This window comes from Embiotoca jacksoni, unplaced genomic scaffold (genome assembly GCF_022577435.1).
Source record: "Embiotoca jacksoni isolate LCO1_2020_lvr unplaced genomic scaffold, fEmbJac1.0.p SCAF_6, whole genome shotgun sequence".
Classification (NCBI taxonomy): domain Eukaryota; kingdom Metazoa; phylum Chordata; class Actinopteri; family Embiotocidae; genus Embiotoca; species Embiotoca jacksoni.
In genome coordinates this window covers 6,286,214-6,512,500 of record NW_027185414.1, presented here as the reverse complement: position 1 = coordinate 6,512,500, position 226,287 = coordinate 6,286,214, and the positions used below count along the sequence as shown (strand labels likewise).

The 226,287-nt window shown below is 43.4% G+C and overlaps 2 protein-coding genes across 2 annotated transcripts; one reads left to right on the top strand and one right to left on the bottom strand.

Moving 5' to 3' along the window:
• The first annotated feature begins 8,057 nt into the window (after nt 1-8,057).
• irx3a (iroquois homeobox 3a) lies at nt 8,058-10,857 on the top strand. Its single transcript, XM_069174393.1, has 2 exons — nt 8,058-8,573; nt 9,156-10,857. The coding sequence occupies exons 1-2, from the start codon at nt 8,355-8,357 to the stop codon at nt 10,206-10,208; spliced, it is 1,272 nt and encodes a 423-aa protein (XP_069030494.1). The 5' UTR covers nt 8,058-8,354; the 3' UTR covers nt 10,209-10,857.
• A 41,791-nt stretch (nt 10,858-52,648) lies between these two features.
• fto (FTO alpha-ketoglutarate dependent dioxygenase) lies at nt 52,649-172,773 on the bottom strand. Its single transcript, XM_069173866.1, has 10 exons — nt 172,609-172,773; nt 151,470-151,547; nt 150,271-151,282; nt 147,593-147,718; nt 143,081-143,160; nt 142,528-142,671; nt 135,887-136,006; nt 118,122-118,246; nt 55,284-55,424; nt 52,649-54,838 (listed from the first exon to the last, which is right to left on the bottom strand). Exons 1-10 carry the CDS (start codon nt 172,684-172,686, stop codon nt 54,832-54,834), a joined length of 1,911 nt encoding a protein of 636 aa, XP_069029967.1. The 5' UTR covers nt 172,687-172,773; the 3' UTR covers nt 52,649-54,831.
• Nucleotides 172,774-226,287: the final 53,514 nt, after the last annotated feature.

The following is a 226,287-nucleotide window of genomic DNA, read 5'->3' as shown; positions in this document are numbered from 1 at the left end:
TTTGCCAGCTTACCTTTGTTTACAGTGGTAACAGTATTAATTGTGTATGGTTAAAGTGGAAGTCCACCACCTTCATCCTCACTGTCATTAACATCTATGTCAACTCTAGGCCTGTTAGCTGGTGTTTAAGCAATGAGGATAACAGCAATTTAATAAGCTTTAAGTGCCAAGACAACACAGGTATGTGGGTGTACACACACACAGAAACACACATAAAAGTGCCCACAGGTATTCTTGGTATCACTCACTGTTGGGCACTGTCTTCATTAATAAATGCAGTGTTTGGGTGGGTAAGTCCTTATCAAAACCGCCCTTCTGAGGTTTAAGTGTTTGCTTGTAGTTTCCTCTGACCTCAGTCAGTCGGCATGCCGAACACTCAGTACCACTGATTATAAAAGCAAGGTCCACACCTACCGACCTCCACAACATACCATCACATGATCTACTCTCCTGACACCACATCATGGAAAATGGAGTGATAGACAGAGGAATGCAGGGTGACAAGGATGCCAGTGAGACGGCAAGAGCTATTTTCTCATGATGCCATTTGTAATGCCGCTCATTCGTCACAAAACAGCGTCTCCAGGAAGTATTTTACATTTTTCTATCTGCCCCAACTGCTCTCGCTTTGCAATAATTGCTTAACTCCACCGCAGAGACTCATGTTTTGCTGGATGGGAAGCAAAATCTGTCATAACCTTGTAGTTCTCTCATGGTGACTGAATCCTATTTGAATCCTAAAAACAACAAAGAAAAATCTGCATCACTTGGTAAATAATGAATAAGAAAATGCTATTTATAAAACAAAGACAAATGAGTTGAAAGTTTTCACTGGGGTAATATCATGGTACTGATGGATATACAGACAGTTACCATAAATATGACAATTTCTTTCCTACATAGACAGTCTTTTTGCTGTTTTCTGTTGGATGCCTGTTAATTTTTGTCCATGAGGTTTTTTTGTGATGCGTTGGCTACTTGTCAAACCCCATCATAAACTTTTACAGTGATTTTACCAAAATAGAATGAACAATATGGCAATTATATAATGACAAGTCATTGGCCAACACTGATTCCTGTAAACTTTAAGACTGACAAATTAATATGCATGCATGGAAAACACCCATAGATAATTCATATGCTACAAATGAAGGGCTACAACACTTCCTGCAACTCCAGTAATGTTATACTCTCTGCACACTTTAATCTTTTATCATGGCTTGCTTATGTGAATGGTGGCATCAGTCCAATGTCAGCATGGTTGTTACAGGCAACTTTTTCAGATTTATAATGCAACAAAAGAGTCACTTCAGTGTCCTTTAGAACTATCCATATTTGATTCGGCATGGTCACTGCAGCATCACGGAAAGATTCAGTTACACAGCGGCTAATGTGCAGATTTTAAATTCCCTCCTGAGCCTCATCACCCTGCCCTCTTCCATCTACCCCGTACCCCCTGTAAAGTCCACACCACCACACAGATGAGGAGGCTCCACTCACCCGTGTTGGTGCAGCTGCCTCTTCTCCAGCCCCCAAAACCAGCAGCAGTAACAGCTGGAAAGACTGAGGCTTTGTCTGGCTCAGTAGGCCAAAAGTGCTGAGAAACTGATATTGGTCTGGCCGCAGTGTCGAGCTGTGGGGCCGCGAAAGGGCACCGCTGGCTACCCTGGATCAAGACACTCCATAAAAGACAAACTATGTTATGCTTTTATGAAAGAGACAGCACGTGGGTTGCAGTTGTGCTTTTGTTGGATAGTCGCGGTCAATACTTGGTGTTTCGTTGGGCATGTGCCACGTTGTGAATGAATAGATGATGGTTTGGCTCGGCTGACCGTAAATAGAAATCTGGGAAAGTAGAAGAAGAGAACATCGCGAGTGCTCTCGGAAACAGTAAAATGGGCAGCTTACGAATAAAGCATGCTTTGCCTACAAGAAATATAAAAAACTGGATTATGAAGAAAAAGGGCTGGAGAGATGTGTTAAAAGGTTTTTCAGATCCTTTCTAGGGTTTCAAAAAGACCGAGTTTACTGCTGATCAATAGACACTGTCTGACAAATGCATTAATGAAAGACATTTTTATAAAGGTATATCCTCATTTTAATTCTATCTGCTAGAGGCAACCGATCATTAATCCATGTCATCAGCTTTCTATGATCCCAGGGGCAATATTAAGCCATATTTCCGCAGGATGTCACGTGGTGAGTTAACAGGCCAACGAAGTGGTTGAATTTACATCAGGTTTGAAATGTAAAATAAAACTGGTATATATTGATGAACAATATAACAGTGATTTAACGTTATTTCATTCATGGAAAAAAAAATAATTCTTGATTTCAAACTAAGCCCATAGAGCAAAAAGCACATTATACAGTTATAGATATAAAGTATAACAAAGCAAATTATTTTGTTCGAATTGATAAAGAATTAATATTAATAATATCAGATATGAAGAGTGTAATTTTAATAAAAGACTGTGAACACCATGGTTTTCACTCTCATTGTGATCAATGTTAACATCCTCAAAACATCATCATCACTGAAGTCTCTTTTACAGTCTTTCTCTCCCCCTCTCTCTGTCCCTCCTCCCTCCTCCTTTCTCTCTCCTCTCTCCTCTCTCCTCCTGTCACCTCTCACAGAGCCTGGCAGCATCAAGCCAGCTTGCATTTTAATTTGGCCCTGAAGTTACTTATTTCATTATCGATCATCCGTAATGCTGAATCAATGTTCATCTTGTTACGTGGGCCATACCCGTGTAATACAGTGATAGTGGGGCCCAGAGTTACTCATTCCCTTTACAAAGTGACTTTACCGTAAAATCAATGCCTTGTGTTACTGATACACGGGAAACTGCAGCAGATGGAGTGAGAGTGAGTGGGCAGGGAGGAAACAAACAAACAAAAAAAAACAAAAAAAAGCCAACAACTCACCTTCAGCGCAGCATTGTCAAAGGCACTCAAAGCATAACAGATTTCTATAGTGTGAACATTGTGCTATTATACAGTAGTTTAAGCCAGGATTCCTCACTACGGTGCAATGCGGGAGTAATATATATATAAATTGAGAGCGTATCCATATTCAACTGATATTGTTTGGATTTGATATTGTGGTTTATCTATGTTGCTTATATTGCCAATAGGAAAATGTAGCCTATACAGTAATGACATTTCATATGTTTTGCACAGGCATGGATTACTGTATATGTATCATGCTCCCTTGACTTAAGTAATGCAGTGCCATCCATATTTATGGAATAAATACTGGCAGTTAAAAGAGACAGGCATGTGTCCACATGAAAGCACAGCGAGTAAAGTCATCCTCAGAAAAGAGGTTAGTGCTACAATATGAGGACCTCTCCAGTCAATTTCAACACAAAGATGTAGTGCCAGACTCTCAGTTTTGTCCCTCAGAGTTTACCACTTCTCCATTTGTCTCTCTGCACAAACTAAACTAGCATACCAGTGCAATATTTTGTTGGGATATGTGTCTACCATAGGTAAAGTGTAGACTATATTTAAACATACATTATGCATTAAAAGAATATTATGTTAGGAAATTGAGTATTAAAAGTTGTTAATATATTACATTTTATTAGGGTGATGAGGTAGATATTCATTAGAAAATATTATATAGACAAGTAAGGGCATGGAAGCATGATTAGTATTTTGCAACATAAAGCCTATAATCTGAGTTGTTGTAGTCAGCACATATATAGGCTTACTGATATAGTATTTAAGTTCATGCCTATACGCACAATGTACAAAAGCTGTCAGCTGTTTGGCTGAAGCTCGAGGGCTAAATCTAAAATGAATCTCAATCTGTGAGCTTCTTACAGCCATCAATGACATTTAAATGTAGTAGTAGCCTACAACCTAAAGTGCACAAGTTAATGTAAAACATTTGCAAGGTAATGCATTCATTCACGCTTTGATCCGCTGTCATAACCCACTTTAATAAGTTGCAGTCCATTGACTATTAATTTGTTTCCAAATGGTGTGAGCAGGAGGAACGGTTCCAAAATGCTTTACTTTGCCACTAATGCAAATCAAAGTTAGGCTATCTATTTAATATGCATGATTGGCTGGTGTAATGTAATTAAAATAATACTATTTAAATTATCCGAACAGTAAAAAAATTAAACTTTAAATGTATTTTCAAAGTACACTTGCTTCTGCTGCTAAGAACAATTAATTTTAGAAACTAATTCATTTATTGGATTAAGCTTCACTGTTCTTTAAACACTGTAAGATTTATTGGACCTTTATTTCACCCTAATGGGACATGAGTTTGAAAGAGCATTTGGAGATTGGATGTGTTCCACAGTTAGTTTTTTTTAGGTTACCAACACATTTAAGTTTAACCCCTTTGAGGAACATTTCCGATTAACAACAACAGCTATATTCCTAACAGCTAAAAATAATTACTTTGTAATAAGATAGGATAATACCAGTAGTCACTTTTATGAATTACACTGAGACTTTTTTCCTATAAATTGTATCACTTATTTTCTGACATATGTCACACATACTCACGTTGCTTATATATTTGGCTTCAGCTGACCAGTAGCTTTTGTTGATCATATTGAAAAAGCTATAAATATCTCCACTCCACGCTATCATATATTATATTTACACCAGCATTTTTCTGCTGTGACACTGAAGATGCGAAATTGTGGTGAGTCGAAACAAACTCTGCAAGCGCTGCATTTTGACATTTCAAGAAATGCTTAACAACATGAGAAGTGGTTTGTCAAGCAAGTGCAGAAATCTCAACTCCTCCAAACACACACACGCAAACTACCAGAAGCATGCAAGGGTCATTTAATTATGTTTTCTTTTCATATCCTCATTCTTCTCCGTAATTAACCGATGCTGAACAGCAAAGGCTCCCTTAAAATTGATTCCATGTGTAATAAGAGATGTGTGTTTTTTTTCTGTCACCGAGGCGTTATGGAAAAGATCCAAATGTGTAATTTGAAGTGCCTCTGTTTGAAGCCTTTGATCTCGCCTGTTTTGCAGATCCTCGGTTCATCATTTGCGACGTGTCGCTGGTGCCCTGTGTATTGCATAAGGAACTACTGTTGAGCGATAGGCCGTGTATGTTTGCTTATGAGAATGTGAAATTGTGTCATCTGCATAATTACCGTCAAAGAGCTCTCTACAAAACAGCCCTGAAGTCACTCGTGTATGATTGCCCTCTTTTTACAGCACCTACAAATTAAATTGGCTCCAGCGCGCTCCCAGCACCCTTTCACAAGTATTAAGAAAACTAATTTAAACTAGGTATAAATAATTATAAATGAAAATAATAATAATTATTGTTATTATTATTATTACTATTATTATTATTATTATTATTATTATACATAATGGAAGTTATAAATACATTTACTTAATCTATATTTGTGTTTTAGTGGTGAATTTTGACCTCTTCCTGTGTGTGTGTGTGTGTGCGTGTGTGTGTGTGTGTGTGTGTGTGTGTGTGTGTGTGTGTGTGTGTGTGTGTGTGAGTCTGTACACGGAAGTCAAGCAGAGGTTAGTTTACTGTTTACCGAGACTCTCTTTAGGGGAGTGGGGAGCAGCTTCTTTAATGCCTTTATGGCTGCGCCAGTTTCCCGGGTCGGTGTGAAAGTGTTAAGTTAGTGCGTGGTGTGTTTGATTGGAGGCAATAAATCAGACGCAGTCCTCGGCGTGGGTGGAGCTGGAGAAGTGGGAAGGGGAGAGAGGGAAAGGGGGGTGTTGGAGCAGCGCGGTCCCGGGGATGAGACACGTGTCCATCCGGACTCGGGGCGCTGCTTAGCGGACACCAGCAGACACACACCTCGCTGGTGGACTCTCAGATTTACACTCTCACTTCTTATGGGCCAGCCACGTTCTCTCTCTCTCTCTCTCTCTCTCTCTCTCTCTCTCTCTCTCTCTCTCTCCCTCTCTCTCTCTCTCTCTCTCTCTCTCCCTTTCTCTCTCTCTCTCTCCCTCTCTCTCTCTCTCTCTCTCTCTCCCTCTCTCTCTCTCTCCATCTGTGTGTGTGTGTGTGTGTGTGTGTGTGTGTGTGTGTGTGTTCTCTTTCTGCAATATGATGTCTGATTTTGTCCCTCTTAAACGTCCTGTTATTCGCCCTGTTCTATCTAAATGTCACATATACCATCCACTTATCTTTAAGCACCCTTCACTTGACTGTCTGGACCCCCTCAGTTTGCACGTTGATGTTATATGTGTGCGCGCGCACGACTGTGCGTGTTTGCGAACGTGTGTGTGTGTGTGGGGGGGGGGGGGGGGGGGGGTAAGTGTGAGCGTGCTATTGACTGCTATGTAGTGATTACCATTCCGGTCGGATGGCACCAGCAAGCCGCTGTAATTAATAACCCCATAATCCGGGTTGGGGTGGATGTCGGCGAGGAACACACAGATTCAGGACAGAGTTTTACAGAAACAAGGCGTATCCTTATGGGTAGCTCTATATAAGAAATTATAGCTGCTATTATCCCTCCCAGACAATGATAACTATCTGCTTCAAAAGAAGATTAAAGGTTTATACAAGTTCAGAGTTCTTGGAAACCCGGATCGCATTATCAAAAACTGAACTGAGATTGATGGGATTTCATCTCGCTGTCAATATTACATTAAGACTTATACCATATTCAAATAAAGTGCGTCAGGTCATAATTCCGCCTCGGTGGTTGTTTTGCAAACGATTAACAAAACAGATGCTGGTACAAAGTCGGGTTGAAATGCGATTATAGGTTGTCCTCTACACACTTTGATATATTGATTCATGGAATTTCAATTCGGACCCTCTTGTTTAGTTTTAATCCGCATTATTTACAAGAAACATCAGGTTGTATCAATTTATCAAAGGGATTTCTTGAAGGTGCAGTCTGTCCGGATGAGCGTTTGGGGTTTTTATTGGATTAAAAGTGTTTATTTCAAATCACAAAATAATTTGTTTAGTGGAGAAATCGCTTTATTTACTTATTATTAATACTATTATTATTATTATTATTATTATTATTATTATTATTATTATTATTATTATTATTATTATTATTGTGGTGGTTGCTTAATTTAATAATATGTAGATAAGCTCTTGCTTATTAAAATCGGAGTGCCGTTTCCCAGAATAAACATATTTCCAGTCCAACCCACTAAAATGTTTATTATATCACTGTTGTTACTTTACACTTAGACTTCATTAACAGCGTATAATGTGCCCATCATCAGCTTTCCCTTTGATGCCAAGTGGCTACATGCTGACCCGTTTGATGTCTCAAATTAAAAGAATGGCTTGAGTCCGCGTCTGCTGCCACCAGGAGCACCACAACACCTCAGAGCCGGTGTAAGAAAACACAGCTTGCCCCCAGCGATGAGGCGATAAATAAAAAAGGTGTGCATTACCTGTGATCCGGAGCCATTTAAAGGCATGACCACCATTGTTTTTAGTTTTTCTGATTGTGATTTACGTGTTTGATATTGGAATATATATATATATATTTTTTATTATTATTATTATTTATTGGCAGGATGTAGGTCAAATGGCTTTAAACTTTCATTAATAAAAAAAGGAGGAATATTGGCTTTAATTAGTTTTAAACTTAACTTTTACTTCCCGATTTTTCTTTTTTAAACCGATATCCTTCTATAGGCAAGTCTCCAAGTTTAGATCGACTCGTGGAAACTTTCTCCTGTATCCTATTTGTGTATCAAATGGACTTAAAAACAACAACAGCAAAAAAAAAAGTCAATCACTAAAATACTCCTTGTATCCCTGTGGCCAAAATTTGTGAATTAACACCAAAAAAATGGTGGTAAAACAGACGCTAGCAAATAACAAATGAAATAGATTGGCGAGCCATAAAATGAGATTTGAAACCCCATTCAAATAAGAGCTCGCGACGTTAGTGCGTTTACCCGAGAGAGAGAGAGAGAGAGAGAGAGAGAGAGAGAGAGAGAGAGAGAGAGAGAGAGAGGGAGGGAGGGAAGAGGAGGGAGGGAAGGAGAGAGAGAGAGAGCGCTGTTTGGTGTGTGGTTTGTAGGAGAGGGGTGAGATTTGAGAAATAGGAGGGGCTTCTAAACGACTAGAAATGTCAATCTGAGCAAGGGAGTCCCAATAATCTAAAGCAATCTGTAAGGACCTGACCTTAGTCCATCCAGATCAATAGGGAAGTGAGGGTGGAAAGAAGAAGAAGAGGAAGAAATAAGGGGCGCAACCGGATCGTTTACACTGGCCGTTCCCGAGGAAATATAGACTTCCCTTGCTTGCACCTTTTGTTGCTCACATGCTCACACTGTAAAAGTGGATATCGAGGCAATTCCCTTGCTTTGTGTGATTGCAGTAGACTTTTTCCCCCTTTCCTACCACCATGTCTTTCCCTCAACTGGGATATCAGTACATCCGACCGATATACCCGCCGGAGCGCCAGGGAATCGCCAGCAATGCCCGAGCCGGGACAGAGCTCAGTCCGTCCGGCGCACTTTCCAACGTCCTCTCCACTATGTATGGATCTCCTTTCGCCGCAGCAGCGCAGGGCTACGGAGCGTTTCTCCCCTACTCAAACGATATATCAATTTTCAATCAATTGGTGAGTTACTCTTCTCTCTCTCTTTTTTAGTTATCTATAACTTTGTTACTAGAAATACCCGCACGTGCCTTTAGGAGAACTTTATTGGCACCTTTTACGCGTAAGCTTCCAGAACGCCATGGTGAACTTTGTAGTTTGTGAAAATGAGTTAAAAGTGGTTTAAAAGTGACGCATTAACAGACTGCGCTTTTTGTTCGCACATAATTTACTAAAACTGAGAGCAAAGAGTTAATAAAATGATGCAGTTGTGCCGTGGGAGTTTTACAGGTAGAGATGGAGAACAGCGTATACAAGTAAAGGTTTGTTCTTGCAAGTGTTCAAATAAATAAATAAAACATAGTGATTTTTTTTTTATTCAGCTATGACACTGGGGAGATGATTTAAAGCTGTGACAAAAATACATGAACCTTTTTTTGTCTGTTTACACTTTAATTATAAGCTCACTGTTGTTGTATTGCTGTAAATTCACATGTCACACTGTGGGCCACTATTTTCATGAACTGTTCGAAACAAAGTATTTTTTGATATTAATGTATTAAGTCTGATAAATCGCTCTGACTCCTTGATTCATTGTCTTTGCAGAATGCTCAGTATGAACTGAAAGACAGTCCCGGTGTCCAGCACCCAGGGTTTGCCCACCATCACCCTGCTTTTTACCCATATGGTCAATATCAGTTCGGTGACCCGTCCAGACCCAAAAATGCTACCAGGGAGAGCACCAGCACCCTGAAGGCCTGGCTCAGCGAGCACCGCAAGAACCCCTACCCAACCAAGGGCGAGAAGATCATGCTGGCCATTATCACCAAAATGACCCTCACCCAGGTGTCCACCTGGTTCGCCAACGCCAGGAGGCGGCTAAAGAAGGAGAACAAGATGACCTGGGCCCCCCGGAACCGTACCGACGAAGAGGGAAATGTTTACCCCAGCGATCAAGAGGGGGAGGAGGGAGACAAGAGGGAGGACGAGGAGGAGATCGACTTGGAGAACATCGACACGGAAAATATTGAGAACAAGGACGACTTGGACGACCAGGACGACCTGCATTCAGATATTAAACTAGATGGGAGGAGTGACTCTGAGATTTCTGACGGCTATGAGGATTTACAAGGGCCCGATCAGAGGTTTCTAAAGGCTGTGGGGAAAGAGGGCAAAGACGTGCAGAGAGGAGGCGAGCACTTCCACAGTCACCACCACCACTCTTCTTTGGACATCAAAGCGTCCCAACCAAACGGGGAACAGCTCAAACTGAATCCGGTGTCCGTTAACTCACCGCCCTCAGAAAACAACCCTGCCCCAGCCCAAAAGCCAAAGATCTGGTCTTTGGCAGAGACAGCCACGGCCCCTGACAATCCGCGTAAATCACCGCAAATGAACGGCAGCAATTCCGCAGGGCCGGCCGCGCAGACCATAATCGCCCCACACAGACTCATCTCTTCTTGTCCCGTTGGGAAAATCCAGAACTGGACGAACCGAGCCTTTTCGGCGCACCAGCTGGCTTTACTGAACTCAAATCATTATCTGGGACTGGCGAACCAGGCCACTGCCACCGGCCTGGCCCTCTACAGCAGCAGGCAAACGGAGGACAAGAGTCATAGTTCAGAGACTCCAGTCACAGGTACATGTCCCCGACACTGAGACGCGCATGTATAAATAACTCCAACAACAAAGACACTATAGTCCATTGCCCGTCATCCATTTCTTTTATTTTAGACCTCCTTTTGCCTTCTTTGCCTGTTTATGGATTTTGTTTTTCTCTCTAGGCCACACAGATGAGCAGTGTTACAATGTAGAATACAGTGTGTGTGATGTGTGCGTGTGTGTGTGCAAATGCTTTGAAAAAATGTCCTGTAGGGTTATGAAAAAAAAACTCATCAGAAAGCATTTAAGAAAGAAAATATCTAAAGTTGAATTGGGTGAAAACTGGTTTAAATTTCATCGTCCTTTTCCTTCCTTTATTTGCTATTGTTCCATTCATAAGATTATTTTATTTAATGCTTTACATCAAGCCCTCAAACCCATTAAACCATCTAACACTAAATTCACTGAAACCCAGGATGGGCTCTGATAATAAGAAGTTCAATTAACGCTTTTTTATTTTCTTTGCCGCCGTTTCAGAGAGATCTAGTGCCTTGGATGCAGAGAAAAAGTTGTTCAAAACAGCTTTCCACCCAGTTCAAAGATAGTGAGGCTGTCAGTTAATGACATTGGGGAATATTTCGTATTTTAATGCCATATCCCATTTTCTTTTCTAAATGCCATATTTACCCAAATCAGCTTTGATTCTAAGATATTTTTTTTTTTTTTTTTTTTTTTTTTTTTTTTTTTTTTATCCCTGTGTGTGCGCTTGTGTTATTTCGTCAAGGCCTATGTTACACTTACTTGTTTGGTCATGCAAATGAGCTCAATGCAAATTCACTTCAGGCTCGTTTTTGAAAGGCAATTGTCACTTTTATATTACTTTGTGTTTTAGCTCTTCATGAGGCTATTATTAGTGTTTTTTTCCCACTACATTTTTATTTTTTAATTTTTCGTTATTACCCCTGTGTATTTCAGGCCTCTGAACCAACTAGAAGCAGCGATGGTTCTTTCGGCTGTCTCCTCTCCATAACCCCTCACCCATCCTCTTTTTTATTTTTTATTTTATTTTAATTTGAATATGGAATGTAAAATAAGAATAATACATCTCTGTATACTTACATTGTAAGCATGTCCTGTGTAAAACTGCTAATGTAATAATGTATGAACCTGTAGTCTGTGAGTTTTATTTTTTCTTTCTTTTTGTAAGTTCTGTGAGGATTTGATGTTAAAATGTTTTGTATATAAAGTTAAGAATATGTACATACTTGTGAACCAAATTGTACAAGAAAGTCTATATTTTGGCTAATAAATGAACTGCTGCAACTTTAAAAAAAAAAAAATATATATATATATGTTGGTTTTTGGCCGATGTGTTTTGACAGCTGCTTTTGATGGTGGCTGTTATGGTGCACATGCAGCTTGAAGTGCATTGCTTTGGCGTTGTGTGTGTGTGTGTGTGTGTGTGTGTGTGTGTGTGTGTGTGTGTGTGTGTGTGCGTGTGCGTGTGCGTGTGCGTGTGTGTGTGTGTGTGTGTGTGTGCGTGTGCGTGTGTGTGTGTGTGTGTGTGTGTGTGTGTGTGTGTGTGTGCGTGTGTGTGTGTGTTAGTGGACAGCCTGGGGCACAGACTTCATCCTCCGTGGCAGTGATAAGTAAATATTCGAGAGGGATTTATCACACTTTTATAGTGGAGGGATTTAAGGCTAATTAGCCAGTATTGCGGCATACATTTGGATATTAATGTTGTGGGATTATCCCTATAGAGGCGTAGCGGTCGCATTAAAACGAATAATTCTTTCATTAATTTTCCTCTGAAATTATGCTCTATGAAGAGACTTTAGGTAATGAATGAGTGTTGGAGGATCGTTGCTACTTGGTCAGAATGGTTCAGTTGATCCTGAAGATGGATTTTGGCTTTGCAGTGCAACTCCCAGATCTCATAATGCCCAATTTGTAAAGCCTTTGCGCTTTACATTTATCATACATTTCCCTCTTCTAACGCTGCTCTGTGGTGTAATTGTAATATATCGTGGCTGTAGAACTAATAATAACATCATTTATTTTGTTTGCCCGTGATGTGATCATTTGCATGAGAGCCCCATTCAGAGGAAGTTTATGTAAACTTAGTGTTGGAGCTCCCTCTACAGTCAAATGCAGTCGGCCGTGTTCTGATGCGCGCACACTCACGCTCACACTGCTTCTGCTCATCTAGTCTCAGTTTTTTTTAATATATATATATAGCCCATTCTTAATTTATTTATCAGTTGTGATATAAAATTCGATAGTAACATTTTGCACTTATAAATCTGTCACAGGGTGATATTTTTTAAGCGTGCTTGTGTTGTTATTTTATGTTGTTCAAACGCAGCACATCTGTCAAAGTGTGGTGTTTGTTTTAGTGCTTCAGAAGGACAAGTTTAAAAATAAAAAAAATAAAATACACGAAAAATATTAGTTTTGACCCAACGTTCATATTCAGAAAATATAAGGCATTTTCAGATGAGGTCACAAGCAAGCATGCCTTTTTGTAAACATCGTCCAAAAAATGACCAATACGCACAATAAAGCAAAACAGGTGACAGGCAGCCTAATAAATAAATATATATAATTTTTTTTTAATTATTTTTTTTTCAAAACACTCGCTTTTCAAAACCTTCACCTCAAAAACAAATCTCTTATGGTTGCCATGCTTAAGTTGAGCCTTCCAGGACTTCTCAGTTACGGTTCAAAGTGATTTAAGTCGTTTTAATATCTTGTTTCAAAAGGATATTAAATAAAGGATACAAAAATTAAAGGTCAAAGGGGAAGAAATAAAAATAAAACACGTGGGGGGAAAAAAAGCCGTCAATATTCTTGTTATTGAAATTTCGGCAGACTATTAAAAAAAAATCTCCAAGACATGAAATAAATGCAGATTCTTTTTAGTTTTTTTTATCTATCTTTAACTGTTTTGTGTTGGGTTTTTTATGTTTTTTTTAAAAAAAAAACAGTTCAAATGTATTAATGCTCAAAACATTAAAGTTTATTTTGAGGAACAAACTTTGATTACCAAACTATACAAAATATGTGGATTTTTGCTGAAATTGTAGTTTTCAACATTATAGCTATTTTTTTAAATTTTGTATTTATTTACTTAAAACGATATGGAATGACAATTACATTTTCAAAGTGCACAGAGAAACAGTCTTTCACACCTATGTGACTATAGACTCAGATGGTCAACGAGGACAATATCTTTTAACGTCGGCCATTCAGGGCAGCAAAGGCAGATGAAAAGCGCTGATTCGCTCGAGCCATATCCTCTCTAGGTTTAGGATGTGCTTTAAACAAACCCCGAGTCAGCCGACGGAAAAAACTCCGGAGCTTTTTTTGGAGCTCCTCTCACCATGTTGCCTTCCTGTCTAATCAATTATCTTCCTTGAGAGCCCCGCCATCTAACTGCGCGATGCATATTCATAAGTGGCATCAGCCAGCTGATTGATGTAATAGTTTTTTTTTTTTTTCCCTTTTTTTTTTTTTTTTTGCAGATGCTTGCCCTCATGCTTTTGTTAAAGGAACCAGAATTGCACTAACACTGATGATTCATAATTATACAACACAAAGACGAGTTGTTCATTTGGAATGCTGCTAGATCTGACAACAAAACAACAATAAAAAAAATTAAAAAAAACTCTTTTAAAAGACTTAAAATAAATATTATAGCAACTTTTATATTTAATAAAAATAAGTCTGATACTGATGAGTGTGACATATGACATTAATTAATGTTATTCATGTCAGTCTAAAATAAACAAAAATATATTTAACTATGTGGATGTGCTGCATGTGTACACGCTGAACGTTATCATAAATAAGGCTCCTCACAGTTCATAGGATGTTTGCTCCTGAGGGGCCCCACAACAAGCCCCCTTTTGATCATGAGGATTCAGTTGAAACGCTACTGAAGGGCCAGTGATCGTGTCTCGAGCTCGGGGCCTCTCCTCTGATCAGTGCATGAAATTAGGGATTAAAATGCTTCAGCAGAAACAACGTAATCAGGCCTGCTTATGTCGCCATACGTGTCCAACCTGCTCCCGGTTACAAAGAGCAAATGGAATGCATTAGCTAACATTTTGTTCAGAGCTACACGGGGACCGTTTCCAGCGGGGCATGGTGTGTCACTCGTTTTCCCTGCACGTTAAGTGGATGTTCTCTTGGCTAATGAGCAATAATCAACACTGACTCCTCTTCTTATTTCTGAGGTCCACGCTGTGTTAAATGCTCTGTGGTGCACACTGTGGCATCGCAGAACTCGGCTGCGTAAAATCAACAGGGTGATTTATTCAGCAAAAAAAACTATGACAAGAGCAAAGAAGTTAAGACAATATTAACAAATAAGAGCCAAATGTGATATCAAGGTTGTTGTTTTTTTCCAGAATTAAAGGTCAAAGTACAAAAGTTCTTGAATGCCCCTTAAGGTAAATTTGTGATATTGAGTTATAAAAATAAAACTGACTTGACTTCAAATTCAGATTTACCACATTACAAAGCAATAGATTCTCAATTAGTCTCTCTGTCTTCTAATTATTTACTAATTAATTGATAGTTTTGCAGTATTAAGAGTGCGGGAAACACTGATGCATTTGACACAGTGAAAATAAATTGTACTTAATTTCCCATCTAATCACATTGCTTATACCGCATGTTGTCCCGAGCACTGTTGACTGTTGCTCGCCTTTTTGCCCTCAATACTCCAAGACAGGACTACATGGAGTGACACGGGCGGAAAAGGTAATGCACTGTTAAACAGCCATTTAGCAGGGTAAAAATCGCAGAAAGATGGAATCATTAAAAGGAAATCTAATCTGTCTTTTGGAGTGCTCATTGATCTGCGGAAAGGTGGACGGCAGGACCGGGCGGCTGAAAGGGTTTCGGCCAATGGAGCCATCAGAGGGCCTGAGTGTGAATGGGGAGAAACCGTGGAGTAAATAAACACTAGAGCGGCCCATTGGAGGGGGCCGTAGGTGCCCTGTGAAAGAGGAGGCCGCTGCAAATAAAGAGGGTCACTCTTGTGTTTTCACCTCATCCGCCCCTTCTGTCATTGCAGCCCCACCACCAGTGCCACCCCCTCCTGCCCCCAGCCTGGACTGCTCTGCCACACCTCCTTCTGCCACCGAGACAGACAAATGTCACCTCCTTTGTGGACCTAGTCAGGCTTAGAAGTGGCCCACTGTCTTTGTGCGGTGGACTAATCCTTTTATGAGCCACTGTCGACCGCGCCCCCCCACCAAGTGCCTGCCCAGGCCAAGAGAGGGGCTGCCCTTTAGCAAGCACCGGGCCAGTGTGTTAGCTGACCGCGGGAGGAGCTGGGATCTGCTCTCGGGAACACATGTCCCACACACACACACACTCACACACACACACACACACACACACACACACACACACACACACACACACACACACACACACACACCTCATACCTTCATACACAGGCCTTATAGGCCACGGCACTCCACGGCAAACTTGTCACGGCGGTCGCACTCTAGAGCTGAAAGAAGAGACGGTTGAGAGCTCAACATTACCCTCTTCCAATGATATGCGACTTCTGCGTCTCCTGCATGTTTTATAGCACATTCATTATTGAGAATGGAAGTGAAAGTGCAGCAGCAACATGTTAAAGAATAGCCAGGGAGCAGGGCGAGAGGGGTTGTTGTGCTTCTCTGGGTTGAGCAAAGGACAAAAGGCCCAGAAGGAGTGACATTCTCCGGGGCCAAAGCGGAGAGAGGGAGGGCACTGATTTCATGCCTTTTGTTGATGGAGGTTAGAGAGAGGAATTCTTTCACTGAATCCGAAAGGCAACAAGTGGGGAAGGGGGCGACAGGCCAGAGGGAGAGGCGTCCGGGCTTTTGCCGTTCACCCAGCTGAAAGATTGTGCTTTTCTCAGCCCCCTTCAGATCCTTCATACAGGCCCGAGTTACAGGGCAATTATGGAAATGCAGCTTTGAAGCCAAGCATAGCCTCCTTTCACTTCTTCCTCGGGACAAAGCAGAGGCAGCAAGGGCTTTTTATGCCCCCACCTAAATAAAACATGCTTCAGCCCCATTATGTGTATGCTCTTAACTTTTCTATCTCACACAATATTGTAGGTCGTGTCGACATTTGTGAACACCTTTTTAAAATCAGTGCAAACGGAAATTTGAGTAACTTTGTTTTTGTTGAACTATTGCAGGAATGATTTCAAAAAGTTTCTGGAGAAAAGCTGCATTACCTCATCTGTTCACCCTGTCAATCTGCGTGTAAAGTATTTACCGAGGAGATGAGCAAACGGGTGAGTTTATAAAAAAGAAAAAAAGGCAGAGCTTCCAACAGCTGCACAGTTTTACCAGCCTGATGTCCCCTCTCCGCACCTTCCCCACTCACACGTCACTAACAGAGGCCCAGCAAACCATCAGCCCTGTGCTTTCTCAGCTTTGTACATTAGTCAGCGGTGTAGCACAGAATTTCGCCACCTCGCGTGAACTAATAAGACACATTTTCTCCAGCTTTTGAGAGGATCGCATGAGAGTGATGTCTCGACATCACCCAACACAGCAGAGGCCTTGTACAACAGTGCCTTTACACTCAGAGTATATCTGACAAATGCCAATACTCCAGCTTTCACTCATCACTGCTAATGAGAGGACATATTTTGGACGTTTCCAATATTTGTACAGACTTCATACATTATGAAGGCCCTTTCATTCACAGTACCCGGCAGAGAGGACATGGGTGGGGTAAGGTGGAGGGGGGTGTATTCATGACTCCTCAGGATAGGCTGACTGCTGAAGGGAACTTAATAAATTCTTCCTCCTTGGAACACTGTCAAACAAGTCCTTTCTTACATCTCCCATGAATACATTACCAGCCAGCTTGATTGATTAGAGACCCTCGCGAGAGGGTGAACCGATGAACCGACTCCCCCGGTGTGATTAATAGACTTTATTAAGAGAGTCCTCTCCTTTTTAATAATGGTAATGTAAAGGAAGGCACGGTGGGGGCGGAGTGTGAGTGTGTGAGTGTACATGTGTGTGCGGGTGTGGGTGTGTGTGTGTGGGGTGGGGGAGCGGAGGGGGGGGGGGGAGTCTAACGATGATCGCTGGTGCTGTCCCTCTCTTTGATCCACATCCTCTTTTAGTTTGAGTTCATTTTCACAACCTCCGACTGCCTATATACATCACCTCCCTATCAGAGCCGCGCGCTGCAGATATGAGGTTCTTTTTATATACTGTTTGGACTTTTGTGCCTCCGTACTGCCAATATGAAATGTCTCTCCTGGGTAATATGAGAAGCTGGATTGATCTGGAGGCCTACAAACAGTTTATAGCAAAATGAAATTGACTCTGCATCCATGGAACATCTTTAATAGACCTTATATTAGAAGTTAAGTGATGACTGTATAACTCTGCTTCGAATGTCGGCATTGTGGTCTACTGTAGCAGTTTGAGTCTGAGTATGAGGACAAGAAGGTGTATCTCTACTTCTATATTAAATAATATTTATTATAATAACTCCCGCCTTGCTATTCCTCTGGTTTATTTTATTTTTCTTGGCCGCATTTCTTCCATAATCACTCTGAAATTTAGGGGTGCTGTGCCTCTTGATCCACTTATTCTTGGTTGCTATTAAAGTTGTTGATTTGACAAAAAAATATATTAATGAAAGTTACTATAAATTTGTAAAACAAACAAAAATATTCAACATATATACAATCATGTCTGCATGTGTGTTTGTGAACATATGTCAAAGCTTCCATGCGGTGGGTATGTGTAACCAAATGCCTTGCTGGCTAATCACTGTTCTCGAGAACTATGTGGGGTAAAGCTTGTACAGGAAATTGTTTAGCCACCTAGAGCTGAGCCTGCTTATCAGCCCGACACAGGAACAACAGAGACTTTACTAGCAGTGGACACGGCAGCTCCAACTTATCACCATGCTACGTTTTGCAATCCACCACCACAAGTGATTTATTCAAACACGGATATCAGAGATAGGGCTATTCACATCCCAGCACATTACTGCATGACCCAGACAGGTTCTGTTTGCTTTGCTGCAACAAACCAGACGCACACATACACAGCCATATATGACATCACCAGACAAGCCATGTAAACCTGAGAGGGAGGTCGATAACAGCAGGTGAGAGGGCTTCGCTGTGTAATGATGATGCCTACCATTGTCTAAGTTGTAAACCCTGTTATTGATTCTCTTCAGTTCAGCCAATAGTCTCCACAATCTACCATGCTTGAAAGTCTGCAGTAATGTGTCTGCATTGAATCCAATATCCGCTGCTATTAATGAATACTGACAAGCAGTTCAACCTTTGTGTTTTTATTTTTGATTTAACCAAGTTAGTCCCGCTGAGAGCACAGATCCTGTTTCCAAGGAAGACCCGGGCCAAGACTGCGGTACTACATTTGGTTACAGTAATTTACAAGAAATGTAGTAAAAATAAACACATTTTATATTAAGAAAAAAAGGAAGTAGAAAGGTGAGGAACCTGACAGAGAATGAGAGAAATACAAGACAGACTGAGAAAGGCATGGTGCTAAAACAGTCTCAATGTATGTTTATACAAAGTGTTTACTAGGGGTATAAATAATGGATTTGCCAGTCTATCGTGTGGGATGAGGCTGGGTGACATGCTTCCTCGTACTCCGTGGGGAGTTTAAAACTATATATGCTAAAGCCAGAGGAAAAGGGGAGAAAGTACTCTATTCTTCTCAACTTTCTTTGTGCTTAGATAAACTTGTTGTCAGGCACATTGTCAGCCACTCCAGCATGACACCTCACAGCCAGATAATGGCATTGCCATGCAAATGAGAAGCGGAGAGAGAGCCATGCCACCAGTGTGTGTCTGTGTGTCTGTGTGCATGTGCATGTGTGTGCATTCATGCATGCAGCTGTTTTGTTAGTGTTTATTAGAGATTGAAAGGGTGGGCGACGGAGTGAATCAGCGGTGGCATGAGGATAGATTGGTGCCTTGTCTATAATAAGGAAACTAAATGCATGCTGAAGGAGGATTGTTGAGCCAAATTCTCTTCTCAGTCAACTCTCTCTCATCTGCTCCTGGGAAATCTCCCTCATCTAGTCAAGACAGGTTGCCTTAAGACATCACTGGGAAAAATTAGAGATGACAGTTTGTCACAACTCGAGACACCTAAATTGCCGAGCAGCATAATAACAATAATGTGACTGTAGGAGTTTAGATTATGGAGTCACACCATTACAAGACAACAGGGCTTAACATGCAGTGTAAAGGGACAGTGTTGTTGACACTAAACAATATGTTTAGCGTGAGTAAAGACACCAATCACAACAAGTCCTCTTCTTACTGAGATATGAAGAGCAACTCACTGAACACGCGACACAATTTTGAGTTAATAATTATTAATCCCATATCTCGTCTATTTTTTCATGATCCAGAAAAGACTTAATCTGAAGTAAAATTGTCACCCCGTCTCCTGTCAGAGACAGGATGGGAAGGAGGAAGTGGGTTCTTGTGAGACACAGGGCAGAAAAGTGTCTGAACAAGCCAAGCATTCAGTATGAATGCTCCCTGCCACCTCCAGCTGTGTAGGCTCTCAAGGTTTTGTCCCTTAGCGGCGACCGGGCACAATGAAGTGGCGCTCTCACAAACAGAGAGGGGTGGGCACTGTGTCACTGTCTCCCCTTGCAGAAGGGCCAGTACAATCCGCCCCCTTCTGTTGTCATGCTAAGACAGCAGCACTCACTGGAACTGTACCCCTATTCAACACATCAGCCTCAAACCCACGCTCATCCAGGGACAAACGTGGTCGTCGCATTCAGCGCCCTCCTACAAGTGTCAACACTTCCTCTCAAAGACAAAACCCGAGGAATTCTCGAAGAAATTACCTTCTCTCAGGTAGGTGAATATGCTCAGATAGCTGATGACTTTAAGGGCAAGGAATATAGACCTTGAGTTCCCATGGGCCTCATCACTGAGAAGCACAGCCTTCATCTGTTAAAGACCATGAGAACAGGCATATCTAATGTCATTTTACAGGTAGATAGAGCGAGAGATTGGGGAGTAATTGGAAGTAATAACAGATAGCTCTCTTTCAATCCCACAGGACTTCTTTCCTCCTGCACACACAACCACCCCTCCAAATTCCCAGAAGACTTCTCGGAATATTTGCTGTCACGCGAAAGAAATATACAGTGGATGAACTGTGACCTTTGTTCCCCTTCCCTGAAGGTCAACGGTCCACTTTACATACACAGATGAGGCCCTCTTTTCCGGAAATAATAAGACAAACAGCGGAGAAGAGGTAAGGTCAGCAAGTTAAACCAACAGCTAGAATGACAGTTAATTGGCCGGAGGGTAGTGTAACTGTCATCCATTTCCCCTGGGCTGACTTGGGAAGACTCCCCCCGGCTGCCTCCACTCGCTCTCCTGAGACCTCCACTCCGCACAAGAACGTTCACTTATCAGCTGTCTCCCACAGGTTCAACCAGTGGACATTGAGGCAGGGGGAAACAAAATGATTATATTGCCTCCGATTTGATTATTACTTCATCATTATTGTTTATATTGTGGTAATACACAATAAAGACTTGGACAAGTGAGGAGATGAAATGTCAAAGTGAATTACAGGCATATGCAGAGGCTGGCCACAAATCAGCTGGCAGTGCTAAAAGGTCTTTCTTGCTAATTGCTCATATCCTACCAGCAGTGAGAGGCGTCCAGCCGCTGTGCAATAGGCCGGCTGACTGAGAGCAGACAGATAAGACAGTGTGTATGGATGATTCGAACCATGCTCTAATGACTTGTTTAGTCCTGTGTGTCAGAAGCAGTGACACATGGCATGGAAGCTCTTGGGCAAAGACAGGGGAAGAGAAGGGAAAATAACTCCCAACGCAGCACTTGGAATATGTATGTGTGTGTGTGTGTGTGTGTGTGTGTGGATTTGAGTGGGTGTGTGTGCAGGAGGAGACCATATGCATGTATAAGGATGAGTGATGGTTTTAGCAGAATCTGTCTGCCTGATTTCGCAGGGTCTTGGTCTGGGGTGTGAAAGGCGAGAGAGAATGTGTGCGTGTGGGAGATAATAGGCCTTTCTCCACGCCGCTCAGTGTTCCACTGGCACACAGCTGGCACACAGCTGGCCATCCAGCTAAACTGTCCCAGCCCCCTTCCCTCCCTCCCCCCTCCGGCACCCTCCTCCTCCAGCACCACTCAGTCTCCCCTCCAGAATGCCAGACACGCAGGGTAAGGGAATACGGGGAAGAGGGTTAAGACAGAAAAAAAATAACATTAGTGTTAATGGGAGGATGAAGGAGGAAGTTATGATGGGGCCCACCACACCCAGGATCCATCTGGGGCTTGGTAGGAAGGGATCCGTCACTGACAGACAGGTGTTCCTCAGCAGCCACACTAATCCAATTCCTGGCCCTCTGGGATCATCTCCACAGCTCCACTGTTCCTCCTGATACAGCAGCTAGTCTCTCTGTCCCTTCTCGGAGTCACTTTAACTGTTCGGTACAATGCACAAAGAAGAAAAAAAAAAAGTGTACCAATAGATTGATACACAATAACACACAATTTACTGCTGTGCACCAACAATGAGCCAGGAGATCAATTTGGAATATGGAGGCATTATTGAGTCTACAACAAATACCATCCATCCATCCATTATCTATACCCGCTTTATCCTGAACAGGGTCACGGGGTGGGGGGGGCGGGGGTGGGGGGGGGGGGGGGGGGTGGGGGATGTTGGGGGGGGGGGGGGGGGGGCTATCCAAGATCACTTAGGGCGAAGTCAGGGTACACCCTGGACAGGTCGCCAATCCATCACAGGGCCAACACTTATAGACTTCACTCTCTAAACAACATAGATGACTGTTTTTAGCATAGAAACCTCATACCTAAACAAGTAGAGGCCATTTGCCAAAACAACACATGACCTTTGCAGAGCGACAACCTAAGCGACAAATGTACAGAATCTTTGTCGTCAAGGTAACAAAAATAAAGATGTGGCTACCATTGAAGCACAATCGCAGTTTGGTTAGTATTAGAAAAAGATTGTTGTTTGGGTTTAAAATATGTACATTTGTTATGTAAGTTATGCTACATATGCAACACAAGTTACGTTAATATATTACGAAAATTAGTTTAAGTATGTAAATGAAAGTAAGTCAGAGATTATTGAAATTTTCACGCGAGACACGGACAGCGATCTCCTGGATGAAAGTGCTGTGTTTGATCTGTCCATCCACCCTGACCTCCTCCCTAGGCCGACTTTGTCACTTAATACTACGTCACCTGACTTCCTCCTTTGCCACGTTATAATGTCTATGACCACTAGGGATCACATTAAATGTAAATACAGGTCGTATTTAGCTGCTTGCACTCGGGACTTATGTAGTCGTGTTTTAGTGAAGTAAGGTCTGATTCTGTAACTAATAGAAAATAAGTACCTACTGTACACCTGGCCTTGAATGTTGATAAATAGATTCTACGGGACCATAGAGAAATAAGAGCAAAGATTTTAAAGGAATAAAAAGCAACTCGGATACCAGGATGGGACAAGATATTGTTTTGATGTTTTGATGCTGGTAGATTTGTGTTAAAAAGTGAAATTCAGAAATTCTCAGATGTCCCTCTCTTATCACTAAACTCATTAATGTCTCAAGCAACAGAACAAGTAAGGCAGGGAAATTATGTGCTGATAATTATTGGGCAAATCTGTCACCAAAAAAAGTAGGTTTAGATAAATACCTAACATTTTTATGAGTGAGTCACTTTTATTACAAAGTGCAAACAGAACAAATAAATCCTAACTGTGAGCCATAATACTATTGTGCATATATTCATACATTCGCCTGTGAGTTTGTGCTTGTTGGCTGTAATGTAGAGCAATATTCTAGACACTTTACACTGAGTGCCAATATTTTGATTACAATGCAAAAGACAACTGAGGAATCAGAGATATCACATAGTTTTGCATGGATGCACTTCCACCTGCGTTATAGTATGCAAAAGGCAGGGAACTTCAAATTACCTCTCTGTATTTGCATACAAATGGCCCACTTGGCTGTTTTTGTCATTGGGCAAAGTAGATGAACCACATGATCATGAGGTTGTGGGTTGGGAGTGATGCAGATAAGGAGTGTGCACTGTTGAAGACAGCAAAGCACATCCAGATGACTGGGAGACATCACTGTTACACAACAAAACCCTGAGAGACGTGAGCAGCACAGTTTACACGGGGCTGTAATCTAAAATAAGATGACTCTGTGCAGAGCTACAAATTAAATAAAGCCAAAATCTGGATTCCATTATTATGTCTCCCAATGCCTACATTTCTGTAACATTTAGATGGTAAAATAAATGTGAACGTTGCCGTATCAAACGAGGCTGTAACCATTATTTGTTTTTGTGGGAATGCTCTGAGAAATGAAACGCTAACATGGTAAACACAGCCTTTTTCTGCTGAAAATTTGTGAGTGGCACCAAATGTTTCTGGGTGCAGTAATTGCTGGCAGATTTGTAGATGTGTGTTTTAATTAGCCTTGACAGGCTGCTGATGGCATTACAGAAGTTGTTCCCGTCAAACGGGCCCCAGAAATGGAAAACCAACAGAGATCAACTGAGCGGACACACTGCAGCAACTCGGAATGAGCCACGAGGTAATGCTAATATCCAGCAGCTACAGAAGAATGACCGCACACCAGAGCGGCTGCCCAAAAATGTTGTCAATGAGCTCATTCTGAAAGGTTATGCTGAAAACTATTCTTTAGAATAAAAGTTGATTTAAAAGCAAAAGTTCGCGAATGTTTTCTTAAGTTACAAGATCAAGATCAAGAAGAAGTGACTTGGAACTCTCTTCCCTGAAATGAGCACACATCATCTGCACGTTGCCTTTGAAATTATAGATCATAATAGACCTCTGTTATCTGAACACAAATCTCAAGAGCTGCTTGCCTTACACTTACACTTACACTCTCACACACACACACACACACACACACACACACACACACACACACACACACACACACACACACACACACACACACACACACACACACACACACACAACATTAGAGTTATCACTCCCTATAATCCACAAGCACTTTTAGGCCTTGTATCCTCCCACTGACTCCCCTTGCACCTCATCTACCCCGTGCTAACACAAACCTCCTCTTATGTGGCTTCCCCTTTCCCCCAGCACAGGATCCACATCACTGAGACTGCAGCCGCCATGGAGGGCCTTTTTTTTTTCCATTTCTACAGCCACGTTTGGCCAAGATTTATTAGTCTCTTCAACCAAAATGTAATTTTCACCATGTTGGTTTTTTAGAGTGAGGGGAGTCGGGAAGGGTTTTTTGGTGCTTTGAGAGGCATGTCTACTCAGCTGGGTTGGTGGGACGGCTCGCTCCAACACCAATACCCCAAACCCACAGAGACAGCTAAGTGATTTATTGGCCTCTTTTTATTGAGAGGGCGCGAGAGAGAATGAGAGAGAAGCATAAGTAAGAATAACAGTGTAATTGAGCCCGTCTGCAATGTTGTGCAGTGCAAAGGTAACACAGGTGGAGGCATTTAAATGGACTTAGGTTTTATGGAGAATTATAGGAAAGAACTTTTGTTGTCTAACAGGGTTTCCTGCAGCTTATCAAAACATGTCCTATAATTTTTTTCATAGAGTTATTTGCTTGGTTGTTATGCCTTCATTAAACCACCTTTAAAACATGCATTTTTCATTCCTCTGGAAGTTTGTGCTACTAACCCACTGGATGTACATCAGTATATGTCCTAGTAAAAGTAAGTATGATACTTTTTTTCATATCATGGAACTATAATTCAAACAATCCTGAGAAGTTTTTTTTGCATTAATCCAAGTTTCAAAATGTTATCCAGAGACAAACTTTGCAGCCTAATCTTGGCACGTTCCCACACCAGATAATGGTTTCCATGAACAAGGCCGCGGTGCAAGAGACAGATACTCTGAAGTCTGTCGAAAAGAACAGTCTTCACCATTGTAGAGTGAGTAAATGTACCTTATAAAACCCAGGAAATTACATGGAATTGAAGTGATGTACCATTCTGTGGTCGCACTCAGGAGACACACAGACTTCAAGGAGACAGCTCACAGAGATCACAGCCAGTGAATCATAACATTTCAAAGAAAAGGCAGGAGAGACAGATGTAGAAAGAAAGAGATGGAAAGAGACAGAGCGCTACAGACAGAGTGAAGGACAAATAGATCAAGGAAAATTAGATAGAGAGACGGAGGGAAATGAGACAGAAGCAAAGGGAAGGTGAGCGCACCGAGATAGAAATCACACAATGAACCCCGTTCCCTTTGCCAAGACAGATGTCTATAGTGAATAAATAATGAAGGGTAACAGTTTCACAACATCATGTTAGATTGCCAGATCTAAACCGGGTCCTCTGACTGCTCCTGTCTGTTCTCTGGCTATGACTCAGGCTGCCCTCTGCCCCAGGGGAACCTTTGAGACCCGTAACTTCACATGTCCGTGAAAATCAAGCCCAAAGGCTCGGCCTGGCAAACACATGGGGAAGTGTGACTCTTGGTGGCTGAGTTACGTGTGTCACACTCCTCTGAGAAGTTGTGTCCCTCCCTCATGACTGACCAGGCTAAATATACACATTACAGCAAGCACTTACGTACAGTTTCCTCTCTTGGTGCGCATCAATATTAAGTTACTGAATATGAAGAAAGCGTGAGGACTCTGAAGGTTAGCTTAGCATAGTTTGGGTCAGCTTAGATTTAGCATGGCCATGTTGGAAGGGTAAGTGATCTAGCTATTAAAAATGCAATATTGTTAAAGAAAGTCTTCATTTAAAGCAGTCAGTATTTGTTATGTGATTTCTGAGATAAATATTAAGTAAATATTAAGCTGTGCCCAATATTGCTACAAGCAACCATAAAGGTAGATGTAAAAAAAAAAAAAAGCGTCATATTTTTGCCAAACATAAAATAGCATCCAAGGCTTGATTCACAGAGGAATGAAGTAGCAAAAGCTTTGGCCGAGCATTCCTCCTCTGCTGTCAACACCACTTCACCAAAATTCAGCAGTGTTGTTGTAAACGGGAGCCTTTAAGTAACTGCAAGTGCACTATGCTTCCCTTTAAAGTTAACAGAATGTCTCAGGAACTCGCTCCTGTTCAGTAGACCTCTAACTCTAAAGGGTAACAGGGACTTGAAAGCTGACTCTCGCATACATCCACACACTCACTCATAAATACAATGACATCGAAACACACAACCCTCATAAACATACATGCACACTCCTGCAGACTGTTGTCTGTTTTCCTATTTGTTCAAACTCAATCAAATGATTTTCTGAATAGCAATAAAGCAGCCTTTATTTTACTTGGCAGTGCATGTGTCCCGCACCCCCGTACACCCCTCCGCCCCACATGCCCCCCCCCACTCCAACCGCACCACAACAGGATCAGTTTTCCCCCCAGAATCCCACTGAAGCGCTGCCATGTCGGCTGGAGACAATCAGCTGAAATACTCCTTAGATATTCCTGCTCCTTTTCAAAAGCCCCAAATTCAATTTATGGACACATTTATTACCATGTCTGTCAGTGACTAAAAGGGAGTTTCATAATCAGGAGCACACATCTGATCTGGTCACAGCAGGCTGCCGCGCTTGGCCAATATGCACTCTATTACACGGTCAGAGCCAGCCGATCCACAGAGGAAAAGGAAAACATGAGCAAACAAAAGACTAGGTAGTTAGACATGGGATAGGGGCCCTTAGATGTAACATAAAAAAAAAGAAAAGCTGATCTGATTTAAGAGTGGGGCCATAGGGAGAAAATCCGTTAACTCAGTTCTGGAGCAGGGGCCTTGACCATGTGATGAGGGATCACATCACACCCTCCCAAAGCTACACAGTATTCCCAGAGCACACTTCCTCTCTCTGATGTTATTGAAAACATAAATGGGATGTTTTTGTTGTCTAATGATGTTTCTGTCAGTCTCTAAGTAGCAGAGGGCTCGAAAAACCTAAAGGGCGTCTTTAAAAGAGCAAACAGGTTTTCATCGTGTTGTGATCTTGTCTCTTACGGCAATAGTTTCCATTGTTTGTCATATTTTTTCAAAGTTGCCAAAAACTACATGAAATCCACTTTTTAACTCCAATAAAGTAGACAGAGAGCGGCTTGTTAGGGGCAGCTATAACAACATTGAGGCCTGAACGATTTACTATCCCTGCTCTGCTTGTGAAACGTACATTCTAATGAGAGCTCTGCAGGCAGCGCGTCACTCAACTCTGGAACATGGGGGCATGGACTGGACCAAGACCCAGTGATTGAGGGCTTTAGTCTGCTGTGGTGTGCGTGTGTGAGACTCACACACCACAGACCGCAGACTCCAATCAGTGGTTCTTGGTCCAGTGGTTGGACAGAGTGTCAGTGATGTCTGAGAGCCACTGTTCACACAAGCTTCTGTCCAGGCAGGCTGATTACCCCTAGAGAGATGCACACCTCATGCCCGGGCCATAAATCAGTACTTACTCACAAAGGTTCGCCTAAACTCTTGCCAGTGCCCGCTGCAGTAAAAACAAGAAAAAAGTGGGCTAAGCTCCCCCTAGAGGCCAAAAGGAGAGGGCGATTCAGTTAAGGAAACGAAGCGTGTCCTTCATTAGCCTAAAGACCACATTTTACAACAGGAGCAACACATTTACTGGTGCGGAGGGCTCTATGAAATCGCAACGAAAGAGATTCTCTGTTTGCCTTCCAGGGCAATTAAGGAGGCTATCACCTGACACTCACACAGGTAATGTCCTGGACTTGAGCCAGAACCGAATTTCATCATGGTCAGCCTCACTGCGACACCCTTGGAAAATATGTGCAGAAACTGAAAACCACATTTCCAAAATTGCCTGCTTGTCCCCCGTGTTGGTTTTGGATGAGGACTCTGGACTGGAGCTTAGGGGTTCCTAGAGCCCGTGCCAGGATCCTTAAAAACTAGTAACTGATATCTCCTTTTTTTCTCCCCCCACATGGCCTGAAATGTTCTGTTATTAAAATCGGAGCAAATCCCACCGGAATGTTTTACACGTTTACTAGGTGTACGTCAAGGTGAGAGACAACACTAGTGAATTATGGGTTGGATTTGGACCTGGGGAATTGGGGCTAGAGTGAGGCTGAAAGAAAGACAGACGGGGGAGGTATTACTGTGGGTGACAGTTCTGACTGCCAGGATATAAATCTACCCCCCTTCCCCCAGCATGTTGCACAGAAACCACAGTGCCCCCTACAGTTAAAAACCACACATGTCAAACTTTATTGGCCTTAATAGTAAATGCCAGAATGATAAATAAAACAGTATCAAGAGTCCTGCTGTGGGGAGTTTAGTATGAAAGATCAATGAGTGGCTGTCTACAGGGAGTAGGCTAAAAGCATCCATGCCATCTGCGGAAGCAGTGGGTTGACATGGCACACTAATCTCTTCTGGTTTGTGTGTTTGGGGTCCAGGACGTCCAACAGGCTCAGTGACAGCTGCGCATAGAAGCAAATCTGAACCATGCTTGCAAACAGAGCAACTGCAAACTGATGACAAACGCTTTGTTTGGGGAACATGTTTTTTTCTTCTCTTGCCTGTTTTAGCGGGATCACAAGTCTGGATGTACTAATGGGAGAAAAAGAGCACCAATTAGAGATGTAGACCACGCTGGCCTCAGTTATTTCCAAACCACTTAAAATGTGTAATAAATGATCAAATGAGACAAGTCCTTTTTAAGCTCACAGTCAGATTTTGTTTTCTTCAAAAGCACATTGGCACTAATAACAGAGCGGCCCTTTGATTTTGCTCGCAGTAACAGGCAAGTGGTCTGCAGGCACACAACTTTATTCTGCTTGTGGTGGTTAATCAGAAAGTTGGAGGCATGCGGGTGGATTCCCCTCTCTGACTCGAGGCTGGTTGGTGTGAGGTGGGTGGAAGCTGGTAGACAGATCACTTTTAAGGTTTTGGGACACTAGAATTTGTTCCATTTGAGGTTGTAAGACAAAGTAGAGATCACTGAACTGATCATATGAAAAAGTCCCTTATCCATCACTGCATTGGGGTTGTGTGTGTGTGGTTATGACAAATTAATGAGGCGTCTCCTGCAGAAAAGTGCATAGAGGAGAAGAGTGAACAAAGTATGTGTCCATTGCAACCTGGTATCACAGCAAAGCGTGAAATAGATACGCCGGTCCACTACAGCAAAACATGAGATAGCCACTCCTTGGAATGTCTAGGCGTGAAAGTTACACGTTTTGTAAGTGTGAAACTTACATCCAGCTAAATATTGGGCTCATGTGACCATTAGGGGTGTCTCGGTGGCATTAGTCACAGACTGCAATGTGGGACAACAAGGTTCAAATCCTGGAGGTGACAATATATTTCTCAATTAGTTTTTTTGTTGCCAAACCCCAACCATTTTTTCCCCTACGTGTTTTTGATAAAAGTTTAATTTTCCTGTAAAATCACATGGCTGTAAGCATGCAGTCGGTTTCATTTTCATCCACTGCAGGAAAACGCCTAACTTTAACGCCTAAACAGCGCAAAGCATGGCTATCTCACAGACCGGCATGTCTATTTCACGTTTTGCCGTGACACCGGGTTGTCCTTTCGTCAAGGTTCAAGTGTAAGAAATCTAAAATAGTGTCTACATCTTTGACTTTGCTTTTGATATTTTGATTCCAGCAAAACACAGAAATTGGACCACTTTGATTACTGTATGTATTGGATTATGTAATGCATTATGATTGGAAAAAAAAAGAATTGCTGTGTCAACACTACGTTCGGCTCTGACAACAACTCATCCAGCAGGACCTTCTACAACCACACCTATTCCCCCAAGAAACCACCATCACTTCTATTCATGACTTTCAAAGACTATGACTGAGCCTAACAAACACGACAGCAACAGAGGGGCACCGGCAGGATGATCTGCATGGTAAAAGTGGAAAGACAGAAGAAAATATCGTCATAAAAGAAAGCCTAAGATCTCCATATTTATTATCCAGTTTATTTTCCCAGAATCTCGCACAATGGTTCTCTGCTACAGTCTAACTCTGCATGGCTCTTGAGTCAGATTTTGCCCACTTACATGCATTCCCACAAGCCTCCATAGTTGTGTAATTACAGCTAATGCATAGACTTGTCGCGTGTCTCTTGAAGCACTGGGGTCCCCCTGGTTGCTCCAAAAGCATGCAGCTCCTTTTTGATCAGTGGCTTCTGCTCACTGTGATGAACAGTTGTAATCATTAAAGTCATGTTATCACATCTGGCAGTCACACAGAACAGTGTTCTTTAGAGTAGGGAGGGAAAATAAATCTTGATTTGTTCTATTTAAACGACACCAAATGATACCCACTGCAGAAAGGAATTCATGGGTCACCCAGATTTACGTTGACTTTGCAATTTGCCTGCAGGTCTGCTGTAGATTTGTCCATAGTGCAATGCAAACTCCCGCACATACAAAAACAAGAGTACTTGTACATCAGTGGTTTCAGACAGTGAACACATGGTCACTGAGGAGGGGCTGTGTGGATTGCTGAAAGACCATGCTGAGCCCTAACAATGTGTCCTGCAGTTAAGCCTGGTACTAATATATAAGGGCAGGGACGTCTATTCCAACATTGGCTAATGATGCCTTGAGGTTTTTGAAACAATAGTATTTCTCAAATGATATGTGCTTTTTCTAATAACTTTACGAGATCCCAATGAAATTCCATGTGTCTCAACCCTCTCAGCTCGACCCTCTACGCACCCCCCACGCCTCCTCACTCAGTTACGATGGGATCCATCCTGAGGACAAGCACATGGTTCTGTTTTCTCCTCCCCAGATCAGCCAATTCATGTGTTTCCAAACAGAAGACGTCACCAGCACAGATCACTTTACAGGGATCACAGGGACATCTGTTAGGAAAATGGAATAACAAAACTGAACCAGGTTTTTACATGTTCGTTGGAATTCAATTAAAATGTGATTAGTGGGAGTATTAGGGGGACAGCTTGGTCCACCACTGCACGTTTGGTTTCCACTATTCCCTGGCCTGGTCAGGTTACTGTGGGGATTACCCCTAACAGGATGACCTCCAACCCCTGGACAGGTGCCTGTGGGAAGGATGGGAGAGCGTTTGTGTCACCATACCAAGTGGGATTCAAAGGGCTAATGGCTGACAGGGGTTCCCCATGCCATTCCAGAGGACATTCCCACTTTGTAATCACACAAATGCATGTGCATACTCTAAATACTAAACCATAATGGATTGCATGCAGTGGGATCACAATAACTTGCTCAGATGTATGAGCTAGTCAAATTTGATATTAATTTGAATCAAATCTTTCACAGTTTGCACACATATTAAAACACACATCTCAAACTTCAAAAAGTTTTTTTTGTTTTTTTTGTTTTTTTAAATAAAAGCTTGTTGCACTAAAGTAAGCTCCACTTTAACTCCAAGTTCTGAACACAAGGACACAGACATTTGTATTTAACATCACACTTTAACAACTGAACTATGTTTATGACTTTTACAAATGTCAACACTAATTTGGACCAGATTATAATTATATATAAAGTTTTCCAACCAGTGTAACTGTAAAGTACATGTGCAAACAAGACATTAATGTCTTAATCCTGTGAAAAACGAAATTATTGATCCATGACATGTTGGTGTTATCATGCTTGAATACTAACTATAATCATTTACATAATGGCATTTCTGCATCCAATAGATACAAGTGATCAAACTGCAATGGAGTCATTAGATGTTTTGGTGAATACGAACCAGTGTACATGCATAACAATTTAGAAAAAAAAATGCTTTGATTGTAAAAATCTCCATCACCAGAATAAGAAGATCCTGGTCTGTGCGTAACAAAAATCCACTGTAAGCAAACTAATGGTCTAGAAACAGGAGTCTTTACATGAAAACAAAACTGAAAAAAAACATGAAAACAAAAATCCCCAGCTGCTTCCATTCTGTGCTGTTTTCCATGGCTTTCCCCACCAGACTAAATAGGCCTGTGTTTGTCTTCACCATGCGCTACATTGCCGCCCCAACCCCAAGACCACTACTTAAGCAGCGTGTGGAATAAACAGCTTTCCTCTGAGGGCCTGAGAGTTGAACCGGCGGTGTGTTGGAGAGCCAACTGGAGAGGTGAGTGGAGGTCTTATTGGATGAGCTGTTATCATAGTCCAACACAGCACAGATGCTGGAACACTTCTTGTTTCTATTTATTCATATTTCTTATGTCTTCTGTTGCAACATCATTGGATAATCATAGTGGTCTACTTTCCATGCCTGCCTGAGCTCACATTACAAAATTATGTAAAGACATAGGGAAAGAAGTAGACACTGTTTTGATCCTAATGCACAAGATTTGGTTCAAGCCTTGAGGTTGGACATACGTGGAAGTATTTCCAAACAGCATCAGCTCCACCAGCTCTTAGCTGAGTTCCATTCGCTGTGGAGCGTGCATCTCTAAAAACACATGGTGAGACATGGAGCTGCAGAAATGTAGAAAAACAAAGTCAATCTGTACTTTCCAGCAGTTTGGAAATGCTTCCGAAGGACGGCAAACACGCTGTGGCAAACACACTGGAGTGAAATTCCCTCATTTAGGGATCATGACCTGTTCTCACAAGTGCATTATCTCTGGAAGAAAGCCTCTGTGCTGCAGAATCAATTAAAAAACGAGACAGAATGGAAGGATTAAAAAACAACTGCAAGTGCACAGCTGATAAGAGTGTTTGAAATCCTCATTTATCAGATAAAATGATTATCCTCCAAAGTGGTTGATGTGGCCATTAAAAACAATGCAGCCAGATTATGGGTGTCTTTTAAAGTTTACAGTTAAATGCCAAACCTCTTCGATCGGTACAGCTGCAGCTCACTTATTCCCTATGCTAAATGAAAACTAACTGAAAAGTGCATTTATGCTGGATGGGGTGCACTTTATGTTGTCAAACAAACTTAACATTTGTGTGTGTGTGTGTGTGTGTGTGTGTGTGTGTGTGTGTGTGTGTGTGTGTGTGTGTGTGTGTGTGTGCCTTTTGTTATTGCTTTTGTTGTGTACATTGGTGCCTCAAAGCTGTGCATCATCAAGGACAATTGTAGAAGATTATTTGAATGAGTGAAAAAAAACAACAACTGCAAAGCAATCATCCATAGCTGCCTTCATTGAAGTGAAATATCCATATAATAAGCGGCAGATTATGTTTTAGGCTTTATCAACACAAACAGACACACTTGGGCTCAGCAGAAAATCTATATTCTCTGTACAGTGCTCAGTTTGATATCCCAGCCATCATGTCCTTTTGAATCCATTAATCACTTACTGACAAGGCAGCAAATGTAACTCCACTCCGAAAGAGGCATCACAGATAAAGTCTCATCAGTCAGACTTTTGCTGCACGACAGCAGATCACAGCTGAAAAGCATCACAGTTACAAAGTCTCGACGCATGAGCGGACTCTGTAATGTGTTGCGGAGATCAACCGGGCACATTATGCTTTCATTTCGGGGGAGAACTGTATCATCGCCGTTCAGGGAGAGAATGAAGTCGCACTGGATCACTCTCCTCAGTCATGCAGCTTCACAGTGACCCTCAGCTTGCACCAGAGGAAAAGAGGCTGACTAATGAGTGTGTTTTCCAGGAAACATAGGAGCTAGCAGGGTACTTAGTCAATGTTATTATAGATCTCGTGACATTAGTTCAGCCTGCTGGAGCTTCGACCAAAGGCAGATATATCACTGTACCTTGTGTCAACCAAAGAGCCAGATTCTTACATCATAATATTATATATTACAAAAGCTACCTACACAGCAGGCAATTTTTGGACAGCTTCAGTTTTCATATCGTAGTATTACTCAAATGTTACTGCAAAAAAAACACAAAAAAATTGAAGTCAAGGTTGATGGGGCTTGTCAGTCTGTTGCATGTCTTTTATCCAGTCGGGTAAACTTACCTTACTCTAGCACAGACATGATCATTTGACTTCATAATGTAAACTACGACCTGACACTTACAGAAAAACTACATGACTTTCACGTGATCACATATACATGCCACTGTGCACATGCGGAACATGTACTTTGCCAATGGGAAATGTGGTTTTGGAACATTTTCATGGTGTAATGTGTGAAGCCCATGTAGAGTCGCATGTGAAAACTTTTCCAGGTTTTTTTTTTTTTTTGACAATGTCCCTATAACTTATACAAATTATACTTTTACAAATGTATAACTGTCCCTTTAACTAAGAGTCAATTGATTGTCTATTGATTGCAACATCGACTGTCTGATGAAAGGATGTTAGTCACAAAACTGTGTTTCTGTGTCAAAGAATCTTTTAAAAACAGGTCTTCATGTAGGTACCAACTCTCCACACAACATCTTCTGCTGACCTGAAAGAACTTCAAACAACAGTAACTATATCAGGAGTGTATTTCACCCTCAGGATAACATGCCAGCTATGTGTCTCTTTGACACCCATTTGCAACGTATGCGATTTAAACACTGTTGGCACATACATGCAACATCGACACCTGTCTCCTAAACTTGGATAACCCCCTGAAAACTTGCACGTGCTTGTGGTGGTTTATACACGCGCATGAAGAAAGAAATAGATTTAGTGATCGCAACATGGAGAGAGGAACTTTCTTTTGTTTTTGTTACATTTGTGCAACTGCTGGTTTAGACTGTCATTTTTACGCAAGATTCTTTACAAGGGCCAGAAATACACACGCATACATAATAGTCAGATTATTGCTTAAGATACTAGTGCAATGCAATAACATTTTTCCAAAACATACAGAACCCTAGAACAAAATCCCTCGCATTTTTTACAATGCTGGGTGTCAGTATTGTGATCATCTTTGAACGTTCATCCTAGTTTATCTACCTTTTTGATTTAGTATTGCATCACCGGCCGTCAGGAACCTGCTGTGGGCCAGAGAGGTGAGGGGCTGCTTTGTTCTGAGGCGAGGCTGACAGCCTCTTTATCTTCTCCTGTCAGACAGAATACTGTTTGATCTGCAGCTTCTCCACATCTTTCTGTCTCTGGTCAAATGACCTCAGCTCACTACAACAGTCTGCTCTAACTGTCCCACCACTTCCAGGTTTGCAGACAGCGTGAGGAAAGTGGGGATGGTGCTCACAGGCCCACGAGGTTGTCTTGGTTTACACTGTGTTTCATATTCCAACACACACACACACACACACACACACACACACACACACACACACACACACACACATGCACACACACACGCACACACACACACACACACACACACACACACACACACACACACACACACACACACACACACACACACACACACACACCTTTGAGTTTACTTGCACACAGGAACACATCAAATCTAGGCATTATAAGGTGTGATGTATATATAAATGTACTGCACATGTGCATGCCACACATATTCCGGCGTACACACACACACACACACACACACACACACACACACACATACACACACACACACACACACACACACACGCACACACACGCACACACACACACACACACAGTCTATACAGCACACACACTTTACGCTTGAAGTTTGGCCTTGGCCCTTGCTTTACAACCAGCTCATGCTGAAGTGAATATGTTTCACTTCCTCTCTGTCTCTGCCTCCATCTCCTGCTCTTTTACAGGACGGGTGTCTTTTAGCAGCTCACATCACAGAACCCTACAAACGGCAATTAAAACGGAGGTGCAACACTGGTTCTGTATGGGGAGAGAGAGCAGCGAGCGAAAGAAAAGAGAAATGAAGGGGAGTGTGGGGGGGTACATGAGTGAGGGAGACAGAAAGAAAGAAAGAGAGGAAGTGTGCGAGGGAAAATGTACAGCACCACCTCTCCTTCAAAACCAGGACTGATACTGTGTCTATTGATCTTTATTACAATAGCAGCAAGCTGTAAAATGTTTGATGGTTTTGTACAGATCTTAGTCCCCCTCATTCATAATTACTGCTACACATGTAGAACCAAGGGCAACTTCAGAAGGGGCGCTGTTTGAAAAACTGCTGCCAGACTGTAGGGATGATGGGAAACCTCAGCGGGGCCTCACGGTAGCTCCCAGCCCTGAGGCTATCATTCCTCTTGACGAACACCTGCAGCAACTTAAGTTTTACAAAGATCAAATTATGGAGCTGATTTTAAATAAGAAATGAGACCAACCTCGTCCCTTTACCCACAAAGTAACTCTGCTTTATTTTGATTTCCGACTTTGACGGCAGGCGTGGGTTTCTGAAGCGCTCCTTTTACGGATATTCAACATCTTAGATTTTGTGCAAAGTGACCTAAACTCTTTCAAGTTGAAGTTACATATTAGCATTTAGTGTTGACAAATGCAGATCTCAGCTTGTTTTCTTGTACGATGTGTTTATAGTATATACTCTCTCTTTTTTCATTTTCTTACTTTGTCAATTGTGTCCCTGCATTCAGAATTACAGTGAGAGGTTTGAGTTGAACGCTACAGCTATAACTACTCTACCACACAATGCTCACAGCCTGGAGAAACAGTGTCACTCTGCCCCCAAAAAATAAGCACTCCACAGTCTTCACAACTTATCGGTCTGTTTTCTGGGACAAAAGTGTGCAGCGGTACACCAGCCCTGGCTCTTTGAGTCCCCTCTCTGCTCAAATTTGAATGTCTTCTGTGAGTGAGAGCATTGAGTTAGGAGACAACAGGACCAGGAAACATATGATTCTATTTCTTATCCTCTCTTCCAGTGACACTCCACATCAACACGAAAGAAAAGAGGCCATAAGAAGTCAAGAGCTTAACGAAAAGGGAAATCTGTGTGGGTGGAGATAGACAGAGAGGTGTGTCAATGAGCGGCAAAGAGCAAAAAGGTGGCTGAGGTCAGCATCAATATGAACAAAAAAAAGTATAATCACAGCGTCTTTTAACATATAGTCTGATCAACATGTATGTCCCTGTATAGGACAGAAAGAGCAATACCACAAGGCGTCTGCATGACAAACACAGAGGAGAAAAAACAACCATGATACAACAGAGACTAAGAGAGGCAGAGAAAGAGAGAGGAGGTGAGAGGACGGAAACACAGAGAAATGGCATCCTAGCAGGATGATTGCTGCTTCTATCAGTCGAGAACAGGAAGAACAGTCTTTAGCCTGGCATGCCCTGAATTATGCATCACCCTCTGTGTAGCTGGGCAGATATATGGGCAAGGGGAGCACTGATTTTTGCCCCCTGGCATTGTTGGAGATATGAATAATGGATAGGTTAAATACTTGTGTTAAGAATGAATTAGTACTATAGGGTCTGCGTTTATGTAATTATTTGGTTTGGATTCTACAAAGGGAACAAAGACAATGTGATATTAAAATTCAGTGAAGCTCTGATCTCACTGTGGTCCATGTACATCCACAGTAGCCCAGCGTTACCCCAGGCGAGATCCAGCCTGAAATGCAGCATCCCGCCAAAAGCTGGAGCCTCTCGTGACACCCTGCTGCCTGACATTGATTAACATTTAACAACCATGGTATACTTTGTCACTGGAAAAGAAGAAGAAAACTTTGAGCTCTTGAAAGCAACAGCAGAAAGGAAGATGGTGTGAAAGAGGGAAGGGGGGGTTAAAGGAGAAAAAGGGGGAGAGAAAAGATGAAAAAACGAGAAGCAAGATATACAGAGTACACAGGAAGCATTTTCACAAAGCACACCATGTATAACTCATGAAGCCCTGACAGAGCAGCGCACACATTCCCCATTCCCATTGGCTGTCTCCTACTGGCAGACTGCACAAGTCAGGACGAACAAGTTGTTCAGGCCTCCTCTCTGTCCGTCCTTCTCCTCTCTGCTTTGGGTCTCTCCAGGCTCTGGCCCTGTTACCCTGGGCCGGAGGCTGCGAGGATGGAAGGAGGCTACGAGAAGGGCAAACCAGGCGGGGGCCGTGGCCGTGGCCGTGGCCGGCGCCGGCTGGAGCCGAGCTGGGTCGCCCCGCTGGTTGCGCTGGTGAAGCCGGCTGTCTGCTCTGTGCCCACTGCTCCGGAGCAGCGCAGTACAGTCGGCCCTGTGTTTAGACAGTCTGACAGATCTCAACCTGCACACCCTGAGAACCGGGGGAATCAGCACTGCACGCATACATCACCCCCAGCTAACATCTACATCCCCTCTCTCTACTTGTCTGTTTTGTGAAGCTATCTTGGTTTGTGTCTCTTCATCCTTCTCCCCGCTTGGAATCTCTTTTCTGACTCTTCCCTCTGTTTTACTCCCTCTCTCTCGCCTCCCTTTTTCTCCCCCGGTCCCCCTTCAACTCTGCTCTCTCTTATTCTCTCATGTTTCTCTCTCTGTCTCTCCTTCCCTCTCCTTTTGAGATTCAATAAGAACCCTGGAGGCAGGAGAGAGAAAACAGGGGGGGTGTAAAAACATCTATGGCTTTATTTACAAAGGGCCCAGGTATTGCCCGGCGTTAAATCCGGGGGAAATGATTTATTTTCTGCCCATGTGTGGCACTGATCCCCGAGGCGTAACTCAACAGTGGACCGGCTTCGTGCTCGCAATTTACGGTGGCTGCAGAGGCTCATAAAGGAAGAATGGATTAATCTGGAACACGACATAAACAATATGACTCTGACAGCCCTATTAAAACCTGTGCTACTCAGCATCAATTCTCTTTCACGCTCCCTCTCTATCTGTCTCTCTCCGTGGCCTGTTTGCAGCTCTGGAATACTGACCAGATCTCACAGCCTTGTTATTGTAATTCCCAGAGTATCAGATTCAGAACAGGGGGGTGTTGCGCATCTACATATAGCAACCGGACCTTTTAACTGTTTAGCCTTTGGACATCATCGGGGATATCGGATGTACTGGGTCCAAAGTGGAGGCTCCCACAGTGCTCGTTAGGGCCGGGCTGAGAAGGCTTCCTGTCCCAGCACTGGTGGCCTCTCATTTTCCACGAGCTGGGCTTCTTTTGGGAATGTGCTGCGCTCACTTCTGCTGGCATGGACCTCCGTCTTTGGGTGCGTGCGCAAATTTGTAGGGAAAACATGTTGTGTATGTGATACATGATATGGATTAGTAGTGGGGACACAGACACACACACACACACACACACACACACACACACACACACACACACACAGTTGTCAGCTGCTCCCTGGCCCCCTTGGGAAGAGGTCACTCAGCATCTTCAATGACCCTCCCTCCCCCCAATAACTGATGCACACACACGCACACACACACACACACACACACACACACACACACACAGCTTAGTATTTTGTTAGCTCCATCTCTGTCAGGGACAGGTGTATGCTAAGCCACACAGAAAACACCCACACAGAGGCAGCGTCCATCTAACCACAGAAGCTTTTAACACATTTAAAAACAGCATTTCCAAGATAGCAACCTGTCTCAGAGAGACAGACCGGGGGGCGAGCGGGCGAGCAGGCGAGATGAGCAAAGTCCCTGAACAAGAGACGGGGTTACTAATTTATGTCCAACAATGGATGAAAGCTTCAGCAACATCAGGCAGGGAGAGAACAGCCCTGAAATTGAAATCAATAAGTTCATTAGACTGCAGAGCCCGTTCGTGCTACACCCTCCACTTCCCCTGCAGACAAACACAACAACACATGAAAAAAAAAAAAGGGGCGAAACAAGGCTTGACCTATGTCCACTAGCCAAGCATTCCATTTATTTAGCCCTTATCGCCAGCCTGATCTGAAGAGGCAGCTACACACTGATAACGCCCCAGGATAATAGCAAGACCAGACAGGGTCTGACCAAAGAATGACAGCCCAAAGAAAAGAGAAAGTGAAATAAAGAAAAATGCATTTGGGATCTTCTCGACACTCATTCTCTTTTTTCTTTGTGTACACGCGCACAATGCTGAAATATGAGGGGCTCTTAGGAAACTTTTACAAGGGTTGTTTTTTGCCGCTGCCTCTCTTGTTTGAGCCTGTAATTTAGTGGATCCCCATCAATAAGTGAGCGAATAGCTTTGTGGATTCTCGGCCTGACAGCTAACAAGACCCAGGCCCTATCTGCAACAAACAGACAGAATAACAAACGCTGTTGTCTGCGTGCGCACATTGAACAAACCTTGAATACAGCTCATCATTCATGCAGCGGTACAGTACTGTCGGGGCTTCTACTGAGCGTACTGTACAGGAGCGACTGTGTGTGTGGTACAGGCAGGAAAACTTTTTATCATCCGAGTGACCTGAATGGTGTTTCTTCATGTAGACTAGTTATCTCCATAGCCCGGCAGGCTGGTAAAGATCAGTGCATCTGATGTCTTCCTCCACCTGACTGAAACGGGGCCCATTATAGCTCCAGTCCGTATCAGCAAAAAGGCCCCTGCAGCCCGTGTCACACCACTTCCTATTGCTGATTTATGGCTACAAGGCTCATGGGTGTTAGCATGCTGCATATTCTCAGTGAGATATGCGCACGCACATGCGCACGCACGCACACGCACACACACACACACACACACACACACACACCGACAGACAAAATCAATGAGGCACAAATTGTTCATGACCTGAGCTCAACTTGCTGCACCAGAGGCCAAACCTGTCTTCAAGGGCGTCTTTATCACGCTCAAAGACCCTTTTTCACCTGCAGATTAACGCGCAAGCCTAAATGGCCTGGCTAGACCAAGACCCTATCTCCCACTCACACAAATGAAATACAAATGGACTTATATATATCTACAAAAGAAAATCTTTATTTCAATCCCTCTTATCCTAATACCTATGCAACTCTGTAAAACATTTCTTTCAGCCTCCCCTCCCCCCCTCCCCCCCAGTCTTTTTTTTTTTCTTCAATCAAAGAGAGAAACTGTTCGCCCTCCATCCGGCAGCTCGGGGAGACGCCATCCCACGGGGTTTCTGGGAACGCAAAAACACTGCAGCAGTTGGCAGGCTGCTGTTCGCTAAAGAGTTCAACAGAAGCCAAAACATTTGTTACGGACTTCATTTCATTTCCTGGTAGAAATGCCCAACACTGCAAGGCAAATGTGAGAACACACGTTTACATAAGGAAGCTCAAAGGAAACTGAGTGTCAAGCTTTTCTTCTTAACAGAAACAAGAGTGGCTTTGGAGCCTTTTTGTAGAAAAAAAACAGGGGGGTGGTAGAAAGATGAGGGGAGGAGGGAAATGGTCAGCTAACACTAAAGGAAAGCAGAAGTAGTTAGTGCCATGTAAGAACATGTTCACAGGCTCCGTTCACTCGAGTCATTGGATCCATCAACAACCTGCTGGCTCAGGACACAAGCATACAATGTGATTTTAAAGCACATCTAAACTAATATTCCTCGTCGGACACCCACCTTTCAACTAACAGCCTTGCTTCCCCCTAAGATGGCAGATTTTACATTTTCCTTCTGCAGGTCTCTCACCGTGTGTACAGCCGAGCTTTATTCAGCATTATACGGACTACACAGGAGTGTGTCCAGAGGCGTTTCACAGCTTATCCATATTTAAGGCCTGGAACTCAACTGGCAGGGCTTAGCCCCGGGCACACGAACAACTCAGCCATATATATACAGGAGACAGGGCAGTCGAAGAGGCCACTGTTGACCATTTATTTATGAAGTCAAAGCTCTGTGGCAACAAGCTATCCGCTCTGAAACAACTTAAAGCTCTTATATCCAAGCTGAATATTTCATCAGCGGATTGCTACTCCTTTTGAGTCTTTTTCAAGGTAAGAAGCAAAGGGAACGACACGGGGCAGGAGAGAGAAAGAGAAAAAAAAGAGAGGACACTGCAGGTGATGCAAGACCCCTATCTTACCCAGTCAAAGTAAACAGGTGGGGCTGGAGAAAGCAAGAGGCGGAGGAGGAGAAGGGAGGGAGAGAGGGTGCTGCTTACAGGCCTCCTCAAGGTCAGAAGAAGGAGAAGCTTAGTATTCTCTCTCTTTGTCTTGTCTGGAGTGTGCACCGCCTCATTCTTCCATCTCTCGCCCTTTCTCTATCCCCCTCCTAAACCACAACCTTTTATGTGGCAAAAGTACAAAAAAAAAAAAATAATAATAATGCTTAAGGCGAAAAATAGGTCCTCAGAAAACAAAACCTTGTTGGGCATAGATTTGACAACATCCAGGGAGTCTTTCCATTTTTTGAAAGGACTCTGTGTTATGAAGCCGGGATCGAGAGCAGAGATCCTCAGCTCTCTGAAAATGTAAATGCACACAGGGCAGGAAAAGAGCACAAACTCCTTCTCCCCGTTTTCCTCTCATTCCACCTCCTCCACCTCCTCCGCCTCCTCCAGCTCCTCCACTTTGCTCACGTTCATTTTGATCTTTCTATCCACGGTCCGTGTGTGAGAGCAGAGGCAGCTGGCAGGTGGCTGTGTGCAAAGGTATTGAGGCCTATGAAATATTTACCAAAGCAATAATGACTCCCTGGACAGAGTGAGTGGTTGAAGAAGGGGAAGAGAGGAGAGGTGGAAAAGAGCGAGAAGAGAGAAATAAGAGAGTGAAGAGTGCCTGTCTACTTTTTTTGTCAAAGGCGAGGCTGAACAGAGATGAAAGAAGCCGACGTGAGACTCTCAAACTTTAGTTGTTTTCTGACTGAAGTATAAAGATTAATAGTGTCACATTATTGCCCTTAAAATATCAAAGTGAAGACACTAAATTCAAAATAAAATGCAAAGCAGTGGTTGATTCCTTACAGATTCACATTTAACAAAACAACTACAAAAATAAACTACAAAACCCAACAGCAATAGGCCATCCAAACAACGCAAATGTCATCTGGTTCTTTCAAAGTGAAGAATTCAAAGTGACCATTGACTAGTTTTTCCTCTGTGAACACAGTAAGCAGTCATTGCTGAGAAGTTTTAGCTCCACTCCAAACAATTTTTTCATATAAATTGTTTTCTATAGGCTTTCTGCAGGTAAAGTTTGGCTTCTTAATCAGCTCACTAATACTGGTTTAAACAAGGACCCAGCTTTGTGTGTGTCAAAGGACTTATCTTGGGAAACACCTACACTAACCAATTGTACTAAGGGGAATTGTTTCTGTAACTTTGTTTGCTCAATAAGTAATTGTAAGGCACTCAGTTTCAACTTGAATCTTTCATATGAGCACTTTATTTCATTCTTCTCGAGCTGATTTGTTTGCCACATACCTGTTGAGGTTGGCTTGTGTTATAGTGACTGGAGGCCTGGTGTGTAGCCAGCTTGCCAGCTCCCATCTACTGAAAGCATGTGAGGCGTTTAGGGAACATCGTAAATTGTAGCGTCTTCTGCACGTGAAGCGTTTATGAACATCTGTACGTTGCTGCAAAAAGAGAAAAAAAAATAATTGTAGTATTTCCTTTTAGTTTAAATGGATTTTATAAAATTGTCCAAAAAAAGTAGCGTACAGTAGCCTAATCAATATAAAATTTAAGATATTGTTACCAGTCGCAGTATTGAAATTCTTTTAATATTACCAAATCCTTATGAAGAGTACCAAACTGGTTAAATATTCATGATAAAATACTCTTCCAAAAAGCTCTCTTGTAAAGGAAATTAAGAGGGCCTGAAAGCCATTTCAACACACACACACAAACTCTCCCTGTAATATTACCCTCTCCAAGACTGTTGAAAAGTAAAACTTCTAGGATGGGTGCCCCTGTGGCGAGTCTTTATGCGAGAGGCCCCCTCTTGTTTGCAGAGAGGACTCGGCACCACACTGTGGGCCAGTTTGATCCGGACAGCCAGCCGAGCTTGCTTCAGATGAGACAGGGGAAGGAAACTCTACTGCGGCGCTGCTGTTTTCCCTTCATGGAGCTACCAGGATGCTGGGGTGGCTCAAAACAACAGTGAGCTCTCCTAGCCAAGACTCTGGGTTATGGATGGAAGGAAGGAGTGCCCCAGTGCTGCAGAGGTAGGGGGCCCGTTTGGATGTGTCTACAATGGGAGTGAGCAGCTGATAGAGAGCAAGGGTTGGGACAAACAAACATGAACCTTTGGACTGGTTGACTCTGTATGATACCGCCACAGGTGGGAGGAAAACTGGAATACTCCAAGTAGAAAAGCTTTTAAGTTAAGTTTAACTACAAATTTTGTAAAATTTAATAAAATTAGACAAAAATAGGTATTATTTTTTATGTTAGGATCATTTGCTCCAAATATTCTAAATTATACTGAACTGCACTGATAGAAAGTGTTGAAATGTTTGATTTTGTACAGGTTTTTGGTCCTGAAAAAAGTATATAACCACCAGTAGAATATACTTAATTTGCTTGGTTTAAATATTTTACTGCAGTGTAACAGTGACGGCATGTATTTTCAATGGTTTTCGTGGCAAAGAATCCATTAATCCTCGCAGTATTAATCATGATTTACCCTCTGAGCTACAAACCCCAATCAGCAGAACTCGTCCAATAATCATGTACAGTCACTCTGAGTGGCGTGCTAAGATCCTTCCATTTCCCACCACTTTCCTGCACACTGACTTAGCAGGGAGCTCCACTGCGTGTAAGCATGGAAGATTTATGTCAGAGTGCAAGTATGAGTCCAAAACATGACACTCCCTGTGTACTCCCTGAAGCGAGAGGCTACACTTCCTGATCAGCAAGCTTGACACACTGGACAGCTGACCTCTGACCCTTCATTTCACCTGAGTCGCAGAGCGACCCCGCAGCCCATTCTCTGACTCCTGCAGGGTCGCTGGGGTCACAGTTGACACAGCAGTACTGTGTTATGCTGAGCTATGAGAGCCTCCACACATCAGCACCACCCCTTCACTCAGGAAATCAGTGTCAAGCCAAACGCACTCTGAGGCTGTACGTGTGAATGTGTATGTATGGATTTATTTTTCTTCTTGTAATAATAATAATACCAACAATATGTTGATATTGTAGTTGTGTGTATTGAGTTAGCGTCACACGAGGAATTTCCTTCATTACAAATATTGATTGTTTTCCTCCTTCACATATCTTTATTAACAGAAACATAATTTCTTTTTCCGATGTAGATGTTACAAAAATAAGAGGAATGGGAGGGAGGAGGCAGACAGAAAAGATTGAGCGCCTTTTAGAGCAAACGCGTCACGAGGGCCGTTCCGAATGAGCCCATCTGTATGATCTGTAATTGATCAGTGTGACAGAGTGTGGTGCGGCAGTGCTCGTGGGCCACATCTGACTAACGACCAGACACGACCTTAAGAGCGGACCTACACACTGCGAGGAAAAGAAAAAAAAAAGAAAAACAAGAATGAACATGCAAGCAAGCCTAGGAGAAAAATCTATGCAGCTGAAGTGAAACCGCATTTCGTCTGATGAGCGATGTTAAACAACAACTGGACCGGCGGGCAATTACCCTGATTGGAGTGCTGTGCCTTGTGAGAGCCATGGAGACAGAGACAGAGAGACAAAGTGAGTGGAGAGGTGGAGTATCCCCACCTTCTCCCTCCTCCGTTGGCCGCAGAGGCCCAGCGCTCATTACAATGCATGCTTTTACAGGCCTGGCCAAACCAGTCGATGCGCTCCACTTTATTTATTAGTAAATAGAGACAGATGGCAATGAGGAGGTAGTATTGACTAGCCATAGCCTTTTAAACAGGAATCAATGGCAGGGGTGGAGCGCTGAGACTAGAGGCATAAACTCGCTAATATAGCCCTGTGAAATGAGCCCGGCGCTGGATGTTTCTCAGCCTGCAAAGTCCACATACAGTACAGAGTACACAGTCTATATTGTTTGTCACGGCAGAGCAAAGAGATGACTTTACCGGTGACTTACAGGTCCTGACAGCTGTCAACATATTTATAAGCGGATGCAATACAGCATTGATCCCATTGATTAGCTGAGTAGGCATGTTGCAAGTTTTATTCCAGTGTCGGGAAAGCATCCAAACGCAGCGTGGCTCGGCTGAGCGGTGGACTGAATCTCGGATCAACGTGGTACATGTGTTGTGGTTGTATGTGACAAGATGGGAGGGTGTTAGCTACAGACTGACTGACACACACACACACACACACACACACACACACACACACACACACACACACACACACACACACACACGCACACACACGCACTCACACGCACACACACACACCGGTGGAATTTATCCTGATATGGAGGAGTCAGGACAGCAGACAAGTGTTGTGGATGTCCACATTTACATTAATAGTATGTAGCATCTAAATTCATCCTCCTAGTGGGGATTGATTGTAGATAGATAGATAGATAGATAGATAGATAGATAGATAGATAGATAGATAGATAGATAGATAGATAGATAGATAGATAGATAGATAGATAGATAGATAGATAGATAGATAGATAGATAGAGATCATGTCTCATCTCCAACATGTATAGAGGCTCACTGTAGAGCTGCTGTCAGAGGTCATCTCCATCATCTATATTAATAAGTCTTTATCATCTCCCAGCACTGTTTGGTAGCACGTACCAGCCACAATCGAACACAGAACAACTCACCCCTCCTTAGTAACCCACAGCCCCCTGCACAGGGACAGGCTGAGCTGTAGTGAGCCGCCGCCTTAAACCACCCACTGCCAAGGCAATTAAGACTTTAACCTGGATGCAGCCCGGGGAATCCAGAGAGAGACTCCAGTCAAATAGAGCAAGGCTCTGCAGAAAGACAGGCAGGCGGGAGGGAGGGAAAAGTCAGGTGAGGAGATATGTGACGCAGAAGAGAAGAGAAGAGAAGAGAAGAGAAGAGAAGAGAAGAGAAGAGAAGAGAAGAGAAGAGAAGAGAAGAGAAGAGAAGAGAAGAGAAGAGAAGAGAAGAGAAGAGAAGAGAAGAGAAGAGAAGAGAAGAGAAGAGAAGAGAAGAGAAGAGAAGAGAAGAGAAGAGAAGAGAAATAGAAAGAGGGAAGGAAACATGTCCGAGTACACAGATAGACTGGAAAATGGCAGAGGCTGGTGGAGGCAGAGGGAGTGAATCTCAGCGTAGTGTACACAACTCTCTCCTCCATGAGAAGAAGGTCACCGGCTCTCTCCGAGGACTCCCTTAAATAAAGTCCCCTATCCTGCACTTTTCTGGGCAAACAACCTCCTCTGCTCTTTATTAACTAAATATGAGGGGACTTTGACCGGGGGACAAAAATTCAATATTTTTCCCCCACCAAATATTTAAACCAAGCAAATAAACAGACAAATAAATAGATCTCCTCTGCCAGGGGAGAGGGGGCCAGCCGGTCCCCTGGATGTAATTTGACGGCCCACTTACTTGGAGGGCCAGAGCCCAGTGCTACTCAGACACTCATTTGAAGAGCTGTCAATCAAGGGGCAGAAGCACTGGCTTTGGGGATATATGTGTGTGCATGTGTGTGTGTGTGTGTGTGTGTGTGTGTGTGTGTGTGTGTGTGTGTGTGTGTGTGTGTGTGTGTGTGTGCTTCTGGGTGTTTGTGCGTGCATTTAGGGAAGCTGTCCAGCAATTCATCTTCAAGGTTGGAGCAGATAAGGTGAGCATCTCTCCTGATTAAAACATCACACCTTCCTGTTCCCCACACTACCTTTTTTAAACCATCCCCACTTATATCTATCCTCTACCTTTTTGACCCTGCATCAAATCATCTTAAGAATGACCTAATGTTCACAATTCAGTTTTGTCGGTCTCCTGGAGATACATTAAACCCGATGGCAGCAGGGTAGAAACAGAAAGATGTCTCTGCAATCCAATGCAACTAATAACCAAGTAACTGCTGAGTGGACGCCAGTGTGTTTCTTAATCTAATTCCTCCACCTGGATCCTTGTGTTTACCGTTCTTTTCTTGTTATGTTCTGTGTTTTCTTGTCTTAAAACACCTTTCTTTGATCTTCAGATTTGTCTCCATTGTTTGAAATCAGGGAAATCGCAGGATTAGTTTCTGTCTCTGTGCTTGTTCTTTTGTTACATCCGATATCTCAGAGGGAATTCGACAAAATCTCAGGGAAAATGATTCTCAGCTTTAGACTCCAGAAGACAATTCATTGTAGAATGCATCACTTGTTTGGTATTGAGCGTCACATTGTTCTCTTTCTTTTCATCTTGTGCTACCATTTAAAAGTGGTGGCACACCCATTTTTTTTTTTTTTTTTTTTTTTTTTTAACCCCATTTATGTTAATTAGTGATTTCATTTGTCATTGTTTATGGTGGGACTCCCGCTCACTCCTCAGATGCAATCTGGAAGAAGAACTGAACGCTTTGTGTCTTCATTGCTGCTGACCTTTACCGTTGTGATACAGGTTAGTAATGGTGAAAACTGACAATGCTCACTCTTGGGAAACCAAACTGTAAGTGCACGCTAATTTGGTAAGGGTTTGTGATGTTATTTTGAGCGTGAAAGTGTAAATATGCAGTTTAGAAATCCTCGACGGTCTCCGGCGGGTTGAGCCTTAGCAGGTAAATTAGCTGCCGCGGGACCAGGGCTGTTGTACCTGAATGTTGTCTTGCAGGGATGTCGCTAAGATGATCGACTTTTGCACAGTAATTATTTGGGCTCTCGCATTGCTGTTAGTTACAGAAAGTGTTCATATGTTTCGGTGCCTTGTGAATAAGTATATTTTGTAGCGTCAGAAGCTTGTTTATATGAAATGTTAACTTGTGAATGTAGGAAACATGAATGTTGTAGATTTAGAGTTTTGTTTACTACACTGAAGATGAGTTTAAAGCATACATGTGTACAAAGTGAGTAATTTTAGTTCAGAACAAGTGCCTTGAGTTAACAGAGATAAAGAGAGAGTTGCACATTGGTTCATGTTTAATGGCAGTGTATAGAGTTTAAAGCTGCACATGTCACCGTTTAAATGTTCTTTATTGAACTTGTTTTGTAATTCTGTGTGTTATATGCAGGTCCATCACAAGTGTTGAGGTCAAATCTATTTCCAGACAGCTAAATGTAGCTTGTTATACATACATTGCTGTAAATTGCACTGTATCTTTATAGTTGCCCTAAATCACTCCCATATAGGTGATTAAGTGTACTTTATGTTGCTTACAGTGGCACACTGAGAGAGGTACACTGAATATGTATTATGCTAGTTGCTGTGAATGCATTGTGTCAAGGATGGTAAGATAAAAATCATTTCTGACATTTAAACATTTAAGAGACAGTAAGAAACTGTACTAGAGACTGATATAACATGCACATTTATGTTTATTTTGAAAATAAACCTGAAGTTAAGAATAAGATGCAGTCTGGAAGAAGAACTGAACGCTCCGTGTCTTCATTGCTGTTGAACTTTACCTGTGTCCTACAGGATATTCATGTACGTTGCTGTGGTAGCATCCCTGGGACCCGTAACATAAGTACCAAAACTTTTCTACCCCGTCACATGATCTCTATCTCGTGACCTCCTTCTCGGACCCAGGCCAATCGTGCAAATACTTTTGACTGCTCGGTGAGGTTAAACGTGGCGCTGACACGGTATCCTGTAGTGGACTGATGGGTGTATTGGACACTTTGGTTTGATATCTAGCTATCATACAACCGATGCTGATGGACCAAAAGAGTAAATGGTGCAATGTCCCTTGTAAATCAAAGTAGAGTAACAGGGAGGATGTTGAGAAATGTAATGTTTAAAAGGTTATTACTGGTATGTTTGAACCATGACAAGGCATCTTTGCTTTCTTAAACTGAACCAAAGGTATGATTTTTTTTTTTTCCCTTCTTCTGCTTTATCAAATTCAGTTGTGTTGTCATTCCACAAGTAACGATGGCTCACAATATCAAATCGACTTCTTCCTCTCTGCTTGTTCTACCGTACTTAAAAGAAGCGATGGTAGCCTGAGCCTTTCCTCTTTCCTGCTGGGTATTGGCTGTATGTGTGTGTGTGTAGGGGGGGTGGGGGCACGGGGTGTGTGTGTGTGGGGGGGGGGGGGGGCAGTTGGGCTGGGCGATATCAAAAAGTCCTTTCATCCATTTTAGATGAGATGCAGATGACTCAATTATGCTTGGCCTGACATCAAGACCACTTGGCGGAGAAGCTGCTAACGCTGGAAAACGATCCATTTAATCCCACTGATATGAATGGCAGGGCGCTAACAGGGCCCGCAATGGTAAGAGAGGGAGACAGGTATGTGTCCGGATGCTTCAGCGCCACTCTGGAGAAACAGAGCTCTGTGTATGTAAAGGGTGGGCAAGTGGGGAAGGGGCTGAGGCCTTGGCAGTGTGGGAGAGTGCAATATTTTGGTTTCTTAATATTTGAACCATGATGTTAGTCATAGGTTTTTATCAACTTTTGAGACTGAAAACCACTAATATTACATTAGCTAAAGGGATGCCAGATTAGAGGAGATAAAGTTGGGCATCAGCTGATAAGCAAAACTGGCTCTTGTTTGGGGCCCTAAAGCAATCCAGTTGATCTGTGTTATCAGATAAAATGGCACAATGGACAGAGAGTTAAGCCTATAAAGACTCCCAATCTTCAGCCTTTGTTTGTTTATAAATTGATGTGGAAATGCTACAAAGATGACCTTTTAAGAGACATCCTGAGGTGTACAGGAAGCCTCAGATGAGGATGAGGAGTGAATGGGAGAAATGGGTCAGCAACTTCAGACTGGAAATAAGAGGGGAAGAGATAAAGAGGTTGAGGTCCTGCAGGACAGATGATTTTGGGGGCTGCTGGTCACTGGAGCCATCGGGGCCGCAACGACGACCCACAAACATGCTCCACATTTGATCAGACTGCTGTTTGATGTGCAAGACTTCGCTCCCTAAAGACTTCCACTGCTCTCTTCAGCTGAACACACACACACACACACACACACACACACACACACACACACACACACACACACACACACACACACACACACACGCACACACACACACACTCATCATGCCATACCCTCTGTTCATCAGAGCTGCTCAGCTGCCAGGCCCCTGACAGCATCAACATCAGCATCAAGACTTCACCATCACTTCACTCTCACTCTAATACTAAGTGAACTGGGGGCCGGGGAACATGTCGGCGGTGATCAGCCTGCTAAGAGAGAGGACGGCCGGTCTGCGGGATGACAACGTTTCAGATTGCAACAGCTTAAATGAGCCTGGGTTTGGTCTGACCACGGCCTGAGAGGAGATTTGATCGACAGAAATTAAATGTAGACAAAGAATACACTGTAGAATTTAAACATGTGTTTGATTGTCGGATACACAAATCCACCTTCATAGATAAAACAGTAGTAGCACAGATCCAGTTACAATTAATGACGAGGGCGGAAGATGTGACTGCACTCCATTATTTAATCTTTATCTTATCAAGCGGCATTTTAGTCACCATCTAACATAAACACTTCAAGAAGAAGCTTTCATTGATAAATCTAAATGAGGCATGAATAAAATCTCATCAAGAAAATAAGACAGAGTGATAAATTTAGTTTGGGTCTGTAACCTCCAGCGTAATTTACAGTGACATAGCAGTCACTTTATGTGCTGCCTTGTGTTTATGCTGACGTGAGACTTCTTCGCTCTGCCTCTTTTATGACCTTTAGTGCAATTAACAGTTGCAAAACATTAGGGCTTGTGTTGCTCCACATGTAGTCAATCAAGTCAATGTTTTGTCGGCACTGAGTGGTGTTTGTCTGTGTTTGGTGACAAATGAGCGTGGCCCGTCCCACCGCTGACAGCCGCCCCAGAGCTGCGATGCTATCTTCAGCTCTTCTGCCTGCTTCTACAATTACTACTGCCTCTGTGGCCCCAGGGCCCCCAACACCAGGCTGCACTCTGGAACCTCGGACACACACACACACACACACACACACACACACACACACACACACACACACACACACACACACACACACACAGAGTGTCAGATAACGTTACACGCAGCTATTCATTTGTACAAAGCATGCTCACAGACATTTTTACACAAGTATTCATTCCTGTACAAAACATTTGATTTTTTTTTTTTTTTTAGGGTGTATTGTACATGCACTGATTACTGCAACTAGTCTGGTCCAAAAATAAGAACAGATTGTTCAGTCTTCACTACATGGCACTCTAAATATATTATGGTTGAGGGCAGGTTTTCTCAGTTCAATATATAGAATAAAATTGTCCTTCACTGCCACTGATATAATCATTATTCTTCCAAATAAAACAATACATCTTGAGAATTTCTTTACATATTGGATATAAAAACGGTTTTAAATTTGAAACCAAATCCATTTCCTGATTTCATTTAACTACACTGCAATCAACCCCGGCCTTATAGCCACACACCGAAACATTTGACTGGGATATGACCCCAAACCGATACCTTTCCCCACCACACACCTGGTTATTTTATCTCTCCCTGTCCCTATTGTTGGCCTAATTGAGGGTGGCTTGGGTGGTTGGCTGGCGGCTGACCTCGGTCACAACAATGCATACCTGTGGCTCTCACCAGCGCTGTGTGATTGTCTCTTCAAGTGTGGACCTTCTTTTTTTCATTTTTTTTTTTCCAGTTGGACCCCGAGGGGAGAGCGATCCACACTCATCCATCACTCAGTCACTCAGGCACTACAGGAAGTAGTTAACATAAGCGACCTGTGGGATGGCGGCTGGTAAAGGGTCTGGAGTTGAGCTTTTGGACACAAGGAATATTAGCCATCACTTCATTAGAGGGAGTGACATCACTCAATCAATCAATCCATCAATCAATCTGTCAAAGAAGCTGTTTGCTCTGCTAATCCAGCCGGTTCCTTTGAAGTTTAGAGAAAACACAGAGTGAGTGGACTGAGTTTAGAGCCGATGTACAGATGCATTACACCAAGACTTCAAAGTCGACAGGGGATTTCGTGTTATAAAAGTGGATGCAGTCGTGTGAGGGCTGTGTAAATTTACCTTTATGAACTTTATGGCACTCACAGCAACTTCATTTGGAAATTATTTTCTATTTTTATATATTTACTTGTAAATACTTGAAGGATTACTGCGCACATTCCTGCCAGTGAGCTACACTATCAAAAAAAAAAAAAAGGATCTTTGTATATTGATGTCCTATTTATCTTAAGAAAGACTGAGATTCAAGTGAGCGGCTACTTGTAAGCACCGTAACTCACCTTCATCACACAGTGAGGGCAAAGAGACACATGCTTATACAATTAATCAACATTTAAACTGACACACACACAAGTATGAAAAAACCTGTCAATTGTTATGCGTCAGGAGATTTTTTTTCAAAAATGAGAAGGATGCAGGTCATTGGATAAAACAGTTTTTTTGTTTTTTTTATTTACTGCCATTCCTATTGCTTCAGACAGACAAGCTGTGGCGCAGGGAGCACAGAGTGATTCAAATAAGCCAACGCTACTGCCGATCTGCAAACAAATCTCTCTGACAACAACAAACAACAAAGGCGCAGCAAAAGAAGAAGCAAGAAGAACAGCGTTTGGCAACCATTAACATCTTGGAAAAAACTTCAGAAGTAAAAAAAGGAGTGCATTCTGCATTTTTAATAGTAAACAGCATCTCTACTTCGTCATGAACTAGATAGAGAGAGAAATCAAACGAGGAGGGCTGCTTACACGGCTTTGACGTCGGCCCCCTTTTCCACCCTTTTTAGCTTTTTTTTGAAAGTGGATTTTGTCAGAAGCGCCGGATCTTTCTCTCGCTCTCTCGGATGGCCTGCAGCATTACAGGGGAATGTGGTGCTCTACACACTTTAAGGGTAATTAAAAGCGATTGAACAGCTGTAATTATGAGAAACGGCGGTTGTGTTCCGGGTCATTCTATCAGTGCTGCCTTTCATCAGCTGCAGAGGCAGAGGGGCCCCGCTGCTAGTCTCTGTTTCTCCATATGCACATCTTCAAGAACAAACAACTGGCAGGCTGCCTACAGGCTCACACACACTATCACATTCATACACGCGCGCCTTCGTGGAGACATGTGGGAGAGCGAGCGTGGTGCACAAACACACACGGGCCAACGACTGATCACACCGCACAGCGTACACATACAAACACACAAACGCACACAGTCGCACATCAATATGACACAAGCGCACCATAAACACTGAACAACACATTCTTCATGTTCTCCGTTGGGTGACATTCATAACTTTCTTATCACAATCTTTTCTTTGGTCTCTTCAGGCTCATTCCCACTTCTGAACACAATAATACAAGGAGTTACACTATGCACAAGGAAAGAATGCAATGCCATGTGAGCAAAGTGAGTTTTTTTTTTTTTTTTACCTTTCTATACTGTGTTATAACACTGTGTGACGAGTACAAAGCATATATGTATGTACTGTGCTGTGGCTAATGTGTCGATCCATTGATAAAAGCATGTCTGGGTTACGTGAGATTAAGTAACAGAGTACACGGAAATAATAAATAGTTACACAATGTATGCTAACACTGAAATGCGGGTTCTACGTATGTTTCGTTAGACCGTTGTGACACTAGTAGCTCGGTGCTAAGCTTTGCGTTGTTAGCATGTTACTGAAGCACGACTCTGGATCTACTGTGGTGGTCTGGTTTCCTTCCCAGCCAAATCCAAGTTGCGGTCGGCTGAGATGCCGGGGTCAGCTGGGGGTAGTGGAGGGTGGAGTACAGGGGAGGGAGAGGAGGGTACGTAGATGCCCCGATCAAAAGGAAATCAATCTCGGTGGGATCACAACAAAGGTGTCATCAGTGGTCTGTCCCCTCAGCTCGTGTGGGGACCGTTCAAAAAAGCTGGTGGATTCTTTTTTTTCCCAATTTTTCTTTCTCGCTCCCTCCATCCATTCTTCACATCCTGTTGAGAAGAAAAAGAAATACACAACAGTCAAAATGTATCTTTGTCTTTTTATTCTCATCAAATGCTATGAATGAAGAAGAGGCCTTTTGTGAAATGAACTTGTGGTTTAGACATTATTATAAACTGACTATGGATGGAAAAGATACTAAGTTTTTGTACTGGTCATTCATTTTTCAAGCTCTTTTTGGGACCCCGCAGAGGCCCTGAGTGGCTATTTTGGTTGCTTTTACCTTGAGACAGCTTTTAAGTATTTGTTGTTTGGTGAGCACAACATGTAACACATTGGTCGATAAATAATTACATCAGTATTTAGTATGTACATATATATATATATATATATATATATATATATATATATACATACATGTGTGTGTGTGTGTGTGGGTTTGTGTGTTCAACGTGTACATAAGCACATTTCAACACTTCAACATCTTGGGCCCACCTCCAAAGCAGTGACTCCACTCTGTTGATGATGTCAGCCAGATCAAAGGGCAGAGGCATGCTGGGGTCATCCACACCCCAGAAGGGCCGGTCCACCGGGGCCTCCTCGGGGGGTAATGTCTGGGCCAGACTCGAGTGGCACCTGAGGCGACAGGACACAGGAAACAAACAAACCCATTAACTCCTCCCTGCCATCAAAACCAACTGGTAGACACTCATCAGCATCATGACACACGTCTCTGCTCACTCACAAAACATTCGACTTATTTTCTTCACATGTCGAATACACTAAACTGAGGTCGTTTTTCAAACAGTTCTGTTTTCTCACCCTGCTACACCTGGAAGGTGTCAAATCACACACAGTCCTGTTTCCATTCACTTCAGGTGACATTACGTTGACTTACATTCATTTCCTGGAGACCCAACCTAAATCTATCCATAACCCCTACTTGCCAAAATCCACGCTGGTACTTTCATGATTCCGGCTGTTTGTCCTAATAACAGTGGGTTTAACTAGAACCTCCAGGATATGAAGAATAGGTTTGTGTCATTGTGCTCTGTGTACAAAAGAGACATTCAAATTCTTGGTTCAAAGTTTTTTCATCACATATTGTTAGGGACATTTAAATAATTTGTCTTAATGCAACTTGTGCTTTCTTTGGCAGTACTAAAATACTTCAAAACATCCAAGCCAGTGAACCTTATTGAACTGAGTGAAAGGGAGAAAGTGATGCATCAGGAAAAGTGTTTCTAAAGCCATAAATGGCTTCATCATTATTACGGTGATGAGAACCCGCGATATCATGTATCATGATTAATGTCCCATTCATCTTCCTCGCATACAGGCACACACAGCGGGATGCTTTCACAGGAACATCACTCTCTGTAGTTGCTATCCTGACAGAGCAGTGAGAAATCCAGCCTCTTCATGTCACTGCATGATTTCTGTGTGATTAATAATCGGAGGGTAAGTTGTAATTTCTACATTGTTTGGAGCCCCCACAGACCTTCGCCACATCTTTTGTCAGACCTGTGTAAATATTTACTGCTGTGACTCTGTGTTGCTCTCTGCTGTCATTGTAAATCTGCCCTCCCTCTGCCTCTTGACAGATAAGAGTGACCCTTGACCTGCAGGTTGCAGGAGGGAGAGCTGGAGGATGACATTTGTGTGTGGAGCGTGTGCGCTTGTGGGTCGTGGCCCCAGAATTTCCTTCTCGAGCCACAAGGCCAGCTATATTCCCAACTCAGTCATTATGCCAGGGTCTGTCATGTCATATCTTTTTACCCTATCCACGCCCTGAAAAAAACCTCAAACAACCCCTCACCGACACACACACACACACACACACACACACACACACACACACACACACACACACACACACACACGACCACCACCACCTTGTGGCCGGCGAAGAGATGGAGAGGGCACGGAGAGCTCAAGAGAAGAATATGGGGGTCGGTTATGGATGAGATGAGGGGATGTTAGAGTTGTCAGGGGACAGCTGGGGGCTGCCACAATTTGTGGTTATATATTTTCACCAGAGCCACTTAATGTTCGACTGGCTCTCGGCCTAAGTGCTGCATTTTGGTGCGGTTAGCCCTTTAAAGAGCTGCTGCATTATGGTGGTGAGGAGCAGCATTAACATCCACTGTCCAATATATCTTCAGTGCTCTGGATCAGGGCCTGATAATAGCATCTGTTAACATGCACTAAGTACCATTATGTAGCACATCACTTCATAAATAATACGATTAGGCGACCTTGGGGCTTTGCGACGAGCCGTGTGTTTAAATGTTCTCATCATTTATTTAGGGTGCGAATTAAAGGAAGCACCACTTCAGAGAAGGAGGAGGAGGAGGAGGAGGAGGAGGAGGACATGGCTGGCATACATATCTACAGAGTGTGCAAACTGACCCAGACAGCACACACACACACACACACACACACACACACACACACACACACACACACACTGTGTGGTTCTGCTGACATCAGCTTGAGGACACCATAGGCCAAGGGAACTCAGGCTTTTGATTTTGTCCGATTAAGTATTCATGCAGTAGAGCTATGAGAGAAAACACTTGCCTCTTTTCTGCTGCCCTGACTCATAATGAAAGGCTACATACCGTAAAGACCCGGCTAGCCGCCTTTAACAGAGCCGCTGCATTTATTTGACAAGGGATCTTTGCAACATTAGCTTGCAAATAGGAGGCTCCTGGTTTACCAGAGATATAGAAGATATCAAGTCTGGAAGACTATCAAAGATAATATGGTGGAGGTAATTCAGCACACACTTTTACACAATCTACCACTGTTCACAGAGTACCGTTCCCTGACTGCTAAAATGGAACCAAACAAAAAGTCAATATCAAGCGAGGTGCCTTAAGCTCTCCAGGGCTCTTGCTAGAAATTCTGTGTAAGCCACAGTGGCGTACAAACAAGGCTCACCAAAAGACTTTCCCATGGCAGAACAGTCCACCTTAAAGTTAAGGTCAAAGACAAAGAGATGTGTGTGTGTGTGTGTGTGTGTGTGTGTGTGTGTGTGTGTGTGTGTGTGTGTGTGTGTGTGCGCGTGTGTTAGTGCTGGTGGCGAGTAAAGAGGGAGAGAATGTGTTTGTGAGTCCAGGCTGTTCCAATGGATTAACCCCAGACAGATATGGGCCTAACTATCCCATCTGGCGCTCGGTCAAGAGAGATTGGCAATACAATCACTCATTTCAATTTGCCCTGAAACCTTATAGCCTGGCAGGCCCCCGCTCAAATGGTATGCTAATGTGAAAGGTATCTAGGATTCTATCGCCTCTATTCCACAGAGGCCTTTCCCTCCGCGCAGCACAGTGCACTTGAACTGCGGCTGGGGCGGCAGCTCCACGGCCCTCGCTGCAATAAGGGCCGGAGCCCCCTTTGCGCTCAAACTAACCACTTTAGCTAAAGTGAGTGTTAATTATGGACAGGCAAAGCAGTCAATAAAAGGTTAATGTAAAAGTCAAAGGATAAATTCCTTTAAGCATTGCATCATTCCACCATCTCCGCGACCAACACACTGCTCGCAGGTCTCCTAATCAATACGTTTTACTGTAATGCGCTCCCCATCGATTTCCTCCCCCCTGCTCCGTGGTCCAGGCTCCATCACTTGGTTAAAGAAAGGAAAGGGAGAGGGAGAGAGAGGTAGGGGTGCGAGGGAGAGAGAAAAATGAGTAAATAAAATGATTAACCTCGGTTTCACTTTGTTGTTTCACTCTTAGACTCTCTCTGAAAGGCTTGTTAGAAGGGTGCAGGGTGGTCCAATATCATCACTGCCATCACCGCCATCCCAATCATCGGCATCATCAACCCACTCAATCTCAGGCCCGTGTGTAATTGTGTAGCAGCACACTCTAGCAGGGCCATACATTAAAAGCCCCTCTGCTCTTAACAGGATAGAAATCTGCCTAATAGACAACATCAGTGCTTCCGACTCATGCAATTACACTGATAAATGCACAATTGTGTCAGGCCAAGTGAAAAGAACCCAGAGAATGTAGATAGGAGACAACACTTCTTGCATTATTGCTACAGGAGGTCATTTGTAATCACATGGGGCGAGACAGCTGGGACGTCAGCCTTCGGACATGTCCGATATCTTTTCTAAACTCGTCAGTTGTTTTCGGTGAAAGTCACGCAAATTACCTAAATGTTGGTGCAGCTACGGGGAAAACGTGGTCTTTGAATGTTTGCCCAGTAAAGAAATCCAGCTTGCAAATCTACCTTATACAATCAAGTTAAACCGATATATATTCTGGTATCGTCAGTACAGACATTTCATCTAACAATTATACTCATAATTGTTATACTCGTATAACATCCGTCGGTCCAGACCCACGTTTGTATGTCTGGTGGACGTCCAAGACGGGTTCATTATCATTGTGGCCCACCAGTGGATGCCATTTAAACTTCTGCAAACACGTCAAACTGTGCTCAGTGGGAACTAATTGGTAATTAGGACAATACAGAAGAAAATGTGATTCATTTTCAACATCTCATAATCACATAATTCACACAGCTGGTCGTCCTTTTGGTTATTTTTTAAATCTTATAACTTCAAGGGCCTGAGAAAGGATTCCTGTTATTAAGTGTGCAACTGAGGATGTTTAAAAAAACACATTTATTTTTTAATATTAAATAAATAAAACGTATGCATTACATAATGGCTTTACTCGAGTAAAACTCAAAGACTTCTTATATTTGTAACCACAACTAGACGAATGCTTTGTATTGTTCTTCTCAAAAGACACAAGATAAAAGAACAGTATTAGCATGGATAGAGTCATCTCCAAAGTATGCGCTGTGCCCTACACATCATCTAAACTGCACTGAAAAAATAAAACTTGAGTAAAGCTACACGAACATCAATCAATCATGCCTGTCAATTTTGATCTGCGTTATATGCCCACGCTGATCAAGGAAAGCAAAATACCTCAGATCACCTGCTTCCTCGTGCTCTGCCTGCACTTCAACTGACTCTCTGGCACTCCTGTGCAGGTGTGAATTTTTATAGTTTTGGCAGCCTGAGTGCCCGATAGCTGAGAATGCAATCAAACAAGTCATGAAAAAACAGGCATATGTCTCATAAATCAGCCTGCCCCTGAAGGTAAAGCATGCAATCACATCCCAAGGAGAGAGAAGAAAGAAAGAAGTTATCCATGTACGTTCTGAATATGTGCAATATTGTGTAAGAAATGAATGATTGAGCACATCTGTCTTTGAATATCACGCAGTTATATAATTGGTGTAAAAGAGACAGAGAGATAGCATTTATCTACATAGTTGTCTTTCCACTGTGTTGTGTAAGATATTACTGATGTTGTACGGAGGGCAATCTAACAGGGAGGCATTCAGAACAAGGCCCAACCTGTGAGGTGTCACGCTTTGGATCTCAGCCGACACCACCCAGGACTCCAGGAGTCCTCTCAGCTCTCAGAGCTGTCCTCATTGGAGCCTGAACTGTGCTTCAGATCCCCGGCCACCATCCCCAACTCCTCTTATCCCAATCACTGCCACATTCAGTGTTAAATGTAAAGTGGTGCAGAAAGCCAGCCAGCCAGCCAGAAAGAAAGCAAGAGAGCGTGGGCAGGGCCACGTCTTAACCGTTTCCTCAGGATCAATCACATGCTATTGTGTCTGCAGACAGCTGCTGACTGTACACTTTGTGAGTGTGTGAGGTGGGCAATTGTGGAGAGAGAATCAGAGTGGGAGGGGGCATCATCAAATGCATGACATATGTTCCTTTCATTTTGATTCCCTCTAAGGAGCCTGGGCTAATAAAACTAACATCTGATGCACTCTTTTCCCTTTAATTAATGGTTGTGGAAACCACGCAAAAATGCATTAGCAAGAGAGGGGATGGTGGGGTGGGGGATGAGGTGGATGCCGCATGGTGCTTTCAAACACCCCACACCCACCCACCCACGTGCCACCGTGGCTCTGCCGCTGCTGGGAACAATGATTCTGCCAGGGAGCGTGGGTACCTTTGGGTGGGGCAGCCCCTTCCTCAGACTCTGTGAGGTCTCCCTCTTGCCAGCTGCAGTCTGGACTGCTCATTAAACCACATGAAACAAATAGGGCTCATCTGGCATCTCCGGCCAGTTGGAAACACAGGAGCGTGAGTTTGCACCGGGCGTGTACGCTATGTAGAGTTGGTTGTAGTCTGTGGCAGAAAAGAGAGGAGTTCCGTTGTACCTGCACAGTCTGTGCCTGCTTCACACCCAAAGTGTTTGATGTGGCCTGGCTGCCTGCCCCGTCTGGAGCAGGCTGAACCAGATGTAACAGAAAAACACACACAAAGCTAAGGTAGCCTCTAAACAGCCTTCATAATTGGAAGCAATAAAACACTATTGCAGTCTGGAAGTGCAAAGGAGGCAAGCCCCTGAACTGCAGCTACCGCTCTCAAAAAAACCAGGTGGACGTCCATTAGGCGCTTAACAGCGTAACAAATTACCGAACACCCCGGCCTGCTCCTTCTCCTCCTCGGGCTATGGGATGGAATGTGGCCTAATGTCAACACAGGCGCAAAATTTACGAGCAGACAACTATTGTTCAAATGCAATCAGGTTCTAATAAAAAAAAAAAAAGAAAAGAAAAAAAGAAAGAGAAGCAGGAAGAGGACAAACAGATAGGGTCCTCCTGGCCCTTTACTGTTCCGACAAGGGGTGGGGAGGCAGATCACCCCCTGAGGCTCTGGGTCTGTGTGTGTTCCTGTGTCTGTGTTTGAGACGGAGAGAGTCAGAGAGACAAGTTTGTCGGTGTGTGTGTCCTTTCAGAGGGACAGAGAGTTTATGTGTGTGCTCCAGGCCGACTGCCTGAGGAATGAGAAGGGCTGTGGCTACTAACCACCTGTGCCAGGCTACAGGACTGTTCAGCAGCAGCTGAAAACCCAAACACACAAACAAACAAAAAAGTTTCCTGAGTCTTGTCAGTAAGACCCTGAAGATAACACAAAGCTGCACAGCTCGACTTAGCGTCCCAAACGAGCCACACGTGGCTAAATACCAGAGTGAAGTATTTTTATGTATACAGGCAAAACTAATTACAGTTGGTTGTGAAGAGACACTGAAGTTTTTCCTGATGACGCTGTTTATTTGTAAAGCCCAGGAGAGAAAATGAAGCAATAGGAGGACTTGATGGCGAGGGTAAAGAGGTTACAAGCCTGCGAATGATTGCACTTTTTCACAGCTCGGCGTTGCGAGGCTGTAAATCTGCTGTTCGGGAATCGGGAAGATGGTTAATGTGGAGTAGGGAGCACTAACTCTTAGTTTTCCAAGGCAATAGCATACCGTTGCTGTGAAAACTTGTTGTGTTGAGAGCGATCTTGTAAAACGATAATTTTTAACCCTTGTCCCTCCCCTGCATCGCATGCTCCCTCCCTCCAGGCCCAGCGTCAGTGCCTCGTGGGCATCATCTGAACGGTGCAATAAAGCCGGTGATGGATGATGCTTGCCTCGACGGCAGTACAGTCGAGCCATTGGATGACACCTGACCCCAGTCACACGATGAGGTCGGTCCAACGTAGGCACAATTCCCACCTGTCTTCAGGTGACAATGGCGAGGTTAGGCTTGGCCAAGCTAATTATAGTCTATTGTAACTTAAATTGCCTGGTTACATGTCATCCCTGTAGCTCTAGGGGATGTGGTGTTAAGTTCTGAAGCCTTTGTGTAAAGCAAAACTGTGAGATAGAAGCTTTAAACTGTTGCACAACAGATATTAGGTTTCAGAAATGTGTGTATTAAACTGAGACAGGGAATTTGCTGTTCCCTTTTTAACAAAGCATGGGAAGAAACAAGAGCGGGAAACATCTAAAACATATGACATTTTGTTCAAAACTGCACACAAAGTCACCTCATTGTTGACACTGCTTTGTCATGATGAGATCACACAATAAGCTCAGCAGACCAGTGATAGTAAACACACCCCACTGAAACAGTCATAAATCTTATAACCAATAAAAGTGCCAGATCCAAGTGAAGGCTGTAATATGACAATCAACAAGACATTCTCGTAAAAACCAACAGCAAAAACTCAACACTTGATTTTCATATTAATTCAGATTGGTTTTTTTTATGTCAGATAATTATATCAGATTGTGAAATCAAACAGGTAGACTGCCATCATTCTTGTAGCCTTTCAGTTTATTTTCGTTTTTTTTTTTTTCGTTAATCTTTGAATGGACAAACAAAGGAGTGGCACACAGTGGGAGATGATGTTCACACTCCCACATGGACATCTGCTATAAATCAACAACAAAAACTATGATTACTCACTGTGTTTACAGTACGGGATGAACTAACTCTGAAAATGTCAGGCTGAGTATACGCTAACGAATGAGTTGCACTTTTCTGGACATCTTTTTTTTCCCTCCGGCAAACCCACAAAATAAAAAGCTTCTTACCCACAGACGAAAGAGGCCTATAGTATTTGTAACCCAGTGTGTGTGCATCCATGCGTACACATGTGTATGCCGTGTGCCAGAGGAGTGCTTTCCACCAGGTGTTTGAACTTCTGCATCACCTGGTGCTCCCGCTGCGTGAACACGAGTTTTGTTTCACCCTATTAAGTAAATAGTGTAATTAAAGGGCCTCAGCATTTAAAACATTGTGAACAGCCAGCAATTTGTTTGGAAGAGCAGCCAGGCTAGGCCCTGAGGCGCTGCGCCGAACAGGATGCAAAGGGTTCACACAGCAAGCCGGAGAACGCAGCATAATGGTGTGTGTGTGAGTAAGTACCTGCCTATGCAGATGAGTTGGTGCGTGTGTTTTAGGTGTGGGTGTAAATCACTCATTGAAAAATGTTGTGGGTGTTGAAATAGAAGCTCTTTGTGATATAACAGGTACTTAATAGTATTCTGTTTGTAGTGACAATATTAGGACTTGATGCAATAACTGTAACACCCGCATCAGAGAACTGTGTTTCACAGAACCCAACCCTTTGTCACACTGACACTGATGTCAGGAAAGTAGAGAGGGGGTGTTCATTGTTGAGTCAAGTCAAGAAATAACGTCAAAGTTGAAGGTGACGCAGGCTTAGCTTGTTTGCCACAAAGACAACTTTAAGACAAAAGCCACAAGCAGAGCTGAGCATATTAAAGTCAGAGGGATTACAACTGAAGTACAGTTGTTGAACAGAGATCAACTCTCTTCATTAGTTTCCTCCCTTAATGATTCTTCCACTCCGCAGTCATCCCCGCTCTGCGCTACCTATCCAAGCGAGGATGCTTCGTACTAAATTCTCTGCCGTTACAGCTGATCCGGGGTCAGCTGTGGGGAGTAAGAGAGGATAACCTCTTTCTGAGCCTCACAGAAACCCAGATGGCTGCGCGGAAGCTCTGATCCAAAAGCTAGCTTACAACTCAATCACTGTGGCCGCATCTCCAAGTCCACAGTTTAACCCCCTCTGATGTCAGCCAAGGTCACAGATGCACACTTTGAGAGGCAAAAAAGAGCCAGCAGTGAAGTGCTGCCAGAGTCGAAGGAATTAGATCCGGGCTGAGTGGCCCTCATCTGGCTAAGCCTGGTAAGTAGCAAGACTAACAGGCTGAGGCATGGTGGTTTGGGTTCGCAGACACACACGTACGCACACACACACACCCACACCCACACCCATGCTTCTAAGCTTGCATGCAAATGGACACACACAAATAAGGCGGTAAACACACACTGACAAAGTCACACACACAAACACGTGTGCGCGCGGAAGGACTAAGAGGGCTACAGATGGTGTGCCTTGGGCCTGGTGACTGGGGCTCTGATTGAGCTAGTTTTAGATCCAGAGTGGAAGCTGTCGTGATGCGCAGGGCTCAGGGGTTGGGGAGGAAGACAAAGAACAACGGAAGGAGTACACGAGAGGAAGAGGAGCGAGGGTGGGGTCGAACTCCTCTCCCAGCATGGGGGCTCATAACATTTTTAGTACAACATCAACATGTCATTGCCCATTCGTCCCTTTGCCCTATTGCCCATGTGCCACCCCTGTGTCTCCACCTAACGGCGACCAGAGCAGGCAGGCAGGCAGGCAGGCACACACACACACACACACACACACACACACACACACACACACACACACACACACACACACACACACACACACACACACACACTAACATGTACACACACACTGGGAGCCAGCGGCCACTTCAGGCGTAATTCCGCCTGACTTCCGCTGTCTGACTGGCAGGAGACAGGGAGGGTGAGGACAACAAGCTGTGAATACGGGAAGAGACAGAAAATCATTGAGAACCTTGCCTTTATGAATGTTTGATGAGAGGGAGTGGGGGTTGGCGGGGGCTTTGCCTCTGGTTAAATCAGAGCATAGTGTGTGTGGTGTGTGTACGACTGCCAACAGAGGTTGAGATAAACAGGGCCTGGACCAGGCCCAGACAACTGCAAACCCCGCAGTCGGGAACAGTTGTCCCTGCAATTAGTCCCTGTCCTCCCCGTTCATGTTGCAGGTAAGTGGTATTGGTAGCTAGCAAAACAGCTGTGGCTATGAGTTGCCTGGGAGCACGGCATGGGGTGGAAGGTTGAAATGTAACAGGAGCTCTTTGTGTGCAAGTCGAAAGCATCCTCCATATTTAATTATGCAGCTGGCAGCACACAAATTAATCAATCTCGGTATAGGAGGTATACACAATAACAAACACTTTATGAAAATAAGATCACAAATGTTATTTACCAGTATCCCTAAACTGTACATATTCATCACACTGGTTATTTTAACTAGTTTTCATTTCTGGTGTTAATTTCGTTGAATTCAGTTTGTCTGTATTGTCCTGTTTGCTGCTTTGCTTTTAATAACTGCTCCCTTGACATACTAATTTCTGCATTTTGCTGTTTTGAAAATAAGTTTAAAAGATGTATCTGAACCATGTTGGCTTGTCTTGAGAAAATACCACGAACCGAAATTCAACTTGCACTTCTTTAAAGTTTAGGTGATCCTATTAAATGTCTAAATTATGCAGCCAATTTGCTGTAGACATAGCTCAGTCAAAATCAATGGAAATCAGATGTTGGTAAAAAAAAGTTTTAAAATTCTACTGGTCCCCTTAATGTGTGGTTTAAGTTTGCCTCTCAGAACTGTTGACTGCTGTGATCACATTTGAACTCTTTGGTTTCTTCTCAGCAAACAATGGCAGCCTGATGTGAAACACTAGAGATGGCCATTTGTTAAACCTGGTAAATATCATTAACTCTGCATTTTCTGAATAATGCTGCACTCCGCTGAGGAAGTTGTGGGAATGTAACTTGAAAACTAAAACATGACCATTCTTCAAAGACACCTTAAAATTGGAAAGCATTTTGCCTCTTGTGGTTGACAATGCTGGTAATAGCCTCCATTTCTCATCAGAGAGAGAACCAGTTTAACACTCACTAACAGGTCTGGCTCTCGGCCACAATAAATGACATGATACTAAGAGCGAGAAGAAAAACAAACAATATGACAAGCTGGTATTGTGCTGGCCTACACTGTGTTTTTCTGATTAACAATGATAAAGCATGTTGTAATGTATTGTAAGGACACACTGGCTTGCAATTGAAGCGTGGGAAGTCATACCACACCCACGCCCTCATACCGTTCGTTTTCCTCCACTGTTCATTGTTTTACCTTCACACCTGTTCTGACTTCGGACACATGAAAGGCTGATGATGACTCAGGAGGTTGTTTTAATTAAAAATACAAGACGTGTTACAACAACCCTGCCTCACATCTCTGAAACTGCTTTTTAATTGATGTCAAGCAGGTGCCAATTTTCTTCACAACATGAGTTAGGTTATGTTACGAAACAAGCAGAGCAGCATAGTAGCTTTATCTCATCTGCCACCTGTGACAGCTCAGAATTCAGAGTCCTCCAAGAAGCTCGGCTCATGTTAATGTGTCACCGATGAAGCCTTTTGAAGACTCGATTCATCCATCTGTCAGCGAGCACTGAGGTTCTGCCGACTGACTTCCGATCACATAAGAGCTTGGCAATGAGGTGAACTGTCTTAAGCTGATCAAGAGTTGCCTCGGTTTCCATCTACATCTGTCACGTTCAAACTTTACACTTCGCTGCACACGTTGATCACATATAGCAAAGCACAGGCACAATTTCAAGCTGCTGTTTGGACTGATCTACTTTAGGCTTGAATTAACACAGAGTTTCTACTTTCTGGGATCCTGAGATGAAGGTGGAGGATTGATTGACAACTAAAGTGCCTTTTCTCACAGCTTGTAGACCTGCCACAGCTGTGAACTCATGGCTTCCTCGTGCCTAGGGAGAAGACAATGGAGAAGTGTGCCAGGTTTGGGTTGGGTCGTTTACGGGGCGAGAGCGAGTCTCAAGAGTGCCCCCTGATGGTTCATACATGCTTTATGCCAGGGAGGGAAGGAAAGAAGCGTTGTGGCGAGACAAAAGTAATGCTAAGGAAAAGTCACCTGACATCAAATGGAACCGGTCTCTGGTCTTTGTTTGCAGGCAAAGGGAGGTGAAAAGAGCAGTACTTAGCAGAGCAGCTAACCTGTGGTCTTATCTGCTGGACAAATCAATAGCAGTGTCTGAGAGCAGAGCCGAGTGTGCTGGGAGGGAGCTAGAGGGGCTACCCCTGGCCTGCTGCCCCCCGGGCCCCTCCTGGGGGGTACCTGCCTGTCTCTTCACCCACCATCTCTTCTGCTTCAGTGCTCCCGTCCTGCAACTACTTTCTCAAACACACAGAGACATGCATGCAACAAGCCCACGTATGCACTAAAACAAGGCATCCTGTGACATCTTGTTGCACCGAAGAATCCACATCGTTGGAAATGTTACAATGCAAGTGCAGACTTGTGTACGGTATATAAGAGCATATATGAGCAAATTCAAACGTGTGCATGTATTCACTGTGACATATGAGGTACATGTGCACATATTGGTGGTCCCCCTGACACCCCAGAGTACACGGACCCCAATAGGGACAACCAATACATGGCTTCCCACTGCTGTGGTCTTTCACACTAAAGAGGGGAGGAAGCTGTACCTAACGCACAACAGAACAGCTCCCCCCACCTGAACAAAAAGCCCTGGAGAGCAGCCCAGCTCGGAGCAAAAGTAAAAGCAGTACCCCTCCGAACTGCAAGAATGCAACTCTCTAAAAAGCAGAGACCTTTCTCCTCATCCCTCCTCCACTTGCTGCTGCCTACTTACTTTCAATCACAGTTAACATCACAGAGCAAGAAGTGGAGGGATGGGAGGAGGCGAAACACAAGCCTGCTGCACAATGCACTTGTCTGGCAGCTGCTTGGTCTGACATTTGAGGCCATAGGGACCTTGTTGAAAGAGCAGATGCTCACTGATGTACAGGCACAGGAACATGGCAACTACACAAGTGTCTGAGGCCGAAAAAAAAAAAAAAATCTGCACAAACATATGACAGAAAAGAACAAGGGGGAAAAAGCAGAAGATGGCAGGCTCACGCAGAGATGTGTCTGGGTGTAGGAACATGACCGCGAGTACACAGTGGAGTGGACATGGCACACTGACATATACACATAGATGGAAGAAGACACCCTGCAAACTGTGAAATGGATGTAAGATAGTAACTTCCCCCACAAAAAAAAGGATATATATATATATATTTTCAGATATATTATATATAGAAAATCAACAAATGTAAATTTGAATATAGACACACAAATACACACAATTTCACTGTCCTAATGAACAGGTGGAGTTCAAGCTGTCCAAGCATTCACACATATTAAAATAAAAAAAAATAAAACACAACAACCTATAGCTACTTATAAAATGACTTGTCATAATCATATACCATTTATGGGCAACTATTGGTGATTTGAATTAAATGGAAGATTGAAGATTGAAGAAAGACAAAAAAAAGATGAGTTTAGCGGGAGATTGAGAGACAACATTGAGACAACAAATTAAGAGTGATGGAAAGATGAGATAGGTGGAAAACAGTTGAAAACAAAAGTGAGAAACACAAATACAGAGTGCAAAGTGAGAGAGGAAGAGAGCAGGCAGCATCATGGTGCATCTCCGGCACACAGAAATTAGTTTCCGCCGAGGGCCACAGGCTGCGTTATGGAAATGGGTGGCTGGCAGCTTCTTTGGTTCACTGTAAACAGGATCTTGGTAAGGCATATAGCCTCTGGCGAGGCTCACGGAGCCTGGCATCATCACCGTTACTGCGTTGGGCTGCGATACTCCCACGGTCCCTCCCTTCTATCTATTTGGTTCCTTTGCCCCAACCTGCCCGAACTCCGCTCGTGAGTAATTTATGAAGTGGGATGGGGGCGGTTGCGGAAGCGATACGCACACATCCTGACACCAAATACATGACATGTTCCACATGTCTTCCCACAAAACTACAAAGAGCCCTTTTGTCTCTACAAAGAAAAATAAAGATTAAGAAGTAGTTTGGGGTGCTTGCATCACTTTGTGAACTGCAGTGAACCAGGTAGTTTACGGCAACCTAAGTTATGAGGCTAAACCAAAATTAAAGTAGCTCTATGGTTATGCTATTGGTTAAGGCCCAATTAAGCTGTTCATTCAAGGAATATGACATTATCTGGCAGCATTGTCTTGGTTACCTGGCAGCACGGACTTCTGGTTATGCCAGGCTACAAATGTGATACACTGCCAAGTGATGAGCAGAAACACAGGCCAAAGGAGTAACCAGGAGTGAAGGGACATTGGCAATAAAAAAGGTGCCACATATTTCTGCAAACAGGACATCCCCCAAAAAAAAAAATCAACTTTGCAGATGTTGCCACCACAATTTCACTTCCTCACATTTTGTTTGCATGTGTGTCAGACCTACAGCCGCGAGTGTGTCTATGACTGACGCAGGCCTCTCTCTTTCCTCTTTCTCACAGCTGAGGCTAGCACAATTAGGCCTGCATTGTCTATGCTATGCTGCAAAACAAAGTGCAGTGGCGTAATGCGAGGTCTTACACAAAAGTAAACAACTTCATCTTGTGTCTGAAATATGTGTCACTGTGATTGTGCAAAGCTGCCCATCGCCACAGCCGTGTCGGGTTGAAGGAGCGTCTCCTAATTAATGAGGGAGAGAGGCGGAGAGAGTCAAAGCGAGAGAAACTCTCTCTTCCACAGTTCTCCTTCAAACAAATACTTCCTGCGGGACCCCATTGTTTGGACTGAGGCATCATGGGTAGCTTTATTTACAGATTTTAATTGCTCTGGTGATCTGTGGGTAAAACACCCTGTTGTAATCACCCCACAATAGAATTGTTACTCTTTCTGACAATTGTAATAAAATGCTCTACAGCGTCCAGGGGAAAACGAGGAGGAGGGAAACAGAGAAGGGCAGAGAAAAAGAAACACAGATGGCAGACGATGTAAAGAAAAGAAAACAGAAAGTATAGTAAAAAAATAAAAAAAATAAATTAGGAGAAAATGTTTTGGATGCAAATTTTCTCAGCAAGAGGAACTAATCCGAGCAGGCGGGAAGCAGGGATGAGGATGGGACTGTTGTCCAAGGAAATGATTGCTCTCCCACCTCAAAGTGACAACCATGAGAAGCTCACCGTTCCTGGACCTCCGAAGCGGAACCGCAGAGGAGACATCCGCTGCAAGCGTCACACAACACACACACACACACCTACACACAGACAGATTGGGAATGAGGAGGTAGGTCACCTACAGGAAGAGATTAGTGTCACCAGGCAGAGGTATGAACATGGGACTGTCAACTGCAGCTGTCCCTGATCTGGGAGGAGCTGGCACAAGTAGCTCTCAGGTATTCACACACTACTTGCAAAAAGCTGGTAAAACACAGTCTGTGCTGGAGATGAGACCAGAGAATTCCCCAAATTAGAAATGAAAGGAAATGTGCAGCTCATTTCATTACATACACCACCACCACTCACTAGAGAACACATATGCTGTATATTCTAATGCACTGGAAGGCAGCCAGCAGCCCTACAAAAAACAGTACATTTAAATAAGCTTGAGTGCTCACAACTACAACTACTACTACAGTACTACAGTATGAGGCTATTACTTACTGCATAATAACTACTGTAGGTTACTATTACAAAATAATAGTGACCTCCTTTATTCACAAACTTAAATGGCACACACCAGTTATAATGTGAAAAAATGCAGTCCAATGACATCAGAAATGGCATCCTCAAAATTGACTATCAGCTTAACACATTGATTTTTAATTGTAATGTGTTACCTGAATAGAAGAATGTTTCAAAACAATGCACAGTACTGAAAAGACACTGACACCCTATTGTGTTCCTTTTTGCTGAGAAGTAGAGTAGTAGCTCCTCTTCGCTGAGAAAAAGCCTGTTTTACTTAAGTGAGTCAAACTCTATCCTATTATTATGCCTGCTGATAAAGGTAATACAAACACCCTGTGCATCAAAGGTCCATGAAAAATTAAACAGCCAATCAGCTGGCAATTATTCTCTTTAATCTCCTGGAGGCAGCCAATAGCGATGTGCCTCCGGTGGTGGCGGCCTGGGAGGGATTCACGCCTTCAGTTCTGCACATTTCTCAATCCTAACACTTACTTTGCATTATGCTCAGCTCAGGATAAAAGAAAGTACAGGCAAACTTTCTAAACTGCTTTACTCCCCCCCCCCCCCCCTATTTGTGAAAATACACCATCTTGAGTATTGATACTATCAAAGCCAGATAAATCAATTTCCCATTGTTTGTCTGAGACTATAGATCACTTAAAGACATTTCCACTGGACATGAGGACACCGTGTTTATGTTCCAAAGGAGCTGATCAATTGCTCATTTAAAGCAACAAGATGTGGCAGCGTGGTGTTTAGAGAAGGCAGTGCTTACTGTGTTATCATCAGAGCATTAGACTGCAGAGTACGTGCCGTTGATCTTCACTTGTCAATGCTCACTGTAAAAATGTATCGCCAAGTATTGATAGGTTATAATAGATGCTGATCAGCAGTTACAAAAGTCACTTATTACATGCAGCTGAAAGATGAAAACAGGAAATTGCTGATCTTAACGGGCTTGTGCTTCCAGAAGTGATGCTGTAACTAGAAATTAATTTGTTGTATTTGCAAAACTAAATGCTACTCTCTCAAGCTTTGTGCCAAACTGCACCTGAGGTGACCTAAAAAACACAATGACCCACACTAGAGGCTCTTACTTGGTCTGGTGTCTCTGGCTGTACCCACATCAGTTTGATCCTGTCACTTGTGTACACACTATCCTCGCAAACACCGACTCCCTCCCCACTCCAATCGATGGGCGTGTGCAGCCGCTCAATGCCAATGATTCTCCCCTGATCTTAATTAGAGAAACACATCAGATACAAACGACATCTCAAATCAATCGACAAGTACAGGGCGAGGGCACCGGGGTCAAAGACAGAGACAACTTTCTGCGTCTTCTTCCATGACACAAATTTTGAAAATGTGTATCTTAAATTTGAACTAAACAGCTTTGAGGCCTCATATGTGCTGTAAGCTGCGCCTTGTCAAGGTTCTCTCCGCACTGCAAATTAGTCAGAAACTTGCACAACATAATTGCCAAACAGAGTGCCTAAATGTGCTGATGAAATATAGATGGGAAGAGAGTCTATCCAGTCCCTCTCTGACTGCTCCACCCTATGTTCTTCCCTTTACTCTTCATCTCCATTTCCCACTCCATCTCTTCCCTGCTTCGTGATAGGAGATGGATGGGTGGTGGCGTGAAGGCAGAAGCGGGCTGACAGGCTCCTTAGCCGCATGGCTGAGTGTATAACTAGCAACATTAGCGAACACCTATACCCAAGGAGCCCATCAAAGAAAAGGGTATTTAGCGTGGCGTCTGGAGAAACACACGCGCACATACATACACACGCACACAAAAATACCCACCTGTGTGCCAAATGCTAGAACACGCATGTTCCTTTTATTGGCACATATGTGCACACTGACAGTGATGTGCTTCAATATGTAAGCACGTATTGTGTGTTCATACGCACTGATATGTTGCAAAGGCACACACATATAGTGTATACACGCACACAAATACCACTGAGGGAGTCAATAGTGCTGATTTTCCTTGTCAGCTCCTCGGCAGGCACTGGTTTAAAGAGACATCAATCTGTGATGTCAGCACTTACCTAATGAACCCTTCCAGATCGATGGAAGCACTGGTCTGCTACACAGTCTGCCTTCACTGCCCGACCTGTTTTTATGTATACTCAGACTCTTTTGGGATCCGCGTTGCACTCGGCCACAACACGTCCAGGTGTGTGTGTGTGTGTGTGTGTGTGTGTGTGTGTGTGTACTCGTGTGCATGCAGTTGTATACACCAAGAAAAAAAAGCGTGCGCTGATAGAGCCATTTGTTCTGTACCTGCGTTTACAAAAAGTAAACGTGTTGGCTCTGATGCACCTGATCAACGGTGCTTGTTTTTGCGAGAATGTAACTGCAGACCTTTGATTATTTGTGCACTTATGTGTGTATGTGTGCTTATGTATGTATATTTTTCGACACTTGAGAAGGTGAATACGCTTAAAAGCGTTTCTCAGCATACCTATGGTGAGCACAGTTAGTTGTTGTGTCTACACACTACGTGCTGAGGTTAAATGAAGATCTAAATGTGCCTACAAACACCTAAGCAAGAGTTTGTGTCATAAAATTCATAAACAGATTTGGTTTGACTGTGCGTACATTTGTTATTATTGTCTGTATCTGTTCTAATGCATACAGATTAACAAAGCAGCACCTGGCCATCTCTGTACATATAAACCTGCACTGATGTCCCTTCTTTTCTCCCAAAATGCATCACTTTATAGGCTGACTGGTGACGGTGGTGGCTACAGAGGTGGCTGCAGCGTGATATGCTGTACAATTAGATTAGTTCCATTTCCTTTGATCGCTCTCACCCCGTCCCATCCTGCTTGTGACACTTCAAGTGCCGGAGCCTCCCTGCGCCACTTAATTGACCAGAATAAACATATTATATTGTGATAAGTGTCGCGATTGTAACAAATTGTACGGCGTGACTGACACAAATCACAGCATTAGGCTTGCCTCTCTTATCACCGGCCTCCTCGTGCCTTTTCAATAAACAATCTCGTAGATGGGGGGGAAAAAAAAGAGAGAGAAAGGCATAGCAGGCGAGAGAGGAAAGGAGAGACGGAGGGATTGATGGTGGGCGAGGTGAATGGGAGCGCTGCGGCCATGATCTAACATTTACCCACTTAACCATTCAAAAAGTCATCTTCTTCCATCAGCGCCTCACTCGGCGCTGCATGAGAAACATTATCTTTCCACAGGAGCCATCATTCACAGATGGCTTCCCCCTTTTCAGCAGCCTGCCACCATGCATTTCCAACACTGGATATTTTGTGTGTGTGTGTGTGTGTGTGTGTGTGTGTGTGTGTGTGTGTGTGTGTGTGTGTGTGTGTGTGTGTGTGTGTTACTTTTAGGGTATATATGTCTTTTAGCATGGGCATGTGAATGGTGTAGTAAAGTCAGAGGAGAAGAAAGAGAAGAAAACAAGAGGCAGAGGAAGATGATATGTGTGTAAAGGATTTTTTTTGTGTGTGTGTGAAGCTATGAGTGTAGAGGTTTGAAGGTAGAGAGGGAAGAGATGAAGAGAACTGCTGGAGGCACGAGGCGGGTGTGTGTGTGGGGGGGGGGGGGGGGGGGGGGAGGGGCTGACATGTTAATCAGTGAATCAGCGTCCATCCACTAATGTCTGCCAGTGTAAATAAGGCCCTCATCTCCTGCCGTCACATACGCTGCCTTTCCAGACCATTAGGCCCGAGCTGGCTGGCTGAGGCGGCCCACCGCTCGCAGGAGACTCATTTACGTGTCTATAGGCATCTGTGGCTGGTGATAGGGAGCCCACGTGAAATTAATGGGAGTATGGGTGCTGCCAGCCAGCTCTCCAGCACCCACACACACACACACACACAAACTCTTTACACACACCAATCACCAGCATGTACGCTTGAATGCATGAGCTCGCACACTTACACGTGCACACACACACACACACACACACACACACATGCAGACACGCAGGCACAGAGCCGCACACATGCAGTGGTTTTTATGCATGCTGGGTAAACTAACCTTTGCAGTAAAGATTTAGCAGCTTTATTAGTTTAGGAAATGGCTGTAATTAAGTATAATTCATAATGGCTGCTTCTCCCCTCTCTGCGGTATTAAAAGGGGGCCGGCCTAATTTAGCCTGCCTGAGTTTGTGCACCAAGGCAGTAAAATGGGTGGAGTGAGGGAATACATAGTCACAGAAAATGAAAAGGAGGCCTCTGCAAGGCTTCAATATACTGCATGGTCAACAGGCCAGATGCGGGTTACTGCCTAATGGTCTTTACACATCCGTTGTAAAAGTTAACATTTTACACAGCGTAGTTTCCAAAAATTCACAACATTCATAGGAAAAATACTATAAATCTGAACACTTGACAAGGACATGTCTAAGATGCAAACCTTTCAGGATTAATACTGAGTGACAGTTATCTGTAGGGTTATGCACTGAACCAACAGAGCACTGTGTGATGTATTACAAAAAGGAAAAGCATTACATCACTCTATATTTTTAAGTTAAGGACAGCAACAAAGGGCAGATCTTTTGGAATCGGAGACAACATGACAGTCAGTCTCTAAACCATGGCAAGATCAAAGTAATGAGACACTAATGTCTCAGTGCCAAGGAGGGGAAAAATGGGGCTGGTCATGTCCCCAAAGCTCCATAGAAGAGGTTGCATTTGGGCTGCGACCTCCTCCTTCTCCTACCCCACAGGAGGTGAGGCACAAAACCAGAGGATTGGATCAATAAGTCCACAGATCCTGCCAGCTCCTCTCCATCATTACCACTGATGAATAATAGAGGACAGCCCCAATCTCCTGAAGATTCTTGTTGTCTCTGAACGTGTTCACAGAAAGAGACTTACATAAAAACACACATGGAAAGAGACTTATACAGAAATAAGAAATGAGTCAGCTCCAGTTCAATCTCCAGTGTCAGATGCATTTTTATAAATTAATTCCTACAGGTCAAGGAACAAATACTACACACACCAGCAGCTGCATCTAACAGGAGGGATGGAAGACACTGGAGCATTTTGTTCAACATGCCCGACTCACAAAGCCCACGAAGAAGGAAATTAGTCTCAAAGCTCTCTCAAAATAAGACAAAAAAAAAAAAAAAAAAAAAAATCCAAGAAATCGAAAAAAAAACAACTGGCCTAGTTCTGTAAGGCAGAAATATCACACTCTGACTTCTCACTTTGGGCTGAACATCATATTCTACAGCACACCTTTCACCTTTTGCTTTTTTAGTGCTCGAGGTATGAGCAGCATCGAGGCACTGACCATCAGCCTTTAACTTAAAAAAAAAAGAGGAGTAGCCACTTAAAGCTACACCCAATCAATTATGGAGTAGCAACCTGTCCAAAATGTGATTTCCACACTGTCCGCCGCATCTTTCACACATTATCGATTACCTTCGCTTGTAACATTTTCTGTTAATTCTGTTCACCCACACAAAATCTATACGTGTGCATTTCAAAGCAGGCATCTGAGCTGAGCAGAGGCTGCATCAGCTCTGCAGGCCAGACAATCACTGTCAATCTACCTAATGACCAAGTGTCTGCTGATGCATGCTAGTGAAGTGGGGAGAGTCCCCGGGTGCAACATGAAGCAGAATGGAGAGCATCCCCTGCTTCTCAAAGTGTTGAAAGAGCATGTAAACCCCCCTGCTGGAGCTTTCCCAATGCTTCTCACTTTCCTCTGTAACTTTAGTTAGATCAAAGAGAATGGGGCCCTTAAATAGAAGTAGTACAGATCAACTAGGGTTGGGGTAAGTCACATAAGGATGCAATGGGAAAGCTGAATGCTAGGTTATTCTGTCAGAGTGCGATTCCTTGGCTAACGCAAGTGTGTTTCAACAATGACTGGCACAAGAAAATCCTCCCCGAAGGTTGAGGTTAGTGAGGGAAGAGCAAAGGAGAAGCAGAGAGCAGAAAGTTGCAAGACACAAGGCCCCGATGTTCACGCTGTAAAACCCTGCCCCCTCTTCTTTCCTGTCCGGTACATCAGCCTGAGGATGTAGGAGATTGAATCAGACCTGCTGGTTCACTGGCCATTTCAGCTGCAAAATAAATGACAAGGCAAGTGCTGGTGAAGAGAGTGCGAGGGCAGCCCAAAGGTGTGACCCCACTGATGAGATGAGAGGCAGACCAGACCTGCCAGACGCACTATTATAATCTGAGACAGAGATGGGAGATGGAGAGAGAGGCAGAGACAGCGGGAGCCCGGTGTCACTTTATCAAATTCTTCCCTGGCACATGGTAACAGAGGTCAGGGGAAGAAAAGCATGGGGGCAGAGTGTAAAGCTGAGTGAAAACACAGTGCTGCACTAATACCTTTCATAAAGAGAAAAGCCTCCCCATCCACCAGCTATGATTAAATATAACCCGAGTGCTGAAAAACTAACCCCCACTACCCTGCCCAGGCCGAAGTTTGTGTGTGCTTGTGTGTGTTCATGTGTACACTCATGGGGTGAGGAGGGTAAAAGCAATTTGTGGAGAACTTGTTGGGCGAGTGAAGTGTATGTTCTGGTGACACCGGGGGGGTGGAGGGAGGAGTGGATGCTTGATGTGCACATCCTGGCCTGCAGCTCTCTGACACCAGCCGGGCAACGTGCAATGTGTTAGACTTGTGGTCGCCTGAAATTAATGCTGTCATCAGCAGCTGGAGTTAAAGTGAGGTAATGTAACTTTAGCTGAACAGTGGCCACAACATTGTCTTGTGTCTGTTGCTATAAAGAGATCGTGGGTTGGGGGCCGTTTCACCTCTTTTGCAACAGGCAAGATGTAATTTGCAATATGAAATTATTTCCTCATAATCCCCAGTGGATTTTGAACATTTTCTTTATTAAAACAAACTCTACCTACGTGTCACGCTTGGCACAAATTTATCTGCAATTTGTGAGCAACGATCGCTCGTGAAATGTGACATTATTTACATGTAAACAGTGCTGACAATTCCATTTTGTGAAATAGCCTCTGTGTGATAAAATGACTGAACTGTTCTACTGTCACTAGCTAAGACATGGTGTAACTGTAGCAAAGGTAGAGAAGAATCCTAAAGTCAGCAAGATGACACACCTAGCTCATGATGGATATTGTTAGCTATAGCATAAACCACCCCCGAGCGACTGGTCATTCCAGATCCATGTAAGGCTGTAGTCAACACTCCTCCGTGTTTCATTTCTGCATGGACACATTTATTTGTTTATAAAGCCAACTTTTCATTGGAAAGAAGAAGATTGTGGTATTTCTACTTTGAAAAGTTACATAGTCTGATTTGGTGGACTAAGAGCCAATGTGGAGCCAATTAGTTTAGTAGCCTGTCCACAAAAGTCAAAAATCACACTTTTATCATAAACAAAGTCGATGTGTACATTATTTTAAACCTTACCTCCCCTTAAATACACTCTGACACCTGATCCCACCACTGAAATACGTGTTTGTATGAGAAAGGTGAATAATTGGAATTTTCTTCCATGTGCCAAAAGAAGGTCTCGGAAATTCAAAAACAGGAAGACAACACAGAGGATGTGATGAACCAATATATCCTATAACCTTATTTTATATATGCCTATGTGGTCCTCAGAGATAGAGAAAAATTGGGCCATCAGTGTCACTCAGAGCCCCACTGTGGAGCCTTGTTTTCTTGATCTAATAGAAGGTAATGATCCAGAGAGCAGGGCTAGGCTTCCACTACCACGGAGCAGGCCTCCGGGGGCTACTCCACCCCTGACAGTGGCAGTGGTCGTGGCAGTGCAATAAGAATAAACACATGCAGGCAGGGAGTCTATTTGGCTGAGAGTGATGGCTAGCTTGTTGCTTATCCCAGCCCAATAAATCTCCATACAGGGCCGCGAGATGAGCGCCGCTTATCTCATCAGCCTCGCGACTGATGCCTCCGACCGAGTGCCGCCGCTCACACCCCTGATTTATCATGAACACAGGAGGGGAGAAGTTCTTCACTGCAGTAAAGCTAAAATAGAAGGAAGGAGGGTGGGAGGGAGATATGGCGGCAGGGTGGGAGAAAATGAAATAAAAAAGGGGGAGAAAAAAAAAGACATATTGAAAAGCAGAGGGCACAGGCAAATAATGCAGAAATATCGAGAGCAAACAGAAAGGTTTTCAAGGGAAAACATGGAGGCTTTGGCGTGAGGCAACGCAATAAACTAAAAATAAAAACTCCCAAACCTGAGGAGGAGGAGAGGGGAGTGTGGGGGTAAATGTCACCATCTCCATGTCAAGGAGTGGTGGTGAGGGGAATTGCACTTGACGGCTGGATTCTCTGGGATTCAGCATTTTTTTTTCAAGGCAGTTTTCTGTTTCTTTTTTTTAAGCACAGAGAGGGACACTAGGCTGTTGCATTTGAAGTGGACCAAACGCACTTCTCACTGTCTTACAGTGAAACATGCCCTTTTCTTGACTGACACTGGTAGGACACTTACTGTGATGTGCTTTTATGGGCTCTCTTGAGAACTTGATGACTTGTTTGGCCCAGGAAGACCAGCAGATTAACCCAAGAAGTTTTTTAGGAGGTTGTTTTGGTGGTCGGGGTTGGCAGTGGGGGCGGGGGTGTTGGTTTAGGGTGCGAGGGACAATAAAGAGGAGCAAAAGGAAGGGGAGATTTATGCCAGCGTGACTGTCAATCATGAATGGCGGAGAGTCAAAGACAGCAGGCCAGAGGGGCGACCCGCCAGTGTGCTCTATCTTTCATTTTACCTCGCTCGCTCCCTCTCTCTCCATCTTGTGGCCGTATGAATTAGTGTGGCGAGAGGAGAGAATGAAGAAGGTGGGAGGGGAGGATGGGGAGTGACGGGAAACAGACGGGTATAATATTCTCATCACTCTTCACTCTGCAGTCGTTGTTGAGGAGCGTGGCCCAGGGCACTCAGTGGCCCATCCAGCCGCCTCGCAGACCCTGCAAATATTCCTAAACCTCAATTTTTCATATTTCCCTGTATGCATAAGGAGATGAAAAATCATCCGATCATTTGTATTGTCTGACTGAGGTTATACACAAATATTAGTTTATCTACCGCACCTAAGATTGCCTCTCTAAGCAAGACGGATTGGTCTTTTGGAGAGGGCAATATTCCCGGGGAACATATTCAGTCCATCTTTTATGTGCTGCAATTCACAGAGCAGCAGGTATGAGTTCCATCTCCAGACAGGCTCAATAAAGCTAAACACCCAATAGAGACACTGCTTATTACAAACAATACGCTTTAATTGCCAGATGATTTTTTTTTCAGCTGGGTAAAATTTATAGTTTTCAAAACGGATCTCATGCAAAGAGGCCTGACAACCTAATATTCATACTCTCGGCACATTCACTAGACATTTAGCTAAAATGAATATTAAAGCAAAACAAGCAAAGGAATCAATTTGACTTGAGAGGAGGGGGAAAAAAGAGGGAGACAGAGAAAAAAACTCTTCAAATCACGTCTCAATTGATTTCCGTTACCTCTTCTGTGAACTACCAAGCGTCTGGTCCTCTGCTCCACGAGTGAGAAAGGGAGAAAGTGAGAAAAATGAGGGGAGGAGGAGGTGTGAAGAGGAGTTCTGGGTCAGAAATCACTGGGTGATTATTCACCACTCAGCCATGTGTAAAACTCATTAGACAATGCGTAATGCCTTTAATCAAATCAATGGCACAAGCAACTCCAAACTGATAGCTCCTATCAAAACTTACATAAACCATGGCAAATTTCTCATTTACTGATAAAAATAAGTGAAGACGGAGGCATTATCCCCAAAATGGACCTAATTGTTCTCTGTCTTCGAATCGATACTGTGGTGGGAAATAAATAAATAAAAAGATAAATTAGAAAAGTAAAGTGTGAGGAAAAAAGCAAACAAACGTATGTGTCCCTTTCTATGTTTTCCGGTCAGTAAACATATAACATTACAGTTTAAAGTGAGGCGACTGATATGTAAAAACAATAGTACAAGAATGTTCACTTAGCAAAGTGTGGTCTTGCCAAACATTGTTACCAACCGCCTCTGAAGCAGGACAAATGAAACTGCGAAAAAACAAAATACTGTACAGTGCAATTGTACTGTGAAGACCAGCTCTTTTCTCCTTCTCCTCTCCCTTCTCTCCAGCGGGCTCTGAGTTGGTGACAGACTAGGAAGCGTTTGGGGCAGGGGTGCTGTGGGTAATTAGGCGGGTGGAGGTACAGATGTTGAGCTGTGGAGGACCCTTACCGGGACACTGAGAAGCACTGGAGCACAAATAACCCTGCATCTGCCTCCCTCTGCCAGCTCTAAGTACCTTTCTTTGTTAGGGTATGGTTCTTCATTTTTTACTGTTGACAGGCAATGTTATTTCAGTTATTTGGTGGCATCTGGTTAGGCTGGGTGTGAGAGAAAGGGAGTGAAAAAAAAAAAAAAAACTGCTAACACACATGCACACACACACACACACACACACACACACACACACACACACACACACACACACACACACACACAGGACGCACTTTAATTAATTGCGGGGAGATTACATGGTCTTCCAACCGTGTAGTTTGTCATCAGAGCCCATTACACACTTCTATTAGATGTTTCTTCACAGTGTCAAGTGTAATTTGAAGGAGAGTCTTGGTGGAGGATCTCTAAGTACAGTGAGAGGCCTAATCGGGGCGACTTAGGTTCATTTCAACTGAGGCCAAAATAAACTCTGCCACACCTCAATTAGCAGAAAGCAATGTGTAAACAAATAAGTCTTATTGGAGCACTGCCTATTTCATGGCGTGTCACTCACTCATGCTGCTGACACGGGGCTGTGGTTGTCTCCAGGACTGGCTGCGGTCTGCTTCTGTTGCCCCGCTGCCATTGCTCTTCATTTCGGCGGGAGAAGCTTTATTTTCATTGCCAAGCAATGAAGTGTCTTTGTATGACTGCGGAGCACACCACAATCAATCTTACACCAGCGGAGTTAACAGGACAGAAACCAATGCAGCCGTTACTCGGCACAGAACATTACCAGTGTATGGACTCATTATTCATCAGAGGCTCCATTAGACACCGCTCACTACGCTGCCACACTGGATACGAGACAGACGGACGGCAAGTTAATGCTGCGTCACACACAACGTTGCCCACAGTGGGACAACACAGCAGAGAAATCATGCACAAGATACTATTGCAGCTACACTAACAAACCCTCACAATTCATGCATTTGTTTCAAGTGTTAAATTGAAGGTCTGTGCAAAGACAAACCATACTACTACTCATGTATAATTTCAAAATGCAGGAAGCCTATTTAACAGTAAAACTGATGTACTTGCTATTTTTTTTAATTAGATGGCAGCCATATAATGTGGTTCCTGGTTTTTCTAAAATTCCCCAGAAGACTGTCACCAGTTTGCAGGCACATTCCTGAGTCCTGTGCCATGTGCCCACATAGAAATGTGCATGACAGACTGTGTGCCTTCCTGGGCCCGCCACCACAGTTGGTAAAGTAACTAATGACACAGCAGTTAATGGTCAACATTAAGGAAGAAGGAATAATAGACTATAATCCATACATCAGCCTCATAACCCCAGCTCTAATTGGCCACACATACTGTGTAAACTGGGAGGAACGCACATGACTTCAGTCCCAGGGTCGCATTCAAGATTTTACAACATCAGACGGCAGTTAAAAGTGGTGAGGAGACAGACAGGGAGCGCTGGTTGCTGAGCAGTACTAAGGTGGCAGCACACAACACATGAGGAGTCCCTTATAGGCCTGTCTGCTTCTTCCTCCTCCTCGCTGTCACCGCCGTAGCCGTAACCATCCCCTGCCATCACTGCCAGTGGGGCCTGGGACAGCTGCTCACCAGAACAACCCCAAAACACACACACACACACACACACACACACACACACACACACACACACACACACACACACACACACACACACACACACACACACACACCAGCTACAACTGCAACCAGGCACCAGGGCCCCCCGGTAATTGGGCTTTCTCACTCCAGCAGCCAACAACAAGCAATGGCACATTCCTGTCTTGCCACAATGGCAGTTAAAAAATGGCATAATAAAAGACAGCACAAACAAACATCCCAGAGGACCTCGGCTGCAACACTTAGATGGTTGCAAACCAGGCGATAAACACTAGCCCGGGAACACACGACCAGAACATGGTCAGGAAAACAGGAAGCGCTGCCGCAAACAGGAAGTGACACGGGGCCCCTCTCATGTAGATCCTCCAGCTCAATAACGTGCGGGGAAAGTTAAAAGAAGAGCTAATGAGAACAGCAAAGACATAGGTATGGATGTTTACAAGTGTCTGCCTTCCATTTGAGAGGGAACTGAAATGGAAATTGAGGACAAACAATCAATGCCTCATTATAATCTCACAACATGTACGCAGGCTTGTTTTTATACCCCTGTCAGTTTATTGTGAGAGACTAATTTTGGCTTGTGTTTGTTATGCTACCGCTATTACAGGCTGATGTGTCCTCATTCTTAATTTCTGTCCCAGTTACTTTTTTTTCCCTTTCTTGTTTATCTTCTGCTCAAATGTTTCCCATCGTACTTTGAATCTACTTTGCATCTTCGGGAGGATCCACACGAGTATCCTAACAGTGAAATAGTTAAGTGGATGACATAGCGCTCTCATGCTTTATGTGCAACATTATCTTTTTATTCCCATTTTCTTCCTAAGGCAGGGGGAGTGTTGATGTCTGCTAACTCAACTCCTACTCTCAGTCTAACCTGCAATTACTGCCATGTCTATCTCTACCTTAAACATTGCTTAACAAGAAAAATATGCCAATATACCGCAAACGCTTTCATTTGGGCTGCAAAATTAAACAAGCTGCTCGCAGCCATGTGGTAAATTACCCTGAGGAATGTGCAACCGGGCACAGACATAAAGAGCACATCACTTAGACTCCCTCAATCACTGAACACTTATAATTTGTAACATTTTAGAGATATTTATTATATTTCAACTTGTTCTTTTGTCCTGTTGGCCCCCTCCGGCCTCAGGGCTGAGCTCTTATCTGATTAACGTGTCATGTTGGAGATTTGTCACAAAGCCATAATGTAAAGTTTGTCTTTCCACAGGAGAAGACCCAATTCCCTGGCATGTGAAGACACGGCCACACATAGTCAGTAATATGCAGTGGAATTCAACTGTTTAGTGTCTGTCTGTCTCTTGGTGACACCAACAGTGACATCATTAAAAGTGGACTGCATACTGTATGTCAGTGTGTTGACGTATGTGTTTGTTTTTCTTTTAGGTTTTGGATTTATTTGCCAAGTTTTACTAACTGTAATGAAGACATTTTTATAACACAAATATAAGATAGATATGTAATAGGTAATCATTTTAATTATAGGTTGTGAAAAATAATTACCTCAAAAATACTCTCTTATTAATTTGTATTTAAATTTGAAGCTTGTTGTAAGTTTTCTTGTGCTACAGAGTGAATAACTGCATACTATACGACTATTTGACGAAATGGATGTTTGACTTTGAAAATAAAATACTGCCTGAGTTTGCTCAGACAACATGGTGAGCAAATTTCCAATATGTGCTCAGCCATGAATTCATTCTTCAAAGGCCCTTTGCCTACAGCACTTTGGTTCAATGCCCTTCCAACAAATATATTTCCGACAATTCTGACGCACAAATGAACAGCAGGTGTGCTCGGATAGTGCTCGAGCACGTGATCTGGAACACTGCCGGACATTGCAACTACATCCGGGTTGGTCGGCGAATTGACAACATTACCTGCCACAATTTTAAGCCACATTTGGTGAGTTGGCAGATGTTCATTTTGAGTCCTGTGCACTCATGACCACTAGCACCTGAGGGCAGGACCGGGTCCTAAACAGGGGCCTTAATATCTGGCTCAGTGTCCTGCCCGAGGCTGCTGTCAGTGCATGACGGATCAGACACACCTGATGGCTCTATCTCTAACAAGGATCTCTGAATCCTCATCAGAGCACTTACTGAATCGTGATTAATTCCCTCCATCGCTGCTGACAGACAAGGTGCTTCATCTGTCGCTGTTCACTTGCCTGGCTGGGCCTCAAGCAATAACAGACAGGCGGAGACGGAGCGATACAGACAGAGAGAAAAAGAAGGTGTAACGCGGTTTAGCTGCTGGTAAAACAAACAATATTGAGAGCAGTGTACTGTAAAGGAGGAAGAACAAAGAGTGTGAGTGATCTATTGGCAAACCTTTCATTTAACAAAGGGAGTACTGTGAGACCAGCAGAGGAGAGTGAAAGATGTAGCACAAGAAAGAGGGAATGATGGAGCGGTAAAGAAGAATGACAAGAACAGAGTAGGGAGGCCAAATAAAGAAAATGGCAGGAAAACAACAAAGGGATTACTGGAGAGACATGATAAGACAGTGAGATGTTCGTTACGCGGTAAGCGGGGGAGACAAAGACGATCATCTTCTGACACCTTTACACTTTAATTGACAAAATAAGAAATTAGTGCTGGCTCTTTGTGTTCTCTCCTGAGGAAGACGGCACAGACAAAGAACAGTCACAGGCAAAAACACGCACATCATGAGGGAGACACGTTTTGGGATGTCAAAGTAGAAACCTTTCCCTCAAATGTTATGTGCCATACGCACAGTTTATGTATAGTATTGTAAGAGAGTAACCTCCCCCTTGTCAAACCCTTGACAACTGTCAAAATCCATCATCCCTCCATAAGTTATCATGCGTTATGAAAAAAAGAAGAAGAAAAAACTCAAAAATTAAACAAAAGATGCCCTTCTTTATCAGCCCTCTTAAATAGCACTTCACACTGCATTAAATATCACAGTCAACCCTTACAGTTAGTTTGCGTATTCCTGGTCATAAGGGGTTAGTGCTCACGAATCGTTTCCAGGTAGTGATGTGGCTGTATGTGCTCGATTAGACAAGGGGAGGTTGGGAGTATCCGGTGCTTTCGTGGTTGGTCTCCAAGGCTGAAATGGAGTAAAGCCAAATCAATGCTGCTCTACCCCTGTCATCGCTGATATCATAAGAAAGTGCTAATTAACTTACTGCAACCTCTGGAACAGCTCTGACCAGAGGGCTAATGTAGCCTAATCGCGTGTGGGGCCCTGCGCTTACTTCCCCAGGACTTTCTGCCTTCTCAGTCAGAGCTAATCGATTGTAAACTGCAGCTGAGGTCACGGCAGCCCACAACTTCCCCTGCTGACCCTTCCACACCCCCGGGCAGGACCTTAATGGAGCCATGCTCCCCAGAAATCAATACTCAAACTGGGCATAGACCACAATATGAGCCCCCCCCTCCTGATGGGATCCAACAACATGGCTGACCTTTGAATGTCTAAATACAAGAAGCAGTTACTAGTTACAGGCTGCTGTCTTAAAAATATTTTAGAGAAGGATAAATGGGGCAGCAGCAAACACGAGCTGCAAGAAAATGTTATGCCATATTTACTTTATTTTTGAATCTACAGCAGGAGCTTCCTCCAACCCGCGTCTCCATGCGCCGCATGCAGACTAACACATGTCTGCTACAGGGCGATCTGGTCTATCGAGACTTCTAAGCCCGTGCGCTGAGTGGGGAACGACCTAAAAGACAACAGCAGCAATAACCAATAAGGCAGCCACATTAATTCCTCCTCACCTTGGGAGGACCTGTTTGAGTAGCTGTGTCCCGTTAAGATTAATTTCCGCCTAATACTAATTGGTCCTTCGGCTGGGAGGGCCCTGGGGGAAGGGTTCCCTTCGGTCCACTCTCGCTGGGGCTCGCCATCATTGGAGGGGTGCTGATGAGCTGGCGTTTTTATCAGCCGCTGCATTCCGCCAGAGCTCCCCCAGGGCTCTGCACAAGCTATAATTAAGTCTCACACAATCCATAATTGCTGTGTTTACAATTACTGTAGAAGAAGAACACAGAGACATAGGAGGAAGAAGACGGGAAGAGAGAGCACAAGAAATGAAATAAAAGAGGGGAAAAAAAGGCTGAAACATAGCTTGGCCCTACATTAAAAGGTGAAAAATTCATATTAAAATCTCGTTTTCTACTGCCCCATCTCCCTTCACTTTGCTTTAATAAGCTCTCAGGGCTGTTTGGCAGGGATAAAGCCCATCACTTATTTATTTTTCCCAGATAGACCTATTAATTTTCCCCAGGCCTGGAGTGCTCCGGCAGACAGTGATGTGGACTGGATCTGCCGTCCCTTGGGTGCTCCTCGAGGAAGAGCCGTAAATGACCCAAATAAAGGGTACTTTTGAAGGCTGCGGAAAGGCGCCGGCACCATTAAAACTAAATGAAGTGTTTATTAGCCGTGCCGACAGCACTCTAAACACTGCCAGATCAAGGGCAGTTACAGTTAATGTGTCTCTCCGAAGTATTCGCTGTTTGTTTAGCCTCGCCAATGGGCCTGAAAGAACCAAAGGACAGACTTTTTCATGCTATTTTTCATGCATTTCTCGCGCTCAATCTCCTCTATTCTCACACCTGGTCTTCCTTCGTCTGCTTTTTTCTACCTCTTATTTTCGTCCCATCACCCCACCGTGCAAACGCCTCACCACTGAGCTCCCTTTCCTGTCTCTGCTGAAGGAGAAAGCCTATATATTGCGGTTTCCTCTTGGATCTGGAAGCCACACGGTGAAGTTAATGTAAGGGAGGTGTGACAGCAGCAAAGCGTGCTCACAGAAGGTGGAATAAAAACAGCGAGACGTTGTGTGTTTCTGTGGAAAGGGGGCCCATTACACTGCAGTGTACTGACACTGTCTGGCTGGGCAGGAGACTCTCTGATGGGGGACCAAAAGCTGCCTTTAAGGCTCTGATTGCTCAGCATTCTGAAATTCCCCTCAAAAGTTTTCCTCCCCTCTAATTACATTCTTCGTTTCATTTCGGCTTTTAGACAAACTGCCAGAGAAGCCTTTGGACAAGGCAAAAAAAAAAAAAAAAAAGAGAGAGAAGCTGGGCTCGATTTCACTTTGTTATTTTTTTTTTTATAAGGTTTGAGTTTGTAATGAAAAAAATGTGCTGAAATTGGATAAAATGGGGAATAAACTGTCCATTTATCTTCTTTATATTTCCCCTCTAATAGGCAGAGTTATTACGCAGATGACATAAAACAGACATTAAGGTTTACAGACACACATTTCATAGTAAATACTGCACCTGAACTGGCTCTGTGGCAGTTTTGATGGTGCCTCAAAACCCGTTGGTGAGTGCTATTTTCTCATTAACTCATATTTAACATTTTAATATGATATTTTTTTTCCCCTCAAGTTCCCGTGTATTTTTCTCCACAATAATACAAAGTATGAGTGAGAATAATGACACTCATTTAGAGCTGAATTAAAAGTTCAAACAATGAAAGCTGTGAAAACTTTCATATACCTCAAAACACTTCTTTTTTTTCCCTTTCTTGCACACAGATCCTTAATTATTTTTCATAACCTCAAGCAGTGTACAGTAATATCATGGCTCCCTGTTCTAACTTGCCCGTCTATGGCTGACAACATTTAAAGCAACCCTCCACCCTCTCTGCCCCCACTCCTCCTGAACACTTCACTTCTTGGGAACGAGTTGGAGCCTCAACAACAGTCGCAAATGAAGTTCTTCGCTAAATTGCAGGGTTTCGTATGAAGATTGATGTTGGACACACTACACTTCTGAAGTCAGAGGCTGCAATTACAATCCAGAGTGATTATCCTTGCCCATTAATAGCAGCAGATAGCATGTCACAATCAGGGATGTGCATAATTAATCAGTGGTTACTCTTTGCACCCCCAACCCCACACCCCCCTCTCCTCTTACCCCTTTTCCTCTGGGCTGTTTTCAATGTAAAACAGGGTTACGGACAATTCCCAGCAGTGCAACTAAATGCACCGCCCAAAGCTTACAAGACGATGTGAGTCCTGCTATTGACAAAACATCACTGACTAGTAATGAACACAGTGAGGGCTCTAACTAATTCTTGATTCCTTCATTTATCATCCCTGCACATTATCACAGACACACACCTTCGCTAAGGTCAGTTAACATTAAAAAAAAAACACTCACTTCCACTCCAGCAGAGTTTCCAAGAGGACATTATTTGTGTTCTCTCCTTTTGTTGATGTTAGTGTACTCTTTTTAATGAGAACAGCCTGATTTTGTAATCCAGCATTATTTTTCTCTCTTCTCTTTCTTTTTGATGTGAAAATAAAGCCCTTCAGGCAAGGCAAAAGACGGGGAAAAAATTCACACAAATTCCACTCCCTTTTATATTTTTTCTATCTTCACCTGTCCTAGTTGAACACACTGTTTGTAGATCACTATCAAAGCTTTCCTCTCTCTTTATTTGACCTTCCTCCCCTGAAGAAAAACCTCAGGTTGATTCCCTTCACAGCAAACAACACTGTCAAACCGAAAGCCCGCTGACTTTCAAACTTTCCCTCGCCTTGCACAAGACTTTCTGCTCACTAGTCCTCTGGAGAACCAGGCCTTCCATCAATGCCAAGCCCAAACCAAGGAGCTCCAGCTCAGTCACTGTGATTTATATAAGTTATTATAGCCCATTACAGAACAAAAACAAGACAAAAACCCACTTCACAACAGAAGCCGGGCCAAACAATGGGACCGCAGTGGTGAGTGCTGGCGTACGGGCGGGTGAAGTCCAGCACATGCCTGAGCCGCCACTCACCACACATTGTCTTTAATCTAATTCTACACATGGTTTCGTTTCAATCCGAATCAAAAGCTCTCATGTTAACAAACCATAACAGATCTCCCTTAATCCGCCAGGCAACAAAAGATGGATGCAAGAGACACTCCGCCTCTCCGTCCCTGAAATCACACCTAATTTGCATACAAAACACTTGCTGGAGGTAAGGGCATATATTAAAGCCATTATTTTGCGTTGTTCTCATTGGGAAAAAAAAAAAGTTTGCATAATTGTGTTTAGCATTATGTGGGATGGAGACTCAGCTATCCAAGAGCGACTTAGCAAATCCTTCCTGTTGCTGCTGGCCATCCACACTCCTGCATTCTCTTGATAATGCAGTAGTAGACAAATAGGGACATGTCTCTCTCTCGCAATAACCAATTTGGAGACACTGCTGCTTCAAAGGCTTGCATGCTGCAATGTTACTATTCATGACCTTCTTAAGAGTGTCCTCCATGAAATCATTTTAGCTGCAGAGCCTCATGAAAAACTACTTTGTGTGACACACATTCTCTTGAAATGGAGTATACAGAAAAACAACATGACTTACTGCTGTATGAACATCAACTGAAACAGAAATGACTCCATAAATACACAACTATCAAATATGGGTCAACACAGCAAATATGGCCACTGAAACATGTCTATTTATCTTTCCACTTCCTACTGTGCATGAATGACACCATTCATTCCCCAAATTTCAAACAACAATAACAGAGACATGAGGCTCACTTCTTCCTCATGCCAAACATGGATGCCAGTACTCACAGATTGTTGAGCGCATGTGTCCGACTGATGCCTCTTAAGAAAACCATGTGGGGAGGAAGGGGAGGATTAAAAGACGCAACTCCTACAATCACAATGTGACAGCAGGCCGCAGGAACGTGTGCTGTTTCCAAACCCACAGCCAAGGGAATTAGTCAATGCTAATGTGGCTACTTTGCTAGATCAAACGATCCAGCGAGAGGTTAGTCACTGGCAATGGGACTGTGTAATAAGCATCCACCGGCATGTCAGTGCAGGAGGTCTGATTTGCACAATCTTCACACTCAAACGCTAACAGTAATGATGAGAACCTGACTTGTACATCTGTTCGTGACAGCCACCTCAGGCAAAATATGCAAGGGCTGAATCAAAACATAATTCATTATGTTGATATAATGCTTTTTTTTTTTTATTCTTACAAGCCCTCATCCTCCACCACACACACACACACACACACAAATTGGCTCTTTTTTCAGATGATATGACGTCTGTGTTGATCTCCACTATATCTGGGATATGCAGTAACTCACCCAGCCTGACTTGCCGGGCCCTGTTCTGTCCCAGGTGCCTCCAGGGGCTTTACCGCACACCTGTGTGTTGAGCAGGACTTGAGCCGTCCTGAGCGGCAGTTTTCAATGTTGTCCCTGCCTCCTGGTGGCTCAGAGCAGCAGTACCAAACATGAAAAAACATAAGACACAGCTCTCTTCAAACGCATACTTAAAGGCCTCGGTGGAGGCTTTTATCATGTTGCACATTAGCCCTGCCCCGTTCATATATGTGAGTGCATTCGCTCAAAGGTGTGCTCATATCATATGTGTGCAGCCCTGTCATCTGCATAGAACCGTGTGCGCACGCACACACACACACACACACACACACACACACACACACACACACACACACACACTCAAAAACACATACACATTAGCATGTTGTCATGGGTGCGTGAGCGGCAGCTGGGTGTAAATTGCACACGGGTCTAGCGTAATGAGGACTGATGGCTTATGCCTGCTGTATATTCCAGAAGGGTGTCTTCTGACAGCTTTGGGAGCCGATAAAGTAATAACTAATAATGTGCAGATAGCGCCGCCACAGTGTGACAACTGTGCTGAGAGAGTGTGAGGTTGTGTGTGAGTGAGTGGGAGAGAAAGAAAGAGAAAGAGAGAGAGGGTGGTGGTGGGGGGAGGGGGGGGAGAGATGGAGGGGATGGGGGTTGGGGGTGCAATGGGGGGCTTCCTTTCAAGTTTCAAACACAACCTCCGGTGATGGTTTCAAACCTAATTCACTACCTCCAATAAACACACAGACAGAAAGAGAATACATAAACTGTTTAACAATCACTCACTTTGAAAAAAAAAGGAACAGAACAGAAGGGGAAAAGAGAGAAGGTATCCATCCGGCATTGCTTTTTTATAATCCGTCAAAACTATAAACAGAAATTGAAATAAGAAGAGCTACGATAGGTGTGTAAGAGAAGCACCAGGGACAGAGGAGAGTGTGCTCTCTCCCCCTCTCTCTTCCTGCAGAAGCGAGTGATCCTGCTCAGGTTCTTACAACATGGAGACTCCTCCATAAATCATAGTCTCCACTGCAAGAAGACTGAGGAGTGTCAGAGTGACAGAGGACTCTCTGTGCCTACTGCTCTCTGTCTCTTCTCCTTCTTCTCCATCCTCTCTTCCACTACAGCTTTACAGGGGTCAACGCCACCGTCTTACTGGCAGTGTCTTGTGACTCAGTAGTGCAGAACAGACAACCTCCACAGAGCAAATACAGTGGAGTTCTGTGCATGCCGGAGGAAGAGTTGTGGAGAGCTGTGGGGTTAGCAGAAGTTGGGACCACAGTCGCTATATTGTACCAAGAAGTTACTCTGCATACCCAATCAAAACAAAAGGATAAAATTGCATACAAAGTATATGCAAGAGTGGATAGCAAGATACATGGGCTCACTCTGGGTAGTAGTATCTGTATCTGACTTTGACACTGTGTAAATTAAGAAAATTTGCAGATTTGCAAAAGGCCAATTTAAATACAAGTGTCTCATTCCACTTCATTACATACAACAGAGAGCGAGAGAGAGAGAAATGGAGTGTGGAGGAAAATAACAAAGAACATGAGTTCAAGATAAGTTTTGAAATTGGAGTCAGACTTTAGAAAATCGCAACCTACTGTGGTGTCACCCATTGGTTTGTGAACTGACATTTTGAAGCCTCGAGTCTGGCATTTTGGTCGTCGCCATCGTTGGTTATTTTGAACCAGAAGTGACAATATTTGGATGAGCTGGGGCGGAGTGAGGGGTGATTCTGACTGTCCTCCCATCTAAACTGGAAACCTGGCTGCACCCCTGGCGTGTCAATCAAATCAGGCGCACCCCCAAACATACCTCTTTTTGAGGATTAATATTTAATTAATGATAGAATTATTTTCAGAAGGACCAGAATACTAATCAGAAAGAGTGAACTCAGCAACTGACACCATAAGGACTTGTGGAGAAACATTATTAAGTTTGTATTTCATGAGATAAGTTGACACTTTTTGAATGGAAGGCAAAAGTTATTTTAGGAGCAAGTCCCTAGTGGCCGCCAGTGGTATTGTACTTTAAGGCCCTTCCTCATTGGTTTCACTTTTCAGACCTCGACACTACGTTCATCTTAATAGACAGTCTATACTTTTTTTTCACAACCACAGAGAACAGCCACGCATCAGTGCGTATTATAACTGCAGCTATTGCCAATGTTCATTTTATAAAGTTTGGAAAATGGGAGAGCTGAAGGCAGAATAAGTTAATCATTTATCTATGCAGGCCTCAGCCTCAATGACAATGTGGAAGGTAACACTAGAACTTCAAGATAATTAGCAGTGGACAGTGATGTGGCCTACATATATGTATTCTACATATATATCATTTTAGGCCGTTGCCGCTCTGACTCAAAGACCCTTTCTATGGCTAAAGAGAAAAAACGCTCCACCCATGTGAGATGGGACTCAGCTTTCAAGCACCATGCATGCAATCCACGCGAGCTGTCAGGCCAAATCTGGTCTCTGGTGTTAATATATTTATTTACAGATCTGTGCTGAACAGTGCAGCTGCACAATCAACTTTGATCACGAGTGGTTGTAAAAGAGAAGAGTCATGACAGGGGTTGGAGGGAACGACAGCATGAAAGAAAAAAAGAAAGGGGGGAAAAAAGAGAGAGCAAAGGAGTGTGGTTATGTTTCAAGAGGTAAACCACAGGTTGTGTCTGGTGTAGCAGGGCTGATCCGTGTTTTCCCTCTCTGTGATTGGGTCTCTCATTAGGAGCCAGGCCCTGAAACCGGAGCCCAGCCTAATGCCTTGCCGTGTTTAGAGAAGCACAGAAACCATTTGGCTATAATAGCAACCTTTTCAAAAACAAACCTCTGAAATGAAAGGCGGCCAGACTTGCAAAAACCGACAGCCGATTATTTTGAAAAGGAGGCAGGGGAGACATGACCATGAAAAATCGTAAACGGCAATTGAAAATAAAACCAGGCGTGCTGTAGGCACCACCCACTCCCCTCCCACCTTCTCCCCCGTTTCCATCTCCGCCTCGCCTCTTTCCACGGTTGTTCATCTGCACGTCTGTGTTTCACTCACCTTCAGCCTCGCCATGAGATGTGTCAAAGGGTTAACTTCCACACATTGGGCCTTCATTCCACATTGATGCTGTCACAAGATAAGCTGCACTCTCTGTCACTTATCAGTAATTTACTGCTACTTCTTTCTCTCTCTCTCTCACACAAAATGAGCTTGTTGCGCCTGAAGGCATTCAACTGCTGTGAAAGACAAGCATGTATCACCAACTCTCTGACTCTGACACACAAAGTTTACTGACATCAACAAGCGTTACCTCGGAATTTTTCCATACTGTATGTGTGAATACAGTAAGATGAGTAGTCGAAAGCACGGATGTCTACGTGACTTAACTTGCCCCAATCACCAGAATGGGCATGAAGCTGAGAAGCCTTTGTTTTAATGTTAATCACCAAGGATGCTTATGGTAGACATGCCTGTTCCCATAACTAAGGTGATAGCAAAGTCAAGGGGTCACCTGGGTTTGGGGTCAGGGGTGCTGGGTGCGGACCCATACTAGGTTCAGACCTCCTTGCTCCGGGGGACAGGCCATCAAAGAGAGAAGGCCACCCTGTTCAGAGCAGCAGCCTGGGCCTCAGGGGTCCGACCAATGACAGCTCCCATGTCACAGCCAGCCCTGTGGAACACAGGTAATGTACCCTGGGGGCCCACTGAGAGATAAAAACGCACCAGGACACCTGCGTCTGAAGCTGTAATTTGTCTTCTCTCATGTTCAAGGTGTTTTATGAGAGCAAAAGGACAAGGTGAAACAGCGAACAAAACAGGCGCGCCCACGTACGCCTTCCGGAAATCCTCTCTCTCTGTCTTTGCAAGCTGCTCAGTGCTCATTATCGAGTGAGCTTCAGTACAAATAGAAAGATGTCTGGCATGCTGATCATCAAACTGAGTGAGGACTTAAACAATATGCCGAACTTCACTTTACCGTATTTTGGGAGGGTAAAATGAGTTGTTGCATCATCTAGTTTGAGTGACTTACAGATCCATCAACTAGTAGGCAACATAAGTAAAAGTCAAAAAGTTTACTGGAAGTACTTTTCAGTAGTTGTCTAAGTAAGTGGGTGTGTGCATGTCTATGTGCATGTATGTGTGTGTGTATGGCTGGGGGTGACTGGTGATCCCTGCCTCTTCCTGTATATCTTATGCTGGGGTATTAGTGAGGGTCCCTCCCAGAGGCAGTGACTACACAGGCTCTTCTGAGAAGGCGCTCATCAACGCCCCTGCTTTCAAAGGCAGCTTTAGCCAATGCCATTCAAAGCAATCAGCCCAGTCAGGGTCTGCCCATCCAGCCCAAATCCCTTCATGGCTATCAGAAGAACTCTGAGCTGGGCCTGCTAGGGGCAAGGCAGGAATGGGGGGTGGGATTTGCTCATAAGGGATTGTGAAAAGGCCGTGACACACGCTTATTCATGCCCCAATAACCCCCAACAAAATATATATACTGTTCATGAAATAAATAATTAAAAAGATAGGAGTTAAGAGATACCCTGCTGCAGAAGTAATGAAGCCCATCTTGAGTATTGCACATATTTATGTACACAGTATGCAAACGAGCACTCATACACGCATGCATGCAGTCAAGCAGCTATCAACCATGGTGGATGACTCAAACCTCTACATTATTCAGATGCCATAGGACATTGCTTTGGTGTTGGGGAGGCATGGCAGGGCACAGGATAAGTGCCAAAGAGGAGACTACTGAGAGGCCAGCCAAAATCTATGTCTGCATCAAAGTTGGGAATTAATCTAGCTGTTGATAAGCCCGTGGAAATAAGTGAGAGGCCAGTAGGAGCTTGTCTTTAAGACTCTCCAAGGTGGGCTCATCACTCTCCAAGCCAAGCTACTGATTCAGCAAGATAACTTGCATGCCTAGCCTGGTCACCCGCGACACCCGTAACTGACCTGGCTGATCTTTGGCATTCCCAGGCTACTTACGACTCAAGGTGCTTGACAGTTCACAATCATAGGTACTTCTAAACTACAGCAGAATCAGTTTACCGTGGAATGTACGAGGTGCAATCAAAAACGTCAAAGACTGTTCTTGATGCGCATGAACGTGCACAGAAATGCGCAAAGAGCAGGAGGAAGCTAAAACTTTTGTGAGTAAGTAATCTAAGTTACACCACTTGATCAACATCAGCACCTGTATTATGTTTCTGTGATCTCTGCTATAGGCGACTTTGCTATTTCAGAGTGCACATCAAGTTTTGTGTCAAACTCAAACATCTGCAATGGAGACTCTTATCATGAGCCGGTGGAGGTGTTTTGATTTGTGTTTCACGATGTTTCACTGTCCAAAACCGAAGAAGGCGCATCAGTTCAGGAGCGCAACCAGGTGTTTTTTTTTTTTTTTTTTTAATTTGCAGGCTTGCGCATTCTGAATTCTTCGCTTAGGAACAGACAGTCAACACAGATTTCTACAGTATCATTCTGAGGTGTCTGAGGGAAAACATTTAGCGCAAACAACCTGAACTGTGGCCAATGGCACTTGGGTTTTCCAACATGAAAAATGTGAGCGCTTACAGCATGTTGAAAACATGAAAATATCTTGCCCACTTCAACACAATCGTCACTACCGAAGGGCATACAGTAAGTTACAGCAGTTTTTCAAGAGTCTTTTGTTGGTACTTAACCCTTACCATATGTAGATTGGGTGCTACAGCTAAAACAAACAACCCAAGGCTACCCAACACACCTGATATGCACATTAAGCAGATCTGTGCATGTTTTACTTATGGTGCTCCAGCATAATTATTGAGTCACGGGGCATGCTACAGTAGCTCTGAAGTCTCTACATTAAACTCTTATCCACAGCTTCAAGAGGACATCAATAATTTTAAACTGAGAAATAATGAAAGCCAACACAAAAGTTAGTTCAATAGTTAGAAAACAGTCATTATAGCATTTTGTTTCAAGTTACTTTTTTAGATTATAATTGCAAGCATAGATCTAAATATTGTCCCAGCTGTGATCTTTTAACAGTATTTATTATACAGTATTTGATGTGTGAAAGAAAACTACAATGCTCTATATTTTGCAGTGGACTGGTTATGGTTATGTGTGTGTGTGTGTGTGTGTGTGTGTGTGTGTGTGTGTGTGTGTGTGTGTGTGTGTGTGTGTGTGTGTGGTGGGGGCTCACATGGAATAACAGTGGGCAGAATTTACCCATGAGAAACAACAAAAAATGCTTCAGAAGCATGTCAGAGTGCCCTCATATCTCTGCGGTGAGGGCAGAGAAGGTACAGAGTGCTGGGAAGGGTCAGCCAATTTTAGAGGGTGTCTTGTTTTCTACCTCCATCACAATCCGGTGGTTGTCTTCGGGCAGCTGCAGTGAAATACATAACAAAAGCTCTTCTTGAGAAACACTGGACAAATCAAAGCAGGCATCAGCAGCTAGATGCAGTAAGTATGAGCCAGTTATTTAAAGTTTGAGGTTTTCTCCCACAAAAGAAGCTCATTTACTTTTCAAGCTTCAAGGTTTACGACAATTCCCCACAAAAGAACAAAGATTGCTGCACAAAACAATTGTTTGGGTTTTGGACTCGGATCATGATGCATTTCAAATATGTAAGAAACACAAACAGATGAACAAAGACTTAAAGAGACACAGAAAAGCCAAGCTTCACTGTAGCTATGTAAAAAGTAAAACGGAGAGGTTTGACTCAGATGAGTTAATTACTATTAATACCTATATGGATTTGAGAAATTAAGCCGTCAGGAATATATTTTTGCCAATAATTAATTCCGTTACATCCCAATTCCAAAGTCCTAAATTCAATGTTTTGTTTTTCAAATATTATGCTTGTTCAATAGAGAAGTGCCTTATTCAATAAGCAATCATGATGGATGCATCAAATGATGAAAGTCGGAAACATATTACTGGCTTCAGAGGAAGAATGAAGTTGATCTGCTTTCATATCAACTGCCCTTACCAGAATAAATAAAGTTCATCAGTAGGGAATTTTGTCAAAAACAGAGAGCTAAATAGTCAAAATGATTATAATAACAATATACTTTCCTTTCACAAAATTCATCACTTTATAGATAGTCGTGATAATGAGGCACTGAGTTGGCTAGCCCCATGATCCCTGTCCACAATTAGTTGCAGCTTTCTAAGGTTGATGCACTAGTAAGAAACTAAGGACCAAGCACCATCCAGTATTTGGCAGCCCACTACTCTCAGCACAATTACCCTCACAACTGTGTTCCTCCTCTGAGCCTTGCTAATCTGTGGAGGCTGCCGCCAGCTCCACTCGGTCACTGAAAGGGAGGGAAGAAGGAGGAGGCAGAGGACTGTACCACGTACACTCTTGCTGCTTTGAATCATAATGCATAAACAGAGCAAAAGAACAGAGGACATCTTGACCTAAAACAGGATGAGGGACAAGGGAAAGTGCAAGGACCGGAAGGAGGTTATTGGCCCAAACTTTGAAAACAACTATCAGCAGAGGAGTCTTTGGACTAGGGAGGGCTCCAAATTCAGACATGAGAGCACTGGTGCTTTTAAGCCCAAGACAGAACAGTGTGGAAGGTAAAGGGCCTATTGAGTGCCGAGCTATCTTGCCCTGGCACTTAATCAAAGGGATTAAAGCTTGGGAAGCCAAACCCACAGGTTATCCTCCAGGAAGCATACCAAGTAGTTATCAAAAACACCAAAGTTCAAAGCTGCTCAATTTTCCCATATTAAAAGTGTTTTGGTCAGAGCCCTCGGGCTTGTTTCTCGATGTTAGAAATGTTTGTGCTTGCATGCTTGGAAGGCAAGAAGAGTGGGCAGGTACTTGTACTTCTGACCTAAGTCCATCAGGCTCAACACAAGCAAGCTGATCAGTCAAACCTGAATCGACTGTGTCTCACATTCACACCAGTGTGTCCCACAGACAGAGCAGGGTGGGGAAAGTGTATTTGTTCCAATTAAAATACTTTAATTGGCGATATTATAATACATGACGATATTATAATACATGACCCTGTTTATTGTTGTGCAGATTTAGTAGTAAAACAGCAGTTAGTATGTACCAAAAAGCACTCTCTTTGTTCCTATTGACTACTGCTCCTTTGTAGCAGCCCAAGAAGGAACAAGATCAGACAGTAAGTACAGAGATTATTCTATAACAACCAATAGGACAGCGGCCAAGCTGTTTACACACACGCACAACGCGTAAGACATCAGTGTGATATGTTTTGTAAGATTTTCTCTGACACTTATAATTGTGCAAGCATAGGGTCAGTGGTTTGAAGCTTACCGTGAGTAGTTTGAAAGTGAAAGCATGTGACAAATCCCATGACTCTTCAAAAGTCGCAGTCTCTGTAAAGCACTGCGGCCTTTCCAGTGGCCCGGTGCAGCTCAGCCAGAATCAGGATTGCATTTCCCACAAAATACTAACTGACACTGTCTGGTTTAGTGGTTAGAGGCTCATTTAGGACTGGGGCTTCTCGTGCTAGAAACACGTGGCCTCGTAGCCATCTGAGGTGTCATGCTAAGAATATGCAAAACATATGAACAAGGAAATAACTTGCTCTGATGAGTTAAAAGAGTATTAGTACAAACACGTTGCTATAGCATGCCGTCATCTCTTTTTATCATCACGATAAATTGTGACTGTGGAACACCAGACAATTTTTTCATGACTTGGTTTGTCAACAATTAAACCATAACTGCAGCAGTCTCATGAGACTTAAGCATGGCGAGACAAGGCATGAGACGAGTTCCAATTACAACTAAAACTTCATACACTAGCACTAAAATCTTCGGTTCTGAATATGTTTGCGACCATCACCAAGGCTATTGTGCAACAGCTTAACTTAATGTAAAATAATATTTACACATCCTTGCTCATGCTGGCCTTGTCATGATGAGATCAGCCTGGTCGCATATTTAGCATGTTCATTACTGAAGCCTCTGACCTGCCAGGATCCCGGTATGGCTTCAATCGACAACTCCATCTGCCTGACGTTAGGACCATTGGAAACAGATGGACCTTTAATTGTATTTTTGTCCAAATTGCAAAATAGCTACTTGGGAAAGAAGCTAAAATAACATACAAACAACAGCAACTATGATAACAACTGCGTCTGGAATGAAACGAGTACCGTAAGAGATCAAAAACATAAGGCGTACAAATTCAACTCAGCTCTTTGAAAGGGGATCACCCCGACATTACTGGCCCAGTATTGATTTACGCTGCAATTTTGTGTCTCTCTCCCCACGCCAGCTCCACAATCTCTGTCGAGCAGGAGGTCCGGGCAAATAACACTCATCAGATTTTTCCAAAACATGAAAGATTGATACCTTTGCTTCTTCTCAGACAAAAGAATAATTGAGGAAGGGTTGAAATCGGTGTTTGGAGAAAGAAGCAGTGAAACCAAAGGAAGATGGCCAGGCTCCAAAGTTATCTTAATAATCCATGATGGGAAAATGCTGCAGAGAGGGCACTGATGTGATGGAAAATTTGGACCTTGTATTAGTTCCTTCAAATGTAATGCATGATTATGTGGATTGCTGTGACACCTCCGGTTTGAAAGTGAACAGCAATGACAGGAAAAATGGATAAATAGGTACCAATATCACGAAAACTTTTTGCAATACAACTTGTTGAATAATTTTCTACCAGCTTTAGACACTAAAACAAAAGATGAGATTTCCATTTTTTCTGACCACTGCCAGCAGTGCAGTGTATCTGAATAGCCTCTCTTTACTAAACCCTGCAATTTTCAGCCACGGACAAAAGGGAAAGAACAGATAAACAGGCTTTATATATATATATATTTATATATATATTTCAGTCCAAATCACATCAAGGTATAAACAGTGAGCTCAGAGCACATCTCCTATTCTTTTTCAAAGTAAGTCCTGCTGTTCCATTTCAAATACCTTGGGGTTATGGGTCATAATGCTGCTTTCCAGCTTCTGAACACGTTTATTCAGGCATCCTACTGTAAATAGGGGGAGATTCAACATCAAATATCTCTATTCCCCATGCTGGCCCTTTCGTCTGTTCTGACTGGATGTGTGCTTTTGGCTAACAAAGTAATGGTTTCTCCTCTTCTCTTACCAGACTCTGAATACCAAGTGGCAAATATAATTGAGGAAAGTGTTGAATGTAGTTTTCTTTGGTGTCACAATGCAGGAAGCGAGGCCCTAAATAGGAACTAAGTATAAAAAACATGAATCAAGTTGGCAAAATAACCAAAACGTAGAGATAACATAAAGTCAATATATGTCAGCAAATTAAATTAGTGTTACAGCTCAAAGCTCCTTTGCCATTAAAGGGGTAATAAATGTGTTATAAAGCTCTTACAAGCCCCTAAGGCCATTAAGGGCTGAGCTGCAGAGCTGTTTACGAGATTGTTTATTACAGGCTAGGCTTATCATCATTTACCATACAGAGGTGGCTAAAACAAACTATAACTGGCTGATTCACTGGTGCTAAACCAAGCTAAACAACAGGAGTATGGCTGCTGTAATATTAAAGGAATATGAATTGTCACAAATGCATCCAGTGGCAAGAGAAGAGGAGCAGAGGAGAGGAGGAGAGCTGAGAGGAGAGGACAGAAGAGGGCAGGGTGACTAGCAGGTTGCTTCATATTGTCTCCATCCGCCACATATGTCCCATCCACTGCCGAGCTGACAGGTAGGGACACAATGTGTTGACCTGAGGGCCTGTTAGAGACCTGCAAGTGGATAAATATAGAGCGTTGGGAGAGCATAGGTGTCTTAAATGACATATCTAATGATGCTCATCCTCTGCAGTCTATTCCCCCAGTCCACAGGAGGCTTATGAGAACACAACTGCTGTGAAAAGCCACAGCTTCGAACTGCTCATTCTTTAAAGAAAGCAGCAGAATTGTGTCTTTTATTTTATCTTCGACCAACACTGCCCATCCTCTGCTAGTAGTCGCACATACAATGTTAACATAAACAGTCATATGCTTCATTTGGATTTGCAGTGAATGGGAGAGATTCATATTAAGCCTTTGCAGCTGTGTGTGTTCTATTTGCATATGAGAAAACAGTTTCAAAAGGCTTGTCTATAATGCATAAGAACCTTTTAGGCTGTGTTTACTGCAACACTTTATTCCTCCCACTGACAATCCATGCACTGGTTTGCATCATTTTGTGAGACATGCCCGTTTTGAATTATTCAGTCACTCATCTCTGCCACAGCACTGCATTTAACAAACACATATGCACATTCACATATAAAAAGACAGAGCGGTCTACAAGGATACTACAACAGCACCTCAGTCAGTTCCTTCGGAGAGGTGGGAATTCTATTACCTAGACGTCAGGACTTGTCGGACGCCTTTCCCTGCGCCGGGCTCCCTTTGTTAAAAGGAGAAGACGATGTACACCACCAGTCCATTTACATGCTGCCTGCTCTGTGTACTTTAATGGGCCCTGGGCCTTGAGTGTCATGAGCAGAAGAAAACACAGTTCAATTTCCCTTCACGAGTGCATAAAACAAGCACCTCCACTGTACTAGGGCCATGCATAATTCACCGGCGGTGATGTGTGTCTTAAACGCTACTGAAATATACATGGCGGCATATGCAAATTTAGCAGTGCTCTCACATCCTGTACTTGCTAAACAGACAACAAGAGAATAGCATGCCACGCAGACAGCCCCTTCTGGACACAGACAGTATGTAATACAGTATGTAACTGTATGTGTGCGTGTCGAGGGGGTGTTAGCAGCACGTAGTACAGTGGGTTTTGAATGTGGAGACAAATGCGACCTTAAAATGCCCTTAAATGTCCTCTAATGCCGCCGAGGCATTTAAATCATGTACACACTGACATGGGAAAACACGGTGAGGATCCGTAACACTGCACCTCCGTTTCATAAGGGCTCTGAAGGGAAGCTCTGAAGCTACGGGGACTTTGTCGCTTGTTGTGTTAAATAGAGCCACAAAATAAAAAATTTGCAAAGGGAGAACAAACACGCACTGCAAAATATTCCTCCTTTAACATGTTTTTAATTAAATAGTGTGTGTTGAAATCACGACCAGGTTAAAGGTAAAAACAACAAAACCATACATTCATGTGGGATTCATTCATTTATAGAGTACATTTCGAGGGACACTTTGACACTTTGAAGTGTAGCCAGAAATACTGTAAATATAGAGCATAAACTTACTGCAGCTACTCTGCAGCTTACTGTATGTGCACCAGCATGTGTGTGTCTGTGATCTTTGTGAAGGGATGTTGATGAGGGAGGAGGAGAGGGCAGACTGGTGGTGTCAGGTTTTATAAATGAGGGAGGAAATGTCTTTATCTCAGATTTGGACACCCCCACTATTCTCCTTCCCCGCATGTGTGTTGATGTGTGCGTGCGTGCATGTGGTTTGGACCAGGCACTGTCTCAGTCTGATTCCCAGCAGTGTATTTTTAACAGGGCCTTCCCGCCGGGCTGCCAGCCTGTTCCCCCCTGACGGGACAACAGCCCAGCTGACGCCCCCACAGCTCTGCCAACACAACCCACGCTTTCGACCCACAATCTGCTCCCCTGATCCTGGCGGAGGGAGTGTGGGGAGTGATTATAAAAAAGACGAGACCAAAGACAATGAGGAAGAATAAAGCAAGGAAAGCAAAGGTATCCTACTCTCAGGTGTGCTGCACAATAAAGTGCAGGCCTATGGGTGATACTCAAACCATCCATTTTAGTGGAGCATTCCTTTAAGGGATGAGTGCATAAATGATGGCTAAATATATAATAAAAGGGCTTTATGGACGTTTTGAAAGAATTACTTATGTTCACGAGGAGCTCTTAAAAAGAGCTTAAAGCTAGCTAACTCCACACAGGCAACAGCAAGCACCATGCCTCTTAAGGTCAAACATTTAAACAGTATTTTATGGAAACATCGCCGACTACTGACGAAGAATGAGACCTACTAGGATGGTCGAAGAAAGCACCAAATTAGAAAGAAAATACAGGAGAAATTATAAAGGACAAAACACAATGACCGTGTGTTTTATTACATATAAAATAATGCAATATCTTACCTAAAAAAAAGTGTATTGGGAGTTGCAGCTTGACTTCCACTGAGCTGAGCTAATGTGTTGTGGATATTCTTTGATTTGACATTCATATTGCAGCACCATCAATTTTTAAAAGCAATAGTTTATCTTGTTTTTATGTAAATACTTTTTTTTGGCCTTTTTTTCAAATTGATCTATATTTGACTGCTTTTTCAACATTTCCAGAAATGAAAACAGTAACTACAATTTTGGTAACAGACATCAATATGTTTGGATTATTTCCTGAAATCTCAAATTCATGCAGAATGCATCTAAAATGCAACTGCCGGTGCAGTCAGTGACTGAGGCCAGTCACTGACTGCACCGGCAGTTGCTGCTTTGGTAAACTGCAATTAAATCTCATGCATATTACAAGAACAAATAAAACGAAAAGTGCAGCGCATATTTTTGTTTGTGCCATCACATATGTACAGTAAGTCTGGCCCTCGGCGTGAATGTGCAGCTGCCAAAGCTGTGGTGTCACCGGTGTTCACTGGTGTAGAACAGTGTGTTAACAGGATGTGTAATGCGGTGTGCTGGTGCTGTGCTGCAGCCAGGGCTGGGTGGCAGCAGCACGGTAGGCTTCAGTAGGGTGGTTATCATGAAGCAGTTATGTAGCTGCTCTGCTGGGCCAGTCTAATTACAGGAGAACAGCGTGCACCAGTCTGGGCCTCCAAATGGCACCATATGTTTTCCCAGACTAACCGGCTGAATAAATGCCATTTAACCATTCAGGATGCACTGTGCTCTGTGTCTGGAAATCAGTCACTCGCACTCATATAAAACCATTCACACCCCCCAAAACACCCTACCACCCACCTCCACCATATAAAACTCAGCTGTCGGCGATTTACCCTGCTCACGCTGCCATGTGCACTCGCACAGCTTCCTGTCCAGTTTAACCATTTACTAATCCCATGCTAAGCCTGTATGTGTCTCTATAACACACACACTTGCATAATGATGTTGTTGATTGTGCTGTAACCAGTTTAGTTAACTAAAGAGGTCTGGTTAATCAGAAACTGCGTTTCCAAGAAGCCAACAGCAGTTCCAGTGTGTGGTCAGGTTCCTCCGTCGTTTCTTTGGTGACATGTGGTGAGCGACCCATGCAGTGAACATGATCAGTAACCTGACAGAGGCGACCACCGGCGAGATAATAAAAGAGCACTCAAACAAGATCTGTCAACAAATATATGAATAGTTGGTACATTATTTGTCACAGTTCTGTTGTCAAGCTAGTGCAGCTGTTTGGTGTTGTAATTTAAGTGCTACTGATATGAGTTATTGAAAGCCGGTACAAGTAGTGTACCTTAGAAACAGCAAATAGCAAGTGGCTTTTAAATGTTTTGGATGTTGCCCATATAATATAAAGCAAAAGAAATGTTCTATGAGCAGTAAAAGAAAGGAGTAATGTTTACATTTTTACAGCATTCAATTTCAGTCATTTTAAAAGGCCTAAATGGGATGATGTCAAGTTTTTTAGAAGTTTTGAAAAAAGAAAATAAACAGGATTTCATGAAGCATTTTTCTCTTCTTTCCCATCTTGTTTGTAATCTCATATCCCCACACGAGTTAAGAACCAGTGACTTATCATGGAGCAATAATACAATTTAATAAGATTCCAATAGAAGCTATTCATGAAGCTTTTTTCATTTGGTTTTGATTTGAACACGGAGTATTTCCCCACCAACCCTCACTGACAAAAATTGCAATCACAGCGTCACTGATAACAAGAACATAATTCTTTGTGGTTGCAAAAAGCTGACAACATTTGTATCATGACCTCTTTTTTTGGAAAAGCTCCCTGTATCATCACAAGATAGACCTATCACACATCATCAGTTTGTTAATGAGAACAGCCTCGACAGAGGCGCTCACAGATGCCTATCGAGGGCAGAAAACAAAAAGAGAATGTAAGTAAATATGGACTGTAATTAGTATGACAAGGTTGAAAAAACAGATAACACACCGCAGCAGCCCGAAGGCCTATACTTCCACACATGCACATGCACATGCACGCCTGCACACGCACAGGACACACACAGGGACTTGACTGTACACTCACACACACACTGAGAACAAATCAAATGTTTTAATCAGTTTGCTAAAGCACATAATGAGGATCCACTAAGCCCCAGCTATCAGCTGCCATCGGCCACTTAGTTGTGCCTTCAAAGAGCTGATTTTTCACTTCTTCTACAACAAGCTTAACACAGAAGCTATCGAGAGTGAACACAGTCTGAGCAAGTGCAATAAAACCGTAAAAAAAAAAAAAAGCAAGTGATGTTTCAGCAAGTCATATAAATGCAGTAAAGCAAAGAAGCAATTATGTGCAAGTGGACAAGACAGTGCAGCCCCTGGGGAAAATGTCTGGGAGCTGAATGCACCCTATTTGCCACCACTGTGATTTACAGCGTGGAAATAGTGGAGCATATTTGTCTATAGTCTTGGTTGGAGATCACATGAAAGTGTATGATATTCTACACCACAGCTCATAAATCTGACAATAGATGCAATGGCCTTAAATACCTTGCAAAACCCGACTCACTACACAGCAGCACACTAACAGATACTGTATCAGATTTACCTCTCGCCCCAAGTGCACAAACACACACACACACACACACACACACACACACACACACACACACACACACACACACACAACCTGTGATGCTGCGCACCTGGCCGAGCCACACCTGCTGCATAGCACAAGGCAATCACATGAATCAGTCAAGTCAGTTACAGCCAGACTAGTTTCCACAGAACTGCAGGTATGTGTGAATTCTTACTCAACTATCCAGGTGTGTGTACGTGTGTGTGTGTGTGTGTGTGTGTGTGTGTGTGTGTGTGTGTGAGAGAGAGAGAGAGATAGAGAGAGAGAGAGAGAGAGAGAGAGAGAGAGAGAGAGAGAGAGACAGAGAGGTGTATGTGGGGAGATGCACAGAATGTGTGCAGGTGGGCCTCCTGTTGCAGTTTCTGGCCTCCTGGCACAGCTCTGACCTCTGCGAGGAGGACTCACAGCTCCAGCCCTCCAGCTGGAGAAGTGATGACCTGAGAACTGAAAAAACTGAGAGACACGTCCTTGTGTCCTTGTCTCCTTCCTGTCTGCCTGCTGTAGTGTGTCCTGATCAGGGGACATGCAGAGCTGGGTCAGACTATGTGAAGATATCAGACTCAATTAATCTGTCATCCTTCAAATCACCTCTTAAAACTCACTATTTATTGGCTTGATATGTTTTTGTTTTTTTAATCTTTTCTTAACTAGTTTCCCTTAAGAGCAATTCTGCCCTTTTTTCTGTAATATACAAACTAATACATAGTATGCTTATTACAATATATTTATGCAGTTTTGTGTTTATACATATACACAATATATATATATATACTCTATATATATATATATATATATATATATATATACACACAATATAAATATATATATATTTATGTGTTTATGTGTTTGAGCAAATATTATGCTGAGCTTATAATGGGGTATATGAATGTATATACTGTATATGTGCATACTTGTAGTTATAATTTGGACGATTGTATGTATGTATTATTTCTGTCAGTATCATATATTTCTAAAACTATTATTATCATTATTCTCAACCTTATCACTTGACATTCAGACGAGTAAATGGACAGCCGTAATTATTTGCTATTCTAACACTTAAAAAAAACAATGTTTCTGTTTGACATAATAATTATTGATTAATTGAACAACCCTATGAAGGTATAGGACTGTATAACTGTGTAAATGATAAACACATATATACCCCCAAGCAAAACCTGGTCCGTCAGAGTGTGGCTCAAACAGACAGAGAGAAGCCGTCCCTTCTGCGCCAGAGGTTGCCATCCATGTCAAACGTACAGCAAGCTAACTCAAGCCTCTGTTGTAACATCCGGTGAAGCCTGCTGTAAAATAAATGATGCTGTTAGCTGCAGTCTCGCAGGTGAAATGTGCTGCTGCTACAATTATTCTAATGCCAGCATGCCAGAATGCCAGTGCTACCAAATGCTGCTGTCAACCCAGGGGTTTAATTAGTTTGGCACGTGTGCCACTTATAATCACCTGCCATTACCAGTTCTGGCTGCATCTGCTTACACGTCTGTCAGTGCCGGCCAGGCTGTGTATGTGTGTCGGTTTCTGGATGTGTCAGATGGGGCGTTCGTGACTGTATATTTTGGCAACAGAACACAGGCCTTAACCAACCTGCAGTCTAGACACAAAGGGTACACTGGCACCAGTCCTCCACAATGCCTATGTATTTATAGATACATATTTATGGAGAGGGACAGAAATGAATTAAACCTGCATCCCTACCTTTAAGTCTATACATATATATCATAGCCTTAAAGTGTGTCCCGACTACAGTGAGGACAGTTTTATTGGTGATACAGACTTGTCAGTCGTCCATCTGTACATATACATTGTGAAAACAGAAGGGAGCAGGGCTTCGTAGTGTCAAACTGCATTGTGAATAGAGCTACACCTCAGGCTGAATACATCACATTGTGATTTCATGAGAGCTGGAAGAGGAGGAAGGAGGGAAAAAAAAAAACTTCAGGGCGACGACTGAATCTCGACCCAAAACAGGAGAAATGGAAGTTAAAAGTGAATCGTTCACTCCCCCTGGCGTAGCAGTGGCTACCTCTAGGGCTGGAGGAGGAGGAGGAGGAGGAGGAGGAGGAACAGGAGGAGAAGAGGAGCCCCCTGGCTTTTACAGTCATGTGACCACTGAGCCCAATATCTGAGGGATGGACCTCAGGCTGTGTATTTAGCAGTTCATGAGTGCGCGTGTGCACGAGTGTGTGTTTGTGTGTGTCAATGAGGCGCCGTATATGTGTACTGTATTAGCAGCAGAACACATACACACATTCCCACTGACTCAGAGACTCGGTTCTTCAGATTCACCTATGTCTGCCACAATACAATAGCTCTAACTATCCCTATTATTTCCAGAAAGTTCCCATTTAGCACTAAACCAAGGCTTCAATATTGTGCCGCCTCAAAAACATCTGTTGGGGACTTGTGTGGCTACACTAATTACAAATATCCGCAGTAATCCGGCGCCGATAAGAGAGTCATTACTCCACCAGACATTTATCACTATGGGATTGATGACCCATTTCAGAGGCAGCCTTTGTATGGGGAAGTGAAATCGCTGATATCCCTTTTATCCTACATCACTGCTGAAGCCATCCATTCGTCAGGAGGCAAGCTAGTTAGAATTGTAATTAACAGCCATGGACTTTGGCCCTAATAGAATTTTTGCAGGAAAATGCGGATTGACACAGGAGGGGATGAGGCGGAGCTTCACTGTTTTTCTCTTCTTACTAATTGCCACTTTGAGTGGAGTCTGTCGAGAAGAGGTGCTCTACGTCGTGTCAAGAAAGTGCCACAGCAGCACTCCACCTTCTTCTATATGCAGAATTCCTGTAAATTTGTAAATATGTGCGCATAGGCATTTAGAGATGTGCACGCACAGGCACACTGTTTCAATGAAATAATCTGTCACAGACACAAATTCATAGGTCAAAGTTAAAATATGCGCTTCTCTGCTCGAATACATAAGTTATGGGTTTCTTCTGACTTGCACACTTGCACACCCACCCACCAACACATGCAAGGAGTGGAGCAGCAGATGATCACAGTAGGTAAGGACTAAAGGTCTGGCCACCTGCCGGCCACGTCCCGTCTCCGTAGCAGTAATGAACAGAGACAGCTTGGGGACCGCCCTGCGAGCTTGTCCCCCCTCCTAGTCTCCCTGCTTCGGGGCAGAGCTGGGGGCCCTGGGGTGACAGGGACGCCAGAGATGTTCCACACACTGACAGGCAGGTCTTACCTGCTGTACACATTAGCCCGGCAACACACACACAAACACAGGGACGAATGTGGCGATACACAAATACATGCATGCATGAGCGCCGTATATGCGTGCGCACTGTAACTGTTCAGATGTGTTCACGTACGTATGCATATGCACAAAGGGAAGAACACAAACACGAACACGAAGACAAACACGTACACGCAAGCACACACACACACACACACACACACACACACACACACACACACACACACACACACACCCTGACCCGGTGTAATTCCTCCAGCACACGGCTGGTGACAGGAGCAGCTGCGGCCGCTACGGCAGACAGATGAAATTTTCATAACTATCTCCTCCAACTTCCATCCTCACCTTCAGGATAATTTATGACCTGCCTGCCAGCCTTGAAGAGACAATATGCTTGCTATGAAATGAAGTGTTCCAGCAGTGTAGGTTATAATTAACAGAGAAGGGGAGAAAGATGTGTGTATATGGAGTGGGAGGGGGGCAGACCAGGTGGGGTGGGGGAATAGGGAAAGGATGGAGCATGTGGTGTAAATGCATGTATAATGTACATGTGTGTGTATTTAAACGCCACATACATTGCAGTTAGTTTGATACATATTAAATAGCAGCACAACAATAATTAACCTCCAAACAAGTTCCTGTAACAAACCCTACTCAAAACATGACGTGAAACTTTACAAGCATCTGTTAAGCAGATTGTCTGTATATATGTTTACTGAGGCCCAGACTTCCCATTATTCTCTATCATGGTTGCACGAGGTGCAATCAAAAAGTTCAGAGACTGATACCGTTGCACACTAAAGTAGCACAGCACAGTAATGAACATGGATCTGGTGGAACCTACATCATTCATGAGGAAGTATTTCAAGTTACGCTGCTTGATCAACATCACCACCTGCATTACATGTGTTTTTGTGGCCATTGTTAGGTGCGTATTTGCGATTTCACCATGGACATGAAACTTGACCTGAGAGGCAGGGAGACTAGCAAGTCCTTCGAGCAAGTAGGGAGCAACAATTGTGTTGTTGCAGGTGAAAAATCTGCCCATCTTAAATATGCTGCGAGTGGGCACAATGGGACTTGGGTTCTCCAATGTAAAAACGCACCACAGTTCAGGTCATTTGCACCAATTGTTTTCTCTCAGACGCCTGTCAAATTGGACAAATTCATGGTGCACAACCCTGTGAATGTCAACGAAAACCCACCTGGTTGTGCCCCTGACCTGACAGGCCTTCTTCGGTCCCGACGTTCTGCCCTTATTGACCTCACCTGCCTTGTTGCTTCAATGCCGTAGTGCTTTCCAAAGCATTTCAAGCATCTCCATTACTGAGTTCCCAAGTTTTTCTTGTGTTTAAAAAAAAAAAAAAGTGTCATACAGGCGCTGATGTTGATCAAGCAACGTAAATTGGAATACATACTCATGAAAGTAATAGCCTCCTCCGGCTCCATATTGTGCCCCGTACTTGTACTCACTAACAACAACAGTGACGTTTGTTCAGCATACATATCCTAAACTGGTACATTTTCAACTAAATATTTTAAGGCAAATTGCTATCCAACCAATAAGAAACAGGATTCAGATGAGATAAATCTATAGTCGTTCAAACTGTCAGTCGCAAAAACTAAAGTAGTTTTGGTGAGCACAATCTCCATTGTACCATAATGCTACGTTCCCGCTGATTGTTTCACATGCCTGCCACACATCCTCACCCAATTATGCTCTATCAGCTCTCTGGGATGTTGGGTTTGACCAGAAAGAATGTCCTGGTTTTCCTGACTACCAGTAAAACAGGCCCAAACCACCCACACCATGCCCCCTCACCCCTTACCACATTGTCTTTCCCAAACACAAATCTTGTTTCCATATTAAAAAAGGCAGCATTTAATGGGCAACTGTCTCAGCAACAAGTGTGTTTAAATAGCTGTGGGACTTTTAATGACATTTTCAACTCTCTCTTTCTCCCTTTCGGTGCCACATTTCATTGCCAAGCGCTTACTGTGAAATACGTAATTATGAAATTACTGTTTCCATTAAAACCTGCGAATAATTGAATGCACTTAACAAAGAGTGACTGTGAGTCTGATACTGATCCCTGCCAGTTGCGAGCCTGCCATTCCCACACTTAACCACAGAACGAGAGAAAGCATGTACCTCAACAGCTAATTACTGACTTGTTTGAGAACCAGGCAAGATAGAAGTAAGTGCCTATTTACATGGGGAGAACTTGTTTGTACAGTAAGTAGAAGGTAAAGAAATAGAATCATCAGTCATCTTGTTCAAAGCACATTCCTGCAGGAATGAGACGTACTCTGATGTACTTTCCAGCCTGGGAGCAAACTAGGATGGGAGGACGACTGCTACAGCAACAGCAGCTGTGAGGTTCTGCTGAGGTCAGGACATGTCATGCATAACTGACTGATTGCTTAACAGGGGTGGGTGCATGAGAGAATAATTCATAATTTACATTCGAGCACACACAAACACACACCTCACAAACACCCAGGCCTCAGATGATTTCGCTGCACAACCGTAACCGGTCTAAGGGACCACACAGACATGTTTTAGATAAAGACAGACAAATTAGACGACAGCGTCTAAGGCTAACCACTGCGCTTGCGCTAATTACAGGCTGGCCGGTGATGAAAGAGGCAGATGACTTGCCCTTATTTGTTTTCTCCTTCAATGCCCTGAACCAAGTAAACACAGCGATGTAGATGAGGACAAACGTAGGTGGTACACAGCAAAAGACACACAGACAAAGAGAGATAGAGAAATATGGTTGTGGGTTGAGAGTTCCACCCACCACACACAGGTGTTTGCCCACCACTGCAGAGAACAAACCTTTGAGGTAAAGGGAAACAAGGGCGCAGCCAACAAAACTTTTTGGCTGGTATCTCATGCCAAGGAAAACAGACAGAGCTAGGACTATTTGTTCTGCATGGAAAACAATGTCACTGTTGTGGGGGTGAGGATGAGGCAAATGTTGGGCTGCTGACTGGGATATCTGATCACCTCGAGTTGCAGCTTCCATCACACAGGCGTGGTTGATAACATGCCCGGTCCGACCTGCCCCCAACCAGAGTGTTGGGTTTATGATGCCAGTCTATGCACTATGCTAATTCAACCTACTTAATTAGCCCAATGTCACCTTTTCTTCAGTGTACGCCACAAGCCCTGATTCACAAACCCATGCACGTGATCGCCGGTCAAATTCAGCCCAATGAAAGAAAGTCATGGTATGACTGCCTGCATTCTCAAGTGTTCTTCCCATTCAATAGTGCTGTGACAGATGAACAGATGACGTCTTTGCAAGAGTTGTATGGGAACTTGTCTCCAGGAAACCCTTGAGTGTGTAAAGGTTAGTTGTCTATGGCATGATAGCAATCCTATGCAGTATGGTGCCTCCATTTGGAAGGCTTTAAGGAGGTCATTGGCTACATTAGACAAGGCTGTGATCTGTCCATCTTTATTGTGGACACGACACTGACAATCTTTCCAACTCCCATCTGGGACAGAGGGGCCTCCATTGTCTCTGAACTCTCTCTCCCGCCCCAGTGCAGGAATCGGGGCGGGGTCTGTCAGGGACCACACAAAAGAAGTGTCACCACTCGTGGAATGAAGTGCCTACCGACGAAGAGCTCTCTCGTCCTTTTTCTGTGTCACTATGCATCTCCACAGGGGTGCAACTGGTAGCTGACAACACTGGTGGGGTCATCCCCGGCTGGGCACAGCTTCAACCTCGGCTCTCTAGCCCCTGCTGGCCCCCGGTGACCCTTGGTTTTGATGACAGACTGGACCTTTTGTGTAGCAGCGGCCTGTCCAGGTGAGGACAAGAGAGGATGACAATGGCAGGAAACATAAAGCCGACGGAGGCTGGGACACGGCCCTGCAGGGTCATGGGTCAAGCTGGACAGCTGAGTGATGAGTGCAGCTGTGAACACGTGGACCTCCTTCTCCGTCCCTTACCTCCGCTGGCCATGTCAGCTGATGTATCCTTTGTCTTGGGAGAAAGACCTCACTAACTCTCGACAAGTTAGAGAAAAGTAATAAACACAGGCAACAGATGTACTACGCCACAGATTCTGAGTGTACAGCTATTATAGTGACACTCTAACCTGTACAGTGTGGGTCAACTCCTTGACTTTACACAGGGTCACTGGAATGGAATAACAAAGGACATCTGACTATCAAATGAAATGAAAGTTTTTAGTTTAGCTAAATAGACACATAAGAAGAACTAGATTATCTCTAACTGATACAAAGCTTTAACAACGGTAAACAGAAAAATCAAATATCCTATTGCCATTCTTGTGAAGAAAACTGCTTAAGTTTATTTGCAAAGTCTGACATCACATCTCGATTGAAGATGAATTTACTGGATCTCCCTTGCCAGATGGTATGAACTAAAAATGCTGCTAACTTGCAGCAGTGACAAATTTATTTGCACCTCTTTGTTTTCTTTCTAAACTAATCAGAGGAAGGCACAAGTGAAAAGGACTATTTTAAATCTTGTAATGTATTACCACCCTGGTGCCGCCACACTACGGCGATTCACACATCCTGAGCTGTCCAACTGTTTCTGATGCCAAAGGTCAATGGCTGCCTTCTCTCCTACCGGCCCACACTGAGAGATGGGAGGACAGGGTTTGCCAAGTCAGGCACAAACCCTGCTTTGGGTCATAAACACCTCCGTCTGTCTCCCCTCCTCTTTTCTCCTACACAGAGGTGAGTTGGGTTTGCACTCTGTTAATCTTTCACTACAGGCCTGCTCGTTTTTACATTGGCCCACTGGAGAACAGAGAAGGGGAATGAAAAGAGGGGTAGTAAAAGACAAGAGTGGATAAAAGAGCTGGAAGAAAAAGCCATAGAGAGGGCCAGATGGGCACCTTCACAGTCCATTTATCAAACCCAATGTGGCCCTCCCCCCCCTCCCTGCTGCTCTCATGTCCTAAACCCCCATGTAATTCTGTAATGATTTTCATTATCATATAATGACCTTACAAAGCCTACAGCAGTTTGCATGGTCAGTACAAAACTCGCAGCTGTTCCCTTCAGTGTTTGCTCGCCGGCTGTGACAAAGCTTTTTATTTCATTTTGTTTTCTTTCTGTTGGGCAGGGCAGTGACCTCTCGGCTTTGGAAGGTCAACATAAGGTCATCCCATCCAGGAGGTTACACGTACTGTAAGCAAACAGATACAGAACTGTTGTTCGTACGCTGAAATATAACACCTCTTAAAACGAAAATATAGACAAATGTTGGGTTTCCTGTATACATACTTCCAATGTGAATCCCTCATTACCTGTAATTGTATAGATGTGAATCGTGATCTATGAATTTTTAAAACCTAAAACCTCCTAGGCGCCACTGGGATGTGCCATTTCCGATCCTAATAGGCCGGTTCCCTGGAGGTTGTGTTCTGCATTTCAATCTACACTTCCTGTGTGGCATACTGAACTGCTCTGCTGCGGTACAGTCACCCACCCACATAATAATCCATCTATTTCCCGGGTACTCATGGGGCATTTACCGAAGGGACGTGGAGGGCAGCATCTATCAAAGAATTCACCATGTGCATCGGGAAAACCCAGTTACCAGAAAAGCTCATAAGAATAAAAAAGCTCTCATAACTTCGTTGGCTCAGAGTGAATGAATGGACTGCTCCTGCTAGCATGCTGAGCTGAGGCATCACTCACTCTGAGTGCCTATAAGTCACTTGTGAGGAACCACTGGTCACCGGGTCCAATTCCTCTTTCTTTCCTTCTTGCTGGTGCTAAAAATGCCTCAGAGGCAGAAAATGGCAGCTAGTAGGCCCAAGTTCCAGCGCACAGAGTGCTACTTTAACTGGTGTTTAAGAAACAAAAGTCAGCGAGAAACTTAATCAATCAGTGCTGCTTGTTTATGTTTATGGGCCTCTAGCAAGAGTCATCAATCATGCTTTTCTTCCCCCTTTCCATCCTTTTGCAAGTATTATGTGCTGAATGGAAACCATGGAAACAAAAGACAGCATTATGATAAAAGCTTGCCTGTTGAATATTGTGTGGAAACCTAATTAGGGACGCAAAATTAAAAAAAAAAAGCAGCAAAATGAATCAGAAAATTAATTTTCAGAGTCCTATTTTGGTGAGTGCTTTTTATGAAAATAAATGATGGTTTGAATATACCTGATTGAAGTGAACCAAATCCCCTCACTGTATGTCTTACGCTGTAATATTCTTTCATTCAAAACAACTTTGCCTCATAGCAGTATGCATAAAGTAATTTGAACTTTTTATTCAGCCTCAAAGAACTAGCAAGCGAATCCTTGACCCCCATCAGCTGCGAAGTTCTAATCAGTACCAGTACGTCCCACTTAACATTGCACATAACCATGTGTTTAGTTTTGTGGAAATGCTATCTGTTGACAGCCACTTGACAGGATGACCCTTGGCTTTTTTGTAAGTGGGGGCGGTGGAGGTTAGCGATGGACATTTAATGTGTGGAGAGGGAAGAGGAGGCATCGGGAGCAGCTGGAGTTCAAACATATTGTGTGGGACGCTTGCCCTCCGCCAAAACTAATCTAATCAGTCTTTCACTGCTGATAGAGTAAACGTCTGTCTGCCCTGCCGACAAGGACTGAGCATTTCCTGTCCTGGTCTGTGATACTGCTTGTCAGGATCTTAGGGTGGGCTGAGCAAAGTCTAGGGTTAAGACATGGTTAGTAGGTGGTAACAATGCTGTGTGGGTGGTGGTGGTGGTGGTGTGTGGGTGTGGGGGGGGGGGTGCTGATGTTCAGCTGGGGGTGAGAGTAGCGAGATGGTTTCTAGCTTTCAGCAGCTAGAATGCGCTATCAAAACGGGGCCTTACATCAGAGTTGTGAGGCACAAGGCGTCGACACAGCAAAGCAAGGTGTGTGGAAACAGCCTGTTTACAAGGCGCATCTGGGCGGAACGCAGCTAAGGGTCAACTGGAGGGAACAACTCAAAACAGAGGGGCGCCATGGAAATGAATGCAGCACCTCAGCAGGAAGTTAAAATGTATTTTTCAAAAGAGAAGATGTTGCTTTGAGTTACTTCTAGTCTGAGGATTTTGCCTCTGGGACTTTAACTCGACTCTGGATCATGTCTGCTCCAAAGTGTGTGTGTGTGTGTGTGTGTGTGTGTGTGTGTGTGTGTGTGTGTGTGTGTGTGACACTGAGGTCAAATCTGTTGATAGAGACAATAAGCAGTGAAACATATGTGAATGCAGTGTTAGCTGGTGTATACATGCATGCCAGTGTTTGTGTGTGCCCTTGCTGGTGCTGAGGGGGAGTGTGACTGAGAAAATGAACAGCTAAAATAACACTGGGTTGCATGTGTGAGGCCTTTCTTTATCTGAATGAATGGCCAGTGGTCTGATCCTTCAGCTCTCTCCTTATCTAGGAGGAAGGAAGTGACGGGGCTTATCCAAGACACGCGTGTCGCCGTGATAGCTGTGATAGCTGCCAGGCCCAAGGACCGCAAACAAACACCAACCATACCAGTGTGTATCTGTGGAATTCACATCAGCTCTCTACAGGGAATCATCAATGCACATTAAATCAAAGTAAGACTGATGTGATGCTTCCTGATTCTTTTGTTTGATGTTGTGATCTAGTCTGAGGATTTTGCCTCTATCAGTCGCCACCATTTGACTGAGGATTATATATAAACGAATAGGTGTTACTCGCTATCAATCAACATATCAATAGCTCTGGTTATTACAAGTGAAATGAGGCTTGATTGTGACCTCTGCTTGTGTATTGATATAGTAATCCAAGAAACATGTGTGCATTAAGTTTTGGCCGTGTTCCATTTCCTTTAAGTCCCTCTCCTGGCATTAAAAACTCATCTCTGTTCATGGAAATGACATATTTAAGAGTTTTCCCCTCAAAAATGTTTTCAATGTAACTCCACACCTTTGTCTTTGTTCAGTATGTGCAGATCAATGAAAATGCACTCATCCCTACGCTACTCGCCTGCAGCTTGATGATTTGAAAAGGATTTGAAGTTGGTTATGATCCTCTTCCACTACCACCACTAGAGTTTCTAATCATGAACATGTATATCCTGCAATTTTGTCCAGTCTAATTTCAATGTAAAACTATAAGGTTTCATACAGCATGTATTTTATGACCTCAATTAAGTAAATAAAATAGAAAGGTAGTGAAAAACAGACAGCGGTTACAATTTGACATAAAATCTTAAATACTAAGCAGTTAATATGCCAGAATATGTCTGGAGTGAATCTCTTTTGTGTGTGATGGTCTTTCCATTTTAAATATGAGACAAAGCTTCTTTAACTGCCTCAGTTATCAGTCGAGAGATTTATTTTTCAAAGACCAATGGAAGGAACAAAGGCGGTTATGTTACCTGTCTCTCCATGTCTGTCTTTGCTGGTGTCTGTCTGTCAAGGCCGACAGCAGAATTTCTGCCATCTCCCTCCTTCCCTCCCCTGCTTGGTCTTCCTCCTCCACAGTAGCCAGGAAGAGCATCGTCTGAAAAACAGAAGCAGTGGTGGGAAATAGGTGCATCAAGTAGGACTGAATGGAAAGGTGTGTAAACTCCGGTAGGACCTAAATCACTGGATAATCTAAAAAAAAAAAAAAAAAAAAAAAAAAAAACTCACCCTGTTGTCACTTCCTGTAATTTATATTTGAAATAGGTAATAGCCTTTTTAAAATTGTGGCTAAAATGGTATTGGTTGGTTGACCCCCACTACATCCTTGAATAAGACACATCCCAATCAAACCCTAAATATTTCACAGCATGGAATTGAGTGGAGAGACTACCTGAAGCTATTCCTGCCATCCTTGAGCTTCTGTCCTCAGTTTAGAAATTACACAGCTCTGAGCCAAGACTCAATTATAACATCCCTGGGACGGCAGCATACAGTAAGTCTAGTATAAAGTCAGTTTCACATCAGAGGATGGGCAAATTACACCCAATATTAGAGTGTGAGTCAATTAATCACGTCCTGCATAGCACAGTGTAATGTGTGAGTATCCCCCTGTTGAACATGAATTACAGGCCGGCTTAAAGTGTGACGTGGCACATCAGTGCTAATCGGAGACATCCTGGCAAACCTTCGCCTCCAAGTCCTCCGCAGCCTCTAAGCTGGTTGAGAGGGAGTCAAATGAAAAAGGATCTGGCAGCCCAAATTAAATGCAGCGCTGTCAGCCACACTCAAATCCCTCTTTCCCCTTACCGTCTCCCTCTTCTTCTCTACCCTTCACAGACTCTCTCCCTCTCTGAATATCCTTAAATGTCTCCCCCCCTCCTTCGCCCAGCCTCTGAGAAGTGATGGATCTGTAACTCTGACTGACTCTGACGCCTTGTTAAGAACAGTCTCTTCCCGTCACATCCACCAGTCAAGCACGTTCATTTCTTCCCATTAACAGTCACTCGCCTCCCAAGTCATCCAACCTTCTTTTCAAAAAACCCACAGTGTAAGGCAACCTTCATTTTTTTCTCCTCTCCCTCTTTTTTAATCCCTCTCTGACAATCCACCTGTCTGTCTTAATTCATGTGAAGATAGGTTTGATTGTCTGTGTGTGTGTGTTTCCAAAGGAGAGGAGTAATATGCTTACGTCCTCTACACCACACAAGACAGGTGTCAAAACATGTGGCGGCGTGTGACTGATTACACCTGACTCTGAGGAGACACCAAAGATTACGGTGACCAGGAGGAGGCAGGGCCGGCTGTACTCCCTATGGAAACTGTGCCTTTCAGTTTGGCTCAAACCCTGTCCTCTGGGGATGAATGACAGGCTAAGAAAGTGTTAGAAAGTGCATTCAGACTGTATCACCATCGCAGCTGGTAGACATCACATTGCCACGCTGGCCGTGGAGCACAGTTTGGATGTTTCAAGCACGACGCTGAAGAGCAAGTCATTTCGCAGTTGATCTAAAATGTGCCGTAACGTCTTTCTGAGCTCACGTCAATTCTTCCCAAAACTGGAAGGGAATAAAACAAATAACAAGAAAAGGAAGACAGAGTCCGAGGTAACCGCTGGCCCAGGGCCAGTAAAAGTTCAGGCAGTCAAAAAATGTCAGCACATGAAATGTATGAGGCTGCAAAAAGGAACAAGGGCTTTCTACTTTCGTGGGAGTAGCAGCACTCCTGGGTGGAAAAGAGCGACTGTGGTAGGTTTTGTACAGTTTGGTGGCAACCTCTGAGGAAAGACAACAACGGGGTTGCTCTTCGTTGAACAGGTGGACAGGTGGCTCGCTCAAGCAGACCCAAGGAACTTGGAGTGAACACCCACAAACAAACAAACGCCATTAAGTTATTTATCACGCTGTTCTTAGGATTTCCCATACATAGGCTATGCTTGGGCAGCCCACCTAGGTCACTAACATACTAGGCTGGATCACAAAGCTTCAAGGCTACTCCTGTTGCGCGAGAATGGTATGCAGCACTGTGACGTGCACAGAGCAGAGATAAGCTTTCATATTTGTGAGTAAGTATTCCAAGTTTCATCACTTGATCAACAGCAGCACCTGAGTTACACACATTTTTGTTAATTTGCTGGCCGGGTGTCTCTGCGATTCCTTCACGTACCTGAAATTTAATCAGAGAGTGCAAATCAAAGTTTGTGACAAATTATTGGGCAGCAGAAAGAAGTTGCAAGGAGCCAAATCTGGTGAATATGTTGGAGGACCAAGGTGCCATCGCTTCACAGTTCAGGTCTTGGAGTACTTACTCACAGTTATAGCTTCTCTTAGTTCCATGCACTTCATGGTGCCACTTTCATTCGCATGCAACAGGAACATTCTCACAACTTTCTGATGCTTCCCTGTATCGGGAGGTGAAAAATATAAATTCTGTTCCTGTCTGTTTGCGTATTAATAAGAAATTGAATCATAAGTTAGCCAACAAAACGATGACCTACTGGCCAAGTGGGCCAGTGAGGACAGTATGTTACGTTGGACACTGGAAGACTGCATTGTCCAATGAGCTTTTTCTAACTTTGCTAAAAACATGAACAATACAAGCAGCAAAAGCCACATAATTTACAAACTGTTAAATGATGTGACAAACGATTTACGCAAACACATCAACAAGGTTTTTGTTCCAAAGCAATGTTGATGACACGTGTCTCCAAAATAGACCCTAACACTGTTAAAGTCAGCTTACCTATTCCACTAAACACATGAAACACACCAGTGACAACTTCTGCTTCGGGGGAGTGTGTACATTTGTGGGTGCAAAGGATTCTCTTCATGTTTGTTCTCTGCACATTTGTGTGAGTGTGGGCTTGCCTCTGATAATGTGTGTGTGTGTTAGCCAAACCTCTTCCTCGTGAAAATGAGGGCATGTGTGTTTGCGTGCCAGAGTGTGTGCACATATGATCTTGTGTTTAGAAGAGCCAGTGCTGAGAGAGGCCTTCAGGTTTAGCCCCAGGCTGATCCCCAGGCCATTTAGACACCCCACTGGTTGTTTACTGGTCAAGCCCGGCCTCAGTCAGCCTCAGCCAGACCACAGTCCTTTATCTCTGGGCCAGTGTTAGCACTAATCAGCCCCTTCTTTCCTTCTATTTACCCCTCGATGACAGTAGCTGTCCTCAGCCTCCACCTCTCTCAGCCTGATGCTGACCACAGATGTCCCCCTGACCCAGGCCACAAACAGAGGTGAAAGAAAGGACAAGAAGGACCTGGGTACCCCCCATTCTTGGTCCCCAGACCCCATATTCAACCCTGTCTATTTTCCTACCGATAAGCATAAACATTTCCGGCCCTGTGGAGAGGAAGGGTAGGTAAACAAACATGCAGCCAGGCTGAGGTGATATTTTGGTTGGTGGAGAGCCGGAGTGATGATAGCATTCCAAGCAAAGGCTGGCTGGAGGGCAGCCTGGGGCAGCTCACTAACACCTCGAGCCAGGACTGTATCTTAACACCAACAAGCATCTGTCTATTCTATCACATAGCAACATGCCACTCATTCAACACAGAATAATACAATGGGAGGATTGTTGCAGTACACGGTTCTATCCGATGTACATCCCCTTGAAGCTTCACACAATATCTGTCGCTGGTCACATAATAGCCAAGAGGCTCAAAGGCAGGAGGGTTAAAAAAAAGGTGCATGCAGAACTGAACGTTTACACTCCATAAAACAAAGCTACCAGCTGACTACCAGAGTGTCTGAGAAACTGTTAACACCCCATGAAATGCCTTAGCTGACTTTAGACCAGGACTTTCAGGGGACCCAGAGTACTCTTAAGCTCACTGGCATCCTCTTATATAGGAAACCTTTTACGTCTGCAGGCCACAAACGCTTACAAATCCCAAAAGTGACCTCCCTTATTCACTAGTTAAAAGACAGGGGTGATTTGTAGACCAGAATAGACCGTCCAAATGATGTAGGGTTTACCTAAGAACGAAGTAGGTAAACAAACGCACCAATAACACCAAACATTCCTGAGTTTTGGACGGTGGCTGGTGTTAATTTGCCACAACGGTGCCTCCCCTCCTAAGTGCACCTCCACTCTGTCAGACTGGCAACCTCTACGCCTGTCTCCCTGCCACAAGCATGTGTAAGAGCCCAGCAACAGGCCAGCAGACTCCCCTGTCTGTCTCTGTTTGCCAGCGTGTTTCTGTGCCCATATAGAGGCTGGCATGGCACGAACGAGTAATCCATCCTGTTGTTTGCAACTGTTGAGCAATCGCTTGGGATCCTAAATTATAATGATGATAGGCATCAAGACAGCCTCCACAAAATCAGTTCTGTATGAATAGTTTATTTCTATCCAGTCACGTGTCTTCTTGGTAGTAACCCAAGTTTGAGTACGTCATGTGATGTACAAAAGAAAATGTTTCTGTTTTATTAATGCTGGTAATCACCACATAAAGGTTGAGATGTTGTGGGGTTTAAACTCTTGTGGTCACCAGGATGATGACTCAGAGCTCTGCTGGTTTTAATTTTAGACAGCTGTTAAAAGACTTGAGTTTTTTGTACATGAGAATAACAGCAGGTGAAGGAGTTTGAGAAACATACTGATATTGTATCAAGGACAGACAACCATTTTTTTTTTCAGATTTTAGCAATAATATGAGATTTTTAAAGTGAACCCTGTTGTCAATTCTGCCATGAAATACCAGTCTTTCCTAACTTGCTTTTCCTACCTACATGGCTAGGACATTAGCAACACATCTCCAGTTATAAGGTTTAACCCTTTTCTTCAGACTCTCAGTTGCTCAGCTGCTCTCACACCTGATTTCATAGGCCTTTGCAGTGAGAGTTTGGCAGACTCTTAGCTGCTGGCATCTCTCCCTCCCCTCTAATACAAGAAACCAATATCACTTTGACCGCTGGTGGAAAAAGGCATCAGGCACCTTGCTTTGGGTAATGGATAGCTTCTGCTCACTGATATAAACAACTAGGGAGCTGTGATCCTGCCAGGGCCGGTCCCATTCTGGACAAGGGATCTGTGTGTTTGCTGCATGCCACCGTGGTGTTACTTTGCACTTGGGGGAGACTCTCCACCGGTGGAAAAATTATATTAGCCCAGTAAGAAATAAGCCCAGACCACATTCACTTTTTTGTGACATCACACTTGAAGTCATAAAAAGCTGTGTGTGTGTGCTTTTTTTTTTCCTGACGTCTGCCGGCTGTCACATGGTTACAGATGGCTCAAAATTGAGGCATATCTGAAATTAAATTTACTCAGTTTCCATTATGTAAGATTGGCTGATAGTGAGTGTGCGTTGGTGTGCGTTGGTGTGCGTTGGTGTGCGTTGGTGTGCGCTGGTGTGCGTTGGTGTGTGTGCGTGTGCGTGTGTGTGGAAAGAATTGAAGGGTGTCAACATTGCTAGTCAGGGTTGTCCTCCAGACATTGAAGACTCACAATCTTTGATTTGTCGGAGAAAACAGTGAAGAAAATTAGAGAAGAAAGTCCTATAAAAATGTTCTCTTAAATATGATTCAAGGAAGCCTTTTCTTTGAGTGTTTCTGTGGCTTGAATTACCTGTAAAACTTTGAGCAGTTCTTACAACTGAAACTTGACTTTAAGGTACCTTTTAAAAGGTATGTCAGGGCAATTATTTGCATTTATTCTTTTAAAAAAAATAATTTTAATATCCTATAGTGATTAAAAAAATTGACATATTGCACAGTTAACTACACATACAGCAGTACTTATTACTAACCTGAGCCAAAACTCAGCCCTGTGATTATGTATTTTGGCAAATCTGGCAAATGTCTAAAAACATTATAATCAATGTCTAAAAAAACAACCTAATATTTTTTGAAAATGCTTCCAGTTTCCCTATTTTTATTCTGTGCAAGTGTGTGTGCGCATATCTGCTTGTGCGCAAGCGTGTGTTTGTTGATGTGTTCTCGCAATCACCGTGGCGACAGAAACCGAGGCCTCTCTGCCAGACTGACCCTTGCAAGGTCGCGGGCACCATCAATTATGTCAGCCAGTAAAATGGGCTTTGCTACACACAGCAGATTATATGGAGTGTAAAACATTAGAAAAATGTGTCTGAAACATCAGAGTAACATGTTTGAAGTGACAAAGGGTTGGGGAAGGCGGGGGGATAGAGACAGTCCAAAAAAGGGAAGGCCCCTGACAAGTGATTTTGTTTGAAGGCATTGTAACACACTCAAGTGGGCAGGGAAGCTTTCTATGGCCCGTAAAGGCAGTCCATCTTCTGGACAGAATACAAGCAGGACGGAAGGACATATGCTTTGCACAGGGTCAAATGAAGCAGAACTCACAGGCTTTTGTGGAGCTCGCTTTTGGTGGTGAGAAGAAAAGGCAAATCTGTTGTCAAGTCGTAGTCCAATGGGGCCACAAATATCACATAAAAATTCACCGGCCAAGGCTTTTGTCTCTGTCTCATGATAAGGAGTGTGGATCCAGTTGGACTTAATGGCTAAACCACATAGTTCAGAGTCTGAATGAGCTCTCCAGCCCTGGGACAGGGGCTGCACACGCACTCGTGCAAACTCTTCAGCGGGCCAACTCAAATGCGTGATCCATCCATCACAAGAAAGCTTTGAGAAGCATTTTGACTAATTCAGGACAATGAAGACGGAGCTGGACAGAGATGTTTGCGACGAGCGTGACACTCAAGCACCTTCTGCTCTGTTAAAACCCCCTTTCTCTCCTTCAGTATATGAAAGCTGAGTCTAGATTTTAACTAGATAGCAGATTGTGATCAGCACCTCACTCTCCTGCCAGTAAAAAGCTTTTTGCTGACTGGGGCCAAAGCCAGCTTTTCTAAGCCCTGGAGTTACAGTGTTACACACACTGCACCATACTTCAGGTGTTCAAAAATGCTAAACCAATAAAAAGGGTTTCCATCCATCTATATTTGCTTGCATAGAGGAATTTTGTTTTAGAGTGTGTTGGGGGGGGGGGGGGGGGTATGCCTGCAGGGGCTGAAATGCGCTGCTAACAAAGTTTTGATTGACTACAAGAAGCCTGAAGAATAGTGATTCTTCAGTTTTTGTATCTGGCTGAAAACCATAGAGCTGCTATAGCAAAACTAAACAGGCCTTCTTACTGTATATGTCAAGTCTGACGTCAAATGTGAATTACTTATAGAGGTTCAGTGAAAAAGAATGAGTGGATCTTAAATACAACAGATTAAGATCTGCAAAATTACAGGTTCCCTACCATAAAATGCTGTTTTCTTATTACTAGCAGGTCTGTGCAGTAGTAAGAAATGTTTGTTTTATACTTCAAAACTGTTTACAATCAATCTGTTTGTGATTTTGTTTTGTATTTCAATTATTGCAGCTCATGTTTTACTCATTTTAAGACTTATTAAGGTCAGGGGTAATCAATACTTTCTCTTTTACATGACAAAAAACAGGAGTGTGTTTAATCTCCCGCTTCCCAATACATGAGACTGGCTGCCCTGTTGCCTTCAACAATTCTCTCCATGCCACACGGCTATACAGTAATAGACAATGGCACACACCATGAAGCACTTACACATAACTGGATTATGGACTTTATAAGATGCTGTCTACTTCAATCTGGCAAAGAAGTCAAGACACACTCTAGTAGCTTTTACGTTCAACAATGCATGTTCAACAAAGCCGTATACGCTCTTAAAAACCTGTGGAGTACACTGATATAATCTAATTAAATAAAGAGAATTAAAAGTGAATACGGTACACTTTGTATTGAGTTACATCATGTACCTAATTATTGCAATGAATTAAACATCTATATTACATTGTATTTTGATGTCAAAAAGTAGCCAAGTTAAAACTTCTTTTAATGACATTTGTGTTTGCTTTGGCATTGTATTCTTGGTTTAGTCTTTCAACAAAACAGGCCTTAATTATAATGCAGCTCAGTGGCCAACTCTTTTTGCAAATGCCGTGTGTGGAGGATAAATTGTATATAAAATTGGACGTAGTCTCCAGGTCTGAAAAGTGAAGCAAATGCAGAGGTGGCCTAAAGTGCAATACCACTAAGGGCCAATAGGCGCTGGCTCCAAAAATCCTCTGGCTCCAGTTGACTTTGAGGTAGTTCCAAGACATTGGGTGACATCACTTGTGTGGAAACGGGCATTTTAAAATAACCCCTGAGGACTTTTCAAATAATCCGTTTTTCACCATACAGAAACAGATCAAGTACTTTATCTATTGACAGTACTGTAAGGAACCAAAAACCACACACTGGAATTTATTATGTGCATTTTCTGATTTCTGCTATGGTCTTTTAAATGTAAAGAATTGATTTAAAAACTGCCAAACCTTGAAACATATGATGTGCATATGGCGGTGTTGTTTGGCCAAAGAAAAAAGGGGACATGTTAAAGTTACTCTAGCGCCTCTAAACCCACCTGAATTTTCCACACATTTACACTTTCCCTCCCATTGAGTCATGTGTGCATGTGCATGTGTGATTGCTCCTCACCTAGGGAGGCTGATGAGAGCGGCTAACGGGTGTTTATGAGACTGTTAGCCAGGACAGGATGCCGCCCTGCAGCTCTCGCACAAATAAAAGAGCCATTTATTATATCCAACATGACCCTCTCATTACACACAAATAGGAATTAATGAGAGCTATATCGGGCGCTCCCAGCAGAGCGAGGCGGGGCCCACTAAAGGACTAGCGTTAATTACACTGTCCTACATCTCACCCATTTAACACTACCCATCAGATCGCTCTATCTGCAGAGGAAGGATAGCAGGATGGAAGCACTATGCTACCTGGATGGAAGGCCGCCCGGAGCTCTGTGAACGTAAAAGAGATAAAACTGCAAAAACAGACTGTGGGTGTAAAAAAAAAAAAAAGAAAAAAAAAAAGGGATTTTCCTTTCAGACTTTTTACCAGAAAAATACACATCTCAGGTTTGATCTCTGCCGGGTTATCCTCTTCATACTGTACATGCCCTGTTTTGAAAGGTGCACAGACAAAAAACTTCCCACAATGCTCCCAGGACTTGTACTTCCTCCTGACTGCACTCACATCCCCTTGTTTACAGCATCACCTTTTCATTTCTTTCTGATTTACTTTAACTCGCGAGCTCTGATTCCGACTTAAATTTTAACCATTATCTTTCTCTTCTCCAAAATTGTAAAAATGCCTCAACCCCCCCCCCCTCCCTTATTTTTGGTTTCCCCTGTTACACCTACCTAAACCCCACTCTGCCTCCACTAAAAAAAAAAAACAGACACAATCATCATCAACAATCTTTTCTCATATTTCTTCCTTTTCTTTGCGTGTCTTCAAGCGAATCAGACAATTTTACACTGTCTTCCCATCAGAGTCGTGCCATTCTCTGCGCTCATTGTTTTCACAGAAGGCTTTATGTACTTAAAAACCCTGATCCCTCCTCTAAACACGATCCAGTGATTCTGAAGAATTAGCGAGGTACTGGGGTATTAAGTAGTTGCTATTTTGCTGTACTTGAAGCAACACTCAGTCAAAAGGGCTGATCATGAATCAAACGTTCACCACACTGGAAAACTTCCGTCTCAGCCTATCTCAGAGATGAAAAAACACAAACTGGTATCAGATTGTTGTTTGACTTTGTGCCGTTTCCGTTCATTTATTGTATGCAAATCATAAATTAGTTTTATCCTGTGATGTTTGACCTCACGTGTGTAACAATACCAGAAAACAGGTTGCTCTGCCAGAACCTTAAGAAGGTATATTCTATTTCTGTCCCTCCTTAGGTCTGGAGTGGGATTCCTTTTTTTCTTGTATTGTTCACATTGAGGGTCTATAGCTGTGGTGGGCTGTTCTCATTTTCATTAATTGCTTTCATTTATTGTTTCACTATGTGTGGGCGATGCAAAGCCCTCTGAGACTGCAACTGTGATTAGGGGCTGTACAAATAAAAGTGAAATGAATTTGAGTCGACCTGCAGATAAACAATAATAAGGATATCAACCACAGGACCCGACGAGGATGATCAAGATTCAGATTTAAATGATTTCATTAAAAGTGAGTGTGCAGAGTCCCGGATGACAAGGGCGCTATTTTTGTTCATTCTGGATTATAGAGCTCAGCAGCACATTGCAATATGTTACTGCTATTTCTGAACGTGAGGAAGATTGAACAAATCCTGGCCATGTATTTAATCTTCAATAAGATTGATATTGTACAAAAACTACAACAGTTCTGTTTTCTTGTGTTTGTGTCACTTAGACCTGCTTGCCTGTGAGAGTAAACAATTACACCTGGATCAAAGTACTGGAATAATTATATGTCAAGTGCTGGTTAGCAGTAATGTCTCCAGTCAGCTATAAGAGGGGCGGGCTTTGCTATGAGATGTTCTGAAATCTCTCTTTCATCTTTTTTAGACTTTCTCCCCCATCGAGGCACTTTCCAACAAACACACACTCCTTCCCTGCATCTCCCTCGCTCTCTGTTGGTATGACACAGGAAGAAGCTGGGCCCTGCAGCCAACCCCGCCGTCCGCACTGAATGCGATTAAGCTGAGCAGTGATTAATCTGGGCTGCCCCATAATTCCTCTTTACCACTTAAATGGATGTTATCTCCCCTCCTCTGAAGGCTTATCTTGCTGATCGGGGCCAAGGATGAAGAGAGGAAGATGGAGAGATGGAGGGTGGCTATGGGTAGAGGGGGGAGAAATCAAACCAAATCCATACAGAGGTAAGTAAATGAATAAGTAAGTAAATAAGTAAATAAATAAATAAATGCAGGGATTTAGGCAGCTGCTAAGCGGATAAGGCAGATCAGTCTCTGTAAAGTGCTCATTTGTTTTCTAAGAAGACGAGACAAGCCGCCTTCAAAGCCCACTGATACAGAAAAAAAACACTGTCAACATCACAATTCACAGACAAACAAAAATAAATTATCCAAACTGCTGTCAATAAAACTCCCCACAATCTCATTGTGAGGATGAGGTGTACACTATACTGTAGCTAATGGGTACAAAGAAAAAAAAAAAGGCCATTGTTTCATTTGTGGTTTCCCCATTGTGACACACAGTCAAGGATGGCCAAGTTCCTCTGATGCATTCCAATGTCAGTCATACACAGACCCCAAACAAGTTTGCTCAGGTCTGAGACAATGAATGAAAATGGAACTTCCCACGAAAGTTTTCAGGACATTGAGCTATTTCCTGGTATTGGAAAATAATTACACAGATATACAGTATATATGTGTATGAGGAATAATTCGAATCATTTCAAATTAGAGTGCTCAATAAGTATTTGCCCTCAAGAAGTAAAGATGAGCCAGTGTTGGGTCCTACACGCAGTCATACGTTGTAAAACACTATGAACTTGAAGTGATTGACAGCCCTGTGTTTGTGTGTGTCTGTGCATATTTGGAGGAACCACTTTTACACTACTTTGTAACATTAAAAATAACGATACAACTATGATATTGATTCAATGGAGGTTCAAATTGTATACCGGAATGAATACGAAAAAATCCAGTCAGTGTCTTCCATAATAAACTTCACCACAATGCTGCTTTTAAACTTCCCTGAATGGAAACCGTTGTAATTGCACATATGAGTGTTTATCATTGTGTCTGTCTCAGTGTTTTTGTCCTTCATGTCTGTGCTCACGTATATAAATGCATGTGTGTGAGACTGACAGGGTTAAACCTGTTCGAAGCTCTTTTTTTTTTTTTTTTTCCCCTTCTGCTTCGGCTTACAGCGATGTTGCAGCGAGATTCTGTCATAGACAAACCTCTGTGGGATTCCATTCAATACTAGTGTACATCTTTAGGTACAAAGCTGCGGGCTGCATTGGCTCCAGGTAACATAAACGCTCCCTTCAAGCCACCGCGTATCTGCCCATGAAAATTCTCTAAAGGGGTTTAAGCATTTACGCAGAAACACTATCAGGCGCTGCCGAAAATTCAGCTTACCCTGTTGAATAGGGACTTCAAAGAGAATTGCAAATACCTTTGCACCGCTACATTTTCTTCCCTTTCCCTTTCTCGCTTGCTCTCTCTATGTCTCTTCCTGCTTCTTTTCATTTTATATTTCCAAACACAAGCTGCTGCGTGATGTAAAATGTATTATCAGCCATATATTTCCTCTTTAAATGAATAATAACAATAATCTCTGAGTAATTTCTTTTTTATACAGCGCTGTCTAAATAGGGCAAAGCAAGCAGGCTAATATACAGCTACGGGTAAACAGGGCCATGCAATAATGAACGTGTGGATTAGGCCTCTAGTCTATGTTGTGTGATAAGGAAAAACAGCTGCTACTATCCAGGTAACAGCACATATTGACTGTCAATGGAGGATAAACTACTGTGCAGCTGCACATTGACTTCCTCCAATCAAACTGTGGACACACTGCACCTACACACACACACACACGCACGCACGCACACACACACACACACACACACACACACACACACACACACACACACACACACACACACACACACACACACACACACACACACACACACACACACGTACATCCACATGGACACAAACACATACAAACAAATCCACATGCAGACACACATTCACACACACTGTATATAAGAACCACAAAGAATTGGAATATAATACAAGTATAAGCCTATTTATGCCGTATAGAGCTTTACATGCAAAACAATATGATGCATAAACACTGTGATTTATTGTAAGAGATAATAAATGGCTTCATAATGAGCAATAAAGACTCTCTTTAAACAGTTTACAGCTTAGTTCACACTTATAATTAATCTGGGTTCCATGTGTGCATATAAAGTGGGTATAAAACTGGGCCCAACTGTTCAAGTTAACCGGCGAGCGAGAGAGAAAAATGACTGCTGGTAAACATCTGCAACATGATTTAGCTGCAGCCTCTACGGCTTTCAGAATATGCTGCCTCTGTCTTTCACCTGGCCCAGCTCTCCAAATAATACATTACAAAAAAAAAAAAAAAAGTGCTCCCTAAAATTATTTACGGTGCAACGCGCAACAGAAACCATAACATTTATAATGTTTTACAAAGCCATCAAATAAGTGGAGAGGGGATTAATTGCCCCGGCCCGACCTTAAAATAATTATTTTGAGCGGTGCAACTCTAAACTCCAATGAAATTGATACACTTTGATAATTAGATTCTTGGCACTGACCCGCTGAAGTCAATAAAGGTTATTAAGGCCAATTGCTGTCTAAACGCATTACGGGCAGAGTAAACTGTCCGTCGGAGGCCCCTGCTACTCCAGCGCCAATATGATAATCCATTCTCCGTCCTGGGGGTTTCTTCCCCAGCGCCTGTGTCTCCACTCTGCCATACAAAACCAGATTGGATTCGCTTAACCTTTCCAGAACTTTGATCAAATGAGCTCACACAGCAATAACATTTACATTGAACCCCCCCCCCCCTCCTCCCACAACCCCTCCCCCTTTTCTCCCCCTCCCCTACACACACACACACACACACACACACACACACACAAAACCCCTTCTTTTTTCTACCTCCCCCTCTCTGTTTCTGACTCTATAGCTCCCTAACCCCCGTCCCTCCTTCCCCGACCCATCCCAGCACGTTTGCTCAATAACCTAATCAGCTATTGATGGCGACCAGGCCAGGCTGTGTATGATTGCAGTGCTATACCCTCCTCAGCAGTCCAGATTGTTTCTGAAGACTGTTATTACAGTGAGGGGAGCAGATTAAATGGTCACTGAGCGCATCTCTGCACACACACACACACACACACACACACACACACACACACACACACACACACACACACACACACACACACACACACACATGCATGCAAAAAGCCAGCCTCCATCATAAATCAGGGGAAGTAAATTTTGTCACATAGGGAGGGGAAAGAAAATGTGTGGCTACATATACGCGTATACGTGTGTGTGTGTGTGTGACCAAACCATCGGAAAACAGGGACTGACAGGCTGGGTGAATGGAGTAGAGGAAGACATGGCCCCGATACCACTTCCTGTTTTGTACATCTTGAAGTATACAAATGTATTCAACTGAGTGGATCCCATTTATTATGAAAGTAGATTAATTTCCTTGATATGTGTTGAAAAGATTTCCATCTACAAGGCTCGTTCCCCTGTCAAATGAGGGAGAAAGTGTGAGAGGGAGACAGAGATGTGGCGAGATAGCGGGAGCGAGAGAGAGGGAGAGAACAAGAGAAAGAAAGAACATAAAGAGAGAGAGGGAGAGAGAAGAAGACGGAGTGCATTGAAATCTCTTTGCATCCGGTGGCTTTTGAAGTTGTGAGATGAGCAGCCACAGAAGTCAGGAAAGTGACAAATTAGGGAAAAAGCTGTACTGTGCAAGCAGAGCTGCTAAATCAATTAAAGTCATGCCGAGTGCATACATTAACATCAATGGCTCACACATACGCACACAAAAACACACACACACACACACACACACACACACACACACACACACACACACACACACAGGACAGGGAAAAAGAAAAAAATGGAGGAGATGTGCTCATGGGCTCGCTGTCGCTTCTCCCCCACAGTGAAAAGAGGAAAGATTAAAAAAAAAATACCACACCGGTATTTAAAATATTCTTCATAAAGCCAAGACTCTCTGCCTATTGTCACTCAGACGGTAGCTATTCATTGTTGCTAGTTTAAGGAAATGTCACTATTGTATGATAGCCGTGATAGCAGAGTTGTGAGGGGGCGCGAGGCTGTGAGCCAGGCAGGTCTAAACGGACTTCAGCACCCTGCATCACAGGGGAGTGTAAAACCTTTAAGTTTTTGACCTTCTTCTAACCTCCAGAACAACCTTTACCTTGCATTCACTAACTCAACCCCCCTAACACACACACACACACACACACACACACACATATGCACACACTTTAGCTTTGCTGTACATTCACATACCCACACTTGAAGATTATTCAGGAGCCCGACTCTTTGTTTCCATCAAGGAACCACATGAATTCATGAAGCACCAAAAAAGAGGCGAGCGAGAGCAAGTGGACTTGTTTTGTTTCGGCTCCTTCTTTATTTATTTATTTATGTATTTTATCAGAATGTCATTCAAATGGAAGGATGAACATTTGCATGACAACAGGCTGAGGAGCAGAGAAGGAGCCCCAGGGAGAGACAGTATCCATAAACAGGAGCTAGTCACCCCATATTGCAATATTCCTCGTACACACGAACAAACGCATACATAGCCCAGCGCATCCCACAACACTGTGTGCTAAATATGACAATAAAGAGAGAAGGCTGCCTGTTTGTATTGCTATTTTAGCAGGGTAAAACAATAGGCTGCTTTATTGCTACAGCACAGGGTATGTATAAAACAATACGGTGTCATTTTATAAATCCTATTTAAAGAGACATATATTTGTTATTCTAAAATACCCATGGTGATATCAAATTTGACAAAAAAAATAATGCTGTTTTAAAATATACTCTGCAGGCAAGAGGAAAAAAATGTGAGTAAATAAATGGTAAACAGCATCCGCACACAGTAGGTCACTGGTATTTCACTAAATTACACTATGCTGTCGATTGCTGGCTTCAAAATGTAAAATATATCCAATAAAAGAGTGTGTGTGTGTGTGTGTGTGTGTGTGTGTGTGTGTGTGTGTGTGTGTGTGTGTGTGTGTGTGTGTGTGTGTGTGTGTGTTGGGGGGGCATAATTTAAATAACTCAAAGTAATTTAGAGAAATGTGTTTTAATCTAACTGCTGAAAAAGCCAGAGCTATCAAAACAAGCAAAATCTATAAGTCACATCTATAAAGTGCTATTCATCAGCATATCAGAGGTCGATGCATGTATGTAAATATTGCTGGCAAGAGCAATAATGTTGTCTTTTCATCACAATTGACTCATTACCTTTATGTGCTCACCAGTCTGTTATTTCTGCACAGGTTCAATATGCATTTCTGCACGAGACATATTTGCCTTTGTGTGATTTGACACAGTGATTAATTCAATTTGGTACCTAAGAATTTAATCTGTAAAATTAGTGTTGTCATAAACACATGTCAATGTAATTTGAGATATTAGAAATATAAAAAAATGAGATAATTACTTATACTTATTTTCAATTATTGTATTTTGTTGATTTAACTTTTTTCTTCCTAAACAAAAATTGGATTTGCAGCGTTTGTATAAAGTCTGATGCTCAGTTCCCGCTGTGCTACAGAAATCCACATTTGGACATATAGAGAAACACACACATAAGCACAGACAATGGACACACATTGAGAGAGAGACTGAGACACAGCGAGCGAGAGCGAGAAAGACCTCACATTTCACTGATGCCCTTTTCTAAATACAGGTCCAAATCACACACTTCATCTGGGCCCGGAGGTGGAGCTCTAGATGAGTTTAGCCCCTGTCTACTAACCCCCACCCACCCTCTGCCAGGCTGTTCGGCTGTGTGTGTGTGTGAGAGAGAGAGAGAGAGAGAGAGAGAGAGAGAGAGAGAGAGAGAGAGAGAGAGAGAGAGAGAGAGAGACTATGACTGGAGCCGAGCGGCGTCGGCAGCAGCGGCACTGCTCTCATCCAGCCCCTGTCTTTATCCCCGCCTGAGCATTAGATGTGATTACTGCTCAGCGCTCGACACTGACAGAGACAGAGAGCTCCCAGAGACAGCAGGAGCGGGTGAGAGACATAAGGAGACACAGAGAGAGCGAGGGAGCAGTGAGGAAAAGAAGAGCACAGCTCTTTCGTTCCTTCTGCAGGCTGCTACAGTGATACAAGAGTGCCCCCTGCTGCTTCTGGTGTCCGGGTGTTAAACACACATCCATACATGAACACACACTCTTTGAAATCCAGCTATGGGAAAGGGACTGTGTCTTAGAAGAGGGAGAAGAGAAAGCGAGACCAAGCATGTATCTGTGTGTGTTTGTGCGCTTTATATCTACAGCGCTGCGTGTGTGTGTGTGTGTGTGTGTGTGTGTGTGCGTGCGTGCGTGCGTGCGTGCGTGCGTGCGTGTGTGTGCGTGCAGCACATATGTACCGAACAGAGCTGTGACTAAGGTGACTTAATTATGAGTCTGACATTACTAAGTGATTCCTTTACTGTGGTGTCTAACTAATAGCTGCGTGCCCACGTTTCCCTCTAATAAAACTTCTGTGAGGCTACGATTAAACGCATGACACATCCTTAATAATGCAGCCTGGTGAGAAGTTAGACAATCCATCATGTAATTTCAACACACCCCACCTTGTGAGGAGTATTATTGGACAGCAGATCACTTATGTAGTTTGTGTAAGAAGCACAAGTGGAGGCATGTTGAGCATTTGGAAAGGTGGAAATCCTTATTATTGCAAAGTGGCTGCACGAGCCATGAAGCTCCTCATATTTTTGGGAAATGGTAAATCATTATTATTCTTGTTGTTAGTATTCTCTAGTATATACTTTTAAGAATATTATTTAGGTAATATGTTGATAAAGGATGTTTGTATCTTACATATATAATATTCCAGTATACTCTATTTTAATATCACCCCCATGAGTGTGGTTTTCTATATTGTCAAATCAAAGTAGGTTTTGTATATTAAATCAAACCTATTTATAATTATTTTTAAATCAATTTTTAGACGAGGAATGGCATTAGGGTAAAGTATGTAAAACTGAACCTGTGAAGAAAATAGTTGTTTTGTGGTAAAGAAATAGTCAGCAAATTGAAATGGAGATACATTTGATTTATCCATACTGGTTGGTGACGTTATGTGTGTGACACCACACTGATCTGTCTTACCATGGTCTCCATGAGTCTCCAGTCCTTCTCCAGCTGCTCCATCGGTCTGGTCCACCAGCTGCAGAAGCGGGTGTAACGCTGGCCCTGAAACCAGTACTGTCGCAGCCACTCGAATTCCACCTGCACGCACACACACACGGACACATACACACACACACACACACACACACACACACACACACACACACACACACACACACACACACACACACACACACACAGGATTTAAAAAAAAAAAAAAGCTTGGTCACAGAGACAAGTTTCCCATAGCAGTATCTGATGGAAAAAAAAAAGGGAAAGAATGTTGAGAGAAACACTAGACAAAATGTTTTCATATGTTACTGGAAATTATGAAATTACCATGTAAAACATCTGCATGAGAAACTAAGTATGTATACATGCCGATGACAAAAAGTATTAAGTGCAGAATTTACTCTAAAATTGTTTCGCAACTATCAGCTAATCTAAACTAAAAAGGTTAATGGTTAGTTTTATACACTGTTAGTTGATATAGTTTTATTCACTTTTAATTTTAGAACAAGCACACGGTGCGTACTCTCCTGTGTAACAATTTATTTTTTGTTTCTGTTCTTTTCAACAGATACATATCTAAAAAAGTACTTAAATAACAGTAATCGCCATTTTTAAATTTAAAAATTGTAGCTTGTAAACAAAATTTCTGTTTGTAAACAAAATTGAAATGTTATTACAAAAATGTGTAACAAAATGTTATAAAAAAAACATTTTTTTAAATCACCTAAAAATGTCTGTTCTATGTGAGAAAATAAACTGGCCATAAAGGAAACGTGATCAAATAATTTAAAAGTATATTCAGTCATTTTTACGAGGTCTATGAAAGTAACAGAGCTGTAAATAATAGTAGTAGTATAAATTATAAATAAGAAATAGTACAAACATCGACCACCTCTGTAAATACAGTCACACCCTCAAAAAAACCAGACAGGAAAGCAACACGCACACAGCACATTCACACACAAACATGCATGTATGTTCACACACACACACACACACACACACGCACGCACGCACGCACGCACGCACACACACACACACACACACACGCACACACACACGCACACCTTCCCGTCAGCACACCTGAAAACTCCGCCCTCTTCCTCCTCTCCTCCCTGTCCTCCCTCCTTCCCCTCCTCTCCCGCTCCGTCTGGAGATGACAGTCTCTGCTGCCGAGCCGCTCCCCTCTCCTCCGCTGGGAGTGTTTTTTGTTTCCTGCTCTTTTGAAGTGCTGATTTAATCCTCGCAAGGAGGCTTCACGTAGCCAGGTGTAGCCTATCTATTTCTAAGTGTGTCTTTCAGCGTGCATGTTTGTGTGTTTGTACCTGTACTGTATATGCATCGGTGTGTTTGTGCCCTTGCGTGTATCTGTCGACATAAGTGCAAAAGTGGCTTTGTTAATGTCTGTGCACACAATTGCCAACGTGAGTGTGTGTGTCAAAGATTGCCCCAACGCCGCCAACGTAAATGTGAGACGCTGCGGAGTTGCCCTCCCCCAAAACGTCCTACAAAGCATCATCCACCCAAAACAATGCACACTCCACTTCATTTTGACACAGACAACTGTACAACACAAAATGCAGTTGCATACAATAGAGGCGCGTATCAAACGGAGCCGAGAGCTCTATTGTTGCCTTTCTGAAAACTATTTTGTTTATTGTTCTTCTAACAGAGCATTAGCCAACACATACAGCAGAGCCTTTTTAGAGCTGTGAACTCACAAAGAGGCGCAACAAGGTTTGAGCCCATAAATTCTGTCTGAGAGGCCCCGTGAAATGAAAAATGTAGGGTCTATTTTATTTGAATATTTTCCTTTTTGTTTCACTGAGGAATGTAGTATATTCCTTTCATTTAGCACAGATGTTTGTAGGTGCAGTCAGCCATCAACCCCACTAATGCCTACGTATGTTCATATATAATTAAGCTGCACTGGTTTTACAAGTTCTGGAGATCTTATGTAATACATGTATGAATTGTGTTATATGTATATAAAAGTAATCTGCGGGACAAAGGATTGTCACTCCATTATTAAACCTGCAAGTCTAACTTCAACCTCAAAGGGCCAGAATACTCAAACCCTCCTCTCCCCACACCTTTCTGACATTGGTTTAATGGGTGGAGCAGAGCCCGACCATTTCTATAACAACGCCGAAATCCACAATCCGACATTAACACTCACTTCGCACCATGACCGACCAGCTGTACGGAGGTGAGGAAGGAGTCATGGTTTCAACCTCTCTCTTTAGTTCTCTTTTTTGTCATTCTTAACACAACTTTTCCTTTGACTTTCCCTGCCTTAAAGTTACGGCCATTCAGAGCAACGACAAACACTTGAGATATCCAACATTTTACGAGCGTAGTATAGTTTTGAACTCTAATCAAGTCCCCGACATCCTGATTCATTCTAATAAAAGCACCATTAAACAGTAAGAACATGGAGCCTCAAAGTTACTCTGCGATTGTTGACATTTTCTAGTGGTCATTGCTCTCTAATATGAGGCAAGTCACCAACCATCCGGCACCCAAAAAACAACAAAGGACAGGAATTATTTACACAAACAACTTGAGTGAGGTCTGTCTCGGGTAGAAGCTGTGCACAGAATCATCCTGCCATTTACTTCCAAAAGGCTCTGATCACAGCGGGGATGACATGCAAGGACTTGGGCATGTCAGGGAGAATACACAGCCAGTGGCACTGCTCAGCATCCCCTCAGTCACTCCATACAACCCACCCTTCAAAGAAATGTCATCCTTTATGGCCCCTTCAACACACTCCAAATCCACTCCCCTTCGATCACTACAGCTCAAACACACAACAAAGGGGCAAGAGCCGATATCGGACGTCCTTTTCTCTCAGTCAGTCCATCCTTCTATCTCTCTGATTGTTTGCCTGTCCTTTAGTGAGAAAAAAACAACCTGTGTCTCCACTTTGAGCCGACATGGCCGCCTGTTCCCCGCTGCGCAGGCCAGCGGCGGCCACAAAGCAGGCCATCTAATGCAAGTGAGGAGTGCCGGCTATGTGGCATTTGGAGTGTGGCCACCCAACTGAGAGTTAGCGAGCAGGGGACTCGGACTAAATGCCACCTATGCAGGCAGACGGATCGAAAGTGTGTGCGAAAGAGAGAGTGGTTGTTAGGCCTAGTTTTTCTCTGAGATGGCGTGGGGGAGTGAGAGGGGGAGCTAGTGACTCCCCTGCGGCAGTCGCTGTCATCTCTCCAGGTGATGGACACACTAACTACACATTAGCTCCACATTAGTCGACCGGCCGCCCACCATGGCAACTCTGGAGTTAAAGCCAAGTAGCCCCCTTCTTTCCCATTTAATGAGGGGCAATTTTTTTTTTTTTTCCTCCACACCTTCACGGTATTCCCTAAGTGGGTCCAATCAATTTCCGGGCCGGGGCCCTGAGGTGAGAGCTGATGAGAGTGTGATCGATCCCACTCTGCCGTCCTCTGTTTACCTTTCCTGGGCCTCCTCACACATCAGCCAGGTTAACTGGTGCCCCCAGCTCTCTGTGTGACTGACCAGGCACACAATTTACACTCATCACACCGCAGTGGTCAGACACAAGCTGGGTTACACTGTACATGCACAGATTACCGTAGACATTTCAATTTCTATCTACGGTATATCCATAAAATAGTAGTGTTCACATCTTTCTTTCTTTTTTCCTCAGACCACAGATGTTGGTCAAAGTGGTCCTGTTGTCTCAGCTGCCACTTGAGAAGAGCTCCATTAAATCAATGTACATAATATCATCAAATTACAATTAATTAACAACAGGAAATGCTGAAGGCTAAATACATTTTTAGAACATTTCTTCCCCTCAAAATAAACTTACAAAGTACAGAGATATTAAACAACCCAATAAATAAACCTGCAGGATGAACAGTAAAAACATCCTACATGAATTAAAAACCAGTGTTAAAGGGTGATAACAAGCAGAAACTACACACTGTACTGATCTGCTCACAGAAGTATGTCTTGAGAAGTGATTTGTAAGATTACAATGATACTGCCGCCATAAGCCCCGCAGGAAAGGTGTTTCAAAGCCCGGCAAAAACCTGACAGCCTGGGGAGACATTTTGTCCCGGAAAACAGGACATTGGAAGGTCACACACACCTGCTTCAGCACAGTTTACTTTGTGCAGGAACATGTGGGAAAACATTGTCCCTCCCTTCAATATTTACTGTGGGGGCACTATAGCATCATTAGAGGGGGTCCCTCAGGGCAATCTGTCACACACCCACCTGGGAAGTGACACGGTGGCTTTAAATGAGACACGACATTTGCGTCTGGGATTTGCATTTCAAAGCCAAACATGCACACGGGGGCCGTGCGGCGATGCTACGTTAGACTACCCCCGCCACCTAAGACAGGAGGTAAGATTAAAAGGAGACAGTGAGAGGGACCACACTTTACAAACAGGTGGGAGCTTCAGTTTTCTTCATTTCTATCTGTCTCCCATCAACCTTTACTTCAACACGCCGCATTGTACAAAATATCCATGGAGTGTCAGCCGCGGCTAGCTTGTTGTTTAGCCCTTTTTAAGGAAAGGCCCATAAGGCGGTGCTCGGGTCAGGCTGCCTGCGTGTCTCAGGCTTGTTCGCTCCTCGGTCGTCCATGTCAAACACGACCTGCGCAATGTGCACCCACCAAGCGTCGAAGTGGGCCGCCATCATAAATAACACCGCCAACAATACATCATTTAAGTGGGTGTTCTGCTCTCGTGGGCAACTCCAAACAAATGGCCACATCGATCATTGCGAGTGCCAGGTAGGCTCGGCTTGAGCCCCCAAGAGCCCCCATCCCCCCCCACCACCACCACCACCACCACCACCCCTAACTTAAACACTCACTCATACATACATGCACACCCTCCTGCTCTTTTATAAATGGCAGCCTGTTTTCCTCAATAAACCTGCCTCGCCGTCCAGGTGGGGCCCTCTGCTAGGTAATCCTGTGGCGCTATGCGGCAAACTAGCAGGTGTTGCTAGCTCAACTAGCACAGCAGTTCTCCTGACACACGCAGCCCTATTGTTTGGCAGTGCTGAATAATTAATATTGTCTACAACCTTTAAACAACCTTACGTCAGACTCATCTGTCATGGCATCCTGCTGAGGGGGCCTGGGTGCTAGCGTCGGCTTCGATGTGCACTTTGGGCCCAGGGGTGTGAAGGGGGGAGAGGTGAAGTGCTATATTAACTGTTGGCCTGCGGCAAGCCAACACAGGAGGCTGGTGGCTCTGCAGACAGCCCATCAGGTTCCTCTTTTTTGACCTCACTCTGTCCCTCAGTACCACAAGCCAGCATCACTCATTGTTCTGTATGAAGGAGGGGTTAGGGAGGGGAGAGGGGCACGACTCCATCTTTAGAAAACATATGGACAGGCTACTGCCTTACGATCCATCACAGGCCAGGACAAATGAGAACAACCTGGATTTCATATTGGAGGCATTTCCCTGAGTAGGAACAACAAGGTAAGTAGAAGGTGGGAAGCTGGCAAGCTCCCATTCTGCCATTTACAGAGGTTTACCCTGCTATCTGACCACTCCCAGTGCAGTCTCTTGGTCTCATGATGCAGACAAAACGGAATCAAACAAGGATTAATAATATCTATACAGTACATGTTTCTGCTTATCCATTTCTGAAACCAGTCTTTCCCATACTATAGAGCACACTGTATCAACCAAAATGTGGTCAATGATTTGTTGGAATTCTGTATTATTTGTGGGTCATAATTTGGCTGACTGAGACCACCACATGAAATGAATCTAAATGACATTACATTTAGCTGACCCTTTTATCCAAAGTGACTTACAACATATTGATGGTGCACCATTGGGAGCAATGTATGGTTCAGTGTCTTGCTCAAGGATGCTTGGGCATGTGGACAGGGGGAGCTGGGGATTGAGCCACCAACCTTGTGATTGGTGTGCAACCCACTCTACCGACTGAGCCACAGCCTCCCCAATAAATTCCGTGTTGTAATTTCATATCATCACTGTCCCGCCGGATTGTCACACCAAAGAATACTGTTTAAACCAAAGGGGTGTATGTATGTGCACTCTACCTTATGCAAAGGTTTTTGAATCCATACAAAGCAAAAAGCACACAGGCATGTTTGCTCAGTCCTGATTAAATTGTGTCTTTTTTGCAGGTGCTTGTTAGTTGTTTTTAACCTCCTGGTGGTAGCAGATGGGTGAGGATTACAGCATCAGGGCAATTCAGATGTGTCAGGGAGGTTCATGATCACGGATAAATATATCAAATCTTTTATATACAGTTAACTTCTGAGCACATTCTGCTTTCTAGTGTGGCCACCTTAACTCATTTAGTATTCCAAGCTGGCCTTAAATAAACCTAAAATGTTTTTGATAATGTTTGGACCCGTTTGATTAAGTTTTAGTGCAAAAATAGCAAACAGGGTAACAACAGATTTTTACGAATAACACCTACAACGGCAATACCATTACAAATAAATATTAACAGTTATTAACACGCAAATAAAATCAAACGAAAAGTAAAATATGCAAAATAGACAATAAATACACACAGACACGCAAATACATGCGCATATGCATGTAAACACGCGACCATCTCCCCACCTCATTGTGAATCTCCTCACAGTTCTGTAGGCTTGTCGGTAGCAGGGCCAGCAGGCTGTGGGAGCCTGTCTCGGGGTCAGTGTGCAGGTTGGACAGGGCCTCTTGGCACCGTGACTGGATGTAGGTCAAGGTCCCGCTGGAACACTGATAGGAGCGAGACAGACCCAGTGTTATATACATATCCGACGCGCAGGGTTTACCCAAGGCCATAAACATGAGTACTGAAATGAAACTTGAGTTTTAATTTGAATCAAAACGACTGAAATGTAAAAACAGGAACCAGATAGAAGACAACATGATCCTGAGGATGGTATCAGTTGTTTGAAAAATGTCAAATGTACAGGGAATTTGTTTGAGTATGTTTGTATGACCCTTGATCAGAAGCATTGTCGTGTGGTAGATGGATTGTGAGAGAACAACATTGTGTTCTTCACCACAGTGTTGAACGTTACCTTTTTACACAGTCTTTACTGAAACCAAACGAGACTGTTGGCACTCTACAGAGCATTTTCACAACAGATTCAAAACACTGTGAGTCCTGTAGACTTCTCACCTCGGCCACTCTGTGTGTGGAGCTGAAGCGCGCGCTGTCTCCGGCTAGGACACAGTGTTGGTGGGTACTGTTCAGGTCATCTGGTAAATACAGTGAGGAGAAAACTGTCAGAAAATGCTAACAATACCAGAGTCATCAAAAGATTGAAAAATCTTCTCATATTGATTGTGTGTTTTGTTTTGTATTAATTATTATAAAGAATAGATGACGATAGAAAAAAAAACAGATGAAAAGCACTGCGTTAGGGAACATGGCAACTAAATCATCGTGTACTCTCAGACAGATTGCGCTCGGTCCAGCACCGAATCAAATAGAGTGAGCAGCATTGTACCATAATTTTAATTACCAAACAAAACCAGATCTCACTCAATCTGTCAAGATGGAGGAGCCATACCAACAAACATTTGTCCAATATCACACAAGCTTTACAAAGAGGCCTTACTGCTGTTTCCTGTGTATCCCTCCATGTGTTTCTTTGTGTGTATAGATGTTTCTCAGCTCTGCCACTATTTGCCTCATACCAATAATTAATTTAGCCATGACAGAGCTGTCATTCACAGCACATGTGCATATTTACACCCGCCTTGAGCAAGAGTACACCGGCTAATGCCTCTGATTTGAAAGTCAAACAGCCAAATGCTTTGGGAGGAAGATATTATTGTTTGGTGGGAGAAAAAAAAAAAAAAGATGGTGACAAACAAAACAACTCGCCGGTGTTTTCTTCACCCTGATGAGATTGTGAGGGATTAGGTCTCTGGGCAGAATTACTCTGCGTCTTTAAAACTGTTTATATCCAATAACAAATTATCTCCATCAATCTGCTCTTTTCTTGGCGCGTCTGATGCGTCAGTGGGATCAGGAGGGAGTAGAGGCAAACTCGATAACTGTAATAAATATTTATCTTTCTTTCAACCCCTGTGCCTGCTGCCACTTGTCCTCCTTTTCCAGGAAGCAGGCTTTTAAATATATTGGGTCAACTCTTTTCTGCCGTCCCCCTGTGCATTGGGAGCTGGAAATCTGATTATTGAACAGGCCCGGTGTCAAGACTTGCATTGTTCTTTTTTAACCACTGAAATTCCATTTGGGTGGAAATGATGGTGATTCAATTTGCCTCCAGCAGCTCAGACATTAGCAGTTCAAAAGGGCCAGCCGCCGACACATGGTGCTGAAAATATATTATGGTGACTGTGGTTATACACCATTGTAGTTTTCTTTTAATACTGCAAAACTACTTATCATTTGGTGTATGTCACTAAAACACTGGTACAATATATTTTAACACTTGGCTTAGTGGTGGCTGTGTGTACATGCGTGTGTACTTGAGATGGAAATAAGGGAGAGGCATATCCAGCCTTCAATAAACTGCACGTGAGAACGTGTATTTAATTGCGAGTGGTGCAAATTTATAGGTGAGTGCGTATGTTTGTGCATTGTGCCAAGTGTTTAATTCAGGTGCAGCGACAAAGCGGCAGACGGCGGAGGACTGTGAGGGAGCCGCTATCGTTCTGGAGCAGTTGGCCTCTCAAGGGCGCACTCACCAAGTGGAGCATAAATCCCCACTGATCCGCGACAGTCAAGTCCCATTAGAATGGTCTGCACAACAGCCCATCACTCTATTATCCTGGCTGGCCTGAAACTGACTGTTCTATTGTAAATCTTATCCAGCTAAAGGAGGTCGGCTTCAAGCCCTGTCAGGCTGAATATTAGGTACAGACACTGCTGCTCTCAGATGAAAACCTAGCATCTTCAAAGAGTTGGCATCAGGAATTCAAACCTTCATATTCCTGACTTGTTAGTGGCCTGTTTGAAACCTACTCAAGCCACAGTAGACAGGTAATCTAATCAAACTTTACCAGTTCCAGTCAGATCGCTGTTCGATCATATGTGAATGCATTCAACATTTTTTTTTTAATTGCCTATAAATGAATTTAAATATTTAACAACACATTTGCTCTCGCACCGTTTACAGCATGGCTATTCAAACTCTGGTCTGTGGGCCAGAAGTGGCCTGTTTGAAATGTTGCAAGTCCAATAATAAGATACCTGTCTATATTGTGTTGTTTCACTGTTTTCACCTTAAACAAATATGGATGTGAAGCTGCTGTAAGCACCTCATGTCTGCTGGCAATTGTTTTGGACCAAACAGGCCCAAACTGTTTTACTATGTTCATCTATTATTTTGCTGTCTGCAATTGACGCCATAAAAGGGATGTGCATGACTAGTTTATTCCATGTACTAATGTATAGTACTATTAAGAGTTATTTCTAGCCCATAATTGTGCGGCCCTCGAGCCCTCAGGGATTTTAGGACAGTCTATGTGTTTGTGAATCTATGATTTGGCCATGATACAAGAGTGAAGTAGTTGTCTTTTTAGAGGTTGAGGTTGAGGTTCTTCCTGACTACCATAAATCGCATACATGTATTTAACAGTTATTCCCTACCTAGGCAAACATTGAATTAACCTGTAAAGGCCAACACATACTAGGGTGATTGCTGTATACACTGACAGAAACAAAATAACCCAATATTTTCTCTAAGAAATTTACTTTTTGTTGTTTTGACAGTAACTTCTATTATCGTAGATTTAAAATGTGTCTTGTGGACTTTACAGTTGAAAAACACTAAGAAAGCCTTGACAAAATTATCAAAGAAATACACAAATACACAAAAAGATACAGCTAGTCCTCCACAACAAAATATTTGACAAAGGCCTACAGATCACATCAGTTACATCCTCCTCACTCCACATCCTTGGAATGGTTAAAAAAAACTTTCCAAAAGCTGAAAGCTGCTGTAAATCATTGCATTGCATATAATGCATCAGCATTGTATTTCTGATTTTGACATTTATGTATTGCACAACTAGGGGTTGGGTGTCTTCATAAAAAAAAAAAAAAAAATACTGACAACGCATGTTATTGTAGACCACATGGATATACGTTTTTCCTCCTGAAGGGATCAAAACGGTGATCTTTTAATCACCACAACGTCTCTAATCACAAGGTTAAATACATTTGTATCACATATTCAGGCGGCTAACAGACTGGATGCTCAAATATAGAAAATGAGAGAGTAAGAATTCCCTTTAACATATTGCTTTCTGCATAGTGTTAAAAATATAATGCTGGCAGGTGGGAAGATGAAGTTTGGAACCTATAGGGTAGGTAACCTATCAGAAAAGGTACATGTCTGTCTACACCTGCCACAGGCCAACAGTGAGTAATAATAAGGGCAGCAAGGACATTAGACAAACCATATATGGGAAAAGGGTAGAAAAGAAAGAAATAAGGTTGTGGTGAGTTAACATGGGTTCACCCATTAAAACTGGAAGCAAAATTATGTTTAAAAACCTTTCAGACTCTGAGACGTTTGCATGACGTTTGCATGCTTCTCCCTTTAGAGCCGGCTGCAACGAGATGATACCACTGGACTTTATTGCCATTTATATTTAAAGCCAAACGTTTAAGCTCATCAATGCATCTTATGTCATGTTTGTATTTGCTTTAGAGGCTGAGAAATTAAAGTTTTAGTGAACGTTGACCATTCTTTCAAGGTTTTCAGAAAACCTTCAGGTTTCAAACAATAGCTTGGGTTTTATAATATTGTTAGTGTGTGTCTCAAGCTTTAATGGGTTAAAGGTATTTAACTATGTGGACATGCATATTATTTTTTAATGATATCATACGTGAATATTATGTTGGAGTTAAGTCTATACTGAACTATATCAGTTATAATATATATTTTGTCTACCTTTAGTCACAAATTACATGAATCACTTATTGTCAAATAAAAAGTACAACAATTCATCAAGCAGATGAAGATGGGACTAACACAGGATTATACATGATGTCTATCCTTATATACTTATGAAAGCAGAGTGCTTTTAAAACATAATAAATCCCCCATCCATCCAACCAGGGGTCCGAACTTGTACATGTGAACACAAGCTTCTGCTGTGATGTGGATAAATGTCCTTGCACTCAGAAAATATGAGAAAGCTTGGAAGGACCCATGGGACCGACGGGAGGAGGGTGGAGGTGTCTGCTGCAGCCAAAAGCATTAAGCTATGATTTACACCCCTGTGGCTTGCTGTCTGTTCTCCCCATAGAGACATATTCAGCAGTGGGTCACAGGACTTCAAAAAAATAACATTTGGTTTTCCTAACCTCTCTTATGCACACAATTTCATGGAACCTTGAAGCTCGATGTTCAGGCCAAGTAACCGCTCTCACACACGCACGCATGCACAGACACACACACACCCCTCAGCTCCATTTCTCCTGCGGAGAGAATTAGAAGCAGCGGACAGAACATGACAGTGAGAGTGAAGTGCATCCTGCTGGCATGGGTCATTTGGGACAAAGTACAAGAAACACTAAAACGCAGGGTAATGAAAGTGTTCCTCCCTCCAAAGTCGCTGTGTCTGAGAATATGGCTAAGCCATGTGAGCAGCGTGTTTACATGTGCATGGGTGCATTTCTGTGTGTGTGTTTAGGGACAAACTTTAGTACCTCTCATGTAATAGCAGTCTCCAGACTCCAGTGGCAGCATCAGACCAGGTGTGTGGATGTCCCAGGCTACCTTGAGCCCAATCCTCCAGCATGACTTGTCACCGCTGCCTCCCTCACTGCTCTCACCTGTCAGTCATACACAGCCCAGCTCACTGTAACATTTGCATTTTGTACATTTGTATTCACATTTTTGTGCTTCGGGATGACAGTTTTCACCCCGTGTGACTTGAGTGTACTGAGTGTAAAACTGCAACAAATGTACATTTTGTCACAATTTTATGGAGATACATATGTATTATTATGTTACAATGACAGCTATCTAAAACAAAATCAATAACATCCACTTTTTTTTCCACATCTGCGACTTATAAATAAGTAATGCAGTGCAAAAACAATATAACAATGACCATTTATCATCAAAGATGGAGCCAGAGAATTAAATAAAATAAACTTCAATAAAAGAATAACACGTTAAAATGTAAGGAGTGCAATGATTAAATCAATACGACCCAAACAATAGATGTAAGATGTAAGCCTGTCTCCAGAAAGTAAGAATCACTTAACGGCCCGAGTAAAGATGATACGTGTTGCTGTGGTCATATTGGCTGTTAGCACAGGATCTTTATGCTATCATTATGCTGTGCAAGAGGAAATAGTCGGATAAAAGCCCCTGATGTTGTTTAGTGAGTGTGTGAGAGTGTGTTATTGGACGGTATGTATCCTATGATATTCCTGTTTCTGGACCCATTCACTATAACCACCTCCTCTGTTCTTCTCTCCCCTTCCATTCTTACATAGCACACTAAGGAAACAAGATTTGGCTTGGCTGGCCAACACCCTTCAGCAAAATCAATACTAAAGTCTTTCTGGGCCTCTCTGCCCCACAGCTGCCTTTTCCTTTGCTCAGCACGGATAAATAGTAACTTAATTTCCAGCCATTGTGCTCTGAGAGCCAGCTAATGACAGCACTCCCCAAGGCCTCGGGAATGGTGGAAGATCATCCTCTGTGCCGGAAAACAGTCAGTCGTGGCAGATTCCTTTGGATCAGCGCAGCTGGGAAAAACACACCTCTGCACTTCTCAAAAGCAAAAAAACAAAAACAAGGTGAGGCTGTTGGAAAAGGGAAAAAAAGCATCTAAAAAGAGGCAGGTGTCATGCAAAACCAACTTGTTTCACTGTATCTAAGCTATCGAACATGCTGTGTTTCTGTCTTCTCAGGAACCGGCCTCTAATACTGTCAGTCCTCGAGGTAACGATTTCTCTAACCTGCTTCTAGGAGTCCTCAGAGCCAACCACTGGCTGGTCCGACCTTCCTCTCCAAAGTCTGGAGCCGTACAGCCACTCACAACTAGAAAAGACATAGCTGACAAGCGCGGTAAGGTGTTATACTGTAGTGTTTGAAGCCTGTGTTCACGGGGTCAGAGTTGAAATGGCCGAGAACAAAGCACACATCTGGAGCAGGTGGTTCTGGTTAAAGAAACTGCAATGAAGAAAGCCCAGCTGCAAAGTGTGTCGGGATGTCAGAGCGGTTGGCACTGCACCTGTGTGGTGCTGTAAGATTACAGTTTCAAGATGCCGATGTAGACTGTGTTAGAGCTCCTACCTTTAAACAGGACAGTACATGAACTGTATCTTTGCTGAACTACGGCTGCATCTTAAGCTCCGTCCATGACAGGAGGTCATGACTGGCTCTCATTGCAGCCTTTGGAGGGTGCAGTGATATAACAGTAGCTGCACAATGGAGATTTGACTTTTAATTTGAAATCCACTCGCATGGTGAGATGGTAAAGGGTTACTGCAAAGTGTAAAGACCAACAACGAGCTTGGATTTTTAGTGTTGCATCATTTGTACAATAAAGCATTGTATAATATGTTGTTTTTTTTAATTATTATTATTGAAAACATGAAGACATAATGTTAATAGGAGACCTTCTAAAATATCCATTATTATTTTTAAAAATCCCTTCGATATGGCTGAACTGTCCCCTACATACGCCATAGAAAGCAACATTCTTTTCTCACTGAGATCCTCCATCAACTCAGTCAGCAAATGCTGTCAGCTCTTGAAAGGGTGTGCATTCCATAATTAGGAGACATCGTATTATCCATACAGTACAGTCCAGGAACACTTATCAAAGCGGGGCTCATTATTCCATATCAGATAATTGCACATTGATCATTTCTTCTAAAATGATTTAGATGAGATGCGATGTGTGCGATAAGACCTGTTTGTTAGACGACGCCATTGAGCTGGCGTTAAGAGCTCAGATCCAAATGTCTGTGATCTCCCAACGCACTGTCGGTGATAAGGCTGTCAGCGGCGAACCGGTGATGACATTTGATAATGCCCTGACACTATCACACAGACGGATCTGATGGCTGCCTCACCAGAGGCCATGTCTACAGCTGCTGCAGCGCCGCTGTAGGGCCATAGTACACAAGGTTAGCTGCATCTGATCCACCACAAAGCAACTGAGATAAGTTGATGGGGAGGATATTGAAGAGAAAGAGAAAAAGGAATCTTAATTTCAGAGCCAAAATGCAAAAGATTGGCATGATAAATTTTGATTAAAGTGTTAAATAAAAGCCTCTGAAGTGTTAAATCCATCTATCTCAACTATAGTTCAAGCAGCTCAGTTATTACACATGTGCCATTTTGCTCTAGCTTTGATCCTTACCTTTGTCATCATTACAGCTATAGCTGTAAACAGCCACTGGAGAATGAGTGATCAGGTTCTCATCGTGGTGCCACCCTACTGTCATTTTGCCCATGCCATAGTATGGCTCCTCTTTGAGCTGGCTCATTGCTGCTGGGTCCATGTAGTTGAGTAAGGTGACATTGAACTTGACTGGACTGGTGCATTCCTGCGGAGGACTAGGCTGGGAGCAGCCCTGCCCACTTGTGTGTTCGTCTTTGTCCTGAATGTGGTAATCTGACAGACTGTGCTTTAGTTGGGCCCCGAGTGCCACTGGTTCAGTCTCTGTGCCAGTCACGGCTTTGGCTGCCCAGTCGGGGCATTTCCCTTCACTGTGTTCCGAACCTGCGGCAACACTGGCTTCACTTGGTTTGACCTGGGAGGGCTCGCCCTCCTCGCTGCTGTGTTTGAACTCCCCCTCCCCTTCTTGTTTTGACCCGGAGCAGCCTTCATCACTGTGTTTTGACTCAATGTCCCACTCCTCGCTGTGCTTGGACTCTGTGTCCCCCTCCTCACTTTGTTTCGAGTCCGAGTCCCCTCCTTCGCTATTCTTGGAGTCTTCGCTGTGTTTAGACTCTGTCTCCGCTTCCTCACTGTGTTTGGCCTCTGTCTCTCCTTTCACACATTGTGTTAGCCTGTCTCCTTCCTTCAGCTGAGACACATCGGAGCAGAAGAAGGTGTTTAGCTCCCACAATGCTTTGCAAGCAGCTCTCAAATCCGGGTCGCAACAAATGTGTCCTTTGACCTCAGCGTCCTCACTGTGCCAGGGGATGGCAAACAGCCGTGTGTCCAGATAGCGATAAGTGTGGCCCGGCTCCCCCAGCAGGGTTCGCGACACGGCGGTGAACACATCTCGGTCACGGATGCGAACTAGATCCCTCAGGAGGCAGCCCTTCTTTCTGAGGGTGAGCAGGGCCATCTGCACACGACTATGGAGCTCAACAGGCAGCGAGCACGATCTCCTCAGCACCATGCCCGAGTAACTGGAGTCCCACTGGGGAAACACAATCCATTCTTATCATAACGTGATGACATACAGAACATAAAACATGAATAAACCTAAATTCTACTCGTTTTTCAAGCATGATTCCCTCTGAGCAAAATATTACAAGGTACAGAGCAGCACTTTAAAGCAGAAGTCTAGATATTTTCGGCATTAACTGGAAATACGGCGGACTGACCAGTTGCTGAAAGCCCCGATCTGAAGGTCCCAGAAAGGGGATCTTCTGGTCTCCCAACTCCTGCAGTAGCCTACGCCTCTGTGAAACACAACAGAGTAAAATACACTGATAAGTAGCTACAGGAACACACAGTTTGATGCTATTGTTTTGTTTACAAAAGGTTAGGAAGTGATGTGAGTAACATAAAATGGAAAATAGAGCTGGTCCGATACATCGGTCAGCAGGATGTGATATATAACCTGATAAGGAACAACAAACTAAAACAAAACCCTGCAACTGAATCAGCAGGTATTTGCAGTTTTTTCAATGAATGCGGTCTAACAATTGATGCTTTTCAGAATGGACTCGGATATCGCAGGAAAATGGTAGCCCGTCATTTTCATTGACATCTCACATTTTTATTGTTTTGTGAGGGCTGCCGGTGGGTTCCTCACAACCTTATAAAAGATGCCCTGTGCCATGCAGAGCTCCTCCAGTAAAATTGGCGACCTGGTGGACGGATCAAAGTGCATTTCATTGGGCCACATTCCACGCTGACCTGTAAATCCAATGGCAACTGGCATAAAAACTATACGCCCACATAAATTTCCCAACTGTTTCTTGGCCCCGCCTCTTCCACTCCTCCCACATGTGGTTGTGCGAAGGGACACGGAGGTATTGTATCTGCGTTGGTACGTGGGCTTGGTACTTCCTCATTCCTTCCCCACAGGTGCACACACACAGTCTCAGCAGGGTGTCCCCACAGCAGGAAGGAGAAATGTCACCGACATGCCACTGCCTTTTTACACCTTGAAAAGTTTTGCATGAATGGCCGGTGCATCAACAACCACGCAGTTGTAAGAGAATCAGAACAACCATCCGAGTGTATATTTCCGAGACATTTACAACATGAGTCTCACATTTCTCCTGCACTAATAATGCCAAAGACCTCATGTGGCACGCTGCAGGGAATATGGGAACCGGCTGCCAAAATATGTCCTGACTTTTAGAGCTAAATAAAACGTCCTGTTCATAACATTAGAGCGCAGGTATAAAAAGACGTGGGTCCCAACTCGAAAGGGGGACGGATCAAAAGGAGGGCAAGCGGTGTAAGTATGGGCATTAAAGACAGGAGGGAGGAAAACAGATCTCAATAACGGAGGTGAAAGAAGTGGGAGGGCATCTGATCTGAGGCAGTTTGGCGAATTTACCTTCAGGGCTGAATCTTTACCTTAGGCTAAACAACACAACACCTCCTGAAAGTTTTCTTAAAGGATGCGCATGAGTGTACAGGCCTTCCAAGATATTCTGGAACAAACAAAAACAGACTTGCAGACAGTTGGAATCTAAAAAACAAAACAACATGCACTATTCATGGCCAGACTGCAGTCAAAAGCTATTGGAAGAAATTGACAAGCTGACATACATTCGTTGGTGTCAGATTCTAACTCATGACTGAAGCTGAAGATATCAAGGTGGGGCTCTGGGCTACTGTTGTATGTGTATCCATCTGTGTGTGTGTGTGTGTGTGTGTGTGTGTGTGTGTGTGTGTGTGTGTGTGTGTGTGTGTGTGTGTGTGTGTGTGTGTGTTTATTTCTGTGTACTGCTGTGAGTCTGTATAGCTACATATTTTGGCATCCATCTACTTTATATGTGCCCATGTGTGCACATAAGTAACATCATTACAGTTTGCTATATTCATAGCACACAAACCTCTGCTGTGTATATAAAAAGTGGCTCCCCTACACACACACACACACACACACACACCGATGGATACACATACACACGCACGCGCCTTTTTCTGAAAAAAATGCGCAGCCGGGGTAGCGAGCGTGATGCCTCAACCCCAATCGCACACAACCAGGGCTGTCACACACGTGTCAAATACATCAAGCTACTCAGAAATTCCACAGAAAAAACGAAAGACAAGAAGTTACCGGAGCCCTCTGAAGCAGATGGACTCTCGCAGTATCAGAGAACCGCTGTGTCTGTCTTCCCGTCTCCGTGTCTGCACCTGATTCGAGAAGGAAAATCACAAGGTGCAAAAAAAGGTCTGCATTTCCACTCAGACCCAAGAAACGAGATTACCAATTCCATAATAACGCGGATGCTTCACGGTAGCCGTGCCAACCGTCTGCGCTGAGTGATATATCTGATGCTTTTTTTTCCCTCCTTTTTTTAATCTCTCTCTTCCTTGATGGGATTATTCCCTCAGCCGGACTGTTTATCACAGAAAAACATATTAGGTAGAATAGGACTCAATTGGTTTGCTTTGATCTTGGCCTATAAGAGATATCAAACTGTGTACCATATATTTATTAATTTCATTTATTTCCCATCTGTGACACTTCAACGGACACTTTCTTCAAAGCGATCTTCACAGAGTAGATTAATGTCCAGCGCTTAGCATCAATAGCTCAAAATAGCCAGATAACTCCACCGCTGCAGGGATAAAAACACCTCCAGCCTGACTTGTGTCTGCCCCAGAGGGTCCAATGGAGACGACTGCTGACAGAGGAAGCATTAGTTTCTGTGGGCTTGTCTAGATTTGGCTGATGCATCATAAACTGCAGATAAAAGCTACAGTGTTTAGCAAGCTGTGCGAGTACTCCATGTGAAAGAAGTTTGTGTATTTTTAAGCGCACACTCTTTGACTTGTCATTTTTAGTAAGAAAGAAATCCGCCTTGGCACTTTCATTTTGGCCGATGTCCATATGCTTCTGTACTACAATGTGAGGCCACCATATTATTTTAGACCTCCAACCAAAGGAGGGCAGGACCTCTATCAAACGCGCATTTTGGGTTGTATAGATGCACAGAAAACCTGGGATAGTCGTGTAACGGAGCACTGTGTTTAAACAGCATACTCTTGGTACTTGTCAGACACCCATTTCTGAACTGGTCCCTTTCTGCAAAAGTGATGGTGAATCAACAGATTTGACAAGTCGGCTGTAAAACATCAGATTCAAACAGACAGGCTACCCGTGTACATCAAAGGTGCTTCCGCCTCGGTCCATTTGGCACCGGATCGAAGAATGTAGGGAGCTCGTGTGAAGCGACACAAGAAGCAGAGAGGGTCAGGGTGTGGCCAGTCCACCAGAACATTTGTGTCTGCGTGCGTGAGGAGCCCCGAGTTAAGCTTTGAACTGACAAAAACGAAGCGAGATTCAATTCAACTTAATCAAAAAGCCAAGGCCCTTTGGCTAATAGTAGTCAAGTTTGATCCGCAAAGGTCGGAATAGGTAGAGTTCTACCTCACCTTCACGATATGATCCTGACTAGAACTGTGGTGCGATAACACAGCACCTAGGTGTCATCACACACAAACTGGTCATTGACAAATAAGGATTTTCAAGGTGATGCACACACACACATACATGACCACACAGGCACAGAGAGCCTCCACTATATGTCGGGCGGCACAGCGGTGCAGTGGTTAGCATTGTCGCCCCACAGCAAAAAGGTTCGAATGCGGTCCTGGGCCTCTCTGTGTGGAGTTTGCATGTTCTCCCTGTGCTTGTGTGGGCTTCCTCCCAACAGCCAAAAACATGCACCTCAGGTTAATTGGTGGTTCTATAAATTGCCTTTAGGTGTGAATGGTCTTTGTTTCCGTCAGTCTCTCTGTGGCCCTGGGAGGGAGGCTGTAGCTCAGTCAGTAGACTGGGTTGCACACCAATCGGAAGGTTGGTGGCCCGGTCCCCAGCTCCCCCTGTCCACATGCCCAAGCGTCCTTGAGCAAGACACTGAACCCTAAATTGCTCCCGATGGTGTACCATCGGTATGTTGTAAGTCGCTTTGGATAAAAGCATCAGCTAAATGAAATGTAATGTAATATGTCGCAGTGCAGTCGTATCACTTGGACGACCTTTGTTGAGACAATACATCTAAAAATATCCCCATGCAAGCTCCAGCTGAAGTTAAAATGTCAGAAACAACCTCGCTCAACTATTTTCACAGATTAGGCCACTTCATTTCATGCATGCCACAAGACAAACATTTGGGGCAAAATGTTAACCATTTCTCACTTTTGACATCATTTATTTCAAGAATACCAGCTAGAAGCTTGGTGACTCAGTGTGATGGCTAACTGGGCAGACTGGTAAATGTATAACTGGACGCCCCCGCTCTGTGACCTCAGAGCAGGGGCGTCGGTAATGTGTAACCCCTCGCCTTCATGCTCCTGCTCAGGACCAGCCTATGAATATGAATGAATGTGAGAGCCAGAGGTCAGTCAGGAGTATGTTGCCAGAGACACCAAAAAATGTTTTTATTTTGGCCACTTTCTTGTTAATATGTCAATTTTGCTGGATAATCTGTATTTTCCTTAGATGCATTTACAGATTCTTTTTAGCATGTAGGTCTGGCCAAAATTTGCAAATCATGTTTTATGCAATCAGATGTTTGTTTCAGTTAAGAAGAAAAGGATCCTTTTCCTGTTGTGCACGTACAAAATGCAGCACAGTAATGCGCACAAGAGCAAAAGGAAGAAATAACTTTCATGAGAGAACATTCTAAGTTGTGTCACTTGATCAACATCAGCACCTGAGTTACAGGGGTTTTTGTGACCGAACCTTTTGATTGCACCTCGTACAGTAAAACAGTAGAGTGTGGGTTATTATATTAATCAAATTCAGAGACTTCTTTGTTTTTTTAGAAATGGGAAACAACATCAGGAAAAAAAAATTAGCACAGAGTCACCTGAGGACAAATGCCACTGCATATATATATATATTTTTTTTTTTAAATCAGTGTACAGTCTGTAAATATCTACAGCCGTGTTCAGCATGTGTTCACTGGCGGTGCACAGGTGGGGTAAGTGATGACAAATGGCAGACAGTGCCGACTCCGGCCCGTTAATTGTTGTTGGAGGCTGAAGGCTGCGTTGTTCATTTCACCTCGCGACCGGTCGGCGTCGGGACGTGATCATTAATATGAGAACATTGCCATCAATCTACCTGAACAAGAGGCCAGTCATTTCAAAGGCTGGCGTTGGGTAGACCTTTCACACCCTGTTTATAACACCGATCTAAGCACATTACCAGAGCTGTGGGGGACCACTGCAAGTCATTAGTTAGACGCACACACTCACACACACACACACACAATGTGACCACCTTTATTGGAACCCAGTCGCTTTAGAAAAATGCCACAAATGCGAGATAAGGTACACTACCAATTCAACATCAAAAGTCCTGTCCTGTACTCTCCCTCTAAGCCATGTGTACACTTTCTCACACGCACACGTACTTAAAGCTGCTCTTCCAGTTATCCCATGATACATGTAATTCTGTCAGGTGGAGAGTATGTGTGCACATGTGTCAGAGAGAACTGGCACAAAAAAAAAAAAAATCATTGGGCCTCATCTGTTTTTTGAACTCTCCCACTTTCCATCTCTCTCGCTGCACCTGACGGGCTTACAGAAAGACCCAGGTTTCCAGATCAATCATTCAAAAGTATTTACAAATGCACAAAGCCAGACTCAGACAGGTTGGCACATGGCCACTCTGTTTAAGTGCTTTTCAATGTGTCTGTGGTGTCAACATCTATTTCACACTTATCTACACCTCAAAGGGGGAAAAAATATGTTTCTGTGACCTTTAGCAAGTGTCAAATCTGGAGAGTAGAAGAGAGGGAAAGAGGAGAAAGAGAGGAGGGGGAGTTAAGAGATCTGTCGATGCACGCCTTACATAACCTTTTTATTTATCCGGGGGAGATTGATAGAGCATGCTCTTTATCAGAAACATACTCGTTGCTTCACACAAGGAGCAGCTCAGCACATCTGAAGATTTCTGGTGGGCAATAAAAAGGTTCTCTGTTTTTCCACTGGAGCAACTGGGGGTAAAAAGTCTTGTTCAAGGACATCTTGAGTTTTACACCCTTCTCCAGGATTTAAACCAGCAGCCGTGCCGTCACAAAAGAGACAATGTCCCGCGTCTATGAACCCTTGACTAGCACCATTGATACGCAAAGAGCCGTTTGCCATTTTTCCCTAATTGTTAGTTTGCGGCCAGGCCATAATGTTTCCATTAAGATTATGTCGATCGAGAAAAGCTTTTTAGTTTTCACCTTCAAATTACAACATGCTTTCATGAGGTCAGCTGTTTTCCATGTGGAATGGCCGGTTTTAATGCAGACACAGTCCCTTGGTATTCAGTCTGGGTCCAGTTCAGTCAGGGGAAAGTCAGGGGAACGAGTGAGAAAATGAGGAAGGGAGAGGGATGGAGGGAGGAGAAGAGAAGAGGGGAAGGAGAGCGTTGATTGAAAGACTGTGATTAGCAGTTTTCAGCGGGGCACCAGGGCCACTGAGTTGTTCTAACAGGGTTGTCGCGTCTCGAGGTGCAGTCAAGGAGAAGTCAGTGCTTTAGAAAGCTCCCTTGATTTCCCCATTCCCCCCTCCCTCCCTCTTTCGCTCGCACCATCCAGCCACACTTTTCCTGCCCCTCCGAAAAAAAATCAATACGTCTGTGCAAAGTGCAGCTTGCAGCTTCCCCATGGGGAGGGCCGGCTAGCCGTAAGGGCTGGATGCAGGGCTTGCAAGCGAGGACAAGAAGCGTCCTCCAGGCCTGTCCCACAGGCAGTGTCAAGGACAGACCTGAGGACCAAAGGACCGAGGGGCCATCAGATTGCCCTTCCCCTCTGAATCTCGCCTTCTTTCACTCTCCCTCTGTTTCTCTGCTGGCTCAGCGAGGCAAAAGCGATCGATAATCAGGTGGGGCGTTTAAAATCCCCAGCTCCAGAGGCTGGCGCTACGCTGCTCGGAGCCCAGTAGACCAACACATCGCTCAGGGCGGAGCAGATGGACAGATAGATGAGTGGGTGTACGGTGGTCGCACCTGGTCATTGAAACGTCTGTGATTTGTGACAGTAAACAATTCAATAGCACTTAGCGATACGCAGTGTCTGAGGGGTGTAGAGCCAGACTCTTCACACACACTGCCATTGTCTCAACATGTCACAGATCAGTGGGATTCGGGCTGGTCAGGCAGCTCTATAGACCAACACACCCTGGTATTGCATCTCACTCTAACACAGCACCTGTATTACTGCAGCTGTACACCAGAATAAAGTCTCAAAAATTGCTTCAAAAAAAAAAAAAAAAAGAAGAAAAACTGGCATGTACTATCATTGTCAACAGCAGTGTTCCTCATTTCCATACAGTAGGCTTTGACAAAGAAGCCTGTACATGATGTGGATGAAGTGTGCAAGGAGGATTTCATTCCTGCCGCGTGTCTCCATGTGTGAGTGACTGATCACAGTCGAAGTGGCTTGTGTCTCTAATCCAGTACCACTGTTAGACAGTGCAAAGACCCGGCTCTCTGTACCGCAGCACGGGCTGATCAAACCCATCCTGTGACAAGCAACCTCTTCAAATGACGATGATTTCCCAGCTCTGTGTCCTTTCGGCCCCATATTAGATCATCTTCTGACACCGCCGAGTCTGGTACTTCATCTGGGATAAAGATGATGTGCAACCCGACCCGAGGGGCTGGGAGTCAAGGGTAAACGAGGGGCTAAGACTGGGGTGCTGCGCCTGATTGGCGGACAGCTGTGGCAATTATCATGTGGTATATTATAACCGTTATGCTAAACATAAGATTTAATAGAGTAGGTTGCTTGACAAAACACTTGAAGGATACTTTACCATCGCCTCAGCCGCGTGTCACATTCGCACACGACACATAGAGCCAGCTATCTTAAAGGAAAACATATCAGATCATAAAACACATCAAAAAAGAAAGCATGTTGTCTGTTTCAAAATGTCCAAGGACGACATGCGTTGCCTATCCATACTTTTCCCTTATCAACTATATCATGTTTTTCCAACCAGGAATCAGAATAGCCTCTTGAATTATCTGTTGACCTATTTGCTAACGCTGATTGTTGCACATGCTATTATTAACAAGCTGGAGCAGTGGCCTAAGTTTAAATCCTGACAACCGCCTAAGCCACTAGAAAAACACATGGCTCTAAACAGATGTGGACTGCACATGTAGTACTGGTCTAATTCTATCTCATGTCGTCTTTGACCCAGATAAACGGGCGTTATGATGTGACCTCAGATAAATATTGAATGAAGGGCCTGAATATCATCTGTGGTTGTTTACACGATCACGGTCCGTCCGTGTTCCTGGAATCCTGAGGCAGACAAGTTTGCTATAATGGCATTAGCCAAATCCTGAAGTGAAGCAGACGGCACTTGTCTTGCTTGAGAAGCCACCTCATTTCTTTATTTATTTTTCGTTCACTCATTCCGAACAAAGGGAAATATTCTACCAGGAATTGAATAGCTTAATCCTCTTTTCACTCTTCCCAGTAGCCTCAATGGTGACAGATTAACATCCTGGAGGTTTACAAACCCAGCCATTTGAAAATGTAATTGCTGATGCCACACAGCATGCATGTGTTTAAGTTAAGAGTTAATATTAAAGCTCAAAATACAATACAACCCCGAGTCGGGAGGGTCGTGGGCAGGTTGGGCCAGACCCAAGTCACTGCAGACCTGTCACTTATGTATCAAGCTGTCCCAAACACCTCACTGGGTGCCATAGTTACTGTTCACTTCTGCTAATTATTACAGCCAATCAGAGGGGTTAACGGGGCGGACCCTGGCTGGACCATGTTCCGGGGCATTTAACAGCTGGCTGGAACGGAGGTGAATGCATTACACACTGCCCCTCATCCAATAAAAATAAAACACCCTGACATCAGAGGTGTACTTAGCATTGAGGGGTGGAAAGGGAGGAAGAAGAGGGAGGTGGACTTGGAGGGGAGAGAGCATCTGATAACATGATGTCCAAGTGCCACCTAGTGACAACTTCCCAGCTTCTCTGATCTTTGAGGCTCCAGAGCATCGCAGGGGGGTGAGGGGGCGAACGGATGAAGCAGCACAGCGCGGAGGGACTCAATATCAACAACACATGTTTTGCTCTTTAAGGGAAATCTCAGCGAGCTTGATTGTTTTCCAAAGAACAACCTAAACTGTTGAAGTTTCATGTAAAATATCAAGATTAGGTGAAACATTTAAATAAAAAGAGCACATTTTCTATTTCTAAAACACAAGCGAACGCCCCACCAGCCCTCCTCCGGCGATCCCACTGTCTGTACAGTTAAGGGAGCATGCCTGTAACACTGCACTGGTAGACCGGTGGCCCTGGGCTCCTAGGTCCCCTCCCCTCATTAGCCCAAGTATAAATCACACTCTGCCAGTGCCCAGAGGTGAGAGGGATGAGAGTGGAGGTGAGCTTGAAATAATGCTTATGTCACGGCGGGTCAGCCCTCCATTATGGCCGTTTCAAAAACTATTAATCTTGCTTGTAGTCAGTGGCCTAGAAATAATTACTTCATCTAACCCATGTAATACAGCATGACCAGCAGTCGAGCCTGGTCAATTTGAGGCTGGGGAGGCAGGATGGGGGTGTGATGAGAGAGAGAGAAATAGAGTGAGAGAGTGAGAGAGAGAAGGGGAGGTGCGGGGGTGGGGGGGCAGAGCCACAAATTACCAGGCCCTGTCTCCTGCTATTGGGTGACTGATGTCCTCCTCACTTCAGCTGTGGCCTTTTACACTCTCAACACTGATTTAGATAGATACACGCACGCACACACACACACACACACGCACACGCACACGCACACACACACACACACACACACACACACACACCTGCATGCTCTGAGAGGCAGATCATGTACTAACCCTGCATACAGTGTGTATGCACATTAATGCATGATTAAATTCACAACACATGTTGAGCAAGGAGCACACACATCTCATTATTCTAAACAAGGGTTCACAACCCTTTCAGAATAAGGTCTAAAGGCTTCAAGAGATAATAGAGAATTAAATTGGTTTTGAGCATGCGGAGCTGACGCAAATAAAATGTCACACTAAACATTATGACACTGCTTAAAAGTTATTATTTTTTCCATCGAAATGTCAGAAATGTGTCATTTGTAACTTTGCATTTAACTTTAAAAAACAGAAACGTTCAAGCAAAAGTTTACAAAAAAGTGTATCTGGATATAAAAATCATGCTGTCAAAATATGCAAGTAAAAATGTTGTCTTGAAAGCCACGACATTACACACAGGAATACACACCTTTGCATACGTTAGGATTTTGTGAGCTTGCACATCCACCCCCCCACCCCCCCACCCCCCTTCATTGCCATTCAACAGTGGCTGCGCAACTGCAGGTACAATCACCTGTCTCTATGGCGGAGGACTAATCCACCTCCCCTGCATCACGGCAAATATAAACACACAAGATGGCCGATGGAGAAAACCCACACTTGAGAGTAAACAGACGAGCTAGTGCAAACTCAGCCTCCATAAACGTCCCGGGAAGTATGTATGGAGTGACATAAATAAATGCAGCCCTCCAGTGGCTGTCACAGCTGGCATTGCAGGTGCAAATTTAATTAGTCAAGGTGAAGTCTCCCTTGCTGTCTGAGAAGGGGGGGGTCCTCGCCATGCACGACTGTAAACATGCGCTATATCCTAATCAGGTGTCACCGTGGCGTTTGATCAGCCCGTGAAAACTTGTCACGAATCCCCAGCAGAGAGTGGGCCGACGGTGAGAACAAAGGAAGAGAGCTGTCATAAAAGAACAGGGTGGTGGTGGTGGTGATGGCAGTTGCAGTGGATGAAGAGAGTTTGCCCATTAGCAGTCTCTGGCGCCTATCTCTCTGCCGCTCCCCTTAACGTCTCTCCTCCGCTGGTTTTCCTTTCTTTCTCCACGCGGCTACCTACAGTATACACCTCACTGCGTCACCGCCATGCCTGGAAATCTCAAGCGCAGCTGTCACACTCGTGCTTCACAACCGCCAGCAAAGCTTCCAAAAGAAAAACCCCAAAGTAGTACACTACTTTTGTTTACCTCCCAAAGAACCGCACATGTACAGAGATGCAAGCTGTGCTCGTTTTGTTTTTATCAAGCGCCATTTCTAAGTAGTTGGGTCCTTGTGAAAAGCCTGAAGAACTAGATGCAGACATGCTGTTCTACTCCCGCCCAGCGCCTCCGGGCTACACCGAGGCAATGCAGGAACACATGCGCCATTAGATACTGTTTACCTTTCAGTTTGGATGATATTGAATACATTAGCTGATTGAACCACATAAGAAACACAGGCGAGTGACAAGGCCCAATCGTCTTTGCGACTACCATGGTAACTGAGATTACAGGCTAACAAAGAGCAGACAGGGGGAAAAAATATTTAAAACCCGAATAGTGATACATAAATTAATTAAAGGACAAAAAAACAAGTGGAGAATTAAAGTTGGAACATCTGTCAGCGACTTAGCTTCCCAACGTAATACCAGTGTTAGAACATTTATACCCTTGAAGTTAATGATCCCCTCTTTAATTGACAGTCAAGGAAAACTGGCTGCGGCAGCATCCTGCCGAGACACCGATAAGAGACCCTCTCTCCCCCCCTCCCAAAAAAAATAAAAAAAAAAATAAAAAAAAAAACAGTTTAAAGAACCTTGGCACTAATCCCTATTGTCATCCCAGCGCAGCAGAAGGACTTACAAACACAGATAACTCTGCTGAAGCTGTCTATTTCTCAGGAGTTATGGGGACAACCGAGCCGCTGCGCGCCTCAAATCAGTCACTCAGATTAGCCCAATCCCTCTGTGCTGTCAGTCAGTCGAGACACTCGCTTGTCACCGCATTTACATGAGTCCATCTCATATGTGACAATGCCCCTTATATATGACAATGGCTGCGAAGGAAGGGGTCCACTCGCTCACAGATAGCGGGTGTACAGTATGGCAGACGGGCTGTTGTTGGATTAAGCTCATGGCGCGCGCGGTGCTCATGTCTTCACTGACACTCCAACAACAAGTTTAAGGAGTCTTAACCATTTACTTTAGTGGGAAGAATGTGGGAGATGCATGTCAGATGAAACACACACATACAGTACACCTACACTGACAAACACAGATACAAGAGCACACACACGGTGGAATAAACTTCAGAAAACTCAGAAGTACAGAATGACTGTATGAAAACCAAAAGCTTACACAGTCTATGTCTTCCCCAAAGTTTACTTTGAGAATGACTTTAATCCACCTACTTCACCTAACACAATGAAGCTCCAAGAACAAAGGGCAAAACAACACAACACTTTGTGCTGCGGAAAGCATAAGGATCTGTCTCCATCTTGAATAAACACAGTAATCATGGAGGTTCAGAAGCCAACCCGAAAACAAATCTCTGAAAAACAAACTAGATAAGACACAAAGTTTGCTGTGGTAAATTAATAAGGGATTAGTTCCTGCAGTTTGTACTTTTTAAGTGAACGCGTGGTACGTCGAGGCTCGCAGTGTGCTGACTGCTTTTTATGCTTCTGTGGCTCACTCCACTTCAGACAGTCCTGAAACAAATGACAGTGGATGCCCTATACATAACAGGGCCAGGGCAAGCACGACACAGGGGTTGACAACTGAACCCTCAAACTCCCTCATCCCTACCCCTGCCATGGCACACACATAGACACACACACACACACGCACAAATACACACACAGCCCCGAAAACAGCCCTGACACGACCGCTCGGCAGCCCTTCCTAACCCCTCCTTGTGTTTTTTCTCTCTCCATCTCACTGGAGACAACCCTCAATTCAAGACCGTTTTAGCCAGGCAAGTGGATGTGACCCGCTGCCCCTCAGTCAGGCTCATCTGAATAAACAGAGCTGAAGAAACAGGCAGAGGAGAGAAAATCTGCCTACATTATGATAGGAAGAGAGAGGGTGGGATTCAGCCAAGGGGCTCCTTTCTTTATGCACGTTTGATCAAGTGCCTGACAGCACTGGTGGATGGAATTACGGACTGCTGAACAAAAAGTTGTGTGTGTGTGTGTGTGTGTGTGTGTGTGTGTGTGTGTGTGTGTGTGTGTGTGTGTGTGTGTGTGCGTGTGCGTGTGTGCGCCGTTCGGTCTGGACAGCTGGATTTCTGAGGCCTGACAGTGTTAGGCTTGTGACAAGCCTGCCGCGCCACACCACCACCACATACAAAGCGCAAGCCGCCTAGTAGCCTTCGCAGTCCATCACTCAGGACGGCCCAGGGAAGTGCCGTGAGAAGAGGTCAGACGTGGAGGAGAGCGGGAGGGAGGAGAGATGAGACGAGGATGAGGACCTGGAGGAAGGAGGAGGTGTGTGTGGGGGGGGGGGTGGAGGGGGGGCTGGTCAGGGGTTAAGTGTAGAGAAGACAGCGATGAAAGGCAACTGTCATGCACCAGTGCTCGCCCAGGAGCACCTGTCTCGAGGAGAACATGCAAAGTGTGCCGGTCACGTCCTGACAACACCCCCACTTTTTCTACACACACACACACACACACACACACACACACACACACACACACACACACACACACACACACACACACACACACACATACAAGCTCTCAGGAAAAGGGCTGATGCTCCACCATTGGAAAGGCATCGCCTGTTTGACAGCATGCCAGTCAAGCTGTCGGTGGCTCCTTCGCATATGCAAGGAAAAGTTAGACTGATGAAGAAAAAAAACCAACACGCGAGGGTTCAGAGAAAGAATCACTGAGACATGAACAGACCACCTGAAGTGAGCAGACAATTCTCAAAGACTTGATGCAGAGTAAATGCTGGAACGGGCAATACAAAAACCTCCATGAAAGCGAATCCAGGATAACCAGGACAACTACTCCATGCAGGCTGGAACATCCTCAGGTGGAGGCAGTTAACCAAAGCATGGCATAAGGCCCAAACAGGATTTTTCTCAATCGCTTCAGTATTTGCATGCTCCATTTATTAGCTTGACAAAGATAGGGGTGAGTTTTGGTTATGCGAAGTTCTTTGCCAATTTCACAGGGTAGAAAAGGGAACCCCTGAGCCTGACACCATTACTGGCATACTCTTCCTATAAAGTAACACTAATAAACGACAGCACAACATTATGTTTGTTTTTACAAGTAGCAAAATACCTTGAGGTATTTAGTTAATGGTGCTGAGCAGAGGAGTCCAAGTGTACCTCCAGCTGGCTAAGCTAACAGCAATGCTAAAATCTGGCTTTGGCTAAAGGAGGCCCTTCCTATGTTGAGGCCTCTGCAAAGCAACGAGCCAAATGCCAGGTATTTTAACACACTTTCATTGCTCACGTTTATGGAAAAGAACTTATGATGTACAAATTAACAGTTACTATTTACAGCGCCTTGTGAACCTGGACTCCTGCGGCTTTTGTGAATGAAGGGTATTGGACTATCCATTGAAACCAGATGTTAGCAATAGGCACTTTTACTTTATTGGAAAGGTGAGTCATTACAAAGGAAAATAAATTCACAAATAAACAGCATGAAGACTTCTCTGTCCTATGCAGGTGGCTTTTTATAGTGAAACCATTTTTTTTATTGGCGTTAAGCTAAAATTAGCAACAACTCAACTGGTTAGTGGGTGGCATCAATTACCGATGACGCTTTGTCTTATCGCTGCAATTGTTTATCTTTCCAGTATCCGTGGTGCCGACGGAAGATTTGTATCACGTACTTTCCGACAGCAGCCTCCACATACATGTCCTGTCATTTTGAGACGCATTTCAAGATGTGCGTACAAACACACACCACCATTCCTTTAAAGATGCACTCGTCAAAGCTAACACACAGCCCACATTAACGCACACACGCACACGCACACGCACACACACACACACACACACACACACACACACACACACACACACACACAAGAATGCCAAACAAACAGAAATGGAAAATAACGACTCTCTTGGATCGTAGCCTCGAGTGGCTAATGAACCCCCGGGAGGCTCTCGCCTCTGTGTACGAGGTGAGAGGGTCATTCCCATGTTTATTCAGCACCAGTCCAATGAGCCACCACGATCTATTGATCGAACTGATTATTCTATGTCTCTCTCGTGACGGGACACATGCATGACAGATGAACCCTACTTGGGCAGGTCACAGTCGATGTAATCTCATTGAATCTGACGGCTGACCTGGTCGGCTAGTTTGCATGAGCCACGCCGCGGCCTCGTGTGCGAATACATTGACCCGTGTGGCTAATGCCTCAACACTAATACGAGGTGCTCGGTAGGGACTGTCAAGACGCATGAGCTGTCAAGGGCTGTTTGGACAATCCTAGTGACTGTTTGCGCGGTAGAAAAGCATCCGGTCGGTGAATGCCAAACATAGCATACCATCAGGCAAAGTATCGGCAGTATCAGGCCACCATTTATAGGGAAGGACGTTGTATAGAGTGGGGCTGCCAGTACTATCCAGAGAAAATCAAGATAAGCATGATCACATAAGGGTGAATTGTGATTTGTAATGCCTCTTAAATATTACTATCTTACCCAACGCAATATACAGTAGTACCCAAACAGTAACAGGTAGACGGCAGCTGGGGAGGAAACCTCTGCAGCTCTTTCAGATACAATGTGGCTCACTATGACATTTAATCGTCAAGTCACACCAAACTGTACAGGACTCGCATATGACAGTCAGTGGCAGGTCATCTTAGCCACATAGACGGATGCAGTTGCAGGCCTTAAAGGTTGATATCCTTCCAAATGCAAACCAAATGTAGACGTCATGCTCCTTTAAAATGTCTTGCATTTAACACGGACCGAGATAAAAGATGGCAGGAAGCGAAGGAACCTTGATCGTGAGAAGTTACCCAACGCTTTTGCTGTTTGTCGATAACAGTATGTAAGCAACACGGAACCATGTATCTTACAGGTGCACGATCAATTGTGTTAAAATAAAATTGCGACGTCCATGCAAACTCATTTCTAAATGATATTGATTCTGCCACATTTTAATTGATGACATCAGCTGCATCAAAGCGAGCACTCCTACTCGCTCCCTTAATAAATGAATGTGGTGTCACACGTCTTAATGAGAACAGCATAAAACGGCAGTGTAAGGGAAACAAACTCAGTGAGAACGAGTACGAGACACCGGTGAAAAGCCAACACAGAGAATATGTGTTTAAAGATTGTGTTTAATAAGAGAAGACAAGAAACCGAAATGGATTGGTTTCATGCTCAGTGTCAGATTCATGAACCTGTTGCGTTTCAGCTATGTGCCGGTGTCGTGCAGAGCCCTGCGTGCCCGTCGAGAATTACATGCAGCTCACAGGACCGTGAGAAGCTAAATGGAAAACTACCAGACACTGTAGTTTCTGCAAGTACAGCAGGCCGACTGTTTAAAAATGATGCAATCTTATCAGTGTGGTTCAGCAATAAAAAATAAATGTCTATAGTTTCTAGTCATCTGTGTGTTACTAGTGTCAGTATTCAAAACATGAATCTGAAATGTATGGGGTTTCCTTGATTATCCTTAATATGTCCACTATATTATGAAGATGTGTGCTATATTTTCTTTGTTCATGTGTTCTTAAGCATATCTAAGAATGTCAGAGTGACACGACAACGGGGTTATCAAACGTGGACAAATGAATGTTGGGTGTCAAATTCACTCTGTCAAAGTCGATCAAATAAAATGTGTGCTGATAAAAGCAACAAGTGTCATTACTGAGTGTTCGGAGGTGCGTGCATTATTCCACTAAACTGACTGTTGCTGTTAAAAAAATGCATTTGATTTGTAGATCTCCAGAAATAAATTACTGCGTGGAAGCAGTTGGCGGAGGTGCATCTCTAGAGTTGCATACACTTATTGGCAGGCTAACAGAACTCAACATAACACCTGTGCTATGTCAGGCATCGTTGTATTTTGTATTGTGTTTCCTTCTCTTTTAGGTGAATGAGTGCAACAAACATTTATACTGAAAAAAAAAAATCACGGGAAAGAATCATGATCTCTCATTTTATCCAGAATCGACCAGCCCGACATTGATGTCAGTGTTTAAGAAGCTCTCACTGGCTGTACAAACAGGGAAATCATACACATTTCTATGATAAATAGAACCAAAACCAAATAAAAGCGTATTGTAAATGTCCCAGCACACGCATTGCAACTGATGGGTGATTAGTTTAACTGTGATGGAAGTTATGACATCCTTGCAACAGTTTTAGTATATCAGCTGAATTCATTTTAAAAAAAAAATCCTTAACTAACCAAACGGATGTGTTAACATTTCAATCCAAATACACGAGCACAGATCAAACAGGCAAGACAAGCTAAAGACATGTAGAAGAAAAGCTCAGCAGCAGACTAATCAGCCCCCTCCGACGCTCACGCAGCCGATCAATGAAAGACCCGGGGCCCAGGGCTTGCACTATATTACACTCCAAAACTTCATATTCATTCATTGATTTTATTTTTCTGAATAGTATATCACCGAACTCCAATGGGAGCAAAAAGATGGGGGGCTGGGGCTGAGGTCAACTCTCACATGGATGCCTGGACGAATGTTTGCACAATATTGATGGCGCACGAGGGAAGAAATGACTAAATATCTGGATCAATAGCTAGTTTCCCTAGCTACGACAGGTTGTCTCAGATGGAAATATATAAATACTTCTTTATGGCAACTGGAGTAGCGCTAACGAACAGTGCTAAATGCCCCCCTTAAGGTAAACTCTTTGATTAGCCAAGGCCAGAGGTGACAAGAGAGGTCTGCTGATGCTATGATGCCACGCTTCCAGTGGCCTGAGGATGCTTATGCACACAGGGGCCCAGTAAAGAGACCAAGAATATGACAGGTCACAAGCCCTCGGCAAAGAACCCTGACCCTCCTCTTCATTTGTAATGATAATGGGCCGAGGCTACACCAATCTCAGTCATGTCCAAATAATGCACAACGTGACTAATTTATCAAATCTTTTCTTCAGTTTTCTGTTGTAATCAGGACAAGAAGTGGGACATTTTCTGGCCAAAAGAAACGAATGTGCACGTGGAATTTTTTTTAAACAGTTAAATAGGCTGAGCACTTTGTAATCAAACCAGGCCAATGCATCCTGGTGCTGCTGCTGATGGCAGAAGAGCTGCCTGTTCTTATTTGCAGCACAATACAATCACTGAGAACAACACCCAACCTCACAGCTTCCCCAGCTCCACAGTGGCCAGCGGGGCCATAAAGAGGGAGGCGCCACGTCATCGCCGCTCCTTAATTAAATGAAAGCTGTTAGCTTCATTTGCCTCCTTTTTTTTTACACGTTGAACGAGCCAGCCCACCGTTGAAGACCTCCCAGACGCCATCCCTGCTCGGCCCTAAATCATGACCGGGTGAACGGCCCAGTGGGTCCCGGCCGGACACGCGGCAGCCACCCGGCGGCGAGGCCAGCGCAGGGCGCGCGGCGGATCGACACCGAGCCGGCGATAAGTAATTCTGTAGAGGTTTAGCAGCGTGATAGCCTGATCAATACTGTGTGCTCAGGCCATTAGGAATGCAGCGAGGAAATGACCCCCTCTGGTAATAAAGCAGGGCATCTGGGTTCTCCTTCATTTGCCAGCTCCATTAGTGTAATGGTATCATTATCTGCCACAGCCGTATTTTTGTGAGCTCTGGCTTTTCCACGGCTCGACCGGCGGGGGTCTGATGAAGCTGTGAGAGCCCCCATGCCGAGTGTTCCCCTTCTACCGTTCGACTCGGTGTAAATCTAGCTCTGTTGGAGCTTATGTGCTTTCCTGCCTTAGGTATCCATACCCATGTTTTATGTCAGCACCTAACACTATTTCTCCATTATTGGCTCATTAATAGAGTAAGCAGCATGTAGCTCGGGTTCAGAGGGAGAAAAAGATGGCCGGCCGAGTGCAAAGCTGCTGAATGTGCTGAATCTGACACCCACCTCTTGCTAAAACATCGGGCTTGACATGACAGGACGTCGGCATTAGTTGCCATAAATCACTTCCTTTACACTAATTCACCAGCTAACATTTTGTGGGGGAGAATTGATTAACCATGTCTGGACGTGTGGCCACATAATCAGCTTTTACCTTGCTAGTTGTTAATTTAACAGAACCGCCAGGGGAAACACAAACCATTTTAATGAGTGTTTAGAAATTAAATATCCTAAACAGCTTGCACTAGGTGCCACAACCGGAGCAAACCAATGAGGCTGATCTAAGCAATGGGCTCGGCCGGGCCCGGGACCTCACAACATCTGGTGACCCTGTGTGATCATTACTTTGCATGGCACTCACACACACACACACACACACACACACACACACACACACACACACGCACACACTTCCTGTTTCGACACAGCACTTGTCATCACTGTGCAAATGGCGAGCTTGCATCAAAGACAGCATTAGAGCATCGGGTTAAGGGACAGAGTCCGTTCTGTTCTCACACTTGCCAGAGCATGAGTGGAAATTCATCCTGCGATGACAACACTGACAAAATATAGTGAAATGTTTTCAATTCATTGGGGTCGAGGGCAAGCTGGATGTTACTATAAGGAGAAAATTCATGAAGATGTTGCTACTTGATAACCTCGGGAAAAGTACAAATGCACAAAAAGACACTATTTTTCTAATTTAACAAGAAATATAACAATTCCCTTGTCTAAGCAATGAAAAACATAATTATTCAAATTTGAAATAATGAAATAAATGTGAACTGATATGACTGGGGTGTGGTTAATTCCCCCTGGGCCCAGAGGGAAGCAGAACAATTTCCTGTCCTTTTCCGCTTAAAAAATATATAGACAGAGGGACGACGGTATCCCACCTGTCTATGCTATACTGACTTGCTGTGGTGGGACTTTCCGGGCAGACTGTGTATTCATTTGGCACTAATCTGTCGGGGCTTGCATTCCATAACTCAGAATGACAGTGCACCCATCAGAGTGCATCTCTCACTTTGTGCAGCACTGCAAACACACTCACTTACTGGATAAGGCGACCATCATATCCAAGTTTTTAGTTATCGTGACAACTGTATCGTTACACAACCACTGATATGATGAAGATTGGCCAAAAATCCATTCCTTCTTTGGCTGCTTTACAGTCATACAGTCAGTTTACAATTATAATTTCTTTTGCACATCCTTATATTTATCTACAGAGAAAGGAAGCTAAGCCATTAGGTGTGTGCAGTGCTGACTGCCTGAGGGCCAGCTGGAATGATTTCTCTCTCTGAGCCGCTCATCTGGCCGCCACGGCTGCTTTCATAAACAGGAGGAACCACGTCCTACATAGTTTCACTGCTGTCTGACATGATCCAAACACATGTGCCACAGCAGACGGCGTCCAAGTCAGGAGGAAACAGACAGAGAGGCAGACAGACAGACACTAAGAGGGGTGGCTATAGGTGGAAAAGCCCAGGACGCCTTGGGCACAGCTGAGTTGATTCCTTTCCTTCCTCTTGTGTCGCCACAAATCGCAAAGTTATGCTTACAGAGCATGTGGAAGCCTGATTGAGCCCAGGTCAGCACGAAACACAGCTCCTCGCATCAGCACACACAACACTCGGTCCTCACAGGTTATAAACACACTCATATCTGACCTGTGTGTTAAAATCCTTTCTCATCAGGTCCTACAGCTGGCCTATGAGCAGAGGGTATTATTTAAGAGCAGTAATGACAACAGTAGGCGACAGGTTGTCATTCAGAGCACAAGGTATCATCCACTCTGTCCTCATGCCTGAAGCAGCTGCAGACTGCTGGCCTGGCAGCTGGTCAAACCCCAGAAACACTACACACCAACTTCACTATTTGTTTTTACTGTTGCACTGAGCTGCTTCATTGCTGCTGCATAATTAACAATTGATTGTGTTTCTTCACACCAGCATCAACATCCCCAATTAGGCTTTAACTCAATGTTCTGGTTTTTTTGTTTGGTTTTTTTTTTTATTAAATGTTTAATGCCAACCAATTAAATAGTTATGACTTTAATATTTTTGGCACAAATATGCTGCCTACTGTAATTCATATTGTATTTCCACTTGAAATGGGGTGCTGCCCTGACGTTGCCCTGCGTGCGACCGACAGCCTCTTATCAGCAGTGTACCTACGTCACAAAAAGTACCATTTTAATGTAACTGTAATTCTTCATTGTGGCGGACTGGGTGAGGGGGGGGGGGTAAAAATGGAAAACACAATAAAGGAAACAGGCATGGTGAGGTATGCGCTGACATTCGCGGCTTTCTAGCCTTCAAAATGCAGCCAGCAGCATCACACAAGGAGCATTATATATTCAGCGAGCGACAGGGCTTAGAAATATGCCAGACCTAACGGAGAAAAACGCTATCAATACCTTTCTTCTCTTCTCCCCCTCACTGTCACCCGATCTTTTCATGTTCCTGGAGTTGTGTTTACACTGCCTCGCTTTCATTAGGAGCGACCTCGGTCGTTGTAGTGCGCGAGCGAACAGCGGCTCGAGCTGCACTCACGTCAGCGGCAGCGGATGCGAAAGCAGATGTTTATTGCATTGAGGTGAAAGCCCAAACGTCGAGGTTCTCGGTGTTAAATGCGTTTTAGTCGACAGGTTCGCGGAGGAGACGCTGAAAACGCAGCGACGCGAACTACAACTCCCAGACTGGGCGTGTGTGCGTGTGTGTGTATGTGTGCTCGCGGCCGGAAGTAGCGTCGGCACGCTCCAGATGTTACACCGCGGAGGGTCCGGTGTCGGTACACAGTTCCGCACCGGAGACAGACCGGTCAGCTTGGGTTTAAAATTCGGGATTTAAGTTTTACAGCCCTTAAAATGGCTGTGACGTTAAATTAAACAGTAAAACAGACATGTAAAAACAATTGCTACACGTTGTTATTTTTACCTCTAGTAGTGAGCATTATATTGCAGGTGAAATTTGACGTTTTGCTTTTTTTTTTTTTTAGTGCGAGGATTTTAAAATATAATTTGCTTCAAAATATGCTGGTCCTCAACATGACTATTCCATATGCTTTCCCCTTTTTGTAAATCAGAAACAGTACCACTTTCATCTTAGACTATGTGTAAAAATAGCAATCATGCTTTGAACGTGCTCCAGTTCAAGTCCCGCTAACCTTCTTTCAACTCTCGCATGCATCTCAAATCCAGGTGCCCGCTTTTCTGCCGGTGTGGGCTTCAACCACGTCAGCCCTTTTCAACTCACCACCGGTCATGAAAGTGCGCCGTAAACGCGAAGCCTCTACCGGGCTGCCTTTGTGTATCACCTACAGTTGCCCTCCAAGAGTTGAACCAGATTGCTCATAACATAGTTTGAATGGTGCTGAAATATGTTCTGTCCATTGTTCCTATCAAAGCACATGTGAAATACATGAGAGAGTTTCACGGATGGAGTGGCGGTGGCGGTGGGAGGGCGATGCAGGGGTGGATTGCATGGGCTGAAACACCTGCTACATATTACCATTACAGACTTTGATCAGTGTCTTCATTAGTTCCCTTTGTAATCTCTTTTCTTTTATGGTGGAGTTGACCCGAGTAAGCCGAGCACGGTGATTTAACACACATGTTTCTTTCACCTGTCTTGTAAAATGCTCAAAAGCTCTCCCACTCTCAAAGATGTCAGTGTCTCTGGCATCCCTTTCTAATAAACTGTGGAGGTTCTTTTGATTCCTATTTATAACCTACATTTCCTCTCCTCTGTCCTGGCCTTCCAAGGGGAGAAAAGGTTTGAAAAATATCCTCTGAATCGTTTTCTGAAAACTAGATCCATGTGCAAGCATTTATGCGATTTTTTTCACATGACCATATGTCAGCCTATAGTACCTTTTTAGAGCTACTATCATGGGGGGAAAAAAATCTTATGATGTAGTAAATAATTTCTTCTTACAGTGTCAAAACCTGACTAAATCCAACCTCCATCACCCCGATCTATCATTACACCATGTTCCTTTTATGTGTCAAACTATCGTTCACATGTTCCCACTGTCAGTCATCTTTATGGTTTTAAGAAATTTAAGGTTCCCTCCTTGAGAATATTGGCTTAGTGCGTCAGATCTGGGGCTTTTTGACTGAACATGTGTATTTTGCTTTTAATGGCAGACAGGCCCTGTACCTTGTCCAATAATTCCTGCAGGAGCTTGGTTTTTAATTCCATCGCTGGTGGCCCGTTGATTGAATGGTGTCAATGTCCTCACAATCCCTGTGGCTGAAGAATCAAATGTGCACAGTGGGCCCTATTACATTATTCACAAAATACACATTGTTCAAATCCTGTAGGCCTCAGTGATGGAGGTTTGTGGAATCATTTAAGAGTTTGGGCACAGGGAGTTGTTTGGAAACAGCAAGCCTGAACATGTCTTAAAGAAACTAAATCTCCCTCCCAACAACTCTGAAGCACACTAATTGACACGTTATACCTTATTTGTACATAAACCTAATTTTAAAAATCAGATTACAGTTTTATGGGGGTTATATGCTGGACTACAGTAAAATGAAGTCACTGCTCCTAGCAATGAAATAGTTTGGCACTTACACCAGGATAAAACTTTACATATTTATACTTTGGTCCAAATCTTTTTTAAATCCACGAAACTCCATTTAGTTGCTTTAGGGAAAGACTAGGGTTCTAATTACAGTGGGGCTGGAGGGTCTGACCTCCATAATTAAATGACCCTCCAACTCCAAATAAAGAGGTAAAAAGACAGCTAAATACACACTATTTTATTCTCAACATTGGCTTATTCATTAACAATAATAATAATAATAAAAAAAAAGTTCATGTATTATCTTCTGTTGGCTAAAACTGGTGCTCAGACATGAGCAGTGAGACAATGGAGGATTAGTTGGTGTAGAGATATATTGCAACACAAATGTTGAGTGTATTATTTTATTTTGAGTCTTGTATGTGCTTAATGAATCAGTGCTTATAAAAAAAAAAGATTTACACTTTAGAAATTCCTAAACATTTTAAAGGGTAGGAAATAACTGCAAAGATATTTGATGTATTTTATTGATGGTTCGCTATTTTCTATTAATGTGTACTTTGTTGTTAGTTGCCTCTCAGCCGGCATTGACAAAGGCCTGGTATGTGGAAGAAGCACATTGAGTTGGCAGAGAATAACAATTTTAATTGTGCAAACATTTCAAAAGAAAAGGCTGATGTCTATACAATGTAGTGTAATGTTTGGTGAGTGTATCATCTTGTTAAGTTTCTGAACTCTACTGTTGTGTCTCCTTTCCAAGGTGTTCAGGCCAAAAGAGTCACTGAGGGCCTGCAAACTGTTTAAAGTTTCCGGGAGTCACCAAGTGGTTGATTGAGGAGGAGGAGGGGAAGCACTTTTTTCAAATTTAAACTTGACAGGATGGCCTGAAATTTGACATGTGAAACAGTTTTAAATAACGTTATCAATTCATCTTGAATTGTGCAAATATTGATACTTATATGTAAGTAATTTCTTTGATAGTTTTTGATGGGTTTTGTGGCTCAGGCTACCCTGTTGAATGGTCGGGCTTCAGGGGTAGTGAGGAGCAGTTTATAAAAGGCTACCAATTAACATTAGGGGCTTCCACTGCTAGGTAATCAGTATTGGTTCAAATGTATGACTACTTTATTGAAATCAGACTGTGTTTCATTCTCAAAGTCAACATGAGCAAAAGGAAGTAGATATAGAGCACTTTTATTTGGTGCTAAAAAAAAGAATTAGCACAGAGCAGGACAATATGAGGGATGGTGAGTTTTACATACCTTGCATATGTGCTGTTTGCACAAAGGAAGCAGAGGGAGAGGTCAGGAGGAAAATGAGATGCAGGTAGGACCTACAGTCACAAAGAGGTAAGTAAATATTGTAAGATTTCTGTACCGCGTTCCCTTCATGCCCTAGAGAAAAAGTTGACACCTCTAACTGTCATTGTATAATTCACACTCTAGAAACAAGTCAAACTATGATTCAGATGTCCCCACTGTCAATCACTGTGACGGGGAACATGTCAGAGAAGGCAAAGTTCTCTGGATCCTTGTCGTTTGATGGTTAGATTTGAGGCTCTGTGAACAATCATAATGTCCAGGCTCTTTAAAGACAAGCCAATTACCTTCTCCTACAATGCCTGTCATTTGTCTTACAGCGAATCAGGCTCTAAAGCAGGCACCTCTCCTATTATGTCTGACCTGTGGGGTTCGGCATAAGACAAGGTCACCCATGTACACACTCTGATGTGGTATCGTATGGGATGACGGGGGGGGGAAAAAAAATCACTTTGAACTTCTTCTGTCATCATATACTCCTCTCTGGTGATCTAGCCAATATGTTTGAGGTCACGACGGGGGTATGTTTTCTGTTATTGTGCGTTGCATCAGCTCTGGATGACCCTTTGACAAGGCTCCCTTTTTCGTGATATAATGAGATTCTAAAAAAGCGGAGGAAGAATAAAGGATGAAGAACACACCAGTGCCAGAGTGGACAAAAGTGCAGTACAGGAAGACAGAGACCATTGTGTTGTGTCTGTATTAAAACCAGAGCCCACCGCCCAGCAATCATCTCTCCCCCCTGTTGTTCAAACTATTGTATGGCCTGAAAAATCAGAAAACACAATAGGCAGGCCCCATTGTGAATAATAACATCTTTCCGATGCAGGAGCTTCTATTGGACCACCTAGATGTTATTATTGCCCTATCGAGTTGTGGTTTCTGTATGAAACAGAGGAAGCAAACTACTGGGAAAACTAAAAACAATACAGCCGAGCATTGTCCTGCAGCACGCAGGACCTTTGCTGAAGGTACTGCTAAGAATTGTAAACAGCATTTTTCACTCACCACGGCGTCGGCGAGGGACCATCCTCAGCATTGTTCAGCCTCCGTGAAGACAAGCTTGTTTTTGATTTTTATTTATATCGAATGACCATATGGAGTAAGTATGTGCCTTCCCTGCTTGCTAACCTTCAATGCCTAGCCTTAGGAAACTGTTATTTGTCAGTGCTATAAAGCAGATTGCTGCCCAGTGGTTTCAATTAACATCAAAGAGCTCTTCGCAGGCAGTAATAGTTATATCAAAACCTGAAATGTATTATTTAGGGTTACATGCTGGAGTCCTCCAAACGATTATGTCCTTGTTTGGAGAAGGGTTTTCTTTTCCTGCTGACTTTTTCCATCCCATATACTCCACCGCCCTCGCCTTGCTTCTTTGAAGCGCTCCCACATCACTCCTGTACAGACCCTTTGTAGCACCAGGGTACCTGTGTGGCTCACACCCGGTGGCCTATTAGTTGCAGGGCATAAAAAGTGGCTGTGCAATAGTGATCGAGAGATTTAAACTCCTGTGAAGACAGCAGATTTTCCAAAGTCTCGCATGCTTAGCCGGCAGTGATGGAATCTAAATAAGTACATTTACTCAAGTACCGTACTCAAGTCCAAATTTGAGGTATTTACTTGAGTAATTCCATTTGATGGAACTTTATATTTCTACTCCATTAAATCTCAGCGGTAAATGTTGTACGTTTTACTCCACTACATTTGTCTGACAGCTTTAATTACTTTTAAGACAGTATTCATTCCCCTCCTGTCCAGTGGAAACCATGTCTCTCCTAATGTGTTGATATTTTTATTTATTTGTTTTATATAAACTGAAGGATTCGATGTCAAAATTCTCCCTCTTCTTATTTGCATGAAAATGCATTGTTTATCTGAACTTGTTGATGTTTTAGAGACATGTGGTTCGAAACGATACAAACATGTGACAATCATATGGAATATGATGCATTACTGTGGATTAAACTGACCAACAATTCACAAAGTAGTTAAAATAAGCACAAACCTAAATAACCACTGCATTGAAATGCACATTAATTCAACAGAAATTTAAATCCAACAACATTAGATATAACACCGAAACACTGAGCAGGAGCACTTTTTTTAAAAACTTGTAGTTGAGTACTTTCACGGTGCGGAATTAGGATTTTTACTTAAGTAAAGGATCTGAACCCGTCATGTGTGAACTGGTTCCATTATTTGCATTATAGTCAAAGTCATCAAAAGTTTAAACTTTGTAAAAGGTGCAAAGTTGACAATGGGAAAGTGAGGATATTTGCATTTATTTATCATGTGACAAGTGAAGGAGATTCATTATCAAAAATGTGCTGTTTGTACAATGAGCAATATCCATAGTAATCAATCAAATCTGCATGTCACAACTTTAATTTGTGTCTTTACGGTTGTGGGGTAGGCCTGGACTAGTTTAGAAATAAGTATGTTAGCCTATGTGTTTTATCCTGTGTCATGGTTTGATGTTATGCATAACATCTTTTCTTGTATTTCTTGTTTTTTGTTGTAGATTTAATGCTTCCTTTTCTTTTGTGAATATTTGTGACAAGTATGTTGGGTTGTTCACAGGATGAAAATCAAAATACAGGAAGACTTTCAAAGTGAATCAATGCAGATCTTAAGCACTGACACTAGTCTAGTCGTTGTCCGTGCAAATCCATCAGTGCAAATTTTCTCAGATGTGCATCAAGCCTTCAGGTACAGAATCACCTGGACTGAATAGCACCTGCTGTCTGGCCAGTTTAACAAGCTCTCTGTAAATCACCAAGAAAAAAATATTTTTTAAAGTGCTATTAAAGCAGCGCAGGGAAAAGAGCTTTTTTTTTTTTTGTCCGACTGAATCGTTAAAACTCTTGCAACCCCGTGGCCGAGGCTTAAAGCGCACAGAGGGGCCTTTTAAAATGGTTCAAAAACGACATACACCATTCAATACATGTTGATTAAGCCTCAATAAATGATCATATAGCACCACAGGAAAGAGCCCTTTGGTTAGCGAACAGAAAGAGCGTGCAGCCTTAGTCTAAGATGTGGTACACCTCCTCGCCTGGGATCACTTCCAGACACCGAAATGAGGAAGCGCTTTGCTATTGCTATGATTTGAATACCATGATCACTGAGTAGTTTTATAAGAAACCCATTAAAAGTGAGGTTTTGACATACAAAAGAGACCCTGTTTAAATCTCACGCACATTGTCAGGCTGAAAGACATTATAAAAACTCTATACGGAAGCATACATCCTCTGTGTGTGTCCCTGCCTAGCGCGCCGTCAGTAGTGTCTTTTGTAGGGGGAAACATGACCTGTTCTCTGGGGAAGCCCGTGCCCTATAGCTCAGCACCGTGCTGCAGATTAATCGCACATTTGTTCAGCGTGATACTATCACCCACACCAGACTTAACTTTTAACAAAGACGTCTGCTTGAAATATTCTGATGTGTCAAAATATTCCACGATCTGAGAGAATAAGTCGTCCTGAATAGGAGCAGCCAAGGTGGACACAATAACCCAGAGTGACCTCCTCACTCCGCCTGCTTTTGACAGTGTTTATAAAGTGCCAACTCCTCTCATTAGCACTCCTATTACCCCAGAGTTATAGCAGCCCTGCAGATCAAACACAGCCCGGGTGAACAATGGCTGAAATGGCATTAATATGATATGTAAGAGTTCAGCAAATATTGAGAGAGATCTCTTTGATGAGGACTGTTTTACATTAGAGACTTTTTATAAGGGCTTTTCTGCTCTTTAATGTGCATGTTTTCCCCTTGAGTCAGTGTTACCAGGTTTAGGTCCTGTCGTGTGACCGGTCGATGATTTCAGTGGAGGGGGCACATTCGGTGCGCATATGACAGCAATTGTTAGTACACACACAGGGCATATATTGGTAGTACTTTGGGAAAACCGCAGTTAGTGGGTCTTTTCATGTGCAAATCTAAATTCCCTCTGGGTTAATAAAGATCGATTGAACTGCACTCTATTCTCACTGGCTGCATGTGCATATTTGTTGAATTAATCCACCCATTTGTTACTAATAAATGTGAGACTGATGAATGAAAGACTGATTCATGTTTGGCAGGTGATCAAGTGTTCATCTGACAGCTCAGACTCGACCCAAACCCAGCAGTCTGACCACTGACATGAACACTGAAACGTGTTTATTTATCCAGGCACATTTTTCCTCATTTCCAAATTAGCTGACATTACGGAGCGTGCTGATGGTGACAGGTACATTTAACACTGGCTGAAAAGTTTAAATCACACCCAACCTCGCGTACACAGAGCCTCTTACATTCTCTCTGAGGCCGCCTTCACGTCTAATTACCGCACATCCAATTGAATGGCGGGGTGGTTTATGGTAGAGTATTGGCACTCTATACTTATACTCTCCTCCAGCCCACCCTCAAAGGTTAAATAGAGAATTTGGTTGAAAGTGTATTCTGTCTTTTCAACTGTCTGTCAAATGCTGCCGCTCTGTCACAAACTGCCGGCGTGTCAGAGAAACGCACACGTTGCCCTTAAGTTCAGGCAAAATCCACCCGGTTGGGTTGAGGAAAAGATCATGGTGTGGGTTAAATGTGAAACTGTTGCAATTTGGTTTGGCTTAGGCACCAGAACCATTTGGTTAGGTTTAGGGAAAAGTCATGGGTTGGGTAAAAAAGAAAAGTCATATGTCACATATAACACTACTTAAGCAAATTACTTACAATGCTTAAAACGTTGACCTCAATGCTGGTGTCCTGAAAAGTCCCGTGTTTGTTCCTTCCAACCATACTGACCTCATTATATGCACAGTTTGTCACTCTTTCTACTCTGTCACATGACTTCTTTCCTTTGACCTGGAGGGTTGTGACGTTTGACGCCAAAGCGCACCTTGTGCTTATCGCTACGAATCGCTTCGGCAAACAGCAGTATTTGACGCCCTTGGAATCTTTTATAGTTTACTTCTCATTTAGTTCCAGTCTCCATCCTTGAGAAGTGGAGACGCAGTTCAAGACAAAGTGCAAAAGACCTATCCTGAAAAATAGCCATGATGTCTTACATTTATGTCTACAAAATAGATGGACTGTTTTCATCTGGCAATAAAAATGTTTCAACTGTACAACCCCTGGTTACACTTGGTCAAGTCATTTTTCAACGCTGTCAACTGTATTTCCATCAAGTGAACTGTCCCGACTGAGATGTTGATTGGTTGGTCTGTAGGTTTGTGAAGAGCGGGATGACTCAGATTAGATGTAATGTTGCTATAATTCTCTGAGCAGCATTGAAAATCTTTTGGACCCCGTGCCACATGTGTTTGCATGTCTGTTTGGTTTGGCCAGAAACTGACAGCAGCTTCTGGTTATCCAGAACCCATTAGACGATTTGATCCCAAATGGGCCTCGTTTCCATTTGCTGAGAGTAATGTTCAGTATTTGCGCTGCGGTACATGGGTCGGACGTCTGTGATTTGTTTCAGCGTGTTACTTATGTTGTCTTTCAAGATCTTTTTAAGATGCGCACGATTGCATTCATCTTCATCATCCTTGCCTATGTTCTAATTTTCATTATTACCACCATCAATAATTGATTCCACTGCTGAAACAGGATGAATAATGACAAGTTGTTGTGGAAGCATTAGTCTATCTGGGAGTTTCTAACAACTGTAGGATAATTTAGCATCCACACTTGTGAAAATCTGTAAAACGCACATGCTTACATACAGCGGTACCTCACACACTTTAGTAGAGGTAATACTTTCCATGCACCTCCGACACAAAAGCAGCCTCAAGCTGAAGTTTGCAGTCGCCAAACAATTCTGCAATTTATGCTGTTTTGTGGTATATGGTTGAAGCAGATTAATAAAATATGTAGACTGCCCTGCTAAAGGCCGGGGACAAGCAACCGACTATAAAAAAAAAAAAAAAAAAAAAAAAAAAGAGAGAGCCACAGCTTTTTTTATACATGTAGATCATATATGTCACAGAGCCAAATCCCCATTTCAACACTGTGTCAAAGGCGGCTCTGGACCGCATCCCAAGCTCTTTGCTTGTTTGTCTTTTGTAAAAAAAAGGACAACTACCCCAGCAGTGCCAAAGTACCCCAGGCTCTTTGATATGTGAAAGCCTAACAGTGGGACTGCTCCCTGCTCAGCTGGTACACAGATGTGTGTGTGTGTGTGTGTGCGAGTGTGTAGGGGGAGCCCGCTGTCTGAACCGAACACAGATTAGTGACTCCTTCTTTTTTTTTTTTTTTATTCCTAATAAATAAACCCCAGTGCATGCTGGGTTATGTGTGAGGGGAAAATAACATGCCACTAGCCAATCAGAAGCAGGTGGTACGGGGCTTGGTGGCTACGGATCCCGCAGCTCTTATCATAAAACAACTGCACTTTTAACTTTAATTGTAGTTGCGGATTGATTTTGGGGTTTGGGTTAGAAGTGTTTTATTACTTCAGACTGAAATCAAAGCAGCAGAAATATAATTATGTTAAAAGCAGGCAATGGTTTTGTTGTAATGGACGGTGGCCAAATGTTTCAGGCTGAACTTGCAGATAAGGGTACTGCCACACACACACACTCACACAAATGGTGGAAACACTGCACAGATTACTGTATGACTGGCTGAAAGCAGTACAAGCACACGTCCGATGTAAAGTCTTTGGCTTTGTCTATTATGCTGCTTGCACTTGTAGTTGAGGAGGAAATATTGTACATATTTACTCCTTTACATTTATCTGGCATCCATAGTCCATCCATTTGTTATATTTCAGATTTAGATTTTTCTTTTTTTTTTTTTATTCTCAATCAGATTATATAGTATACAAGAGCATACTAAGTATAGCATTTAAAATGAGATTTTATAATTACCATTTTTTTGTAAAGATTGTAGTTTTATTTTTCTGAAGTGAAATGCAGGACTTTTACTTGTAATGGATGTAATGTATTTTCACACTGTGGTGGGGATACTTTTAAATAAGTAAATGATCAAAGTATTCCTTCTACTACTGTATGTTGCACTCGCATTTTTAGATGCAGCACTGACATTGATATTTAAACTAAATGCGTCCTGTGACTTCTTAGCATGACTCTTGATTTTTTTTTTTTTTTTTTTAATCTTTTTGTGTCTTCAGAACATCTTTTTTTTATATATATATAATTTGTCTAATAGAAGAATATTTTGTACTCTTGGCTAATGTTTAGAATGAAGATGTACTTCTAAATAAGGGAAGTAATGTTGTTGTTTCTCGTTGCAGCCACTATTCTAACCCCTTTTCGTGTGTGTTCCTGCATGCAGCCTGTCAGTCGTCAGTTTATGCCAAAAATAACAGCTGCCCGGCAGAGGTGACACTTCTGTTTGAGCGGTCAGAAATCCACATGGATACATTAACACAGCCACATCGGACTGCTTTTACACTCCTCCAACTTTAAGATGGTGACTGTTAATCCATAAACTGTCTGTATAGTGAATTGTTAAAATAGGCCATAGGTAGATCTCTGTGGGATGTTCTTGGCTGCGGTTCGAGGCTGATGGCCTCTAGTGAGCTTTCCTCTGAACGTAGTGGGGGAGATTATGATGAAAGGAGCAGAGAATGAGATGACACACCCTGTCTCCATAATTCGCTGCTTCATCGTGAACAGAGGCATTAAGCGCCCCCCTTTTTTTTCTCTCCGGAGAATCGTACATGTCACACCGCACAGTGTCTCTATATGAGTCAGTCACCTCAGGTGTTTCGCACGCACATCAACGGCGGCATGGCATGTCGTCAGATTGCTTCATCCATAGCATCTGAGATCACAGAGGAGAAAAAGTATGATTTATAATGCCAATCAATGATGCTTCACTTCGTCTCGGAGTTTCTCCGTTTTGTTTTTTTTTAGGATTTCAATGGAAAATTTTTAGAGTTTCTTTGTTTCCGGGCAAAGACAGAAGCTTCTCGACCCTGCGAGGAATAAAACTCTTTTTATAAAAGTGCTCTACTGTACAAGTGTGTGCTACATTTTGTCTCACTAGCTCTTTCACCATATAAATTCATCTTTACAATCTAGCCTCTAGTCTTCAAATTCACTCCCAGACCACGTGTTTTTGGTATAATGGTGAATTTATTTGTAACGTTTATGTTAATTAACCTGTCTTTATTTCATACATGTAAACATTTAACATAAGGCCTGCCCTGACTGTTAGCTGGGAATGGACAATGCTATTCTGACAGGCTCCATGACATGCTGATAGTATGTCTTGTGGTATAAAAACAGCCTAAAACTGCTATAAATATGCGCAGTTTAATGTATTTCTTTCAGACTAATGTGTTTTTACAAATGTACATTTTGTAAATGTTCCTTCATTTAATATTTCTTTCTGATAAAACAAAAAAATATCTGACCCAATCCTGACCTGTCTCACATGTGACCCCAGTTTCACACTGTAAATCGTCAGACAATTAAAAAGAAGAAAAAAAAGAGAGAGGGAGCAATCCAAAATGCTGAACCACAAAAACATCAGACTGCCATTTTTGGGGCCTTTCCCATAACCCTCAGCTCTTGGTAATTAGTCAGCAATTGGGAGATAAAGCGTGTGATTGGGAGTGAAAACAACGTGGGGATCGCAGACTGCGGTTTGGAATGGCAAATTCCTCTGGGAGACACAAGTCTGTCACAGAAGGAAAGTCTTGATTTAAAGGCGTTGATTCAGTAAATTACGCGTTCTGTGAGACAGCACAGGGGTTTTTAATTGCAAACATTAAATTACAGACTGAGAAATTGTGGCGTGTATAATACAGTGTGTATTTAGACAGACTCGCAGCTGGAGCTTTGGTTCTGATAAGTGTCAGCGTCATCAAGACATCTATTTGTTCTTCTTAGTGGTTGTCTCTTGATGCATGACGGGTGCACACAGGTGAACTTTGGAAATGCCTTTATTTCCTCTATAAAAAAAAATGTACATGTTAATTTAAACAGTCTGTTATGTGCAAATATTATACATGTACATAAAGTAAACAAATACATATATATTTGAGCCACCAAATTCTGCAAATTGTTTCAAATTTGGTTAGAGTATAGTAAAATAACACAATATTGCTCGAGTTTATTTTTATAGAGTTTTTTTCGTCAAGAAATTCTGCTGCACATTTGGAAGCTGTAAATTGTTAAATTATCACACTAAACCATTTGTGTTTCTTCGTATCTGGCACCTATTAGTTAGCGGTAACTCATTTGTATTGTACAGTTAGTATGTGGCATACAACTGACTGACTCACCCGTCCTTTCACCACATAGGATTTCTCTCCCATATGTACAAGTTGTGATATCCGGTCCACCAAAATGTCTACATAGTGTTTTTTGGTTTTCAGTGTGGTTTCTGCTAATCTCCCAGTGGCACCAAACAGATTTGTGTCTCTATATTGGGCTCGGCAACGGTTACCGCTCAACTATGTTGATCACTCTGTGGACGGATGTGTGTGTGTTTCTGTGTGTGTAAATCCTAACCCTGTTGCATGCGTGTGTGAGTTTTAAGGCCCCTAAATATGGCATGTGTGTTCCTGAGTGTGTGCACGTGCAGTGGTGTTGCACATGGGTGTAAATGACTCTGCGTTGATTGTATGTGTGTTGTGTGTGTGTGTGTGTGTGTGGGAGGAGAGGGTTGGGGGGGGTGTAATGTCAACAAACAGGAACAACAACAACAGTTACGCTGGCTGCCACTGAGCCTCAGCTATGTTGTAATTAGAAGTGGATGAAAATGTGGGACAACAGCGCCTTTAACCATAACCAAACATTTCTCCCAGGCGGAGGATTACAGGCACAAACTTGAATGTGGTCTGCTCTCCCTTCTGCGTGCCACATGTCACCGCTTCTCTGGCCAACCCATCCTGGTCCTCTCCTCTGCCACCGGCCATTTGGCGCTGCACCCCAGATGTGTGATATGGTCACCTTCAACCGCTTCAGTGACTCACCCTCTGTGTATACATGCTTTTAAGTGTGTGTGTGTGTGTGTGTGTGTGTGTGTGTGTGTGTGTGTGTGTGTGTGTGTGTGTGTGTGTGTGTGTGTGTGTGTGTGTGTGTGTGTGTGTACGCTGCAGTCCTATCATCCTCCAGTCTGTGCTGCCTCCCACTGGTTGGGCATGATACTGACAGTGACACTTCATCCTCTCTGGAGACACAAACAAACTTAAACATTAATGAAAGCAATCTAATTTGCATTTGTCTTAACCAGCTCAGAGTTAGCAACACAATTCAGATGTCAGGGCACAGTAATAAATCACTTTAACATGAGCCTCAACCAGTTGGAACTCCAAGAAGTTAAATAAATGCTAACAAGGAGGTGCAAATCCAATGTTGCCTCACATCTGTATTTTCCACTGTCAAAAAGTGAATGATTTTTCACTGCCGCTCGGTCTAAAACAAGACCACCGCATGCGCGAATGAGTTTCAGGCTCTACCACCATGTCCTGGCACAGAGAGCACATCTGAGAAAACTTGTAAACAGTCAACCATAATCATACGTGCCCTGAACGGAGACATGATTAATCTAATCCCTGCTTGTCTGAAAACGCCAGAAAATTTCTCCCTATTGGAAAGCAATCAAGGCGGGCTTGCCCCGTGGATATACGTTGCAACGGCTGTGAAAAGATAGAAGCAAAAGAGTTTTATCCAATTTGCTAAGTTGATCGGGTTACAATGAAGGCATGCTGCGTTAAACCCACTGAAATCTGCAGCCTGGGGATTGTTTGGCCCTGTTAACTGTTGCCCCCTTCTCTGTTTTCACTCCGCGTATCTCACGTTGACCTCTGAGCATCCTCTCAGAGATAGATATCGAGTTTAAGAGTTTAATTGGCTGCAATAAAACAACACAAAGTCTGCTTTGTTTTCCAAACACTCCATCCAAACAAGGGAGTCTGCTGCCAGCATCCTGAGCCCAGCATGGGACTGGATCTCAGCGGGATAGCAGAGCATCAAGTTCAGCTTTAGGGCTGACCTTCTACATTCCTGTTCCCCATGTTCGCCCTCAGCCTCCTCCGGGGCTCAGTCAGGTGGGAGTGAGTCCCTCGACTCTTCTGCAGCAGCGGCAGCAAGAGAGGGGGTTCGAATGCGGACAGAATGGTTTGCTCAGCAGCCTGTTGCTTGGGTTTGTTTGGAGCTGCGGTCCTTGCTGGAATATGTAACCAAATTCCTTTCCCTGTCCCACAATCGGAGTTTGCTGCCAGCTTCCCTGGCAATGAGGCCCTGAATTAGGGCCAGTCCTCCTGCTCATCCCACAAAGCCTTTCATGTTCCCAAACCGCAGCCTGAGCGAGGCGCCTCGGTTTCAACAGCAGCAGACCAGCATATGTTTGCCTAATTCCTGAGACATGATGACAGTGGTCTCCCAGCCACGAAAAGACAGCTTCAGTTTTTTTTCCCCCTCATCCTGCACTTTAATTATTATTTTCTGTTGTTGATGACTTCCAATAGTTACACACCACATGTTTTCTCATTACACATGTTTTTATTCTTTTTTTTTTTTTTTTTTTTTTTTTTTTATGAGCGAGCCCCCCCACAACCCTAAACTTCTCTCCCTCCTCTCCCTCCTCCTCCTCCTCCTCCTCCTCCTCCACTACCGCCTCGGTCACCCCTCGCTTCCCACAATGCTTTGCTAGCGCCGTGACCCTGCAACTGGAAAAAAAACAAAAGAGCAGCGGGGGAGGTTTTTCATTGCCCAGCAGGAGATGGAATTATGGTTGGTTATTGCCCACAACTGCTAGGTGTAAGGAAGGATCAGAGCGCTGAGAGGTGGACACAGTCTTCCTGCCGCAGGTCACAGCAGATTACACAAAACCAGACCTGATGTCGTAAAGACAGGGCGTCGGAGAGCAACACCCAGCGCTGCACCCAGAGATGCCCTCTTGAACTTCTGTTCACACTCACTGGCGCCTCGTATACTATCAGAGCCTCTGTTTTTGTGCTGTCTGGGGAGTTTCACTGATTTCATATTTTTTTATTAAAAACACAGCACTTTATAATTATAATTTGAAATATGAATTTGGTGTTTTCCACCGCAGTGGCTGGATTCGGCAGCCAGCTGGAGCAGGTAGGTGCTCACAGAAATCTCCTCGGTGATGAATGAATCGGCTGCGTCTGGAATCAAACTTGCAGTCTTACGGTGTCAAAAGTTTGCGCCCAGTCTCGAGGCGTTAGAGTCATAAAAACAAGAACAACTCCCTGCGACATGCGGCGGTCCCCTCTTGACCTTCTCTTCACATTTGCTGGCGCCTCTAAAAGTTTTGCGTTTCTGCGTTGAGACATTTTCTCGTGGGTGTCTGAGGAGGTTTTGATCGCGGCGCAATGATCATAAAACCAACAAGAAGTGCTGCTCTTAATGCCCCCACACAATCTCCAGTGTAATCTGTAACCTCTGCCTTATTAAGCACAGAGTCTACTTGCTGGTGAGGTGAAACATAGAGCCACGAGACTGTTACAGAGCCAAAGACGAGCCCCGTGCAGCCAAAAAAAACAAGCACCAGAATCGCACCGAAAATAATCAGAATTTAGTGGCTCATAATGGTTTGCTTTGAAGGGGAAGGTATTCATATTTTCTGCTCTTTATTCCACTTATCAGTAGCCCTGCTCTCTCTCCCCTCGGGCCGGTCTTTCGGGACTTAAGACTCCTTGGCTCACGTCAACTGCCTGTGGCTGTCATTGCATGTGTTTAGTTTCACCGCTAGTTTCCTACGGCTTACTGCGGCCCTGCGATCCTCTCAGATGGCGTGTGACACACACTTATCCCAGGCAAATCTGCACGTCCCCTCCTGCCAAGTCAAACAAGTCTGTATATTGCTGACGTCTAACCCAATATCTTTGGACTTTTAAAGACGGGTGCTTTTTTTTCTGCCTTTTCATGTACAAATCTGACCATAGTTTCAAATAGTCAATCATTAAATTCTCAGCGCTGCTTGCTGAAACATTCAGAGTTTATTTTATTCCTGCATGTACAGACAGCCGCAATACATTTTTAGCAGCCACGGCAGGAGCCATGTGTATTTTAACGCGCTGGCCATATGTGGCACCCTGACCTCTTTCATAAACAGAACAGTCTGCAGAGCACCATGGGTCTGTTTCATCAGTTTGGGAAAGGAAGAGAATGGGGCGGTAGAGGGGCGCTTTGGGAGGGGTTCTGTTGGGGTACTTTGAATGGAAGTCATGTTGGAGCCGGTCCCCTTTGAGGAAAGATGGGCAGCACTTGAAACTCCGTTTAACTGAGGTCCGGCCTGATTCTTGTATTAGTTAAGCCAAAGACTCCATCCGTCTGTTCAGCAGAAGGTTGACAGAATTAACTTGAAACGGATTCCCTGTCCTTAAACTGTCAGGCAACATCTACTCCTTCAGGCACATCCAAATAAAATGGACTTTTTCAAATCCAATCCTGCATCCTTTGTGCTTTGTAGTACAGTCTTGGATGCACAACAGTGGCGATGCACAACAATTAGCTTCCATGAATAAACAGCTCTTTCTCTCCAAAACAGATGATCAGTCTCTGTGTTATGGGGTCTTTGATTGATGTGGGTGGCCAGACTTGAATGGTCGTCACTCTAAGCGGGCCCTCGGGCCTTGGAGCCCTATCATTGCAAAAGCAACCCCCCCCCCCGTGGCGCTCTACCTGTGGGTATCAGGTGTTGTGAGAGCTTTCGTGGGGGTGGGGTGGGGCGGGGTGGGGTGTAATTACACATGCATGTGAGGGAAAGGCCTCTGAGGGTAATGAGGTTTGGAGGATGCTGCCATCTCAGCGGGTGGTCCCTCCCTCCACCCTGACACAGATCCCCTGCCTCTCTGTCTGCGGCTGCTCACGCGAGTCGCCCAGGTCCCCTCCTCTCTTCTTGACCGGACAATCGGATGTGCTTCAGTAGGGACCTGGAAGCGGCGCCCACCCCAGTCGCTCCAGCCAAGCGGGCTCCCAGAGCTGCTTCCAGGCATTTCATCACATTACATCAGATCAAAAGCAATAAGCTAATTACAAACGACTGTGGGCATGCAAGCAGTAAATACAGAATCAACATAATTGATTTAATCCTCTCAATGCTAAGTGAAAAACTTATCAATGCCAGGGCCAGAAATACAGGTTGGTTTTCCGGGGCTACAGTGACAATTGGATGAATTAAAAGATCACATGAAGTTCTTTTAACCAAAGTGAGCTCCAATGATGCCAGCTCGATTAATACAGCAATGTTTGGCTAAATGTGAAGGAAAAGACATGTCATTTTAGGCCTCGGCGTTACGCCTATAGGACACTTTTAGACTGACTTGTCGTGTTTGTTCATCTGTTTTCTTTTTGCCGGGAAGAGGTTTTTGTGTGAACAAGTTTCCTCCATCATTCATTGTGGCGGCAGAGATGAGGAGGGGGGGTGAAGAGGATGTTTTATGCATGCCTCAATATGCATCTTAAAAGCAAAAGCATTAGGAATGATAGTGAAAATGCGCAAGGTTTTTCGTCAACGTTTACTTATTCATGATGCTCTGAGAAAAGCAGCGTATTTTAGAGCAAATCCATGTTATCATTGGAGAAGCTCCCCCACAGAAGTCATTTTCCACCTGAGGACATGCGCTTTAATGACAGTTCGAGGTGGTGCCGCTGGAACAGAGATACAGACTCCATGTTCACAACACATGCAATATCAAAGCAGCGGGGAGGAGGGGAGTTTTCCATATAAAACTTGCGCTGTATGATAAGGTGAGGATTCCTCGCTATCTTATCATCTTTACAATCATCACACTGGGATAAGCATACAAAACGGATTTTGTTTTCGAAATATTTGCCACCTTACCAGCCATGCCTTGCCCTTCGTATGTCCCTGTGTTTGTCCACCAGGTCTACTGTACCATTGTTTAATATTGAATCACATTTTTGTCACATTTCTAATCAATATTCCCATTTATTTCTTTAATTTTGTGGCCAATATTGTAAATACAGTATTTTCTAATCTTCCTATATTTTCTTCTTTTCTCTCTGATTGTTGCAGCACTTTAAACATTACCAAATGTTGATGATGAACATGAGCAGCTCATCAGTTGTACATTGTGATCACAGTAGTTGTGTGTACATAGCGTACAGTGCCGAACACGTGTGTGTGTGTGTGTGTGTGTGTGTGTGTGTGTGTGTGTGTGTGTGTGTGTGTGTGTGTGTGTGTGTGTGTGTGTGTGTGTGTGTGTGTGTGTGTGTGTGTGTGTGTGTGTGAGAGAGAGAGAGATAATGTGCGTCAAATTGGCTTGCCCCCTTCCTCGTCTTTTGGCGTCTCGCTCTGCGGTGGCAGCCCCCTCCCTGACCTCTCATATGTCACACAGCACTCTTATCCAGCATTGTTTTCCTGGAAGATGTCGAGCGTGGCCCGATCGTGAACTATGAGGCCCCAACCTCCCCGATATGCTAGGAGTTCGTGGTAGAAGTAAGCCATCTAATGGACAACAACAGGAAAAATTGGGGTGAAGCTTGCTTATCTATCTATCTATCTATCTATCTATCTATCTATCTATCTATCTATCTATCTATCTATCTATCTATCTATCTATCTGTCTATCTATCTATCTATCTATCTATCTATCTGTCTATCTGTCTATCTGTCTATCTGTCTATCTGTCTATCTATCTATCATCGGACGGATTTGTGCTCTGGAGTGGCATAATTGCAGCAAACGAATGTCCAGACAGCAAACACTGTCCTCTGTACTTCTGTCTGGGGCTCGTTATTTTCTTATTTATCCTGCATAAATAACCTCAAATTATCCATAAAAACATAATGTCTTTGAATTCTTCCTACTTCATCTGGCTCTGATTAACGTTTTTACAGCATGGAATTAAATGTGCTGGAGAGACGACCCGTGCATGTATGGGCCCCAGAGGAGGAGAGCTGTGACTCCTTAAGAAAAGTAAAAAAAAAATTAAAAAAAAAAAATTCTCTTTGTTTTCCGTAAAGGGACACGTCGTTCTAAACTGCTTCCATGTGGCCTCAGTCAGCGTGGATCTGAGGAGTGAGGTGGCAACAGATAATAATGCAAATAAAACGCATAGCAGTTTAAACTGAATATACCAGCTGTGCTGTTTGAAATCACTCGTCGTCACTCAGCCGGCTGTGTGGGGGCGTGTGATCGCTGGAATGGGACAGAGTGGAGCATGATAAACTTACAGTCTCACTTATGGAAATGTTTGCATGAGCTCTTGACGGATGAGCGCCACTTGTGTTTGCTTGCAGGCTGAAAGAGTTCCCTATCTGCGTCCACGAAGACCACAGTAGCAGGTGTCTAATGTGACCATTTTGGTTATTCAACACATGAGTCCATTATGACCGCTGAGCCGTGAGAAGAATGGAGAGGGGGGGAGGAAGGCGGGCTGCTCCTTTAAATGGAATCTTTAATTTCACAGGCCTCTTGATATCCCACCACAGTTGCGATTGTGTAACAGAAAAGAGGAATCGAGGCTTTTGAAAGCACATTAAGCAGAAAGCAATTAACCAACACACAGTAGTTAATTTTTGTATTAATACTTCAACAGCTGGTGGAGATTGCTTCCTCATTTTTATCTCTGCTCCAGCTGTTCCTCCACCGACAAGAACATTAAAGAGGATTTGTCCGTAATAAAGTAGCTCCATATATAGATACCTCGCTGAGAAACGTAACCCATAAGGAACGTGGATTTACATAGAGAAAAAGTTCGGGACATCTTTTCAATACCCCGCTGATCTTCCCCTCACTGAGCACCTCCAATGGGAGCCGTTTCAAAGCGTCCTTTTTTTCTTGTCTACCAAGTGTTGGCGTCGGTGTACATTTCAAAGTCCTTCATTGACATCCTCTACAGATGTGCAGCTTGGAGGAACATTTATTATATTGTGAACATTTGATTAATGCTCATACATATGGTGTGCTGGGCTGAATCGCCCGTGTGTGAGTGTCTCTGCTCTGTACTAAAAAGCCAGAAGGCAAGGAGATGAGAAAAAAAACCAAAAATGAATTAAATGAGTTTTCTCTGGGCAACAACGTTCCATATTTGCAGGATAATGTGGCTTCTATTTCTGTCTCCGAAAACCAAATGTGTTATGTTTTTGGATCAGCCGAGGCGAGCAGGGCCTGCCCATGGGGTCTTAGCTGACTGTCAAAACAAACATACCAGGAACAAGTTGAGACAGGCTGCCACTGGTGCCACATCCGTCCTGTCTTAAACCAGCGTAGACCACAAGACATGTACTTATGCACCCAAGCAGTTGCCACACCATGCCACATGCCTGCTTGATTAAGTGAGTGCTGGGTACGGCTGAGTGACAACCCTTGGGCCGGGGAAGAACTCCTTTCCTCTGCTCTTCTTGTCCCACTCATCGGCCTCCTTCAAATGTTAGGTTCCTTTAATATAGAGGTTAACTGGCCCAGATTTGTTTATTGAAAGACAAGGGTCAAGGGTCATGACTCAGTCTCTTAGCCAATACGCAAAGTCCTCCTTTACCTGCTCCTTTTTTTCCAGCAGCATACATCATCACATGAATAGAGCTGGCCTAATAGAGAGATTCTGAGGATTTATGTGGTGCTCTGTAATTGAACATAATTGAGAAAGCACCCGACACTTGATATGGATTTATAGTGCCACTTACCCAAAGAAATGTTTTTCTTCTGCTTTTCTAAATGCTCGTCTTAAGTGAGATGACTGATTTTGGTTATTTGTGCATGAAGATTCACGACACTAATTAAAACAACATTGCATGGGTAACTGTGACTTTAAAGCCCGTTGGATCGTTAAATCCCTTCGCAGAAATTGATTTACAAAGGGGAAACTAATGTTTATTTTTTGTAACTTCTCAACGCACGCTATATTTGCTGTGTTGCTTGGATACTTAGTGTTAATGAGAGTGATGCACGAGGAAAAGTGCACTGTTGCCACTTTTTGCAGCACAGAATTAGTGGCAAACATTATGAGAGTGCAAGCCATTAAAATAAGAAATAGGCCTTAATTTATAGCTCTGGTCTGTTTGTCATTTGGCTTGGCTACTGCTTTGTTGCATAAGCATGTGTGGAATAATTACGGACACAGTGAGATGGGATTTATAATGGGGTTGAGGATGACGAGGACTGCGCAGGGGAAAGAGGGGACGGCAGCAGGCCTTCTGCAGCAACGCCTCCAGATGTGCGGACGGGGGCCGCGACTCTGTGTGGTTCCACTTTTAACGCAGTGGGAGAGGAACGCAGCCTGTGAAGTTGATGTGCCAAGTCCAGCGTGTGCTTGCATGTGTGTGTGTGTGATGGTACCACCTTCATGATCAAATATTTCAACTTGCATGTCATATGCATGTGTTTCAGGGAACGTGTTGGCTGGACTTTTCGTCTTGTGGCTGATAGTTTCCCGACGACTGCCAGAGAAAGATGGGCTGTCGGTAAAGCATATGCTGGGGACACGAAGATTTATTGGTGACAGCTTACCTGATTTCACCCTGCTCGTCCTGACACACAATCAAAACACATTCTTTCGCTTGCTTGCACACACACAGACACACACATACACACACACACACTCTCCCAACGTTACCCAAGCTCTCACCTCGATGTTTAAATGTCACTGCTAAGTGCCTCTTGCCTCAGATCATCTGCTCAGCTGGCTGTTCTGCTAACACACTTCAACATCCTTCATGCTGCAGCTGAGCGCCGCACGGGCCGCTCAGAGTGGCACCGCACAAGCGATTCCCATCCAGGGGCCTCAATGGGGCTCCAGGGAACCAGGTGTTACTTCCTCCATCCAGCTCTCTTTTCTTTTCCAGGATGTACGGAGGCTGCAGTGCAAAGCGGGAGGGATGGAAGGCATTAAGGTCCAGCTACAGCCTCGGAGTCAACTCGTTTGCCCAGCTGCTAGACATGAGAGCGTGGCAAGACTCAGGAAACCAGAAGTCATATGAAAAGCAGAGCAGCACATTTTTGTGTGTGTTTCCTTTGTCAAAAAAGAGCCACATAGTCAGTTTGAACTGAGATAACCTTGTTGAAACCGCAAAATGTTGTTTGTGTCTCGGTTGTCAGGGACGACAACGACGTTAGATTATAGCTCAATACTTTCCATTTTTGTTCAGTTTTAGACTTGTTGATTTATTTTCTGGTATATTTTGGTGTTTAATAAATCATTTTATTGGATGTCTTGTACCAGCTGGTGCTCTCACATGTTAGCTCTGCTGTTGGTAGTAATAGCAATTCACATAGCGTGTTGTCTGCTTCTGGGAAATGTCTTTGACACTGGGCTACAGGGCCTGCCACAGCACGCACACACCCAAAGCTTGTTGGCTATTGACAGTCCCGTAGCTGTGTATTTCTGTGTTCTGGCCCCGACAAACACGTCGGATAAATCTGATGTCAGTGTGGGTGCCGTCGCCACCGTTTCAGCCACACACAGCTGTGGACAGCTGTTAGGACACGGTGGCCCTCTCGCCTCTAACTATAGCCCCTGCACCAACTTTTTCCGTAACTCCCAAGTGTTGTATTAAGGCTTTATAGCCCTATATACAGTTATATGTGAGCGTAGCTTTTACATGCCAAAACAATCTGCCCTCTTTGTACTCTGTCAGCAGCTCAAACTGTACTTTTTCCTAGCCTGCTTTTATTCACCGAGCATGTCTCCCGACTTTGCTGTGATCACCTGTGATACAGTAATGGAGTGCGCAGCCTTTGATGGCCTGAACCAACAGCTGAAATTATTATTATATACCAGGCCTGGTCATGAAGAGACAGCAAGAAAGTTCACATTTTGTTCTAAAAAGCTATGCTTTGATTTTTCCATTTCAAAGTCTAGTATCATATAAATATGCCGGGCAGAGATTATGCCCCCGACACCCCCTCCCCCCCAACATTTTATACATGCTGCTCTCATCACTGAGAATGGAGTGTATCCATAATAACTTGCACATGTCCCACTTTTGTCTTTGCGGTTTTCATTCGGCTATAAATTGAAGGTAGACACATTTTTCTGAGCGCCTCTTTGGGTGATATGTACGACAGGTTTAAATGGATGTAATTTCACTTTGAAGCAATTGGGTGACTCATTAAATGGTGCCAGTTTGTGTGTTCATTGCTGGTGGTTGTTGGAGCAGCACAAGGGCCCTCCGAAGCCACTGTGCTTCACGTCCTCAGCTCAGAGGGAAGAAAAAAAGAGACATCTGGCACCCATTGGGGCGAGAAGGCGAGTGCCAACACGAACACATTAGGCGACGGACCAAATGCTCTCAACCCCAGTCTAACACGGAGCGCATGACAACCAAAATCTAAACCTTTCGGCGAGCTTCAGCATTTGCACTTCATTCTGCGTTGTGTTGCTCTAAAGATTTCCCTTCCCTGACGCCAGCGCTCTCTGTAGTGAAACTGATCCTTATTGAATTATGAAGGAAGCATTGCTCAACTGTGTATCCCGGCCACTCTCAAATCCGCTGTGGTTGGCTTAAAGAGAATGGTTAATTTTTACATTAGAGGGACCAGAGCTGATTTGGTGAGTGACATGTTGTCACTACTCCCCAAATGACCCCGAAACCTTCTGGTTCCTATTGGGGCATCCCATCCCACCCCTTCACAGCTTAGCTGACAACCCTCATCTTCTAACACAAGCAACATGTCATGTGACAACACATACAGTGCCTGTCTGTTAATATTCTCAACAGCACTGCTCCGGCTTGTTTGCTTTCGATTCCTTGTACCTTAAAAAAGTTCCTGTTCACTCTCAACATCTGCATGAGTTTTTGTTGGGTAGTGACATGCGTCCGGGCCTTCCAAGAACTGATTACGGTTTGAGATATTTCAACACTGCTGCTGATTGGTCCGTTCCATTTCATAGTCTGTAAAGTCCACCGTTAAAACTAGTAGATTACACAACTTTAAATTTAACGAACGACAGACATTTAATCGTTTTTTTTCTTCAGGTTTGGGTCAAGAATATTTAATTAAGACACCACAGAAACATGCCTCGTGCTCATTTTCCATTGCCACACTTTTACAAGCAGCATTCATTTTGTAAATCCCCTCCGTCAGCCAGGTTTGTGGTGTTAGAATTGATATGCGCTCTGGAGTCCCTGCACCCCACAGATTTATAGTGCATCATTTGAATCAGTAGGGTTGGTAAGGCCCTGCCAATACTGGCCTGAAAAGGTGATCGTGGTGCTTTTCAGTTCCTTTTCAAAACTGCTGAAGAAATACTCTGAAGTCCAGAAGTGATAAGTTGTACAGCAGCAAGCAACACACTCTGACCTGGCATCTGTTACGTGAGAGAAAGTTGACCATATCACGTTGTCTTGATATGTTCTTTGTAATCAGTCCTTTTTCCGAGACAGTCCATCCGTACATCCTGCTGTCAGAGCCGTGGGCAAGCAGATCAAGGTCAGGCATCATCTCATTCAAATACAGGATATCTCGTTTCAGGATGAAACTGCAACATCTTGAATGCAACTCTTACACGGAAAACTCCGGAGCGGTGGTCCACATTTGACCTCGGGGATATGCTAACGCTGTGGCTTCGCCGAGATTTAACAGTTGTCATGAAAACATTAAATTGAGGCCGCTGCATCTGGCAGTCAGACAATAACGCCGGTACATCACAGTGCAGCTTTTTAGTGCCAAGGAGCTGTGACTCATTTCTGATAAACATCTGCATCATAAAATAAAAGCGTGGCCTTGCTAACGTCTTGGTAATGGTACAGTGAGTATCAGTTATGCGAGCAAGCGCTTTTTTTTTTCTCTTCTCCGAATAATAGTTTATTCAAAGCATATACAGCTGCATCTGATACAAAATATTGGGCACAGATTGACTGAGCTCTGTCATGGTTTCCACATTTTACACGGGAGGCTCAGTAAATTATCAATATAATTACACTATTTCTCTGTTACGCAGTTCCATAAACACTAATGCCTTTGCCTAGATTAGCAATGATTATGTTTGGATTTTATGATATAGTTCATTTCTTCCAAGCATTTGATCAGAAATCCTTCCAACAAAACAAAATAAGTTGTTAAATATGGAGTTGATCAGCATCTGTCCTGAGTGTGTGCACAGATTGTGGATAATATTATTGATACTTGTGTTCATCTTCAGTCACAGGTTGCCAATTTAATCTATTCTTTCCAGTAGAAAGGGTGCAGTAATTAAGTGTTCTGTAGTTTACTGTATTTTAAACATAAGTCTATGTAAAATATCTTTAATTCAGCATAACTACATATGAGGGTGGATCAAAAATTGCTCCTGCTGCGCATAAACAGTGGACAGCACCGTGACGTGCACGGAGCACAGAAAGGCTATAACCTTCGTGAATAAATACTCCAAGTTTGTTCACTTGATCAAACTCAGCATCTGAGTTCCACATGCTTTTGTGAGCGGTGGTCCGGGTGCATCAGCGATTTATTACGCACCTGAAACTTGGTCTAACATCAAAGTTAGTGACAAATTATTGGCAAACAGAGAGACGCAGCAGGGATGCAAATCTGGTGAGGAGGAGTGGTGCAACGATTGTGTTTTTGAAGGGAAGAAACTTTTTTGTAGGCACCAAATGTTTTCCCTCAGACACCTCAGAACATCACAGTAGAACTGTGTTGACAGTCTGACCCTGGGGGACGGATTCAGGGTGCACAATCCCCCTAACCCAACCGTAACTCACCTGGTTGGACAACTAACCTGACGTGCATTTTTTTAGTTTTGGACAGTGACATTCTGCCCCTCTTGAAACACAAATGTCCCTCTAAGCACCTCTCCAGGCTCATAGCTTAATTGATACAGGCTTCATTAAGCATTTTAAGGGTCTCTGTTGACGATTTCACAAATTTATCACAAATTTGATACGCACTCTCTGCTTAATTTCAGGAACCTAAACAACTGCTGACCCACCCTCGTACATTGTACACACTTGATAATATTCTTCAGGGTTAAGGAGATGTTGAAGTACAAATAAATCTCCATTTCACTTGATGTAAAAGGACAAAGATGGATTTCCCAGTGGAAGTTAATGTTGCTTACAGCATTAAGGACCTCGGGTGATTTTCTTTTCAAAATCAATCGTGGCAACAAAAAAAAGTGAATGTAGATTGAATGCATCTGCAGAAATCAATATGATTGCTTAAACACTGTTAGCTGGATGAGGACTGAGCTGCAGTGGAAGATACCTTTTTTTTTTTTTTTAAAAAACAACTTCTGAAAGCCAAGCAGTAATCAATAGCTTTCTCTCCTGTTTAATCAGATGGTGATATTTTTTATTTGTTTGTTTGTTTGTTTGTTGCTCAGATACATGGCTGTATGTAGAATATTTATTTGCCCCAAAGGTTTCTCTTGCTTTGGTTTGAGTCAGCGTTTTGCATCGTTAGCAGTCCCCGTGGAATTCTCTAATGACAGTCCCAATTTGGAGCTTTATTTCAGCGCTGAACAGAAAACAGTCCTCTCTTCAGCTGGCTGGTATGAAAAGCTGCCTCCATCGTACGCCAAAACCATTGTTTTACAAGTGGAAACCCTGCCGACAATTATGCCTTACTGGTTATGGTTTGGCCGGGCGAGATCGCAGAAGCTCTCTCTTCACGCTCCTACTCTCAGAATGCGGCTTTCCGCAGTCAGGGCGAAACAAACAAACAAAAACAAACAGACAAAAAGTGAGCTAAACGGAGAGATGTATCCCCAAAGACACAATGACACAACGGACAGTTTCCAGAGCTGTCACTCCATTGAGTTCTGGAGACCCGATAATGCACATAAATGGAGGATTAGTGGTCAACCTTGGAAACACATGTGCTGAAAGCAAAGGAAGTGGAGCAGAGAGGGAAGTTTGGCACGTGCAGCAGCTGTGTGGTTGTAGGCACTGCAGGGTTCTTTGATCCTCGGTACTCAGGTGTGACAGGGCTTTGGCAGACAGCGAGACTGTTGCAGGCTGAGGCTGAGGCTGGACGGGCCCATCTGGTCTCGGTGAGAGCGTGAGAAAGGGCACCTGCCGTGGAGCAAAGAACAACTCAACAAAGTGCTGAAACATTTCCCCAAAAACTTCTGAGACAATGTGAGCACACAGGCCCAAACACTAAAAATATTTTTTAGTGTCTGGTTGAAACGTCTTGGCCCTCCAGATGGATGGAACTGATTAAAACTAGACGGCACAAAGACAGCTTTAAAGTACATTTAGGATATTGCATGGGATTGACGACTCATCTGACACCATCTAAATTATCCTGATGTAGTGAGCTCCACCCGTGTCTTGTCCTAGTTGATTACACTCACAATAATCCTTTTGCACAGTCTGCTGGTGTACATCTTTTATAAACTGGTTCCAATATAAAGGATGATTACCCCAGCACTAATGGCCCAAGGACTGATTGCAACTCATATAGCAACTGTCATTGTGCTGACCCTTTCATCAGGCAGTGATCAGCTAAGCTCCAAAGGAGCCTAATAGGTTGGGGTATAAAAAACACGGTGCCATCATCAACTCAGCAAATTCACAGTTCGTCTGGTAACCCGTCTTAAGGTCTTTCAATAAATCAGTCCAAGCGAGGATTTATGAAAATGACTGAGTGAACCCAGAGGTCACAGGCGGTTTAATTTGATACTTGGCAGTAAATCCTCTAATTGTTTTTCAATGCGCCTTTACAGTTGTACAATAATACCACAAGAATACTAGCTTGCATATCTGGATACATAAAAGGAAACAAAATATCATTTTTATGTGCTGTCTGCTGGACACGCCTATGTTTAATAAAATTCAGCATTTGATTTTGCCCTATAAACCTTGTCTGCAAAATAGGAAATTAGCCTGTTACCCCAATGCTTAATGAGCTGCATGTTTTTTAGGAATCCAAGTGAACCGTTACTGCCATTTTGTCATGATTTGGCGGGCTGTGTTTCAATCCTGGGCTCTATTATTTCTTATGGGCTAATTAAGACATTAGCCATTATAGAAATTCCTGCGCAGTCTTTGTGGAGTCAAACCGTAGTCTTTTGACTTGTTCCAACTCTCCCTGGTGCCTGGGCAGAGCTCAGGCCTGAGGTTTTCTCCCTCTGCAGATGTGATTTCTGGAGCCGACACACGAGTTGGTGACCAGTGTGACCTTTGTGACCCCGTCAGCATCCGTCTAACACGACAACCTCAGGATTCAGATATATGAAACGTTAAGTTCATCCAATGTATCCTGAGCAGCAAGGCGCTCTCCCTCCGTTTCGAGTTTTTCCCACTCCCTGACTGGAGTTTGTTAACTCTGTCATTTGCAGGGAGACTTTACAAAGGTCACTGTCTGTGTATTTTTCATTAACAACCCAGCAGCGCTCACTCCTCAGCTGGATAATGAGAACCATCGCCTCGGCAGATCTGGAGAAACATTTTTGGTGTCAGCAAACGTTGGAGCTTGATGGCATATAAATGTAATTTATCAGCGTGTTTATGTTGCCGGTTTAGTAGGACATTTTTATGCCCCACTAGAGCAGGGATGCTGTGTCAGTGCATAATGACAATGTCACTTGCAATAACAGACAGATTTGGTATTTGTGGCGTCATCTCATAAAGCAGCTCTGCACAGTTTGTGAACTGTGACAACTTTATGATTGTCTTTTACTCTCTTCAGGATAACTTTTCGATATGAACACATAAGAACTGAGAGGATACTGAACACTGCACAATACCAGAATATCCTTTTGTTCTTGAACTATTCCATGTATATTCTAGCTTCATCGCCAACATTAAATGTGTTAGACCAAGCAAATAGGTCCAAATGCCAGTGGCTATTTCAATATGATGGCTGCAGTTCTGTCGCTCCATGTGCACATTTGGGAAAGATGCTGCAATCTTCAAACAGTATGAGGAATTGGGCTCCTCCAGCTCTCACATCACATTTGCGAGGGAAGGGACACTTTTATGGCAGCACTAAAAGAAGCTGGCTGAACTTCTATGTTTGATCCTCCCAGGGAGTAGAAAAAAAGGGCAACACATTAATCAGTTCAGTACCTTTTGTTTTTCTCTTGCATGGACTTAACAGCACCGTAACACAAAGTAATTGTCAGACTAATTTTGCCTTTTAACCCAATTCCCTTGCAGATTCAGTATTTTCCAAAGCCTTGTCTTCATCATATTTTGCAGGCATGTCCCAAGTGTCGCGGGCCAAACTGTGTTGTCAATGGTAATTATACAGACTGACAGCTACAAAGCGGGAGGAGGCTCCTTAATAACTTGTAAACAAGTTGCAAAATGGAAGAGAATAGTGCAAGCCTCAGTCAGGCCCGTATTGCTGCTACAGTATTGATCAAAAGGGTTCGTGCTGTTGGATAACGGCCATGCTCGCAGTCCAGCCGTTGGAAAGTCACCATGGAGGAGCTTGATAATAGAACTCATTAGGAATTTTGCCCTTTTACATGCCAGCTTATTCATGAGGTGTGCATTCCCAGTTACTAGTGTCATTTCTGGTGATGTGGATTCTATATGGTGCCACTATATCAGAACTAGGACAATCTGACAACTATCACTCTCTCAAACTGATAGATCTTTCTTTTGGAGTGGGACAAATGGTTAAAAAATTAAAAAATAAAAAAAAATCTGAGAAGAAAAATCATAAAAAATGGAAAATCCATGAACCCCTGAAACAGAGTTTGCAATGGCAGGCTGAAGAATCATAAATCCTTTCTTGGGTTTGGGACTAATCAACAAGCCCTTTTTTCATTTACTTGCTGTTGCCAGATTTGATTGATTGGTCAGCCATTTTTTTTCATGGATCGTTTCACTTCCAGTAAATATGTGCACAATCACACTCCAACCCTCCCTGAAATGAGAAAAAGAAACACAATTTCTTTTTGTTTTCAATCTTGTAAACCACAACATTTGTATGTTGTCCAGTAATGACAGTGTCAGACAGAACAAGTCCCAGAAGGCCTTCTGGGCTCGAGTTCTGAAGGCCACAAGCTGACAGATACATGGAGAGGAACAAGGCAGAGAGGAAGCCTCATCATGACTCTGTGCAACCACCATCCCTGCCCCCTCGTAGCCAAGACTTCTTCAGTGACCGGGATAGCGTAACCTCAAGTGGATGACATATTCTGATGGCAGGCACTCACAGGAAAACAATGTTTTTGTACAAGGGTGTAACTGCTATTTTTTTTATCCCCAGCAAGTCTACAGTGACTGCAGTCCATCAATCTCAACATCTTTCACTACGAGTTCAAACTGATGAAGTATGTTGAAATGTGTTACTACGTGTCAGCTGTTTGAACTGGATTTAAGGATTTAAGTTCCACCTTAATTGGCCATTTTAGTCATGCTGCCATTCAGAACAGATAGCATGTGTACACATAGTCATGGTACAACTTAATTTTTGCATTATAAATGTACTTCAATTGATAGTTCAGTAATTGATTATTATTCTGTGTGAGTCACTGCTGGCTTTGCTTAATCTAACGGTCTGATATCATAGATTGTACGAGGGTGAACCAAAGAGTTCTGAGACTATTTCCATTGCACATGAACTGTACGCAACACCGTGACATGCACAGAGCAGGAGGAAGCTGTAACTTTCATAAGGAAGTAGTCCACGTTCTGTTATTTGATCAACAGCAACACCTGAGTTACAAATGTTTTCGTGACCACAGGTCTGGCACGTTTGCTGGTGTCACACCTAAACCACACCCACAGCTGCCAGTAGGTCCTCAAGGATGCTGATTGGTCCGAACCTCTGTGGTTCCTGCACAAGGGCATAACTGGATGTCTGACAAGATGGAGTCTCAAAAGATGATTTCCCAAATTCAGATGCCTTCAGCTGTTTAGTGTATTTTGAGCTAATTAGCCTGTGCTAAACTAAGATGTTGAGCATTGTAAATGTTATACCTGCTCAACATTGGCATGTTTGGATTGTCAGTGTAACGTCAGTTAGGCAGTGGGTGAGCCTGGCTGACTCGTTTTGTAAAGATACACCTTCTTTCCTTTGCTTTTGCCGATGCTTTCAAAAGTTTGTATTGAGCGCACAACAGTTTTAAAATATCAAATGTATGTTAGTGATATTGATTTTTGAAAACATCTTAACATTCACCCTTTTTATATTAAACAAATAAAAATACATTTTGTTTGTTGGAGTTGTTTGGTGAGAACAGTGTGCAGCACATTGTGATTCATTAACTGTGTGCCCCTATAGACAACAACCGGTTGGTTATGTAGGCACTGTTATTACATAGTAAGGAACTATCGTTGCTGTGTTTCAAAGGAAATATTTTGTGCTTTGAAACAATGTACAGCTTGTAAAATTTGGTTCAGAATGAGTCGATGCCTTTTAGAAATACAGCAGCAGAATTTTCACTCTGCTCTGTGTACAGGTCTGTCAGTGTGAAGGAGTTACCTCTGCTGATGTTATTGTCTTCTTTGTTTAATTTTCTCAGTTATGGATTGCATCTATTGACATTTAGCACATATCCAGAGTTGAAAAAAGCATCTAAAGTAAGAAGAGATGGAATCACAGAAACATTGATAATTTTTGCATATGCAGAACAGGAATAGAGTTCTAGTAGTCCTCATGTTAAATTCACTTACACTGTTACATACAGATGAATTAACTGAGAAAGGTAAAAAAAATAATTAAAAAAAAAAAAATTACTGAAATGAGAGCACTGAAAAAGCTACCGCTGACAGAATTGTTGCTTCATTATAAAGTAAAGCTTAGTAATTGGATTTGAATATTAGCAACTACGGATTTAAACCTCTTCCTAGATCTGTCTCTTGAACTAAATGAATACATTTAGTATGTGGTGGAGAAAGAACTGTCAGCATCCTCTGATACTCTGAAAAAACACAGCAATCCACTCCGGCCCAGTGCGGATTATACCTGTGTCAAAATGTCTGACACATCTTCACAAGTCCTTCACAAGTGCAAGTTCTGCATAACAGTGAGATTTCAAAGAGATACAACACGAGCTGTGATAGTACACACAACTGCCAGTGTAAGTGATGAATCTTTACAAAGAGGCCCTCAGCATCCCAGGAGATGTCCTCGTCTTCACGGAGAGAGAGGTAACGCAGAGGACAAACCAAACCAGATCCTGCCACTGTTTCTCTAATGTATATTTATAGCACTTCACTTGCATTTAAAAAGTTTAAAAACCTATCTAAGCATGCTAAATACCTTTGATCTCCTTCTGAGCATAATGCAAACAGATAATTGTGTTTACTTTCTTCTGCTTATTGATATGTACATGGTTTTCCTTATGAATATAAGAGACAGTATCAAAGATAAGCCTGTTCATACAAGGAGGCTTTGTGACTGCTCTCTAGTCTGCATTTTGTCAGTGTGATATTTTTATTCACTTTCATATCTCCACTGGCTTGTGGTCTGATAAACAACAAATACACACTGAGAGAGCACCAATGTGGTTTGATTGGTTTTGCTATGTGTATATATATATATATATATATTCATATGATAATGGTCAAACAGTAGGAGGTGGTCCACAGGTGGGTTCACATCAAGGTTATCTCCCTGTACTGAACTCGCTTTCAGGTTTAAGCAGCCATCAGTTTCGCTGCCACTCGTCTATCTCTTCCCGTTTGAAGATAATATCAACTTGAGCTCATTCAAAGTACATTCAGAGTCATAATACATTTTACACAGACATTAATTATTGATAAGGAAAAAGACAGCTAAGAGGTTAAAGTAATAACAGCCATTAAAATGTAATAGAGGACAGTACGGAGTCGGTTTACCTCTGACTGTTGATCAGTCGTGCTCTTTCTCTTGAGTTTGATCCGCTCTGCGCTCCATGCTAGTCAATCATCAGGAACAATAAACCCACGTTGCTGCAGGCGTGACGGCGTGGAGAGCGGAGAGGAGCATGGTGGCTACTCGTCAGACTAATTAACCATACAGACAAGGCCCGGCGCCATAACCCAAGACAATTCCAATCTGAGGGGCTGTAATTGAAGTGACAAGTTAATTACAGGCTGATATTATCGTGCGTTCCTTGTAACACCCGTCTCTAGCCCCCTCCCCACTTCTCCCTCTCCTGCTGTCTCAAGTCTCTGCCCCGTCCTCTCAAACCTCCTCCTCTACCTCTCGTCCTCAGATGTGTTAATTAACAACGGGAGCCCAACAGGTTTGGAGCTTGCACACGTGCCCTCCCGTACCCCTGACCTTTTCACCTGCGCTGGATCTATAATTAAACAGAAATAAGTCCACTTTGTCTCATTTTCATTTACAACATTCATGAGCTGCACTTTGTAGACTCAAAACTCCCACCAGCCACCGCTGCCACAAGCCCCTCGGCTCAGCCCTCTCCACCCCGATCCCACCCAGCACCTCTGTGCACCTCTGTAATTAGCGTTAGCATCTTCTTTAAACAAGCTACATAAAGTTTAGTGGCAGGATTAAATCAGATCATTACCATAATATGGCTGTGCAATTTGCCCCTATCTCTCTGCTTTTCCACCACATCAAAGCCCGGCGGAGCACTGGTGTAATTGGGCCATGCCGCCTTGTCAAGATGATTCAGCCTGATGGCTGCTCCTCTCCCTGAAAAACCTCCTGGGCATGATAATTAATGGAGAAGAAAGTCAAGTCAACATGAAGAGAAAAAGGAGGAGAGAAAAGAAACTTAAAAAAAAACTTTGGACAGCTTCACATGAATATTTCACACCTTTGACTTATTCAAAATTAGCATTATCAATTTGATGTATAATGGATATTAACTTTGTCAACGCTGTTTCCTTTTAATCCAGCTATGTTTTTCAAGATGTTCCTCAATCTGATTCCTCACGCTGTGACCTTTTGAGTGGTTATAATGATGTAAGTTAAGTGAAATCAAAGTTTGTTTTGCTCATTGTATCCCTCTTAGATCAATGTTGTCATTCGTGATGAGGTGTCGACATCAGGACAGCTGCCATTCAATGAGTTCACATTGATTTTGAAGCTGATTTCCCTTTGGAATTATGGTAACAAACAGTGCCTTGTGTATCTATTATAATATCCTTTCAAATAGTCTCATGAGACCAATGCCAATGGCATTACAAGAACCTCGGCGTCTTACACAAAATCAGTTTTCTTTGATAATTTACATCATTATGTCACCTTGTAGGAAGAATGCAAATTACAGGCCTGCTGTGCCTTTGTTGACACTGTTTGCCAACACACTTTGGTAATGAATAAGGCAAGGCTTCAAACACAGACAGGTGCTGGGCGCCTAGTCACTCTCACTGTGAATATCCGGAGTAGAAAGTCAGCCTGGGTCACTGTTGATTTGTTGCAAATTAGCGCCATATGTTTTAGCTCTGAGTTTACATATGAATGACCCAAAACACAGAGCGGGAGGCTGGAGGTGGGCGAGGGGATGAATATCGATGATTCCTCTGTATGCCCTGTTGGGTGAAAGACACGAGAGGTGGGAGGGGGGGTAGAACGGTGCCTGCCATTCAAATGTCCATCATCTGTTCAGCCAGTGAGGGAGGACAGACAAAGCCGGTGACAGTTGGTGACAGAGACAGCTGGTTGTCCCACTAGCCCCTGCCTGTGATCCACTGTGAGGTGACACTTTGCCCAAAAAAAAAAAGAGAAAAGGGAAGTAGGGGTAGCAAAAAAAACAACATCTTAGAATAATCAAAACAGCGGGCCAGACGCCCTGCCTGCGCCAACAGGAGACCGATGCCACAAGGACACCCGGCTGGCACGTCAGACAATACCTTCTCTGTCACAGCTGCCCCACTACTCCTTCTTCCTCCTTCCATCTGCCATTCGTCGAGTCTTCACCCACCAGCATCGGGGCACTGGGGGTTGTCAGCTAAACCAAGTAACCTTTCTGCTCTTTCATTTCTTCCACCCCAAATTTGAATATGAAAAGGGACTCTCTCTTATCCAGTCAAAGACCATCACTTTAATGACATTTGGCAGTCATTTGATTTATTAGGTTTTAGAAGGAGAGGAGAAGAAATCCACTAAATATTTCATATGCCATGCTAATCCTTGTAATATTGCCAGCTGAAGCCATGTACCTGCGTGGCTAAGACGTGAGGCACATGGATTTCTCACAGTCAGATGGCTGGAAATGCGTGTGAGTCTACTGAATAATAAAATAGCTGTATTGAAATATTTAGACTTTGATTCCCATTAAAGGAATCTTTAAAACATGAGATTTACGTTTCAGAGAGAAAAGAATAGTGATAGTAGAGACAGCAATCACAACACACTCACACAGAGGAGCCTTCAACCGGTCTGCATGACACTGTCTCCCCCTGTGCTCCCTCTCTGAAAAAAAGTAAATTCGGAGGGAAACTGACGCTATAGGTTCAAACAAAGAGCACGCTACCACGGCAGAACAAATGGCTCACAAGAAGGCGTTTGCGTGATAGCATGTGTTGTGTTTCTACGGTTGATGTCGGGTGAAAAGCACAAGTGACGAGAGATAGGGCCTACACATATATAAAACATTCTGTGACAAAAGTAGCTTCAGAACTGGGAATGAAAGGAAATGAGGTGTCAGCAGTTTCATCCCACTCGCAACACTTCTCTCATCTCAGCCCTGTTTGACATTTCCACAGCTGCTCCAAGCAGTAAGCGTCGCACTGAGGATACCAATGCTCCCTTTGTTCGCCGAGCGCTTTGTCCATTTGACTGCGCTCCAGATCGACTGAGACAAGAGACAAAGAGTGACAGAGACATAAACGGAAGCATGTGGTTGACTATCTGCGTCCCCCGGACCTGGAGGCCTGACAGTGTACAGGCCTGATGTGGAAGGCGTGCAGGCAAATGTGCCACATGGTGCCTTTCTAGCCTCCAATCTCAGGACACGTCTGGTTAAATTTGTCTCTCCCCACAAGTCCTTGGCAGCCGCGACTCCCCTCTTTCATATTCGACATTGACCTCGCCGTGACATCACCCCCTCTGGGCACTGTGGCATCGTGGAGAGATATGATGAAAGCATCCAACGGCAGGCCACCATGACTACACACAAAACAGACACCACTTTGAACTCCCTGCCTCCTTTTGTTTTCGCTGCAGTTTAAGAGCAGCGGCGGTCAGAGGCCGGCGCAGCTCGTCGTAATGTGCGGCTCACATGTGGCCAGAGCCTCAGTAATGCTGCCGCTTCGGTCGGGGGCCGTGTCGAGGGACGTGCCACAAATATCCGCAGACTGAAATAACAACAACTGTACGACAGTAAACGCTACAGATCTAACATTTCAGTTTTAACCAACCAAAAACCAGCGTGCTTTTCTATTCTGTTCCACATAACTGCACTGCTGTAGGCTGTTTGCAATATGCAATACCCAAAGGCTTTCGAGCTGGTAAGATGAGAATTCACTCTGTTGACTGGAGAAGAAACTGTGATCTTTCTGTTCCCAGTAGATTCCATTACTTTGGGAATATGTGTCATTGTGGCTTGTGTCACATAATAGTATTGTTTGTAAGTATGATATCTGTACTCACCTGCATTTCCTCTAAGAAGAGATGACGCTACTTAGATGTGATGTAAAATATATGTCGAATATATAGCTTTTCTCTTATTAGCTGATCGCTCCTCTCAGCTTATTACGGGGCAGAACGAAGCCCCCTAGGAAGCTTAAAGAAGATGAAAAACCCAGAGGAGGCACTGCTCCACATTTCCAGTGAGAGGCATTGTGGGTAATATAGCAGATGTGAATGAAGTTGTGTATCTGTTGTGTGCCTTGATGCACATGGGGGCTCTACGTGTGCATTTGCATGGGTGCTCATGCTGGAGCTACTAGTTGTTCATCACAGCTACTGGGTGTGTAATTGGACGTAACAGGTATCACTCGGGCAGAGTGGGCGGGAAGAGGCAGCGCGGCTCCTTGAAGGCCAAGCTAGCTAATTTGCACACAGTGATATTCCTGCAATGACAACTGGAGGCAAATAAATGAGCTGCGGAGAGGCAGCCAGACAATATGCCACTACGCGCCTGCCGCTTGATTTGCCAGCAGGGCTTCAGCACCTAGGTAGCACAATTACTGCCCATTCTCTCTCCCTAAATTGTGAAGGGGAAGAGAAGTGACACCCATAAGGCGTGCATCACTGTAATCGAATCTAAATGAAGACTGTGCATAACCAGAGCTCCCACCTGAGACAGTGGGAAGAGATGTGACCGCGCCAGCCTGTCAACACCGTGTCAACACACCCGTTCGCAGCCCCGTCCGCATGCATAATCACACCGATCATTACAGTGTCAATGATGATCATGTAAATATAAAGAGCGGAGGCAGGAAAGAAGAGGAAACGGAGTGTAACAAGGGACAACTCGCAGAGGAGAAATAGTGATCGCGAGCACGAACGATGTCGCAATAGGAAGGAAAAATGTTCAGTTTGATTTTGATCAGCTACACTCAAGTTGCTTCCCATCAGCTGGCGGGAAGCACACACACACACACACACACACACACACACACACACACACACACACACACACACACATCACACCTGTGACAGAGTGAAGATCTCATGGAAACGCTTTGGGTTGGGTGAAACTTTCCGGTCTAAACATGTCATCGGACGCTTGCCACAGTTGGTTAGACAACAGAAACATAGTCTGTTTATATACATACATATACGACATACACTGTTTACCAATAACTCCACTGAGAGTTTAAAATATCATTCTTAATGAATGAAGCTATTACCTTAAACTATATATTAACTTAATGGCAAAGGCAATGTTAAATAACTGACAGAAAAAGTGGCTTAATAAGTCAAATTACATTATATTGATGTGCAATGTGACAGCCCAAGGTTGACTTGTAATTGGAGGTTTTTTTTTTTTTTTTTTTTAAACACCGCTCAATTGCATGTAACAATCTGAAAATAATGAGCTATGTGCATAAAATATGTTGGTCCCTCTGTTTTGACATGCTAGGACTGTGACATGTGTAGCACAGGTCATTGCACATGGTTGTATCTGATCTCTGCTTAGCAAGGTAGCTTGTTAGCTCAAAAAGGCTGTACAAAAAAAAAAAAAAGAAAATTGAAGACTGCTGTCACAAAGCCAATTACTCTTATTGAAATCTATCCAAAAGAGCCATCACACTGGAGCCTGCAAGGCTTTTGCTGTTGGTACGCTGCAGTGTGTCGGCTTGTACGGTCTAGTTGTGATCCATAGTGGGCCAATCTGTGACACATTCAGCTGGTAAAACATGTTTTACAGCTAATTTTCTTAAAAAGAAATCGTGTATTAACCAGTATATTGTACAAATGACACATTTTAATGGGATTTACCAGACTGACACAGGTTTACAGGCCCTACGGTTCTATTGATCATCATGTGTTGTCCCTCTAAAATAAAAAAATAAAGATGACAAAAGGTTAGGTGAAGCATCATTTGGACAGACGAACAGCACGCCCATCTGCTCCTTTGTGTGTGTGTGTGTGTGTGTGTGTGTGTGTGTGTGTGTGTGTGTGTGTGTGTGTGTGTGTGTGTGTGTGAACTTGCTCACCATTGCAGAGGTTTAAATCATTGCTGATGTCAAAAGGGACACGCTCCATGCCACCCAGCATCATTATCAGCACTTCCTGGTGCCAAAGGGGAAGCATTAAATCTCCTCCACCAGTCCGGCGATTGAGACTGTCAGTGTCATTAACCTGAGGTGACGTCGGCGCGGGCCGCTCAGCCTGTTAGCCGCGATCCCCATTGACATCTACACACTGCTATCCTGCCAGCGACTCAGACGTATGTCTGTATAAATGCTGGAGCCCAAAAACAGCCTGCTTAACTCGCTGCCGCCTCTCGAACGAAACTTTATTCTGTTTGTGATTCAAATTGAGTTTAAGCCAGATCCTGTAGGAGTCACTGATCTGACCTCAGTGAGGAAGGGGTCATGACTGAGAGAGTCACAGCACTTCTGGCCTCTTTTACTTCCAATAAATGGCCTTAACATTGTGTTCAGGGTGCTGCACTTGAAGGACTGACTAACATGTGTGAACTCAAACGTAAAATATAATTGTAAATATATTTAAAACAAATTAAGAGATTAATTGTTTCCAACTATGACATCAGCCCACTCAAAGACTTCCTTGTAAAGACGTCAAACTTCACATTAAGTGTTGATACAGATAGTTTCTATCCTTCTTTAAGTGTTCTGTGAAAAACAGCATGTCATTATGTAAATAAATCAGTAAACGACACTGTAAACTTGGAGAAAACCTTGTAGTGTTTTCCTTGACGTCACCGCTGTGGTTAAGCAGCAAGGTGCTAAATTTGGTTTTCCATGTTTTCATTCCGTAATCCCATCGTTCCCACGTCTCAGTCATCCTACTGGCCTTTAAACAGTCTCCTCAGTGAGCAATTTCCTTCCCTGTCATGAACACCAGCGTGAAAAAAAAAGAGCAATCGACAGCATGGCTCTGGTCAAAGTGAGGATGGCGACACCCTGTTTAACGACGACGGTGTACTTTGTGCTGTAAGCGTAACACGTGATTTACAGTACAGTGGATTGTATTTTAAGGGATCCAACTGCCTTTCTCGGATGATGATGAAGTGGCGGCGTGGGGATATAGGAAGTCGGCCAGTCTCCAGAGGCTTTGACCAGACATGTTTTCCTCTTTCTTTAGCCCACAATTAGAAGCGATAGTCTCCCACTCCTACGATGGCTCCCTCTCCTCAGCAGAGATATATTTATCTGAGGATAATTGGCCATTAAATCCTCACTTGACAACTGTGAAAATGCCACCCCAAGAGTAATCTGGCTGCCAGAAAATGACAACGGTTGGCAGAGCTGTCGACTGCTGCGAGCCACATCAGGAATGGATGGATCTATTCCACGTGCTCACATCCATACACGGGCACACATACACATCGAACAGAGCTGGCTGTCCTAATGAAAATCTGTTCTGTTCGCAGTCTTGTGATTTTTCTTCTTTTTAAAAAAAAAAAAAAAAAAAAGGAAACCCCTCATTATGATCCTTATTTAAAAAACAGGTCTGAGGATAAAACAGCATCCTTTTTAAACCCTGTCAGTAAAGAGAAATGCACTTTTAGCTTTATTTATTTTCATTAACTTTGCAAGCTCCCTGCTTTGATCACTTTATCGGGGTACTCCATATTCAATTACAGATGTCGCACTTCTTTGAAAGCCCTTATGTAAAATTGGATTCTTCTTCGCCTAACGTCTGTCTGACTTGAGCTGATCCTTATCGCACAGTTCAAAGTATCCAAGCTTACCAGCTTTTTTTGTGAGGCTGCTGAGAGCCCGGCCAAGGCAAATGAAAAGACAAGCGTAAATTTCTGTCCTTTTCGTCCAAGTGCCTTGGCTGTCTCTCAAGCTGCGAACACAAATCAGACTGAGCAGCAGATACAGTAAGTGTAATTATTCTCAAAGGACAGAGGGGAGGACAGATCTTTGATGGTCTCTCAGACACTGTCCGTAGTTTTCCTCTAGGTGAACAGTTTCCTGTATGTGTTTTCTTTCAAATCCTTATTCAGTAGACCTCTTCTTACATTTGAAACATGTCCATTTTGAGGTTTAAACATTTACTTGTGTTTGTTTAACTTCCTGAGAACTTCATGGAAAAGGTGGTAACAAAAGTAGCTCATGAGAGTGAGGTTGTAATTTGGGAGAGGGCGGTTGGGTTTTTTGTTGTTATTGACATTTTGGATCAGCACAGCGTTTATGTGTTTTATTGACTGGCAAGAAACCGCTGACCATGACAGAGCGGCTGCCACAGGAATGCGAACATTATCTCTCGCAGAGGAGGTCGAAGGGGTCTCTTTCTCTTTATCTGGTAAACATGTGTTGGAAATGGAAGACTGATTGAGTTACTGTATTTGCCGGGGAAGTGTGAGGTTTTGGCAGACAGACAAGAGCTTTATAAAACTGCCATGAATTTATGGCGCTTTGTCTTTGTCCACTGCAGCTTTTCTCACCGGATGAGAATGCCGTGTATCCGCTCTGCTCTAAATCTGGGCCAAAGTGCGACTCAGACACTTACAGCACAGCACCTTGCGTGTGGAGATGTCACAGGCTTTTAAGACAAAGGCAGCAGAGAGAATGGGGAAACCTCATCCTGAGTGTAGCCTGTCCTTTCAGATGTCATTTGTGTTGCAGATTCCCGGGGTTACTCAAATCACAGCACCGTGCCAGAGTGTGTTTCAGGAAACACCCATCCTCCGATTCCCATCCAGGAAGCTGAGAGCTTTCTCTAATAGTACTCAGATGGTACCGGACATCAGGCACAGAATGAAAAAGTAATATTACTAATAACACAGCGGCAGGAAGGAAAAGGGTGGATTCCTCTCTAAAAGCCCCAGACTATGTTGTTTATTAATTCAGAACAGTGTTTCAGTTTCACAATCCGTGTTATCAAAAATTCCAACATTGTCTTGAGTGCAATCTCATGTCGGAGCGATAATGGGACGGAAAGTAAAGGAGAGGTGAATAGAAGGTACGCAGCATAAACTATTCACCAGAGAGCATGAGACAGGTGGAAAGGGAATCAGAGAAAGCAGTGTTTCCTCATTTCCATACCTCCATCCACTAGTGACAACACCCAAAACAGACGCACTCTACGTTTTAACAGTTTGTCGAAGAAGCTTTTGTTTGTTCCATTGTGTTTTTTTGCTTGTGTTGTTGTTTTTTTCCTACACCCCTCCTTTCACATCAGTCCTTTTACTCTGGAGGCTTCCTCACCGCTCGCAAACAACAGCACTCTCCCAGTCGGCTCTGTTTGATGACCTACATTACATTCTCTTTGCATGGAGGTACAGTGGGCTTTACATGTAGTGTGTGCATAAACTGTGGTGTAAATGATTCGAACAAAAGGGAGGAGCAGCCATGCGGGGATGGAAAAGAAAGTGCGTGCCTTAGTAGGGGGACACACTGCATCAAGAGAGCTCGGTGTAGTCTAAACACCACCACTGAGGGTCGGTGTCACTGATGATGGCTCGAGCTGCTACGATGTGTGTGTGTGTGTGTGTGTGTGTGTGTGTGTGTGTGTGTGTGTGTGTGTGTGTGTGTGTGAGAACATGTTTTACGTGCATGTCTGTGAGTACATACATATGTGTTTGTGTGCGCTCATCTTTGCTCACATGTTCGTCACTCGCACATGAAACGCAGCTAACACTCCTCTGGGACCAACCGGCAGCCACTTCCCTCCGCAAGATTTGACAAGTTGTGTGTCAAAACAATCCACAGCAGTGTAGAGCATCTTCTACCTTTGGGGTTGGGCGTGGGAGTCTCCAACCAACGCGCATCTGAAGACGTGATTCACAGAAAATCAGCTCAAATGACTTTCATCTGGCTGGATGGTGAGCATATTGGATATCCTTTGATCGTAAAGCAAGACCACAATTCGGCAAAATCTATTCTATTCTATTCTATTCTATTCTATTCTATTCTATTCTATTCTATTCTATTCTATTCTATTCTATTCTATTCTATGCACAGTTGTTGTGTTAAACAACCACGTGTCTCACTGAGAAAAAAACACACATGTTCAGCACGGATGAGAAATCAACTCCGTGATGTTCATCCAACAACAGCTCCTTTGATTTCTGCTTTTTTCGGCATAGGCTGTTTCACCATCTGAAACCTCTCGAGTGTCTGCGAGTACACCCATGGCACTGTTGCAACTTGTGTAACGTGTCATGTGGACGTCTGTTCGCTTGGAAATAAAAGCTCACTTCTGAAAGGGCCGGCACACAAATTAAGCCCCTTTCGGTTCCCCCCTCTCCAAAAACTAAAAGTTTTGGTGTTATCCCTGAGAGCAGCACTAAAGCGGAAAGCCAGTTAAGCCCCATTAGGAGCCTGCGCGCTGTGACGATCTCATTGGAAGTGCTGGATGAAAATTGCCCGGATTAATGTGTTAATCCACCTCTTTAAAATGCTAATGTCCATTTTATGCCCATTAAATCTCAGTGTGCGTTTTCTTTGATGCGTGCAATTTCTATCAATTAAACACAGAGGAGTGAAACAGGCAGGAGGGAGATTAGTTCCCTTGCTTCAAGCATGAATTTCTCCTTTTGGTTTCATATTTATCTTGAATGGCGAGGGAGGGGGGTGTTGTTTGGAATGGGTTTGTGAAATAGGAGCAATGTGGCGATATGAAGAATTCCTGATGCCCTGCGTGCCTTTCACAGAGCTTATGACAAACCCCCAGACATCCACTAGCAAGAGGGAATGTGTAAACATATTACGAAAGTGATTTTTCATTTAAAAACTGTATCCATAAAAAAAAGACACCAAATTTAACTTCATCCTTACATATAGCATACAGTTGAGGGAAAAAGATGACTATTATACTGACTGCAGTACTATAATTCATTTTGTTAGACATCCATTTATTTTTCGTTGTTTAGAAGCAGTTTGAGAAGCATCTGCTAAAAAACTACCCCATAATCATGTGCATGATTTATCTTGCACTGCATGTGATTAAGATTTTTATAGGCCCTTTACCAGTGCATATTCCAGTATACATACAATAAAGGTTACTGTAATATCTGAATATTCATTAAATGCAAACAAGTGTGTCCAATGATATTCCAACTATAACCATTATTATATGAAGCTGCTCTAATCAATATTTTTATATTAGCATTGATTAATTATCAAACATGTTATATTGAAAGGCTATCATTCAACCATCCTTTTATTCCCATTGTTTTGGTATTCTGGCCAGGAAATTTACTCTGGCTGCTCTCACCAGCCATGTTTCTGGGAAGAACAGGAAGCTATTTTTGCTTTAAAAAAAATAAAAAATAATCATCATTCATGAACCTACCAGCTGCCTTCTCTCAAATGTGAATGTACCAGTGGTCACAAAATGTGTCTAACACAGGTGCAGATTTGTTCAAGCGACATAACATATATAGATTATTAAGTTATTGCTTCTCCCTGCTCTCTGCACATAACTGTACTATGCTCCATCCGTGCACAACAAGAACAGTCTCTTGACTTTTTGAAATCAAATCAATTGATTTCCTGAAGATATTAAGTAACTGGACTATGGATCTCGCTATCATTGAGCTAAAACCAATGAATGTGCAACACACTGCAACGGAAAATACTATGCCCTGTCCAAGTCATTCAGACATAGAAATAATGATGTTCACAGTTTATAAACTGTAGTTACCTGAGTGCTTGACTCACTACACACATTAGAGAGTTAGTGATGTGATTCAGTGCTATCTTCCTGAAACAATGACAAATCCATTTCAAGATTAGTCAGTGTAAAGCTGCAGAAATCAACCACAATCACAAATTACCGAGTCGAATCATGTGTCTGCAAGAGCCTGCAGATAGAATAAGCAGTTTGGATAGAAATTAACTGTGTGGTGAATCCTGTGGAATCTCTCATCCCACAAATATCAGGATGACTCGTGGATGCCCTCGGTGTTGTGCAAAGCCTTTTAAGACCAGGAGTGACATAGCTTGTCCAATCACAGAGGCCTCTGCGGCTGACCATAAAATGCTTCCAGATTTGTCACACACAGACACACACACACATGGACTCATTGTTCAGACTTAAAATGCTTCCAGTAAACTCGCATTTATCATGTGAGCACTATTTTTGAGGTAGAACTCAAGGAATGATTTATGGAGGCATTTTGACTTCTCTCGCACTCGCCCTCCATCATGAGCAAAATATGCTGCCATAAAAGTAAAATACACCCTGCGCTACATGGTGAAAATGTACTAACTCATATTTTATTTACTCAGGCATTGTGTGACAAGTTGCTGTGTGCCAATGGACGGGCCGCGGCTTTTTGGGAGGTCTGGGAAGTTATAAATATAAATCATTTAGATGTGGGGGTCCATGCACTCCATTGAGAAGACTGAAGATAAAGACAGAGCTTTAATTGCTCCTGTTTACAAGGACTCCAAAGTCACTAAGCAACTGGAGAGTACTGACATCCTTTATTTAGGTGGGGGCACCCCTTAGCCGGCCCACCCACCTCCTCCTTTGCAAGGCACCCCCCATCCTTTAATACACATGTTAAAACAGCTGGTCCTCCCACCAGCAAAACAGCCCCCACTGTTAGCATATGTGGACTATTCAGTGGGATGGGTAATTTATTAAAATCGACCTAATTTTCCGTGATATATTAAAACTCTGCCTCAGTAATCACGAGCCCCATTTCATTGAGCGAATTAGGTGCCCACTGCTCGGTGCAATCAGAGGCCTGGAAAATGAGGCCCGGGCTGTTATTAGAGAGTGTTCACAGCCTGCTAATGGTCGGGGGATGAAATAGATTACCACAACATTCATTACAGTTCAGCGACAAAGTTGAGCAGCCAAATATAAGCACACGGTCAGCATCAGTCCTGTTTAAACACACAAGGCTTCTGAGGATGGCCGTCTTGTGGTGTGTGGGTCCAGCTGTGGTGAGCTAAGGAGACATTCATACTCAAGAGTCAAAATTCAAAGAGTGGTTAAACAAAGAGAGAAAAAAAGCCTTGGGGATTAATTCACATTTAGCAGTTTGAAGTGATTGACTAAGTTAAATGAAATAGTTCGACATTTTGCGGAATAAGCCTAATTGCCTTTTGGACAATTATATGCAAGGATACCCTCTCTCATACCACTGTGTGAAGTGAAGGTGTGGGATGTGTTACTTTAAAAATGCAATTACCTATAATATACAAATTACCTTCCTATTTACCCCACAGCAACAAGTATTTGTTTCATTGCTTGCTAATTGTTTGGAGGTGTTAACTGAACATCAACAGCTAGCTTGGCCCCGGTTATGGCACAGAGTATTTCCAAGTCTTCATGAGCCAGGTTATTCTGAAATGTGGGCTAACGTTAGGAGGACAGATGAACACAGGACAAATTGTTGGAATACATCGACGTGCATTTATCCCTTTTTAGTGGCTAACCACAAATACATTTGCCCGCAAAACACACAGAAACAAAACTGATATCAACCCTCAATGACTTGGCAAGACAGCAATCAGTGACAAAGCTATCATATTACTATACCAAGTTACAAATCAATGCATTGCAGCCCAGCACTGGTTAATTGTGACTATCTTAGCTTAGCATAAGACTGGAAGCTACTGCTCAGCCAGTAACAAGTTCTATCTCAGTCCCTCAGAGGAACATCGTGGTTTTCTCCTCCCCCTTTGAACAAATGTTATGCTAAGATAGGCTAATTGCCTCATACTTGACAGACAGAGCGGCACCAATTGTCTTATTGAACCCCCTGCAAAAAAGCAAACTACCATTTTCAAAAAAACTCTTCTTTTTACGGGCACCTGAGCAATATACATTTTTTTCCATAAGATAAAATGATGGGAAGCAGTTTTTACATATCTGAACATTAGACCTCAATATTGTGTGTCATGCAAAGTATTTTGGACTGAAATCATTCATGTTGCTTCATGTCTCGTACTTTAATTGGGTGAAAGGCAAAGCCACATATTCTAAATCAGTATTAATTTCAGGATATCAGCAGCACAGCATACAGGCAGGACTGTATCATTTGATACATCTGGATGAGAAGATGACTGAGAACATCACTGTTTAACATGTGTATTTCTTCTGGTCTTAACCTCTAATAGAGGATGACAGTAATCCAATCCAGGGTCTTGATAAGCAGCAAACACTGGAATTTATTTGGTAACGAGGTCTCTCAAAAACATTGTGGCGCCAAACTGGATACTCTAACCTCAGCTTCAGTCTGTACTAATGACCTGCATGTAGAAAGGTAGAGGAAAATGTGCATTTCTTGGTCAAGTTGAATGCAATTATTCTAAAAAAAAAAAAAAAAAAACTCTTTATAGCCCAGCAGAAAGTGGAAGGCTACAGTAAAAGTGTAGCTCTCTTCACATCAAGCCAAACCTCAGAGACCATTTTTGCACTGAAACAAGACAAAGCCTGGTCATTGTCATGTTGTTCTGCTTGTTTTGGGGTTGAGGCAAAATTAGTTGCAACTGAGTTTGAGGTTCGGAGACGGCACGCTCCCACGATGTTTGGGCCACCATTTGTCATTATACAATTTGTCGGTACTGTTTTCAACAAACAGGAAGTCCCCTTAAAACTAGCAAGTGGACCTGGCAAGGCCATGTCTCCTCCGACAGGCACATAGAAGGGAACTGATGGGATTGGACAGATTCAAGATGGTGTGGTTGTATCTGATGGCTGAGTCTTTTTTCCTCCCAGTTTTTCTTAGGAAGGAGCCAGTACATTTGGACAGCCTGCCAGCCACTACAGCGCGTGAGAGCTCTATCCCACAAAAAACATTGTCATTCTTGTACTCTTTTTGCCTCTGGTTTTTCTCCTGAAACACAAGCGCCCATGTGTTCCAATAACTGAAGCAGCATTTTGGTTTGCACTCCCAGATTTCCATTACTTCCCCTCCCTGTCTTCCAGTGGTTCCAGCTGGTGTTGTTGGATTGCATATTGCAGCATGATCCTCAGGGAAGGCATTGTTATGGAAGTTGGGTCTACTGCACTCAAATCTATTCTAACTCCATTCAACAGTCTCGCTGTCTTAACACCACGGCTGTCAGCAATGTCACTACATGATGAGCTGTGACACCACCGAATCTAGCGACGCTTTGTCACCCTGATACACTTAAGCATTGGTTACAGAGCTCCGGCTCGGCAAAGACATGCTGTCAAGTAAGGAAAGACCATTATCTGCAATAGACACAAAAGTACAGGGGATCCCTGCAGACACAGAGATGATTAAGGGCTAAGTGTCATTCTTCCTGTCTTGGTGTATTTTTTTTAAAGAGCTCTATCTCTTACTGTCCTTTTTACCGTACGCCTCAGACTTATAGCCCTATCTCTCTGCTCTGAAAGGACACAGACCCTGACAGCCATGTTGGGGAATTATCCAGAACCACCGTCCCTGGTCAAACACCACATCTCCTCACAACAGCCGAAGAAGGACAATATTTGAGAGTAAACCGATGTGAGGATTTAAATACACGTGAAAGGCTATCAGTGATGAGCACAAGGACAGCTGGATCTGCAGTGATGGGAAAGTATTTGAGGAATGCACACACAAGAGTTTTGGTTCTGGAGACCAAAATAATGAAGCTAAGCCTCGTTGACATGGGTGTGACTATTGCTGTCTGTTTTCCCAACGATGATACCACTAGCATGCCGCTGAAACTGACAGATTTAGAAGTGTGATTTTCACTGGGGTCAATCGTGCTCAAAAATGCACTCTGGGTACTGTGAGGCCTTTTCAATAAAGGTGTCTGATTTGTATGTAGTTCTTAGACATGCTGTATGTTTATTCAGTGAAAAATTGCTATCTGGATACACTTGATCTCAGCAATTGTAAAATAGACATAAACATTACTGCAAACATTAGTGCATTGCTCAACAGACCTTCAGTGCCAGTTAAAGCAATTTGGAAATAAACTGAATTTGCTTTTTTTTTTTTTGCTTTTTTTTTTTTTTTTTGTGCAGAAAGTCAGATGAGATGATAGATTTCACTCTTATTTATGTCCACTAAACAGTGGTGGAAGTTGGCGAAGTACATTTACTCAACTGCGACCACAATGACAAATCCCATTTTAGCTGTAAAAGTACTTTTATTAGTGCAGTTTGCTGATAATACAGACATATTTTTTACTCAGGGAAGGTTTTAAGTGTGAGACTTTCCAAAGTATTTTTTGATTTGAATACTTGTTTCACCCCAGCCAGTAAATATGAAGCAACAGCCTGCAGACAGTTAGCTTAGTAGACTGGAAACAAAGGGAAACAGTTAGCCTGGCTGTGTCCATAGGGAGCAAAATCCAACTAAAAGCAAATAATTTAAAGCCCACGAATCAGCATGTTGTGGTTTGTCTGCTTAATCCGTACAAAAGCTGAAATTTAAAAGTGACAAATCAAACCTCTTTGGGCCAATAAATAGTCCAGTACACAAGGTCTATTAAATGGTGACTTGATGGTTTTACATTTTGGTTCTTGCACAGATAAAACTAATGAGATATCACGTCGTAAGTAGTTGGATTTTGTTACATTAAGACAGAGTCATGTCAGCTCTTTCCCCTTGTTTCCACTCCTTATGCTAATCTAAGCTAATCGACTGCTCACTGTGACCTTATATTTCCTTACGGGCCTGATAGCGGTCTTTTCCTCCAATTCTTATTAACCACAAAGCAAACAGGTTTATATCCCAAAATGTTAACCTATTCGTTAAAGTGAAAGTTATAATTTTTAATAATTCTCCTGCCCCAGATGTTGCAGCCTGTTTGCTGACCTGAACGGGAAATCATCTGCTATGAGCCCATCCGACAGCCTGAAGAGTCCCATTAGTATTCACAGAGACAGACAGACAATCAGGCTCCAGTTTTATCACTCAGCATTTGTAAGAATCAGATCTGAGACACAGCGGTATCAATAAAAGATCTCATTTCCAGCCTTACTCGAACAACTGCGCCTCTTTCAACCTACACTGTGGGTATCAATTGTGTGCGCTGAATAATGAAAAGCAATTATGTAGCTAAACAAAGCCAGGGTGGTAATAGGCTGTTGTTTTATTTTTATCCACCAAATGAAAATAGATTCTGCGGCTGTGTGTGGCTTTCTTTTTCGAGATCATGTGGGTCATGCTCAGGACACGATCGTCCTAACACCAGTCTGTCTGCAGCATTATTATGGTGGAGGTTTCAATCCAGATGAATTAGACGGCAAGTCAGTGTGAAAGCGGGGGACAGCGGCAGACAATCTGGCTGAAACGAGGAGGAAACAGAAGTCGGCTGCTTAGATTGTGTCTCAATTAATTATTCAAGGACCAGATTCTCTATCCAATGACCCCGGTAAAGAAGCACAAATTATTTAGCAAGCTGCCACATCAGCGCTTGGTGTGAGGACATGAAGCATGGGCTCTCACTGAGGTAGGCTATCATAGGAGGTATGTGAACCTCTGTTCAGGGCTGCTTACTGCATGACACACGGCCTCATGGGTATTGATGGCTGTATCAGGGTACAGGGGTACGGTTTCTCTCTCTGTCACCCATCCAGCCTGTCCGCATCTGTCGGGCCTGATAAGAAGGGTAAAATGTACACCCTTGTAATCAACAGTGACCGAGTCGGACAAAACAAAATCAGATATGTGCGCTGCCTGAAAAAAGTGACACCAGCATCCTGAAAACAACTGATAGCACAGAGGGGGGGGGATGTAGTGCATTTTTAAATACTTCTTCAGAGGCAAACGTGTCTTAAATACTGGACGACTCTGTCTTTTTGGTTTCAGCTAATCAAGTGACCCTCATCCAAATATACTGCATATGCTTCATGTACATATAAAATGGAACATGTTGATGGAGGCTATTTATGCTACAGTGTCACCAAAGTTTTGAACTTGGTGACATCGAGTGAAATGAGACAGCCACGTCTGACAGTGTGATTGTCACCCTGTTATTTTTGTTGCTCTTAAAAAAGCTATATACTTTCCACAGCCACTCAAAATGTGTTATAATTTCAGAGCATGCCAGAGAGAGAGGGAGCGGGAGAGAGAGAGAGAGAGAGAGAGAGCGAGAGAGAGAGAGAGAAAGAGAGAGGCTGGGTGAAGAGGGGACAGACTGTTTGCACACACATATGCAGGTGTATGTGTGTTTGTAGTCTGTGGATGTGATAGAGAGTTAGCCTTGATCTTGTTAGTGGTGATTGGGGTCTCCTTGAGACCTCACACACTGGGCTGTGGGTGTAATTGGCCCTGGCAGGCCGGCCTGTAACCATGTGGAGACTTAGGGAAGAGGAATGGGGAGGAGAGTACGGAGGCCTTTGTTTGTGGCAGCAGCCACATGTCTGCCTGTGTGGCAGTGCCGAGCTCCCGGGTGTGGAGGCTTGGCTTCGGGGAGATGATTGTTATAGCACTGGTGTTGGCTTTAAAAATGCCTTTTTAATGGGAATGCGTTTCACAGGCAAGAGCAGCGAGGTCTGGGGAGCCAACATCACAGCAGCAGGGCACAGGAGTTCAGCATGTGCTTGTGTCGGGACAGAGTTGATCAGTGGAAACAGACTGCCATCTGCTGCAGAGCACAAGTATAACAGACGAGCTTCTTGAAGATCTCTCCAGACTTGTGTTTTTCACGTTTGCTCTTCTGAGACAAATATTTTATGGAACACCTATGGAATATCTGCATGGGATTTAAAAAAATAAATCCTTAAATTATGCCATGTGAAGCTTCAACCCAAATCCGCATTAAATATAAATATATAGCCTGTCCACACATTAACATTTCTTTGAGGTTATTATATTTGTTTAACGATAACTGAGTTAAATCGACTTCACCCACCTGTCTTCCATCATTTCTGCTATACTTATTGTCTTTCAACCCTCTAATTCTGCTTGTAAACAAACATGATGCACATGTCATCAGTCATGTAACTGCGGTTGTAAAGAAACTTAATTAAAGATCCATTCAATACATGACCTTTTCCACTTATCTCAAGCACTTTCAACGCATTTCCTTAATGAACAAATGAATTATGCAGTAACCTCGGCTCAGCCAACAAAAGGCATTTTCTGCCTAATGTGTTTGCCTAAATAGCAGTGAAGAGCAGGCCTACCTTTTAAGTGGATGAGGTACCTCTGTTGGGCTTGCGGTAAGTGTCTCGTTTAATTTAATTCAATAATCCTGATAAATGAAATAAATCCCTTTTGGGACATCCATTCCTTGAGTAGTGAGATAATATAAAATGAGGTTCACAGAGAAAAAATTAGGACATTATGGTTGATTGAGCTTTTACAAAAAGCAGAAATTTTAATACAGAGATATTCTTTATGTTTATAATTTTGCAATAATGAATGAAGGCATCCATGTGGAAAACAATCAGAGCTCAAAATGGATGACAGTGATTGTGAGGCTTAGTGAAAGAATGCATTAGCATTTTCACACACTCCCAATGCAAATTGTTTCACTTAAACTTTTTAAATACCATTTGGTGTTCTGACTTCATTTTAATAAGTTTGCCGATAAGGAAGCGTAAGCATGGAGTTGAAAGGCAGATCGTGAGTCTCCGCAACACATTTATTCACTATTTGATTCATGAGAGGAAAAGAGAAAATTGAAAAGAATGAAAGAACATGATCTTCTCTAAGAAATAATAAATTTTGTGCTGAATCGAGGTGATTTGAATATAATAGAAAATATCCATATCAAACATTAATTTGAATTCAATATAGATGCTTGTATAATTGAATGCACTACTCTGCACAAATTAAAACAGCTCTCTCTGGAGGCTACTTATACTGAAGCTGCTTTACTTAGACACATGCAATTCTGTTTGGGCTGAAATCCATGTATTAAATAAGGTTTGTGCTTTTTATATTTGTTATATTAAATGGCCAAACTAATTGTGTTTGAGTAGAATTCATCTTACTGACCAAAGTTTTTTTTTAGCATAGATCCAGCCCCATTAATATGACAATAAGTTATTCAGAATTTGCTTACTTTTATATTAAAATAATTATTTTTAGCTGTATTTGTGTATAACATATGCAGGAGTTGAAGTAATAACTTACGTTTGCAGAAGCAATAACTTAAATGGTGTTAAATACCTAAAACAGCAGCACCAAATCTTCTGATCATTTTGTACACGCGGAGCGGATTTCAATTCATTAACTGTGTGCTGGAGTCTTAGAAAACCTGTCAGTGATTTCACTAAATAATGGACCCACTGGAAGTCGGATTCTGCTGTTGTTCTGTTGTACCTGCTCATTACCACAGCGAACTGTTTTTATTTAACCCCACCACCCCTCCCCCTCACAAACTTATCACTTGTTTCCGGCAACTGCAGCCTCTTGTGAGTCAAATTGATTGAGTCGTCCTTGAACATCTGTTGTTCAGCCAAGCCTCAAAGGTAATCCCACTAATGGCCCTCTAAGCTATCCACATAAACACACACATAAATAAAAATGTTTCCAAAGAGATTTGGTCATTGACTTGCTGCTAATCAATTCCGCAGCCGCATCTGTTGATGAAGGTTTGGGAAGTACAGAGCAAGATATATGTAGCGATCAATGCCTGGCACTGAGCTGACTGGGCAGTGAGTGACAGTCACAGCTCCACCAGGAGTCAACATTTACACACAGATGGACCGGGGGCCTGTCGGATGTCTTGGCAAAAAGGCATGCTGTATTCACACACACGCTCACACACACACACCCACACAAACACGCAACAGTGAAACACTGAACGACAGGATGTTGTCCATCAATGACACAAGAGGGAAAAAATTATGGGCCTGTGTGACGCCGAGTCTGTAAAATGAGGAAGTGACATTCCATAATTTGAGCTGCTAAACTCTGGCACAGACTGATATGACTGTTGTTGGACGAATGCCGCTTCGGAAAGCCAGTGTTTCAAGATTTTAGGAGGAAAAAAAAGGCTTTTCAAATTGCAGGCCGTGTGCGTTTT

Coding starts and splice junctions, on each gene's coding strand:
- irx3a (XM_069174393.1), top strand. CDS start 8,355: ATGTCTTTCCCTCAACTGGGATATCAGTACATCCGACCGATATACCCG. Junction 8,574..9,155: donor TATCAATTTTCAATCAATTG/GTGAGTTACTCT, acceptor TTGTCTTTGCAG/AATGCTCAGTATGAACTGAA.
- fto (XM_069173866.1), bottom strand. CDS start 172,686: ATGAAAGCGAGGCAGTGTAAACACAACTCCAGGAACATGAAAAGATCG. Junction 151,548..172,608: donor AGGGGGAGAAGAGAAGAAAG/GTATTGATAGCG, acceptor TGTGTTTCACAG/AGGCGTAGGCTACTGCAGGA. Junction 151,283..151,469: donor ATCGGGGCTTTCAGCAACTG/GTCAGTCCGCCG, acceptor GTGTTTCCCCAG/TGGGACTCCAGTTACTCGGG.